General features: G+C 46.4%; 2 protein-coding genes across 7 annotated transcripts; one reads left to right on the top strand and one right to left on the bottom strand.

Moving 5' to 3' along the window:
* Positions 1 to 85882: 85882 nt before the first annotated feature.
* Positions 85883 to 206964, top strand: PPARGC1B (PPARG coactivator 1 beta). 6 transcript variants are annotated; one of them, XM_025292428.3, is made up of 13 exons: positions 86032 to 86215; positions 170508 to 170681; positions 171919 to 172005; positions 178177 to 178392; positions 182336 to 182452; positions 184370 to 185498; positions 186422 to 186458; positions 186978 to 187051; positions 188216 to 189005; positions 192080 to 192155; positions 194595 to 194716; positions 198170 to 198324; positions 199492 to 206964. In XM_025292428.3, the coding sequence occupies exons 1-13, from the start codon at positions 86138 to 86140 to the stop codon at positions 199590 to 199592; spliced, it is 3156 nt and encodes a 1051-aa protein (XP_025148213.3). In that variant the 5' UTR covers positions 86032 to 86137; the 3' UTR covers positions 199593 to 206964. The 6 variants fall into 6 exon arrangements, 5 of the variants coding, with proteins under 5 accessions (XP_025148215.3, XP_025148216.3, XP_025148213.3 ...); XM_025292430.3 differs by lacking the exon at positions 182336 to 182452 and having other exon boundaries at positions 86024 to 86215; XM_025292429.3 differs by lacking the exon at positions 171919 to 172005 and having other exon boundaries at positions 86036 to 86215.
* A 1009-nt stretch (positions 206965 to 207973) lies between these two features.
* On the bottom strand, positions 207974 to 288062 carry PDE6A (phosphodiesterase 6A). Its single transcript, XM_006043077.4, has 22 exons — positions 287242 to 288062; positions 276350 to 276502; positions 275640 to 275729; positions 274955 to 275095; positions 264793 to 264867; positions 253852 to 253916; positions 248300 to 248366; positions 242986 to 243033; positions 239926 to 240075; positions 239245 to 239388; positions 236932 to 236997; positions 236566 to 236712; positions 235580 to 235687; positions 233526 to 233635; positions 231954 to 232041; positions 231649 to 231749; positions 231020 to 231127; positions 212561 to 212624; positions 212214 to 212288; positions 211461 to 211544; positions 208765 to 208912; positions 207974 to 208358 (listed from the first exon to the last, which is right to left on the bottom strand). The coding sequence occupies exons 1-22, from the start codon at positions 287713 to 287715 to the stop codon at positions 208288 to 208290; spliced, it is 2577 nt and encodes an 858-aa protein (XP_006043139.1). The 5' UTR covers positions 287716 to 288062; the 3' UTR covers positions 207974 to 208287.
* Positions 288063 to 288358: the final 296 nt, after the last annotated feature.

The following is a 288358-nucleotide window of genomic DNA, read 5'->3' as shown; positions in this document are numbered from 1 at the left end:
GATTCAGGGATTCAGGCGATAATCAGGCATGCAGGTGCACTGAAGCAGGACTCTGCTCATAGGCTTAAGGCCCTTTGCATCCAGAAGCATCTTCTCAGGGTGTTTCCAGGAGACCCAGCAGCTTTGGGGACCAAAGCTCCTTGCTGGAGGTTCCAGTAGCAGATTCAGGAACAAAGAGAGGGGGAGATTAGATTTGTCCTCTCGGGTTCTGATTTATGCTGGGTTCAGGAGCACTAGTGAATGCCATTCCGTTAGGGCTCAGGCAGCTCCCATGCTTCCAGGGCACCTCAGGGTGGTGGTTCTGGGTTCCCTGGCTTGGACCCATGCATCTGTCATCAGGGGTCTGGGCAGCCTTGAGGCCTATGCGTAGGAAGGGAGCTCAGTGGCTGAAGGTTTGGAACAGCCTAGAGCCTCAGAAAAATTGAGGCCAGAGCAGGTGTAGGAGTTGCATCCACCCCTTCTGAGCAGCTCACATTTCCAGAGGTTAGTCATTTGCTTGCTTGCTCTCACATTTATTCCCTGACCAGCTCTGCTGTGTACTACAGAGAACTACATTTCCCAGGCTCCTCTGACCTCTGATTTTCTGGTATGTTTGGCCAATGGGAGACACTGGCAGGAAGGAGGAGAGGAGAACTCTAGATATTTCTCCCTCTCTCAGTTTCAGGCTGCATCTCTGCCTTGGCTGGTCTCCTCATGGTTCCAGCTTCCACTGGATGTTCCTTCCCTCTTGGCCTTGGGAAGGCCTGGCTTTGCTTCCAGTTTCTGTCAGATAGCTTCAGATACCAGCACTAGTAACACTGCCGCTTCCCTGCGTTCCTCCAACCTAGAGACTGGATTGTCTTTTTGCTATTGTTAATCCCTGTGGTGCTTCTAGGATCTTCTTTAACCTGTGTAACTCCCTCACCATGTCCCGCTGTTCACAAGGCATAGAGTGGTTCTCTTTCTGACTGGACAGTGACTCTTGTGTGGCTTAGTGGCTAAGGGAACAGGGAGGTGGTGGATAGTGGAGCTGGGGCTCCAGATACCTCTGCCCCTCGGGCTGCCCAGTCTTCAGAGGGGATTGGGAACATCACCAAGTCTGCTACACCTTCTCTGGGTCAGGGAACATTTGGGCCCTCCCCACCCAGAGCTCTTGGAAGAGTGTTCAGCTGTAGACAGCAGCTGAGTGGGTTAGGCTCAGGGTCAGTGGCTGTGAGAATCTGCAGATCAACCCTTGTATGGGGCAGCTGAAGCTGTTCCTACAGGGTCCAGAGAAGCAAACCCAGAGGAGACCCACGGGTCACTGTGTGAGAGCAGAGCCAGGCTGCATGCAGGAGGAGGGGGTCACCTCCTTCTAGCCATAGGGCCTGAGTCTGGCCCAGGCTCGGGAGGGGCAGTGAGATAGGACTGGAGGTGGGGCTTCTGGCCAGGGAAGAGCCTGCTTGTCTTGATTCCGGGGTCTCAGTAATTCTGGGCACATCAGCAGAGTCTCTGGCCTGGGAAAAGGCCAGTGCAGTAATAGCGATCACCGCAGCTTCTGTTCATGTCTCAGAGGGCTGTTTGAGGGTGATGTGAGGGAATCCACTTTACATGATTAATCCAGTGCTGGCACATAGGAAGCTCTCAAGATCTGCAAGCTAAAGAAAAATAAAAACCAAAAAATAACCCCTACAAATCTCAACAGCAACCACCCTATGTGGACCTTATTCTGTAGGCATTTCATGGAATAGGCTGGTGCCTAGTTTGCAGTGAAACCCAGGCCTCTCCCCTGGAGCAGGGCTGGGGCTGGCAACACAGTCCCAGCTGCCAGGGCCAGGAAGTGGGTCAAGTCGGGTGACAAGTTGTGAGGTTGGGAGATCACTGTGATCCCAGGACATACACCCCAGAGATATAGGGACAGATAGTAGGTGTCCAGAACTGCAATGGGGCACTTAAGGACAAGTATCACCTCATGTTCAGACAGGAAAGATATCAAGGCCAGGTCAGAGAGTGGGTACCAGTCTTTGGGTTGAAGTTCAAGTACCAGGCCCTGGGGACTTAGCGATCAGGTCCACTAAAATCAGGAACTGGCAGGAGCCAGGATTCAGCACTGGGCACAAGGAACTTCATTTGGAGCCCTAGGGGCCAGAGCTGCTGGAAACTCTCCCGTCTGAGGACAGGATTGAACCTAAGGAGCAAGATGGGTTGCCTGTGGGCGAGGGGCTGGGATGGAGAGGGTATGGGATGAAGAGGCCCTGGGGGTCAGGAGCCCAGACTTCACATTGCAAAATGTCCAAATTCAAATCCCAACTCCACACCCACCAGCTGTATGACCTCATTGAACAAGTTACTTCATTTCTCTAAAACCTCACTTTCTTCTTTGTGGGTAAACCAGGAAATAGTCCTACCTCAAAGGGCTGTTGGAATGTTGAGATGGGATCTTTCATGGAGGCGTTAGCACTGTTTCATGGAGGCATTGGAGAAGGAAATGGCAACCCACTCCAGTGTCCTTGCCTGGAGAATCCCAGGGACAGGGGAGCCTGGTGGGCTGCCGTCTATGGGGTCGCACAGAGTCGGACGCGACTGAAGTGACTTAGCAGCAGCATAGAGGCATTAGCCCTGTGTCTGTGACATAGGAACACTGCTTGAATGATCCTCAAAGACACAGCCAGTTTTGCTGACTCCCACCCCCTCCAAAGGATTCTTCCCAAGGTTTGCCCACCGTGACCCCAAGCCAAGTCTTCTCTGGGCCAATGCTCTGAGTACATTCAACCTTTGCTCTAACATCTGTGTTCCTGACCCTTCACCACCTCAGGCTCTTAAAAAATACCCCTTCACTGCGTGAGCTCTTTCCAAACTGAAAGCAAGTGGATGTCTTAAGAGGCCAAAGGTTGTCCCCCTGGGAACATAATGTGACCACGTCCTCAGATACTCCGTGGTGATTAGAGCGCGTCATCTTGGATTACTCCACCCTGTCAGGAAGCATCCTCAGAGCCCAGGCAGAGCAGTGGAGATAGCCTTGCTGATACGCCTTTGTGAATATATTTTCTCCTGACTTTTGTTCCCTGCTACATTTCTAAATATTTTTTTCTCAAATTCTTTTTCACCCTTCTCCCACCCCTCTGATAAAAGGCAGAGCAGCAAACATAAACAAACAAACAAACACAATGACATGTACACAACTGGAAGAATCTTAGCATCTATCTTCTTCCCTTTTACACTCCCCCGCCCCCCGCGCCCCCTCCCGAGCGAGATTCCAAGGCATGGCACTTCCCCTTAGGAGTCATGTGTCCCCATCACCACCTGAAAAAGCACAAAGTGAAATTGCTCAGTCATGTCTGTCTCTTTGCAACCCCATGGGACTGTAGCCTGCCAGGTTCCTCCGTCCGTGGGATTTTCCACCAAAAGCACTTGGTTCAGATTTACTTTTCACAGTTTTGTGAAAAGGCACTTTTCGCATGTGCCTTTTGTCTTTCTTTGTGTATTATAATATGCACGTGATATATTATGTTTAATAAAATTGACTATGGAATTTGAATTGTATCTCTTTCTCTCCTAAGAGCCTGTCACACTTCCCTAGGCGCCTATAAGGGACATTGCCAACAAATACCTAATCTGCCACTGTGAGCCCAGAAACACTCTTCCTGCAGTCTTCTCTCAGTTGTTCATGCCAAAAACCCAGGATTCATCCCACTTCCTCTCTTCCTCTCAGCCCTCTATATTCAGTCCTTCAGCAAGGCCTGTCAACTTTACTTCCAGAAACTTCCCATCCGGTCCACTTTTCCCCTCTCCACCCCCTCCACGCCTCCTGTCTCGCCTGAGCTCCTGAAGGAGCCCCCTGACACTCTCTCGATCCCCACCCCTGTGTCTCCCCCTCACCCACTCTCCATAGAACAAAGTGATCCTTTGGAAAACTAAATTAGAGAATGTCACACCTGTGCTTAAATCTGAACAAGACCCAAACTCCTTACTCAGACCTAACCGGCCCTGCATAACGGACCCTGCCTCCCTCCCACAGCATCACGTACCACCCTCCACCTTGATCACTGTAATTTGGCCAACACTTGCTTTCTTCCTTCTATTCCTCAATTACTCAGCTCCTTCCTGACTCAGGGACTCTGCACTGGCCTTTCCCTTCCCGGGGACACTCTTGTCCCAGATCTGCCCTTGGCTGGCTTCTTGCCACACAGGTCAGCTCCTCAGCAATGCCTTCACTGACCACTCCATCTGGGTAGTCTCCAACCCTCTGCACCCTGACCCCAACACTCACTATCCATCACCCTGTCTTCCTATCATAATAGATCGTGCCCCTCCCTCTTATTTTCTTGTTTATCTGTTTGTTGTTTGCTTTCGTCATTAGAAAGTAAGCTCCCCAAAGGTAAGGATTTTATCCATCTTGCATGTATGCATGCTCAGTTGCTCAGTCATGTCTGACTCTCCATGAACAGTGGCCCGCCAGGCTCCTCTTTCCCTGGGATTGTTCAGACAAGAATGATGGAGTGGGTTGCCATTTCCTTCTCCAGGGGATCTTCTTGACCCAGGGACCGAACCTGCATCTCCTATGTTTCTTGCATTGGTAGCAGATTCTTTACCTCTGAGGTACCTGGGAGGCCCTTTTATCCATCTTGCTGCTGCTGCTGCTGCTAAGTCTCTTCAGTCGTGTCCGACTCTTCGTGACCCCGTAGACGGCAGCCCATCAGGCTCCCCGTCCCTGAGATTCTCCAGGCAAGAACACTGGAGTGGGTTGCCATTTCCTTCTCCAATGCATGAAAGTGAAAAGTGAAAGTGAAGTCGCTCAGTCATGTCCAACTCTTTGTGACCCCATGGATTGCAGCCTACCAGGCTCCTCTGTCCATGGGGTTTTCCAGGCAAGAGTACTGGAGTGGGGTGCCATCACCTTATCCATCTTATTCAGTCCTAAATCCAAATAGTCTTTGGTATGTCCCAAATGGAACATTCTTGTACTAAAAAAATTATTCATAGTTTATCTGAAATTCAGATTTAACTAGGTGCCCTGAATTTAACTGGCAACCCTGCTTGAGACTCGTGGTCCTACATCTTGGGAATATGGTCCCAATAGAATGAAATGGGTATGTGAAGAGAAGAGAGAAAATGAGACAGGAGAGAGGGTGGGGGAGAGGGAGACAGACAGACAAAGACAGAACAGGACAGCAGTAGAGAATGAGTGAGCAAGAGAGAAACAAAAAGAGTCACAGGTAGACCAGTAGACACCCTCCGATGGGGTTCACATCTCTCAGTGACCCACCCAGAGTCAGTGCCACCCCGTCCTTTCTGTCACTTGTTTGTTCACAGGTACCCATAAATCCCCCTTTCGCTTCAAAATAGTAGCCAACATTCTCGAGCATTTGTGTGTGCCAGGCACTGGGCCAAGCTCTTTGGAGGCACTGTCTCTTTTAGGCTGTCACCTCACACAGTTCTATGAGGGTGTTACTGTCGCTTGCTCTACAGAGGAACAGAGAAGTTAAATAACCTGCTCATGTTCATACAGACTCTGGGCTTCAAACCCAGGCCGTGCTTGACCGCTACGTGGAGCAGCCCTCACTCATAATCAAGGGGGTCCTGAGTGGCTCACTGGACTGCTGACCCTCAAGGGGCAGGTTGGCAGCATGTGTGGATTCAGGAGCCAAACTAGACAGGCTCAAATCCAGCTTTCCTCACCCATGGTGTGACTTTGGGAAAAGTTCCCCAATTCCCCTGAGCTCAGTTTCCTCTTCTGTAAAATGGTGTTGACAATAATAGTAGCTACAGCATAGGGCTGATATGGAGACTTAATTAATTAATGTCTCTATATACACACATAAGAAGTCATTAGATCAGATAAGCATTTAATAAATATTTACAGACATATTTATTATTTTCAGCTCATCTCTGAGGTCCAACACAGGATCTGGTACAAAGGAAGTCCTCATGGTTCCTGTGTGAGTGATGACAAGAATGGAGAATATTAATGAGAATCCTAATGACTGTTTATTCAGCACCTACTATGTACCAAGCATTGTGCTAAGCAACTTACACACATCTTCTCAGGCCATCCCCACAACAGCCTGCTAAGTTGATATTGTCATCCTCATTTTACAGACAAGGAAACTGAGGCTATAAGAAAAGCCACAGAGAGAGTTCCAGAGCTAGGAGCTCAACCCTGGTTTATAAAGAAAGAACACTGGATCTGTGATTGCTTTGAAGAAGGCAGAAAGCAGACAGGCTTGCATTGAGATGTCTTCGTGTGGACTGACTTTTGAGTTCATCCCATTCTCTTCATAAGCTCCTTCATGTCCCTTACAGATACCCTGTGTACCTGCTTTTCATGCACTGCTATCTCATTAGATGGGTATGGAGTCGCATTTTATGAAGGAGGCACAGGTACTTGCTGAAGGTCACAGGCGTTATGAATAGGTTCTGAACTTAGTTTCATCTGACTGCCAGTGGAGTCTTTGTCCCCTGTACTCAACCTCTGATCTCTGTAGAGGACGCCCCCTCCAGAGCATGATGTCCCTCAGACCTCCCAATGACACCCACTTCTGACAATCCCCACTGCTAGCAAACCCCCAGGCTGGGACCTCCTTCACAAAGCCACCACCAGAGTCAGCTTCATGGTCTGGCCCCTGCTCATCCCTTCTCCTCCTTGAACTCTGTGCTCTGGCTGAGCTCAATCTACATTGCTCTCTCTGGTCCCCTTCGCACTCATTCCTTCACCTGGGTGGTGCACCCTTTCCCATTCCCCTCTCCTCCTACCAAATTATCGTTCAAATCTCAGTGGCATGTCAATTCTTCCAGGAAGCTTTCCTTTTATTGGTTCAGGTGCTCTTCCTTTGTATGCCTCTATTGGGTCCTTATCCCTCTCTATTGAAATTGCCTTTTTACCTGAGGGCCTCTCCTTTGCTCCAAGAGGGCAGGGCTATGTCTGCCTATTCACACTGCATCCCCAGAGCTTGGCCTGGGGTCAGGTACCTGGTTGGTGCTCAGTGAAATCTGCGTAATGAATGAGGGTTCCCTTCTATGTTTCTTTGTACTGAGTACTGGCCTCAGTTTGCTGGCACATAGTAGGCTCTCAATGAAAATCTGTTGAATAGATAATGGAAGACTGCATGAATAAACAAACAACATGGTTCAACATCCCCTGCCTCACATCTCACGTACACACACACACACACACACACACTGGATTTGTTCACCCCTCTGCCTTGGTCTCTTGCAGAACAAAAGGGATTCCAGCTCCTTGTTTGAATGCTGTGGGGTTTTGAGGAGGAAAAATAATACTGCTCCTTCAACAAGAAGAGTTTCAGGCGATAAAGGCCTTTCTTGCTGGCAAAGGGAGGAGGGACCTCAGCCCAGTTTCAGGATGGCCTCAGTTGGCCCCAGACTGACTAATAAAGTGTGAAATTGACTTCATCCCCCACCACACCCCCCCAGCCAGTGTGCCCCGCAGCGTCTCCTCCTGCCACCATGGACACAGTGCTGCCGCCATCCCCTCTGTCACTGGCAGACAGGCAGGTCATCAACGCCCACGCAGCCCCAGGGCCCAGCGCTCTGCAGAGCCCTGGAAGCCATTTGGCCTCGGGCCAGGATGGGCTTTCAAAGCTAGAAGCATCCGATGTGGCATGTCTGACGCACCTCCTAAGTCAGCCGCTGGCCCCTCCTGGCCCTATTTACTCCTCTGGCACTGACTGCGGAGGCACGGGTGGGGGCTGGAAGCAAGGACAGCGTTAGGTTAGCTCTTTGAGATTTCACCCCACCCCATCCAGTCCACTGCACCTAAATGCAGGACTGGAGGGTAAGAGCGAAAGGGAACTCAGCAAACAATGAAAGCAAGGAGCTTTTAGGGGGCTTTAGGGGCTGCTTGGGGAATGATAGAAGGCCACTTTTCCACCCCAAAGGACCACTTTGGGGTCTATTTTGTTTATTTGCTTCTGTTTAAGATTTTCTAGGAAGAGAGGGATTCCATGGCTCTGTTGTTCAGCCGCTCAGTCGTGTCTGACTCTTTCCGACCCCGCAGACTGCAGCACGCCAGGCTTTCCAGTCCTTCACTATTTCCAGGAGTTTGCTCAAATTCATTGAATTTGAATTTGAATTTGAATTCATTGAATCAGTGATGCCATCCAACCATCTCGTCCTCTGTCGTCCCCTTCTCCTCCTGCCTTCATGCCTTCCATGGCTCTAGTGAGTCCTAAAACCAGTGATCTGTCCAACAGTCATTCCCAAACCTGCCTGTGCGTCAGAATCAACCAGGCGACTTGGTGAAAAAGATTGTGAGATCTGTAGCGTGTTCATCTGCTCAACACTCATTTCCTATTCTTCTGAAAAGAGCCCCTATTTTAGAGAGCTATTGTTGCCTCACATAGACCCACGGAGTTTGGGTGGTCTCCGGGGTGAGCATGTTACCCAGGCTGGGCCAGTCACAGAGTAATCTGCCTAGGGGTCTAAACTAGGCTGGAGTGGGCAGCCCCAAGATTTTGGCAGAGCTCTGGGGGAAAAGATACTCTCTTTTTCAGAGGCTGGTAGCTGTCAGACTGGAACTGCTGGCTAACAATGAAATCAACACAGAGGTAAATTGTGAAAAAGAATGACAAGAGAGAGAGAGTGAGCTCATAACATATTATGAGCACCTAGATCCAGCCATGTCTGAAGTTTACTCCTCTGGGCTATTCAAATGCATGAGCCAATAAATTACTCTTTTCTTTTTTCGTTTTCTTCCCCCCCCCCCTTTTTTTTTTTTTTGCTTTTGCTTCAGTCACTTTGAGTTGGATTTTTGCAATTTGTGACTGAAAGAGTCCAGACTAATACACAGACAGACCCCCCCTCAGATCTATTGACTCTTGATTCCCATTGATGGAGTCCAGGAATCTGGATTCTTCTAGAAGCTTCTGAGGGGGTTCTGATAAAGGGTCACTACTTTATCAATCATTGTATGGACATCATTGAGATCCTTGTCCAATGATGTACAGACAAAAGTGATCCTTCCATATGTGGCCATTATAATTATATGTCAGAACTCTGTACATGGTCTTGACCCTCACAACAGCTTGATGAAGTACAGGTTATTCTTCCTATTTTACAGATGAGAACACTGAGGCCTAGAGAGGTGGTGAATGAATGTATTCAAGGGCATTCAGCTAGTAGGCGACAGATCTAGGCGTACGAGTCTCTGAAGTACATCATTTTTCTACTACTCTATGTGTTCCAGAGGGGCTGTGCAACATGCTTAGAGCCTCCACACCCAGTGTTGGAAATGTCCTCTCTCTTCAGAAGCTCTTTCAATAAGCAGAGCCTATCTGAGTCACTTAGTGTCCTGTGGCCACAGTAAGAGAGGACTCCAATGTGATGGGCCTGAGCAACAAGGATAATTTATTATACTACACTCTAAGAAGCCCAAAGTAGGATGATTCCAGGATTGATTAATTTGGGAACTCAGTGTAATAAGCAAAGGTTCAGGTTCTTTCAATTTTTCTTGTCTGTCTTCTTCAGGAAAGGCCTTCAGTCTGACTCTCTTCTTGGCTACAAGATAGCTGCTGCACTTCCAAACATGACAATGTCCAGCACAGGGAGATGGTCTGAGTCTTCCTATGTGTTTCTTTTTGTCTGTAAAGAAAATGGTTCTGAAAAGCCACTGGTCATTGGTCAGAATTACATCACACATTCAGACTTAGTTCATTTGTTGGCAAGAAGGGTGGGGCATTGTGATAAGCTTGGACCAATCACGATGCACCACGAGTCTGGGCTGAGTGGACACCTGAACAGTAGAGGGCTCTTCGAGAAGGATGGAAAGGGAGGAAGTGTGTTGGGTAGTGTCTGCTCCACGATTCCTCCCCAATTCCCTGAATTCTCCTCCCTGATTCTGGGCCCAGGCTCCAGAGGCATCCTTCTTTTCATTAGTCATGATCTTTGCGGAAAGGTCGACTTTCAGATTTCAAAATCCTCCCCATGGCTTCCTCATCCTCCCCTCCATTCCCCTCCCAGAGCTAGCAAGGTGTCCTAAAGAAACACAGGACTTTCCCGCCAACATCCAGAGGTGCTCCTCCTGGCTTTACTTCCCTTGCTGTCTGTCAGACTAATGCTAGTTCACTAGGTTGCCAGAAGGAGTGGTACAGCATGCGTGTTGTGGGCCTGTGTCACTGCATGCCCATCACTCATTTCCCCTTCTCTGAAGCACAGAATGCACACTGTTCTTTAAGGATCACCCTTTCACACTCTCAGATCATGTGTGTAAGCAACACTGACTTTCACTGTACCCCTAACTCTTTTTTTTTTTTTTGGCTGAGAGGCATGTGGGAACTTTGCTCCCTGACCAGGGATTGAACCTGTAATCCTTGTATTGGAAAAGTGAAAGTGAAGTCACTCAGTCATGTCTGACTCTTTGCGACCCCATGGACTGTAGTCTACAAGGCTTCTCAGTCCATGGACTTCTCCAGGCAAGAGTACTGGAGTGGGTTGCCATTTTCTTCTCCAGGGGATCTTGCTGACCCAGGGATCGAACCCAGGTCTCCCGCATTGCAGGCAGACGCTTTACCGACTGAGGGAAGTCCACTGCCAACTGTTAACGGGGTCTCTTCCCTTGCATCCTGGGGCATGTGACTTGAGCCTGTTCAATCACTGTTCAATGCCTTTTGCCACAGGACTTGATTTGGAATGGACAATAACCCCAGTCTGTTTTCTGAGAGCCACTTCCTGAGCCTTGAGCTTAAACTCTTGGGGGAGTGAAATTCTATTTATACTAGGGTTGTTGAGTTCCAGATTTGAGCCTGGAGCTTTCAGTAACCATTTTACGACTTCCTAAGGGAAAGTTGGTATGCAAATGAAGCTCACACTAAGCCGAGAGAATGAGATAGAGAGATCCTAAGGTGCTGGATCCAACTGGGCCTGATGCCAGACAGCTCTGTACATCTCGGTGACATGAGCCAATGAGTCTTCCTTTCTTGGTCAACCCAGTCTGAGTTGGCGTTCTGCCCCTCGCAACCAAAAAGCAACTAATATAGCATGTGCTTTTGAAAAAGCTGAACTGTGCTCTCCTTTGGCTGACTCATGCAAGTATAGAGGGGAGTAATGGGAGATAAGGCCAGGAAATCAGGCTATAGACACATGGCAGAGGTCACTGAAGACTTTGAGATGGGCCACTCAGTCTCTGAGACCACTGGGGAACACAGGACTTCCTGAGGCCAGGTGATTCCAAGAGTTTCCGAACAAGCTAAACTTTGACCAACGCCCCGCCCCGACCCCCGCCCAGGGATCAGGTTAATGTCTTTGTAGCTGCTGATAAAGTAGAATTCTTGATCTGCAGTGGGGTTCATCCTCCAGGCCCGCCTTTCACAGGAAAGAGTGGGTGAGTTCCGCATAACTGAGAATGTTTGGAAGCTGGGAGCTACTGGCATTTACCAACTGCTCCTATGTACCAGGAATGACGAGGGTGGGGAGGAACCCAGTGCAACTGACAAGAAGGTGGGGGATACCAACAAATGTAGACGGCTTTTTAATTAATTTATTTATTTTTGGCTGTGCTGAGTCTTCTCCCATTGCTGCACCCAGGGTTTCTCTAGTGGTGAGTGGGGGCTACTCTTTGTTGTGGTGCATGGTCTTTGCATTGCGATGGCTTCTCTTGTTGTGGAGCGCTGGAGCACTGGGACTAGGCACACGGGCTTTAGTAGTGGCAGCGCTCGGGCTCAGTAGTTATGGCTCAAGGGCCCTAGAGCATGAGCTCAGTATTTGTGGTGCACAGCCTTAGTCGCCTTGCAACATGTGGACTCTTCCCGGACCAGGGATCGAACCTGTGTCCCCTGCTTTGGCAGGTGGATTCCCATCTATTCTAATCTCTCTTAAATTGCCCAGGGTAGGAAATGGGCTGCCCAGAGTAGGTAGAAAGACATAACTGCCCTCTTTCTACCATACCTACTTCTATTAATGTGGCCTGACATTGTACTCACTTTGGTGTAGCACATTTTGCTTTGTATTAAAATGGATATTATATGTGCTGCTACCAGGTCATGTCTCCTCAGTCACCTCAAGTCTTCCAAACCCTCTCCCACCTTGGCAGAACTGCCTCCACCCTTCGATTTCTTTTTAAGACTACATGAAGCAAAAGTCTTCTGCTCTTGAAGAGGTGAGGTGATCAAGGAGGAGATAAGAAACCAGCTCTCTTTCTTTTTGATATTCAATAGCAGCAAAACCACCCCTCCCCCCACACAAAAAATGACAAAACAGACATTAGTATCTCTGTAATGAGCCACACATAGGCTTTGCCCTCCAAATTGTTATCTGTATAGTCCATACATTTGTTCCTGACAGGGTCTCTAGGAGTCCAATTCCACCCTCCCCCAGTCACTCCCAACCATACCCTCCATGCATTCCACTGTCTTACCTCTTTATTGAGGTTTCTGACCAAAAAAAACTGTTGCCCAGGATGGTATCAAGGATAAAGCCACCATTGCTTCTGAGTTTCCTTCCAACCAAATACACAACACAAAATCATTGCTTAATTCCTCATATACATGATCTTGTTTGTTTGCTTACACATTACTGCATGTAGACATTGGTCCTGGTGCTTTACAAATATTAACTCATTTCATCCTGAAAACAACCTCTAATCACAATTGTTAGTTGCATTTTACAGAAGAAAAAATTGTGGCACATATGAATTAAGTGACCTTCCCAGAGTTACGAAATTAGGAAGTGACAGAACAGAGATTTGAACCCAGGTGGTTTGTACTCTTAAACCTGTGCCAAGGGTATGCATACTTCTTCTGTAAAGGGCCATATAGTACTTTAGGTATTGAGTATCACATACAGTCCCTGTTCCAATGGCTCAGTTCTGTTGTCCTAGACAACACATAAATAAATGGGTGTGACTGTGTGCCAATAAAACTTTCTTTAGAGACACTGAAATTTGAATTTCATATCATGTTCAATGTCAGGAAATACTACTTTTTCTTTTGTCACCGCCCCCCGCCCCCCCACCCCACCACCAGTTATTTAGAAACAATGGCAACCCACTCTAGTATTCTTGCCTGGATAATCCCATGGACAAAGGAGCCTGGAGGGCTATAGTTCATGGGGTCGCAAAGAGTAGGACACTGCTGAAATGACTGAGCACACACAAACACAAATTCTTAGCTTGCAGGGTCACACAAAAATACAGAGTGAGCCAGATTTGGTAGGCAGCCCATGATTGGCTGACTCCTGCTCTATGCTATACTATTGTTCAACCTGGTCCTTACACCTTACCTCTTTTCATCTTCATTTCCCAGACAAAGAAACCCAATTCATCAAGTTAATGATGACTTGCCCAAGGTTACACACTGAGTAGGTGGGGGGAGTCAGGATTTGCACCCAGGTTTGTCTTGATTCCAGAGGCTCTAGAGGCAGAAAGCAGGTAGAGGCCACTGGGTGGGCAAGAGGCAGGGCTGAGCTGGTGGCATCAGTGCTGCCTACCTTGGCCTGAAGCTGTCAGTCTCCAAGTCCTGGCAAATTCCCCTCCCTTCCTGTCTCTTCATCCCAATCCCCAGGAGCCTAGTACAGCAGCCTGGAGTTCCTCGGCCCTGATCTGACACTGAGGTCCTGTTTAACTAGGGCTTGCAAGAGACTGAAAAGCTCTGTCTTTCAAGTCTGGAGCCAGAAAAGCCCAGAGACTGTTTTGACTTGGCCTGATCTTGCCTACTGCAACCATTAGGGCAGGACAGACCTGATTTAAGGGGACTATCACTCATGATAACACTTCAGCTCTGGCTGGGGTAAGACTGGGAAAAGGTCCAGAAGGAGTAGGGGAAGGGGAGAGATAGGGAGACAGAGGAACACCCAGAGAGAAATATGAATCAGAGGGAGATTCAAACACACGTACACCAACACACAGAAATATCCCTTAACAGCTGTTTTTCTGAACCAAAATCCTATTTCCTGTTTCCTTAGCTCTGCAGACACAGAAAAGCCAGTACTGCAGCAGAAAATCTCCCCGTATTACTTGTTGTTAATAATTATTTGTTTTGTCTTTTCTAGGTTTCTGCAACGTTAACTTCTTTCAAACCAATGAACAGCCCCTGAAGTGGGCAATGTGGAAGGATGTGGAGTTCAGAAAGCTCCAGCAACTTGCTCAGGATCACACAGCAAGTTAATGGACAAGCTAGAGACGAAGATCAAGACTCCAAACTTCCAGTGCAATGTGAGTCTCCAACAAACCACCCACAGAAATTAAGGGGACATTGAATGTCAAGGATTCAGTAACTTCACTTCCCTTCAGTAAGCCCCTTAAGTCCCTCTTTGACAAGGAAATGATAGCAACATAGGTTTCCCAGGTGGCACTAGTGGTAAAGAACCTGCCTGCCAATGCAGGAGACATACGAGATGCAGGTTTGATTCCTGGGTTGGGAAGATCCCCTAGAGAAGGAAATGGCAACCCACTCCAGTATTCTTGCCTGGAGAATCCCATAGACAGAGGAGCCTGGCAGGCTATAGTCCATGCGGTTGCAAAGAGTTGGACATGACTGAAGCAAGTTAGCACGTATGTCTGAACTTGAGCAAGACAATGGACAAGCAGATGCATGCTATCCCCATGGTTATGTATGATGGAAAACTGTGAGACAGATTCAAGGAGAGCTGGATAGATTGTAGCCAGTATGAGATCAGTACCAGAAGGATCTTGGTGAATTGGGTTTTGTGTAGGAGGATGCTATGTCATGTGATTTTTATTACTAAAATTGAATGACTTGAGTTCCCATCTCATCTCTTCTGAGAATGACTCTCCCCAACATGGGGTCCTCCCTTCCAGGATAACTCTCAGAGCAGTTGCTGCTGCTGCTAAGTCACTTCAGTCGTGTCCGACTCTATGCGACCCCATAGTCGGCAGCCCACCAGGCTCCCCCGTCCCTGGGATTCTCCAGGCAAGAACACTGGAGTGGGTTGCCATTTCCTTCTCCAATGCATGAAAGTGAAAAGTGAAAGTGAAGTCACTCAGTCGTGTCCGACCCTCAGAGACCCCATGGACTGCAGCCCACCAGGCTCCTCCGTCCATGGGATTTTCCAGGCAAGAGCACTGGAGTGGGGTGCCATTGCCTTCTCAGAGCAGTTACTTAGTCCAAAGAGGCAGTTGTCGTTGTCATCTCCTGAAGGAGAAAAACCTGGAAGCCTGACAGTTGTGTATCCTGCAGTTGCTGAATTCTGCCACATGGGGACACTGTTAAAAACGGGCAGCTGGGTTGCCTACAGTCAGTGCTCCTCTAACACATCTCCAGAGCCTGGAGACACACAGTCAACAATACCCAGCACCAGGTACAGCCCCTGCCCTCTAAGGAAACCACTTCATTGATGGAGGCAAATTCCATCTCACTGGTCCTGCAGGTGCTTGCCAGGGGGATTTGGGAAAAGGAAGAAACTTTTCTTGCACACACCCCATGACACATAGCCTGGACATCCAATGTTATGGCTCTTTATTTCCACCTACACTCAAACATGGTTGCTTTATTTCCCAGGTGTGTCAACAGTGTGCTGGAGTAGTGGGTTGAGACTGATATGCAGCATCAGTGATAAACTGGCCCTAGAAGCAGCAGCCCTGAAGCTCTTCCCCTCTCTAGCTCTCTAGCGGGTAACTCTTGGTTTGAGGCTGTATACCACCCATCCCCCTCCTCAGGGCACCCTAGTTTCATTAAGGAAAATTGTCCCTCCCTGACTATTTTGAGGAAGCAGTACTTCTTGAATCCTTCCTTCCGCGGCTGGCCTCCTCCAGTTGAAGTCAAAGAGATCAGGTCCCTCCTCTTTTTACCTGGATGAACTAGCAGGGAACATGTGGTCTCAAATGCTCTTTCCTCAGGACTTTCACTCTGGCAAGGACAGAGGAATGGTTTCTGGTCATTCTCTTTGTGGCAATAGCCATTGTGGATCACTGATAGCATCCTGACCTATGTCCCTATCAAGTGAATGACGGTTTTCCTACTTTCTTCTTCTTGACCCTCAGAGTTTCCTTAACTCCTGCTGACCCAAGTCTGCTCTTCTAGTCTTTTGTCAATTATGTAAGCTCCCATTGGTCTTCCAAAAGAATCCCCTCCTCTCTCATTTCTGGTGCTTGCATGAAGAACCCTGTCTGATACAACCCCCAAGACTGGAAGAAATCTCCTCCTCTTTCACTTCTAAGACTCACCTGAATTCATTCCTGATTGAAGGTAGTTTGGGTCTCTCAGGGCCAGTCTCCACCTTACCTGATGTAAATCTTTATAGATAAAGCAAACAAACACAAAGGAACACGCTCCCCAAATGTTGTCAATGTTGGCACAAGTGGTGAGATTACTGGGGGTTTTATTTTCCTCTTTTTGCTCATATTTGTCCCCTGAAAAAAAATTTCCCTATTTCCATAAACTCCATTTTATTAAGAACAATAGAATTTACCTCTGTATTTGTTCAACTGCAATTAGAGAACCTGAGACACAGAAACGCTGTTTCTCATGCTGAAGGAGGGAGCCTCCGTCCTGTGTGGGTGTCCTTGAGAAGGAGACTTGTCAGTGCTTTGGCATCACACTGGTGGCTGTTATCACCCACTGGTTTGGGTGGATTTATTGACAGAGCCAAGACCTGATATCCTTTCGGCTTTGTTGTATGCATGACTCAGGACATGACCTCACCCCTCCTTGTGGCCCAGGTCTCCCCACAGAAACAAGGAGGAGAATGGCACTAAATGACCTCTAGGAGTTCTGCGGCTCTGTTCTGGGGGCTTTTGGAAGATCATTGCCTAATGGGAGCAGCAACCAGGATAGAACCTGGAGTCCCACCCAGTCTCTGGGTGGGAAGGCACTTTAGATATTCCATGTAGGCAGCACTTTTTTTTTTTTTTTGCTAAGTGACATGGCTTTCGGGATCTTAGTTCCCCAACCAGGGATCAAAACTAGGCCCTTGGCAGTGAAAGCACAGAGTCCTAACCACTGGACCACCAAATAATTCCCAGCACTTCTTGAACTGCACATGACAAAACCCACCTCAAACTGGCCTAAGCTAAAAAGAGAATTTATGTGTTGAAATGTAGTAGATTTACAATGTTATATTCGTTTCAGATACACAACATAGTGATTTGATATTTTTATATATTATACTCTACTGAAAGTTATTATAAAATATTGGTTATATTCCCTGTGATGTACCAAAAGGGAATTTATTGACCCAAATAACTGAAATATTTAGGTCTGAATTCAGGCTTGGCTGGATCCAGGAGATAAGAAGGTTATCATCAGGACTTGGTCTCTTCTAGTCTCTTCTGCTCTCCTTTGCCTGCTTCATCCTTGGGCAGGTTCTTCCCAAGGAGCCCCAGGCTTCCATCTTACCAGCTTAGCACTTCTTCCCAAGAGTTCCACCAAAAGTACCAGGGCTGACTCTCACTTGACTGTTAGGTGACATGCCCATTGCTGAACCAATCACTCGCTGGAGCCAGGGTGCAGATTCTGTTTACTGGCCAGAATTGGTCATGTTCTTGCCTCTGAAGTTGGGAGGCCACTTCCATCTGTGGCCTAAGATATGAGGATGGGTAGTTCACTAAAGGCAAGTCACAAGCTCTTACCAGAGTGGAAAATGATGCTGGGAAGGAAAAAAACCCAAAGGTCCACTCAGGTTCATCTATATCAGTGGTTATCAAAGAGTGTTCCCCAGGGCCTCCCTGGTGGCTCAGTGGTAAAGAATCTACTTGCCAATGCAGAAGACATGGGTTCAGTCCCTGGTCTGATAAGATTAGACATGCTGTGGCGCAACTGAGCTTATGCACCACAACTATTGAACATGTGCTCTAGAGCCCGAGAACCACAACTATTGAGCCCATGGGCCATGTCTACCGAAGCCCATACACACATACACATACATGTATACACACTAGAGCCCGTGCTCTGTAACGAGAGCCACTGCAATGAGAAGCCCATGCTCTGCAACCAAGAGTAGCCCCTGCTCACCAGGACTAGAGAAAAGCCCTTGCAGCAGTGAAGACCGAGCACAGCCAAAAATAAACAAATAATTAAATAAAAAATAAAAAGCACTGTTCCCCAGATTGGTAGCATCCACATTACATGGAAACTTGTAAGAACTGCAAATTCACAGACTCCACTCCAGACCCACTGACTGGAGGGGGCCCAGCTCTATAGGTGACTCAGATGGATGTTAAAGTTGAGAAGCACTCATGTAGAACAGTAGCTCTCCAGCCTGACTTCAGTGAGAATCATCAGGGGAACTTTTAAGCCTCCTGGGTCCTACTCCCAATGTGATCAGGATAAGGGGTAAGTGAAGGAATGGGGTCCATCTCTGGTGCTTTTGTAATGCTCCCAAATGATTCTAACAGCAGTGAAGGTTGACAGAACCACTGAGATCAAAACCAAACCAAACCACTGTTCTCAGCTCCTTCTAATATATGCAGTGGAGATAAACAAGGATGTGGACAGTCCCTCTGCTGTGAATGTTGGTTTAATAAAGGAATGACTTGGGGGGTGTGGCAACTCAAGCCAACCCAGGTGAAATAACAAAGTGGGGGACACATGATCCACCCAACTGCATGCAGTCTGAACCAGGAATTCCTTATGCTATGATAAATTAATCTTTATATCCTCATAGCCGAATCACCCAAGAGAGGAGGCAGTTAGAGGGGAAAAATTAAAGGCACAGTTTAATGAGTGCTTACTGAATTAGGCTCATTTAAATTGCACTCATTTCACATGCTAGCAAAGTAATGCTCAAAATTCTCCAAGCCAGGCTTCAACAGTATGTGAGCCGAGAACTTCCAGATGTTCAAACTGGATTTAGAAAAGGCAAAGGAACCAGAGATCAAATTGCCAACATCCGTTGGATCATAGAAAAAGCAAGAGAATTCCAGAAAAACATCTACTTCTGCTTTATCGACTATGCCAAAGCCTTTGACTGTGTGGATCACAACAAGCTGTGGAAAATTATTAAAGAGATGGGAATACCAGACCACCTTACTTGCCTCCTGAGAAACCTGTATGCAGGTCAAGAAGCAATAGTTAGAACTGGACATAGAACAATGGACTGGTTCCAAATTTGGAAAGGAGTACATCAAGGCTGTATATTGTCATCCTGCTTATTTAACTTATATGCAGAGTACATCATGCAAAATGCCGGGCTGAATGAAGCACAAGCTGGAATTAAGCTTTCTGGGAGAAATATCAATAACCTCAGATATGCAGATGACACCACCCTTATAGCAGAAAGTGAAGAGGAACTAAAGAGCTTCTTGATGAAGGTGAAAGAGGAGAATGAAAAAGCTGGCTTAAAACTCAACATTCAAAAAATTAAGATCATGGCATCCAGTCCCATCACTCCATGGCAAATAGATGGGGAAACAATGGAAACAGTGACAGACTTTATTTTGGGGGGCTCCAAAATCACTGCAGATGGTGACTGCAGCCATGAAATTAAAAGATGCTTGCTCTTTGGAAGAAAAGTTATGACCAACCTAAACAGTTTATTAAAAAGCAGAGACATTACTTTGCCAACAAAGATCTGTCTAGTCAAAGCTTTGGTTTTTCCAGAAGTCATGTAGGGATGTGAGAGTTGGATCATAAAGAAAGCTGAGCATCAAAGAAATGATGCTTTTGAGTTGCCGTGTTGGAGAAGACTCTTGAGAGTCCCTTGGACTGCAAGGAGATCAAACCAGTCAATCCTAAAGTCAGTCCTGAATATTCATTGGAAGGATTGATGCTGAAGCTGAAGCGCCAATACTTTGGCCACGTGATGCAAAGAGCCAACTCATTAGAAAAAGCTGGGAAAGATTGAAGGTAGGAGGAGAAGGGGATGACAGAGGATGAGATGGTTGGATGACATCACTGACACTATGGACATAGTTTGAGCAACCTCTGGGAGTTGGAGAAGGATAGGGAAGCCTGGCATGCTGCAATCCATGGGGTAACAGAGTCAGACATAACTGAGCAACGGAACAACAAAATCTGATGTAGTCCTGTAAGGTAGATAATAATAACTACAAATATAATCCTTGAAGTAGGTAGTACTAACTGTTAAAGAAGAAGACACTAAGGATCAAAGAGCAAAGTTACTAAACCTTGGTGGCTGTGCTGGGATTTAAATGTATAACTGTCTGGTTCAAAAAACAGGGCCCTTAATCCCCACTCTGTGCTGCTTTGAGAAAGGTCATGCTCTCCAATTAGGAGCAGAGGAGCTTTGGAAGGGGTTTAGATGTAAATTCTCTGACTCCACATGTTTTGAGGAAAGAGCACTGGCCTGGAATCAGAATCTCGGCTGCACTCACAGCTCTGTTCTTGACTAGTTATATGACCTGCAGCAAATCACTTCTGTAGCTGGGGCCTTGGTCTCCTGATTTATACAAATAAGATAGCTTTAAATGACCCCTAAGGTTTTTTTCCATTCCATTTGAATGATGGTATCAGGAAGTTCCTAGCTAAAGAGTTTTCTTGTTCCTCAGGATCCTAGGACCTGTTTTGAAATACTCCCATGTTCCAGCCTGACCAGGTATTCAAGTTGTTCTGCTGTTCACTAAAAAATTGCACTCTAGACCAGGAGTCAAGGATTCCTGATTTCTTTAAGGCCTAGAAGACAGCTCAGCTCAGATAGAAGCTCTAAAATCTGCAATGAAATCTTGGAGAACTAAAACACTGTAAAATTTTGTATGGTCTCAGAACACATTTTTGTCAGATAGGACTGCAAAAGTCACAGTGCCTGACTCCAACATTTATCAGTAGGTGCTTCATTCACCTCTGGGCTGGCAGTATGGAAGATAGAGATGAATGGGCAGCACTCTGGTGCCCAAGAGGAGGAGAAGCACAGTTGGGATATGGCCCTGTAGTCAACCTCACATTGATGAGGGAAATGCAAATGAAAACTAGATGCAGCTCCAGTGAAAGGGGTAATATCCAGGGCTGGCATGGAAGTAGTGAAATGAACACTCTCATACACTATTGGTAGAATGTTAATTGGTAGAATTTTTCCAGAGGATAGTTTGTAACATTAAAAAAAATTCACATGTGCATACTTCTTCATCCAGCAATTCCACTTCAAAGACTGTCCTCAAGAAATGCTTACTCTCTACACAAGGATATAAAACAAGAATGTGCATCGCTATGCTGTTTGTACTGATAAAAAGTTGGAAACAGCCTAGATAGCCATCAGGAGGGAATGACTGAGCTGGGCTCCAGTTTTTCTCTGGCATACTAGCTAGTATTTAACAACCACAAAGAAGATCTACATGTATATATGGGGCGGGGGTGGGGCGGGAAGCCCAAGATATAGAAATACATTTTTAAAATCTCAGAACAATATACTTGGCTTAAAAAAATGTATGCAGTACAATAAGATACTGCTTCATATCCACTGGGATAGCTATAATAAAAAAGACAGATAATGGCAAATGTTGGCAATTCAGGCGCTGCTGGTGGGAATATAAAATGGTGCTCCCATGGATGGTAGCCCACCAGGCTCCTCTGTCCATGGAATTTTCCAGGCATGCGTCCTGGAGTGGGTTGCCATTTCCTTCTCCAGGGGATCTTCCTGACCCAGGGATCAAACCCGTGTCTCTAGCATCTCCTGCAGTGGCAGGTGTCTCTAGCACTCCCTGGAGTACTAGTGGTAAAAACTAGGAGGCCCAAATGGAAGCAAATATTCACAGAAAAAAGTGTACACAAATGTTCATAGCAGCATTATTCATAATAGTCCCAAAGTGGAAACAATTGAAATACTCGAAAGCTGATGAATGGATAAATAAAATGTGGTATAGCCATACAATAGAATATTATTCTGCCATAAATAGCAATGAAATAGCAATAACATGCTAAAACATGGATTAACCTTGAAAACTTTGTGCTAAGTCACAAAAGATCAATGTTTTATGATTCCATATAAATAGTCCAAATAGGCAAATCCAGAGAGACAGAACGTAGTTAAGTGGTTGCCTAGGACTTTGTAGGGGATAACAGCTAAAGAGTAAGGGATTTATTTGGGGGTAATGGCAGGGTTCTAAAATTGAATGCACTGCTGTGTGCACAGCTCTGTAAATATACTAAAAGCCATTTAATTGTACACTTAAAATGGATGAGTTGTATGATGTGTGGATTGTATCTCAGTAAAGCTCAAAATGCCCACACATACAAATAGATACAGATTTTCTCAATGAAGTTTTGTCTAAAATAGCAAAAGAAAATAACCTAAATATGCATCAATAAGTACATTACTGTACATGTACCACCATGGAATAAAATGTAATATTATTCCAAAGGCAAAAATGAAGTTCTGTATGAACTGACATGGCATGATCTTTAAGATGTATAATGGGACTTCTCTTTAGTGCAGTGGTAAAGAATCTGCCTGCCAGCGCAGGAGCCACAGGCTTGATCCCTGATACAGGAAGATCCCACATGCCACAACTGCTGAGCCTGTGCTCTAGAGCCTGTGCTTCACAAAAGGAGAAGCCACTGCGATGAGAAGCCTATGTCCTGTAACCAGAGAGTAGCCCCTGCTCCCAACTAGAGAAAAGCCCTCACAGCAACAAAGACCCAGCAGCTGATAAATAAATAAATAAAGTTGTTTTTAAAAAAATGATGTATCACCAAGTGAGAAAATCAATGTACGGAACAGTGTGTATAGCATGTCCCCTTATGGAAAAAAGAGGAGAAAGAATGTTTACGGGTACTTGTGTTTTTTTCTGTGAATAGACTCCAGTACTCTTGCCTGGCAAATCCCATGGACGGAGGAGCCTGGTGGGCTGCAGTCCATGGGGTCGCTAAAAGTCGGACACGACTGAGCGGCTTCACTTTCACTTTTCACTTTCATGCATTGGAGTAGGAAATGGCAACCCACTCCAGTGTTCTTGTATTATTTCTCCTGTTAAAATGATCCATCGGTGAACTTTTACCTAGTGACTGCTTCACCTGATCAGTGAAGTATTAATAAAAGATATGAAGTATTAAAAAGATATGAAATTCAAGTTTCAATGTTCACAAACAAAGCTTTATTGGCACACGCCATGCTCACGAATGAGTGTATTGTCTATGGTTGCTTTCTCAATACACTGGCAGAGTTGGGTAGTTGTGACAGAGACCATAAGCTCACCAAATCTAAAATATTTATCATCTGGTCCTTTCCAGACAAGATTTGTCAACTTCCGGCCTAGCTTATCTGGGAGGAGGCACTGGAAACCGATGACCTGGCTGGCTGCTCCGAAAGGGGATTGCTCATCCCTGGCTGAGGGATGGGGTTGGAGGGAAGCTTTTCATGGTAAACCCTTTTAAACCTTTTTTCCCCCCTAATATTTATTTCTTTGGCTTTGCCCAAGCTTTTTTTCCTTCTAGCTGCGGCACTTGGGGTCTTTGAGCTTCGTTTTGGTGTGGGGGAGTTTAGTTGCAGCATGCAAACTCTTAGATGTGGCATGTGGAATCTAGTTCCCTGACCAGGGATTGAACCCAGGTCCCCTTCGTTGGGAGTGTGGAGTCTTAGCCACTGGACCACCAGGGACATTCCTGAACCTAATTTTTAGCAGTCACCAAAACAAAAAAACTAACTTCTGGCTTAGCTTATGCTTCTGCAAGTAAACATTATGATGTATATATGTAGAAAAATGTTTCAACAGATAGACATCAAATGTATAACTGAGGCTTCTTGGAGGGAGTGACTGGCTGGGGAGAGTGAAGACAAGTGGCTGAGGAAGGTGGAGTCAAGAGTCAAGCTAACTTGACTTGTCGTGTTAACTTGTGCAGTTAAAAGTAAAGAATGCACACTTTCTAGAACTGTGTGTTCCTAGAAGTTGTGGGCTACATCTAGGGACTCACTGCAGCAGTTGGTGCAGAATGTGGCCCACAATGGGTGCTAATGAATACAAGGGCCCAGGAGACGAGTGTCGGGAGAGAAACAGCGCACTAACAGGCCTGCATAGTTCATAAGGTAGTGGGTGGTGGGGAGGATAGCCAGGGAAGGCAGGAGGGAGAAGAGCAAGAGTGTCTGAACAGGAGCACCATCCCTAATGCCCTCCCAGTCCAAGGCTGCCAGCAACCCGGGGGCTTTGGGCACTGTGGTTGAGAAGTCCTAGCTTTCTGGAGTGCTAGAGGCATTTTAGCATCTCCCCACTTCCCTCCCCCGATAAGATTCCCCATTTTTTGTCCTTTACAGACTCTCCTGAAGGACGCTTGCGGGATCTAGCTGGGGGCTTGTGCAAACCAGCTGTGCCTCATTCTCCCCAGCACTGCTTTCTCAGCAACTGCCATCTGTGGTGTCATAGCTCTCTGGGGGGAGAGACTCTACCCGCTGCTGGAATCCTCTGCCTGAGGACCAAGCTGTGGGGGCTGCAGCAGAACTGGACAGATGCTCAGGGGACCGAGTACCTTAGTTCCAGGGACATCTGGCCACAGGGGTGTCTCACACAGGGACAAAACAAGGTCACCTCTTGTCCTCATTTCTCTATGAAAGATGACATGAGTTGGAGCCACATAAAATAAAGCTGAAGCAGTCATTCCAGAAGAATTGCCTTTCATGTCCTGTTTGCTGTACTTCTGAACTGGACAAAACCACCAACATTCCAAATCAGCAGAAGAACCAGAATGTCCTGTTGAAACGATCCATCAGTGAACTTTTACCTGGTGACTGCTTCACCTGACCAGTGAAGTATTAATACAAATCTGGATTTACCTCATCTTTTATCAATGAACACTTCACCTGATGAATTACCTTGACTTGCATCAGTGAACTCTTCTTAAAAAACAGCTTACCTCATCTACCTCTCTTTTTCCCCATAAACATCCTGAGACCCTTTCCTATCATGAGGACACTAATTTTTTTTCTATCTAAATCTGTGTACCCTGAATTACAGTTCTTTGGCCCTAATTAAATACCTTGTCTCTGAACTAAATTCTCATGGTTTTGTTTTTAGGTTGACACCTTCTTCCAGAATCAAGGCCCCTGTTTTATTTAGGGAATCCTTTTTTATGTTCATGTATCAGTAGTTTGGGTTCCAGATTGAATGTATGCTTCATGCTTGGCCAATCAGAATACTCCATTTTCCTGCTCATGGTAATTGGTTCAGAGATGGGCATGTGACCCAGGTCAAGCTAATGAATGTCACCTTTGATTTTTGCTGGAGTTATGGCAGAAGAGGTGTTGTCTCTCTGCTGGGGCTGCATGCAGAGATACATTTGGAACTGCTGGTTGACTTTTAAGTCAAGATAAAGAGCAAGCCTAAGATGCTCATGAGCTCAGTCTTCTCTGACTCTTTGCGGCTCCATGGACTGTAGCCTGCCAGGCTCCTCTGTCCATAGGATTCTACAGGGAAGAATACTGGAGTGGGTTGCCATTTCCTATTCCAGGCGATCTTCCCAACCCAGAGATTGAACTCATGTCTCTTGCGTCTCCTGCATTGGCGGGTGGATTCTTTACCACTGTGCTACCTGGGAAACCCTAAACAGCAAGGCTGCTTGACAACAAAGCTAACATAGAAGGAAGTAGAGCTGAGAACTGGAGACTGGTTGATGACTTTGTTTAAACTAGATTCAGCTACCCCAAGATTAAATGAGCTTAGGCTGGTTTGTAGTGGCAAGAATTGTGACTCCTACTCAGAGCTGGCAGAGCCAAGCCTCCTATCAGACTATCAGATTCTATGACTATTTTGTAGAGATTTCATTTCTACCCTGTTTGCTGTGCACTTGGGCCCCTGTCTTAGCCCTTTCCCAGCTGCCCAGAGGAGAACTGCCTGTCTGGACTGCTGGCTCTCACCCTCCTCTCAGAATCACATGTCTGATGCTGTGAGGCCCCTGCTTTGTCCCCAGCACCAGCCCACTCCTCCGGGTGTGTTTAATCTTAGATTCCAGTTCCTGATTATCCAAGCCTGCTGTCTTAAGCCCTTTGCTCACTTATGACTGAAATGGGGTCTAAGACATGACCGTCTTTGTTTTTTAATCTTTATTGAGTACTTCTTGTATGCCTGACCCTGCGCCAAGTGAATTACATGCATCTACAACCTCATCTACTTCTCTGCATAATCCTATCAGGTAGGTTTTGTGATTTTTATTCTCCTTTTGAAGAAGAGGATGCAGTGTTTGGGGAGATGAAGTTGTTGGCCTAAGGTCAAACAGCTGAGCCACTTGCAGGTTGAGGCAGAACTGAGACTGAACCATGGAGGGAACTGACCCCAAGGTTTGTGCACTTGATCCCTGTACCTGTGCTTCCTACCTGAATAGGTAGGTAAGTGGGTCACATGGGGTACCGGTGACCATTCCACAGCTGGCCTATTCTGAGTGAAGACTGAGCAGGCCTGAGGTGGGATCTGGGAAGCTACCTCCTCGACAAACGTCCAGAGGCTGCAGATGCACAGTTTCCAGGACCTCACCCTCAGAGTGGCCATGATTCCTCATCAAGGACTTTGTGCTTAGAAAGGAGTTTGGCATTCCCAGACCTATTTGTGCAGGATCTGAATTTCTTCCCTGGCTTAAGAATGATTACAATGCAAAACAAACTTCTTTGCTGACAGAAGGAAAAGAGACCTCAAGGTCATGTGAGATGAGCAACTCATGCCTGGGAAGAAAAAAAGTAAAGAATAACTTGATGGCATTCTTTGGGGTTGAGACTAGGGGTTAGGGTGAGGGTAGGAGTCTCCGGTGGAGGCGTGGGTTGGCGGTGGCCTGCTGCAGGGTTGGGGGCACTGTGTGCAGCAGTGCTTGCCTGGAACCCTTTGAAGGAGGTCACCATTATCTTCATTACCTCCGCCATAGTTTGGCCTCAGGTCAAATAACAGGGAGGGAGCACGACAGAAAACTGGATTAAAGATTTACTGAGCATGGCCCCACCCATCAGAACAAGACCCAGTTTCCCCCTCAGTCAGTCTCTACCATCAGGAAGCTTCCATAAGCCTCTTATCCTTCTCCATCAGAGGGCAGACAGCATGAAAACCACAATCACAGAAAACTAACCAATCTGATCACATGGACCACAGCCTTGTCTAACTCAATGAAACTATGAGCCATGCCGTGTAGGGCCACCCAAGATGGATGGGTCATGGTGGAGAGTTCTGACAAAACGTGGTCCACCAGAGAAGGGAATGGCAAACCACTTCAGTATTCTTGCCTTGAGAACCCCATGAACAGTATGAAAAGGCAAAAAGATAGGACACTGAAAGATGAACCCCCCAGGTTGGTAGGCACCCAATATGCTACTGGGGATCATTGGAGAAATAACTCCATAAAGAATGAAGAGACGGGGCCAAAGCCAAAAAAAAAAAAAAAAAAAAAAAAAAACCACCCAGTTGTGGATGTGACTGGTGATGGAAGTAAAGTCCAATGCTGTAAAGAGCAATATTGCATAGGAACCTGGAATGTTAGGTCCATGAATCAAGGCAAATTGGAACTGTATCTACTACCATGGGCAAGAAGAATCCCTTAGAAGAAATGGAGTAGCCATTATAGTCAACAGAAGAGTCCAAAATGCAGTACTTAGATGCAATCTCAAAAACGACAGAATGATCTCTGTTCATTTCCAAGGCAAACCATTCAATATCACAGTAATCCAAGTTTATGCCCCGACCAGTAATGCTGAAGAAGCTGAAGTTGAATGGTTCTATGAAGACCTACAAGAACCTTCTAGAACTAACACCCCCAAAAGATGTCCTTTTCATTATAGGGGACTGGAATGCAAAAGTAGGAAGTCAAGAAATACCTGGAGTAACAGGCAAATTTGGCCTTGGAGTATACAGAATGAAGCCGGGTAAAGGCTAATAGAATTTTGCCAAGAGAACGCACTGGTCATAGCAAACACCCTCTTCCAACAACACAAGAAAAGACTCTATACATGGACATCACCAGATGGTCAATACTGAAATCAGATTGATTATAATCTTTGTAGCCAAAGATGGAGAAGCTCTATACAGTCAGCAAAAACAAGACCAGGAGCTGACTGTGGCTCACATCATGAACACCTTATTGCCAAATTCAGACTTAAATTGAAGAAGGTAGGGAAAACCACTAGACCATTCAGGTGTGACCTAAATCAAATCCCTTATGATTGTACAGTAGAAGTGACAAATAGATTCAAGGGATTAGATCTGATAGACAGAGTGCCTGAAGAACTATGGATGGAGGTTCGTGACATTGTACAGGAGACAGGGATCAGGACCATCCCCAAGAAAAACAAATGCAAAAAGGTAAAATGGTTGTCTGAGGAGGCCTTACAAATAGCTGTGAAAAGAAGAGAAGTGAAAAGCAAAGGAGAAAAGGAAAGATATACCCATTTGAGTGCAGAGTTCTAAAGAATAGCAAAGAGAGATAAGAAAGCCTTCCTCAGCGATCAATGCAAAGAAATAGAGGAAAACAATAGAATGGGAAATACTAGAGATCTCTTCAAGAAAATTGGAGATACCAAGGTAACATTTCATGTAAAGATGGGCTCAATAAAGGACAGAAATGGTATCGACCTAACAGAAGCAGAAAATATTAAGAAGAGGTGGCAAGAACACACAGAAGAACTATACAAAAAAGATTTTCATGACCCAGATAACCATGATGGTGTGATCACTTACTGAGAGCCAGACATCTTGGAATGCGAAGTCAAGTGGGCCTTAGGAAGCTTCAGACAAAGCTAGTGGAATTCCAGATAAGCTATTTCAAATCCTAAAAGATGATGCTGTGAAAGTGCCACACTCAATATGCCAGCAAATTTGGAACACTCAGCAGTGGCCACAGGACTGGAAAAGGTGTTTTCATTCCAATCCCAAAGAAAGGCAATGCCAAGGAATGTTCAAACTGTTGCACAATTGCACTCATCTCACATGCTAGCAGAATAATGGTCAAAATTCTCCAAGTCAGGCTTCAAGAGTATATGAACTGTGAACTTCCAGATGTTCAAGCTGGTTTTAGAAAAGGCAGAGGAACCAGAGATCAAATTGCTAACATCCTCTGGATCATCGAAAAAGCAACGGAGTTCCAGAAAAACATCTACTTCTGCTTTATTGACTATGCCAAAGTCTTTGTGTGGATCACAATAAGCTGTGGAAAATTCTGAAAGAGATGAGAATACCAGACCACCTGATCTGCCTCTTGAGAAACCTATATGCAGGTCAGGAAGCAACAGTCAGAACTGGACATGGAACAACAGACTGGTTCCAAATAGAAAAAGGAGTACGTCAAGGCTGTATATTGTCATCCTGTTTATTTAACTTATATGCAGAGTACATCATGAGAAACGCTGGGCTGGAAGAAGCACAAGCTGGAATCAAGATTGCTGGGAGAAATATCAATAACCTCAGATATGTAGATGACACCACCCTTATGGCAGAAAGTGAAGAGGAACTAAAAAGCCTCTTGATGAAAGTGAAAGAGGAGAGTGAAAAGGTTGGCTTAAAGCTCAACATTCAGAAAACTAAGATCATGGCATCTGCTCCCATCACTTTATGGGAAATATATGGGGAAACAGTGGAAACAGTGTCAGACTTTATTTTGGGGGGCTCCAAAATCACTGCAGATGGTGATTGCAGCCAGGAAATTAAAAGACGCTTACTCCTTGGAAGAAAAGTTATGACCAACCTAGATAGCATATTCAAAAGCAGAGATATTACTTTGCCAACAAAGGTCCGTCTAGTCAAGGCTATGGTTTTTCCATGGTCATGTATGGATGTGAGAGTTGGACTGTGAAGAAAGCTGAGCGCCAAAGAATTGATGCTTTTGAACTGTGGTGTTGGAGAAGACTCTTGAGAGTCCCTTGGACTGCAAGGAGATACAACCAGTCCATTCTAAAGAAGATCAGTCCTGGGTGTTCATTGGAAGGACTGATGCTGAGGCTGAAAGTCCACTACTTTGGCCACCTCATGCTAAGAGTTGACTCATTGGAAAAGACCTGATGCTGGGAGGGATTGGGGGCAGGAGGAGAAAGGGACGACAGAGAATGAGATGGCTGGATGGCATCACCAACTTGATGCACATGGGTTTGGGTGAACTCTGGGAGTTGGTGATGGGCAGGGAGGCCTGGTGTGCTGCAAATCATGGGGTTGCAAAGAGTCAGACACGACTGAGCGACTGAACTGAAACTGAACTCTTGACACTTGGCTTTTAGGCAAACTGTTCCCTCTGCCTGGAAGGCTCTTTCCTTCTTCTCCTTTGTTTAATGAATTCCTACTCATTCTTTAGGTCCCAGTGTTGGTGGTACTTCCTTTGGGAAGTAGATCTGGTTTAGATGTCCCATCCTCAGTGTTCTGTAGCTCCCTATCATATATCATGATCCTATTTTTGTATTTTATTTTATGTGTCTGATCCCTCAGGAGACTATAAGGTTCCTAAAGGAAAGCCCATGTCTATATTCTCTATTATAGTCTCAGCATTTGGCACCCCATAACAATCCATTAAATAAATAAATAAGGTGTAATGAAATCGAAACAGGAAACCTGAGGCAGTTACTTGCAGTGATCATTTCAACCACTAGATGACATGCCACCATGACATCCTGATTGGAATGGGCTGGGAGTGGGGGTAAAATGGAAGGATGAGCAAGTTGATGGTGAGGCAAGACTCCTTAGTGGCTTCCAGTCTTCTCCAGACTAAGACCTGGAGACCTTCATGAGCCCTAAACCTGTGTGTTTGGAAAACTTTGCTCGGGTCATTGCCTTCCTGCAGAATCCCATTTCCAACAAGGGTTACATGTTTTGTGTGTGTGTGTGTAAAATTAATTCTCCTCTATTTTTATTTATTTTAATAATTAAAACAATGTTGCTGCTTGGGCTTTCTCTAGTTGCTGTCAGCAGGGACTACTGTTCGTTGTGGTGAGGGCCTCTCATTGTGGTGACTCCTCTTGTTGTGGGGCCCGGGCTCTGGGTGCTTCAGTAGTTGTGGCACTCAGGCTCAGTACTTGTGGCTCACAGGCCCTGGAACTCTCAGGACTCAGTACTTGTGGTGCATGGGCTTAGTTGCTCCTCGGTTTGTAGAATCCTCCCTGACCAGGGATCAAACCTGTGTCCTCTGCATTGGCAGATGGATTCCTATCAAAGGGAAGTCTTTGATCTTCCATTTAAACAAGACAGGACAGTTCTGGGGTACAGAGCCTTCTGTGGGAAGGGTTATATCTCCATGCTACACATCAAATGCTTTTCAGCTTCTCAAAAGTTTCTTCTTTTGCTCATCAAAGAGTTGTTTTTTGTTGCTGTTGCTATTGCCATTGATCACTTGAAATGGTTTTATAAATTGCTTTTTTAAAAAAAAAATTACTGTTTAGAGAAAAAGGTGAATTTGTCAGTTTTAGGATCTGAACTCCCACTGGTTCCAATCTCCTATTCTGAATTTAGCCAAAACTTCTGCTTTCTGGCTTAAGAAACAACAGGAATGTTTACTTCTTTTAATCCTCCCTTCTATCACCAAGACATTTTGGCTTATTTTTCAAGAAACCACATTTTATAAAAAGTCAAAAAAAATTTGTTTTTTCTTTACATAAGGGAATTTACTCCTGGGAATTCCAGGGTGTATGACATGTGACAACAACGAAGCAATGTTGAAATGTAGCCGCTGGGCAGCAGGCTGGGCTTACTTACTGTTAGTATTTCCAGGACACCAGCCTCCTGGAACTATGATTTAAATTTGGGCACAACAAAATGACACCAGTGCATGCCATGAGCATTCTGGTTCGCTTCAAAATAATTAAAACCAAAACTTTGAATTGAGCCATGTCAAGAATTTAGAATCCCAAGCTGATGGCTAGCTCATCTGCCCATAAGCCCCCAACCTTCCCACACTATTATTATAATGCTGACATCACTTGGAGAATGTTTTTCCCTGGAAAGTAATGAGAACCTCAGTTTGGCAGAAATTCAGTCACCTGGAGCCTTTCAGAAGTCTGCAGTGAGTATTGGCCTAATGGAGTTAATTCTTCACTACCCTGTTGATGTTCACATGACTGTGTTAACTTTCCTGAGTCTTTGCTTTCTTATCTCTCCAGTGGAGGCAGCAAGACGGCCAGGCCTGGGCTGAGAGAAGCGGTTCAAGCCTCCTCTTTGTACACATATTTGACTTGGAGCTGGTTCCTGATCAGTACAGCTGCAGAAGCAGTTACAAAGGACCCTGGCAATCTGGCTTTTCCTGGACTTCCCCGCTCATGCCAATCGCTGGCTGTTATAACCTTTATATCTGAACAGGTTGGGAATTCTTTAGAAATGGCCTTATTTGTCCTTCCCACAATCCAGCCAGGACAGCAGCCATAAGAATGGCTTTGTGTTTCCTTGAGCTGTTGATTGGAGGGTGTGGACAACAAGAGCTGATTAGTCCTGGGCTTTGCCCTGGGACTGCCCAAAGTGGCACACCGGTAGTGGGGGCCAGGCTAGGGCCCAGGGCTCCTGGCAGCCCAGCAGTGCCTCTGCCCTTCCCTGGGCTGTTTCCACGTGATATGTGTGTGTGTGTTTGGGGGTTGATATGAATCACAATCACAGTTCTCTCTCAATGAGAATGTCACAGGTGGCCACCAAAATGGATTCAGTGCTGGGCTCACTGTTATTGGCCAGGGGAGTGGGACTTGGAACCAGAGGAAAAGAGACCCATTCTCTGGCCTCAGAGATCCTGGTGTCAATAAACAAGAAAAATAATAATATAAAGTAAGGCTGCTTATAACTCCAGTGTGAGCTGAGGTCATGTGTCCTTTGAGATAAAATACCATTGCTGCTGCTGCTGCGTCTCTTCAGTCGTGTCCGACTCTGCGCGACCCCATAGATGGAAGCCCACCAGGCTCTGCCGTCCCTGGGATACTCCAGTCAAGAACACTGGAGTGGGTTGCCATTTCCTTCTCCAATGCATGAAAGTGAAAAGTGAAAGTGAAGTTGCTCAGTTGTGTCCTACTTTTAGCGACCCCATGGACTGCAGCCCACCAGGCTCCTCCGTCCATGGATTTTCCAGGCAAGAGTACTGGAGTGGGGTGCCATCGCCTTCTCCGAAAATACCATTGACTGGAGCCCTATTCCTCCTCAGTGGGAAGGCTGATGCCCTCCTAAGGTTTCCGCAAGTCCCCAGGGTAGTTGTCTTCCCTGGGTTCCTGCTCTCTCTGAGCCTGTTTGATTTCAGGGTGACTAGACCCATCTTTCCTCGTTTGCCCCCTGAACTGTCCCTCCAGGGATCTGAGGGCTGAAGGTCTGGTAGCCGATAAGGTAGCAAAGGTGACTTAACCGCTGGCCAGCCCTGGGCCTGGAGGTCCTTAGGCCACCCACCCTGAGATCTCTTCTCTGGCCACCCCCATTCACAGACCCTAGAACCACATTTGCATGCTTGCTCCCTTGCCCTTAGAGTCCACTTTTCCATCTGTTGGGGCTCCCCTAGGAATACAGTTTCTATCACTGTGTCATTAGGAACAGTGGCTTCTCTACCTCTATGTATGCTGATCTCCTCGAACATTCAAATTCATTAATGTGGCGTGCTAAGGAAAGTCCACCTGCTTTTTAAATTTTGTAATTGTTGCTGTTTAGTCACCAAGTAGTATCTGACTCTTTGAGACCCAATGGACTGCAGCACACCAGGCTTTCCTGTCCCTCACCATCTCCCGGAGTTTGCCCAAGTTCATGTCCATGAATTTTGTACCATGTGCAAATTGTTATTTATTTCCAAAAAACCAAGTAACATTTTGAGCGAGACTTTCTTCTTAGAATTCACCTTTACTGCAAAGAAAAACCAAAAAAGGCTTTGTGATTTGAGCCTGTTGTCTCTGTTGTCTCTGTCTCCCACCAGCCTCTCCAATGAAATCATTAGAAATTTATTCTTCCATTGATAGAAATTATGCCTTCCCTCTTAAAAAACAGAAGTCATTCCCATGAGTGTGAGTTTTTTTTTTTTTTTTGAGTGTGAGTTTTAAATGACATCCGTTTCTCAAACTGCTCCTTTTTATAATATGTCTCATTCATTCATTCAACAAAGGAAATGCTAGGGCTTCTATAGAAGGAAAATTTTGTCTGGGCTAGAGCAGTAAGGGTGGCTTCCTGGGAGGTGGGAATTGACCTGGAATATCAAGGCTGGGAGAAGGAGAACTTAGGTGAAGACAAAGGCAGGGCAGGTAGAAAGTGGGAGTGGGGATTGACAGGTGCAGGGAATTAATAATAACCTTCTTTCAATCAACAAGCATTTATGTGGCTCCGCATGGTTCAGAACCTTTGCTAGACTCTGGGCTAGAGAGGCAAACAGACACAAGTAATTCCATTGCTCATGAGCTCAAGGGAGCCAGGGGAGAAACACGGGTCATCAAAGGGGCGGGGTCTGCCTGGAGGGAGACCAGGAGCAGCTGCCTTGACAGAGTGACGTTGAATCGGAGATGGGAGGAATGTGTGGGTGAAGCAGAGGGAATGTTGTTTATGAAATTCCCAAGTCAAGGAAGAGACTGCTAAGGAAATGAAGAAGTCCAACATGGTGAATTCCTAGAACTGGGGTAGGGAAGTGGGGAAGAGTGAGGGAGGAAGGACCTGATCCCGAGGGTAGTGGGAGACACAAAGTGGCTTTTAGCAGGGAAGTAGCACCACAGGTCTGGCCGAGCTTTAGAAAGGCCCCTAGGCTGGCTTGGCAGACACATTGCAGTGGAGAGTCTGGGAAGCAAAAGGCAGTGTTTTGAAAGGGGTTGCAGCACTCCTGCCAAGCTCTGGTGTGCTGGGACACGAGTAGGCAGGGATGGGGCCTAGGACAGAGCTCACACTGGGGAGGCAGAGAGATGAAAGGGTTTGCAAAGATGGCCTCCCAGACAGGTCAGGGTGGCTGGGGGTGGCACTCAGGGGAAACAAACTGAGGGGCGCCAAGGCAAGGGAGCCACTTCTCTTCCCCCAAGAAGGGGTGCTGCACCACGGGCTTTCCCAGGGGCAAGGCAAGTGCTCCCAGTGGCCAGCGTTCAAGATAGGCACGGCCTAGTGTCCGCTGGCTCACATGGCGAGAAAGTTCATCACTTTCTCAATTCTCCCTCATCCTTCCAGGAGAAAGCCTCAGTTGGGAGCTAGCCTGTCTTTAACACCTCTGACGCTTGCTGCCCTCCCTGTTTTACAAAGAGAGAGCAGACCTCGGGCTCAGAGCCTTCAGCCGGCCACAGAATCTAGCTGGGGTTCGCTAACATTTCCTTGCATTTGTATTTATGGCTGCCTTCCATTTACGGTAAGTGAAACTGGATTTCCAATTAGAACAGTGATAGCAAGCTTTGTTTTTAAACAAAGGCATTTAAGCCAAAGGGGAAAAGCAGGCAGCTTTGAGAAATGTATTAATCAGGGTATACAGGTGAAATAGGGATTTGGCAAAAGTCAGAGGAAGGACTTGAGTGACGGAGGTCGGGAAACACTGTGATGATAAAAAGAGTGCTGGGTTTAGAACCATGAAATCAGATGTCAGCAAATGACCTGCTCTGCTCCTGAAAATGGGGATGAGGGCCTCTGTCCTCCCCCTCCCAGGTGTTGTGTGGATTGCTTAACATCATATCTTGCTGCTAAGTTGCTTCAGTCGTGTCCGACTCTGTGCAACCCCATAGACGGCAGCCCACCAGGCTCCGCTGTCCCTGGGATTCTCCAGGCAAGAACACTGGAGTGGGTTGCCATTTCCTTCTCCAATGCATGAAAGTGAAAAGTGAAAGTGAAGTCACTCAGTCGTGTCTGACTCTTAGCGACCCCACGGACTGCAACCTACCAGGCTCCTCCATCCATGGGATTTTCCAGGCAAGAGTACTGGAGTGGGGTGCCATTGCCTTCTCCGACATCACATCTTGGAGAGGAAAAATGTTACAGGACTCCTCGGTGCCGGCCAATGCAGGCTGGCTCTCAGGACAGTCCTCTTACCAGGCTCAGAAAAGGTGGTGACCTCCGCCCTGTTCCTCCCGCTGGGTCTCGTCTGGAAGGTAGGAGTTAGAGGTGTGAGCTTCGACTAAATGCCATTTTATTTCAGGGACCTCTTCGGCTCTTCAAAGAAACTAATCTGGAAAAAGAAAAAATCCCCCAAATAAAACACTTAAGAGCAGTTGTCCAAAGACTATCAGGTAGACTTTGCTATCCTGAAGGGATGTCTGAAACTTGAGCCACAGGTAGGTTTTGAAGGCAAAGCTGTGTCTGGTGTGGTCTCTGGGCAGTCCCCGGGCACTGAGGGCAGGGTGACCCGAGTGTGGGTCAATGAGGGGAAACAGCTCCTCTGGGACCCAGAAATTGCTGGTGTTGCAAGACAGGGAAGTCTGTGCCCCCTCGCTTGGGGCTTCCTTTTAGAAACTTTCAGTCTTAGTGGTGGATGTGCCCCCACCCATTCCCTGGTGGTGACTGTGAACTTGACTGGGCACTGACATTGCCAGGCCAAACCACAGGAGATTTCCTGCACAGCACACACGGTCACTGTAATTTAGTCCATCTCTTTGTGCCCTTGTTTATTGTCGGTTTTCACCCACGAGAAGTTTCACTGGGTGAGGGCAGAGCCGTCTGCGTTTTTCCCCACCTTGGATATGGTTTAGCACTCCATTAGTAAGTTTTAAAGGAATGAAGGAATGGAAATGGGATCCTACTTGCTGCTTCCTCACTCAGATTAGTGAGAGCACGACAGAAGTCGGGAGCTGGGAGGGAATTAGAAATAGGCTTTTTCTCATCCCTGCGACCTCATAAGGGTTTCCCTGGTGGCTCAGACAGTAAAGAATCTGTCTGCAATGTGGGAGACTGGGTTTGATGCCTGGGTTGGGAGGAAGGCATGGCAACCCACTCCAGTATTCTTGCCTGGAGAATCCTTGTGGACGGATGAGCCTGCAGTCCATGGGGTCACAAATGACTGAGCAACTAATCACGCACGTGACCTCATAAAAGGGATTAAAGAAAGAATCCTTTTAAGACAAAGATTTAAAGAGTTAAAAATTGCTCTGAGTTAAAAAAAAAAATTAAAAAGCAGTATTTAAAGAGCATTGGTATGTTTTCCTCAGCTCCCTAAATCACAAATGTTCCTGTTGGGGCAGGATCTGGGGAGAAGAGTGTTCATGTGGTTACATGCGATGGTGAAGCTAGAGGTGGGTAGTTTGCCCAAGTTCACCGCGAGGAGGTAACTTGATTGAATGAAGGGGCTGACTGGGGCCTAATGTTCATGCTGATCTATTTGCCACTTTGCTCCCAACCTAGGTTCAAATCTTTGTTCTACCACTTGGTAGCAATGGGACCTTAAGACAAGTTACTTTGCTTCCTTGAACTTTCTTTTCTCATCTATAAAATGGGGATAATCATAGTACCTCTGTCACAGGGCTGTGATAAGGGTTAAATGAATTAAAATGCATGGAAAATCATCACAACATTATCTACCACATAGTAGATGCTCAATAAGCATCAGCTTTATTTCCGATTTCAAGAATCTAAAAGCATTGTTAATTATTCTGAGGGAAAAAAATGATTTGCAGTCACTAGAAAATTATACACGTAGTGGTGAGGTCAGTTTCAAGAGAAACTGTGCTGTCATCGGTGAGCTGAGTGTTTCTCTTCCTACACAGTCTTGGTAATTTTCTTAAAGTTGTGTGATCTCTTTTAAACCATAAGCTCCCACACATTAGAGGCTTTCTTGAAATTCAGTGTGAGTGACTTCTGCTTCTCCTTAATGGGCAAACTGAAGAGATCCCTTAGAATTTAACAGCTATATGTCCTTTTTTTTTATTAAATAAATTAAAAATAAGCCACAGGTTTATAATTATTGCCTGACCACAAAGATTATACTTTGAAATGTAATATACTGATTGTGATCCTTTGCAGCAAAAATCAACTTATGCATAATACATTTTTAGGTCCCCAAATTAGTAAAATGCTTTTTGACCTAAAAAGGTGCATATGTAAGTTCTCTCCTATGTTTTCATCCACCTCACCCCATCTCTTCCAAATGTGGCAGACTCTTTCCCCCATGGTGTCAATGTTAGAGGAAATTTTAATTTCTACCCCAGAATCCTTCCTACTTCCTCTGGGATTTGCTCCCCATGACTATAGGCACATAGGCCCATCTCCTTTCTAAAATTCAGCTTCCAGCTGGAGAAACTGAAGTCCCAGGGCACGGTGATGTGGGGAATCTGTTCTGATGCTCTCCCATGAATGAGCTATAACCATCTCCCTGTTCGAGGCTGTTCTCAATTATTCTCCCAAAACTTAAAAAGTGAGTACCTCCTCTGGGAGAGATGTGCCACACCTACCTCACTCCCTTCTGCCTGTTAAAAAGACCAAGCCCTGCTCTGGAGCTGAATCCTAGACTTTGTTTTGTTTTAAAATATTTATTTATTTGGCTGCGCTGGGTCTTTAGCTGCAGCATGTGGGATCTCTGATCATCTTTGTGGCAGGCAGGATCTAGTTCCCCAACCAGGGATGGAACCCAGACCCTCTGCAATGGGAATGCAGAGTCTTAGCCACTAGACGACCAGGGAAGTCCCTGAATCATAGACTTTGAATTTCCTGTGCTGTCCTTCAGCATGAGTCCCCATTTTACAGATGAGGAAAGGCAAAATGGCCTATAGGGTTACATTCTATAGGCCATTCCTTCAGAAGGATTTTGCTTTGTTTTGTTTTGAAAACCTACTCTGTGCCAGGCTCTGCATTAGACACTGACAATGCGATGATGTCATCTGTGTTTTCTGGAATGAGAGTGGTTTTATCTGTATAATGGGAATAATAATCATGGAATAATAACTTGGCCCTTTTCAAGGGGTTGTATGGGGATCAGAAGAGCTAATGGATGTGAAAGTGCCTTATAAAATATTAATGTACTCTATAAAGAAGAATGATCAGGTATACCATGAAAGAAGATATTTAAAAAAAAAAGGCTTGGTGTCCTGCACCGTTTATTTAATGATAATACAACAACAATCACCATTTATTAAGCACCAACTACACGCCAGCTGTTTTACGCATACCCTCACTAGTTCTCACAACAGTCCCACAAGAGTGCTTTATAGTTTCTTGCAGGGGGCAGGGCTTCTTGCCCTGGGTCTCAGGGCAAGTGTGTGCCAGGATTGAGGTCAGCTCATCAGACAGTTTCTCTTTTGTCAGGGATGACTGAAGGTAGAGTGAAGAGGAAGAAGGGGTAGATGCATTTCCCTCTAGGTTACAAGACAAAGATGGGGTCCAGGGGCTCCAGGGAACTTCTCAGAAAGGAGAAAGGAACTAGAGCCAGAGACAATGACTTAAGGGTTTTGTAAGTTTCTAACCCCCTATAACTTCCCCTTATTTGTTCTTCCATTACTCAGGCCTTTGCTTGTACGGAGGAGCCCTGAAACCCATCCTTCAGGCTACCCATATTTATTTATTTATTTATTTTTTACCCATATTTATTAAGTACTGACTCTGTTGCCAGGCTGGCCCAAGGAGATGGGCCTGAGACCTCTCTTCAGAGGCAGGAGGAAGGGAGGTGTTGAGGAGTCCTGTATCACACCCACTGTGGTTGAGCAAGGGAACCCCAAAGGACCAAGGGATTGCAATGTGGGGAGCATGACTATAAAAAGGAACGGAAAGCTCACAGTCTCTAGGGCCTTCAGGGAAGAGAAAAAGGGGAACGTGGGGGCATGAGTCCAACCTGATCCTCAGCTGGGGTGGACCAAGAGAGGACTGCCGGTCACAGAGCTGAGCTAAGGGCTTGGACTGGGCTGTGTCTTCCCTGATCCTCCAGGCCCTGAAGTTACTCTTCCTCATCCCTTCTCCCTCCCCCTGCTCCAAGGGGCCCACCCTAATTCTCAGGGAATCACAGGCTAAAAATAAACAGTTGCCACCAGACTCTGGGCCCAGGGGAATCGGTTCAACAGAAGTCCTGTGGGTAGTGGTTGGGGCTGGGCTAGAGGATGGAAGGATGACAGCTCAAGGTCCTAGGACCCTCCAACCAGTGATGCAAATAATCCCCAACCCCCAGCCTGGCTATTTGAGGTCCAGACCTTCTAGCCTTCAGCTCCGTGACCTTCTACAGCTGAGGATATTTGGATCCCAAGCAATGTCACTATGCCTGCTGGAGTGATAGAGCATGTGGCAAAAAATAGCTTCACCCCCTTGCAATATTCCTACCCATAACTGGACACAGCGAGTCTTTATCAGTCCAAAGGCATGCTTCTGCTGGAGCAAAGGTGCTTTTCTGGGAAGGCAGAACCTGTGACTCCTCGGCCCAGAGAGGACTTCTTGGGGCTCTCATTACCAGTGGCATTGTTGGAATCCTTTGGATGAGAGGTCAGCCTTCAGGGCAGGAGGAGAAGGGGGTGGGTTGATGTCAACTGGCGGCACACATTTGTCATCTAAGGAACATTTCTGGGTCTTCCCTGTCCTCTACTCTCCAGCCAAAGGCAAGTCCACTTCCAAAACATGCTTGATGGATTCACAGAATTTCATTCCAAAGGGATCATTACTTGGACTTTGGTTCTATAGGAATCCAGAGGCTGGGGGCCCATCCCTGGCTCTGTATGAACTCTATTTGACTATATAGAGTTGAATAGAGTTAGACTATAGACTGCACCACCAAGGTCAGGCACCACGGTGCCTCTAATGAAAAGCGAAAGTGTTTGTTGCTCAGTTATGTCCAATTCTTTGTGACCCCATGGACTGTAGCCCCCCAGGCTCCTCTGTCAATGGAATTCTCCAGGCAAGAATACTTGGATTGCCAGCTTTTCCCTTCTCCAGGGGAGCTTCTCCACCCAGGGGTCAAACCTGGGTCTCTTGCATTGCAGGGGGATTCTTTACCATCTGAGCCACCAGAGAAGCCAGGGCCTCTAATAATATAATGATAACACTAGCTACTATCAACCTAGGTACCAAGCACTGTGGTCATGACTTTATATGACTCTGTGTGGGTTATCTCATTAAGTCCTCCCATGTTACAGCTTCATACACATTTTACAGGTGGGGGAAAATGAGCTTACTCTTACAGAGAGTGAGCTGTTGCTTGCTTGTCCATGTGTAGGGAATGATGGAGCCTAGACCCGATTCCAAATCCCATGCCCCAAGCCCTATAGGGAACGTTCTGTTTCAGATGCAGGACTTTAAGGGAAGGAAAGGGCAAGGAAGGCCACAAAGCCAGTGGCAAATGTCCTCAAAACATTTCCCTGGAGAGCAATCATTGTGCTCTGTCCACTGCTGTGACCCTAGCACCTGCTGGTCCCCAAGGTGCATGGGATCCACCCTGACCTCTTGGGTTTTTGCATTGGCAATTTCCTTCCCTCTGCTGTGAACCTGGCCAACTCCTGCTCCTCCTGCAGGTCTCAGCTTAACTGCCCTTCCTCAGGGAAGCCTGCCCTGGGTGGGATTGTTCCACCATGTCATGTATTTGCATTTTCCAGGCTTTAGCACATGCTAATCGAATACGTGTTAGAATCATTTTGCGGTTAGCTGCCGTCTCTCTGACTAGAATGGAGGCTCTGGGAGAGTGGGAATTGTGTGGGTCTTGTTCCTGAGGTATCCCTATACCTCAGCACAGTACACATACCATGTGCTCAGCAAGTATCTTTGAAGGAAGGGAGAAAGGAACAGATAGTGATCTGTTGCACGTTGACTGGATGATCCAAACAGTGACTGCAAATGGAGCTGGGTGAGAGGAACGAGGTAGCCAGCGCACGAGGGAGAGCTCAAGGTGAGGGGAGCAGGCTGCCGTGAGAGACATGGTGGAGTCTTGTAGGAGTCATAGCAGAGAGGGACAGGAAGGGACTGGATAACCTTTAATGAACTAGATCACCCTAGACTTCATCCAGCTATGAAAAGGCTTGACTTGGTATGAGAATGGACTGGATGTTGACCTTTCAAGGTCATTCTCCCCAGGGCCCTGAACAATCAATCAATCAAATGAAATCCCACCATATTGGTTCTGAACCTTGTAAGGAAACAACCATATAAAATCACTTTGAAATGGTTCTGGCAGAAGCTCCTCCCAGGGGTTAATTCTGGAGGGCAGGATTCCTGATGCCTTTTGCTTTCTACCTCATACATTTCTGTAATGATTGAATTCTTCCTGACTCCCTCCCTCTCTCCCTTCCTTTTTCTTTTCTTTCCAAGAAAAATGTATTAGTTTTGTATACAGAGAAACAAAGCCAGGTTATCGTTAGTGGCTTGGTTGTGTCCAACTCTTTGCCACCCCATGGGCTGCAGACTGGCAGACTCCTCTGTCCATGGGATTCTGCGGGCAAGAATAGTGGAGTGGGTTGCCATTTCCTTCTCCAGGGGATCTACCCAACCCAGGGATCAAACCTGGGTCTTCTGCATTGCAGGCGGATTCTTTACCACCTGAGCCACCAAGGGGAAGCCTACGTTATTAAGGATGTCTTAAAATATTTAGAGGGCAGAAGTGCCTCTTCCTGAAGAAGTTTCTGGCTACAGAAAGTGAGAAGAAAGGAGGGAGGAGAGATTGGAAGTGAGTGAGTGACTGAGTTAGAATGACAGTATCATTAATCATTTTTATTTTTCTTATTTAAAAAAATTAACATGTGATTAAATTGACTTGGTGTATAATTATATGAATTTTGACATGCATGTAGGTTTGTGTAACCATCAGCATAATCAGGATGCATGTAAGTTCCATCAGCCCCAGACCACTTGAGGTGTCCCTCTGTAGTCACATTCCTCCCCACACCTGCCCTTGACAACACTGATCTGCTCTCCATTGCTCTCCAAGGCTTTGTCTTTTCAAGAATGTCATATAAAAGGGATCACGTAGTACGTAACCATGTGAGACTGGCTCCTTTCCTGTTCATTCAGCTGTTGCATGTATCAGGAGTTTGTAGTTTTTTTTTAGCTCTCTAGTAGTATGGACGTACCACAGTATATTTATCTGTTCATCCCTTAAAGGACATTTGGGTTACTTCTAGTTTTTGAGGATTATGAATAGAGCTGCTTATTTGTGTATAGGTCTGTATGTGAATAAAAGTTTTCACTTCTCTAGGGTAATCACCTAGGAATAAGCATATGTAAAGTAAAGGCTTAACTTTATAAGAAACTGCCAAACTGTTTCCCAGAGTGGCTGTACCATTTTGGACTCCCACCAACAATACATGAGGATTGTAGTTTCTCTGTATCTTGTCAGCTCATGGTATTGTCGGATTCTTTTTTGTTGTTGTTGTTAATTTTGATAAGGTCAGATTCTTAAAAAAAACAACTATTTTGTATTTGGCTGCACCTGGGTCTTAGTTGCAGCTTGCAGGCTCTTTCGTTGTGGTATGTGGAATCTAGTTCCTGAGTAGGGATCAAACCCAGATCCCCTGCATTGGGAGCACACAGTCTTAGTTACTGGACCACCAGGGAAATCCCATCAGAATCTTCTTAAGCCGTTCTAATAGGTGTGTAGTGGTATCTCGTCATGGTTTTATTTTGCATTTTCAGAAAGGCTAAGGCTGTTAAATGTCTTTTCATGTGTTTTTGCATAATGCATCCTCTTTGGTGGAGTGTCTGGTCAAGTCTTTGGTCCACTTCTTAATTGGATTGTTTTCTTACTAAGTTTTGAGAGTTCTTTGTATATTCTGGATATAAACCTTCTTTCCAATAGGTGATTTGCAAACATTTTCTCCCAGGTTGCAACTTCTTTGTTCATTCTCTTAACAATGTCTTTCATAGAACAAATATTTCTAATTTTGATAAAAAACTTTGATCACTTTCTTCTTTTATAGAGCATGCTTTTGACTTTTCATGTGAGAACTATATCTAACATAATTTTTTAAAAGTTTATCATATTTTGATCACTTTCTTTGTGCCAGCCTGGGCAGCCCACATTGCTTAACCTGCTTAATTTTCACTGTGATCCTTTAAGCTGGTACTACTTTTATATGACCTTGTATTACAGGTGAGGAAACTGAGGCACAGAGAGCTTAAGCATTTTGCCGAAGGCTCCCCTGGCTTTCAGTGGCAGAGCTGGGGTTCGAGTGAATGCCACCAGGTCTTCAGAGCCCACCCTCATCACCACTCAGATGAGGCTGAAACTCTGACCATGGAATCACTCATTCTAAAGTCATCAAGCAGGGAAACCAGCAACATTTGCTCCTTCTTGTCGCTCAGTTCTTAGCTTAAATGTCACCTCACAAGGGAGATCTTCTCTGGCCATCCACCTATAATAAGCCCTGTTTCTCCCTCCCCTCTCCTTTTTAGCTCTCCTCCTTCCGTCCTCTCTTAACTGAGAATGAGTCTCTCCAAGGCATGTTCCATTGTCTGAAATATGTTAGTTTTCTTTTATTATTTGTCGTCTTCTACATAATTTGTTACTTTTACAGAAGGCCAGTTGGGTGAGAGCAAGGACCTTATGTTTTCATCACTTTAGCTCCAGCTTCTAACCCAGTGCCTGGCAGAGTGAGTGGCCACCGAACCCTTGTGAGTGGATGCTACTGGATGAATGGTGGATGGGCAGATAGACTGATGGATGGATGAATGGATGGATAAACCGCCACTGCTATGGAAATTTGACTTCTCAAGCAGGAAAGAAGTGCAGCCTTGGAACTAATCAGGCTCTGGCTAGAAGAAATCACAAAATGTATCCATGTATATAGACATTGTGTACAGTATTAGTGTTCTAAAAAATAGACTATATGCATGTACATTCTGGAATATGCCTAGAATATCTCTGAAAAGATATGTAAGAAAATGGTGTAGAACTGGGTGGCTGGGTGCTAGGGAGAGAAAAAGACTCACTTTTTACTATATATTCTTTTGTTCATTTTGAATTTTCTACTGCGTGCATGTACTGTATGTTCAGAACATAGATTTCTTTTTAGAATGATAATGATATCAGGTTTCTTTTTCCTGAGAGGCTGGGCAGCAGAGCAAGCCAAACAAAAGGTTAATCAGAGGAAGTTGTTCAGAAGACAATTAACACCTTCTCCAATCCAGCAGCTTATTTGTAGGAATTGAAGCAAAGTAAATGTTAAATCATGAAAGATTTTATAAGAATAGACAGGCAGGCAGTATTTCTTGAGTCATTATTAATGAGCAGGGCTTATTAATTAATTTTTAATAAAATTTATGCTCATTGCAACAATTTAAACTTAAAGATATGTCTTAAGCCTCCAGTCTGACTCCTTTGACACACCGTAATTAGAAATTTGAATTTCCTACTTTTTTTCTCCGCTTATATTTTTTTAAATTGGAGTATAGGTGATTTGTAATACTGTGTTAATTTCTGCTGTCCATCAAAGTGAATCAGCTATGTGTATACATATATCCTCTCTTCCTTGGATTTCCTTCCCATTTAAGTCACCACAGAGCACTGAGTAACTGCTTTAAGAAGTGTTTGGGGTGATTTGGTTATGTTTATTTTCATTTTCTGTGAAACAGAAGATTAAAGCCATAGATATTATTCCTTGACATTCTTTTTTACTTTATTCATTTTAGAGATAATTTTAAGTTGGCACATATGGATCTATCTCACTTAATAGCTATGTAATATATAACTTTATTGAGGCAACTGAGGTGTTTCTTGGTTCTTGTTATTACAGAAATGTTGAAATGACTATTCTTGTATCTATTTATATCACCATCGATTATTGCTTTGATTTCTGAAAGTTGTTGCATATTACTTGTCTCATAATATTTTAGAAAATGTTTCCTAAAAGTTCCAATATTTTTACAGCTGAATGATGGGTATTGTAGTGTTAGTTTTCTTATGGCTTCATCAGCATGAATGTTACCAATATTTTTCATTTTTGCTAATATTAGGAGACAAGCAGGAGCTCATTATTTAATTTTCATTTCTCTGCTTACACATTGTTTGTTGACCACTGTCATTTCCTCTTCTGTTCATATACTTTGCCTATTTTTCCATTGGATCATTTGTATTTTTCCAGTTTATTTGCAGGAGTATGTTCATAACAGGCAGAGTAAACCTTTGTTGTATGAAGTTTAGATATTTTCTCCCACACGCTCATTTCTCTTTTGACCTTGTTTGTGATGACTTTTGTTATATAGAACTTTGAATTTTTTTCTGTAATCAGATCTTTCTATTTTTTCCTTCATAGCTATTAATAATCATGGATGTTTGTGTAATCCAGTGGTTTCCATGCTGTGGTCCTAACCTTTGGGTTTTATGGGGATGAATGGATGTCAAAGGGGTGGGAGTGAGTGGGGTTGGCTATTTGGAGCTCCCCTCTGCCCCTCTCCTCTGTTTTTATTATCTTTCACATGCTACCACCCACCCTGTCATGAAGGAGGGCTTAGGGCCTGGAGCCAGAATGATTAGACAAAGTATTTAACTTCCTTGGGCCTTAGTTTCTCAGTTTCCTCATCTATGAGATGGGGATTTAAAATAGTTCCTGCCCCTGGGATTGTGGTGAGACTTCAGAGAGCTGGTGCATAGAAAGCCGCTGTTTAATCAGCACCATGTGGCTGACACTGTGTTAGGTGATGTACTCACATACATTGTCAAGCTACAGGACTATACCTGTTTTCCAGAGGAGGAAATGGAGGCCCAGGGAACCTAGGTAACTTGCCTAACAGTACAACAGTAGTGAGTAATGGAGCCAAAATTTGCACCCTGGTCCCTGTGTGACTACCAGGCCTCAGTTCTACAGAGCAGGTAAGAGTGTTGCTATTTTGTATTTATTTATATTAAAATTTTTATTTATTAATTTTTATTTTTGGCTGTGCTGGGGCTTTGTTGCTGCATGGGCTTTTCTCTAGTTATGGAGAGCGGGGGCTCTTCTCTAGTTGCAGTGCATGGGCTTCTCATTGCGGTGGCTTCTCTTAGGCAGCATGGGCTCAGGGTGCACGGGCTTCAGTAGCTGCAGCACATGGGCTCAGTAGCTGTGGCTCCCAGGCTCAAGAGCACAGGCTCAATACAGGTTCATGAGCTTAGTTGTTCCGAGGCATGTAGGATCTTCCCAGATCAGGGATTAGACCAATGTTTCCTGCATTGGCAGGTGGATTCTTTACCACTGAGCCACCAAGGAAGCTCCTATTTATTTATTTTTAATTTTTAAATATTTATTTGGCTGTGCTGAGTCTTAATTGCTGCATGTGGGATCTTCAATGTTCATTGCAGCATGTGGGATCTTTAGTTGCAGCATGTGAATTCTTAGTTACGGCATGTGGGATCTAGTTTCCTGATCAGAGCATGAACCCAGGCCCCCTGCATTGAAAGCACTGAGTCTTAGCCACTGGACCACCAGGAAAGTCCCAATAAGTATTGTTACATATTGACCCCTTACTATGTTCCTACCTGGTGCAAGGTGTTGAGGATCTAACATTGAACATGAAAATCCCAGTCCTTTGTTGCCTAGTCTGCTGGGTGGGGCAGTCATTAACAATGAGACAATTTCACATCCAGTTCTGGGTAATTATGAGCTGGGCAATGAGAAACAATAACAGTGATTGCTCAGTTACGTTAGTGAATCAGGAGAGGCCTTTCTGAGGATATTCTATCTGACCAGCAACATAAAGAATGAGTAAGAACTGACCAGATGGAAACTGCAGCACATCAGGCAAGTTGGCCCTTTGGCAGAGGAAGAAGCTTGGCAAGGTGGAAGAACGGACTAGAACATCTGTCTGGTGGAAAAACACCTTGTATAAGAGCAGGATTTGAGGCAGGGAGGGAGAAGTGAGCAGGTGGAGCATGCAAAGCCTAAGTGAGTTGACATAAAAAATTGGGACATTGTTCTAAAGCCATCGGGAAGCCATGGAGGATTTAAGTGAAGGAATGCTGCCATCTGCTTATGCTGTAAAGATATCACTCTTTGAACATACATATAATCTATGATGGGGCAATTCTTTTCCTAAGTAGATACCCAACACAAATACATACTTACATACATCAAAGACAAAAATATTGACAGCATCACTTTGTGAAAGTCTCAAACTATAAACCACTCAAATGTCTCTCAGTGCTTGACTGAACAAATAATGATAAGTTAAGCAATGGAATACTATACAGCAACGAACATGAACAAACCGTAACTATATAGAGAGCAGTGTGGGTGGATCTCTCAAACACAGTGGTATAAAATACACATTGTATTGATTCTTGTATATAAAGTTCAAAAAGGGGCAAAATGAATCTATGATATTAGAAATAAGGATGGTAATTGTCCTGCAAGAGTAATGGGGGTGACTAGGGGAGGGCATCACGACTGAGAGAATCACGATGGTGTGATCGCTCACCTAGAGCCAGATATTCTGGAATGTGAAGTCAAGTGGGCCTTAGGAAGCATCACTACAAACAAAGCTAGTGGAGGTGATGGAATTCCAGTTGAGCTCTTTCAAATCCTAAAAGATGATGCTGTGAAAGTGCTGCACTCAATATGCCAGCAAATTTGGAAAACTCAGCAGTGGCCACAGGACTGGAAAAGGTCAGTTTTCATTCCAATCCCAAAGAAAGGCAATGCCAAAGAATGCTCAAACTACTGCACAATTGCACTCATCTCACACACTAGTAAAGTAATGCTCAAAATTCTGCAAGCCAAGCTTCAACAGTATGTGAACTGTGAACTTCCAGATGTTCAAGCTGGATTTAGAAAATGCAGAGAAACCACAGATCAAATTGGCCACATCCATTGGATCATTGAAAAAGCAAGAGAGTGCCAGAAAAACATCTATTTCTGCTTTATTGACTATGCCAAAGCCTTTGACTGTGTGAACCACAATAAACTGTGGGAAAAAAATCTGAAAGAGATGAGAATACCAGACCACCTGACCTGCCTCTTGAGAAATCTGTATGCAGGTCAGGAAGCAACAGGTAGAACTGGACATGGAACAATGGACTGGTTCCAAATTTGGAAAGGAATACATCAAGGCTGTATATTGTCACCCGCTTATTTAACTTATATGCAGAGTACATCATGAGAAATGCTGGGCTGGAAGAAGCACAAGCTGGAATCAAGATTTCTGGGAGAAATATCAATAACCTCGGATATGTAGATGACACCACCCTTATGGCAGAAAGTGAAGAGGAACTAAAAAGCCTCTTGATGAAAGTGAAAGAGGAGAGTGACAAAGTTGGCTTAAAGCTCAACATTCAGAAAACGAAGATCATGGCATCTGGTCCCATCACTTCATGGGAAATAGATGGGGAAACAGTGGAAACAGTGTCAGACTTTCTTTTTTGGGCTCCAAAATCACTGCAGTTGGTGATTGCAGCCATGAAATTAAAAGACGCTTATTCCTTGGAAGAAAAGTTACGACCAACCTCGATAGCATATTCAAAAGCAGAGACATTACTTTGCCAACAAAGGCCTGTCTAGTCAAAGCTATGGTTTTTCCAGTAGTCATGTATGGATGTGAGAGTTGGACTGTGAAGAAAGCTGAGCACCGAAGAATTGATGCTTTTGAACTGTGGTGTTGGAGAAGACCCTTGAGAGTCCCTTGGACTGCAAGGAGATCCAACCAGTCAATCCTGAAGGAAATCAGTCCTAAATATTCATTGGAAGGACTGATGCTGAAGCTGAAACTCGAATACTTTGGCTACCTGATGCAAAGAGCTGACTCATTTGAAAAGACCCTGACGCTGGGAAAGATTGAAGGTGAGAGGAGAAAGGAGAAAGGGACAACAGAGGATGAGATGGTTGGATTGCATCACTGACTCAATGGATATGAGTTTGAGTAAACTCCAGGAGTTGGTGATGGACAGGGAGGCCTGGCGTGCTGAAGTCCATGGGGTCGCAAAGAGTCGGATATGACTAAGCAACTGAACTGAACTAAAGTGAAGGGGAGGGGCATATGGGGACTTCTGGGGCACAGGTGATGTTCTGTGTCTTGAGCTGGGTGTTGGTTGCACAGGTGTGTACAGTTTAGGCAAATTCATCAAACTTAACGGTTATAATTTATGCATGACTCTCTGTGTATATTCCACTATGGCCATTATGTGAGTATGCCCTGCCCCCTGACATTGGATGCCAGACATCCTCACAGCCATGTTCTTCCCTGGCCTTCTGGAATAAACCCTCGGGACCCAACCAGTGACCTTGAAGCTGGACATACTTTTTGTCCACACCTCAGGTGTCCACTGTGCCCTCAGGGGCTTGCCCTTGTCTTTACAAAATCCTCTGAAACTGCTCCAGCCCCTGACTGACTCCACACATACTTTTTCCAGCAGAGTACTTGGATATGGTTTATGGGCAAATTGGAGCCAAAACTTAGATACTCCTCCTCCCCCTCCACCACACCCCCACAATGAGCAATGAAGGTTGGACTAGAAAGTGGGCATTGCAGTCTGAGGGAGACAAGGTAGAGCTGTTACAGAATCCAGGCAAGTAGTGGTTGGTCCAGAGGGATGGCAGAGGGATGGAGAGCTCAGAATGAATTAGGGACATGTTGGGGAAGAGCCCACAGGAGGGGTGATGATAGGGAGAGACTGGCAGCTTGTGAAAGTGTGTGGGGCATCGTGGCTGCCCCCCACCCCAGCTTCCAGCATGAACACGTGGGTGAGAAGAAGTACCAGAACAAAGATGAGAAGATAGGGGAGGAGCAGATTTAAAGAGGATAGTAGTTTTGGACATGTGAAATGTGAGATGTCCCCAAAGGCTGCATCACGGGAGCAGATGGATAAACGGATGTACAGTAAGATTTTATTTGAAAAAGAATCTGCTGCTTAAGAGGAAAAAAAATAACAAAACAAAACTGAAAGCCCCCATTCTAGTCCTCTTTCCTTTTAAAGCACTTTCAGTTCCATTATCTCATTCCATTTGATTTCATGACAAAGATTCCTGTCTGTATGGGAGGCAAGGTGGGGGTGGGGCGGGGGGGGGATGTTGTTTCTTTATGTGGAAAGTAGGGATGTACTCAGGCGTGTGCTGTTCCGTGAACGTGCTATATTTATCCACTCAGAGAGGAGGCTCTGGGCCGGGAGCCTGGGTGACACACAAAGGCATCAGCCAAAGCAAGAGGGCTGTTTGAGGCCCTGGATTTGGCTCACACTGCAGGAGGGCTGAGTTCAGGGGTCGGAAGCCCCGCTGTAATGGGCAGAGAAGGTTTCCACCAGTGTGGGCCACTGGGACAGGCCACGGGGGCAGAAACACACTGTTACTTCTTCATTCAATCTGTCCCTTCTTCCCCCTGAGGGAAATGACTTGCATCTTGCCCTGCTGTCCCCTCCTAAGCTCCCATTGCACTCAGGGAAGAGTTCTCAGCACAGGCCATTAAGCCTGGCCTCGGGTCCTGTCTGATTGAGTACCTGGCTCTCGAGCCCAGAACCCAGCACAGGGACCATTGACAGATCTGTTCCATGGCCTCCCAGACTGAGGACTGTGCCCTGTCCCCTGACATTGGATGCCAGACATCCTCACAGCCATGTTCTTCCCTGGCCTTCTGGAATAAACCCTCGGGACCCAACCAGTGACCTTGAAGCTGGACATTCTTTGGTCTACACTCCAGGTGTCCACTGTGCCCTCAGGGACTTGTCCTTGTCTTTACAAAATCCTCTGAAACTGCTCCAGCCCCTGACTGACTCCACACCTACTTTTTTAGCAGAGTACTTGGATATGGTTTATAGGCAGATTGGAGCCAAAACTTGGATACCCCTTCTCCCCCTCCTCCACACCCCCGCAATGAGCAATGAAGGTCAAACTCACTGGGACGAACTCAGTCCAAGATAATATAATCCCATGAAGGCGTCCAATGATGGTGTGGACTGTGCCACTGGAAGAAGCAAGAGTCAGAAAATGTCAAGAGGCTCAAAAGCTGTGCCACAAAGGCTTAACAAATATGAAAACCTTTTGCTATAGCAATTCCACATTGAGGAACTCATTTTGATAAAATAATGCATGGAAGATGAATTTGTGAGGATGTTCATTGTAGCATTACTTATCACAGTGAAAAAATGCAAAGTGACAGAAATCCATCTCAAAATGGGAAAGGCAAAGGGAGGATTTGTTGGCCCATGGAATCCAAAGGAGAGTTGAACATTCAAGATTTGGGAAGGACCACAGTGTAGCCAGATCTTAAGAAATGGAATCCAGTTTCAGCTCCAGGACTCACTCTTCATCTGCCACGTTTGCTTCTCCCTGTGTACAAGACTGACTTTCTCACTACAGACCAGACAGCAGGGAGCAAGGTTTGGAACACAAAAGTCTACCTGAAGCTGTTTCTAACCTTCAATCCAGGAACCCCAAACAAAGAATATATTGGCTACCTTAGGTCAAGTGCTCAAATCACAGCCAATCAATTGTGGGCAGGGCAGCTAGGCACTGTGATTGGCCCAGTTGGATCAAGACCTGCCTCTGGACCAATCCACTAAGACTGGGGAGGGGTCTCTTTGACATAATGAAAGCTCCTGAATTAAACGAAAAACATCATTTCCCAGGAAAGGGAACTGGACCAGCAGTCTCAGTGATCCTCTACCTATTGGTGATGGAAGTGGATAACAAAACAGTAAGCATAGTGAGGCTCCATTTCTGTAAAAACATAGGAGTAAAAATGTCTGAAAAGATATTCTAAAATGTTAAAAGTTATTTTCTTGCACTTGTGCTGTGTTTTCTACAGTGGACACCAATCGTTTGTGATATTTAATTTTTTGAAAAGAGAAAAGTTATAATTGGTTCTGTGAGTGCAGAACATTGACTTGGGATGTTGTCGTTCATGGCTCTCTCCTTCAGCCAGCTCATGGGGATTTGAAAAGCAAAGAATTCTGTGAACTGCAGACCTCATTCACATCTCCAGTCATCCATCCATCCAACAAATGGATATTTACAGGAAGCCCAATGGGTGCCAGCCAGCAATATGTGCTGGAGATGCCATGATGACTAAGGACCAGACCCTGCCCTCAAGGAGCTCACAGTCTGGCAGAAGAAACAGATGAATGCCTGACCAGTTATAAGAAGCTTAAAACAGAAGTGTCCATGGCAAGCTAGGAAAATATAGACCAAAGAACAACACATTCTGTGTAGAAGGATCTTGACGGTGGTATGGAGGCACTGGGCTTTGTACTGGGCCAGGAAGGTGGAACATGCAGCAAAGGGCTTATGAGGTGAAGGAAACAGCACATACAAAGTGTGGAGTCCACCAGTAGGACCTGCAGGAGGCAGGGAATTGGGTGTAGCAGGAAGTCTCAGGGAGCAGCCAGTGAATTCCACTCACTAAGCATTTAGCGAGCATCTATGACAGGTCAGACTTCTGGCTAAGGGTTTGCTGATGAGATAGAAAAGCTATTTGGGATTAGATTCCAGAGGACTTTGAATGTTGTTGTTCTATCTCTTTTCCAATAGCACAAATTTAAAATGTGGGTGTGAATTTATCCCTTCTCCCCTAGGTGAGACAAAGATCTTCCCCACTCATGGGGCCTCTCAAGTGTCTTCAGCTCAGGCATCCCCCCATTAGGGAAGGAACTGGGTGGTCGGGGGGAGGGAGTATTCAAACTTCCTGCATCCTGAGTTCTGTAATTCCACACATGTGCCAAAGAGACCGGGAAACCAGTTATTGGGGGAAATTTCCCTTGGATTGTTAGCAAAGTTGGGCTGTGCTCAGGAGGTCCTAGCTGGGCTCCTCAGTGAAGACCTAGAACCGCTAGCACTACCCTCGCAGCTCCCAAGCTCTGGAGGGGCTCTGGGGAAGGGGGAATCACTCTCTGTGATGTGTCTTTCATGTACTAAGCCGAATGACCTTGGCCTGAATCGCTGAGGGTTATGTAAGATTAGGTAGCCACTTAGTCAAAAATAGCTTTCATGCTGACTCCAGCCTGCAGAACATCATCCAAGCAAAGGGGGCACAGATGGGCCAGGGTTGGGCACACATGGGGAAATTCCCGCCCTGGTCCTCACCACTGAAAAATCATTTGAGAGTGCGAGATGGAACTTCAGAACGGCTGACAGGTGATGTCCCGTGCTTGTCTGTTTGGCAGCAGAAATATGGCTGTTGTGCTGAAGCATAGAAACCAAGGCACCATAAAGACAGAACTCCAGTACAAACATTCAAATAAAAGTAAGAGGGTACAGAGTGCAGAGACAGCGCTGGGCTAGGAAATCTTCAGATCTGCTATTACCATTGACACTCTAGAGCCAGGCACTTTCTTTTATTCATTTGACAAATACCCCTGCACTTGCCACTCCATGCCAGAGGCTGTGGCAGCCCTGGAGGCACAAAAGTCAGTGATGGTCACTGTTCCTATTCTCAGGGAATTTCAGCTTGTGGTAATCTGTCTTCTACCCCATCCTAATAATAAGTAACCTTTTCTGACACCTTCCCTGTGCCAGGCACTGTGCAAGACGTTGGCACTCACAGTGAACAAGACAGACACAGTCCCATGCCACATGCAGCTTACAGTCTAGAGGAAGTAACAGATGAAAACAAAAATCAGACAAATTGTCTTTACAATAAAAATTCTAATAAAGATGTGCTGAGGGCCCTTCTAGGTCTAGAGAAAGACCTTTCTGTTGAATGGTAATGTTTCTGATGTGTTCAAGGCTTCTGCCTCGTGAAGGAGTATGTGAAGGTCCCCATTCTGCTCCTCTGGAAGTGACACTGGGGAAAAACGATCTGGATCTTGTGTAAGGAACAGGCTCCTCACCCACTGCTGTTCAGAGTTCTGACATTTTTGGAGGACAATTTGCAAAATTCATTAGCGCTTTAAAAAGATAGCCAATATTAAGGGATTATTGAAACATATTATGTATATCCATAAAGTGCCATAAGTGATAAGGTAGTCCTCTATACCATTAACATGAAAAGAGGTCCAAATGTTAAGTTAAAAATTTTTGATTCAATAAGTTGTGTTAGAGAAATTATGAAGTTTGTGTATTGTTGATGGAAACATAAAATGGTGCAGCCACTACGGAAAACAGTTTGACAGTTGCTTAAACAGTTAAAAAGAGAACTATTATTATATGATCTAGCAATCTCACTTCTGGATATATACCCCAAAGAATTGAAAACAAGGTCTTCAAGAAATATTTGTACACCCATGTTCATAGCAGCATTATTCACAACAGATAACACGTGAATGCGGCCCAAGTGTCTGTTGACAGATAAATGGATAAGCAAAAGGGATATTATTCAGCCTTAAAAAGGAAAGAAATTCTGACATATGCAACAACCTGGAGGACATTCCACTAAATGAAATTAGTGAAAGTGTTAGTTGCCCAGTTGTGTCCGACACTTTGGGACCCCATGGACTCTCTACCAGTCCATGGACTCCTCTGTCCATGGAATTCTCCAGGCAAGAATACTGGAGTGGGTAGCCATTACCTTCTCCAGTGGATCTTACCTTCCCAGGGATTGAACCCAGGTCTCCTGCATTGCAGGCAGATTCTTTACCATCTGAGCCACCAGGGAAGCTCAAATGAAATAAGCCAGTAACCAAATACTGTGTGATTCTGCTTATATGAGTCACTTAGAGTAATCACACACTAGTAAACTAATGCTCAAAATTCTCCAAGCCAGGCTTCAGCAGTACATGAACAGTGAACTTCCAGATGTTCAAAGTGGTTTTAGAAAAGGCAGAGGAACCAGAGATCAAATTGCCAACATCTGCTAGACCATGGAAAAACAAGAGAGTTCCAGAAAAACATCTATTTCTGCTTTATTGACTATGCTAAAGCCTTTGACTGTGTGGATCACAATAAACTGTGGAAAATTCTGAAAGAGATGGGAATACCAGACCACTTGACCTGCCTCTTGAGAAACCTATATGTAGGTCAGGAAGCAACAGGTAGATCTGGACATGGAACAACAGACTGGTTCCAATTAGAAAAAGGAGTATGTCAAGGCTGTATATTGTCCCCCTGCTTATTTAATTTATATGCAGAGTACATCATGAGAAACGCTGGCCTGGAAGAAGCACAAGCTGGAATCAAGATTGCCGGGAGAAATATCAATAACCTCAGATATGCAGATGATACCACCCTTATGGCAGAAAGTGAAGAGGAACTAAAAAGCCTCTTGATGAAAGTGAAAGAGGAGAGTGACAAAGTTGGCTTAAAGCTCAACATTCAGAAAACGAAGATCATGGCATCTGGTCCCATCACTTCATGGGAAATAGATGGGGAAACAGTGGAAACAGTGTCAGACTTTCTTTTTTGGGCTCCAAAATCACTGCAGATGGTGATTGCAGCCATAAAATTAAAAGACGCTTATTCCTTGGAAGAAAAGTTATGACCAACCTAGATAGCATATTCAAAAGCAGAGACATTACTTTGTCAACAAAGGTCCATCTAGTCAAGGCTATGGTTTTTCCAGTGGTCATGTATGGATGTGAGAGTTGGACTATGAAGAAAGCTGAGCACAGAAGAATTGATGCTTTTGAACTGTGGTGTTGGAGAAGACCCTTGAGAGTCCCTTGGACTGCAAGGAGATCCAACCAGTCCATCCTAAAGGAGATCAGTCCTGGGTGTTCTTTGGAAGGACTGATGCTAAAGCTGAAACTCCAGTACTTTGGCCACCTCATGCGAAGAGTTGACTCATTGGAAAAGACTCTGATGCTGGGAGGGATTGGGGGCAGGAGGAGAAGGGGGCGACAGAGGATGAGATGGCTGGATGGCATCATTGACTCAATGGACATAAGTTTGGGTGAACTCCGGGAGTTAGTTGGTGATGGACAGGGAGGCCTGGCATGCTGCAATTCATGGGGTCGCAAAGAGTCGGACACGACTGAGCAACTGAACTGAACTGAACTAGAGTAATCAAAATTATACAGTTATAAAGCAGGATAGTGGCTGCCAGGGGCTGTGGGGGAGGGGAGAATGAGGCGTTATGATTTCATGAATATATAGTTTCAGTTTTATAAGATGAAAAGAGTTCTGGAATTGGATGGTGATGATGGTATCACAACATTATGAATGTATTTAATACCACCAAACTGTACAGTTAAATGTATGAGGTGATAAGTTTTACATGTATTTTACCATAATAAAAATAATTGGAAAAAATTGTGTGCAATAGCACCAAAAAAGAATAAAATATGTAGGAATACGTTTAACCACAAAGATGCAAGACTTGTATAATAAAACTACAAAATATTGCTGAAAGAAATTAAAGGAAGTCTAAATAAATGGACATCTATGTTTGTGGGTTGAAGACATAAGGTTGTTAAGATGATAGTATTCCCTAAAGCAATCTACAGATACAATGAAATCCCTAAAAAAACCCTTCAAGTCCCACAAATTCTGTTTTTAGAAGCAGAAAAGCTGATTCTGAAGTTCATATGAAATTTCAAGGAATCCCAAGAAGCCGAAACAATCTTGAAAAAGAGTAACAAGTATGAAGACTCACACTTCTTGTTTTCAAAATTTACCACAAAGCTGCAGTAATCAAAACAATGTTATTGGCATAAATATTGCCTACATGTGGATCAATGGAATTGAATCGAGAGCCCAGAAATACATCTATGCATCTTCAGTTGGTTTTCAACAAGGGTGCTAAGACCATTCAATGAGGGAAAGAACAGTCTCTTCAGCAAATGATGCTGGGACAACTGGATGTCTACATGCAAAGGATGAAGTTGGACCACTACCTCACAGCATATGCAAAAGTTAATTCAAATTGGAAGAAAGATCTAAATAAAAGAGTTGAAACTATGAAACTCCTAAAAAAAGAAATCATGGGGGTAAGTCTTCATGACCTTGAGTACAAGCAACAAAAGAAAAAATAAATTGAAGTTCATCAAAACTAAACATTTTTCATTGGGATGTAATTGACATATAATATTAATTTCAGGTGTATAGCATAATGATTTTATATTTGTGTATAATGTGAAGTAATTACCACAGTAAGTTTAGTTAACATCCATTACCATACATAGCACAAATATTTTTCTCTTGTCCTGAGAACTTTTAGGTTCTACACTCTTAGCAACTTTCAAATATGCAATATAGGATTATTTTTAAATTTTGTATTGAAATATATGATAGTTAATTTACAATGTTGTGTTAGTTTCAGGTGTACAACAAAGAGATTCAGTTATATACATTATATATATATTCAAATATGCACATATATAATATGTTATGTATTAGATTCTTTTCCATTATAGGTTATTACAAGATATTGAGTATAGATCCCTGTACTATGCAGTAGGTCCTTGTTTGTTATACAATACAGTGTTATTAACTGTAGCTGGGGCTTCCCTGGTGGCTTATTGGTAGAGAATCCACCTGCCAGTGCAGGAGATGCAGGTTTGATCCCTGGGTCAGGAAGATTCCCCTGGAGAAGGAAATGGCAACCCACTCTAGTATTCTTGCCTGGAGTGGATATCCCATGGATAGAGGAGCCTGGCAGGGTACAGTCCATGGGGTCGGAAAAGAGTTGGACACAACTTAGTAACTAAACAACAGCAATAACAATTGCTCTCTGTACTTTTTGAATGTGGTAGCTGGATTTTCAAAGATATTTATATTTTTTCCTGCATACCTGCTTTATGTCATAAAAACAAAGTTTCTGAAACATAGAATAAAAAAAATATTTAGGTTAAAAAACACTCATTAGTTTCTGCCCTATTTTATATTTACTAAATTAACAGACATTACTTAACATAAATTAGACAGATATTTTAAAAAAATATTCAAACAACACAGAAATCTTTAAAGTATACAGAGTACTCCTAGCTTACTTTCAAAGGGAAAATATACTTACAATAAAATATTTTTCAGTAAAACAAAGGCATCAGAGAAAGGGTCATTTGTTTTTTAACATCCCTTTTCCTTTTTTTTCCTCTGAATTTTCTATAATAACATCTATTATTCCATGTTGGAAAAGGTCTGTAATTAAGTGAGTTTTTCAACATAAAGCTGCCAGTTTCAAGCTGCTGATGAAGCAGTGCTGACCTGACCTTGACCTCCGAGCAGCCCTTGGACCCTTCCCTCTGGCCCTACTCTCTGCAGCCTCCTTGGCTCAGACCCTGGGCCTGGCCTTTCCCGCTGCCCTCAGATGGCCTTTCCTGCCTGGCAAACTGTTCACCAGTCCCCATCTTAGGTCTCCTTAACCCTTGGGATTCACTGGTGGAATTAGGACACAGCGGAGAGCAAGGTGCTTCAGATTCCTCTCTAGGAGGAATGTGGGGGTTCTTTGGAAGGTATATTTGTCCAATAAGCACAAGATTTTTACTTTGACAGTATGCTAATCGTATGCTATGGGCTTCCCTGGTGGCTCGTGGTAAAGAATCCGCCTGCCAATGCAGGAGAGGTGGGTTTGATCCCTGGGTCAGAAAGACCTCTGGAGAAGGAAATGGCAACCCACTCCAGTGTTCTTGCCTGGGAAATCCCATGGACAGAGGAGACTGGAGGGCTATTGTCCATGAGGTCACAAAGGGTCAAACATGACCTAGTGACTAAAGAACAAATAGTATGCTATAGTCAAATAAAAACAATGTTTTCCAAAGAATTTTTTATTCATGCTTTGTTAGGTTGAGCAAACATTAATTGTCCCTTTTTAAACCGTCCATTTTAAAGAAGGGGATATGCAGGTGTTGGGGGAAACTGATGGAGATGAAGGAGTGAGCCAGCTCCAGGACCACCCTCCCTGGCCCCCTGTATGGTGACAGTGGGGAGAACTCAATGTTTGGCTGCCTGTCCCCACCCTGCAGAGGGGAAAGCAAAACAAAGACACCTCCAGCCTCCCTGTCTCCAGACTTGTTGGAAAACCTCCCTGGTCTGTGCCATGGTCTGGGACCAACAATTTAGAAATTTTGTTCTGAGATTTGTTTTCTGAGTCTTTCCCGGTCGTGGCTTTTCTGCTCTGTTGTTCCGTTCACACTTCTGAGGTGCTGCTGCTGCTGCTAAGTTGCTTCCGTCATGTCCGACTCTGTGCAACCCCATAGACAGCAGCCCACCAGGCTCCACCATCCCTGGAATTCTCCAGGCAAGAACACTGGAGTGGGTTGCCATTTCCTTCTCCAATGCATGAAAATGAAAAGTGAAAGTGAAGTCGCTCAGTCGCTCAGTCGTGTCCAACTCTTAGTGACCCCATGGACTACAGCCTACCAGGCTCCTCCGTCCATGGGATTTTCCAGGCAAGAGTACTGGGGTCGGGTGCCATTGCCTTCTCTGCTGAGGTGATGCTAGGTCAGATCAAAGTGAACTGTTCAGAAACTTCCAAGGTCCTCTGGCAGTTGATGCAGCAAGGTCCTTACTGCTCCTGGATAACCCCCCATTGCCTAAAATCGCTCGATTTGGAAACTATCCTCTTTGCATTATCACTTCTAAATTTCTATTTAAAAACAAATGAGAAGTTCATTTTCTCCCCTGCATTATAAAAATAAACAACTGTGTTAAATAGAAAAAAGTAGATGCCCCCCGGACCTCTGCTAAAGCCACAAAACATCCACTCACCCAATACTTAAAGGCAATCACTGTGACATTTTGGAGTATTTCTTTGAAGTCTTTAGGAATAACTGTCTGAGTCATTATTATTGTTTTACATAGTTGTAATCATTCATATATCAATATTGACCCTGTTTAGTAAAACCCATTTCAAAGGAAGTATTTTTTTCATGTTACTGTATATCCTGGCTCTGCTGTGGTATTAGCTATGTTACCTTGGGTATGTTACTTACCCTCTCTGTGCCCCAGTTTCCTTATCTACTGCTGCTGCTGCTAAGTCGCTTCAGTCATGTCCAACTCTGTGCAACTCCATAGACGGCAGCCCACCAGGCTCCCCTGTCCCTGGGATTCTCCAGGCAAGAACACTGGAGTGGGTTGCCATTTCCTTCTCCAATGCATGAGAGTGGAAAGTGAAAGTGAAGTCTCTCAGTCGTGTCCGACTCTTAGCGACCCCATGAACTGTAGCCCACCAGGCTCCTCCATCCATGGGATTTTCCAGGCAAGAGTACTGGAGTGGGGTGCCATTGCCTTCTCTGTTCTTTATCTAGAAAATGGGCTAAATATCAGTATTTGCCTTACAGGGTTCCTGCTAGGATTCAGCAAGATAATGCTAGTGAAATGCTTTGCCAACAGCTCAATGCAATAAATGTTAATAATTCATCTATGGCTAGCCCACTCCAGTACTCTTGCCTGGAAAATCCCACAGACAGAGGGGCCTGGTGGGCTGCAGTCCATGGGGTCACGAAGAGTTGAACACTACTGAGCGGCTTCACTTTCACTTTTCACTTTCATGCATTGGAGAAGGAAATGGCAACCCACTCCAGTGTTCTTGCCTGGAGAATCCCAGGGATGGCGGAGCTTGGTGGGCTGCTGTCTATGGGGTCGCATAGAGTCGGACACGACTGAAGCGACTTAGCAGCAGCAGCAGCATAGACATGGTTGATCTGGTTTTTTGGCTCTCATGAACAGTTCTACGATGAACACCTCTGTGTCTGAAGGCTTGTCCGTGCTGAGGATTAATTCCTTGAGAGAGACTCCAGAAATGGAATAGCTGAAACAAAGAATCTAGAGCTTTTAAAAAGTTTTTGATATTGATTGTTATAGCCAGGAGAGGAAGAATATTGGTTTGATTTACTATTGATTACCAGCTTTATTGATACAGGATTGACATATAACATTGTATAAGTTTAACATGTACAATATGATGATTTGATACATGTAATTATTGTGAAATGTCACCACAATACCGAAGTTAACATATCCTTCACCTCACATAATTACTATTTTGTTGTTGTTATGGAGATCCTGGTTTTAAGTGTAAATCTTCCCTCTGCTGGTCGAGACCTTGAGCACCCCTTCCAACCTGAGCACTCACAACTTCAGTGGTTGTGAGTTTAGAAGCCTTCTGTCTCTGAACAAGCCTACCTGGGAGTATGGTAAGATATCTTGGCATCATATCTGTTAGAATAACCCTAATACTGTCTGTAAAACTGAGACAAGGATCTCATCCAAGGTGTGGTGAGGAGTAATTAATGGCTAATGGTTGGAGCTGACTTTTGTCCTCTTGGTCATAACAGACCTTTGAATTGCTTGGCCACTTTTGAGTTTCTCAGGAAAAGTGATAACAACACCAGGCCAAAGTTCGTGCCGTTTGGCCAGGCTGCCTCCCTCCAACACCCATGAGGCTGTGGCAGGGGAGAGGGGTTGATCGCAGCCCTGTGAGTGTTGGGCCAGGTTCACTGGGGTTGATGTCACTGGGATAGGAGATATTGTTCCGTTGATCGTCCCACACATCACACCATAGGAAATATCCCCATGCTTTGTTTATCTACTGCCCCAATCCCTGACACAACTGAAGGCTAGAGGTTTTTAACACGAGGTAAACAGAGGACTTGGAAAGACATGAGGCTGAGCTCTGATCTGAGGGACTGATCAAAACCACGCTTGTCCTTCTCCATACCCCCACACTTCCCAGAAAGACTAGATCAAAATTGCCTGCATTTGGGTCTGGGGATCTGCATTTTACCAAGCCCTCCAGAGGAGTTTGATCATCAAGCCAGTGTACAAAGGAAACACAGAGATTATATATGCAGATGATATCTGCTCAAAAGCCTGCAAAGTCTTCCCACACTTCACCCTAAAGCCAAGCTCTTGAGTAAGCCATGCTGGACTTCAGTTCTCCTGCCCCGCCAGCCCCATCTCCCTCCTCCCACCTCACTCACCACCCACTGCAGCGCTTCTGGAAAGTTCCTGGCACCCAAATTTGCTATGGACCTTTTTTAAAAGTTTTTAATTTTATACTGGAGTATAGCTGATTAACAATGTTGTGATAGTTTCAGGGGGACAGCAAAGGTGCTCAGCCATACATATACATGTATCCATCCTCTGCTATGGGCCTGTGGACCAGGTGCCCTTGCTCTTGCTATTCAGTTAGCTTGGTAAAATCCTTCCAAACATTTAAGGCCCAGCTCTAGTTCCAAGTCTCCATCTCTAGGACACTCCCTTACCCAGTCCTAGCTAGAAACAACTCCTTTTCCTTGGAGATCCCACGGACCCTCCCCATCACACCCTCACATGGCTCTGGTCACTTTTCACACTACTTTTTAGTGTTTGTTGGCTTCATCTCCCCAAATAGTCTAGAAGCTCTGAAAAGACAGTCCCACATCTGGTTCATCTCTGTGTCCCCAGAACCAAGGGCAGGGCTTCCTGTGTCTTAAGGCTTGTCTTGGGGCAGTGGGGGCCCTCTGGGCCAGGAGCTGGAGCTGGGCCCCTACCATCTGCACAGCCTCCAGGATAGTGGGGACCTCCCCGACCCCCACCCTGCCAACCATCACTCTGAGGCAGTAGCTGCAAATTGGTGACAGTCAGTCTCCATTTGAACTTAATGCCTGATCAGTTCTGGGCTTTTGCAACCAAGGCTGTGTCCCAGGGGTGGGGAGACCCAGAGGGACTCAGGCAAACAGATGGTCCAGGTCTGAGCAGCAGCTCTAGGCTGTGCCGTGATCACCCCAGTGTGTTTTCCTCTCTCAGAAAGAGTCTCAGAAGCCCTAGTACAGGCATTTCAAGAGCATCAGGGAGGGAAAGTCCCCAAGGCCAAGCACATAAGTTTAACAAAAATTGATCCTGTTTGCTTAACTCAAATGGGTGTTTATTAGGTCTAGTTGGTTTATAACAAAGGTATTTATTAGGTCTACCTGGCTTATTGCAAGACTTCTGTTACCTTACTGACCTTCTGTGCCTCCTATAACTTTGTCTCTTCTATAGATTAGAAAGCAAATGCTTCTTTAAAGATTGATTTTATTGTCCTTTAGAGATTTAGCCTTGGAGTCCTGAGTATCCAGTTTGCCTGTCTAGATGAACTTAATTCTTGGTTGTAAGAATAAACTTTTCACTTCTCTGAGCCCTTGGTTAATCCAGCATGTGAAATATTGATTACTGGCTGGAATGCAAAATCTCAGTGGAGAAGGCCTTCCATGCTTGATCTTCTGAGGGGTGTGTGATTTCGAGCGAGGTTCTAAATAAATCAATCCTGAATCTCCTATTCACCCAAGTCACAGTTCCCTTCCTTCTCTCTCCTTCCTACCTTCTATTCCTCCATCCCTACTTTCTCCTGTTTCCTCTTTCTTCATCCTCCTGCGCTTTTTCTTTCTCCCCTTCTTTTTCCTCCCATACTTGCATTATCATTTTCTATCCAATCATGTATCTATATTTCTTTCTTTCCTTCATTTCATCTATCCATCCAGTTACCCTTTCTTTCTTCTTTCATTCAACCATTCATCCTACTGTCTGTCCATCCATCCATCCATCCATCCATCCTTTCTTCCTTCCTCCCATCTATCCACTCATCTGCTCATTTTTAGCATCATTAACACCAGACAGAGCTCTAGTGACTTGAACTGTCTGAGCTTAAAACAAGTGTAGTAGGAAAAAATCTTACAGTGAGGAATTGGAGTGAAGAACCCTGATTTCTAATCCTCATTTTCTTCCCAGGAACCAAGTGTAAGCAGTGGTGCTCACAAACTTTTTACAGAGTGAACCAGGCATAGTGCCTGACATTGGGGGTGAAAAGCCGTGGTCACCATTCTCAGGGACAGAGAATAACAACACAGCCTAAAAGAACCACAGTCTTGTGACCTGTAAGGCTGAAGAGGGGAGACTTCTCAGCTGGAGGCAATTAAAAAGTGTTTCCTGGAGAAGTAGATGCTTGGTTGGGCCTTGGAGAATGAGCATTTGTTGTAAGGATCAATTGAGATGGTGGCATATGAGATTGTAAAATGTAAAATTGTCAAATAGAGTGATTTTTTTAATGTATTATTTTATGTATTTATTTTTACTTTTTATTTTTTGGCCATGTGGCATGTGTGATCTTAGTTGCCCAATCAAGGCTTGATCCCATGCCCCCTGCAGTGGAAGTGCAGAGTCTTAACCATTGAACTGCCAGGGAAATTAAAATAATATATAAAATCATTAACATATTATGATGCTAAACAGCATGTAGACTAATGACAACTGGCCTGCCTATAAAAGGCATCTGCCAGAAGCACTAGCAGATTCCTATGCAATTTTTAAGATTCAAAGACAAGTTTGCTGGGATTGGAATTGGACACACATAGTAGCGAGGCCAGGTGAGGAGTACTTCAGAGTGTAGGCTTTGGTATCAGACCTGCTTGGGTCCAAGACTTGGCTGTCACTTTCTGTCCTTGCCCTTCAGTGGAATGGGGCTGATAGCTTAAGGAAGATTAAATGAGATGTATATATTGAGGTTGGGGTTTCCCAGGTGGTGCTAGTGGTAAAGAACCCAACTGTCAGTGCAGGAGACATAAGAGATATGGGTTTGATCCCTGGGTCGAGAAGATCCCATGGAGGAGGGCATGCCAACCCATTCCAGTATTCTTGCCTGGAGAATTCCATGGACAGAGGAGCCTAGTGGGCTATAGTCCATAGAGTCGCAAAGAGTCAGACATGACTGAAATGACTTAGCACACATGTAATGGGGTCATGCCTATGGTAGGTGCTCTCTAAACATCAGCTACTGCTGTTCAAGGGGAGAGGACTCAATGTGATCTGACTCATACTGTTGTGAATTCATGTTTTCCTCTTGAAAAGGTGTTTGTTTGTTTAATCTGCCACCAAATAACCAAACATGTAACCCTGGGGAAATGACTTGTTTTCTCTTGGCCCTTACCTTCCTTTTCAGTAAAGCCTCTGTAGATTCTTATGACTAAAACAAGATAAAGATCTTTAAAAATTGAAAAATGGGAGTCTATGCCTCAGCAATGTTTGCTTTGGCACTGTTTACCACCAGGAGGTGGAGAATGGGAAATAACACTGAAGTCCAAAAAGAGTTGACTTTTGAAATACGTTATGAGACTCTCTTCTTTAGCAGTGTAAATGTTGAAAAATAATAGGTCCCATGAGAAACAAGATTTTTTTCCTCTTGTTGAATGAAAATTCCCTCAGCACCCAAAACACCCAAAACATCATATAAAGGTGTTTGGTATGAATGAATAAATAATACTGTCAAATTAATTTCCCAGGGCCATCCTTGAGGAATGCCCCTTTACTATTGTTTTGCTACATGGCATATACAAGTAGACCAGAAGGGCTAGTGGTGGTTTTTGAGAGACTGTGTTGGGGGAATAGCAAAGTCAGACTACAGAGAGAATGGAGCTACCAAGTGGGGTGTTTGAGAGTGCTTGCTGGATGGTGAGCAATGCAACTCTCTTCTCCATGGCCCACAAAGTCTTCAGTGAAATATGCAGAGCCTGCTGGTTCTTTTGGGAATGGATGTGTTTTTGAAGGGTGAAATGAAATAGAGACTGGCCTCAATTGGAGAATACCCATGGGTATCCAGTCACATCTGAGTATCCTAACGTGGAGGAAAGTGTAATGACGTGGAAAGATGTTTGCAATGTATTGTTGAAGAAAATAATTGGGTGCAGGAGGGAATGTGCAATTGCAGTCCCATTTTGATTAAAATAGAAAAACATCTGTTTGTGTCAGAATGGTGAGATTAAGGAATTTATTTTTCCTTTCTGATTATTCATGCTTTACATTTTCTTTAAGGAACATGTACTGCTTGTGAAATTGAAAATAATGGAAACTGTTGGATGAATTGAAGCTGTCCTTACTGTGTCTGACTGGTTGGTAGAGAAACTGAGCTAGAAGTGAAGTGACATTGTCAAGGTCAAGCCAAGACTGAGTGACTGAGTAGCCCATTGATTCATGGCCAGTTCAGTGACCTTTCCATTTGACTGGATGGAAGCACCTCCAGGGTAGTGTTTTGAGCACCTTGGACACACAGCATCTGAAAGCTCTGAAAGGCTGAAACTTTCCCTCTCCCACTTACTCCCTTTTGCTGTCCAGGGGACAATTACTGTCCAGGAGAGTGTCAGTGGCTGTAAGTGCATTCCTTCTTCTCCCATTTCAAAGGACACTCACCAGGTTTTCTTTTGCACTTCAGGTCAGTAACATGACCCTCAAGCTCCTCTGGGCAGAGAATCATGTCAGCAGGATGGACTGTGAAGCCTCCTGCAGATTGAGCCAGTTATAATCTGTGACTCATATCCACAGATAACAATTTTCTGTAAAGGTGTCTGCTGAGTGAGAGGCACACACAGAGAGACAGAGCTGGAGGGGCAGCTAGGAAACATACCTAGGAGTGTTAACCTACAACTCTGGAACTGAAACAGTCCTTTGTGATTGCCCCTCTCATCTCTGGATGATCTGGAAACTGAGGCTTAGTTTACACAGGGCAACAGCACAGCCAGTGCCTGAACTCAGGCAGTTTTTGCTTCCAAAACATCTCTCCAGTCCATCTTTTCCTGCTCTTTCTCCCCACATCAGCCCATAGGTGCTGCCGCACATCTCCCTAGCTGATCTTCAATTCAGGGCTCTGTCACAGGGGGCCCTGGAACCATGTTGAGAAATTGAGACTTTAATTTGGGGGAAGGAGACAGCATGGAAGAATTTTTAGAGTCAGATCTGGATTTCAGGTGGTGGATTTCTGAATGCTGTGTATAAGATGAACCCAAGGAAGTTCAAGCGGACTCAGGGAGACCCAGGAGGAGGCTGATGTAACCGTCCAGAGTCAGAGGCAATGGCAACCTGGACCAAGGCTGTGGTGATGGAGAGGGAGAAAACTGGGTAGTCTCCCTGCCTCCTCAGGCCCTCACTGATCTCCTCACTTGGCACTTAGGAAGAGTGTCAAAGGAGTATCACCCAATTTAATACCTAGTGATGGGATTATCCCAAGTCCCTAGGGGCTCAGTGGTAGAAAATCCATCTGCAAGGTAAGAGATGCAAGTTGCATCTCTGGGACAGGAAGATCCCCTGGAGAAGGAAATGGCAATCCACTCCAGTGTTCTTGCCTGGGAAATCCCATGGACAGAAGCGCCTGGTGGGCTACAGTCCATGGGGCCACAAAGTGTCAGACACAATTGAGCAACTGAGCACTCTCAATGGGATTATATTTGTTAGGATTTTTTAGGTGTGACTATGTAGAAACCCAACTTAAACTAACTTAAGCTCAACACTGCTGAACATTGCCAGGCTTGTGTTAGGTGTTCAGTAAATGATGAATAAGTGAATGAATGGCTCTTGACTCCTAGACCATTGTTCTTTCTGCTACACATTAGGCAATACTCACTTAAGCCTAAATTCCATAACCGTAACGATGCTAAAGGCCATCTCGTCTGGGCTTGCACCCAACTCAGGAATCCCTTCTACAACATGCCTGACACATATCCATTTGGCTGGTCTTTGGAATTCTCTGGGGACAGGACACTCACTACTCTAAAAAGCAACCCATGTTTAAAAATGAAAAACATGAAAATAGATATACAGTTTAAAAATTAGCTTTATTGAAGTGTACATACAATAAAATACACCAATTTAAGTAAAACATTTAGTTTGAAAAACATATATAGTTATGTAACCACCACCACGATGCCCCAAACTTTGCTCTGTAATCTATTGTTTCTCCCAATCTCTGCACTCTACTTCCTCTTACTATAATTGTGCCTTTTCTAGAATTTCATTTAAATGGAATGATGCTGTATTCAATCTTTTGAGTCTGGCATTATTTCACCTAACAGAATGAATTTGAGATTCTTCTCTGTTGTTGCGTATGTCAGGAGTTTCTTCTTTTTTTATTGCTGAACAGTATTCATTGAATAACTATTACCATGATCTGTCTATTCATTCAGTTTGTTTAGTTGGTCTGCCATTTGAAGTTTTTCTAGTTTTTGGCTATTGTTAATCTACTATGATGATTCACCTATGCATCTTTATGTAAACTTTTAAAAAATTTTTCTTTTGTATTAATACGTAAAGTGAGATTTCTTGATCATTTGGAAGGTATGTGTTTAACTTTTTAAAGAAGTGGCAAACTATTTTCCAAAGTGGTGTCATTTTGTCTTTGAATTATTTTTCATTCCTGTCAATATTATATGAGAGTTCCAGTTGCTCCACATTGTTACAAATGCTGAATATGGCAAGATTTTGAAATTTCAGTCATCACAGGGAAGGGGTAGTGGTATTGCATTGTGATGGTCATTTATGTTGCCCTAATGACTGGTAATGATATAGAGCATCTTTCCATGTGCCTATTTGATATTCATATAAAATAGATCAAATTTTACAAATACTTTCTGCTTTTAAGAGTCTCCAAGCTCTACAGCTTGTCAATTCAGCTTCAGTTCAGTTCAGTCTCTCAGTCGTGTCTGACTCTTTGTGACCCCATGAATTGCAGCACGCCAGGCCTCCCTGTCCATCACCTACTCCCGGAGTTCACTCAAACTCATGTCCGTCGAGTTGGTGATGCCATCCAGCCATCTCATCCTCTGTCGTCCCCTTCTCCTCCTGCCCCCCAATCCCTCCCAGCATCAGAGTCTTTTCCAATGAGTCAACTCTTCTTCGCATGAGGTGGCCAAAGTACTGGAGTTTCAGCTTTAGCATCAGTCCTTCCAAAGAACACCCAGGACTGATCTCCTTTAGGATGGACTGGTTGGATCTCCTTGCAGTCCAAGGGACTCTCAAGAGTCTTCTCCAACACCACAGTTCAAAAGCATCAATTCTTCGGCCCTCAGCTTTCTTCACAGTCCAACTCTCACATCCATACATGACCACTGGAAAAACCATAGCCTTGACTAGATGGACCTTTGTTGGCAAAGTAATGTCTCTGCTTTTGAATATGCTATCTAGGTTGGTCATAACTTTTCTTCCAAGGAGTAAGCGTCTTTTAATTTCCTGGCTGAAATCACCATCTGCAGTGATTTTGGAGCCCCCCAAAATAAAGTCTGACACTGTTTCCATGGTTTCCCCATCGATTTCCCATGAAGTGATGGGACCAGATGCTTAGTTTTCTGAATGTTGAGCTTTAAGCCAACTTTTTCCCTCTCCACTTTCACTTTCATCAAGAGGCTTTTTAGTTCCTCTTCACTTTCTGCCATAAGGGTGGTGTCATCTGCATATCTGAGGTTATTGATATTTCTCCTGGCAATCTCGATTCCAGCTTGTGCTTCCTCCAGCCCAGCATTTCTCATGATGTACTCTGCATATAAGTTAAATAAGCAGGGTGACAATATACAGCCTTGACGTACTCCTTTTTCTATTTGGAACCAGTCTGTTGTTCCATGTCCAGTTCTAACTGTTGCTTCCTGACCTGCATACAGATTTCTCAAGAGGCAGGTCAGGTGGTCTGGTATTCCCATCTCTTTCAGAATTTTCCAGTTTATTGTGTTCTACACAGTCAAAGGCTTTGTCATAGTCAATAAAGCAGAAATAGATGTTTTTCTGGAACTCTCTTGCTTTTTTGATGATCCAGAGGATGTTAGCAATTTGATCTCTGGTTCCTCTGCCTTTTCTAAATCCAGCTTGAACATCTGGAAGTTCACAGTTCACATATTGCTGAAGCCTGACTTGGAGAATTTTGAGCATTACTTTACTAGTGTGTGAGATGAGTGCAATTGTGCAGTAGTTTGAGCATTCTTTGGCATTGCCTTTCTTTGGGATTGGAATGAAAATGGACCTTTTCCAGTCCTGTGGCCACTGCTGAGTTTTCCAAATTTGCTGGCATATTGAGTGCAGCACTTTCACAGCATCATCTTTCAGGATTTGAAATAGCTCAACCGGAATTCCATCACTTCCACTAGCTTTGTTGGTAGTGATACTTTCTCAGGCCCGCTGGACTTCACATTCCAAGATGTCTGGCTCTAGGTGAGTGATCACACCATTGTGATTATCTTGATCATGAAGATGTTTTTTTGTACAGATCTTCTGTGTATTCTTGCCACCTCTTCTTAATATCTTCTGCTTCTGTTAGGTCCGTACCATTTCTGTCCTTTATCCAGCCCATCTTTGCATGAAATGTTCCCTTGGTATCTCTAATTTTCTTGAAGAGATCTCTAGTCTTTCCCATTCTGTTGTTTTCCTCTATTTCTTTGAACTGATTGCTGAGGAAGGCTTTCTTATCTCTCCTTGCTATTCTTTGGAACTCTGCATTCAGATGCTTATATCTTTCCTTTTCTCCTTTGCTTTTTGCTTCTCTTCTTTTCACAGCTATTTGTAAGGCCTCCCCAGACAGCCATTTTGCTTTTTTGCATTTCTTTTCCATGGGGATGGTCTTGATCCCTGTCTCCTGTACAATATCACGAACCTCTGTCCATAGTTCATCAGGCACTCTATCTATAAGATCTAGCCTTAAATCTATTTCTCACTTCCACTGTATAATCATAAGGAATTTGATTTAGGTCATACCTGAATGGTCTAGTGGTTTTCCCTACTTTCTTCAGCTTAACAAATATTTATTTACTTACTCTGTGTCATTTACAGTGAGGGCTGTTGTATCTAAGAATAAGACTCAATTCCTGGCCTTGATTTGTTCATAGTCTTGTAGGGGAAATGGATACTTAAAGAAGAAAATTTTTTCACTCCAGGTGTTAGTGCATTAATTATGGTAAGCCCAGGATACAGGGAAGCCCACTCTCCAGCCAGGTGTGATGTTGGGTGGAAGATTTGAGGTGGGGTAGGGCAAGGAGCTGGGGGGAGCTTCCACTGAAATTCTATCATCACAGAGATGCAGGCATGTTACCTTTCATTTATCATATTAAAATATATTTCTGAATATTATATATCATCTGTATCACATATATAGTATACACATATTCAAATTATATATATCTACCTATCAAAGAATTCCTAAGTGATTATAAAACATCAAAACAGATTTATACTAATTGTATATATTATGTACTTTTACTGTGAGGTTTCATTAAAGTGTCTTTCATTTAAGATCTATATATACACATACATATTATATTTATTTATTGACTATCCTGTTCTTCCACTTGGGTTGGGTCCACACTGGGTCCTTACAGTCAACGAGAGAGGTTAGGATTGCTATTGCCCTTGAAACTGAAAGTTGGAGAGCTAGAAAACTGACCCCAAATCACTCAAAAGCACAGCCAATCTTTGAACCCAAATCTTGGAACTTTAAGTCCAAATACTGCTTAGAATAGTATCTGAGCACAATTGGGACATTTGAATCACAATTTTACGAATAACCTACTCTAATCAGTTAAAGTTAAGGTCCAAGGCATTATGCTCTGGGTTATTTTCCAGAATTTTCCAAGTATTTATCCAAATCCCTCATTTAGCCTGTGAGGCCATGAAGGTACAGAGGGAATAACCACACAGTGACCCAGGATCCAAGTTCAGGTCTCCTGACTCCATGCTGTTATTTTATGACAAAAGCATGCTGCTTCTTAGTGCTTACAGGCTTGCTGAGTCAGTCTGTTTAATCGGAGCAGTCTGTACTGCTGTGGGCTAAGAAGTGAATGATAATGAGAAGACAGTCTCAAGAGACCTGAGCTCAAATCTCAGTCTTGCCACTTCCAAGCTGAATGATTTTGACAAGAAACATAACCTCTCTGAGTCTCAGTATCCTCATCTGTGAAATGGGGATAATAACACCACCGACATGATAGAGTTGCTGGGAGGCATCAAAGAACAAAGCATGAAAATCCCTCCTTTTGAGCTCTGGATTTCACTATTTGTTGAATAAATGCAGGAGCACAAGCACTTAGTTCCCTGCTGGGCTCATAATAGCACTGGATAAATTGCACAATGATCAGTTTTCTATTTAATAATTGCACTAAAATTATTTTTTATGAAGATCAAATTAAAGAAAATTTGAGTAGAGAACATTTTCAGTAAAATCAAAACTCAAATACATAGTCTGCATTTCTCCATGTTTTCTCCAAAACTTAATCCCATTTGGAAATTGCATTAAAATGATTTATAATTAAGAAGCTGAGAATAACACTACAGAAATCTTTAAAGTACATTTGTAAATAAAACCCACCACCCAAGTACACTAACAGTTTTTATTTCTCCTATTGCCTTACAACTTTTATTCAGAAAATTTTTTTCTTCATTGGATTCAGACTCTCTTTACTTCAAATTATACAATAAATAAAGTTCATGAACTTTGTGCTTATGATTTCTAATGGTTCCATGCTATTCTATCCAGTACAGTCATTCCAGTAACTTAAACTCAGCCCCTGCAGGAAATTATAACATATTATTCTGTTCAGTTCAGTTCAGTTGCTCAGTTGTGTCCAACTCTTTGAGACTCCATGAATTGCAGCACGCCAGGCCTCCCTGTCCATCACCAACTCCCGGAGTTCACCCAGACTCACGTCCATCGAGTCAGTGATGGCATCCAGCCATCTCATCCTCTGTCGTCCCCTTCTCCTCCTGCCCCCAATCCCTCCCAGCATCAGAGTCTTTTCCAATGAGTCAACTCTTCGCATGAGGTGGCCAAAGTACTGGAGTTTCAGCTTTAGCATCAGTCCTTCCAAAGAAATCCCAGGGCTGATCTCCTTTAGAATGGACTGGTTGGATCTCCTTGCAGTCCAAGGGACTCTGAAGAGTCTTCTCCAACATCACAGTTCAAAAGCATCAATTCTTTGGTGCTCAGCCTTCTTCACAGTCCAAATCTCACATCCATACATGACCACAGGAAAAACCATAGCCTTGACTATTAAAACTGTGTTAATCAGGCTGGGACTCAAACCCAGCCAAAACCCAGAATGGGACTTGAACCATTCTGGGACCATATGGGTTAGGACTGAGATCACACACCTGGTCTCAGGACTTAATGAAGCTCAGGTTCTTGATGACTCATCATAGAAAGAATTCAGTCATAGGTAAGAAGTGGGTTTATTTAGAGAGAAACACACTTCACAGACAGAGTGTGGGCCATCTCAGGAGATGAGAGTGGCCCCAGGGTATGGAGTTGTCAGTTTTTATAGCGGTGGGTGATTTCATAGGCTAATGAGTAGAAGGAATACTCCAGCTATTTTGGGGAAGGGACAGGGATTTCCAGGAATTGGGCCACCTTTCCCTTTTTGACCTTTATGGCTGGCCTTGGAACTGTCATGGCACCTGTGGGTTTGTCATTCAGCTTGCTGATATGTTAAATGAGTGTATACTGAGGCTCACAGTCTAGTGGAAGTTGACTTGTCTACCATCTTGGACCTATTTGGTTCTAATCAGTTTATGTCGTGTCCTTGGGCTATGTTATTCTTTTAAAGGTTGTGCCCATATGTACAGTGGAATAGTAAGTACTCAGCCATTACAAAACAAAACCAAAAATGAAATAATACCACTGCATCAACATGGATGTACCTAGAGAGTGTCATACTGAGTGAAATAAGTCAGAGAAGGAGAAATAGCATATGACATCCCTTATATGTGGAATCTAAAAAGAAATGGTACAAATGGACTTACAAAACAGAGACTCATTCACTTAGAAAATGAAAATGTGGTAGTTTAGGGGATGAGAACTATTTATGTGTTCATGGTTCTGCAGTGTGGTCAGAGCTTGATGGAGTTGAGTCATCTCTGCTGTACATAGTACTAACTGAGGCAGCTTCACTAGGGCTGGGGGCTCCAAGATGGGTTTATTCAGATGTCTGGTGTTGCAGGAGGGGAGGCTAAAATGGCTACAAGTCAGCTGGTTTCTGTTTCTGTGGCCTCTCATCCTTCAGGGCCTCTGTCTCTCTACATGGTCTACCTGGCATGTTAGCAGAATTTCTTTACGCAGTGACTGGCTTCCTGGAGAGTGAAAGCAGAAGCTCCCATTGTCCTGACTCCTAGGGCGGGTACGGGGATAGCATCCTTTCTGTTGAGTTCTCTTGGTCAAATCAAGTCAGAAAGCTAGTCTGAAATCCAGGGGAAGAACTAGATGCCACCCTGATGTCAGAGGAGCAGTGTTCATGTGTGTGGCAGGCACTGTTGGTTACCCTTTTGAGCAAGGCTTCAAACACAGGCCTGCCTGACTCCAGGCTCCCGACCCAGCCTCCCTAGCCCCAGCCCACCTTAGTGAATATTTTTGCCTGGCTAGCTTGTTCTCTTCCTTCTACTGATTTCTAAGGTGAACTCCCAGGAAGAGAGAATCCTGGTCAAAGGGCAGGCCTATTGCTGGGCTCTATGCTGAGACATGTAGGCATCTGCAGAGCCAAGTGATCTCATGAACTTCTCCTTAAGCATCTTGCTTAAGTCTCCTCCTATTCACAAAGGAGATCCAGGTTTCATTTTGTTCCTTCTATTTTCGCACCTCCTTTGACAGAGGAAATCTTGGCTCCTGGTATGGAGAACCTTTTCCGGGCTTCTGGGGATAATAAAGTCAGCAGAGTCGTGAGGATCAGCTGCTCCTGAGCTGTGCAGCTTAGTGTTCCCCATGGGGCAGAGGCATCTCTGGCAAAGGCACCTGATGTCCTTTTGGGGAGGAAATCATATTATATCTAGATATTATATATCTCTCCCATATTATATCTTGACCTTTTTCATGGGCTACAATTTTTTAAAACTCAATTATATTGAAACAGTTATCACATGATAAGAAATTTTGATATAGTAATATATATACATATAAATTTCTTTATTAACACATGAATAGCAAGATCTAATTGGTCTGATAGTTACCCTAAGTTTCAAAATAGTGATGAATGTAAATGACATTTTGTGATGAGATATGAAATATCTGTGATTTCTATTGGTGCCAAAGTTATAGGAACTTTTAATACTGCTGTGAAATGTTTGCTACATTCATAGTAGAAGGAAATGCTAAATTTCAGTTAGAAGTTAATAGAAAGAGACCTAATTATTTCCCATTCAAATTAATGGTCTCTTTTTAAGAACCTTGGTTTGGGGATAGCAGGGGTGTTGAATGAAACAGCTTGACTCCTAGACTCAGAGGTGGGCATGTAACCCAGTACTGACCAATCGGGGCAGGGGTTGGCCTAGTGACAGGCATTTGAGCCAAATTGATATAATCAGAGTGAATTCTAGTCTTTTGCTAGGCAACTGGCACAGCTCCTTTGCTGGACTTGCTAAGAGGATTGGGTTTAGGCCTGGAGCATACCACCTTGCCATCACCAGGACAGAACCTGTCCCAGAATGAAGCTTTCAGAGGAAAACAGAGCTGAGAAATGAACATCCACGCGTTCCCGGTGACATTCCTCCTTTAAATGTGTTAATTAATGGAAGCCAACATATTATCTGTTAAAGCCAGGTTAAGTAGGGTTTTTTTATTAATTGCAACCAAAGCAGCCACAACTAATACTCTATAGTCCCACAAAGCTTAGCAGAATGCCTGGCACAAAGTAGATGGGTCATGAAGGAATGATGGATGAGCTTAAAACAATGTAGTAACATGATTGATATTATTCACTAAACTCATACATGCAGGTCTGGCTTGATTGTGTATTAAAAGATGAAGTCTATACTCAAAGGAAGCATTCCACAGGCTTTTGTTGATTGAAAGAATAAAGGAATGCATCCATTGTCATTATTTTCTATCCCCAGCTTTGTATAGTCTTTAGTGATATAACTAGGACCATATAACCACCTGAAGAATGTAAGTCTAGAAACATGATGCGCAGCAGTTACAAATCAAGTCCATGGCACATTCACCCTGGGGAGAGCCATGCAGCAATTTGAAAGAATTAAAAGACACTTGTTCCTTGGAAGAAAAGCTATGACAGACCTAGATAGCGTATTAAAAAGCAGAGACATCACTTTGCTGGCAAAGATCCATATAGTCAAAATTATGGTGTTTCCAGTAGTCGTGTATGGATGTGACAGTTGGACCATAAAGAAGGCTGATCGCTGAAGAATCGATGTTTTCGAATTGTAGTGCTGGAGAAGATTCTTAAGAGGACAGCAGGGAGATCAAACCAGTCAATCCTAAAGGAAATCAACTCTGAATATTCATTGGAAGGACTGATGCTGAACCTGAAGCTCCAATACCTTGGCCACCTGATGCAAAGGGCCGACTCATTGGGAAAGACCCTGCTGCTGGGACAGATTGACGGCAGGAGGAGGAGGGCAACAGAGGATGAGATGGTTGGATGGCATCACCGACTCAATGGACATGAGTTTGAGCAAACTCTGGGAAATAGTGAACGACAGGGAAGTCTGGCATGAAGTGCTGCACTTCATGGGATTGCAAAGAATTGGACATGACTTAGTGACTGAACAACAGTTTGAAGAAATAGGTAGATCTGCATGTACTGATATGGAAAGACCTCTAAGACATATTAAGAAGGAAATTACAAAATAGTGATTGTAGTAGGATTCCATTTTGTTTAAAAGTCTCAATCAAAACTTTGAGGGTTTCTAGGTTTTATATGTATAAAAAGCAAAGAAAAAAATCTCTTTTTTTTTCCTTTTCTGTAAGGCAATTCATGAAACAGTAACAGTGGGCACCTATGGGGAAGGAGTGATATTGGGTGAAGGTGATCATAGAAGCTTGTCCTTTCTTTGTATTGTTTACATTTTTTTGGTTGTTGTTTAAAAATATTCATTTTACTTATTTATTTGGCTGCCCTGGGCCTTTAGTTGCAGCATGTGAACTCTTAGTTGCAGCATAAGGGATCTAGTTCCCTGACCAGGGATTGAACTTGGGCCCCCTGCACTGGGAGCATGGAGTCTTAGCTACTGGATCACCAGGGAAGTCTCTTGTTTGCGTTTTTTATACAAGGATAAAAATAATTGTATCACATGTAATTTAAAATAATTTGTAGTGGAGGACTTGCCTGGTGGTCTGTGGTTAAGACTCTGCATTTTCAATGCAGGGGATGTGGGTTTGATCCCTGGTTGGGGCACTGAGATCCTTACATGTCAGAGGGTGAGGCCAAAAAATAATTTTATTTTTATTTTTATTTTAATAATCTTTTGCTTCATGTTCTTTCTTTTTCTATTTATGCATATATATATATGTATAGATATACATATGAACATTCATAATTAACATTTTTCTATATATGATTTTTTGTGCTTATTTACATACATATCCATATAGTAGTTTATGTGTCTTTTTAAAACAATAAAAAAAAATACAGATGCTTCGTCCACCTTTTTTCCCCTCAATAACAATATGCTGTGAGTATCTTTCTTCTTAATAAATATGGATTTTTATAATGAATGCATTGTACTTGATTTTGTGGTTGTACCCCACTTATTTGAATATTGATTAATCATTGGTTGTCTCCTGCTAAGTCGCTTCAGTCGTGTCCAACTCTGTGTGACCCCATAGACGGCAGCCCACCAGGCTCCCCCATCCCTGGGATTCTCCAGGCAAGAACACTGGAGTGGGTTGCCATTTCCTTCTCCAATGCATGAAAGTGAAAAGTGAAAGTGAAGTCCCTCGTGTCTGACTCGTAGTGACCCCATGGACTGCAGCCTACCAGGCTCCTCCGTCCATGAGATTTTCCAGGCAAGGGTACTGGAATGGGGTGCCATTGCCTTCTCCACCAAAAAATAATTTTAAAAAATTACAATGAAAAATAATAACTCTGACAAAAGGTGGACTATTCCCTTTCAACCAATCTTTCATCTTTGGAGTTGTCTGCCAGTATTCTTCAGGGAAGCTGAAGAGCACAGGGCTGCGCCCACCATGCTGTACCCAGGATGCTCTGCTGCACCCATGATACCACACTGTGTCTATACCTTGCCCTGCCTGTGAGGCCATGTCCCTTTCCCTGGGACTCTGAAGTTCTGGCTGCTCCAGGAACCAAAGAGCTTCCACCCCACATAAAACGCTCCTAGGGTGGCCTACTGACCTGGATTCTCCGCTCAGGATCCTGACTCCAACCATCTCTGCTGCCAAACTACATGTGGCCCAAATGATTTCCCCTGCAAAGGGGAGCGGGAATCTGAGCATCTCACAGTCAGGGCCCTGGTCTCTGGGGGAGACACCCATCCAAGGCGCATTTGGGATGGCCCACCCAGTCCAAGCGCATTGTTGTGCAGAGGGGGAATGTGAGTCTCAGCATGGAGAAGAGGTTTGTCCAAACGTGAGTTCGGTTCCCAAGTGGGACTCCAAACTGACATCCAGTTCAAAGCTCATTTTCGGGAGGGTTCCTACCAGTTCCATCATAGCTACTCCTTTATGTTGAGATCTTAAGTCTCTGAAATGTCCCTGTTACAATGCAGATAGGCTACTTAAATAACATAGATGGCAAGTTACATTTTATTTATTATAAAAACAAAATTGAAACAAACACAAAATATGAAAAGAAATTATTTCCACCATCCTCATGTTTTGTTTGTTCACACTCCTTAGGTCACTCTAACATATACACTTTAAATGTACATTTATGCACACAACTACAATTACTTTATAAACATTTTTATAATCCTATTTCACTTAATGTTATACATATTTTCCTGTACATTTTCCATATAGCTTTCTACCTTCTGCAGAGTATCTTCATTGTTTTTGAATTATAAAATATTTCAAACATACAGAAAAGCACAAGGAACAATGCACTACACAGATTTAACAAACACTGATACTTTAAAAATATTTTTGAGATTAAAAACAAGATCACAGGTACAACTGGAGCTCTCTTACATACAATGAAATCCCACCAGGAGAAGCTACATAACTTGCAGGGTCTGGTGCAAAATGAAATGCAGGAACCCTTATTTAAAATCATCATGAATTTCAAGTCGGCAGCAGCAGAGTAATTAACCACGTGCAAGGCCAGTGTGACTTCAAGAGTGAGGTGGCTTACCCATAAAGCCAGCCCTGGGTCCCCCACCTCCTCTCACTTTCCTGAAATGAGCTGTGCCTTTGCTGTTCCATGTTTATGCTTTTACTTCATATATGTGTACTGGCCAATGCAATGGAATATTATTTTGCATATTTAAAAATATTACATGCATAGTATAACATTGTATGTATCCTTAGGCTGCCTGTTTATCTCACTCATTGCTTTTGTGTTTTATCTTTGTGGATTCATGCAGCTGTTATTAATTTTCACAATTGTCTAATATTCCATTGTGTGATCTCACCACACAGTTCATTTTTTCCTATAAGTTGTATTTTTTTTACCATAATTAATAATACTGCAATGAACACCCTTGAACACAGTTCTCTGTACACATGTGTGAGCTTTTGTCTACTGTCTGTAGCTAAGTGTGGAATTGAACTGCTCTGTCTTACCAGATGCTAAGGTTCTTTCCAATTTTTTGCTTGGTATCAGTGTGCTCCCCCTGTATGCCTCCTCTTGTCCCATAGTCATCTGAAAATACTCAGTTCAGTTCAGTTCAGTTCAGTTACTCAGTCGTATCCGACTCTTTGCGACCCCATGAATCGCAGCTTGCCAGGCCTCCCTGTCCATCACCAACTCCCGGAGTTCACCTAGACTCACGTCCATTGAGTCGGTGATGCCATCTAGCCATCTCATCCTCTGCCGTCCCCTTCTTCTCCTGCCCCCAATCCCTCCCAGGGTCTTTTCCAATGAGTCATCTCTTTGCATGAGGTGGCCAAAGTACTGGAGTTTCAGCTTTAGCATCAGTCCTTCCAAAAAAATCCCAGGGCTGATCTCCTTCAGAATGGAGTGGTTGGATCTCCTTGCAGTCCAAGGGACTCTCAAGAGTCTTCTCCAACACCACAGTTCAAAAGCATCAATTCTTCGATGCTCAGCCTTCTTCACAGTCCAACTCGCACATCCATACATGACCACAGGAAAAACCATAGCCTTGACTAGATGGACCTTTGTTGGCAAAGTAATGTCTCTGCTTTTGAATATGCTATCTAGGTTGGTCATAACTTTCCTTCCAAGGAGTAAGGGTCTTTTAATTTCATGGCTGCAGTCACCATCTGCAGTGATTTTGGAGCCCAAAAAAATAAAGTCTGACACTGTTTCCCCATCAATTTCCCATGAAGTGATGGGACCAGATGCCATGATCTTAGTTTTCTGAATGTTGAGCTTTAAGCCAACTTTGTCACTCTCCTCTTTCACTTTCATCAAGAGGCTTTTTAGTTCCTCTTCACTTTCTGCCATAAGGGTGGTGTCATCTGCATATCTGAGGTTATACTCAGGAGAACCCTTATGAGCTGCCTCTTCTCTAAGACTCATCATCCACTGAAGCCAGAGCCTGGATGTCCTGACTCTTCCCTGTAATCAGCCCATCATTTCTTATCTATGACCAAAGCCTAGTGATTCGAACTCTAAAATGTGGCCTCCACCCATTCACTCTTCCAGAGCCCTCCTACTACTTTCATTGTCTTGGCTCAGGATCCCACCTCTCCCATGGGCTGTTCTCCCAGTCCCACCCAGCTTTCAGCCCCCCAGCTTCCTCCATGAAAAAACTTATTACAGGGCTTTCCTGGTAGTCCAGTGGTTAAGAATTCGCCTGCCAATGCAGAGGACATGGGTTCGATCGGGATCCAGGAAGATTCCACGTGCCATGGGGCAACTAAGCCCATGCCCCACAACTATTGAACCTGTGCTCTAGAGCCCACAAACGGTAACTGCTGAGTCCCCATGCCACAACTACTGAAGCCCATGCCTAGAGCCTGTGCTCTACAACAAAAGAAGCCACTGCAACGAAAAGCCCGAGTACCACAACCAGAGAGTAGCCCCCGCTCGAACTGCAACTAGAGAAAGCCCAAGTGCAGTAACGAGACCTGGTGCATTCAGAAATAAATAATCTTTTTTTTAAAAAAAAGACTTATTACATCCTAGCATGTTGACTAGTCTCTCCCCTGCATATTGTAGAGATCACAGCTGTGAGTTACAAGAGAGCAAAGATTATATTATGGTTACTATTTGTGGGCCTGTAGCACAGTGCCTAGCATCTGGCAGGTTCTAAAAATATTTATTGAATCTATCTATCTATTTATCTATCTCAGTTCAGTTCAGTCGCTCAGTCATGTCCTACTCTTTGCGACCCCATGAACCGCAGCATGCCAGGCCTCCCCGTCCATCACCAACTCCTGGAGTTCACCTAAGCCCATGTCCATCGAGTCGGTGATGCCATCCAACCATCTCATCCTCTGTTGTCCACTTCTCTACATAAACATTATGCTGTAGCAGTTCCAGTTTTTGAATCAGATCCTTAGGATATGTTTCCAAAGGAGCATTATTGATGATTTAGGATAGTGAATGTGAAGTTCAAAGTCCTTTGTAAGTGAACTTGATCCACACAAAATTCTAGGTCAGGTAGGACAGATAGGTTGATCCTTAAAAAGATCCCAAAGTGATAAAGTATAAAGATATTCACAAACAATAGGTACTCAGGCATTCTTACCATCTGCTTGCCTTATTTGCTAGAGATACTAAATTTAGATGTTGCCCTTTAATTCAGGTAACTCTTTAAATGTTGCTGTATTATATTATATATGTAATACACATATATATGTATTTTATACATCTAATTATGTATTTTATATATATATATATATATATATATAAAATAACCTGGTAGAATTTACATCTCTGTAAAAAAACAGAATATTCGTATCACTGGACCTTTGTTTCTCCATCTATCAAATGGGTATAATGAGGGACCATTATACCTGTCACACCTGTCTAGGATCATTTTGCTCTGTGGACAGATGAAGAAAAAGCAGGTGTTTCTATTCCTACCCTGCTTCATTATTCCCATGCTTTGTGCACAGTCATTAACAAGGCAGAGGCGAGTGAATGAAAACCTGCACTTGCAAAACTGGGAAACAGTCATAGGTGACTTCACAGCTGTTTAGTGCCCCTCACCTGCTGATTTGGGAACCCTTTTCAGCATTTGTAGTATGTAAAAGAGACAGTGATCTGCTAAGTATCCCCTAAATGTACTGGTGAGTTTATAAGTTGGCCCTACAGGGAGAAGAGGGCAACATAAAGAAATGCTTTGCTTATGCTGGACTTACTTTTTTTTTATTCTGACTCCACTGTGTGGCATGTGGAACCTCCCCAAACCTACGCCCCCTGCAGTGGAAGCATAGAGTCATAACCACTGGACTACCAGGGAAGTCCTATGATAGAATTTCAAGCACTGAAAGCTCTAGTCCCCAGTTCTGAGACCCTCAACTGACACAGCTGGGTGGTTTCTTCCACAGGCTCAAGCATAAGAAGAAGTCTGTCCTGTGAAGACACCTGATGATGATGCATCCAACCTGAAGCCCCGGCTTCTAGTCCCGGCTCTGTCCCGAAGGGGTGTGTGGCTTCGGCCACGTTCTCTTACGTGTTCAGCGAAGCTGATGGGTAACATACATTCCACAATTCTCAAGTTCTACAATTCAATAGGAGACAGAGCCAGCTCTCTAAATTAACAATACAAACCGGGTGACTTCTTACTTCCTCTTGGCTTGAATCCCTGTCTCCTGGGACTGGAGAAATAGGTGGGAAATTGGTGTGTCAGACTCCCTGGCCTGGGTCAGAGAATTACCGAGTTGTGGGCAGCTGGCAGGAAACTTCAGTGATGATCAAGAGTCACGTCCCCTCTCCCCCATTCACTAGCAAAAATTTACTAAGCAATTGTTCTGAATAGAGTGTGGGCAGGGGTGGCAGCTGTTGTGTTCACTGATTTATCCATGGTTCACATCATCCCAGCTGGCACTTAGTGGGTGCTCATCAAATGTCTATTGACTGATGGGTAGTTTCCTGCAGCACAGTCATTTAGGGGAGCCTATTAAATGCAGATTCCTGGGCCCACTGTTGACCTATTGAATTTTAATCTCTGGTGACAGGGACCAGGTATCTGTCATGACTGGGGTCTGCGGTTTATACCGTGCACAGATTTGGCTTCAGATCTCAGCTGTGTCTCTGCTTGGTCTTAGACTAATCATTTCAACCCCTTTTAAGCATTTGTTTCCTCAGTCATAAAATGGATATCACACCGCCAAATACTCAGGGTTGTTGAAGTCAATCTGAGATGATAATAAGCTCAGTTGTCTGGCACATGTGCAGAAGAGAGAAACTGTTAAGTTTGGGCTGGTATCTATAAACGCCCATAATATCTGGGCTAGAGGGTTCAGTAGAGGTCGATTTAGCCCAACTCTTTTGTTTTCTACAGGTATGGAAACAGCCTCAGAGAGGGGACGGTAATTGCAGAAGATTATATAGCCCGTTAGGTTTCTTGAGGGCTTTTATGGATCAGAGAATGTGAAGAGGTTGAGAATCTATTGAGTGGCCTTTAATAAAGGAATCCTTGGGATAAGATGTTTTTGTAAAAGAAGTTAGATATCTCAGGTCAGGTGCCTTCTCATCTGAGTCTCTTGCCAACGAGTAGCCCATTCTGAGGATACAGGGATTAGTGAGAAAGGCCCTATAGCTGGGCAATTAAAGACAAAAGCTTTTGGGTGGCGCTGTTGAGGGCTTCCCTGGGAGGCCCTGTCTGGCACTGCAGCTCTGCCAGGCCAAGGCTGGAGATGGCTAGTCTTGGGGACCCTCCAAGAATGGCCTCTGGGCAATAAGGGGCATAACACCAATCAGAGGTGAGACTGGATCTGGGAGGGACGCTTCTTGGAAACAGCGTCCTGGGAGGCTCTGGCTCTGATGTCTACAAGCAGCAGCAAAAAAGCATGGGCTCAGGAGAGCACACGTCTTTAGTGCTGAAGGTGATGATCCTGGTGACAGTAGTCATGATGACTGTGAGAATCAGCACTTCCTCTTTGCAGGCTACAGAACCAAGCAATTAATTTTACATGCATTGTTCCATTCAGTCTTCTCAAGATCCCTACCTGGTGGAAACTGAGGCTTAGAGAGGTTAAGTAAACTAGCACAAAGCTAGTGAGCACCAGGATTCAAATTCAGACCTATTGGAGTTCAAGGTAGCCAGTAGCATATAAGCTCTGGAAGAGAGGAAAATAACGCTGGCCAGGGCTTCAGGGGATATATATTTCACCCCCATTTTTACAGATGAGGAAACAAAGGACCAGAGAGGTTAGCACTTCCCCCATGAAGTCAGGTACTGTACCAAACACTTTGCATATGTTAGCTCCTCGATCATCATAACACCCTTCTTAAGTAAGTAATTCTATGGTCCCCATTTGTGTAGATGAGAAAACCAAAGCCTGAGAATAAATGACTTGCAGGTGCTCAAAACCAGGCACTCTGACTAGAGGGCCCACGCTCTTAACTCCCTGCGTTGCCCAATACTGGAGTGAGATGTGATGGGCTGGACCAGAGCCTGGGACTGCTGACTCCCAGGCTAGCGCTCCAAAGCTCCATGTAGGCTTTCTCTTGGGATCCATTGTTCCTTAAAAGCGCCCTGAACTAAAGCCCAAAGAGTGAAATCACGCCCTCTGGTTCTGGGAACCTCAAACTGGAGAAGGAAGCTCCTGCTCTGGTGTTCAAGTCTGAGCAGGTGTACTGGGGACTCTCCCTGTACTCTCCTTTCCTCTTCCGGCTGGGAGGGAGCCAGATAGGGTGGGCAGGGTGGGGCAGGCCTTGCTAGCTTGGGATGGGAGGACAGCAGGCGGCAGGAGGGCCCAATAAAACAGGTTGAAATCTTCTCGCCTTTCTGCCTTTACCCAGGTGGTGCCCTCATCTCCTGGCTGGCAAACAGCAGGGCATGATGATGAAAGTTCAAGGCTGGCGTCAGGAGGCCTGGGGGCTCTGGATCTGGCCCTGGCACTCACTCCATGCATACCCTTGACCCTAGGCAGTTTTCTTATCTACGAAATGTGTGGTGATGGTAATGGGAGATCTAAATCCTCTGGGATTTTTAGTTAACACTTTACTAAGAACCTACTATGTGCCTGGCACTGGAGACAGTATGTGCAAAAGCAAACTCAGGCCCTGCTTTCATGGGTCTTTAAAGTCTAGTAGGAAGAGGTCTGAAGATCAAATCTTCACTGTAACTACGCTAAAATGGCAACCGTTACCAGTGTTTTAAAGGTCTGCAGAGCTAAGGCAGCCGGGAATGATGGAAGTGGCAGGAGAGGGAGTTGACAGTCCGAGGAGCAGCAGGGAAGGATACAATGAAGATGTGGTTTACTCGGTCAATGTCCGCAGACAGGGAACAGTATTCCGTAGTCGGATGGCTTACCCAAGAAACTGGGAGGCCAGTGGGCCAGCAGGAAGCTGGCTACTTCAAGGCACTGTGGACATGGTCAGAGAAGGAGTTGAAGTTTTCGGGGGCGAAGTACACAGTGAAGGAAGCCAGAGAGAGAGATAGTTAAGAATATGGGTCAACGCATCTTCCAAAGAAAAGATTTTTTTTAAAAAGCCCCCCCCTCCGAGGAGCCTTCCTTGATTTCTCCACCTTTGACCTATGGTATCCCTCCCTCTCTGGCTGCAGCCCAGCGAGACACTCAAGCCTTTAGGGCAGTCAGACCTGGGCTTTGTTTTCCTGTATTAAACTACATCGTGGCATCAAACGAGGTCCTTTGCTTTCTGAGGCCTCAGTTTCCCCAGCTGTGCCGAAGCAGGTTGTCTCGTAAGGACCCGCCCAGCGCTAACGCAACGTGATTCGGTCGGCAGGAGCAGTGGGCTGCCTGCATTGCTGCGCAGGCATCGGGCTGCTGGCTGACTACCGTCACCCGGCTGCGGGCGCTCTCTTCCCGGGCCGGGGGCCGCGGGCGAGGATCCCGGCGCCACACATTGCGCAGGGAAGTGGGGGTGCGACCCCCGGCTTGCGCGGGCGCCCTGCGGCCCCGCCCCCGCGGCCAGCGGCCCTGCGGCAGCGGGGGCCTGAGCTCCGCCCTCCCTTCTCCCGCCGGCCGCCCTCCCTCCTCCCGCCTCCCTCGCTCGCTCGCTCCCTCCCTCCCCCCGGCCGGCTCGGCGCTGACTCCGCCGCACGCTGCAGCCGCGGCTGGAAGATGGCGGGGAACGACTGCGGCTCGCTGCTGGACGAGGAGCTCTCCTCCTTCTTCCTCAACTATCTCGCGGACACGCAGGTAAGATCAGCAGGGGCCACGGCCGGGTAGCCAGGGCCGCTGAGCTGCGGGGGCTGCCTCCGCAGCCGCGGAGGCCGGGAGGCAGCGGTGGGCGCATTGAGGGGATCGGGGGTTCCAGACTGCAGAGGCCCCCTTCCATGCACCCTGCGATGCACTTCTTTCTGGGGACAGGGAGCTGGAGGTCCCCCCACCACGCATGCCGGACCGTTGAGGTCGCTACGGCCGCCGGGGAGGGTCTAGCCTTGGTTGCTTGGAGTCCGGCCCACCCCTACCCCCCTGCCAGCTGAGCTGGGGGATTCGGTGCTTCCTTGAAGAGGTTGAGCCGCGTCAGGTGTGGGGGACCCTCATGCTGAGTCTGGGTGCAGAAGGCGCGCCCTTAGGCTCCCGGCACTTGCTGCCGTACTTTCACGTGGACTTGTGGCCCCGGCGCAGGCGCCTGTCCCGGTCCCCGGAGTCCCCTGATCCTCCGGTCTCGGGTACCAGGTCTGCTACAGCTAGCCCCCTCGAGGCTCTCCAAAAGCTCCCGCAGCGCGGAGTTTTCTGCCAATTGCCCGCTGAAGGCATAGGGGTCTGCAGGGCACGTGGACATGCGGGCGGGGATAGCACCTTCCTGGTTTCGCTACCCGGTGGAGTCCCCGGGGGCGAAAGCCCGGCAGGATGGGGCCGGAGGACTGTCTGGGGGCGTCTGGGTCCCCCTGCAGCGCGCGGCCCCTGGTGCGCACTCGGCGATGCTGGGGGAAGGGAAGGCGAGGCGGCGAACCGGGCTCAGGCTGCGCCTGGGAGACCCACTGGCGACACGCGCGTGACAGGGGAGGGTGCTCCGTTGGGCCGGGAGGGGCGAGGAAGCTGGTTACTTGGAAACGGGGGCGGCGGGGGGGGGGGGCGGTTGCTGCTGGGATAAACTGCCCGGAAAATGCCCGCACAGGGAGTGCGCGCCCCCTACCCGTTCCCCAGTTTTCCCCACCCCATGCCTGTTGCAAGCATAAAGTTTGGCCCCATAGTTAGGGTTTTTTTCTACGGCCACCCCGGCACGGGTAGCGGGGAGGCTGGGGGTGCAGCCGAGCCGCGAATGAGACCCCGGATGCGGGTGCACGCCGGAGGCAGAGGGGCTGCTGGGCTCTACCGGGCGCGGCTTGCTAGGGCTGGTTTGGTACCTGGAGTCTGAGCGCCGGTGCCGGCTTGTTTTGCATAACACTGGAAGGGAGGGGGAGGGGGGCGGGATGTGGGAGGGGAGAGAGGGAAACTTTGCTTCTTGTTATATCTGCCTGTCTTTGGGCGGCAGCAGCTGTCATGGGACCGGGTGGGCGGGGAGAGGCTTGCTAGCTGACTCCTTGCCTTGAGATGCGACTTGGAGGGGACGCAGCAGCCAAGACGTTCAGCTCTGGGGGACTCTGGGTGGCGAGTCCCGCTGGCTGCTGGAACCGCGCGATGTGGCGGGGTGTCGCCGAGAGGAAGCCCGCCACACGCAGAAGAAGGCCGGTCCCTGATCGCTGCGGACGTCCATGCGTCAGGGAGCCGCGGGGCCTCGTGGTCGGTGGCGGGATCGCTTGGGTGGGTTCCGGGCACGGGCCTCAGGGGCTAGTGGCGTATGATCGTGCTTCTCCAGGCCCGGGGAAAAGTGATGAATGGTCTGCGCGCGGTAGTGTGTGTTTGTGTGCACACGCCGCGCGCATCGGGCGCGTACCTTTACCTCTGACGAAACTGCAGTGGAGCTCCAGTGGCAGTCACCGGGTGCCGGCACTCGCCCCGGGCCCCTGTCTGCTCCGAAGGCCGATCCCAGCCTCGGCACCACCACCGCGCCCACAGCCCCCTAGCCCCCAGCCCTCTAGCCGACAGCATGGGACCGGGGGGACTGGATACAGGGTGGGCAGAGTTGCTGCTAGACAAGTTCTACCCTCGGCCCTCTCGCTTGTCCGGGGGTATCTCCAAACCCCTCTACTAAGACGCGGATATAGGAGGCCTGAAATAGCCAGACTCGTCCAGAGACCCACAGGAAGAACTCGTCCACTTTGGACCCGACCCTAGGTTTCAACACCATCTTCTGTGTTCTTCGGCTCACATTTGCCCTTTTAGCCGTCCAGAGTGCCTACCTAGCAGACAAATTTCACCAAAGGAAACTAGAAATTTGGGTAATCGTGTATCAGCAGAAGCAGTGCAGTGGAAGTTAATCTGGGACGTTTTGCTTTTTTTATGTAACCACGTGATGGGCTGAGGCCCTTCGGGTGATCTCTGCCGTCCCAACTTGGGAAGTGTAATTGATAGGGGGAGCTTGGCAGCCGCCCCTAGAAGGCTCCGAGAACCAGCCGGAAGAGGACCTGGGCGGGTCTTCGCCGGCCTCCTCATTTTACAGTTGGGGATCGAGGCTGTGAGGGCTGGACGGCTGGTACAGGACCACGCAGCCAGTGGGTGACAGAGCCACCCAGGGCTCCTGACTCCAGGTCCTGTGTGTTACCTCGAAATAGCACTGGACTTGGAGTCAGAAGGCCTGAGTGGAGTCTCCTTCCCCACTCTCTGGCTGGGTGACCCCGGAGCAAGCCATTTTAACCCTCGAGCCTCCTTTCTCCCATCTGTCAAATGGGGCTGGTGATGCCGGCAAGAGAAGCCCAAGGCCCGGTGGTTGGGGGTGAGCACTCTTTGCATGTGAAATGTCTGGTCCTTCCTGTAACTTCCTCTCCTCCCCCTGGACCCTCCCTGGCCCTCCCCTTCACCGTCTCCCCCTTTGGAAGGCGTGGGGAGAGTGAGTAGAAAGGTAATTTATCAGCTTTATCCCAAAGACTTGTCTTTGGCAGCTAATCCTGGGTTAGATAGAGGGAGGATTTCTGTTGTGGAGACTTAACTTATACCCATTCAGGTCAAAGTTCAGAAATTCAACAGATTAAGGGTTGTGAAAGTTTCTTGGAAAGGTTTGGGGCATGTGTCGCAAAGGACTTTGTGTTGGCTTCTCCTTGTTCCGGGCCCCTGCCTGTAGTGCCCTCACCCACCATCCCTGTGTGGCCCTCTCCTCTAGCAGGCCTCTTTAGCCCAGCTTGCCCTGCTTTCCCTAGCCTCTGGTTGTCTTAGTCTGTGTTATACAACCAAGCATTTTGTGTGTGAATCCTGTGGCCCAGTAAGATTCTGGAACTAGAGTTGTGCCTTTCATGTCTTTGTGCCCCTGTGTCACCTGTCACCGTGCTGAGCTCCTTTGCTTAGCTCTTGGCTAGGCACAGAAATGACAGACAAGGGACGCTCTCAGGCTGGTTGGGGGGACAGCTGGGCCCAGTATGGGGAGAGAGGAATGCAGAGGGCTGCAGCTGTGGGCAGTGACTTAGGCTCCAGAGACCACATAGTAAGCCTACACTAAATATGGGTTGTTTGAAGACACTTGGGACATCAATCATAGATGTGCAAACTGTCAGAGATGGCAGGATCTTTATAAATCATCAAGTCCAACCCCTTATCATTTAAAAATATTTAATAATAGAATTGTTAGGAAACACTGGCAAGCATAAAGAAAAAAAATGAAAATATGTAATCTTACCCAAACATAACCACCATTAATTTTTATATGTGTTTTCTGACTTTTTCTTTTCTATTGATTCCTATGGATTTTATCTTTTGTACAAAAATGGAATCATTCTTTGTATAGTAATTGTAACTTGGAATCACACTGTTCCAACATGCTTTTTTTTGTCCTCCAAACAATATACTTTCCACATCAGCAAGTATTCTACCTAGTATCTTAATATCTTAATGGTTATGTAATATTGAGGGTTGAACCAAAAGGTATTTAATCAATCCTTTATTGTTAGTCATGTAAGTAGTTGTATATATATATATTTTTTTGTTCTTGTAAGCCATGCTGAAATGAATATCTCTGCGTATGTCTTCTTTTCTTCATTTAAATTCCTAGAAATGAATTACTCTGTCAAAGGAACTATGCAGGCGTTTGGTAAACACATTTCTGGATTGCCTTCTAGAAAGATTGTGCTAATTTGCACACTAGCATTGTGTGGGAATACCCAGTTGCCCATTACCCAGAAAACTCTTGGCATTTTAATTGTTTTTCATTTTTACCAGTCTATTCATCAATAAATTTTGTCACCTTATTGGTTTAATGTGCATTTCTTTTTTTTTTTAATTTTATTTTATTTTTAAACTTTACATAATTGTATTAGTTTTGCCAAATATCAAAATGAATCCGCCACAGGTATACATGTGTTCCCCATCCTGAACCCTCTTCCCTCCTCCCTCCCCATACCATCCCTCTGGGTCGTCCCTGTGCACCAGCCCCAAGCATCCAGTATCGTGCATCGAACCTGGACTGGTAACTCGTTTCATACATGATATTTTACATGTTTCAATGCCATTCTCCCAAATCTTCCCACCCTCTCCCTCTCCCACAGAGTCCATAAGACTGTTCTATACATCAGTGTCTCTTTGGTTTAATGTGCATTTCTTTGATGACTTGTGCTGCTGAACCTTTTCCCCAAATGATTATGGGCCATTTATGGTCTGTTCTGTGAAATGTCGTGTTAGTAAAATTGGCCCATTTTTCAGTTGGTATGCTGTTTCCTTGTTGTTCTAAAACTGGATCTGAACACCCGAAGGAGCACCTGCCACATGGAGAACTGGAAAAAATGGCTTGACTAGTGTTGACTTGCTTGGTCTGGGATGCTGCTGCCTCCACAGCCCCTGAAACCAGGGGTAACTTCTTTTCCAAGTCAAAGTTCTGGCCATCTATGGGGCAGGTTGAAGTGCAACCTTTGCTGGGTGCCTTTACCCACTCTTCATCTGTGTGAGACCCAGGAGACTTAACTCTTTCACCTGAGCGCAGAAGGGGACACATTTGCTGGCTCTGTTTACCAGAGACCCAGGGTTCACTTTCACTGGGGCTTCCCAGCTGGTGCTAATGATCAGGATGCTTGTGGAACCCAGGAAAGGCAGTGGCCCAGCAACTGGGCCCTGGGGTTTATGTTTCCCCTTCACCCTAGGGCTTTCCTCTCCCCAGCTGCTGCAGGCTAGCCAGAAGCTTCAGCATTGCCAGCATGTGAGTCACCCTCTTCCTTCTCTCTCTAGAACAAAAGAAGGAATACTGGTTTGAGTCAGAAGAAGCCTTGCAAATGGGGGCTTATGCTGGGAAGCGAGTTCCTAACATAAGCATTGCAGTATTAATAGCTATCTCCTCCTGCATTATCATCATCATCAATGCCAGTTATTGAGCATCCTCTATGTGCTGTGTGCTCTGCTGAGCCTTCTGTTTGCATTATTACATTTTGTTCTCATAAAGATTCTACAAAGTATAGATGTCATTATTCCCATTTTACAGCTGAGGCATTTTCAGAAAACTCATTGACTTGCTGAAGATGATCTACCTGCATTACCTTGGAATAAGTGGAAATGCCAGGATCAGTGGGCAAGGTCCCCAGACCTCTTGATTCCAAGTTCCATGAAGACAGGGACTACTCTTTTTCTATTAATTGTCTTCTAGCACCTTGAGCAAATGAAGGCAAATTGTCAAGAGAGAAGGCAGAACTACTTCTCTAGGCTTCTGTTCCTCAATCTATGAAATGGGGATACTAGGCCCTAACTCTCAGGATTGGAAATTAAATAATAGAATGTACATAAAATGAGCATCTGTTGTGCACAAAACTTTGAATCCTTCTGTCTCTGAAACACTTTAGAAGGGCAAGATCAAGGATAGAAGGATAGAATTAACTCCTGCCCATACAAACTTTTCTCTGTAAGAAAGGGAAGCACAATTCTTGTGATAAGGATGGAGGGAACCCAAATAAAGTCATTTAGAAGAGAATGAGCAGGGTTGTTTACTGTCTCTCCCTCTCCAACATAGTTGAATGCCTCAATTACATCCTGTGGACACTCAGCTGATGAGGAATCAATTGAACTGGATTGACCTTCCTGTTACTCTCCCTGATTTCCAGTCTGGGTCCTTGTCCATTCACAACTGGGTTCCTGTATTTACTATCACACCAGACTTTGTCCTCTCCTGATTGTCCTCAGCCCCGATGGCAGATCAGTCCTCCTAGAGCATGTGTCTGATGCCACCCCGTTGCTCACACATCATGCATGGCTCCTTGTTGTGCTTAGTTGCTCAGTGTCTGCGACTCTTTGAGACCCCGTGGACTGTAGCCCACCAGGCTCTTCTGTCCGTGGGGATTCTTCAGGCAAGAATACTGGAGTGGGTTGCCATGCCCTCCTCCAAGGGATCTTCCCAACTCAGGGACTGAACCCAGGTCTCCTGCATTGCAGGTGAATTCTTCACTGTCTGAGCCACCAAGTACTCTTAAATGCAAACCTGAAGTTTAACTTCATGTGCTAAGGCCTTCAGGTACTCGAGGTTGAAGAGTTAGGCCCCTGACTTTATCCCAAGCTGTCTGCTTTCTCTTTGGGATCCTGGCCTGCCCCAGGCTATGTCATGAATCTTCCAGGAGGTATTGGCTCATGCAGCTATGTTCTGTCTCCTGTTGGAATTTCTTCTATTTGCGTTATTCATCCTGCATAAGACTCAGCTCCCATGCTATCATTTTGGTGACATCTCACATCCAGGTACCACTGCTCCATCCCATGTGTAACAGAGAGCATTCTGAAGTCAGCCTGCTTGGTTTGAGTCCTGGTTCTGTGATTTACCAGCAGTGAGACCTTTGGTATGTCACGTGACTTCTCCAAATTTCCATTTCCTCAGGTGTAGAGATAACGATAAATAGTACTTCCATGATAAAGCTGTTTCACTATGGAGTCAATGAAAATCAAAGGACATATGGATTTAAAGCACCTCACAGAATGCATGGCATAGAAGTACCCAACGATAGATGCATCTCTTGTAACATATGTCTCCTTAAGTGTTTAGGAAATCACTCCAGATTGTTAAGCTCCATGAGGGCAAGGATTTTTGTTCACTTTGTTAAACACTTTTTTCCCACAATGAATAGACAAATGCCTGGAACACAGTAGCCATTCAGAATCCTCACTGGGTGAGTAAATGAGCTAGACTATGAGCCTCTTCAGAGCACGTGTTCATCAGACGAGGCAGATTAAAAAATCTTTTGGAATGACCTGAAAGTTCCTCTCCAGACATTCATCCCCAGCATTTTAATATATTCATAGCCTACCTGTGTTTCAAGCCCCTGCTCACACGTGACCACTCTGGAAAGCCTGTGAAGCACACTGTTCTGCTGACATGGAGGGTGCCACTTACTCTCTGCTAGTGCTTTGTTTTATTTTCCGTGCAGCACAGGATCTCAGTTCCCTGACCAGGGATCAAACTCATGTCCCCTGCAATGGAAGTGTGGAGTCTGAACCACTGGACCGCCTGAGAAAGCTGTGCCTGTGTGCTTTTATCCCTATAACTAGAATGACAGCTCAGGAAGGGCAAGAAAAAATATTTTTATCCTAGTCTGGCTTTGTGTTTACCCGTTAGGTAGGCAAATTTTTGAGCAGAACAATGTTTTATATGACTAGGTGTCAGGTTCTCTGCAAAGAACTTCGTATTTTAAACATTTTATCATGGAAAAATAGCGAACGTACAAGGCCAGTGGCAGGAAGGGAATCGAGAATATCCATGCCACTGTCACCTGGCTTTGGCCATTTTTGACAAGCGGCCACTGTTGTTCATCCACTCACAGACCACATGTCATCTGTGGCTGTTCAGTGTGTATCTGTGAAGAGACTTGAATACTGTTGCAACGGTTTCTTGCAGTGTGAGATTGCTTCTGTTTTCCCCATTTTGTAAGTGATGAACTTGAAGCACGGAGAGGTTAAAGCAGTCATGCAGGGTCTGGGAGCTAGTGAGTGTCTAACCTGGGATTTGAACATGGGTTCTTGAGCAGCTCCTGGTGGCGCAGATGGTAAAGCATCTGCCTACAATGCGGGAGACCTGGGTTCGATGCCTGGGTTGTGAAGATCCCCTGGAGAAGGAAATGACAATCCATTCTAGTACTATTGCCTGGAAAATCCCATGGACAGAGGAGCCTGCTAGGCTACAGTCCATGGGGTCACAGAAGAGTCGGATATGACTAAGTGACTTCACTTTCTTGAGCAGCTCACTCTCCTTGGCTTGGGAGGGCCCTTGCTGCTAAGTTGCTTCAGTCGTGTCCGACTCTGTGCGACCCCATAGAGGGCAGCCCACCAGGCTCCCCCATCCCTGGGATTCTCCAGGCAAGAACACTGGAGTGGGTTGCCATTTCCTTCTCCAATGCATGAAAGTGAAAAGTGAAAGTCAAGTAGCTCAGTCGTGTTGACTCTTCACGACCCCATGGACTGCAGCCTACCAGGCTCCTCTGTCTATGGGATTTTCCAGGCAAGAGTACTGGAGTGGGGTGCCATTGCCTTCTCCAGGAGGGACCTTGGAGCACATCAGATCAACCCCTACCATTCCCAGAAGAAGGGAGGGACCCTGGGCAGAGAAGGAGAAGCCACCTTGTTGGACGAGGCCTAGGTCTCCTACTCCCTGACTAGTTCTTTTGCGGTATCAGAACTTGAGGGGAGGGTGGGTCTTGGCTCTAGGGGAGGGACAGGGTGATGGTCCGAGGAGAGCCTCTGCTGCCCGAGGTGGCCAGGCTTTGTGGTGGCTGTAGAGTCCTGGGGTGCAGATCACCACCTCCTGGAACAGGCTGCACGTTCTTCCAGCTCTCACTGTGCCTAAACCCCGGTGGGTTCACCCATTCCTCTTGCAGTTGACCTTTGTTTTTCAGTCGCTCAGTCATGTCTGACTCTTTGCAACCCCCATTGACAACAGCACACCAGGCTTCCCTGTCTGTCACCAACTCCCAGAGCTTGCTCAAATCATGTCCATTGAGTCAGTAATGCCATCCAATTGTCTCATCCTCTGTCATCCCCTTCTTCTCCTGTGTTCAATCTTTCCCAGCATCAGGGTCTTTTCCAATGAGTCGGCTCTTCACATCAGGTGGCCAAAATATTGGAGCTCCAGCATCAGTCCTTCCAATGAATATTAAGGATTGATTTCCTTTAGGGTTGACTGGTTTGATCTCCTTGTAGTCCAAGGGATTCTCAAGAGCCTCCTCCAACACCGCAGTTCAAAAGCATCAATTCTTCAGCACTCAGCCCTCTTTATGGTCCAACTCTCACATCCATATGTGACAACTGGAAACACCATAGCTTTGGCTATACAGATCTTTGTTGGCAGAGTAATGTTTCTGCTTTTTAACATGCATTTGACCTTGGGTTTTCTCATTAGGCGCTCAGGACCGTCCCTTGAGGGAGACAGGGTTGGGAGACAGAGCTGAGAGGAGGAAGCTGGCCTGAAGGCACATAGCTAGCTAGGCTCTGGTGGCAGCAAGGCTCCAGGGCTCCTGCCCTGCCCTTCCTTTAAGGCAGAGGCTGAGCTGCCACCCGGGCCCCAGGTCTAGAGTAGGAGGCCAGAGAGACTTTTACAAGTCAAGGGCAAAGTCTTTGATTAATTATCCCCAAAGGCCTGTAATTACTGCTCTGTCTTTTAGGGAAGAAAACAAAGGTTTGCTCTAATTATTTGTTTCAGTGGCTGAGAGGGCTTTGAATCCTAGGATTGTACCCTGCTTGGGGTGAGCCCTGTGGCCTTTGGCACAAGAGTTTGTGTGTGTGCGTGTGTGTGTGTGCCTTAGCACTTTTATCTAGGAAATAGGACTGATAGTAGCACATACTTAAGGGGTTTTCTGGGGAAGGGAATGGCAACCCACTCCAGTATTCTTGCCTGAAGAATTCCCTGGACAGAGGAGCCTGACGGGCTGCAGTCCATGGGGTTGCATGCACGACCGAGTGACTAACACTTTCACTTGGGCTTCACTGGTGGCTCAGATGGTAAAGAATCTGCCTGCAACGCAGAAGACCTAGGTTTGGTCGCTGTGTTGGGAAGATCGCCTAAAGAAGGAAATGGCTACCCACTCCAGTATTCTTTGCTTGGAGAATCCCATGGACAAAAGCCTGACGGGCTAGTCCATGGGGTTACAAAGAGACGGACGGTACTGAGCAACTAACACTTTTACTTTTTCAAGGGGTTTTACAAAAGGCTGTTTGAGATGATGTCTGTAAAGTGTTTAGAAATGCTCAGTATATAGGAGCCATTGTTAAAAAACAGACAAATATAATTCAGACGTTGCTATTTATCTTCCCACTGAACTCTTGGTCCTTGATCCTGTCTTAGCCCTGAGGTTCCTAGTATTATGATTTGCTTCACCCTATCTTTCTGGGGGGACTGGAGAGGAATCCCCTCCAGCCTTAGCCAAGTATTCCCATGCTGACTTTTCGAAAAGCAAATCCAGTTAGATGCTACTTAAAGAGAGGAGAAGAAATATCCGTGATTAAGAGCTCTGGGCTATGGAGTTTAATTGCCAAGGGTTTAAATTTGTATTCTGCCATTTACTAGCTGTGTGACCTTCACCAAGTGTCTTAACCTCTCTGACCCCAGTTACCTCATGCAAAATTGGTGATAATTATAGTATGTTCTTAAGATAACTGCAGGAGAGAAATGTGCCTGCCACATTGCCTGACATATAGTAAGCACCCACCTGACATATAGTAAGCCCCTGTGAAGACGACAGTGGTAATTATGTAAATACACCAAGGTAAACTTGAGCTTTCAGGGAGTTGGGAGTGCCTTAGAGACCATCTTGCTCAATGCCCTTACCTTGAGGTGAAGAAGCAGACAGGGAGCAGACTAGGGAATGCCTTCATATCGCCCAGCCTGGCTGCTGTCTGCTTGGCCAGAGCTGGCTCTGCATAGCAGGGACTCAACTGTCTGGGACCCACTGTCTGGGAACTCAGCCGGGCGAGCCCTGCTTGGCTGAGATGGATGCTCCCCGGCAGCTCTGCTGCTGTGTTTTTTCCTTGTGCTTGCCTGGCAGAACAGAGTCATTTAGCAGAGGGAGAGTGAGGAGACGTTAGAAACCAGGCCCTGAGCAGTTGCAGCAGCCGGCCCACGAGTGGCTCCCTGATGTTGCCATGGCAAACAGCCTTGGCAACGTGGCTGCTTGAACCTTATTTCTGGTCTCAGGCTCTTCTCAGAGAAGTGTGGTACCCAGGACATTGGGGAGGGCCCTGCCCTGCTTCTTTGGCACTGAGGATGACCCAGCTTCCATGCTGCTAGTGACCCCAGACCCCGACACCCCCTGCTCAAAACATCTGCAGGCTCATCCTCAGTGACCTGCAGAAGCAAGCTCCTTAGTACAGCATCCAAGACCTCAAATGCTTACCCATTTATCCATCTATCTGTCCATCTATTATTCCAGTACTGTTGACCATGTAGCACTGTACCCATTGCCACAAGAGCAGAACAATATATTATTTTTAACATGAATCCTGGTGTTCCTAGACTGCCCTCCTCTTCAACCATATCCTTCAACAGTGATGATGATAAGAACAGTTAAAAACTGCTAACCCTTTCAAGAAGAGCATTTAATTTCAGAGGAACCCTATGAAGTGGGGTTTACCCAACTTTGCAATTGGGTAAACTGAGGCTGACTTCCAGTTTATGGTACTAATATTGTTGTGCAGTTCCTTGCCTATACCTGGCAACCCCTAGGACCCCTACCATGAGGTATCTGTTGCCCCTCCCCAACTCCAGCAGCATCCTTCAAGGCCTCAAGGGCTGCCTCCCCTAAATCCCCCTCTGAGAATTGCTCCCCCTTTGCTCTGTGATCCTATAGTCTATGACAGAATTTACATCTCCTATCTTCATTTTGTATTCTGTCACCCTGATTAGTTTATATCTGTCCTTTAGCCACTCCAAAACAAAGCAAATGGGGAAACTGGCTATGAGGGTTTTGAATGTCCTGGTGAGGCATCAGCAAAGGTTTTTGTTAGTATTGTTGTTAATAACAGTAAGCATAGAAAGTAGCTAACATTTCATGACCACTTAATATGTGCCGGTACTAAGATAGGAACTTCAGGTACATTGTCAGGTAAAGGATTCTCAGCTACTTGGAGAGGTCGGTGCTATGACAAACCAGAAAACTAAAGCTACCAGATGTTCAGTGACTTGCCCTCTGTCACCCAGACAGACAATGGAAAGGCTGGGATTTGAGCCTAGGTCTGCCTGGCTTCAGAGCACATGGTCTTATCCACTGCAGTGTGACCAATCTGGCTGAGCATATAACAAGGACTGGAATGGGGTGATGGACAGCGGGATGGAGGCGTCTAAACTTGGCCTCAGCTTGGGGGTGCTCACTGGAAGTGAGTGGATGTGGAAGAGAAGAGACAGAGTGCAGGGGGCTCAAAGTGGCGTCCCTATAGCAGAGATGGGGGTGCTGTGGGGCACAGAGGAGAATTTGCTTTGGGGGAAGATTTGTATGGGGAGGAGACCTGTATTTATTTTGGACCTTCCCTGGAGCCTTGTTAAATGCAGAACTCTGGTCCCAGCCTGTGATAACTTTTATGTGTTTATTCTTTATGTTCTCTCTTCTCTGACCAGTCAGGACCAGAGCTTTCTAAGGAAAGGGATCTTGTCAAGATGGTTCAATATCAGATCTCCCAATGCCTTGACAGTGGCTGGTATACTGTAGGCCCCCAATAAATATCTGTTGAATTATTAAATGAATGAACAAATGCCGTTTGATCTTTCAGGAAAGTCACCAGCCATTTGCCTGGCCGCAGAAGCCTCTTCTCTGTGTGTGGAGCTAGGATGTGTGGGTGAGCGGGGAGTTTAGGAGGATTGTGCTAGTCCGCACAAGGAACCCACTGCCCTTGTCTCCAAGATAAGCCTTGCACACAAAGGAATCAGAGGACAAACATCTTTTGGAGCCTCCAGAACCCCCTATCAGAACACACCTCTAGTGGGCAGGTCTTTGTGGAATGTTAAAACACTCAGTCTGTTGCTCTGGCCCGACTGGGGAGGGGCTCAGAGCTTCCAGAATCTACAGGGAGGGATTTGGTCAAATGTCGCCACGTCTTCCAGGGAGACCAAAACCAACACCTTACACCGGGCCTCATGTCCATTGCCCAGCTGCTTATTCCATTGGGTCTGGCCCTAACTCTGGAGGAAAAAAGTAGAGAGGGAATTCAGAGAGGTAAAGGGATCATTCAGGAACCCAGGACTGTACTCTCCAGCCCAAGAGGATTAGCTCCAAGCCAGATCCATCATTCCTTGTTCAGAATCACCTGGAGACTCAGTCTCTTCCATAGAAGATCACCCCTCACCCTTCCCACCTAGGGCCAATTCACTCCTTGTTTACACACAGTTCTTACAAGCTTGGGAGTCCTGTCCAAGCCTCAGGACATTAGAAGCAGCAAGTCAATTCTGTTAGTGTGTCCATGCAAGCATGGGGTGTGGGGTGCATGGCAGAAACACGTGGATTCAGCATGAAAGCCACTGGCGCCTGAGCAAGCAGCCCCCTTATTCTGAATACATTACTTTGCAAAAGTACAAAGCTAATGCACCATAGAGACGGTGTATCATCCCGGAGGAAAGGTATATACTAATCAGTGGTCTCTGTTCAAGGAAGCAAGAAAGTAAAATGTATTTTGGTGTCACTGTCTAAAACAGGAGGTCTATCAAGAGGAGGAAAAATTTCAAAGTTGTCTATAAATGAAGCTTATTGTGAGCACACATTATTTCTTGATAATGGCTGATAAAGAAGGAGTTAGTCTAGCTGTAAAAGTTTCTTTGAAAGTTGATGCAATCTTGTCACGTGAGAGGTTGTCTTTTGGATTTCCAAGGCTGCATGGAGTAATAGAAAGGGCCTATGTCACATGCTGATTGGCTTCAAGAAACTGTGTAGCATCGTGATGAAAGAAAGCTGACCGTCTGTTTTAAATCTTAGCTCTATGGCTATTAGCTGTGTGACCCAAGGAGTTAGCCACTCTGTGCTCTCATTTGCCAGCTCCCAAATGGGAATAATAATAGCTCCTGGGCTTCCCTGGTGGCTCAGAGGTTAAAGTGTCTGCCTCCTATGCGGGAGACCCGAGTTTGATCCCTGGGTCGGGAAGATCCCCTGGAGAAGGAAATGGTAACCCACTCCAGTATTCTTGCTTGGAGAATCCCATGGACGGAGAAGCCTGGTAGGCTACAGTCCACGTGGTCACAAACAGTCGGACACGACTGAGCGACTTCACCTTCACCTTCACCTTCAAATGGGAATAATAATAGCTCCTACCTGCCAGAGTTGGTAGAACTAATCAGTAGTTCTCAGCCATGACTGCATATCAGAATCATCAGTGTAGTTTAAAAAAAAAATAATAATTATACGTCTGAGGCCATCCCAGACTTATTGAATGAGGATCTTTGAGAGCAGCCCCTTAAGTGTCTGTGTTTTTCGAAAGCTCCCTGTCATAGACACACTTCTTTGGTCCTAAACAATCAGATACTATTCATAGAGTGTCTGGAATGAACTCCGTTGTCTCCTCCCTTCTCTGTCCTTCTAGCTTTAGTCCAGAGCACAGGATACAGATGACCCAGAAGCAGATACAAGGCCCCTTTATGATGCCTGTGTAAAGCAGAGTGACTTCCTTATCTGGCATTTCTGCTTGACCTTCACATTAATCTCATGTTATAGCAAGAGGTGATTGCAGCCATGAAATTAAAAGACGCTTACTCCTTGGAAGGAAAGTTATGACCAACCTAGATAGCATATTTAAAAGCAGAGACATTACTTTGCCAACAAAGGTCCGTCTAGTCAAGGCTATGGCTTTTCCAGTAGTCATGGATGGATGTGAGAGTTGAACTGTGAAGAAAGCTGAGCGTCGAAGAATTGATGCTTTTGAACTGTGGTGTTGGAGAAGACTCTTGAGAGTCCCTTGGACTGCAAGGAGATCCAACCAGTCCATCCTAAAGGAGATCAGTCCTGGGTGTTCTTTGGAAGGACTGATGCTAAAGCTGAAACTCCAGTACTTTGGCCACCTCATGCGAAGAGTTGACTCATTGGAAAAGACTCTGATGCTGGGAGGGATTGGGGGCAGGAGGAGAAGGGGGTGACAGAGGATGAGATGGCTGGATGGCATCACCAACTCGATGGACATGAGTTTGAGTGAACTCCAGAAGTTGATGATGGACAGAGAGCCCTGGCGTGCTGCAATTCATGGGGTCGCAAAGAGTCGGACATGACTGAGCGACTGAACTGAACTGATAGCAAGAGGAGAGAGTATGTGCATGCTAATTCACTTCAGTTGTGTCCGACTCTCTTGGACCCTATGAACTGTAGCCCACTAGGCTTCTCTGTCCTTGGGGATTCCCCAGGCAAGAACACTGGAGTGGGTTGCCATTCTCCTCCAGGGGTATTCCCGACTCAGGGATCGAACCCGCGTCTCTTGTGTCTCCCGCACTGGCAAACAGGTTCTTTTACTACTAGCACCACCTGAACAGCTTTCCCACTTTACAGAGGGGCAAGTGGAGCCGCAGAGGGTGATCGGATATGATCCTGCAGTGAATCAGATATTTGTCTTTGCCCCTCTGTCTGTCCCACTAAAGCCTCAGCCACACACACACACACATTTCTGGGGTAACTCAGGAGGTGGGGATCGTGATGACTGCAAAGGGTGTGCGTGGGTTGGAAGAAGGAGAAAGGAGGGAGCTCGAGGGAAACTAGGCTGCTTACAGACCCTTAAAGACCCATCTATAGGCTGGTGCAGGTTGTCCTACCTGGCCCTCTGATGGTGTAGAGCTGGAAGCCACTTCTCCTGATGCCCAATTAGTTGTCCTCCCAGCTCTATGTGCTGCTTCTATGGAGAAGACAGGGTTTGGCTCCAGTGATAATAGGAGTAATCTTCCAGCTAGTGTGGTGAGGCCTTTGCACATGCTGTTGCCTCTGTCAGGAATGCTCTTCCCAGGCCCCCTCGCCTCCTCCAGATCTGCTGAGATATTACCTCCTCAGAGAAGCCTTCCCTGGTCTTCCTGTTCTGTGCACTTTCTGTTGCAGTACCATGCTCTCTTTTCTTTAAGGTATTTAATCATCCCAGGTACTTTCTTGTTTACTACTTTTTGTCCCATTGACTGCCTATTGCCCCATCAGAACTGGATATTGCCTATCTGGTTCCCACTGCACCCCCAGAAGCTAGCCTAGGGCCTGATGCATGGTTGTCGTTCATTGAATATTTCTTGAATGAATGAATTGTGTTGAGCCTTTAATCTGTACTGGCTATGTGCTGAGCTCACCTAACTCTCCCAACAGCCCCAGGACATAGAGCCCCAAACTTCAGATGAGGGGCCTGAGGCTCAGAGGGTGAGTGTGGGCCAGGGTCTAGCTCCTCTGCTGCCCAAGCCACACACAGGCACATGGGGTCCCAATAGCACCCTGCCCCCAAGGAGTCATGCCCCAGTGCTCCGATGACCTCATACCACTTTCTTCCTTGGGTTGGGCAACAGCACCACCCTCTCTTGTGGGTGTCGCCATGGGCACCTGTCCAGCAACACCCAGGCCTCCAGCACTTGCCCTTTGTCCTCGTGGCCAAGGGAGTGGCTGCCTGGCGCGCACTTTGTAGACCAGCCCCCTGCAGGAATGTGGCTGTCTCCCACCTCTGGAGGTGGTCTCAGACCAGTCAGTGCAGCAGGTGAGCCTGGAGGACAATGATGGTATCTTGTGCATGTGTGCTAAGTTGCTTTTGTTGTGTCTGACTCTTTGCGGCCCTATGGACTGTGGCCTGCTAGGCTCCTCTGTGCATGAGATTCTCCAGGCAAGAGTACCGGAGTGGGTTGCCATGCCCTCCTCCAGGGGATCTTCCCAACCCAGGGATGGAACCCGCCGCACTTACATCTCCTGCATTGGCAGGTGGGTTCTTTAGCACTAGCACCACCTTCCTAGAAGCTTGTTTCCCTAGGGACAAAATGGGCCCAGTTTAGTGGATTGAAGTGTGGGGAGAGCAGAGTGGGCGAGAGACTGGTTTCGTGAAAGACAGTTTTTCCATGGCCCAGTGGGGAGGGGGATAGAGGTCTCAGGATGGTTCAAGCACATTACGGTTATTCTGTACTTTATTTCTATTATTATTGCATTGGTTCCACCTCAGATCATCAGGCATTAGATCTTGGAGGTTGGGCACCCCGGGCTAGAGAATGAGGTCAAAAGCATGAGAGGAAGGAGGGAAATGTAGAATCTACCCCAGAATGAGAAGTCCTCTTTTGCTCAAGTTCATGCATGCTAAGTCACGTCAGTCATGTCCAACTCTTTGCAACCCCATGGACTGTAGCCTGCCAGGCTCCTCTGTCCAAGGGATAATCCAGGCAAGAATACTGGAGTGGGTTGCCATGCCCTCTTCCAGGGGATCTTCCTGACCTGGGGATCAAACCTATATCTCTTATTTGCTCAGGTGACTTCAGTAAATTTTCAAGGATCCAGTTGTGGGACAACCAGAGGAGGAGAGGTGTCAGTTGGTTCCAGTAATGGACTCAGCCTGGGGTCTGGATTGTGAGGGTCAGTGGAAGGCAGAGTAGAACAGTGGTTAAGACTGGAGCTCTAAATCGGGGCCTGAGCCCAGAATCTGTCATTTAGCAGCTGCATGGCTTAGGGCATGTTACTTAATCTGCCCAGACCTCAGTTTCCTCAACTGTGAAATGGGATGATGGTAAGTATATCAATGAGTGGTTGTAACGATATAGTGTCTGAAGAACTTAGTGCGGTGTGTGGAGGTGGTTCTTCTCCATAACAGTGGCAATCAGTGACTGGTTGGTTTGATGACAGATGGATGGCAAAAACTGGTAGACCCCATAAGTTACAGAACCGTTGATTATCAGTTGATACCTCTTCCTTTCCCTATCTGTGCGGCAGTCACTTCCTCTGTGTAGGAAGCTACAATTGCAGGTTTGAACAAGCCCTGCTTCCCATCCTGGGAAAAACAGATCCACAGATGGCTGTGGAGGGTGGCCATTACGGAGGGAGTGTCCAGGCAGCTCATGTAGCAGAAAGAAGACTGAGGAGAGAGCTAGCTGACCAGTGGGGGAGGGCGTCCTAGAGAGAGACCATCGTGTCATAAGGCCCAGCATGTCCTGTGGCTGGTGAATGAGCAGTGAGTGACTGCAGGGGGACATGGACTCCTTCCCCATCGGTGGAGGCTTTGAGCTGGCTGGATGACTCCTGTGAAGGGGAAGAACATGCAGGATGAGCTAAGTGTCTAGAAGAATCACAAGTAGGAGCACCAAGATTTCCACCCGTAGGAGCTAGCAGGAGGCTGCTCTGAAGGAGTGGGGAGGTCTTGGGAGTGGGGGTTGACTAGATTTTCCCCCAGCCTCACAGGCAGGATGGAATGAGCTATCGCCCTGTGGTCTGTGCAGCCCTAGGTGTGGAGTGGAGCCCACGGCTGGAGCTCAGCTTCTCACCTGCATGCCTGACCAAGGTCCTTTCGCCCAGTGAGGCAGTAATCTCCATCACGGCGGGGCCAGCCCCACACAGCCACTGACTACTTGATGGACAGGGGGAAGGCTAGTAGCTTTACAGAAGAAGCCGTTAATAAATTTAATGATGATAGTGATAATTATTGCCATAATTTTTACTACTATTACTCATCTCACTTCTACTATTATCCCTTTTAGCATATTACTGGGAAGTTCTCATAGTATTTTACAACCTCATGACGATTTCCATTTTCATTTTACAAATGAAGAAAGTGAGACCCAGGGATATTGAAATGTCTTACCCAATAAGGTCAATGTCTTACCCTCTCAATTTGAGAAGAATATGGCATTTGCGGCCCCCAAGTTCTGTCTGGTCAAGAAGGCATGGCTTTGGAAAGGGCCCCTCAGCCATTCACGTCTGTGCCTTGTCTAGACTGAGTTCCCAAGATTATCTTGAATTCTCCTTGGGGCAATGATCCTCAGTTTTTATGGAGTTGCAACAGCAACTCCAAAATCCACTGTGTGATTTTGCAATAGTTGCAACTCCCCCAGAAAAGTATAATTTCCAGCAACTCTTCTTTGAGTTAGGGAAGAGAAAAATCTTGTTTAGAGAATTCTGTAGCTGTCCTGGAGATGAGAGAGGTGAGAGTGCCATGGTGAGAGCGTAGTTCTTAGGGTCTGGAGGAAGGCCTGGATTCAGGTCCTGCCCATCCCTTTCCACTGGGTAACCCTGGACAAGTCTGGCCTCCTCTCTGGGCTTGAGTTTCCCCATCTCTACCATGCTGTGACTTATCCTTTTTCTGTCGTGGGGGCTGTCTTGCTTTTGTAAATTTTGTTTGGGGCAGAACTGCCAGGTGCTAGATAGAGGGAGAAGTGTGGATACCAGAGGCAGACAGAGCTGGGGGACCATCACAGCTCGGATGGGCATGTGATTTCCTTCCATCCAGCGGGCAAAGCCAGTGTCAGGCCCTCAGCTCCTCAGGTTGTGGCTCCGTTGCTGGTGACGGGTGCCGACTTGTCTTTGAACTGCAAGTTGGGAGAAGTTTGTCATGGGATCATGTGCCTTAAACGTGTGGGTTTGTAAAGAGAAGAAGGCGGAGGAGGAACTCCAAGCAAGAGAGTCCCTGATTTCTAATCTCTCCAGTGAATCACGGAACACTTGGATAAGACACTCATGGGGGTGGAAAGATGGGGTGAAAATCAGGAACTTCAGGCCAGATTGTTTTAAAGGAGCAAATTATTCAGAATCCTCTATTGATAGATTATATCTAAAATTGATTTCTTCCTTCCCCCTCGCCCCCAGCCCCACCCCACAGTGCTATGTTATCTATCTGGAATCATTCTTTTATCTGTAAAACTGCCTTTCAGCTTTCCTCTCTGTTTTAATTTAAAAAAATTTTTTTAAGAAGGGAGGGAAGGTGTTAGTGAACTCTGAGATACCCCCAGGGTACTGCAGACTTGGCTGTGGGTGCTGTCTGAGGCTCAGGATGGCCACTTGTGGGCCCTGGCCCCTGGAGTCTTTCACATGCAGCTCCTGCTGGCTCAGCCACGAGGTCTGCAATTATTTAAAGAAAGCTCACAGCAAGTGGAAAAAGAGCGACCACACTTACCGTACCATGTGGCCAACAGGCAATTCAACACCAGAGCTACCCAACTCCCTCCGGCCCGCACCAGCTGCCAGATCTTGCAGCCGGGAGGATTAGGTGACAGAGGGACTGATGGGCAGGTCCACGTGCGCCCAGTGGGTGCACGCAGGCAGCCTGGCCCCGCTTCAGCCCAGGAGACAGCATCCGCCTGTATCCAGGGGAAGCTCTGCTCTGAGCCTTCCAGAACAAGTTAGTTAAAAATCAGTTTTGTTGGCTAATAAAGGAAGCTAACAATAATGGAATTTGAAACAAAAATCTGCTATCACTGTAACTCAGACATTTGTCTAATTGTTCAGTTACTAAGTTGTGTCTGCCTCTGTGCGACCCCGTGGACTACAGCACACCAGGCTTTCTTGTCCTTCACTATCTCCCTGAGTTTGCTCAAACCCATTGAGTTGGTGATGCCATCCAACCATCTCATCCTCTGTCGCCCCCTTTTCTTGTCCTCAACCTTTTCCAGAATCAAGGTTTTTTCCATAATTCACCATTAATCCCCAAGTGTTTTGGAGAAATAACTTATTGCTTTAATTTTTTTTTAATATTTTTGTTGTTTTTTTCAACAAATATGTATGTTTTTATATTAATATTCAAAATATTAAAATGTTTTTAATAAAAATTTAAAAACATTAAAAAAATGTCCAATGTTAGGAGCTAACTTGTCAGAGAAAGTGAGAGGCCACCCCCATCCTGTAATCTCTTACCCTCAGGAAACAACCACTTTTAGCATCTTGATTGTGTTTAAATGCCTTTTAACTGAATATGTCACTCTGTTTTATTTTTATGTACGTTGTATTTTCTTGTTGTAAAAGTATCAACTGTTAATTTATTATTGAAATTTAAGAGAGTACAAATGGGCCAAAAGGAAGCAAAGAATCCCACACCCAGGAACAACCAGTCAAAAGCAGTCCTTTTTTATTTCTTGGCTTGTTCCACCACCAGCCAAACTTCCCTCCTTGGGCACACTTCCGCCTTCCAGGCCTTTATGGACTGATTTCTGCCCATGGCCTTGAGAAACAGATAACTTTGGCTGAAGTCCTGGTTTAAATGTTGCCCACCATGTGACCTCTGTCCTTCTTCATAACATGGGATCAACCCCTGCATTGCCTTGAGAATGCACGTATCATGGATTTCAAAGCTAATTGCACATTGTATCATAAACAGATGTAAGGCAGTGTTATTACTTCAGCAGCCTGCACCGCCACAGTGACTGCTATTGTTTTAACTCAGACCATATCAAGTTTGGACAGTATCTGATCACCTCCAAGTGTCTCACATGACCCATCACCATTATCTCCCAGAATTTAATCATCCCAGAGATTTGGCTTTTATTCCACACACACATTTTTTTTCCCCACACACATATTATGTCAAATCTTTTTATATCTATTTGTTAGTATGTACAGAGCAAGTTAAGCACCCTTGCTGGTAGAGAAGGTATTTAAACCCAGATTTCCTGATTTAGAATTCTTGAGTCCGTCAGACCATTTAAAGTGTTAACTGATCCACCTTGTGATTGAGGCTGCAGTTGGAGCTGACCCAAGGGGAAGAAATTGGGTGGGGGTCATGTGGAGCAGGTCCTGGGAAGATCCAGCCACCTAGCAAGTTAATTTTCATACTGGTTTCAACATACAGCATTGTTCAGTGGGAAAGAGACAATACACTTGCTTTTGTATTTATTTTGAAATTTTAATGTGATCCTCCTTGAAAAAAATTGTAAGATTTACAAAGGGAAGTCCTCTCTCCCATTCTTGTGCTCCTGTCCCCACAGCAACCCTGCTACCAATTTCTAAAATGTTCTTCCAGAGAAAAACTGTACAGCATATATATGGGCAAACTTCTGCCTCCATTTTTTGCACAAATGGTAGCAAGCTAAGATCATTGCCTGTGGGTTGCTTTTTTTTTCACTGAATATTATATCTTAAAAGATCATTTCTTATCAGTGTATAAAGAAAGGTCTACTTCACTCTTTGTGTTGACTGTAGTTTGCTTAACCAGTTTTCGATTGGGCATTTTGGTTATTCCTAATTTAGTGCTGCTACTAGTCTGTAGTGAATATTTTTGTATGAGCGTCATTTTACACTTGTGTGAATGGATATGTTAGGATAACTACTGCCAAATGGAATTGTCCAGTTAAAAGGTGTATGCATTTATTATTATTATTTTTAACACTGTTATTTATTTTGGCCCGCACTTTGTAGCCTGTGGGATCTTAGTTCCCTGACTAGGGCTTGAACCAGCGCCCCCTGAAGTGGAAGTTCAGAGTCTTAACCACTGGACTGCCAAGGAAGTCCTAGGTGTATGCATTTAAAATTTTGATGAATGCTACCACATTCCCCTTCATGAATAGGAAATGCTTATTCAGGAACACAGCATGGTATTAAATTTTTTTGATCTTTGTTAATCTGGTGTCTCGTTGAAGTTTTAATTTGCAGACTTTCTCTCACGGTTAAGAGTCATTTGTGTTTCCTTTCCAGTGAACTGCCTATTGTGTTGTTGACTCTTACTGATTTATATGGATGTGCTTGCTTTCCCTCTACTTTCCCTTATAATACCCTGGCACCTTCTTGGGCTCCATCCTTCTCTCTAGCACCCCAGGTGAAGGGGAAAGCCCAGTGGACTAGAGCTGGAATCTAGATCCTGGTCCTGACACCTACCTGCTGTGTGACTTGACTAGTCACTTAAGCTCTCTGAGTCACTTTTTCCCACTCTGTAAAGTGAGGCTGTTAGTTCAAGAGCAGGGATGTTGGATAGATTAGACAATCAATCTGAAAAGTGTTTATAAACTGTAGAAAGCTGTAAAAACATAAAATCACATGAATATTTACTTAGTTTCAGATGACTGAAAAAAATTTTTAGATTCTTAAAACTTGAGAGCCGTGTTGTCTGGTTAAATAGGGATCAAATAGGTGGGGAAATTGAGGTCCAGAGAGTAGACCTGCCAGAGTCCAAGTTAGACGCTGGTCTGGCCCAGAATAGGGTCCTGAGTTGTCTTACTACAGTGAGTCGTAGGTTATGTGCAGTTTCTTTGAGAGCATTATGATTCATATGGTTAATTATTCTAATTTCTACTACAGTGTCTCTGTTTCAGTGGAATGCCTTGTGGCTGAACCCCAAGAGCCCGTGGCTCAGAGCTGAGAGATACCTAGGTTGGAATCCCAGTTCTGCCCAGCGTTAACTGAAGAGTCTCCGCTAGGTGACTTCACCCTCTGGGGCCATGATTGCCTTCTCTGTGGAGCAGAGAGGGCTGTTGAAAGGATTACTGAGACCACAAAGGTAGAGCCTTGCCTGTCTGGCTTGGTAGGTGGTGTCATTATTACTGTTTGTCTGACACCTTGGGTTCAAGGCCTCGCACTGTCCTCCCCTTGCTGGTTGGCCATCTTACCTCACCTTTCTGAGGAAGTGTTAGGAGTCCTGGCTATACAGAATGGATCTGAAGAATCAATGAACTTTGTATATAAAATGCTTACCGTGTAGGAGGCATCAAATAAAAAAATAAGTTATTTAAAAAATACTTAATGAATTGTTTATTATGTGCTGACACTGGTCCAGACTGAGGATTTAGCAAAAAGGAGCAGGGTCCCTGGCCTTGGGAAGCCTACACCCTAGTTTATTATTGTTCTTGGTCATAGTAAGGGCTGCAGGTTCTGGCCATAGTCATGTCCTGATGTGGATTCTGCTTGACCTAGAACCCCGAGGACTCACACCCTGAGGGGATTTGGGGGTTTTTCCTGCTCCTGTAGACTCTGCAGATCACATCCTGTGAAATGTTCTTTTTCCGTAATCCCAGAAAATGTGACTCAACTGCCTTCCCCTTCCCCAAATGGGGATAGGAGTGGGGGCGGGGCTCATCTGATGACCTGTGAGCGGAGGGGACTAGAGCTTCCTTGACTGCAGCTGAAGTTCTAAGATTCAGTGCCTTGTCTGACTTTCCGTGGAGATAGGATCTGGCTTCCTGACCCCTGGGCCTGGATCACCCTGCCTGATTCATTATACTTTTGGCTGCAGGGAGTTTCCATCTCACTCCACCTGTATTTAATGCCCATTTCCTGTGGGGACATAGTGATAGACCCAATCCTGACTGTGGGGAACTGACGTAGGGAAACAGAAAAGGAACATGATTTCAGCTGGTAATAAATTTTAAGAACCTATTAGGACACGGACTTTTTGTGACCCTTTGGACTGTAGCCCGCCAGGCTCCTCTGTCCATGGGATTCTCCAGGCAAGAATACTGGAGTGGGTTGCCATTTCCTCCTCCAGGGGATCCTCCTGACCCAGGGATGGAACTCACATTTCCTGTGTCTCCTGTATTGCAGGTGAATTCTTTACTTGCTGAGCCATCAGGGAAGCCATTTGTGTAGAGGCCTGAGAAATAAAAAAGGAAGCAACCTTTTGGGGAAAAGGTGTTCCGGGTAGTGGGGAGCAGCATGGGCAAAAGCCTGGAGCAGCTGGGTCTGTCCGTCTTCACAAGAAACACCCACTACTTGTGCAGCCAGGATCCCAGGGGAGGCTGCATAGAGACCTGGAGTTTGAGCATCTTTTCAGAGCAGGTGATGTGCTAGTTATAAATCAGAGCAGGCCCTGCCTGAGGGGATCCGCTTGGGAGAGTTGAGTGAATACATCTGTATTTTAGCCCATCGCTTAAGCTACAATATTTCTTTGAAATGAGTAGAATGCACAAGGCCTTTCCAAGTTGCAGAATAGAGGCCTTTGCTAATTCAGAGGAGCTCCGGCAGGCTGTCCTAACAGATGAAGGCTTCCTCACTGGCTCTCCATCTAGTCGTGTCAGCGTCCTAAGGCACCCTCGATGCAAAGTCAATTTCCACTTAGATCTGTGATTTAACGCCCGGCTGCTCAGAGAGCTGCAGAGAGTCGAGGTCAGCGCGGCTAATTGGGTTGCTTAATAAGAAGGAGATTCTTAGAATTGGAATAACTGGACCCAGGGCAGGGTCACAGAGTGGAGAAACCACAGGGCTAGAGGGGGAGGCGAGGCCAGGAGGAGAAAGGAAGGTCCAGCCAGAGGGAAGTGCTGATAACAGAGTTGGAGTGACAAAGGTGAATGTGGAGGCCTTGGATTCCCATAGACTCTGCTGCCCTGGGAGGGAGTCTTGTTGCCCTAGAAGTTTAGAAAAAGACCAGGTGGGCAGCTTGGGACATTTTTTTGGTCTTTTTCTAGAAACATATATGTATTTTGGCTATGCTGGGTCTTAGATGTGGCTTGAGTGGAGGGGGAGGGGGTTCTCAGTCTTCTTTGTGGCATGTGGGATCTATATTAGTTGTGGCATGCTAACTCTTAGTTGTGGCATGTGGGATCAAGTTCCCTGACCAGGGATTGAACCTGGACCCCCTGCATTGGGAGTGTGGAGTCTTAGCCACTGGACCACTGGTGATTAATCTCTCCTAGCAACAGCCTAGATGATGGAATCTTTTTCTCCTTCCATCTCCTTTATACCCTTATCCCCCGTCTCACACATGGTAGTGTCTGTGGGCAAAGCCAGCTGATCGTGGGGACAGGTCTACCACGTGGTGGCCATGTGAGCTCAACGGTGGTAAGGGTGTATACTCAGCCAGTTTGTGACCTACTGTGGAGTGGACTCGGTCTAGGTAACCCTGCCTTTGGGACAAATCCAGCCTCCACCTTGTTCTTAGGTCAGCATTCACTTATTTGTCCATTCCCTCATTCACTTCATCCATCATCCATCCCAACTCTGTTGGGAGCTAGAGGCACAGCGGGACAGCCTGTCCCCACTGTCTTCCAGTGCTCTGGGAAGAGGACAGAGTGGACCCGTGCATTGAATGCGTCATTATTAGGATTATACTCATCATTGAAGCCGTCAGTTACTGTTGTGAGATGGACCTCAAAAGATAAGCACTGGGAGTTGGCTGGGGGGTTTGGATCCGGGCGGGATCCCCTGTGTGGTCACGTGCTGGGCCAGGTGCCACCTTGTGGGAGCAGGGGTCCTGTCTGGGGGCTCCCCGCCTTGGGGATTCACAGATGCCTGCAGGCCAGTTCTGCCCATGGGCTTGAGCCTGCCTTCCTGGCTCCAAGGTGTCCTCTGTCTCTGTTGTGGGGTCATATCTTGCTTATTTTAATTCAACAAATATTTGAATAATCACAAATGTTTATACTTATACATTTTTCTCATTTTTACTTCCAGTTTTAAAGCAGATATAATTAAAGAATTGGACAGTAATTTTATACATTCACAATCCCTCTGGTTCACAGAAGAGTTACTTCTGCTTTGTTTTTCTTTTTAAGTTTTTATTTGTTTATGTTTATTTGGCTGTACTGGGTCTTAGTTGCAACACCCAGGATCTTTAGTTGCAGCATGTGGGATCTAGTTCCCCAACCATGGATTGAACCTGGGCCCCCTGTATTGGGAGTGCAGAGTCCTAGCCCCTCAGGCTCTAGGGAAATCCCTTTGAAGTATAAAACAAACATTTATTACAATTTAGTTACAAAAGAATTAAATATTTTTTGAAAAAAGTTAAAGACATAGGTACATCCTCCAAAAGGAAATAAAGACCACCCATAATTTCACTATCCAGGCGTGGCCACCCACCATGAATGTTTCTTCTTTCTTCCCATAAACAATTTTCCTTAAAAAAGAGATCAGATCATATTGTCTTTGTGACTTTTTCACTTAGCATTATGTTGGATGATATATCTTTATTAAGATCTCATTAATCTTTATTAAGGTTTATAGAAGGTCTTTTCCCTGGCCTTCCCTGGACTTTTTTAATTCTCTGTTTTGATGCCAGCAAGATAATGCTTCTCATGGTTGTAGCTAGAGATTCTATTTTGTGGTTTGTTCAGTTATGTTTTACTCATGACCTCAGGCAAGTAGTTGACTCCTGTTTGCCTCTTTATTTATTTGTAAGAGGCAGAAATTACTGTACCTGCCTCTTGAAGTGAATGTGCAGGTTGAATGAACAGATGGGCCTGGTGCCTAGAGAATGCTGTACCGATAGCTGTGCCACCATGAAGCAGGAGGTGAGGGAAGGGGTACCACCATTCCTCATTCAGTGGCCAGGAGCTGGAGACTCAAGTCACCTGCCTTACACAGCTGACCAGAGTTGAACTTGAGCAGCATATAAATGAAAAAGTTGGGGTGCTGGGCTGCTCCCTGGGTAGGCATAGGATGTGGAGATGGAGCTCTCGCCCCTCCCCTTGTCCTCACAAACCAGAGGAAGTGCATTTGGTTAAGAATGACCCACATCCAGCAGCAGGCCTGCTTCTAGCAGCAACGAGGGCCAGCTGCAGGGCTGCTCCTTGGAAGCTGATGAAGGGTCTGGCCTCCAAGAACCTCCCAAGCTGGGGGCTCCCAACACCTGTCCTGAGTGTGGAAGCCCAGAGGGACTGAGCTAGTGACCCGCACGTCAGGCAGTGTGTTAGTGGCAGAGCTGAGATTTGGATCCAGAGATTTCCTACCACATTTTCCATGTTAAATTCTTTACCCAGAGTGATGGAGCATCTGTTATGTGCAAGGAGCTGTGGGGGGACAGACAAGGGGTGCAGTCCTTGTGCATATATGTGGGAGATGTAGCAAGGGCCAAGGACACAGCAGGGCCATCTCCTGATTCAGTTGTTCAGCACACACCCATGGGCTGCACTGTGCACACAGCTGTGAGCAGGCAGACCACATCAGCCAGCAGACAGTAAGCTGTCAGAAGGTCGAGGCTGTTGAGTCAGCCCAATGAGGGACAGCGCATCGTGCTGGGAAAAACTGCTGGGGGTTGAGACTTGAGATTGGGCTGCCTCAGCTGCAGTGCCCCTGAAGGCAGGAGCAGGGCCTTGGTATGAAAGATAGCTCAAGGTAGGGCTCTTGAGTCAGATCTACTTGAGTGCTGGGTCTGAGGATTCTGCCATTTAACAGTCTGTGTGACCATGGGCAAGTTGCTTGGCTTTTCCAAGCCTCCTACCCTGTTTTAAAAGGTCACAAGAATAAAATGCACCCTTTTAAAATGAAAATGAAAATAAAATGAAAAAGCTGGTTTAAAATGCAAGTTCAAGAAACTAAGATCATGGCATCCGGTTCCATCATTTCATGGCAAATAGATGGGGAAACAATGGAAACAGTGACAGACTTTATTTTCTTGGGCTCCAATATCACTGCAGATGGTGACTACAGCCATGCAATTAAAAGATGCCTGTTCCTTGGAAGAAAAGCTATGACAAACCTAGACAGCATATTAAAAAGCAGAGACATTACTTTGCTGACAAAGGTGCATCTAGTCAAAGCTATGGTCTTTCCAGTGGTTATGTATGGATGTGAGAATTGGACTATAAAGAAAGCCAAGCACCAAAGAATTGATGCTTTTGAACTGTGGTGTTGGAGAAGACTCTCGAGAGTCCCCTGGACTGCAAGGAGATCCAACCTGTCAATTCTAAAGGAAATCAGTCCTGAATATTCATTGGAAGGACTGATGCTGAAGCTCCAGTACTTTGGCCACCTGATGTGAAGAACTGACTCATTGGAAAAGACTCTGATGCTGCAAAGGATTGAAGGCGGGAGGAGAAGGGGACAACAGAGGATGAAATGGTTAGATAGCATTACCAACTTGATGGACATGAGTTTGAGCAAGCTTTGGGAGTTGGTGATAGACAGGGAAGCCTGGAGTGTTGCAGTCCATGGGGTCTCAAAGAGTCGGACACAACTAAGCGACTGAACTGAAGAATAAAATGATAATAAACAGACATCATGTGTCTCCAGCAGTCATATGGTTATTCTCACTAACTTCTTTGCCATTGTCTCTCACAGCAGCAGGTATGTAGAAGTCTGGGGCATGCTTGGGACTGGCATTGCTTGTTTGCTGTGGAGTGAAATGTAAGTGGAGCCCAAATGCTATGCAAATATGACAGACACTGCCCTACCAACAATCTAAGCACCTGCCACACAAATAAGAAAGCCCCTGAGGCCTGCTTTGTCTGGCTGCCCCTGGTAGAGGTGGAATCATTTCTGGAATTTGCCCTGAGGTGTGGCAGAATCCCATCAGACCTGGTCTCTCAGCCCACGCCCAGTGTTCCAGTGAGCCTTCTGGGAGAGCCTGCCCTCCCTGAGGTAAAGATAAAAGAAAAGACTCCTGCCCTGAGCTGCAGGTCAGGGTGATGGGGAGCAGGGTGAATTCCTTCTGGAATCAGGCGTATTTCCTGCTGTTCTAGTTATTTTGTTCAGTGACTGATGTTGGCTCCATGTCCCTCCCCTTCTCACACACTCACAACACTGCTTTGGTTTTGTGGGCCCTGGAGGGGTTGCTTGGAGTCCAATCCTGCTTCTGTGGCTTATTAATTTGACAGGCTGCGGGTCCCTGCTGTCCTCAGTCTCCTTGTCCAGAACGAGGGAGCGCATGTTCTCTCGTGGGCCCATGGGCACTGGCAGCACCCCCTCGTCATGGGGGTTGGGGGTGGGGAACAGGATAACACATGTTTAAAGAGCTTAGTGCACGGTACCTGTTGCTGTGAGCTCTGCTGCTTGCTCTCCCAGCTAGAGTGTCTGCCCCTGCCCTGCTGGTCCCTCCTTAGCTCTGTCTACTCCCCATTCTGTTCTTGGGTCAGACCCTCATCCTCCCTGGGTTCCCGTGAGGACTGGTGTGAGTGATGGTGTAACGTGCAAGGGCAGTGACAAGCAGATGGGGCAGATGGGGTGACTTTGGTCAGGAGGCCCTCGTGGTGGCCTCCGTGGGCCTCTCTGCTGATCCTGGCCTGACTCACCCACTAAGGACTCTCTCTGGATGGCTCTTACGCTTTCCCAGGCCCCAGCCTTCTCTTCTGACCTGAGGAAGAATTCCAAGACTCTCAAGAATAGAAGAGATTTTAGAGGCCATCCCACCCAGCATCCTCCCGGATGGAGAGGGCTTAGATTTCCCAGCTGCTGCTTGTGCACGCAGGACAGGGTGCTTGCTATTTCTGGAGGCCCTCTGTTTTGTTGGGGGGACAGTTTTGGGGACATGTGGGTGTTGAGCTGAATCTGTGAATTCTATCCTTTGGCTCTCCCGGGAGCCCCCTCGGTCCCTTTGGAGAGGTGAACGGGCTGGCCCCTGCTTCCTCCTTCTCCCCTTCCCTGGCCCTGGAGCCTCCCTCCCTCTGGTTCTTGGCCCTGGTCCTCCAGTTCTCAGTCTGGATTCCTGGGGGAGCCCCAGTGGAGTGAGAGCTTTGCCATGGCCCCAGGTCCTGGGGTGACTCTTGAACTTTTCTCTTTTTTTTGTTATAAAAGTTGTTAACTTGCTTTGGTTTTCAAGTTGAATAAAAGGCATCAAGCACTTGGTGTGTTTCTCTCTCTCTCTCTCTCTTTTTTTTTTGTCAGGGGCTGCTGGTCACAAAGCATGGATTTTGGGGAGAAGAGAAGGTGTTTTAGGTCTTTATTGAGGTCCATTGTACGCTGGGTCGTGGGTGTGGTGTGGGGAGTGTGTACATCCTGAGGATTCAGGGTGTTAGCGTGAGAGCCCCAAGGCCTTCAGAGAGCCTGTGCTCCTGGGGCTGACTAAAACGGGGTCAGAGCCCTCATGTGGAATTCTGAAGATAGTGTGGACCTGTTTTACATAAGAATGTTGAAACAGAGAAGTGTGCATGTGATTTCATTGACTCTGAAAGCCAGGTACAGGCCCCACCTAAGAACTTCTATCTCAGTCTTTACTCCTTCATTGTACAGACAGAGAAACTGAGGTCCAGAGAAGTGGCCCCACACTTCACAGTGAATGGTGGGAGGGCAGGGAGGCTGGGGAGGAAAGAAGTGCTCAGAGCAGGCCCAGGTGGCCAGGTGGCTCAGCCTGGAGCAGGGCTGGTGGGGTGTGCCAGGACGGGGAGGGAGATAGGTGAGAAGGACCCTGAGGGACAGAGGCTTAGGATGTGATGTCCTCCAGCCCCGCTGAGGGGGCTGGATCAAACATGGGGACTGGAGAGCGGGAGCGGGAATTGGGATATGGAACCTGTGAATTCGTGTCATCAAGACAGCCTCCAGTACAAGGATGACGTGATCCTTGGCCAGTGAAGGTGCCAGACCGAGGGAGGCCAGGTGCTGGGTTGAAAAGACCTCAGCTGCCACTGTTTCAGAATTTTCCAGGGGAAGACCTGAGCCAGCAAGGGCAGGCAGCTAGGATAAAGTCAATGCGTGTGAAAGAGAGACTTCAGAGTTCCAAGGGAAGTGTGGGTGGTCTGCTTGTTGATTTGGGGCAGCAAGCAAATCAGGGTATTTCATTTAATAATTAAGTGTTTATTTAGATGCATTTGAGAAAATGTAGCTATTATATATGTGTGTGTGTGTGTGTGTGTGTATCTTATAAGGATGAATCTAAGGAGAAAAAAAGGAAAGGATTTAAAGAAAATTTTTGGGTAAAAAAAATCAGTGGAGGGGTTACAAAGATACGGTAAGACTCAGGCAGCTGGCATGGGAAGCATAGCACTCTAGTGACCATTGATTGACCCGGGCTGAGTCCTGAATCCTGAGTCCTTTGCCCTAAGGTTGGGATCCCCTTAGGGCAAAGCATAGGCCCCAAACAGTCGAGTCTCCTACTTCCCTCTTAGGATAGGCTTTCTCCCAAGAATGGCGCAGCAAAGGAGGGACCCAGGGGGCCTGGAGCTACTTAGGGCTTTTCTCTAGGACCTGAGCTTCGACCTCTTCCAGGTTGATGGAGCAGAACCGGCTGGGAGCTGAAGCCCAAAGACATGGGGCTGGGCTCTAGCCTAGGTTGCTCCTGGCTCTGTGACTCAGGAAACTAAAGGGCAGTGCCATATGTCCTGCTGGTCTGTGAGATAGGGAGGCTGGGAGAGCTGCCTTGGGCCTGTGCAGCGATGGGCTCGGTTAGGCCTTGGCTGTCTCAGGGCATGGAGGGTGCAGGCTCGATGGTGACTGGGGCTGCCAGTATACAAATGGCAGGAAATGATGGAGGTGCCCCTCCCTAGGAGGGTCTGCTGGTTAGAGCAAGTCTGGTGACCATCAGGATGGTGTCTGATTCACTTATCTGTGTCCTGCTTACTGTCCCTCCTGTCATCGGAATGTCAGCTTCGTCGGGGTGCTGGGGGAGGGAGGAATGTGAAAATGAAGGTGCTTATTAATGAGTGGAACTAGAGTCACCTACCACTAGTGCCACCAGGGCTTCCCCAGCGGCGCTGGTGGTTAGGAATCCACCTGCCAAGCAGGAGACGCAGGTTCAGTTCCTGAGTTGGGAAGATCCCCTGGAGGAGGAAATGGCAGCCCACTCCAGTGTTCTTGCCTGGAAAATCCCATGGACAGAGAAGCCTGGCAGCCTGTAGTCCATGGGGTCGCAAAGAGCTGGACACGACAGAGCAACTAAACAGCAACGACAAAGAGTTACTGATGGCCCAAGTGCAAGAATGGGCACTTCCTCCTAGGATTTGCTGGAAGGAAACCAACTGATGTCTGACAGGTAGGGAAGTGTTAAGGGGGTACCCGAGATAACAGGGGGCTTCCCTGGTGGCTCAGACAGTGAAGAATCTGGCTGCAATGCAGGAGACCTGGGTTCGATCCCTGGGTCGGGAAGATCCCCCGGAGAAGGAAATGGCAACCCACTCCAGTATTCTTGCCTGGAGAATACCATGGACAGAGGAGCCTGGTGGGCTACAGTCCATGGGGTTGCAAAGAGTTGGACATGACTGAGTGACTTCACTTTCCCTTTCTGAGATAACTCAGAATTTTCTTTTTAAGGCAGACTAATCCTATGGAAGGAAAGGAGGGTTAGACCCTCTTCGTCACCTTTTCTTTATTAAATGAAGAAAATACCTCCTTTAGCTGAGGGAGGGACAGACGGTAGAGGCCAGCCTGGCTGGTGCTGGTTCCCTGTGGGAGGCCCAGGGGCAGTCAACTGGTGCCTTGTTGGTGAGACCTTACTGTCTGCCTGGAGCACTTGTGACTGGAGCCACTTGGAGCTGAGGGCAAAACTGCAGGGTGGGTAGGGGAGAGAGGTGGTCATTCTCACCTGAAGTTCTCTTGCCTTTAAGAGATGCAGGCTGTGTGGCCTTGGGCATGCCACAGCACCGCTATGAGCCTTCAGTTCCTTATTTCCTCAAAATTAGGGTAATAATGCCAGCTTCTGTGGGATTGTTTTTAGGGTTAAATGAGGTTAAGCGTTTGACAGTACCTAGAAGATATTGTTCAATTTATTTAAGGCTGCTATTTTAATAAAGAGATTTATAAAAATGAATACATGTAAAAATTGATTGATTACTAATCTGTCACCGGTATTACCTCTGACTCCTCTGGCAAAGCTTGGACCTTATGAGACCTTGTCATAGAGAAGTTTGCCACCTTGTGGCAGATCACCCAAATTGCAGGTTCAGGACTTTTGGTTTTATTTTTTTATCATCATATTTTATTTTTGTCTTGAATGGGGTGGTCTGAAAGGAGATCAGAAAATCTAAGTCATGTGGTTACAGGATAACCGGGAAAGACAGCTAAAGTATCTTTACCAGGTTAACTACAGAACCAGACCTGGTAGGGCCTTAATGATCCAGAAATCTATACACTTAAAGGTAGTACTAAATAAGCTCTTTCTTAATAGGCCAGGCAACTTGATTAGCCCTTTTCATACCTCCTCTGTAGTCTGTTCCTCATAGCAAGATCAATATTACTTACTAGTGCCATATATCAAAAGGGAAAACTGAGGCTAGGAAGTAACTAACTTGCCTGACAACACACACCTCACCTCACACAGCAGAGCTGGGGGTTAACAGGCAGTCTCATTCCAAAGCTTGTGTGTGATCTTAGCCCTTTCTTCAAAAAATTATTCCTAAAATTTCAAATGTGCAATACAGTATTATTAACTATAGTTACCACACTGTACATTATATCCCTAGGAATTATAACTGGAAGCTTTTACCTTTGACCATCTTCACTGATTCCATACCCCTCAGCCTCTGGCAACCACCAATTTGCCAGTCTGTTCTCTGTATCATTGAGTTTGTGTGTGTGTGTGTGTGTGTGTGTTTACATTCTGTGTATAAGTGAGATCATATGGTATTTGTCTTTCTCTATCTGACTTATTTCACTTAGCATAATGCCCTCAAGGTCCATTCATGTTATTGCAAATAGCAAGATTTCCTGCTTTTATGACTGAATTTTATATATTTGTGTATATATATATATATATGTATGGCTTTCCAGGTGGCACAGTGGTAAAGAATCCTCCTGTCAATGTAGGAAGAATCCTCCTGTCAATGTAGGAGACACAAGAGACGTGGGTTCTACTCCTGGGTCAGGAAGATCCCCTGGAGTAGGAAATGGTAACTCATTAATTTCATGGGCAGAGGAGCCTGGCAGGCTACAGCCCATGGGGTCGCAAAGAGTCAGACATGACTGAGTAATTATGTATATAGTTACTTATACATATATAAAATGACTACTACGACTAATGTTTAGTCGCTAAGCCATGTCTGATTCTTTTGTGATTCCATGGAGTGTAGCCTGCCAGGTTCCTCTGTTCATGGGATTTCCCAGGTAAGAATACTAAAGTGGGTTGCTATTTCTTTCTCTAGGAGATCTTCCTGACCCAGGGATTGAACCCAGGTCTCCTGCCTTGGCAGGTGGATCGTTTACCACTGAGCCACCTGGGAAGCACCTAAAATTATATATATAAAACATATATATAAAATATATATCACATATTCTTTATCCATTCATCTGTCGGTGGACACTTAGGTTGTTCCCATGTCTTGGCTGTCGTAAACGGTGCTAAAGTGAACATGGCCGTGCAGATGATCTTTTCCAGTTAGTGCCTTTGTTTTCCTCAGATAAATACCCAGAAATATTAACCCTTTTATTGCCCCTCAACCAAGGCCAGGCCAAATATCCATACTGTTTCTGGATCCCAGAGGGTTTACTAGGCTGAGCTCTTGGTTTCTGCCTGCAGCTGGCCTGAAGAAGCATTGCATCACCCTAGGGCCTGGGTTTATGCTGTGAGTCCTGCCTATGTCCTTTACAGAGCGTGGTAGCACCATCATAATTTCATTGCATCCGACTGAAGGTGAAAGTGAGATGATGGAATTATCTCTTCTCCCGCTTCCTGTTTCCCTCCCCTTACAGAGTCAGGTGGCTGTCCTCTCTGGGAAAGGTGGATGTTCTCTGAATGGCTCAGACTGAAGCAGGTGCTTGCTTGTACTTTGAGAACCTGAGCATGGAACCAGCCTGGGTGGGGGGAGGGTGGCAGGGGTGTGAGGGGTAAGCAAAACCAGCAGGTTCCTTTCCCAGTTAGTTAGGCTGGTGGTGTCAGCCTGGAGTGGCTAGTGTGGCTAGCTTAGAGATGAGGACAGGGTCCCTGCACTGAGTGAGTGGAAAGCTGTCCTGGCAACTCCCTGGCCTGGCTCCCCACAATCCACCCCGCAAGGACATCCCCTGCGCCAGGGGAGGAAGTCTGCCTGTGCTAGGAAACAACAGTCTTCTTTCTGCAGAGTTCGACATCTCGGCCTATTTCCCACGCTGGCTTGGCTGGGAGGGAAGGGTGTGGGCTGGGGTGTAAATTTCACAGAGATGGGCTCTGGGAACCTGAGGGGGTGTTCGTGCAGGAGCCCACAAATGCATTCTTGTGCCCCCAGCCTTTCTCCTAGATCCAGGAGATGTGGTCTGAGTGAGGCTGGCTGGAATGATACCTTGGTAATAAAATAATTGTTTAGAAATTCAGGGCTCCCAGGGGAAGTGTTCTTCCTGCTTTTTCCTCTGACTCCACAGAGACACCAGGAAACTTTGAGGATGTGTGGAGAGATGACGTAAAGACATCTTACAAGCATGGGGTCTCAGGCTTTATTGAAGGGTAGAGTGGAGATGTCGAAACTGCAGGGGAATGGAGACTCAGTGTAGAGGAATTCTAGAAATCTAGGATCCTCTCAAATCATGAATTCGTGGATATCCTTTGGTCTAACTTTCCAAAGTAAGAAAGCGTCTGTTAGTATCCCCGAAAATGCTGTACCCAATCAGCTGTCACCTCCAGGGATAAGGCATTTGTTCGCACTGGAGGTACATCTAACAGCTCATTTATTTCTTTTGTTGAGATGAACTCTGCTCCCCTGGAACTTTTTAGCATTTGTCTGTATTCTTCCACATGACTTCTTACATTTTTTCCTTACAAATGATAACCAAGATGGCTAAATAGCAAACTGCAGGAGAAGTGGTTCTCACTGGGACCAGAAGTCCATCAAGGGTACCATGAACGCTGCTTCTCCTTGGGTCTGTCCTCACAGTCGAGGGCCACTGCCTTCTCTCTGGGCTTCAATTTCTTATACACTGAACAGGAGTTGTCTTAGCTTCCTATTGCTGCTGTAACAAATTACTACAAACAAAGTTTTTATCTTACAGTTCTGGAGGTCAGACAGCCAAGATGGGTCTCATTGGACTTGCACCAATGGCGGAGCTTCATTTCTTACTAGAGAGTCAGGGTAAAAATCTGTCTTCTTGCCTTTGTAGACTTCTAGAGGCTGTACACATTCCTTGGTTGTGGTTACGTTGCTCTGACCTCAACTTCTATCATCACATCTCCTTTTTTGACTCTCTTGCCACCTTATAAAAACCCTGTAATTACATGGAACCCACCCAGATAACCCAATGTAATTTCCCCATCTCAAGATCTTTGACTTCATTACATCTGCAAAACCCGTTATAACTTAGGCTAGTCCCAAGTTTGGGGGTTTAGGACATGGGGGACATCTTCGGGGGACAGTATTCCATCTGCAGAGCCCCCTCAGCTCTGTGACAGCTCAGCGTCCCCCTCAGCTGCACCTAAGCCTCCTCAAGGTTGAAGGAACCCCCTGCTTTCTTGCCGGGTCTGGCTTCTTGATGGGGAGGAGCTCTGAAGTCCTGAAGTTGCCTTCTCCAGCTGTCACATTGTGTTCAGTTTCTTATGAGTAAAGTTTAAAGAAAAAAAAGGGACCTGATTTTTACATCTCATGCGTGAGTGCTCACTTAAGTCGTGTCCGACTCTTTGCGACCCCATTGACTATAGCCCGCCAGGCTCCTCTGTCCATGGGATTATCCTGGCAAAAATACTAGAGTGGGTTGCCATTTTCTCTTCCAGGGGATCTTCTGAACCCAGGGATCGAACCCGTGTCTCTGGTGGCTCCTGCATTGGCAGGTGAATTCTTTACCACTGAGCCACCTGGGAAGCCCCATTCACACTTCTAGGAACCATATTTTTGTTGCCTAGTAGCCCCTCAGAGTCCAGATAAATATAAGACATCCCCGCCCTCAAAGAAGTTGATCATCCGATTAGAGGGAGACATACATAAGCAGCCATGCAGACTTTTGACTTCATGGCCAGATTGGCTATGTGACCTTGGGCAAGTAACTTAATAGCTCTAAGTCTTTTGCGTGTTAGGTGGAAATAATAGCATATTCCTTTCCCCCCAAGAGTTGTGTTAAGAATAAAAACAGATTTTATTATAGAAATACAGAGGTTTATTGTAATAACTTGAAATAACCTTGAGTGGTCACATCAAAGCAGTCATAAGGACTTAAATGACTAAATGTGATACAAAACTATTCTAGGGGCAGGGCTGACTATGGTTTATGGCTTATGGAGGAGATGAGGACCTTAGGCTTTGAAGGATCATCATCATCGACACTGACAAATTTCTTATTCTAGAACCTTGAAGAAATTGGATGGCAGGTTTGTTGAAGCTAGGACAGAGTACAAGTGGTGCCCCCAGCAGCACGTCTAAGCTCCATGTACCAGGGAACCTCAGACAGCCACTACTTGGTCACCCCTGGGCCTCAGAGTGCACACACACCGTGCAGTTATCCTGTGGATGATGGATCCAGGGGAGAGGCCAGCATGGGCCCTGAAAGCAGGCACAGGGCCATTTAGGCAGGCATATGTGGGGCCAGAGGGGGTTGCTGGAGGAGGGCCAGCGCCAAGCCCTCTAAGGATGCAAACAAAGCCCAGTGCAGGGGCCCTGATGGCCCAGGTCTATCGGGCTGCTGGGGACACTATGGGGTGCTGCAGGCAGTAGGCAAAGCCATGAGGGTGGGAGCAGCTGGGTGTGGCCATAAATCTGTGAGGTCACACCTGGGGAGTGGAGAGAATCCAAACAAGAGCACAGTGTAACGGGAAACACCTATTATGTTCCACGTAAATTATAGCCAGGAAACTGTTTTCCTTCGCTCTGTTAGTTTTGCATAGAAAGATATTGTGAGTGGTATTCCCTTTTCCTTGTTCTTTCTGTTTGCCTGTCTGGCAGCACTGAGTAGAAAGTTCTGTACTTACAGTATCGTGTTCAGTGGTGTCCTGGTGAATGTGTAACAGTGGGCTCAGGGATGGGGTGGGGGCCATCATTTTTAGGGTTGACCAGTTTCTATGATGTAAATTGCCCACCTACAGCTGATTTCACATTACCAACAGAATGTTACTGAGCAATCTCCCTAAGCTGGCTCCAGCTTTCATCTGCTCTATCAGTTCAGTTCAGTTCAGTCACTCAGTCATGTCCAACTCTTTGAGACCCCATGAATTGCAGCACGCCAGGCCTCCCTGTCCATCACCAACTCCCGGAGTTCACTCAAACTCACGTCCATCGAGTCGGTGATGCCATCCAGCCATCTCATCCTCTGTCATCCCCTTCTCCTCTTGCCCCCAATCCCTCCCAGCATCAGAGTCTTTCCCAATGAGTCAACTCTTCGCATGAGGTGGCCAAAGTACTGGAGTTTCAGCTTTAGCATCATTCCTTCCAAAGAAATCCCAGGGCTGATCTCCTTCAGAATGGACTGGTTGGATCTCCTTGCAGTCCAAGGGACTCTCAAGAGTCTTCTCCAACACCACAGTTCAAAAGCATCAATTCTTCAGCGGTCAGCCTTCTTCACAGTCCAACTCTCACATCCATACATGACCACAGGAAAAACCATAACCTTGACTAGACGGACTTTTGTTGCAAAGTAATGTCTCTGCTTTTGAATATGCTATCTAGGTTGGTCATAACTTTCCTTCCAAGGAGTAAGCGTCTTTTAATTTCATGGCTGCAATCACCATCTGCAGTGATTTTGGAGCCCCCCAAAATAAAGTCTGACACTGTTTCCACTGCTTCCCCATCTATTTGACATGAAGTGATGGGACCAGATGCCATGATCTTCGTTTTCTGAATGTTGAGCTTTAAGCCAACTTTTTCAGTCTCCTCTTTCACTTTCATCAAGAGGCTTTTTAGTTCCTCTTCACTTTCTGCCGTAAGGGTGGTGTCATCTGCATATCTGAGGTTATTGATATTTCTCCCAGCAATCTCGATTCCAGCTTGTGCTTCTTCCAGCCCAGCGTTTCTCATGATGTACTCTGCATATAAGTTAAATAAGCAGAAGTTCATTTAAAAACAAAAAATATTTATTTCATTTTATTTAATTAATTAGGCTGTGCCCAGTCTTCGCTGCAGTATGTGGGACCTTTGGTCTTCATAGCAGCATGCAGGATCTTTAGTTGCAGTGTGTGGGATCTAGTTCCCTGACCAGGGCTGCAACTCAGGCCCCCTGCTTTGAGAGCATGGAGTCTTAGCCACAGGACCACCAAGGAAGTCCCTTTACCTTCTTACTTTAATCCTCAAACAACACTGTGAGCACTTGTTTCCTACTTACAGATAAGCAAGCTCAGAAGGTGAAGTTTCCTAACCCAGGCCTGTCAGACTGCCAACCCTACAAGTCTTTCCCCCTTTTATGGACTAAATTGCTTCCCTCCTGAAATTCATGTTTCGAAGCCCTAAACCCCAGTGTAACTGTTTTGGAGATAGGGCCTGTAAAGAGGTAATGAAGATTAAATGAGGTCATAAAAGTGGGCCCTCATCCAGTAGGACTGGCATCCTTATCAGAAGATGAAGAGATCTCTCTTCACCCTCAGAGACAAGGCCATGTGAAGACACAATGAGAGGGCAGACTTGCCCTGTAAGCCTTGAGGAGAGGTTCCACCATGAACCAACCCTGTTGGCAGACATTTAGCCTCTAGAACTGTGGGAAAATGAATTCTGTTGTTTAAGCCACCCAGTGGTATTTAGTTATGGCAGCCCTAGCTGAATAGTACATTCTAATAATATGCTGAGGCCCCAGCACCATGGCAGTGCTCTGCCAGCTTTTTTGCAGGAGGCTTGGCCCTGCAAGAGGTATTGAGGAGCGTCTGCTCCGCAGGGACCAGCTGGGGTGATCTTGACAGGATGGAGGTCCCCATTCTGCAGACAGGGAGACTGAGATCACCTCCGAGGTCTCCTTCTGGTGAGTGGGGCTGCTGCTGTGGACTCTTGAGGGCTGGATATCACCCCAAAGGCAAGAAGGGTTGAAGGGTTTCTTTCCCTCTGATCCTCGTGTCAGGCTTTACTACAGGGATTCCCCGGGGGTTGGATTCCATGTCAGAGCCTCTGGGAGCTTTTTAAAAAGCCCTTCTAGTCTCCTAGGACTTCCTCTGAGAATTCAGGCAGGGCCGCTGGGAGGCATTTGTTTGGAGAGCGTGACTGGCTTATTGGGGTGGGTGGGTGGGGTGGAGAAGATGGTCCCAAAGGGGCCCAGAGGAGCACTGAGATTGTAACCCACTGTTGTGCAGCTGCTGGTGTGCTGTGTTCTGGGTGTGTTCAGGGGGACATTGCACTGTGTGGGAGCAGGTGCCAGTGGGATCCAGAGCCAGATCTGGTGGGCTGCACACCCGGTCAGTGGGAGGCCCCTCCGAAAGCCCCCTCCAGGTAGCCCCAGGACCCTTGGATAAGCAGGCACAAGGGCAATACTGGATGTTAGGTCTGAGTGTGTTTTATAAGCTCTGGCAGGTAAGGCCTTTGTTGTGAGCTTATTGGGCTGGCAGCTGTGATGTGTGACTGCAAGTGTGTTCCGTAGGGGCATGGTTATAACATGTCGCTAGTGGGTTAGGGTGTGCTGATGGTATTTGTGTCGTGCTAACTGTCATGGGATGTGGGATTTGTGTTAATGATGCATTTTTAAGGTGCCTGGGGTGATGGATTTGGCTGTGCGGCTGCATGGTATTGTGTTGGTGTTCGTGGTGTTTTCTGTAAGTGCTTAGTGACGGGGGCGGTGGCATTGTGGTCAGATTGGGTGCGCCAGTGCTTGTGACTAGGTGAAGGTGCAGTTAAGGTTTGGCACAATGTGTCAACGTTTTCTGAAGGAAATCAACCCTGAATATTCATCGGAAGGACTGATGTTGAAGCTGAAGCTCCAATACTTTGGTCACCTGATGTGAAGAACCAACTCACTGGAAAATACCCTGATGCTGGGACAAATTGAGGGCAGGAGGAGAAGGGGGCGACAGAGGATGAGATGGTTGGATGGCATCACTGATTCAATGGACGTGAGTTGGAGCAAACTCTGAGAGATAGTGAAGGACAGGGAGCCTGGCATGCTGCAGTCCATCTGGGTCGCAGAGAGTCGTACACAACATAGCGTGACTGTACCTGGAGTTGCAGGTTTTGGTCCCAGCTCTGGCGGTGTTGCAGGATAGTGTTTTCTTATGGGTGCAATGCTGGTGTTTTGGCTATGGTGATGGCAAAGCTGATGCTTTATCTCTACCTTCTTGATGTTTGGGGATGGGGACGGGGGACCACACAGGCTGTGACGGCATTGGGGGACAGGGATGGCTGAGGTGGTGGCTCATGCAGACCTCCACACCTTTTATTAATGAAAAGAGCCTCCAAAGACAACACAGCAGTGCCCCCCAAAGCTTAACTGGGGCAGCCCTGTGTATCCTCATATCCTGTGGGCAGGGATGCTGAGTGTTTGAATGAACCTGGCATTGAACTTTCTCAGCCTTGCTGCCCACAGGAGGGCTGACCCTCTGCTCCTTCTCTGTCAGGTGGGCAGTGTGGTGTGAGGGAGCCTCTCCTCTCAGAGGTGGAGTCTCAGTCTGAGCCCCTCCTGGACCCCTCCCACCAAGGACAGCGCCACCTCTGCCCTGTGAGGGTCCATCCTCTTGAAATGACTACCGAACTCCTACTCACCCTTTGAAGCCTAATTTCTCTTCCAGGAAGCCTTCCCTGACTGACTCCCTCTCTTCCATCTGCCCCAACCCTGATCAATTTCTGCCCATTTGGGGTTCTGTCAGTCTTTTCTACTGGGACCATTCACTCTCAACTTTGCATTTTGCTTCCTACTGGATTTCCTTGTTTCTTGATAAGCATTTATTGAGGGCCCACCATTTTCCAGCGCTGGGCAAACAGACAAATAAGACAGTGTCCCTGCCTTTGTGGGGGGAGACAGACACTAATTAAGTATCTACCTCAACGTGTAATTACACACTGGGAGGGTGTTATGACGCTCACAGATTTCGTGCCTAGAGGCTCAACAACCAGGGAGGTGGACTGAGGTAGGGCCGGCAGGGTGGCCGTAAGCTGGAGACTGGAGTGAGGTGGAAGTAGACGGGGGAGGAGGGCAGAGTTTTAGGGAAGTAAGCCGATTATGAAGTTCTGAAGGAAGAGACCCAGCTGCCTGGCTTGATGGTGACTCTTGGCCTGGGTGACTATGGACAGGTCCCAGCTTATTCTGTCCCCAGGATCCCATCCAGCCCTTCGTGGGCCCCACTGGCACCTGCACACCCCATCAGTCAGAAAGGAGGTGCCTGCAGGGGTGCCTCAGAGTCATTTTAGCACCAGTTAGGAGACCAAGTGAGCCACTTGTCCTGGGTCCCCCTTTCAGCTCTGACTTGAATGCCCTTCTGGCAGAGGCCAGGATGGTATGGTCATCTGAGCCCCATTGGGAAGCCTGGGGTTGGCATCTCATAGCATCTGTGAAGCCGGGAGCCTGGGGGAGCCCCCTGTCCCCCTCTGATGAGAGGGCCCCATAGTGCTGCTGCTTACTGGCTGTGTACACCGGCCCCCTATTCCTCACCTGTGAAGTGGAGCTAAATATATCGCGTGCTCCCTGGGGTTGGGAAGTTCACAGGTAACGCAGTTACCTGTAGGCCAGGCACTGAGTGAGGACTTCATGAAGATTTGTGGCCACTCTCATCTTTCTGGGGTTGGTCCCCTGGTGACTGGCCTGACCACAGTTATCGCATCTGAACATTGAGAATAGGTTGGGGTGATTTCTCAGACTCCAGATTTGAAATTTGTTTGTTCATTCAGCAAGGAGACTGCACCCCGAGTGAGCCAGGTTCTTTTCAGGGTGAGCCAGTATTCAGAGATGAGTTGGCTGGGTTGTTCCCCCACCCCCTACGTTTGATGCTGCTGCTGGGCAGGCTCTGAGCCTCCCTCCACCTCTTGCATCTATTGGCCAGCTCAGAAAATGGCTGAGATTGCTTAGGACCCGCTCAAGGAAGTCATTGAGATGTGATGCTGCTGGTTTGGCAGCTGACGGCCTTTTGCCGAGGGATTGACTTCTATCTCGAGATCTCAGAGTCCTGTGGGAAACTGCTTCACAGCATAGCTTCCAAGCCTCATGCCCAGGTCTTCGCTTGGGTCTGGGGTTGGGATTTGGCCCTGTGCCTGGGTGTCTCTGATGCTGCTGGCCACAGTTCATGGCGTTTGGAGGCCATGGACCCTCATGGAACAGAGAGGAAACGGAAGCCCAGGGTAGGGTGGGGGCTTGGCCAAGGACTCAGAGTGGGTGAGTGGCAGAGCTGAAGCCTCAATCTGAGACTCTGGACTCTGAGTCCAGTGTTCCTCCCATTGTGCAGCATGGCCTTTGAGGGGGAGGGGGGTGACTCCACACCAGCGTCTTCCAGGGTCGAGGTGGCCTCATCTGAGTCTCAGGCTGGGACCCTCTGAGCAACGCACTCCTTTGTCAGAGCAGGGGGAGGTGCAGCCTGTGCTGGTGGCTGTCAGGCAGGTGCAGATGGATGGAGCTGGTTGCACAACCTCACCTGGATTGAACTCCCCTTTCCTCTCTGGCGGGATGTGTTCATGGGCAACTGAGGGGTGTGTGAAGGGTGTGTAGGGGTGGGGTAGGGCAGCTCCCTGCTGCGGAGACCGCAACAGCCTCTCACAGCTTCATGTGGCTGAACTCTCACCCCTTTCAGTTTCACTGAAGAAGCCCTAACTGCCGCCCCATGAGGGCAGAGGCAACAGAGAACACGCTTCTGTGGATGCATCGCAGTAATAACAGGGGAGATGGAGCCCCCTACCCAGGTTCTCTTGCCTGTTATTGTCAGTGACATTGCATCCCTGGGACAATCTGCTGGCCCTGTGAGTCTTCAGTTCCTGTCCCTTCAAAGGGGCTCACTTGCTTCTGCCCTGTCCACTGCCCAGGACACTTGGAGGTTGCAGTAGAGTGAGGCTTCCTGGAAGGAAGAAGGGCCATGACTGAGATGGTACAGTAGCTGAAGCTCACAGGAATCTGTGACTTGCCCATGGTGGACAGAACTGATCAGTTACCATACTCTCCCCATGAACCTGGACAGGCCTCAGCACCCTCTGCGGAACAGAGCTTCCCAATCAGTTGGAGCTGGCATTTGAGATAAACATTCTCTAAGAGATCTAGATGGAGAAAGCAATGGCACCCCACTCCAGTACTCTTGCCTGGAAAATCCCATGGATGGAGGAGCCTGGTGGGCTGCAGTCCATGGGATCGCTAAGAGTCAGACACAACTGAGTGACTTCACTTTCACTTTTCACTTTCATGCATTGGAGAAGGAAATGGCAACCCACTCCAGTGTTCTTGCCTGGAGAATCCCAGGGACAGCGGAGCCTTGGTGGGCTGCCGTCTATGGGGTCGCACAGAGTCGGACACGACTGAAGCGACTTAGCAGCAGCAGCAAGAGATCTAGAAAGGGATGCCAAGTCTGCAGCTGGGCCTGTCTTGCATTGAAGGCTTCAGCTAGAGATACCCACTCCTCTGTCTTCGGATGGGAGCTAGGAGGTCCTCTGAGTCTCTGTGGCTTATCTGACCTGCATCTGCCTCTGGACCTCCTTCCATGTCCCTCTTCCCTCCCTCCACAGGTGGCACCAAAGGGAATCGTGGTATTAGGCACACTGAACAGTCTATAAGGGAAGAAAATCAGGTGACATAGAAGTAAGTTAATGGAGTTCTCCTAATTTCCTCTCTGATGGCCTCTTAACAGTCTCCCAACACAACCAAGCTGTGTGAAGCCAACATTGCCCCCTAGTGGTTGGCATCAAGAGAGCACTGACTGCCTAGGCCTCCTCAACAGTGATTGTTATCAGCATCCTCATCCAAGGATAATTCCTTCTGTTCTAATTCCAATGCATATCCTAGAAAAGACAGCAGAGTGTAGGTGATAAAGACGATCCAAGAACTACTGCACCGGGAGCAGGAAGAGCTGAACCACAGCCTCGTTTTCATTGCAACCTAATTGTGTGACCATGGGCACATTCCTTTTCCTCTGTGGGCAGTGGTTTCCCCATCTGTGCTTTGGAAAGTTTGCCTGTGTGTTTCCCTGAAGGGGTACCAGAAATTTCTTAGACTGGACAGCTTTCTTTGTGCAGGAAATATAGCCACCAGGCCCCTGAGTCAGATCATTGTGCCAACCTGGAACTCCCAAATGCCTATGGCAGTGGTTCCTCCTGTGGTTGGCATCCATAGACCAAGGGGTCTTGAGATCATGGATGAGGTGAATGCTGGCCTGCAGAGACCTGGGCAGGCTTCTGGTACCAACTGCAACTGAGCTGCAGTGAATTCATCCAAGGCCCTGGGAGTGACCCCACCCAGAGGCCAGCACGGTAGAGTAACAGAGGGACCGAGGCCTCAGCAATAAGACCTGAGTTCACAGCTCTGCTTGGCCACTTACTGGCTCTGAGGCTTCAGACAGGTTTGAACAGAACTGAGCGCGGTTCTCAGGGGATGAGGGAAATAGCCCAGTAACCTTTTCCCTTTGGCAGCGGACAGGGTGGGGCTATCCAGGCCATTTGTACTCGACACACATGCACAGACGTGCTCACACTCCCACGCTCCTGCCTCGTGCCTGCCTCCGAGTCCTTACCCTCCCCTCCACCTGGCTCTTCCACACTCGGGATGACCATGCCCTGGGGTATTGCACGTTTTAGCCTGCTATCATGTCCCACTCAGCAGATGGAGGGCCCAGGGCCCAGAAGAGGTGACAGAGCTCATCTTAGTTAAGCGGCAGCACCCGGGCTGGACTCCGTGTGGATACGTTCTTGTTGTTGTCATGATCGCCGCAGTAGTTTTGTGGTTTGCTGTATCTACCGTTAGTCAAGCAAGTGTGTGCCAGGGCTTTGGAGCAATTTTCTCAATCATCCGTCTCTCACGCATCATCTGCCCACTTCATAGATGTGGAAACTTCTGAGCAAAGTCCCAAAGCGCAGGCCAAGACCTCCCAGGTTGGCACAGCCAGGATCTGAGGCCATTCTTTGTCTCCAAGGCCTGTTTCCCTCACCCCCAAATTCTCCCATCTCCTTCCAAAAGCCCACCGCTCCGGGCCATTGCCAGCCCTGCTCAGTAGTGAGGACTGGCTGGAGCTGTGCCCACAGCCAGGAGTAAGAGGGGGCTTGCTGGGCTCGGTGCCCGGGAATGTGTTGGGAAATTCCGCTGCCCTCCCGTGCTGGGAGGGAAGAGTTAAGTACCAGCCTTGTCCCTCATGGATCACAGAGGCCTCACTCCTTTTACAGCCTGGGCCTCCTCCGGAAACTGCCCCTCCCCCTGCATCCTAACATCTTGCCTTCTTTGGTCCTCTCTCCCCTTGAGGGCCGCACCGCCCCATCCTCCTCCCAGAGCTCTAGCTCCCCAAGAGAGGAACTCTTAGAAGGAGGGATTCCAAACTCTCTTCTGAAATCACACACACACCCAGTCCAGCTGCTCACACGCATGGACCAGCATCACCTGGGTGTCCGCAGATGCTGGTGCATTTTATAGGTGCATGGCAGAAGAGAGGCAGCCCCTGAACCATGAGTGGGGAAGAGGCCCACATTCCCGGCAAGAGGACTTTAGTCCATCTCTCAGCCTCAGCCTGCATCTCAGTGAGGGGTGGGAGTGGGAAAGAGGTCTGTGAGGCTTCCTGACTCCTCCTGGGCCTCCAGGGGCCAGAGAGACCCCAAATGCTGCGAGAAGAGACTCAGAGCAGAGGTCCCAGGCTCCCTGGGTTGGGAGGACCACAAGGCTATGTCGTTGAGCCCGCCCCCACCGTCTCCTGCTTGCACGCCTTGCCGTCCACCAGGCAGACTGTGTTTGCACTCATGGGTCACAGAGCCCTCACTGTCTCACAGGGCTGCCTGTGACCATCTTTGGGCAGCTCGGATTGTCGCAGGCTCTTCCTTAGGGTGAATGAACTGCAGTTTCAGCTCCCACCCTTGCCCTGGCTCAGCTTCATGGGACCTCTCAGAAGGAAGCTCTCTCTTCCTGCCAGTCACAGCCCCTCATCCCCTCTTCCCACCTGGTTCCCTCACAACACCCCAGGCCAACCATCCAGGATCTGTAACCGCCTGGCTGTGGCTGGGGGATCTCAGGCAAGAACTGCACTCAGTTTCTTTGTTAGTAGAAAGGGAAGTGTGAGTGACTGTGTGACCTCAGAACTATCTCCAAGTTTCCAGAATTCCATGGAAAGAGATTATCCAGAAGGTTCTAGAAACATCTCACAGGGGAGACAGCCTGTGCCCACTGTCTGCGTCTGACAAGGAGTTTTCTTGCAGACCAGTCTTTCGGGGAGCAGGTACCCAAGAAATCATTTATAAGATCCAGTATTTAAAAAATTTTTTTTAATTTAAAAATATTTATTATATTTATGACTGCACTGGGTCTTCATGGCTACATACAGGCTTTCTCTAGCTGTGGTAAGTGGGGCCTCTTCTTTGTTGCGATGTGAGGACTTCTCTCATTGCAGTGGATTCTCTTGTTGGAAGCACCAGCTCTAGTTGAGCAGACTTCGGTAGTTGCAGCTCATGGGCTCAGTAATTGTGGCACACCAGTTTAGTTGCCCCGAGACATACAGGCTCTTCCCAGACCACGGAGTGAACCCATGTCCCTTGCACTGGCAGATGGATTCTTAACCACCGGACCACCAGGGAAGTCCAAGATCTAGTTTTGAGTGTCCCAGATTGAAGGCCCCACGCCAGCCTTTCCTCAGAAGGGTTTCCTCAGATTTCTCTTAACTATGAGATAAAATCCAGGCGAGGGCCTGACATTATCTGATCCCAGCCAGGCCCCAAATCTGAGTGCAGTCCACAGAAGAGTCCTGAAGTTTGAATCCTGTCTCTGCTGCATCTTGGGTGCACGTCCCAGACACTGAGCCTTTCTGAACTTGAGTCTCCCCATCTTTTAGGTAGGGTGAGTGTTGTAGGGATTCTGTAGGCTGCATGTTAATTCCTGGTGCATCATAAGTGTGCAATAACTGGTAAGCAGCAGACAGTAGGCACCCCCGAGCCTGGGGGCGCGGCTGCCTCTTCTGTCCCCAGAGTGTGGGTAGACCACCTCAGGCGCCACACAGCACTCGTGCCTTCTGGTTTTTACTGAACATCCGCTATATACCAGACAGTGAGGATGCAACAGTGTAAGGACTGGCCAGTCGCTGCGCCCGTGGAGCTCTCTAAACACACAGAACCAAGGAAACAAATCAGGGGACGTTGGTGACAGGCTGTGGATGGTGGTAGTGCAGAAGGAGGAAATAGTGATGGGGAGGGTGGGCATCGGGGAAGGCTTGTTCCAGGATTGACTATTGAGACTGCCAGGCAAGAAAGAGCATTTGAAAGCTCGGGGAGGGTGGGCTTTTAAGAGAAGAGGAGGGTGGTGTGGTGGAAACACGGGTGCACGGGGAGGGAGGCAGGAGCAGGTCCCAGATGTGATGAGGTCAGATGTGCACGGAACCCTGCCGTGCTGTGTCCTGGTGTCTTGGCTCCAGGGCTGCTCAGGGCCAGTGATGTTTGATAGAGGGGTACCCAGAGCCCACTCCCAGTCCTTCTGCGTGGGAGCTCTCTTGTTTCACTTGGCATTTGCAAACACGCTCTGGCTGGCAGCATGTGATCCCTGTACCCAAAGCTGAAAGTAGATCTAGGTGAAAGGGCCTCCTCCTGGGTGGGGTGGAGGGAGCGGAGCCTGTGATGACTCGCAGGCGTATTCCTGCTGCAGAGTTTGGAGGTGGGCAGGAGTGGGGCGCAGAGCTACGTGGGGTTGAAGGGGGTCAGCCCATACACCCAGGGAGGCAAAGTCACCAGCATGGGTTCTAACACGGAAAGGAGCCCGTGTGCAGAGCAGCAGGACCCTAGTGTGACCCCAGACCTGTTGGGTTCAGACTCCCATCCTGACCTCTCAACAGTCCTCAGTAAGGCCCAGGTTGGCTCGCCTGACCTTGAGTTGGGTGTAGGATTTCAAGTCAAACATTACCTAGTGGTCAGTGGGCAGAGTTCAAGAGGGAGAGGATGATATCTGGGTTCTGGTCTGGCTCTCCACCATCTCGCCATTGAACCTGAAACAGGGCCCTTCTCCCTCAGCCATGCAGTAAGAAGTCTGACCTCAGGATCTCTGAGGCCCTTCTTGCTCTGATAGTCTGTTATTCTAGTTTTTTCTAGTTTTGCAGAACGGGGATATTTGGGGGAAGTAGGTGTATAGTGTGAAGCATGCTGAATCTCAAAAAGTTATGGGTACTTCTGAATGCTTGGTTGTATTAATAGAAGTCTGGCCTCTAGAACTAGGGAGGAGGTGGTCCTCAACAAAGTAGGCAAACAGATGTGCTGTCAGAGAAAGAGGAACCACAAGCGAGTGGCTCTAAACCACGTGTTCTTCCAAATGGCAGGATCTGTAAAGTGTGCAACTGAAGAAAGAAGAAGGTGTGGGGAGGGCATGAACTGCCTGTGAATATTTGACATGGGCAAGGGGTGGCACTGGAGGGTGTGCCACCCCTTAATGAGGAAAGTTTCCAACTCAGGCAAGCAAGGAGCTTCCCCGATGTCCAGAACTGACCAGATGGAATGAGCTGGCCTGCCTTGGGTGGCAGGGCATTTCCTGTCATGGGAGGTATGAGAGGGTAGGGGGGTGGTCACCTGTTGGCTGTGACGATACTTGCTGGTTCTGCAAGGCTGCCCTCTTGTGACCTGGGTTCAGGCCTGACACCTGTCCCTTAATCCAGGGACAGCCACTTAGTGTCCACGTGCCTCAGTTTCCTTATGTGAAAAGGGGAGAGAATACGTGTCTACCTCTCAGCCTTGCTGTCCAGGTTAGCTGAGGTGACTGTGGAGTCATTTGTGTGGTGCAGCTACAGGCGTGAGCAAGAGATAATTATTGGTTTTTTCCCTCCTCTGCGATGTCTACTTGCTACCATGCTGACGTCTGGTGGTGGGCAGGGAGTGGCTTCCCTGATGGCTCAGCGGATCTTCCCTGGGTCAGGAAGATCCCCTGAAGGAGGAAATGCCAACCCACTCCAGTATTTATGCCTGAAAAATCCTGTGGACAGAGGAGCCTGGCAAGCTACAGTCCATGGGGTTGCAGACACGAGTCGGACACGAGTCGCACACGACTGAGCACACACGCATAGGGAGTGGAGAATCCCTGCATTCATAGCTCAAGCTGAATGATCTATATAGTGAGCTTCTGCCCTAAGAAATTTAATCTTTGGGGGAGAAGAATGAAGAGTAGATACTAAAGCAGATACGACAAAAGCTGACATGAGTACTGACAATTTGTCTGGCCGGAGCAGACATCACTAATCAATCACCATACTTTTTCCTGCAGATCCTTACCCACACGATGGCAGCTATGACCAACTTATATTTAGCTTGTGAGATAGACTATTAGCTGCTCCTAAATAAAGGGAAATAAATACTAATGCCATTCTTGGTCGGTGCCAAGCAAGTGACTCAGTAAATGCATTAAGGGAAGTGTTTGCATTGGTGGGGCATGGGCATCAGGACAGCCGTGAAGTAATTAAATGATCGCAAAAGCCTCTTGGTGGAGGTGGTAATGGGCTGAGTCCAAGACGGAGGGGAGAGCAGAAAGAAGTGGGAAGGGCACTCCAGGCCACTGGCATGGCATAAGCAAAGACCCCTGGTGGCTCAGATGGTAAAGAATCTGCCAGCAACGTGGGAGACCCAGTTTGATTCCTGGGTCAGGAAGGTCACCTGGAGAAGGGAAGGGCTAGCCACTCCATATTCTTGCCTGGGAAATCCCTTGGACAGAGGAGCCTCGCAGGCTAGTACGTGGGCTTGCAAAGAGTCAGAAATGACTGAGTAACTGACAGCACACAACACAACAGAACAAAAACCCAAGTGATGCTGGGCTGGGAGTGGGGTTCGTGATCCCACTAGGGGCTGTAGTGAGCACTGGCCTGGGAGTCTGGTCCCTGTTCTAAGACCCACTTACTGTGTGACCTCGGGGAATGCCCGTTCCTTTTTGTTTTTTGAAATTCATGCATTTTATTTTATTATTAAGTTTTTATTTTATATTGGAGTATATCTGATTAACAATGTTGTGCTCGTTTGAAGTGGACAGAAAAGGGACCCAGCCATACATATACACGTTTCCATTCTTCCTCAAACTCCCCTCCCCTCCAGGCTGCCACATACCATTGAGCACAGTTCCCTGTGCTATACAGGAGGACCTTGTTGGTTATTCATTTTAAATATAGCAGTGTGTACATGTCCGTCCCAAACTCCCTAACTATCCCTGCCCCTCATCCTCCTCCCGCCCCCCGGCAGCCATAAGTTTACTTGCTAAGTCTGTGAATCTGTTTCTAGTTTGTAAATAAGTTCAAGGCCCATACGTTTTGTGTAAGGTAAGGGGCGAGGGTTGGTCTCATATCCTCAAAGCTGTGAAGAAGTGTTAAAAGACAAATATTTCTGCAAAGACCAGTGCACACATGCACCCTTTTCCTCCAGCAGTGACTACCTAATGAATGCCTTGCTGGTAGCAGCATATGTGACCCGAATGACTCAGAAATCTGGGGGCTGGAAGCAGTAACCACACCAGGAGAGTTACTGGGGATAGAAGCGAGATGTGGGCTGAGTGGGGCCTGAGCTTGATGGATCCCTGGATTTCTAGACGATGGAGTGTTTTCCCTGAGATCAGCAGAAGTTTTGGGTCCAGAGCAGCTGAGCTGGGTAGCTGGGCCTCTGCACCATTTCAAGGCGCCCTTTCATTCTTTGCCAAGAAGGAGGGGAGGCTGGGTATGGGCTGGGGGGGCTGACAGGTTCTCTTCTATTTATAGCCAAGATTCGGGGTTATGCGGCCCTGGGTGCTGGAATGGCCCTGATGCCTGGACTTGCCAACCAATCACAGGGTGGCGTGCCCCAGGGTCCTGCACGTTAGCAGGTGCCCTAATGTGAACCCACAGGGCTGGCCTGGGCTCTGGCCAGATGCTCAACATTCCCTCCTGAGCCCCAGCAGGCCTCTGGGGGGCTGCCAAGTACTGGCTGGGACTAGGGTGGCAGGGGTGGCAGGGGAGAGAAGAGAGGAAGGGAAGAAAGGCCTTGAGTGGAGGCAGCTGGTGGGGCTGTCCTCACCAGTGGTTCTGCACTTGCAAGTGGATAGAAGGTCAAGGTGCTCAGGGCAGAGGTTCTGGAATGAGCATCAGAACTCCTGGGTCACTGTCTCAGTGTCACACTGGAATTACAGAGAGAGACTGGTGGCCCACTCCGGCCTTCCTCAGCCCTGGGACACATCTCTTTCCCTCCTGCCACACTCAATACCCCAGAAGCCCATTAATTAACTTCCACTGAGATGCACAGTCCCCCAGTGGGATTAGGGAGTTTGTCTTGACCAATCACCTCATCTGCCTCATCTTGCCCTGTCGGCCATCAGTCCAGTCCATTCATTCCTGTTCATTTTACTTCCTTCCACTTAGCAGCGACTGTGTCACTCTGGCCAATGGGACAGCCACCCAGTTGGGCCTCCTGCTGCCATTTTTGTCTGCATCTCCACATGGCAGCTAGAGCACAGAGCTATCAGGTCACTGTCCTGCAGAAACGCTGTCAAAGAAGCTCCATGATCTTGGGGCAAAGGGCAACCTCCCCATCGAGGCCTAGAAGTCCTTCAGGTTGCTTCCCCCTGATCCTCATCCGTGACCCTCACTCCAGCCGGTTGAACTTTTCTCAATTCCTTCTCTTTGTGTTCTAATCACCTGGGCATTAGCCTGGGCACCACCTGATTGGATGATAGGGGTGCCTTCTTTCTATCCCTGTTGTATCCTTGGAAGCACGGCTCAGGTTCGCATTGAAATGACAGTTCAGGAAAGAGGGAAGTGCACGTACCCTTGGGATGACAGGTTTTCTCTGTACTGTGTTCAGGCTTCCGGAGTCTAGAGAGAAGCCCCACCCAAGGCAGCAACAACCTTGGGTCCCAGGCAGGCCTCTTCCTTTGGGGCCTCAATCTCCTATCTGAGGATTGGACCTGGCACCTTTGTCTGAGGGCCGTTCCCATTCTAAAGGTAGGGCAGAAAAAACGATGGGCTAACACCATGGACTTTGCAGCCAGACAGACGCAGATATGAATCGTGGCTTATATCACTTCCTGGGCAGGTGACCTGGGGCCTTTCTGAACCTTGGTTTCTTCATCTGTGAAGGAGGTGGAGGTACTCATTTCTGCGATCTCCAGTGAGACAGCATAGTGCCTGACACTTAGTAAGCACGCAGGGAACGGGGACCCCTTCCTTTTTAGTTTACAATCTGATGATGAAATGTGGCAGTTCAAAGGACTCATAAATTGTTATCATTAAGGAAAGTTCTTTTTTCTCCTCTTAGCTTTTAGTGCCAAGCATTTATAGAATGCTGCTGCTGCTAAGTCACTGCAGTCATGTCCGACTCTGTGCGACCCCATAGACAGCAGCCCACCAGGCTACCCCATCCCTGGGATTCTGCCCTGTGTATTTGGTCCTGCCCTCTGCTTCTCCTGAGATCCCAGTCCCTGTCTTTCATACGCAGAGTGAAGACCTCATGGTCTCCTGGTGGTGGTTCACACGAGTGGTTTGGATGAGCCTGTGGAGCCTGCTGTAGTTGGTATTGTGACTGTTGAGGGCTTGTGGCACCCCATCCCAGGCACTAAATGAGGCCAGAATATGAGATTGTTGGCTGACCCCTCCCCTCACATGTACCAGATGAGCTCCCCAATGGGCTGGGCTGGGCGTAGAGTGAAGGCAAGCCAAGGACCAAGCCTGACGTCCATTCTTGATGGGAGGATGCCCCGGAGGCAGCAGCCAAGATCCAAGTATCTGTGCAGACCTGGACACCCTGTCATAGGGTAGCCTTAATTGTAACCCAGCTGCATCCATGCTATAGACTGTAGAAACTGGAATTTGAGATAGTCAGGGGAGGAATGTCTCAGGTAGTAGACAATATGGAGGAGAATTCAGAGGGTTGAAGTGAAGACCATCAAAAAGCACTAAATGTCAGTGAAATAAACAAAGGAATGAATGAACCAACAAATGAATAAAGGTCCTCTGCCAATAGAAGCAAAATTGTTTCGCAGGCCTCAGAAGTAGAGCATTAACTCCCTTGGCTCAAGGGTTGTCAATTTTATTAGGTGCCTAGAGTAGAAAAGAGACATCAGTAGAAGACCACAGGGTCAAGCTCAATGATTCTCAGACTTTTTTTTTTTTAATTTACCCCAACATGCATGTTAGAGAACACAGGCTCAGTCCTCTACGTGTGCCCAGTTTATCAGCTATAAATTGGGTGAGAGAAGCTGCAGGGCCCGTGTTCCTGCTGGAGATCTTTTCTAACCACATCAGAATGTGTGTATTTAACTGTCAGGATTGCTGTGGTTATGAATGAAAGAGAGCTGACTCAAAGTCACCTCCAAAAAAGGAATTTATTGGTTTCCATAACTGGAAAAAGTGGGTTTCAGGTTCGGTTTGATCCAGGAGCACTATCTTTCAGTGTAGCTTTCCTTTACCGGGGCTCCATTCTCACACAGGTTCTTCCCAGTCAATGAAAAAAAGGGCTGCAAGGCCTCTCATGGATCAGAATAGCAACTGCAATAGGATGAGAACATTCTTTCCCAATAGCACCAGCCAACATCCTGGGACTGACTCTCATTGTTTGGATTAGGGAGTACATTTTTCAGCTTCAAGCCAGTCATGATGTCTGGGAGTGTGGCTCTCTGATTGCCCAGGACTGGACCATGGATCTATCTCTGGAGCAAGAGTATGCATATAGGTTCAGCATCACTGACCCATGAGATCCAGGATTAGAAGGTATTGTTCTCCTTCTAAAGAAGGATGGTGGAGAGGTAAAAGCCTTTGTGCCCATTGAATTGCTCCATTTTACATTAATTAAAAACCAAATCATTCTTCAGGTTGGGGTTTTAAAATAGATTAGTAACTAATTACCTCCCATACCTATCACCAGTATCCATAATCAGAGGAGACCTGCTGATGTCCAGTGCTTCCCCCAAGAGTTGACATGATTGCTAGTCATGAAGTAGGACCAGCTAAGCAAGGCATCTATGTTGAGCAGTTTCTTGGGTGTAGGGAAAGATGGATGCTGCTGTGACCACATTCTATTCACAGGGACACTATAATCTATGAGAAGTATCTGCAGGGATGTTGACATGTGTAGTAATGGGACTAGGCTATGGGTATCCCTGTCTCCCAATCAGAACTAAATTTGGAAATAGTCCAAGTTTGAATAGAAGGCTCTGTCTACACAATGAAAGGTTTGATCATCTACCATCTGTGATCAATTGGTAATGACTGTCAAGAATACTGTGCTGGAGAGTCCAAATCTATGCTCAAGCTCAGTAGGAACAAGGCCTACGATTGATTAGTGGTGTCTGCCATGTACATAGGCATTGAAAGTGGTGGCATGTTTGTTGTGTAGTAGACCATTCTTGTACTTGTTTTAGCTCTCTCACTTTAGATATGAGTCAACAGAACAAATGGAGGCAACCTCAGGGCTCAAAAGAAAAACAAATGCAAAACAGGGACTTGCCTTGGAGGCACTTTGAGAATTCAGAGACTCACGCTGCTGTCTGTATTTCCTTGTGGAATTCATTTTCCCTGCTGAAGCTTGCTTTTCTCATCTGAAAATTGGGACAAATAATCCAGTCCTGTGGACCAAGCAGGGCTGTTATGAGGATAAAATAAAGTACTAAATGTGAGATCATTTTATCATACTTACAATAACAGCGAGCAGTCAAATGACACTTTTTATGGGCCAGACACCGTTCTAAGTGCTTTACTTATATCCTCATTAAAGCCTCAGAATAACTCTGTGGAGTAGTTACTGTTATCATCATTTTATAGGAAATGGTATTTAGGTGCCGACGTTGTCACATTCTCAAGATCATGTAACTCTGGGAGCGGGGTTCAGGCCCAGGCAGCCTGGTTCTGGTGTCACTGCTTTGGATCCCTTTATTAGGCACTGTGATGCTTCCCACGGTAAGCTGTAAAGTGCGGTGCACCTGAAAGGGATTACCTGAAGCAGCACCTCTAATTCTTTTCTTGCTCAAGAAATGCCTCACTTGTGTACCCTCTCATTAAGACCCACGAAGGTTGCTGTGGTCTGTGTGCCAACCCTTCACAGCTCGGTGACACCTTTCTAAGACCTTGTGGGGGTTAAGAAGGGGAAGCAGGGTAAATCTAAGGGTCTGCCCCTGATCTCCAGTCATGCTGCCTGGGTTCATCTCCTGGCTCTAGCTGGGTGACCTTGAGCAAGTTGTCTAATCTCTCTGAGCCTCAGTTTCCTCACCTGTACATAGAAGTGAAAATCATACCTTCTGTGTGGGATTATTATAGGGAGTAAATGAGATAATGTAGGGGATGTGCCTGGTAACATAATAAATACTCAGTGTAGGTGATGGGAGGAGGGGTACAGAAGTTAAAGGGACCTGAAATGGTGGGCATGAGTTGCCTCTCCCAGGACTGGGCAGAGGACCAGGACTCTTCTTTCTGCAGCATCATTTATTGTGAGGAAATTCTCCCTTCCCAAGTGAAAGCTTCCACCCCCACCCTCAGCCCCCCCACTTAGGACTCAGGCACCCTGGGCATGCCTGTTTCCTCCCCGCTGCGTGTTCTGCCAGTTCTTCCCACCGCGTTTGCTCAGCCTCCAGCTGTACTCTCTGTCCACCCTGTGTCTACCCTGCTGCAGCCCCAGTCTGGCCAGATCCAGAGTGAGCTGGTTTGTGGCCTGCATTTCCTAGGGGCCTCTGAGGCTTCAGAATTATAATAAAAGGAGCTAGCACAGCCGGAAGAGATCCTGATTCTAGGATGAGACATCGGGAAACAAGTGCTCTTGTTTTTGGACCTGATGAAGTAAAGAAATGAATGCGAGAGCTTACTGGGGCTTTGCTTTCCTGTCGGTCACTCTGGAGACTTTCCCATCTGTAGGGAGGGCCTGGCCGTCCATGGGCAGTGTGTGGCAGGTACAGATTCCTGGGCTGGGGCGGGAATCTGGGCAGAGGATGGTAATGGTGGCTTCATCACTGGGAAGCTTGTTTAAAATGCAGATTCCCGGGTCTCCCCCAGTGATGGATTCAGGGCCTCTGGGGTAGGGCCCGGGAAACTTGCATTTTTACAAGCTTCCCCCAGGAGATTCTGCAGCGGGTGGTCAGGGAATCAACCCTTGAGAAATACTGAGTCCTTCTTAGGAATATCCTTTGATTCCGTTGTTGTCATTCAGTCACTGTTATGTTTCTCCTTAACTCCGCTTTCTCAGCCATTCCAACTTCAACTCTTGGGGGTGAAAGGCCCTGCAGGACCCCCAGGACTCCCGATTAGAAGTTTCTAGAGTTGACGCTCTACTTCTTCATTGGCTCCCCATCCCTGTTGATGTGCAAGAGGCTTGGAGCCTGCCTGCTGGGACTGGGGCTGTGGGCTGACTACGTGCAGATGCTGGTGCTGAGATTGATTCTGTGATTTCATTGCCTGGAGAGGCTAGTCTTTTATAGCAAAAGTCAATTTCTGCAGAATGAGTGGTAATTAGGGAATATTAGAGCCTGAAGGAAGCTTTATTTTTTCACCCAGGACATTTTCCCCTTCTGCAGACGCTGTTAGCTGAAGACCCAATGAGTTGAGGAGACAGGGAGAGCTACCATCATTGGCCTGGTGTCTAGCAGCTCCCTTCCTCTGTTTTTACAGCCTTTTATAGATTAAGATGAGGGACCATATCCCAGTGCCTTGCGGTTTTCCTGTTTAAATATAAAAGGATACGTCTATAAAAGCTTCACTCATTCAACACACATGGGATGAATGAGCACCTGCTGGCCCCAGGGGACCCTGGGACACACAGGATTCAAAGCCTGTCCTTGGGGGAATGATGCTAAATGCACACAGAGACATAAGCTGGGCAGATGGTGTCCTGGGGCAAGAATTGGGAGGGCAGGGTTTAGAAGAGGACAGAGTGACCGTACTGGGGAGGGGGAGCAGGTGGAGTCCAGGTAGAACACCACGTCCAAAGGTGCTGAGCTGGAGCCATCAGTTGTTTGGAGTAGAGGGCGGGGTGGGTGGGGCAGACATTATAAAACAGGCATTAGCAAACAGGCCTGGCATAGAGAGCCCTTCCAATCCTCCTGAGGGAGGTTCTGATCCTTCAGGGATGAGATGGGGGCAGAGGGAGACAGTGTTCTTCCTTGGGGCCTTCAAGATCCACGTGGGGTCTCCACCCTTCGCTCTTCACAGGAGCTCCCCAGAGGCAAGAGTCAAAGAAAGGCTGAGACCACCTCCCAGAATGATTCATCCCACTTTGAGGGTGGAGTAGGGATGGGACTAGGAGTCTGAGTGTCATTAAAGGAATGTGATTAAAAACAAAAAACAGTTAAAAATGTATATTTTTGTTTAGCTGCACTGAGTCTTGGTTGCAGCACTTGGGATCCTGCATCTTGCTGGCATGCAGAATCTTTAGTTGTGGCATACGAACTCTTAGTTGCAGCTTGTGGGATCTAGTGCCCCAACCAGGGATCGAACCCAGGCCCCCTGCATTGGGAGCACAGAGTCTTAGCCATTGGACCATCAGGGAAGTACCAGAGAATGTGATTTTATGGAGACACTGACACAAGAGAGCTGGGGTCGGATCCTGGCAAGCTACATTCCTTCTGCCTCTCTGTTACAGCCTTTGTTGACTGAGCTTTTCCCATCTGAAAAGTGGATCATTTGTTTCTACCCTGAGGATTGATGTGAGGCTAAAAGAATATGCTGATGAAGGATAAGAACTTGAATGGAACACAGATTTGGTACCTAGTCATACTGATCAGTTATAGCATCCTCATTCTTGGGTGCTTGAGTTCCCTTTGCAGTTTGCACTGCTGGCCGCTGTATAAATCCCAACAAAGAGAACATCACTGCCTTCATTCTTCCTTGTATGGGAAAATATGTGGCTTTTACCCACTGGTATCTCGGATCTGCCCATGGGGCCCCTAAAAGAACTTCATGTGTCTTCTCCTTGACCTTCAGAGATGTGCAGATAAAATAACAGTGACCACAGCCTTGGGACAGGACATGCAATCAGAGCCCGGTTCTCTGGGTTTGGTGGTGGGTGTGTCCTCCACCCCTCTGGGCCTCCCTGCCCTTGCAGTTGGGGTTGCTGGTCCAGTGACTCCCTCACCCCACAAAAAGGCCTGTGGGGGCAGCTGCTGTTGCCTACTCTTTCCTCTTGGCCTGCCTAAGAACTGGGTGGAGGTGGGCAAGTGCTTCCTGGACAAGGGAGTGGTTTCTGCCTGCCAGGAGGAGCCCCTGAGTCACAGGAGATGTTTTCCTGTCAGAGGGGAAAGTGGTTCTATCAACAAGTCCAGGGAAGGACAGAAGGAAGCTGGTTCATTCGAGCATCCTCTGCCTTCCCCAAATCCCCTTATGCTGTCACTGATAGAGTAAGTAGCCCATTGTTTAGAAGAATGCTCTTGCGCTGCCTCACTCGACACTCATGCAACAAATGTTTGTGGGGAGGACAGATCACACCCTGGTTTCCTCATGCCTTCAGAAACATCTCATCCAGCGGCCTACACCTTCTGGAGTCCAAGCAGAGCCTGTGGTAGCCCAGATCATTACCACAGGGACCAGGCCCTGCAGTCCCCCAAAGGAGTCTCCTTCAGAGCCCACGAATTCTTGTTGTTGTCATTTGTTTGTTTTACTGTTGTCTATTTATTTATTTTTGGCTACACTGAGTCTTTGTTGCTGTGCACAGGTTTTCTCTAGTTGCTGCGCACAGGAGCTACTCTTTAGATGCAGTGTGCTGGCTTCTCTTGTAGTGGCTTCTCTTGTTTCAGGGCACAGGCTCTAGGCGGACAGGCTTTGGTGGTTGCTCCTCAGTACATGGAATCTTCCTGGACTGGGGATCAAACCCCACATCCCCTGCATTGGCAAGTGGATTCTTGACCACTGGACCACCAGGGAAGTCCCTGATTCTTGTTTTAGATGGAGCCTTCAGCTTTGAGATCTGGTTAACCAGTCCCCTGTTGATTAGAATTGGTACCTAAGCAGGGAAACCTGGAGCTTCTTGAAGACAGCAGACTCACAGTGGGAAGATGTGTCAGCCGAGCACCCAACTCTCCAGGGGAGATGGTTGCTAAGGGCAGAGACCAGCAGCTTTGGAGATCTCAGAGTCCCAAGGGAAGGGGCAGTACTGTGTCAGAGCAGAGGACCACTTGGAGGGGGTGGTGGTGAAGATGATGGTCCCAGAGGTCAGCAAAGTGAGGCCCTAAGGGCCACATCCAATCACTGCCTGTTTTTATAAATAAGGTTTTATTGGAAGCCACCATGCCTATTTGTTCACATGTCTGGCTGCTTTTACACTAAAACTCCAGGACCGAGTAGTTCACTGTATGGCTCAAAAACCTAAAACATTTACCATTTGACCCTTTACAGAAAAAGGTTGCCAACCCCTGATGGTTGAGCTACCAAGGAAGGGTTAAAATTCAGCCTTTTTCCCTGGTGGTCCAGTGGTTAAGACTCTGTATTTCTACTGCACAGGGTGTGGGTTTGATCCCTGATTAGGGAACTAGGATCCCACATGCCACGCAGCATTCCCCTCTCCCCCCAGAAATAAAAATAAGTTCAGCCTGTGTTAGAACAAAACCAGGAGGAGTGGAGGAGTAAAGTCTCTTGGGGAAGAACTTCCAGACAGACTGGCTGATGGTGTTGTTCCTCACATGTTGATTCTTTAATGAATGGAAAAGGTTTCAGATCATCTGCATTTCATAGAACTGTAAAATATTAAGGCCAAGAAGGATGTTACCGGCGTCTCATCTGACTCTTGCCTATCCATATGGAGAGACTGAGAAACTGAGGCCTGGGGAGGCAGGGGGTCTTTGTTGGGTGCATATGGTGGCGGCAGCCCTCAGTGTCAAATCCAGACCAGAGCGCTTTGTTCTGATTTGCTGTTCAGTGGCATGTGTGTGTGCATGCCCCCATGTGTGTTCTTGTGTGCACGCGCGCGTGCGCGCACACACACACACACACAAGCAAAATCCTCTAAGCAGTAACATGGCAAAGAGATGTGTTTGCCTCTAAAGAGCCGTTGCTTATTTTGTCTTTTTCTGTGTTAGTTGCCTTTGCATTAGGAGAAGAGGGGCAAGGATTTCTGCTTTGCCCTATATAAGGAGGCCGTTGTCCCAGCCAGACCCATCCCATGGCAACAGGGCTAAAATGGAAACAGGGAGTTCTGTTTAAGGCAAGCTCCTGCACAACAGCTGCCTCCCGCCTGCTGCGGATGGAGCATTGTCTGCCCAGCACCTGCCCTTCCTGCTCTAACCCGATTGGAATGCGGATTCCAGGGGCGAGTGCTCCTGGAGCTGGTCCTTCGTGGGGGTCACTGCCCACCGATGCGTGGTACCTGCGTCGGGGCTGGGTGGAGTTCACCAGAGGCAGCTTGATACAGTCAGAGGGGCAGTCAGACTCTCCGGCTCAGAACCTCAGTTTCCTCCACTGGAAGATAGGAGAGCTAGAGCCAGGTCTGTCTAAGGGCCCCTTTCACTCTGCTAATTCTGGCACTTGTGCCTCCTTTGGTGAGGCTCTGAAACAAAAAGGGTTTTCTTCTTATTCTAGCATGGAGGTTAAATGTCACGGCTTAGGGAGTCAGATTTCCTGGGTTCCCATCCCAGCTTAATGACTTACTTAGCTGGGTGTCTCCAAGGAAATTAGCAAACCTCTCTGGGTCTCAAGTTTCCTCATCTGTGAAATGGAGCTATAAGGGAACCCATCCCACGAGGCACCTGCAGCTATTGTTTGGTTAAAGCATAAGGAGAGCGGTTGGACTGATTGGCGGTCAGGCTCTTTTCCTGCTTGGGGTTCTGTGGCTCTGATTTCGAGATCTCCAGCCTCTCAGGTAGGTCTCCCTCCTGCCCCAGTGTTGCCTGGGGAATTTCCTATGCAGACAACACTTCCAGCTCTGGAAACCTGATCTGGAGATTAGAGGCCTGGCAAAAGCAGTTGAGGAGAAAGGAGCCATGAGGAGTTTCCAAGGTGCTGCAGGCAAATGTGAGTCCAGGTGTGGGTGCCACATCCCTGCCAGCCAATTTCCGTGGGCAGAGCAGTCCAGCAGGGGAACAGCCTCTGAGCAGGATGAGGTCACAGCATCATGAGTCCTGGAATGCCATCAGTTCAGCCCTGCACTTCTGCATCTTTCTGTAGAAACATCCATCCCTGGTCTTCTCTTTGGGGATGACTTTTGGAGAAGATGGAGGAGTGGGAAGGGGTAATTTTATTTTTATTTTTTTTAAGAGTATGATGAAGTGATTAAGAATCTGGCTTTGGGATCAGACAGCCCTCAACCAGCTGGGGAACCTCCTTGGGCCCCCTCAGTTTCCGCCTCTGTATAAGGCAAAGAATAGCAGCTGTAAGGACTGCATGACATAGTGCCTGCCCAGAACTCAGCCCATTTCCCCTACACAGTAAAAAGCTCATTCAGTAAAATCTGAGGAGTGCTTACTGTGTGCTAACATAGTAGGAAGCAAGATAGACAGACTAGTCTTCAGCAGTCAGGAGCTTCTGTTGAGTGCAGGTAGACAGATTAACAAACACATCAACAGAATGGACAAGTTTATTTCAGACAGCGACGTGGGTCATGAAGAAATGAGACACAGCCATGTGATGGAGAGTTTGCCAGGGTGTGAGGAGGGGTAACCACTTTATAGTGAATGGTCAGGGAAAGCCTCTCCAAGATTTGGTTTCAACGTCAGGAAGGAACCAGCCATGCAAAAACAACTTATGCAAAGGCCCCGGGGCAGTGACTACTTTGCCCTCTGATGTAAAGAATGCTGGGATGCCTGGGGCGTGGTGATCAAGGCAGTAAGTAGCCAGAGAGGATGCTGGCAGCCTAGGCAAAGGCATTCTAAGCCACAGATGTTTGGATTTATATGTACAATAGGAGAATCTTTGGAGAATTTTGAGTGGGAAGTGGGTGACATGATCTAGTTTACTTTTTTTTTTTTTAAGATTATTTGAGTTACTGTGTGAGGATGAACTTGGGGTGGGATGGACAAGGATGGAAGTGGAGTCCTGTTGGGCAGACTGTAAAAGCCTCGGTAGGAGGTGATGAGGTTATGGGCTTGTGTGGTGACAGCAGAGATGGAGAGGGAGTGGACAGGACTGATGGATTGAATCTGGCAGTGAGGGAAAGAGAATCCCGGGTTTTCTTCTGAGTAGCTAGGTGAAGGGTTTGCCATTTATTGACACTGGGAAAACTGCAGAGAAACTGGCTTGGGTGCAAGTAGAATTCCGTTTGGACATAAGGTTGAGATGCCAATAAGCCACCCAAGTGGAGTTGTCAGAAGGTAGGATGTGAAAGGGCTGCTTTGCAGAGTGGTTGAGGACGCGCTAATGCATGGAAGGACGCAGCTTGTTTTGAGCTGAGACAGCCTGAGTGCATATCTAGCTGGGGCTTAACCCTCTGCCAGCCCTAAGCTTCTGGATTAACTTTAAGAGCTTTCCTTAGTCACCTAACAGCTTTGCATGACCCACATCCCTCCCTGAGCCCCTGATGGGCGAAGGGCTGCTCAAGCCCCTCCCCTAGAGGACTCCTAATGGCATGCAGGTGGAACAGACCCTGTCGTGCCTGGGGGCAGAGTCTGGAATAGCTTGAACCAGCTACCCTGAAGAACATTCACAGGGTATGCCAGGCCCTGGGTAGGCTGCTTTACAACTGAGTTGCTTAACCCCAGGGGATAGAATTCAGCGGTCTGAGAACGTGGATGAAAAAAAAAAAAAAATCACATCTTTATTTTTGCCAACCTCCAAGTGAAATTTAGCATTTCCTCACCTTGTGAATGTAAGTGACAAACCGTAGAAGAATTAGTGGTACCTTGACTTTGTCACTGATGGAAATCAGATAATATTCATATCACATTATAGTTTTTTGGATACCTAAAAATACTTATACTCATTGCTACTTTGAAATTACTGGTGATTATTACACTTGCTACTACATCTTATTTAGTAAAGTAATAAGGAAGCCTGCTATATTACTGTAACATAAATTTAGTCTTTTTAATATTTTATAAATGTATTTTGATAGTGTTGATTTCCTAAATAATCCTGTTTTATTTTATGCATTTAAAAATATTTCACTTATTTTATCTTATGCATTCATAAACATTCTGAGAAGTTTATGGCCTTTATTAGACTGTCAGTGGGATTCATGACTCAGAAAAGGTTAAGGACTCCTACTTTGCAAGTATGATTTTATCATTCCCAATTTAGAAGCTAAGTCTCAGAGAGGTTGAGATCAGGCCAGGGTCACACAGCTGATTGAGTGGCTGAGCCCCAATTAATGCAGATCTACCTGATCCCACAGTTCTTAACAGTCCCGCCACAGCCTCCAATGTAGTTCTGTCAGCTAAACCTACAACCGATTTAAACAGAAGCCACAGCACAAAAACTGTTATTTTATCCAAAAAAAATTATTATGGCTTTTACATTCTAGTCCCTAGCATACTCTTGTTTTTTATAGTAGAAGAAATTTTTTCTTACTAGTGAATAATTTAACTTTCTTTTATGCCAGGTCTTGGGAGGGAACTTCTGAGGGAGTTCTGAGAAGAGGCACCTCCCCTGGCCTGTGCCTTTGGAGTATGTCTCAGCCCACCATTGTGCCCCCAGGGGTATGTGATCAGAGACAGAGAGGCATGACCTCAACTCAGTGATTCTTAGGCTGCCTTGTAGGCCAATAGCCCCAAGATAATGAGAAAGCTGAGGCCTCTAGCCACCTCCTCCCCCCACCCCAGCCCCGCACCGGTGGCTATGGTCCTATAGCTCCAGCCAATGGAGTTCTGGTTCTGGCTTTTCCCCCATGCAGCCTTGATCTAGTTCCAATATCACTTAACTTGGCTGTGTGATCTCAAGCACATTACTTACATTACTGGGACTCAGTTTCCTCGTCTGTAAAATGGACTGGATGGTGTCTGCCTTTCTTTACTTGGTTGGGTAGGATCAATGAGATGGCTGTGGAGTGCATGGCATAAAAGGGAGGCTCACCAAAGGTTGTGATTATCATGGGCCACAGGTTACCGAGTTCTCCTTGGTCCTCAGGCAGAGGTGGGTGCTGAGGGGTACAGGAACCCCCTTGCTGCATGGGAGGTGAAGTAAGACTGTCACCAAGTTCTCGTCAAGGCTAGAAGCCAAGTCTGACCGAAGGATCCAGTCTCAGCCACAGCCCAGAGCTTCCTGGGTGATTAGTCAAGGGTGGGAAGTCGGGGCCAGACTCCCTGCCTCTCATCCCTGTCTCTGCGCCTTCCTCTGAGCCTCACACCAGATTGGTGGCTTTATTTCATGCGCCTCTATATTTAATAAGCAGGGCCGTGATGAGGTTTGGTGACCTCAGGGCCCAAATGGACTGTCTGCTGGCATCAGCCGTGCTTGAGTCATTTCCCAGGGATGCGTGCCGGGCAGGTTTCCAGGAGCTGAATTTACCCTCTGATTCTCTGCTTTCCTCTTCTCTCCTCCCCATCTCCCAGCTCCATTTTAGAGTTTCCAACTTCCTTGGCTTTAGGAGGTCATGGACCAAGTTAGAAAGCAACATAATTGTTCCTTTGGCAGGCCTCTCTGCACCCCTGCCTCAGCAGAGGCTCAGGCTCAGTGTTGGGGGAGACCCCAGAGGCTCAGGACAATGACCCAGGCTCCTGCCTGGCTGAGGACTCCTGTGGGTGTGTGCACGTTGAGGATACAGGCTCAGTGGCCTAACTGCCCTGAGAGATGCAGCCAGAATGTGGTAGGGATGCAGAGGAGAGACAAGTAGGGGAGATCAGGGCAGGCTCCATGGGGGAGGTGGTATGTGCATGGACCGTTTATTTATTTATTGTTTCATTTTTGGCTGCACTGGGTCTTTGTTGTTGCCCACAGCCTTTCTCTAGCTGCGGTGATGAACAGCGGTGGCTTCTCTTGTTGCAGAGCGCACGCTCAGTGGTTGTGGCTCATGGGCTTAGTTGCTCCGAGACATGTGGAATCTTCCCAGACCAGGGATGGAACCTGTGTCCCCTGCATTGTCAGGTGGATTCTGAATCACTGGACCACTAGGGAAGTCAGAATTGGCCTTTTAAGGATGGGTTGAAGCCTGTATATGATCAATGAAAATAAACACCTTCAAAAAGTAAAGAAAGACGTAATATAGAAAGCAGATATTCTCTGACATCCCTTATCCCCAATCAACTCCTTATTCCCGAAACCCACCCCCCAACTCCTGGTGCTTTCTTTTGTGTCCTTCTGGCAATAATCTGGTCTTCCCTGGTGGCTCAGCTGGTAATCTATGAACCATCTGTCCGTCTTCCCACCCATGCATCATTTAAAAAAATAAACATGGTCATATAACGTTAACTTCCCCTTTTCTACTAACAGCCCAGCTTGGTAACCTTCCCATAGCAGCGCTCATGGGGGTTGGTGGCTCTGACTCATGGCATGAGAACTCTGCTGGTCCTTGCAGGTGGCTGGAAGGGCATGGGCAAGATGAGAAACCCCACAGTGTGTATGAAAAACTGTGGCAGGGGAATGAGGGAAGCAGTAATCTGAGTGGTTAGGAGCCCAGGCTGACCTTTGAATTTGGATGATCTGGGGATGAATCCCAGTTCCAGCACTTTCTAGCTGTGTGACCCTGGGCCAGTTTCTTTACCTCTCTGAGTTTCAGTTTCCCCATCTTCCCAATGGAGCTAATACAACCTACCTTTGAGATGTTTGGGGACTTTCACTTACAGCTCACAGAGGTACCCAATCAACAAGACTAGCTGCTTGTTTCTGCTGTCATCAGGGTGGTGTGTCAGATGGGGCAGGGGGCAGCTGAGCCCTGACAGGTAGGGCCAGGTCCGTGGTGGGTGTTTCTGGAGCGATATTTGGAGAGAGGATCTGATCGATCTGAAGCTTAAAATAGCCTGGAAGTGCAAGAACAACAATAAATAAATGGGTTCCGGATGCTTTTAAATCTTGGCATTTCCTGATCTCAGCTCAGCTGGTCCAGACAGCTTCATCAGCATTTACTGCCGAGGCCGGCGGCGCATGCCTCCCCTGGCCATAGCCCAAAGCTGCTTTCAAGAAAATCAGATCTAGAAACGTTCGGATCTCTGGCACTGGTCCTGCAGGTCAGGGGTGGAGGCTGAGGACCAGGCAGCCCTGGGGTTTGTCCCATGTGTGTATAGAGGATTAATTAAGGCCTAGGGAAAGATGTGAGGGGTGAGGTGGGACTTCCTAGGACTGGGGAGGGCAGTGAGATGGTTGCCAAGAATGGAGCTGTTCATTTATTCTCTGTGTTTATTAAACACTTATTATGTGCCGGGTGCCAGGGATATGTTATGGTGGTGGTTTAGTCGCTAAGTCATGTCCAAGTCTTTCAATCCTATGGACCGTATAGCCCATCAAGCTCCTCTGTCTGTGGGGTTTCCCAGGCAAGAGTAATGCAGTGGGTTGCCATTTCCTTCTCCAGGGGATCTTCCCAACCCAGGGATCACACCCAGGTCTCCTGCATTGCAGGTGGATTCTTTACCAACTGACCAACCAGAAAAGCCCAAGGATACCTTGGTGAGCAATAATAACATGCCCATGCAAGTAAATGTTTAATTACCAACTGTGATAAGCTCTGAAGGCTCAGGACCTCCAGAAGGCCAGGCTCCTTCTGCAGTCTGCATGGCTCAAGGAAAGCTTCCTCAGGAGGTAAAGAATGGAGGGTACATACGAGATAACTAGACAAAGCATCTATGTGTGGGATTATGTTCCAGGCAGAGGGAATAGCACCTGCGAAGGTCTTATGGGAGAGAGGTCCTGGCAAATGCTAGTGTTGGAGAGAAGGTCAGTGGGGCTGAAAGCTGGGTGGATGGTGGGTGGATGGTGGGTTAATGCCAGGAAATGATTTTGGACAGGTAGAGAGAAGCCAGATCATGCAGAATGGTAAAGGCCTCCTGAAGAGTTTGAGTCTTTATCTGGGAGGAATTGGGAACAAGCAAGGTTTTAAACAGGGTCCAGTACAGACGGATCTGCGACTTGAAAGCACTTGGCTATGGCTGCCCCCTGCCCAGCAGCCTGGAGGGGGCTGGAGTAGAAGCAGGAAGCCATGGCTGCCAGTAAGTTGTGAGTTGATAGTGGTTGGACTGGGTCAGTCTGAGCTGGAAGGGTTTGCACAGTGATGGGGTACAGAGGAAGTTCTGGAATCCCAAAGGGCTGCATCTGTTCCAGCAGTTGCTTCAGGTCTCCTGTGTAGTAATCTCAGGAATGACCGTTATCTTTTTAGCACTTACCGTGCATCTGACACAATGCAAGCCCTTCGCATTAAATCCTCATAGGATCCCTATGGCTGTTATTACCACCCCCTGTTTTACTGAGGCCCAGAGAGTTTAAATCATTCAGCCAAAAATCACACAGCTCAGCCCCCTGTTGTCCAGCTCCTCTGGGCTGACCGACCCTTGGATCAGTGTTCTCCAGCCAAGTTTAACCCTTCTCGGGGCTCTGCCTGAGCCCCTTGGCTTCTGTCTGGTTGCTCCTGTGACCCTTAGTTGGCATTGTGCCCACCCTGGCTACAAGAACTGGTTCAGAGCTGGGCTGGAGGGGCCGTGTGTGACCTGAGGGGACACAGCCCCGTGGCCCTTGCCCCTCCATCCTCAGCCTTTTATCCTCTGACGTGAGCTGAAATGGCTGTGTCTCTGGGTTTCACATGTCGCCTGCCTCTTGGGGATTCAGATGGTCTCTGCTGCTTGTTTTTATTTTGCTTCTTCATTTCCTCTGCCCTCCTCCTTTCTCCCTTTGCTCCCACCCTGTCCCCATCTGTTGCTGCCCCACGGGGGTCTTTTCCTCGCCTCCCAGATGTTGCAGGCAGGACTTGGAATGGAAGCAGAGGCGTTCTTCCTTCCGGCCTATCAGGAAGGAAAGGAACTAGCAGCGTGTGCAGCTGTTACCTGCTGGGCACTGGGCTAGACTGTTGGCATGCGCGATCTAACATAATGCTCAGAGCAGTCCCCTGAGGTGTACACTCTGTTATCTCTACTCCATAGATGCAGACGCTGGGGCTCGGAGGATTTAGGTGCTGAACTGAAGGTCACATGTTACAATTGGTCTTCCGATTTAAAATTTTTTTGTTTTCCACATTTTAATGTGCCTATGAATCAACCTAGGGATCTTATTAAAATGCAGGTTCTGATTCAGGAGGCGTTAGGCTTCAGCATGAGATTCTGCAGAATTGAACAACCTCCAGGCCTGGGCAATGCTGCTGGTCCGTGACCGCACTTTGAGTAGCAGAGTGAGGAGCTAGCAGATCTTCCACGTGCCCTCTCACAACACCACACAGACACACCCCATGTGATGCCTCCTGCAGTGGTCATCACCTCCATCTCCTCCACCTCTCCCCCTTGTTGGGAATTGCCAGTGGGGTAGCTAAGGCTTTCCTACCATGCCCAGGACATTATAGGCTGACCCTGCATGTCCCAAAGCCCAGCTGACTGACCGTGGTCTCAAAGCCTAACCAGTTTTGGAATATAGGGAAACTGAGGCTCAGAGAAGTGGAGGGACTTGTCCAAGGTCCCATGCCACTTGAGCAGAGAGTTCAAGATTGCTGCTCCTAATCAGTGATATTTTTGCTTCAACTGAGTCAGAGGTCTGGGAGTTCTAGTCCTGTTCTTGTTAACTTGCTCTGTGACTTTAGGCAAGTTACTTCCCCTCTCTGAACCTCAGCTTCCCCATCAGAAAAAAATGGCTTAACCTCTGCCCTATTGTAAGGGTCAGATGGGAGAATGTCTAGTTTACAGGCGTAAAGGATTTTTATGAGCCCCGAGACCCCTAATCCTGGCAGGGTGGGAGGAGCCCGGTAGGTCAGAGAAGTGGGCTCCCACGGCAGGGACTTCACTCCCTGAAAGACCTCACTCTTCTGTCTTGGAGAATCCCCCCTTCCAGCCAGTTTCCCTGCAGGCTGGGTGGTAACCAGGCATTGTCAGATGGTGCCCCTTTGCTAGCTCTGGTGCCTGTTACTCCGCCATGAAGGCCCTGGCTCTGGTTGGGAAACCAGTGGTGATATCACCCTGTGGACCACACCTCCTTGTTATTTAAGAAGAAGGGAGTGGAAAGGTATGGTTTAGTTGACAAAAATTCACTTTACACACCCGGTGAACACACTTCCACATGAGACAGGTTGACCTGTGGCTGGAGAGAGCCAGTGCCTTGGGCCTGGGGGACGTGAGTAAGTGGGCCCTCGCTGACCACATGACCAGGGAGGGCCTGCTGGGGCCAGAGAGAGTCTGTTTCCCACCAGCTTTATCTGGGAGCCATGGGTCTGGGTTTCTCATCATCTGACCTCTGTGAAATGTATTTCCTTAAGGAATAAATGGATGGAGAAGGACACCCCCCTCCCCCCCACCACCAGGAAAGGAGGGTGCATGAGAGGGAGGCCTTGCAGGACTCACAGCATGGTGAGGCAGAGCTGCCTGAACTGACCTGGGAAACTGGAGCTCTGTTCCCCAGGCCCACCTCAACCCATCCCACAAAGATCTAGTGAGCACCTACTCTGTGCCTGACACTGTCCCAGGCACCAGGATCCAACAGAGGACAAGGCTGGACCTCTGCTCTCCTGCGGCTGGTATTCTGGAGGGGACAGACAGGCAGTCCCTAGGTTTACGCTGTGCATAACACACAGGGACATGATCCATAGCGGGGTAGGGGCTGGGGAAGGCCTCTCACTGAGACCCAATGCTAGATAAGTAACCTGGGACCAGGCAGGACAGATGTGTCATAGGTGGAGAGCCCAGGCTGAGAGAGTTTCACTCCAGGAGAAGAAGAAGGCCGCCGTGTCCGCGGTACGGGAAGGGCAAGAGGGCCCAGGAATTTGTGCGAGAGGAGGCAGGCAGGCCCAGGCTGCACCAGGCCTCATAGGCCAGTGAGGACTTTGGGTTTTTGTCAAGGGCGGTGACAAGTCGGGGAAGGCTTGTGCAAATGCAGGAGGGTGAGCAACAGCCCCTAGTCTCAGCTGTGCCTCCAGTTCCCTGGGGATGGTGGGCGAGCCCCAGCTTTGGCGGTATCTTCTGTGGTCTACACAGCACCTTCTTACCTGGGCTTCCTGAGCCCATAAAGACTCTCCAACATTTACATTCTGCTTTGCAAAGTCATGTTACCTCCCTGGGTCTTAGCTGCTTCATCTGTACCATGTGGAAATACCCACTTTGCTGGTAGTAGATACCACCTACTTAGAAAGTGGCTTCTTAGTCTGAGATTTCAAATGAACCCAGTAAAGCTTTTAAGTTGCCGACAAAATAGCATCTGTGAATAATAGGTATGAGTGTGTGGGTATGGGGAGGTATAAAATTCATGTGCAAAACATAATGTCATCATATTTCTAACATGGAAGAAAGAAACAGAAATTTGGCTTCCTGTGTATTTGGTTTTTGGCAAGCTCATAATGTTGAATTCACTCAGGTTAAATAGGAGTATGATGCGTTGCCACTGTGTAGTTTTTAGTTAATAAAAATGGAAAACCTAATTAATTAGCTCCCTTATCACCCCTCCCACTTCCAAGCCCAGGGCGCTGGCGGGCTGCGGGGGTGGAGAGCATGCAGGGGCTTCCCCAGGGAGCCCAGCGTGGGAACCACAGGACCAGATGGGCTGTGAGGCCCTTCCCGGCTCCCACGCTGTGCAGCAGCCCCAGCAGGGGCAGTTGTGGGTTGCGCGTTGCTGAGTCATCTCTCCCTCCACGGGCTGTGTGTATTGGCTGACAAGCCAAGGCTGCTGTGTTGGTGGCTGAGCCCTGCCCTGGGTTCTTGGGAAGTTGACTTCACCCTCTGCCCGTTGGGCTGGGGGATCCTCAGCTATTCTCTGCTCCTCCAACTCACCCCAAGGTCTCCTCTCTGCTTGAACCTCCGGGAGCCGGCCACCTTGGGGCTGCCCTTCCAGAGTGGGAGTGATGCTCCCTGGCACGATAGCATGGCCACAGTCAGCCCTGGGCAGTGTGGGGGCTGGAGATGTGAGCCGGTACCTTGCTGGCCCGATGGGCGTGACATTTCCTCAAATGCCACGAAGGGGCTGCCTGACCTTCACTCTCATGCCAGACCCCTCTTTCTGCCTCTTTCTGGGTTATTTATAACAGTGTGAACAGGCAGAAGGGCTTCTCAGCTGAGCTCTGGCCCAGCTCCCCCCGGGTCTCCTGCCAGCCACGGCAAGGAACACATAAATAGAAGCAAAGAACGTGGACACCGTAGGACCCCAGAGAACTCCTCCAGAAGGAGTGGGCCAGGCACTTTATTTTAGGTCTCTGGGACTTTTAGCATTTAATTTTATTGTGGTAAAATATGCAAAAGATAATACTGGCCATTTTTAAGTGTACAATTCAGTGGCATTAAGTACATTCACGACTGTGTACAGACAGCACCACTGTCCATTTCCAGGCATGTCTTCATCCTTCTCATACCCTCAGGTAGCTGACACATGCCGGTCCCTCCTCCCCTGCTCTTGAGCATATTCTGATTTTGAGGGAACTCCAGAAAATGTGATGGTGAAGGACAGCTATCTTGCAGTGTGATCAGGGAGTTGAGGGGTTGTCCGTTTCAGCCGCAAGGAGTGGGTGCTTTCCCAGGGCTCACTGTAGCCCTCTGCCTTCCTTCCCATCCAGTAAAGGAATCAGAATGGGAGAGGAGGTCCTGCTTGCTGGGAGAACCATGAATCTGCTCTAATCTCTTTTGTTAAGCAAAACCTATTCATTTAGCAAACTTCACTCCTTTCTCTATGAATCAGGCAAGTTTGTTGCAACTCACCTCAAAGCTGAATGCTGCTCACCATTGTCATGGACCATTTATGGTCTTTGATAAAAATGTAATAACAGTTCCTCACCTATAGAGAGTGCTTTAGAGTCCCATATGCCTCACTGGACAGGACTGGAACACCCTAGGGTTATGGGCTCCATTGTAGAGATGTGGAAACCGAGCCCTCAGACTAAAGGGATCTAGGACAGGATCCGGTCTCATTTCAGTCACCAGAACATACAGTAACTCATTCTCACTAGGATTAGGGGGCAATGGCACCCCACTCCAGTACTCTTGCCTGGAATATCCCATGGATGGAGGAGCCTGGTAGGCTGTAGTCCATGGGGTCGCTAGAGTCGGACACGACTGAGCGGCTTCACTTTCACTTTTCACTTTCATGCATTGGAGAAGGAAATGGCAACCCACTCCAGTGTTCTGGCCTGGAGAATCCTAGGGATGGGGGAGCCTGGTGGGCTTCCATCTATGGGGTTGCACAGAGTCCGACAATACTGAAGCGACTTAGCAGCAGTAGCAGCAGCACTGTGAGGCAAAGAAGACACGTGGCTCAGGCACAAAAGTTGAGATGACAGAAAGTTCAGTAATCAAGATAAGTCATATTTTAATGCAACACTTTAAATATGTTGCAATTATTAATAATTGCAATAGTTAATGTGTTAGTTAATTTGTTAATATTATTATGCCAAGTTAATTTGTTAATATTATTGATGCCAAAATATCCATTCTGAATATAATAATACCACATCTTTTAAAGGTAGGAAGACTGCCATGCGGAGCCAAATAGTCTGAAGCAAAAGGAGAAGTCAGTACCACTGACCTTGTCTTTATTTAGCGTTTTGATATTTTGCTCATCCTGGATTGGGGGGCGGGCATTAATTTTGATTGTTTTCACAATATAACATTAAATATGATCTGTCTCCATTGCTGGATGTTTGGTGCCCGAGGTTGGTACCTCCCGCACCTCAGCCTAATCCCAGCCCTGACTCCACCTTCCAGTGTCTGTGCCCTCCTATGACAGAGGACCCCCCTTGCCTCCCAGGTGCCCAGGCCTCAAGTCCTTGTATGCCAGGGCCTTGCAACCACTGCCGAGGGTGGCATTTGATCCTCGCCATCTATTTTTGTGCCTGCCCTTCAGTGACTGATAAAATGTTGCTCTGGGTAGAGCTGATGTGTTGAAATGGTGAGTGTCGATGTCAGGTGGCTTATGTGATCGTGTATCTTCATTTTTGACCTCTCAAAGGGGCCTGGAACCAGGGAAGAAAAGGAGCTCCTGGTGCTTTTGCCCTCACAGAGTAGGACAAAAATCATTATTGGGAAACTGAGGCTGGCGGGCAGTTAGGCCTCGTCTCGAGACTTAATGGAAAAGATGTCCGGGTTACATTCTCTTGCTTTTGAGCACCACCCTTTACAGGGCGCTTGCACGTGGCTGTCACTTTGTTTATTGAGCAGCCACTACATTCTAAGCATTCTGCTAGGGGCTGGGGAAACAGCGGGGAACAAGCTTCTGCTAGGATGGAACTCCTAGCTGGGGGAGGTGACATATACAAGTAGATACATGAAAAACGGGGAAGAGTTCTAGAGAGGGGTGCTGCTGCTGGTTACACAACAGTGTGAATATACTTAATGCCACCGCATTACCCAGTTAAAAATGGTTAAAATGTAAAGTTTTATATTATGTATATATTACTACAATTTAAAAAAAGTACTGGCAAAAGTGGTGGGGAGACATCAGAGAGAGATAAGTGCTAATTGAGGAACTTGGAGTAGGTGATGGGAGAGAGGTTGGCAGCCACTTCAGGATACAGTAGTCAGCAAGGCTCGTCTCAGAGGGACACTTAATCTGGGCTGGGGCTGATAAGAAAGGACCAGCTGTGCGCACATGAAAGCAAGAGAAGGCTTCCCAGGCCGAGGGAGCTGCCGGCACAGAGGCCCCAGGGTGGAAACTCAAGCCCCACAACCATTCTGTGTTGCAGGCCGGTCCCTGGAGATGGAAAGAGGCTAGGGGACGCCCTGCAACTAGCAGGGAATCAGCCAGGGCCAGCCTCAACCAGTCTTAACGACCGGTGGATACCTGCACGCACTTCGCAGCTTACAAAGCGCTTTTCCTGCCGCTCTCCTTTGAGTTCAAGAGGCCCTTGAATTCAAGTGCAGAAAATTGATAGCAATTGTAGGGGAGCACAGTGTGCGAATGGCACTGTCCTGGAACACCCTCACTTACTCGTCCGCTCGTGTCACAGAGTACACTTTACGCTTTTCAGATAAACAAAACACCACCTTTCCAAGCCAGGGGCAGCCTGTGCCGCCTGGCAGGTGCCAGAATAGGTGGTGGGGCACTGATGGCATCCCCTAAGACCTCGGTGCCAGCCACCTGCCAGGACATCCAGAAGCTGCTCCACCCCAGGCCACCTCGCTCAGGCACAGCTCTCAGAGATCTTAGGGATCTCAGTTGGCAAAGGGGCTGCTGGAAGGCAACAGGGAGGAAGAAAGGATATGACTACGATAACACCTGTCCCAGGAGACTTTCTGCCTCAGTGTCCTTGTCTGCAAAATAAGAGTCTTCTGTCTCTGGAAGTGTTTCCCTAGGCTCCTCCAGTGCCTAAAGCCCCAGATCTGGGAGTCCATTGTAGGGATTAATTTTCTGTGCTATGGAGGCTGCAATTCATGTATAATAGTCACCTTATCTGATAAAGAGTGGGAACTACAGCTGGGGGTTGGAGGGGTAGGTGGAGGGCCAGAGAGGGGAATTCCTCAAAGTCAGTGAAAGCACAAAACCATAAAACCTAATACCTACCAAGGTTGTTTAATGAAGCCATATGGCATGCACATTCATTATTACCAGTCTTTGCTCTGGGACTGCCTGTGCTGCTGGCAGTGAAATCCCAAGCTCTCTCTGCCTAGTCCACACCCACACCGCCAGGGCTCCTGTTTCCAGACTGGGGATGCACTCAATTGGATTAAGAATTTAGACTCCCGTCAAGCAATCTAAGTGCAGAGTTCTTCAGAGTCTTGCCAATGTCTTCCTAATCTTCTACTATTAATTCACCCACACATAATTTGACAGCAGGGTTTTTTGTGTGTGTGTGTGTTTTTTTTTTAAGGAAAAAAAAAAACACAAAAACAGCTCAATTTTATTGACTCCTTCCATAGCCTTCAACTTAGTTTCCATTGAAGTCTCTTCTCTTATCCTCATATTTTCTTTTGATGAACCATTTCATTAAAGTTTGTGATTATCAGAATTCCTTGGTGGTCCAGTGATTAAGACTGCATGCTTCCACTGCTGTGGGCCTGAGTTTGATCCCCCCAGTTGGGGAACTGCAAGTTGTGCAGTGTGGCCAAATAAACAAATATTTTTTAAAAAATAATAAAATTTGTAATGATTGGAATTCCCTGGTGGTCCAGTGGTTAGGACTCTGCACTTTCACTGCAGAGGGCATGAGTTTGATCCCTGGTCTGGGAACTAGGGTCCCACATGCCCTATGGCACAGCAAAAACAAAAAAGTCTGTAATTATAGTTGTGTTTGGGAGAAAACACAACCGACATTGAACAAACAACCCAGACACTAGAGGCAGGTGTGTAGATGACCTGGAGGGTTGTCTCTGAGACACTGGGGCACTGTGGGCCTTAGCAATGTGTGTTGTTACAGGAAGGGATGAAGAGTGTGGATTAACCTGGCCTGTTGCTTAGGGAAGCGTCTGTTGTACCAGAGGCCTGACAAGGCCTGATTAGGATTAGGTTTGATGGCAAGTAACAGAAAACTGCCCAAAATGGTGAAAACTTTGAGGAGCTCCAAGCTGACTGCTCCCTCAGGTCCTAAGGTGACTGACCCAGGGCCGATTGGCGCTTCGAAATATGAGGGACCCCACCTCCTCCATCCTGCTCACCTGTCTACCAATCAGAGCTGCCTTCTCAAGGTCACTGGTAACTAACTTGTCATCCTCTCTGGTTGTCTGGGTCTGGCCTGGCCTTGTAACCCAGTTCTGAGCCCTGGACTTGTTTTGCTCTCTGGGTTGGAGGACCCACTCCCACCAGATCTGGTGATTTTCCATCAAATCACCTTACACTAAGCCCTGAGTGGGCAGCTGTGTGGCTGGGGGTTGGGACCTGGTTGAAAAGGGCTGAACATCACTGAGTTTGCGCTCGGCAGGCCTGGGACTGACGCTTTCGTGTGGAAAGGGCCTCCGTGATGTTTTGAGACACTCAACCTTGAGTGTCTCGGTAAAAGATCCTTTCAATGGTCTGCTTTATCTTTAAGCTGTTTTTTTCTTTTAGGCTGGCTCAGAGCTCCTGCATTTTCTACTTATTCTTCCTGGAGCTTAATTTTGTGTCTATGGCTCCTGAGTCTTATTTCAGAGGAGGCCGGTAGTATTTCTTTGTGGTCTAAAAATCAATTACTTTTCCTACTATTCTCCTGGAAGTATCTTTAGGAGTTTTGTACTAATTTGGAAGACAGTGGGAAGATTAGATTTTTTTTCTTTTGGTTGTAAGAGAGATGAATCAATTATAACTTTTTCATTGATAGATGATAAACTCCAGCTGGCACCTAATCTGGAGAGGGAACTTATTCACTCACATATTTGTGAAAAACAGGGACTAGACTGGCTTCAGGCACAGCTGGATCCAAGTGTTTACACTCTTTTCTCAGGAATACATCTCTCTTTGCTTCTTTGCTCTGCATTCCCTGTGCTGGCTTCATTCTCAGGCAGAAGCAAAAATGTCTCTCACTGTTTCCAGAATTACATTCAAGCAGCTGGGCACCCTTGTCCAGATGCTCCAGCACATTCCTGGTGGTCACCCTGAACCACTGCTGTGAACCAGTTGCCATCATCACTGGATGAAACCCTTTAAATTGGCCAGACTAGACTCACCTGGACTGACTGGGTTGGGAGGAGGGATGATGTCCTCAAGGAAGATCAGTGGGCTTCCACATTAGGAAGGGGAATGGGTGGGAGGCCAGCCAAATAGCAGAGGTGGGAGGAGAAAAAGGAAAACATCTTTATAGTGAAATGACCCTGTGGGGACTTCCTGCATACTTACTTCCCTCCCTTCCTAGCAGGCAAATAGAGGTGCAGGCTCATAGGTCTAGACCAGGCTGGGTCTAATGGATTAGCAGTGGCCGTGAAGTCTCCTCGTTGCACATGCTTGGGGCTCATTGGGAAGTAGAGCCATGTTTGATTAGTGGTGTCTGCCACGGTTAGGGAGGCAGGAAAGGTGAGCCCAGTGCTAGATACCTGCGCCCCTAATAGATCTCATGCCCAATCATTTAAAAGGGAAAACTTGCCTGAGACCATTAAATTCAACTTTGTCAGTGAAGGAGGCTCCAAGCGGGCAGTAGGGCAGTGCTTAGGGCATCCAAGATGGCGGTCAAGAAGTGTGTGAGGCCCAGAGAGCCAGTGTGGTCTGTCCGTTAGGGCAAGATCATCCTCCAAGGGAAACCACGAGCCACAGTAACACTGGAGCGGGGCTGGTGCGGGCTGAAGGAACAGGATTGAGGGCGTCAGGTTTAGGACTGGGGATGGGTCAGGAGACGAGTTCTTGAAGCATTGACCCTCTGAGAGGCCCTGCTCTGCCCATCAGTGCAGTGGGAACATTGACCACTGCCTACCTTCCTGCCTTCTGGGAAGGTATCGATGAGGTTATAGCTGTGAATGTCACTTGAATGTCAACTCTAAGTGCTATATCTGTGACCACCATTCACTGGGTATCTAGACCTGTGTTGTTTTATCTTTGTAAGGACATTGTGAAGTAGGATTCTTTTATTATCCCCATTTTGTTGATAGAAACTGAGGCTACAAAATTTAAGTCCTGACCTCAAAGGATGAGTGTTAGTAACCAAGCCAGGCTTAGCCCTTTGTCCTTCTTGTCTGGGCCTCTTTCCATGTTAATACAGACCTTCCTTCTGTACCTTTGTTTCCCCCTCCATTAATTTCATTTATTTATTCTGCCTTCATCCCAAAGTCTATGTGGACCACAGAAACTAGATAAGAACAAAATTGTATCAATCGCTTGAGCACGATGGGTCCATAGGGTCTGTGTGTTTAATATTCTCTTTTCCAGAGGGGGCAGTGAGAACCCAAGAGAGGAGGCAACCCACTGAAGGATGCATAGTGACTGCGGGCAGGCCCAGCACCCAGGTTCTGTTAGCGCAGCTGCCCCTCCCCACTCCCGCTTCCTTCCACCAGGTGTAACTCTGAGAATGTGCTCTGGGCCAGGCGCGCTAAGCTAGGCGATTTGCTGAGTGTAGTCTGGAAAGTGGGGCCACCAATTTTTCCTGCAGAGGCATTCTTTCTTAAACAGGGAATCGATTTCCGACAAGATGCACAAGCTTCCAATGAAGGCACTTATGTGAACCTGGACGAAGCACCATTAATCCATTGCCAGGGGTGTTTATCTCCCTGGCTTGGGGCAGCCACAGCCTGCTTAGATACGGGGTGGGATGTTCCTGGAGGAATGGGTACAGATGATGCAGCAGCCAGAGGTGTTCCTGCCGCAGTGGTGTGAGCAGACTTGTGGTGGGGACCACCGGGGGCTGTGTGCCTGGGGTCAGCGCACAGCACAGCACGTGTGGCCCCAGGCCTGGCCCTGCTCAGCTACAAGCTAACCCTGTGACTTGGGTCTTTCTCAGACTTTTCCCAAAGCTCTGTCTCCCCATCCATAAATGGGAATGCATGCATGTATGCTCAGCTGCTAAGTCATGTCTGACTGTTTGCAACCCTAAGGACTGTAGCCTGCCAGACTCCTCTGTCCACGGGATTCTCCAGGCAAGAGTACTGGAGTGGATTGCCATTTCCTCCTCCAGGGGATCTTCCTGAGCCAGGGATTGAACCTGTGTCTCCTGTGGCTCCTGCATTGGTAGGAGGATTCTTTACCACTGTGCCACCAGGAAAGCCCATAAATGGGAGGAAATGATTTTAAAAGTTCCTTCTCACCTTCAGAAGCAGGATGTCAGACAATGGCACAGGCTGTGTAGGGAGCCAGGAGACCCAGGGTTGGAATCTCAGCTTTATGTTTCTGGGATCCTGGGTGCTAAGGGTCGAACTGCATCCTCCATTCGAAGATATGTTGGCCTCCTAATCCCCATTACCTCAAAATGTGACCTTATCTGGAGATAGGGTCTCTAGTACAGAGGTCATCGAGTTAAAATGAGGTCATCAGGGTGGGCCTAATCTAGGGAAATTTGGACACAGAGCCTGGCATGTATAGGAGGAAGATGATGGGAAGAGAGACACAGGGAGAAGACGCCATCCACTCGCCAACAAGAGAGGCCTCAGAAGGCGCCACCCCTGCCAGCATGTTGATCTCAGGCTTCCGGCCTCCAGAACGCGGAGGCAAAATATTTCTGTTGTTTGAGCCACGCAGTTTGTGGCGCTCTCTTATGGCAGCCCTGGCCGACCAATACAGGTGACGGGATCTCCGAGTTTCCTGGTTGGTGGTAACAAGGGCACAGTGACACCTGCCCTGCAGTGTTGTTAGAGGAATCCAGTGAGAGAATGCAGATGAAGCACTGGGCCTGGCCCACGGTGTATAGAAAGCGCTCAGTCATAGTGGCCAGCCTGTGCTCTGACGCCCCTGCCCCCACCATTCTGTGAGTGGGGCCTACAGGAGCCGGCCGCTTTAGAGGCCCTTTAGGTCACCTGAGGCACCCCTCCAAAAGCCTCTCTAAATATGGAGAGGGCCAGAGAAATCACTGTTAATGCAACGCTTAATGGGTTTTAGCCAGAGAGTGGCCTAAGCCCTAATCGACAAGGCTGCGAAGCTGAGATTTCTTTGTTTTTATGTCCTAGGTACACTGTGAGTGTGTCGAGCTGCTCTGTAAATCAATAAGTGCAGCGGTCGTGGCCACTTGATGGTATTTTGTAAAGGCAGTGGCATGGCTTTCATAGGAAGGATACTCATTGGATGACCCTGAGCTAATCCATTATCCTCCTTGGACCTCAGTTTCCATATGTGCCAAGTGAAGGCGAGTCAGAAGTTCTTAGCTGTGTCTACGAAAGGTTAAGAGGTTCAGAGGTTCAGTCTGAATTCCTTGCACACACATGCATTGTGCACACATACCATATCTGGTTCTGGAAGGGGTCTCCTGAATTGTCCACAAAGACCTGCATGGACAACCCCTTGGGACAGCTGGTTCCTTGCTGATCTGAAATTCTGGAATTCTGATTTAAAAGTTGTTTATAAGATTCAAGAGGCAAGTCTTACAGAGGTGGCTGCTCTGAGTTACTAGGATGGGCTGATTCTGGAATATATAAAGAGCTCCCCAGAGAGCTTATAGGTGGGGGCTTTGCTGGCCAGCGAGCTGCCAGTTGCTGAGCATCTTTGTGTCTCTGCCTTTGGCCTTTCCTCCTGCTCCACAGGCCCTCAGTGGGGGGCCTCGGCCCTCCCAGCTCTCCCGCCTGAGTCTCTACTGGATGCTAGTCAGCCTAGCCCACCTGCTCGCTTCTACACTGGCCCCACCCCCACCACGTGCATGCTTGTGTGCTAAGTCGCCCTAATCATGTCAGACACTTTGCAACCCTATGGACTGTAGCCACCCAGGCTCCTCTGTCCATGGGGATTCTTCAGGCAAGAATACTGGGGTGGGTTGCCATGCCCTCCTCCAAGATGTCTTCCCAACCCTGGGATCGAACCCCCACATCTCTCACGTCACCTGCATTGGCAGGCGGGTTCTTTACCACTAGTGCCTCCACCCTCATCACACTTGGCATAAGACCCAAATCCATCCAGTCCCTACCTGAGCTGGCCTCCACTGCCTCTCTGAAGGCATCCTCTCCCTCCCCTTACTGCAGGGCTGAGCTGCAGCCTCACTGGCCTGTGGGCAGTGCCCGACACTCTAGGCTTGGTCCCCACCTGGATCTCTGCCTGAAACCTTCTCCACACCTTCAACTGCCTGGCTCCTCCTTCACGTCTCAAACCAGACGTTGGCTTCTCCAGGAAAGCCTTTGGTCAACCCCATCTAAGTAGATTCCCCTCCCTCTCTTGTCCTCCATCAGTGCACCTGGTTTGTTTCCGCTGTGGCACTAACACAATCTGTAATGAAATATGTATGTGTTTTCTTTTCCCACTGAGATGGCAAATCATAAAGGAATGCACGGAGTCTTATACATCACAGGGTCTGCCTCATAGTAGCATTTAATATAATGTTTGCAGGCCCCCGCTATCATGCATGGCTCATTTAAATACTGACAAAATCAAGCGCTAATGAGGGCCTGGAACAATAGGAACTTCCATGCAGCCTGTGGGAGTGGGCAATGGCACATCCACATTGGAGAGCAGTTTTTCAGGTAGCTTTTATCAAGGTGCACCGACGCTTTGGAGAAGGGAATAGCAACCCACTGCAGTACTCTTGCCTGGAGAATTCCACGGATGAGGAGCCTGGCGGGCTGTAGTCCACAGGGTTGCAAAGAGTCATACACAACCGAGCACGCATGCACAGACACTTACCATATGAGCAAGCAATTCCCAAGAGAGAGAAAATTGCATGATGTATGAGTCTTTATCACGCAAAGACTTGTACACAAGTACTGTAGGCTTGTTCCTCACAGCCAAAAACTGAAAACAAACCAAATGTCTGTTTAGAACAGGCAAGACCACTGTACCCCCATGAGCCAACTCAGTAGGGGAGGAGGAGGCAGTCCCAGGAGGCAGCTGAGAATCCTCACCGAGTGACACAGGGCTTAGTTCCCATGAGTGTTGAACACATGTGGCTCGGAGGAAGACCAGGCAGATAGAGGGCAGGCACGGTTGGGAGTGTCCCTGGAGTTGCACTCTCCGGGCATGTGCTACCTGGCCTGAAAGCAGGGACTGGCTGCTTGCGAGAACCAGCCTTGGTGCCGCCCGGGTGTACAGGATTCTTGCAAAATGCCAATTAAGACATTTGACCCAAATTCAGATAAAAGCCTTTTTCCTGTGTCAAGTTGAGCTAATAATATACATTTATTCATAATTTATGAGGCCTAGTAAGTGGTAACAATTAAGGAAAAGGCCTGGATAAAACCTATTTCTCTTCAGTGTCACGCAGGCCTCTTTCTGTTCTCGAAGGAGGTTCCACCCATCTCTGCCTGCCATGAAACTCTGTTTTATATTATTTTTTAAAATTTGTCACCATTCCTGCTTGCGACCATTTATTGAGCACTTACCAAGCCAAGTTATAGCATTGCCTCATTTAATATTAACTGTATGAGGCAGATGTTATTGTCCCATTTTACAGATGAGATAGTTGAGCTTCAAAGAGGTGAAGGGACTTGCCCAAGGTATCACAGCTGGTACATGGGGATTGTGATTCATAGACGCTGGACCCCAGTGTCTATGGTATCCTGTTTCTGTGTCAGCCTCCCCCAACTCAGGCTGTTTCTGAATCTGCAAGGCACCCTTCTATTGGTAACTTTTTTTTTTTAATTTAATTTTTAAATTTCTTGGTTGCTCCCAGTGGCATGCAGGATCTTAATTCCTTGCATTGGAAGCTTGGAGTCTTAACCACTGGATCCCCAGGGAAGTCCCTTGGTAACTGTTAAACCTGGGAGACCAGGGTGAGAAAGGGATCGCTTTCTGAGTCTGTCGTCTGGGTTAGGCTGAGAATCTGCGTTGTTTCCATCAGGTTCCGGGTGGTGCTGCCCCTGCTGGCCCTGGGACCACACTCTGAGAAGCACCGGTTAGTCAGTGCTGTGTTACCAGGTCCTTCCTGACTCTCTTCTACCCCACCCTCCACTTATGACCTTCTAGGCCTCCTATGTATTGGCGCTGTATTCTCATATGTATTATCATCAACAGTGTGCGGCTTGAGTGTGTCTCATTCTTTTTACACATGTGGGATAGTATTTTACCTGCCAATGTTCTGCAGTTTAGATTTAACATGATATGCATGTATGATATGATAACATACATAATGCCCTCATTCTTTTCAACAGCACTGTAGTATTCCATGATATAGATGGTTATAGTTTTACTTACCTATTGTCTGCTGATGGGTGATCGTCTACCCTTTTAGACATGACAGTTATTTCTGGGAACTTGAGTGAGTGTTTTTCTAGAATGTAGCAATCACTGAATGATGTCAGTTCTTGCTTTTTGTTGTTTCATTATTCATATAGAAGGATTGTTGCCTTCTAGAAATCCCCTTTCAAATGGGAACAGGTATAGAAAGGAGTAGTTCTCTATTTACAGGTTGTAATCAAGTTTTCAACCAAACATTTCTGGGAAGAGAAAAGAGGTCCTATACGGGCAGGGCTTTGAGGGGTGTATAGGAGTGTGGAGGAGAAGGGAAGATATAGCAGACAGGGGCATTTGTAATGCTAGAGCCTGACCTACCTCCTGGTAGTTTCAACAATTGCAAGAGGATGAAGTAGATCTTTGCATTTCTTGGTCATTTGGCAAAATCAGGCCCTAGACAAAGGCAGCCAAACGTTCAGACTGCCAGTATCCTAAGTAGGAGGGTCCCTTCTTGGGTCTAGCCAGGCTCAGCTCTGACCCACCTCCTTTCTACCTGTTTCCTCAGGGTGGGGGATCTGGGGAGGAACAACTCTGCGCTGACTTTCCCGAGCTCGACCTCTCCCAGCTGGATGCCAATGACTTTGACTCAGCCACCTGCTTTGAGGAGCTGCAGTGGTGCCCAGAGAACTCCGAAACCGACCCCAGCGAGTACAGCCCTGATGACTTGGAGCTCTTCCAGGTATGCCCTCCGAACCTCACCACCGTCTGCCTCACCTGTGCCTCTCTCTGCCCCTGAAAGCCTGGCTGCCCTGAGTCACCTTCTTCTCCTCTTGCACATGCAAAGAAGTCTCTTCATCCACTACAGCTATTGGGACCCTGTCTGTCATCTTGGGTCTGCACTTGGTCTTGGGCAGCTCTCACCCTCTCAGAGGCAGTATTATCGCCTCTGGGAAGTGGGGACTGGGAAGAGCTACTTTCTCCATGCCCCTAGTCAGAACCGAGTCTCTCTGTGAGCCAGAGAGAGTTCCTCCCTTCCTTGAATGATCACACTGAACTCTCATTCCCACTCTGTGAAGCAAGTGAGATTATCTCCTCATTTTACAGATGAGGAAACTGAGGCTTGGAGAAGTCTAGCTACATGCCTAGGGTGATTTACCTTGTCAGTAGCTGAACTAGATTGAAACCCAGTTTGCCTGCCTCCTAAGCCAGAGCTTTATAACCATGCTGACGCCATAATGGCTGACACCATAATGGGACTGACTCCCATTCCCTGTGGCAGGACTGTCCCTGTGTATGTATGTTCACTCACTTAATTTTATTAACAACTCTCAGGCAGGAGTGTATTTATCTCCATATTTCCATTGGTACCTAGAGGTTCTTTATTTATTTGTTTTTTCTTTATTTTTAAAAAAAATTTTAAATTGGAGGATAATTGGTTTACCGTGTTGTAGTGATTTCTGCTGTACAACAATGCAAATCAGTCATAATTGTATATATATATATATTCTCTCCTTCTTGAGCCTCCCTCCCCCCTCCCATAGAGGGTCTTTAAGAAGAAGCAATGCCAGGACCTGCAGTTCACATCTATGCCTCTTCCCCTGTGAGCCCCACAGTCCTGGAAGCACGTTTCCTTTAAGAAGGCCTCTAATGTGCGATAATGTGATGTCTGGGATTTGCTTCAGAATAAAGCAATCCCTGCATGCATTTGCATGTGTGGGTGTGCAGCATGGAGAGTAATAGGTGAAGTAAGATTAACCATGTTGAAACTGGGTGATGAGTACATTTGGAGTTATTATTCTTCCCTTGAAATATGCTCCTCTATAAACACTGGAGGAAGAATGCATATCTCCCTGTGCCTGTCTGACAATATAATAATAATAACAATAACAACAATAATAACATACCATGTGCCAAGTCAGTGTGCCAAGAGTATCATCTCAAATAATTCCACTGACAAATTGTATCATTCCTTCTAGAAATGTTTATGGAGCTCCCTATGTGTGTCAGACACTGCATTCAACAGTGGACTCTACGGTCTAGAGGGAAGATTGACCCTAGATCAGGTAATACATAGACAAACAGTGGTCACTAGGGACATGGGCACAATAAGAATAAACCTGGGATGAGGAGCGTCTGAAGAAACCGGGTGGTCAGGAAAGTCCTTTCTAAGAGATGCTTCAGCTGAAGAAGGACAAAGTAGCCTCATGGTGATCCCAGAGCCAGGAAGCAGGAAAGCTTGCTGTGTTGGGGAGCCGAAGAGCTGGAGGGCAGTAGCTAAAGGGAAAGTGTCAGGAAATGGGGGCTGGGGATGGGCTAGGCAGGGGCCAGATTATGCATGCTCTTCTGGGTCATATTAGTGAAAGTGATAGCCACTAAGCTGTGTCTGACACTTTGCAACCCCATTGTCTGTAACCCACCTCTGTCCATTGAATTCTCCAGGCAAGAATACTGGAGTGGGTTGCCATGCTCTTCTCCATGGGAACTTCCTGACCCAGGAATAGAATCTGGGACTCCTGCATTGCAAGCAAATTCTTTACCATCTGAGCCACCAGGGAAGGAGCTGGATTTTCCCCAAGATTATTCTAACCTATCACTAAAAAAAGTAACCCATTTTACAGATGAGAAAAGTGATGCTTAGAAAGGTTAAATAACTTGCCTAAGGCCACACAGTTAGGAAGGGTCAGTGTGTTTAATGCAGGAACCCAACCCCCTCGCTGTCGTGTGAGGATCAGCAGGACTGCGGTCTGGTTCTGCCTTCTTCCGGGGCCTCCATTCTTTCTCACAGCAATGGGGTAAACTGCGCTTGCTATTCCCTCCCTCAGAGTGGGGCCAACTTCCAGGAAATGCTTTCAGGTTATAGAGAACTGATGAGCCAGAGGGATTTGGATGCTGCCTAAAGACCATCCCTGATAGCTCAGTTGGTAAAGAATCCGCCTGCAACGCAGGAGACCCTGGTTCTATTCCTGGGTCGGGAAGATCCTTTTCCTGGGAGAAGGGATAGGCTACCCACTCCAGTGTTCTTGGGCTTCCCTTGTGGCTCAGCTGGTAAAGAATCCGCCTGCAATGTGAGAGACCTGGTTGGATCCCTGGGTTGGGAAGATGCCCTGGAGAAGGGAAAGGCTACCCACGCAAGTATTCTGGCCTGGAGAATTCTGTGGACTGTTATAGTCCATGGGGTCGCAAAGAGTTGGACACAACTGAGTGACTTTCACTTAGCAACTTAAAGACCATCCCCACCTAAACTGTACAGGCCCCACCTACTCAGAGACTGGCCAGACCCACTAGTAAGCTCCTGCCAGGAGCCTACGATGTGCATGAAATGGCCTCAAACACAAGTTAGCCTGGTGTGGCCCTTGGGCTCTTTGCATAGCAAGGAAGGCAGAAGAATCTTCAGAGGTGGTCAGGACTGTGGTGGAACTCTGCATACCCTGCCTCTCTCCCCTTCATGCCCTGCATTCCATAACCTGCGCCACCCATCACACCCCGGTGCCCCTGTGCGAGGGTGATTACATGATCAGTGCCTGATTCCTCCCCGATCCCCTCCCCACCCCTGGAGCTTGGGGGCTGATACAGCACTGTAAATTGTCATGGTCCCAGGCTGTGCACAGAGACCGGCACTTTCTTTATTTGTTAAATAATTAACAAATCTTTCTGTGAATACATCCTTCAACACCCAGCTCTCACGTTAGCTCTTCCTAAGGCAGGTGGTCAGTCACTTCCTCTCTGGGCTCCCATCCTGTGCATGCATGTGACCTTCAGAATTCAAGCTGCTTGAGGGCAAGCAGTATTTTGTTCTTCTGTGAGGCCCTTGCACATTGAATTGAAAAGACTCGGTCATAGGTGTTGAATGAAGAAACTGATTGCAATGTTTTCTTTCCTGCCAAGGACCAGACATGACCCATTCCAGAGTCCTTGATGGAATTCAGAGCCCAGAGGTTCTAATACGCGTCCGCCGCTGACTGGGACAGTCCTCATTTGACCAGTGGCAGTCATGTAGCCATGCTGCCTTGAGACAGAGCCATGTTCTCACAAGTCAGGTGGCACCATCGCTATGGAAACAGACCCGGAGAGTGGAGAACAGCTATCTTTACAAGAGCTGACAACTGCCCCCGGAGGCAGGGACAGTACCTTCTGTTTGTGTGCCCAGAGTACTGGGGCCAGGGCCACCGTAGGCTAAACTTAGTAAACATTTTTGGAGGAGGCAGGCGTTTGGTTTTGTCACCGTGTGCTGTGTGGCCTTGGGCTAGCAGCTCCTCCTTGTTGCGCCTCAGTTTCCCCAGGTGAGAAATGGGGAAAGAGCACGGATTAGATCAGCGGTCCTTAATCTGTTATAGGGAGAGAGCCACAGGGTCCTTTTAGACTCTGTGGACCTATCCCCAGAAAAAAAGGAAGGGAAAGTGACTTCCTGGGTTTCCTGCACCCCCGTGAATGGGGGCAGTCTCTGAGTGTCCTTCTGGCCCTGGGAGCCTGAACTCTGTTCTGTTGTCTTTCCCTCAGGCCCCTCTAGGTGCTCAGAGTGAACGTTCTCCCTCTGGTTTCTTGAAGGTTCCTTTTTCTCCAGCCTCAGAGCGCTCAGGAAGATTGGGGGTGGGGCCGAGCCTATTAATATCCCTTCCTCAGCTGATTAACTCTCCATTAATTTGCACTCCGTTTCTAAGCAGAGCTGGGAGAGCTGAGCTAATGGGCCTGGGAAGAGGAGAGGGGCGGCCTGCTCCCTGTGATGTATTATCCTGGGGTGCTGATGGGACCATGCCGAGGGCAGGGCCGGACTCTCTTCCCAGCTGGGGTCAGGACCCCCGACCCCACCTGGCTGTTCCGAGCTGGAGCTGCTAAGGGAGGGCTGAGGACAGAGTGGGAAGGCCTTCTGTTAGTCATTTTGTTTTTGCCTAACCTGCTGGGGCTCCTTGGCGGCCTCTACCATCTGGTATTCATTTCAGCACCATGCCGAGTACCTAGTAAGTCCTTGACCATCCTCCCTACCCGCCTCCCAACTTGCTGTGTGATCTTGACAAGTCTCTCCTGGACCTTCATTCCCCCCACCCCAAAAAAGAATGGAAAATAGGCTTCCCTGTGAGTTCCAACCCAGATGATCCACAGTGTTGCCTGGAGGGTTGTGTTAAGAAAGGGCATGGAAGGAACACTGGGTGGGGGCATGAGGGATGGGACCCACAAGCTGCATGTTTGACTTCCCTGGTCACTGTGTGACCCCCACGGGCCCTTCCAGCTCTGATACTTGTGATAATTCAGAATATCTCTGGGCCTTTTTCCTCTGGCTGTGAAAGCCTGACCCCTCCTCCCTTCCAGCGCTGATGACACTGAATGACTTGTGAATCACTTCCCTCTGGAATGGGTTCTTTGAGACGCTAATCTCCCCAGTGGTCAGAGTTCATTTTTGGTTCACTCATTCTTCCATTCATCAAATCTGCCTGGAGCCTCCCACGCCCCAGGCACTGAGCTAGGCCAAGGAACAATTCACAGAGCCCTTGTGTGGCTGCCTCCAGACTGGCCTCCCTAGTAACCTTTGGAGGGAAACTGACTGGGGACCCGGTCTTCCCCCAAAGCTTCAAGGCTTAGAAATGGGAAATGACTTGCCCGAGGTCACCCTGTCAGTGGTAGAGTGCCCCCCAGTCAACCCCAAGAGTGGTCCTTGAGCCCCATGTCCAAGATCTTAACTCCCCATCAGGCTGGACAGATTGCTCTGGAAACACAGGTTTGGGGGTGCGGCCTGTGGATGGGGATTGGGGCTGCCCCTTGAGCCCTGTTGCGTTCCTGAACCAGAATTCCTGGACCTGCCCTTGGACCTCCATCCTGGGGGCCCTGGTCAGGCTAACCTGAAACCTTCCTTTGACCTTTCTTTTATTCTTAGCTGTCTTGCAAAGTCACAACCACATTTGTTCTCTTCTCCCCATGTCCCCCTTCGAATTACTCAGCTGCTGCTCTGGCTGCAAGGCCTGAAACAGATTTAGTGCAGCCAAAAGGCCGTCACGGGATGTGTATTTCAGATGAACTTCCTGAAGAAAGGATAAACAGCCTGACCTGGGATGGGAAAGAGCGCTGGTTAAGACATCATGTGACAGACAGGCCTCCTGCCAGAACAAGCCCAGTAGCTGGGCTTTACTGAGTGGGACGCTCAGTGCCTCACCTGGAAGCAGGGTGATCTCTGTGCAGGGCTGGTGAACTGGGAGAGTGCATGCTGACCCTCGTGTCAGAGATCTGAGACATCAGGGAAGGAAGCCTGTCAGTTCATCTGTGTGTTCTGTGCTCTGTGTCAGCCCTGCCTCTACCCCAGATTTGCTGTGTGAATGAAGTAAATGTACCCAGGACATGTTGGTCAACCTCCATGAGGCTCAGTTTCCTCAAATGCAAAATGGCAATTAGAATAGTACCCCACCCCCCTTTTTACGCTATCTAGGTTTTTCATAGCTTTTCTTCCAAGGAGCAGGCATCTTTTAATTTCATGGCTGCAGTCACCATCTAATATGATAGTGGACTTTTTGCTGACAAAGTTCCATAGTCAAAGCTGTGGTTTTTCCAGTAGTCATGTATGGATGTGTGAATTGGATCATAAAGAAGGCTGAGCACCAAAGACTTGATGCTTTTGAACTGTGGTGTTGGAGAAGATTCTTGAGAGTCTATTGGACTGCAAAGAGATCAAACCAGTCCATCCTAAAGGAAATCAATACTAAATATTCACTGGAAAGACGTATGCTGAAGCTGAAGCTCCAATACTTTGGCCACGTGATGCGAAGAGTCAACTCCTTAGAAAAGACCGTGATGCTGGGAAAGATTGAGGGCAGGAGGAGAAGGAATCGACAGAGGATGAGATGATTGGATGGCATCACCGACTCGATGGACATGAGTTTGAGCAAGCTGTGGGAGATGGTGAAGGACAGGGAAGCCTGGTGTGCTGCAGTCCATGGGGTCACAAAGAGTTGGAAATGACTGAGTGACTGAACAACAACAACCCCACCCCCACAGGGGTTATTGTGGCGTTTGCCTGAGGCAGTATTTACAAAGCCTTTCTATTTCTTTCATCAGCCAAACTCTTTGTCCCTGGTCTTGGCACTAGGTTCTCACTCTGCCTGGAATCGTCTTTCCTCAGCTCTTTGCCTGGCTGGTACCTTCTCATCTTTCAAGCCTAAGTTTCAGTATTAGCTGCTCAGAGCAGCCTTCTTTGACTGCTGTAAATAGCCTATAAATCTTTACCGCATTCTTATTCTGCATCACAGCTTCCTTTTATTTTTTTTCCCAGGCTTTCTCACTCTCTGAAATGATCTAGTTTTGTTTCCTTGTTTAACTCTTTTCTCCACTGGAGGGTAAGCTCCATGAGCTGCCAGTCTGTACCACCAGTCTCCAGTCATCGCCAAGCACAGAGTAGTAGTACATATGTGTTAGGAGAAGGAAGAGCGGGGAGGGGAGGGGAGGCACTGCCCCCCGCCACAGCCATCATCATCGCCCTCCCCCCGCCACTGCCGTCCTCACCTTCACTGTCGCATCATCGTGCTTACGGCAGGAGTCACAGTGGCGGTGGGAGTGGTAGCAAGCAGTGCTTGTTATGTGCCAGGCCCTGGGTTCCAAGCATCTTACATATATTTACTCAGTCCTTGACAATAGCCTTATGAAGTAGGTCCTGTTGTTACAGTTGGTAAATGTGAGATCTGGGATCCACCCCAGCTCCAGATCCCAAGCTCCTAGCCACCACACTAACCGCCCTGCCCATCCATGAGTGAATGAGGCTGCGGGCCCTGGGAACCCACAGGGGCATGGCAGCTGTTGTCCTGTTGCTCTGCTCGTCACTGTCACGGTCGAACCTTGAAGCTTCCAGTCTTTCCACCAGCTGTCTGGACCCCAGGGTCAGAGAGGCTGACCTGAGGCTGCCAGTGGCATAGACCAGCCTCAGTACTCTGTCCAGGAGTCTGGACACAGGAGGCTGTGGTATGAAGTGACTGTCCTTGGAGGAAGGGATGGGTGCCCCCTGATTAGCATGTGAGCCTAAGCCAAGGCCCTTTCTGTTACCACCTGCTACCTGCTCGAAAATCTCTGATTCTTAGAGTCCATAGCACATTTCTTTGGCATCTGCTTTCCTAAGAAACTGGGAAGATCTGAGCACGTTTGGCTGGAGGATGATGGCGGTGGTGGTGCAGCTGCAGGTACAGAGCAGATTTCTATCCAAAGTCGCTGAGCCCAAGGCCTTGGCTAACCGTGCCCCCTCTCTGCCTCTCTGCTCACTGCAGATAATCGACAATGAGAATGAGGCCCTCCTGGCAGCGCTCACCAAAACCCTGGATGACATGCCTGAGGATGTTGTGAGTCTGGCTGCCTTGCCAGCCCTGGATGATGGAGACACACCCTCCTGTGCTTCTGCATCACCCGTCCCCTCCTCTGCACCCCCCAGCCCCTCTCTGGAGGGGCCCCCTGCCTCGGCCCCTGAGGTGGATGAGCTCTCGCTGGTGAGAATCTGTTTCCAACTGAAGTGATGGTGGTGGCCTGAGATGTGGTGTGTGGTTGTAGGGGTGGTGGGTGCAGGGAAACCAGCTCTAGGTCCTGCAGGGATCTCTGTGCATCACCGGCAAGGGTTCAGGGCAGACAGCCTGGACTGGTGGTGGGCAGCCCCCCTGGGCTTAACCTGCGACTCTGTAGGCCCTTTGGGATTTCATGGATTTACCCTAAGTGTGTGTTAAACCTTGAAATTAAATGCAAATATTTTCCACAGACCCTTGGTGGTTCAGACGGTAAAGAATCTGCCTATAATATGGGAGGCCTGGGTTTCATCCCTAGGTCGAGACGATCCCCTGGAGAAGGGAAGGGAATGGCAACCCACTCCAGTATTCTTGCCTGGAGAATCCCCATAGACAGAGGAGCCTGGCGGGCTACAGCCCATGGGGTTGCAAAGAGTTGGACATGACTGAACGGCTGACTTTCACTTTCACTTTTTCACACATAAACACACAGTGAAAAATGCAAGCAGGAAGTATGGAGAGTTAAAAGCAAAACCTCCTTATCCATCTCATAATGGCTTTTTCTTTCCCCAGATGTAACCGTGGTTACTGATCTGTTGTGTGACTTTCCTCTTCTACTTTTTTTTTTAACGAGAAAAAGGAGCCTCCATTACACACAGCCTAAACCTTGCTTTTCTTGGTGAATTGTGTGGCATGGAAACTTTAAGATGAACAGAGGTAGCTCTGTTTTATCCTTTTTGTCAGCTGCATAGTGTTCCCTCTTAAGAAGGTACCGTAACTTCTTTAATCCTCTGGTTGGAGGATATGTGCATTGTTTCAACTCCTTTATTGTCCCATTGCTTTAGACTGTGTCCTTCACCAGGAGGAAGTGGATCCATTCCTAGAAAAGAAATTCCTGGGTCTTAATGTATGTGGTTTTTCAGTTTAGTCAAGTACTTCCAGCCTGACCTCCAAAGAGGTTGGACCGGTTCATACTCTGACCAGCAAAAGTTAAATGCTACCTGAATCCATGTGGAATGTGGAAATGTACACATGGCATTGCAGGTTTCTGGGGAGAAGGTCTCAGCCTTTTCAGATTCCAAAGGGATTTTAGAAGTTGCCAAAAGCAGTTGCTCTTGTCGCAGGCTAAAGGTGCCAGAACCCCAGATGTACTGGCTTGTGAAGTCCAGCTCATCTGTCTGCGACTCCTTACCTCATCACTGGCACTCCTAGGGCTGGTGAGACTTAGCTGGAAAGTTAGGGCCTGTTGGAGGTGGCAGGGATCTTCGGTCATGGAGAGTTAGAGCTGGACAGACCCTTGGTGATCATAAAGTGCACCTCTGGGGAAACTGAGGCCCAGGGAGGTGAGGGCCTCTCCCAGGATCACACAAGTTGACGTGCCAGCAAGGGCTAGAACCCAGGTCTTCTGATTCCTAGTCTAGGACTGCTTTCCCTCTCTCCTGCTGACTTCATGTTCCCCAAAGCAGTGTGGAACATTTAATAAGCACCTATGCGTGCCAGACTCTAGAGTGTGTTCAGTCCCATGTTATGCTCCTGCTGATGAGGGTCGAGCATCCTTTCTGATTAGAATCAGACCTCTTGGGTTTGAATCTCAGTCCCATCAGTGAATGCTCTTGTGCTTCTCTCTGACTCAGCTTCCTGGTCTGTAAGGTGGGGTTAATAGTACTGCTTATCTCAAAGGCGGTTGGGAGGAGTACAGCAGATAATACTTACATGTAAAGCACTTGGAACAGTGCTTGGTACAAAGAAATGGCTCAATAAATGCTATCTAAGTGATAGTCACGGCCGTCAGCCATGGTGTTAGTAGTAGTATTAGTAGTGGAAAAGTGAAAAGTGAAAGTGAAAGACACTTGGTCATGCCCGACTCTTTTCTACCCTGTGGACTATACAGTCCATGGAATTTTCTAGGTCAGAACACTGGAGTGGGTAACCGTTCCCTTCTCCAGGAGACCTTCCCAATTCAGGGATCGAACCCAGGTCTCCTGCACTTAAGGCGGATTCTTTACCAGCTGAGCCACCAGGGAAGCCCAGTATTAGTAGTAGTAATACTTTGTGTGTGTGAGCACCTGTGTGCTCAGTCGCTCAGTCACGTCCGACTCTTTTTGACCCCATGGACTATATAGCCCACCAGGCACCTCTGTCCACGGAATTTTCCAGGCAGGAATACTGGAGTGAGTTGCCATTTCCTTCTCCAGGGGATCATCCCGACCCACGGATCAAACCTACATCTCTTGCGTCTTCTGCATGCCAGGTGGATTCCTTCCTACTGCACCACCTGGGAAGCCCAGTAGTAATAGTATTAGTAACAAGAGGAATTCTGTATAGGACTCTGCAGAGGGACCACACCTGAGTAGAGAGGTAGAGAGCGACCCCTGCTGGTCACCAGTTAGTTGTTCCCTCTCATGCCTTGCTGTACTTCTGTTTCAGGCACTATGCTAGGCACACAGGAGACTTGCCATCTAGACTCCCCACATTCCAACATAGTTCTACAAAGGCCCTGAGAATTTATACAAATTCTTAACCTGGAGTCATGGGTCCCAGAGAGTCCACCTGCAGAACCCATGGACTTCTGCATACGTGTGTGTTTTCTGAGGCTAGCAGCTTCTCTCGTATTCTTACAGGGACCCCTGAATCAAAAAAGACCCAATTATTTAGTCTGCCTGCTCCTGTTTTACACACACACATGCACACGCACATCCATGCACACTCACAACCTTGGAGAAAGCAAGGCCAGGAAGAGAAAAGGACTCACCCAAGGTCTCACAGTGAGTTGGGTTGAACTGGGTTAGAACCAGGTCCCTTGCTCTGGTATGACCATCTTTTCCTGTCCACGTCAGAGAATCACAGACATGTTCATGCTGGTTTGGGGTCTTGGTAGGGTCGTGTGGCTCCTCTAGCTCCTAGGGCAGTGGGAGTGGCCTTTTCTGTGGTTCCCGGGCCCTTGGCAATCCCACTGGGGGGTCATGTCTCCTGAGGAAACACTCAGTGCTAAAACAAAAACCGCTCATGCTTCCTGACTTGTTCTCAGCTTTGGCTGTGGTAGGATCACCGGCGAAACCCCTAGGTGCGCTCAGCTCCCTGCTTTGTTGGCTGGAATACACTGAGCACCTTTCCTCTGGGTGTAGAAGTGTGAAAAGCTTATCAACTTTTATAGAAAAATTAGAAAAGCCAGACAAGCATCAGCTTAGGATGCTTCCACTCGTGTAAAAACAGCTGGCTTGGTTGGAGGTGATGTGTACATATATGCATTCTTGTATTGTGTATGTATATATTTCTGAGTCCCACCTCAGGAAAGGGTCACAAGAAGGTGGTTAATAGCAGTTGCCTCTGGGACCTTGGACAGGAGGGAGACTAGCTTCCCGTTGTCTACCCGTCAGTATTTGTGGTATGTGTATTTTTTACCATTTCCAAGTATTACTTGTTAAGGTAAAGAATCAATTTTCTAAACAATATGATTAAACAAAAAGAACAGAGGAAAATCAGCTAAAAATCCTACACCAGAGAAACATTGCGGGACCTCACCATCCAGACCGTGTGTGTGTGTGCATGTGTGTACTACAAGTGTGTGTAGAGGGTCCCAATCAAGTGTGTGCATCATATTTCAGTGGTAGCATGGGTAGACATCCCCCAAGATCTGTCTGGGTTTCTGAAGATCATAGATATTTCTCTTGGGTTATTCACTCTGAAAAGGACTTTACATTTTACTGGGATACTTGTGTCTGTTTGGCATTGCTACACAACCTGCTTTCTGTACTTAGTGTATTCTAGGCCATTGAGTGCCCTCCCTGTGGTCTTCCACGCTCCCACGATGATGGGGTCAGAGTGTGGTCAGTCCTGGGGGGCTGGCTCCGGGCCAGGCTTCTCCCTAAGATGTGCTTCCCTGTGTCTCTGGCTGTAGCTCAGCCCTAGCTTCTCCCATCTGCTCCTCCCTCAGCTGCAGAAACTCCTTCTTGCCACGTCCTACCCAACCTCAACCTCCGATAGCCAGAAGGAAGGGACCGCATGGCGCCAGGCAGGCCTCAGGTCCAGAAATCAGCGGCCTTGTGTCAAGGTATGTCTACACATGCCCCCAAACCCACCCAGGACTCCTCCAGGAGGGTCTCTGGGCAGGGGGTGCACCCTTCCACTCTTGTTAGAGGCCATCAAGTTCAATACATTCACAGTTCACTCTTTGCTCCTCACACAACCCTTGTTGCTGATGTGCTGGACACTACTTGAAACCTAGGCTGGTCCGGGGTTCTAGATAAAGCCCTGGACTTTTTCATGTACAGTTGACCTTGAACTACATGGGTCTGAACTGCACAGGGCCACTTCTACGTGGATTTTTGTCAGTAGTAAATATTACAGTACTGCAGGATCTGAGTTCATTGAATCCATAGATGCAGAGGAACTGTGGGTACTGAGGACTGACTATATCAGTCACGTGTGAATTTTCCACTGTGTGGAACCTCTGTCTGGTTCAAGAGTCAACTGTAGGGACTTCTCTGGTGGTCCAATGGCTAAGAGTCCACGCTCCCAATGCAGGGGGCCCAGATTCAATCTGGTCAAGGAACTAGATCCCACATGCCTCAACTAAAACCCAGCACAGCCAAATAAATAAATATTAAAAAAAAAAAAAAAAGCCAACTCAACCTCAGTGTTCCAGGCAGTCTTAGATGTTGAGTTACAGCTGGGACAAGGAGGCTGTGGCCTGCCCTCAGGAAGCTTATTCTAATGAGGTGACAGAACCCAGCATAATATCTTTGTTGGTACCATGGAGACCACAAGGAGGAGTTTGAATTTATCCTGCGGGTGGGGCGCATCAGAGAGCTGAAAGCGCCATTGTGAACACCCAGGAAGGAAGCAAATCCTTTTCCCTCCTTGGGCTCCATCTTCTGAGACCTCCAAGGAGGGGTTTCCAAGGTGACTTCCCAGTGTTCCTGTTACTCAGAGCCTGCACTCAGCCCTTCCTCTTGTTCCCAGACACTGTTGCCACGGACTGCTGCAGACAGTCCCACCCCTCCAGGCAGACTCAGGAGGGCATCTTTCTCAGATCATGGCTCAGTGTAGGAGCCTGTCCCCTCCTAGTCTCCCTGAAGGTGGGGGAGGAGGGGACCCTCTCTCTGTGCTCCCTCACTACTTGCCCTGGCTGGCCTCCCAAAAGAGAGGGCCATCCCTCACGTTCCCTTTTGTCAAAGAGGCGGCAGCTAAGCCCCTCTGTGAGGCGGCCTGCCCTCTGGGAGGTTCAGAAGCATTGTGGGGGGAGGGGGCATGAGAGACAGCAGGATAGCCGGCCTGGCCTCAGCAGAGAGACGGTTGCTCTGGGGGTGGAGCCCCTGTGTAGATGAGTGAAGGCAGAGAAATCTGGAGAGGGCAGTTGGCTGCGGCCACGTTGCAGAGCACCCCTGGCCAGGGGCTTCCCCTTTACTACACGGGCACTGGAAAGCTACTGAATTTTTTTTTTTTTTCTTTTAAAGAGGTTTATGAAGGTGCCATTTACATACCATAAAAGGCACCTGTTTTAAAAGTATGATTCAGTGATTTTTAATAAACTTACAGAGTTGTGCAGCCATGACCATAATCCAGTTTTAGAACATTTCCATCCTCCCAGGAAGATCCCAGTGTCTCTATTTACAGTCAGTCCCTGTTCCCACGCCCAGCCCCAAGCAGCCACTAATGTACTTCTTGGCGCTCTCACCGAGGGCTCCGCGCAGGGGAGCAGGGTAGTCAGAACAGGGCTTTGGCGGTTAACCTGGAAAGGGCGGGATCCATAGCTGGGGTCCCTGTTAGGAGGCTGGCCGTTCCTTCATCCTCATCCCCTGAGTGCTGCCAAGTGCCGGGTTCTGTGCTGGAAGCCGGGGATGGAGCAATGAAACCCAGCATGATCATCCTGGAGAGACAGGCTGGGCCTGGCCAGTGGTGCAGTTGTGGGCAGCGGAGAGAAGCCGTGCGGGTCTCCCTCCTCACTGTGGCCTCTTTCCCTCTCCAGATGGACGGCCCCCAAGACAGGAAGGCCCCCATGCCGCACTCTCAGAGCCGGAGCTGCACGGAGCTACACAAGCACCTCACCTCGGCACCATCCTGCCCCCGGGCTAAAGCCCTCTCCCCGGATAGAGGCCTGCAGCCACCACCATCCTTGAGTCCCCGGCTCCCCACCAAGGAGGATGAGGAGGCGGGCGAGGACTGCCCAAGCCCCCAGCTGGCTCCAGCCTCCCCCAGGGACTCACCGGCGCTGGGCAGGACAGACCCCAGCGCCCAGGTTTCCCAGGAGGACATGCAGGCCGTGGTGCAACTCATCCGCTACATGCACACCTACTGCCTCCCACAGAGGAAGCTGCCCGCACAGGCGCCAGAGCCACCTCCCCAGCCCAGCAGCAGCCCCGCCAAGCAGGTCAGACCCCGGCCTCGGTCCCACCACCCTTCCAAAGCCGCCTGGACCGAGTTCTCCATCCTGAGGGAACTTCTGGCTCAAGATGTCCTCTGCGATGTCAGCAAACCCTACCGCCTGGCCACACCTGTCTACGCCTCCCTCACGCCCCGGCCCCGGCCCAAGGACAGCCAGGCCTCCGCAGGCCACCCGGGCCCCGTGGAGGAGGTGAGGGTCTCACCTTCACCCAAGAGTTCAGGGCCCAGACCCAGCCTGCGCCCGCTGCAGCTGCAGGTGAAAGGGCACGTCAGCCGGTCGGCCAGGCTGCAGCCGGAGGAGGAAGAGGAGGAAGAAGAGGAGGAGGAAGAAGAAGAAAAAGAGGAAGAGGACGAGGAGGAATGGGGCCGGAAAAGGCCAGGGCGCGGCCTGCCGTGGACCAAGCTGGGGAGGAAGCCGGAGAGCTCCGTGTGCCCAGTGCGGCGTTCCAGGAGACTGAACCCCGAGCTCGGCCCCTGGCTGACATTCACCGATGAGCCCATGGTCCCTGCAGAGCCCCAGGGGCCTCTGCCCTCGCGCTTGGCCCCCGAAGCCTATGATGTGGAGGGGGAGCCTGGCAGCCCCACGGATGAGGACAGTGGCCAAGACCAGCCACTTCTGCGGGGACCCCAGATCCCGGCTCTGGAGAGCCCCTGTGAGAGCGGGTGTGGGGACACAGATGAGGACCCCAGTTGCCCGCGGCTCTCGTCCAGAGGTAGTCGGAGTCGGTGGTCCGAGAGAGGGGGCGGGGCTGAGGTGTGGCTGACCCCACTGCACTGGAGCCAGGAGCCCCAGGTTGGGCAAACCCCTCTCCGTCTCTGGCTCTCAACTTTCCTTCCTGTATAATGGGCTTAGCTGGGCAGACCTCCAGGAGTTACCTGAGCATCTCTGAGTTTCTCATCATGCATGGGCCAGGCGTCCTTAATGAACAAGGAGCAAGATGCCCGCGTTCTTGGGGCTTGTGTATCAGTGGGGGAGACGGGCAATCATAAAGTGAGCAAGAAAGGAAAGTAATTACAAATTGTGATAAGTCCTCTAAAGAAGACTTCCTGGGTAACAATGTGATGGACAGTGTGAGTCTCTAAATTCAGCTCCATGATGAGGTTGAATTTTAAATGGTAACAAGAGTGGCGATAATAATACATCAGTCATCTATTTTACACTTGCTCTGCCAGGCTTGGTCTATGATTTAATACAGATTATCCCCATTGATCCGCATAGGAAACCTATGTGGTGGGTGCTGTTGTAATTCCTGTTTTAAGACATGGAACAAAGGCACAGAGGCGTTTGATGGTTAGTCAGCTAGTTAGTCCTGCATCTCTTTGGGGCTGAGCCCACAGATGCTGGCCTTGGAAGCAGGAATGCTTCACCATACGCGCTATACTGATTGGCCATAAGGGGGTGCCCTAGTACCCATCAACGCTGCCAAAGCAGTAGCCCCGCCAGCTGTAAATGTCTGCTGAGTCTGGGGGAATGAAGGTTTTGAGCTGTTCCTGCTTGTCCCTAAAAATGGCAGAGGCTTTTGGGTCATGTGCCTGAAAGAAGCTGTGCTTGGTACCAATGCAGTTCAGAGGGAAACATCCTCTCTAGCAATGCCATGTTGAAGAATCTTATTTTTCTCTTTTGTCTTCTTTTCAGACTCTCCCAGGTGCCTCATGCTGGCCTTGTCACAAAGGTAGATTTCTGGGAATTGTTGACTTATTATTCCGTGAGACCTTATCTGGTTGGGTGTAGGGTGGCTCATTGACCCCTGAGCCTGATCCTGTCCCCCCACACCCCTGCCCTCATTACCATGTGGGGTTCTCAGGAGCTGGGTTTCCTTGGTAGGCAGTTTGGTTTTAGAAGCTGATCTCTGCAGGCCTAGGAGATGGAGAATTTCATGGGGAAAAGCTGACAGTGCTGTGGCTTTGGGCAAGTGTCTGCTCTCTGGGCCTCAGCAGTTCCATGGTAAATAAGGAGGTTGACAATGATTGTCCTGTCTCCACTGCCCTCAGATTTCTCCTGTGTCTCCTAAAAGCTGTATAGCTTTGAATTCCTCTAACAGCCAGGATGGGGATTCTCCTGCAAATTCTCCCCAGGCCTCACTTTCGTGGGCTGCAAAAGCAGGATCTGTCACGGTGTGCCCTTGCCCTCCTGGCATGCTCGGGGAGGTGGAAACTGCTGCTGACTGGCGTCTTTCCTTGCCGTCCTCCAGCCCCACCGGTGACCCTCCTTTTGGCAAGAAGAGCTTCGAGCAGACCTTGGCGGTAGAGCTCTGTGGCACGGCAGGTAAGCTAGGAGCTCAGTAGGGAGGTGCCCTTGGGGAGGAAGCACCTCAGGGAGTAAGGGGGTACCCCAACAAGCCCTCCTTGCCACCACTGCACAGGCTACGCTGGATCTTGAGATTCCCATTGAGAGAGTTATAAGGAGAGTCAGGACCCAGGCTCAGCTGTTTGGCTACCGACAGTTGGCACATGACCTGATGTAAAAAAAAAAGAGAGAGACGTCTGAGACATGTATCTTCCCCTGAAGCAGCCTGCAGTCCTATGTGGGAACCAGACTCACACCATAACACGTATTGTTTCATACGGGCTTGTTCCAAAGACCTTGCAAGAGCTCTGGGAACATAGAGGAAGGGACAGTATGGGGAGGGGCAGGATAAGTCCTGAGAAGATGCAAGGGTACCCAGAGCAGCAGGCATTTTAGCTGCGTTTGCAGGGTGATAGAAGTGGAGGAGACAAAAACAAGACAGAAGGGTATTCTTGGGAGCAGAATTGGCATGAGCACAAAGGCACAGAAAAGCGGAGGTACAGGTGCATTGGAGGAGACCGGCCACATGGTGGTGCTGTGGGGCAGAACTGGGGGCCAGGCAAGAGCAAACATCAAAGGCTGAGAGGAATGTCGGGCTGAAGGGGTTCATGCAGATCCTCAAGGCTCCAGGAGCCCCAGAAAGGGAGAGATCGCTGGCATTTTGGCAAGTTCCCTCTGGTACCTGGGTGAGGGTGAAGGCTAAGGTCAGTTGCAGGACCCCTAAGGTCACTGTGGTGGTCAAATCCAGATGGGAGGTTTTGGCCTGTGGTACCTGCCACCTCTGTACCCTGGGAGACTTCAGAGGTATTTGGGATGACCATTTGGGAGGGCTTGTGGAATGATGGAATGTGGAGCAGGAAGAGAGATCTCAGATAACCTGGAGGTTTCTGCGAGGCTACAGAAGGGATGGCAAATGGATTTCTTCACATGCCAGCTCCGAAAAACTGTTGACAGACTGTGTGAGATGGAGCTCCAGGCTCCGCCCAGGCTCAGTCAGCAGCGCAGTGACCGATTAGCGATGCCTGCCTTCCACTGGGTCTGGGGAGTGGTGACACGCATGCTGTTTCTCTGCCCTCCCAAAGGAGGGTTTCAGTGCTCCTTGGAGAAATGATCTGTCTCACATTTTTCCTCTTGCTTGGGTAGGACTCACTCCGCCCACCACGCCTCCATACAAGCCCACAGAGGAAGACCCCTTCAAGCCAGACATCAAGCACAGCCCAGGCAAAGATAGAGCTCCCGCCCCAGAGGGTCCCCAGCTCGGGGCCACCGCCAAGGCTGCCCACAAGCTGCCAAAGAAGCACCCAGAGCGGAGCGAGCTCCTGTCCCACCTGCGGCATACCCCAGCCCAGCCAGCCTCCCAGGCTGGTCAGAAGCGCCCCTTCTCCTGTTCCTTCGGCGACCATGACTACTGCCAGGTGCTGAAGCCAGACGGCGCCCTGCAGAGGAAGGTGCTGAGGTCCTGGGAACCGTCTGGGGCCCACCTGAAGGACTGGCCCCAGCCAGGGGCCCCACGGGCTGAGGCCCAGGCCGCTGGCAGGGAAGAAGACAGAAGCTGTAATGTTGGTGCCCCCACCAAAGACAGCACGCTGCTGAGAGACCACGAGATCCGTGCCAGCCTCACTAAGCACTTTGGGCTTCTAGAGACAGCCTTGGAGGATGAAGACCTGGCCTCATGCAAGAGCCCCGAGTATGACACTGTCTTTGAAGACAGCAGCAGCAGCAGTGGCGAGAGCACCTTCCTCCTGGAGGAGGAGGATGAGGAGGAGGATGACGATGAAGAAGAGGACTCGGGGGTCAGCCCCCCTCGCTCTGACCACTGCCCCTACCAGAGCCCACCCAGCAAGGCCAGTCTGCGGCTCTGTCCCCGCAGCCGCTCCAGCTCTGGCTCCTCATCCTGCCGCTCCCGGTCACCAGCCACACGGAGGACCTTCAGGTATGGATGGGTGGGTGGCCTCAGGATGGATGGTGGGCAGCTGAGCACCCCCAGTTCTGAGGTGTCAGGGGAGAGAGGAGCCCTGAGACCAGGGCCACAGCTTCCTGTGCGGCCTGTGTCCTGGTCAGAGGCCCTGGAGGTGGACTCCTAGGGAGTTATGGGCAAGTCCTGAAGCCAAGCGAAGCCTGCCGTGTGGTCCAGTGAGGAGTGGTCCAGATCGCCTTGCCTCAGGGGAGGAAGAAAACGCACTTTCTGGCCTTTTGTGACCTTATTCATCTGTTTCTGCTTTTATATTTGTAAAATGGGTAGGTTTTTGTGTAAACATATACAGTTGACCTTTGAATAAGGTGAGGGTTAGGGACACCAATCCTCAACACAGTCAAAAATTGTGTATAACTTATAGTCGGCTCTCCTCATCCAAGGTAACTCTGTATCTGCAGATTCAGCAACTTCTGACAGTGTGGTATTTACTACTGAAAAAAACCCCAGTGTTGGTGGACCCTCAGAGTTCAAACCTGTGTTGTTCAAGGGTCAACACGTCTATACAGTGTAATACCTATGTGACATTTACTTGTAAAACACAGATTAGCATAATTCTAACTTGTGTTCTAAAAAAACACCCAAACCCTGGCTTTAAAACAGTGATAAGGTTTATTCCCATTTCTCGGTGCCGCAGAGTTGTGCAATCTTCCGGCAGTCAGCCACCGGGTGGGAGAGCTCTTTTCCTTCGCACTGAGATGACGTGTCATGAGCGTTTGCTTATACCGTCTTTGCCCACTGAACCGGAATGTAGAAGGAGCTGTTCCAGAATTCTGTGGACAGCTGGGCAGAAAGAATGGAAGTCTGGCATCTTTTGGTGAAGACAGGTTTCTTCTCTTCCCTAATGACAGCAGGATCTGGCTCTTTGGAGGGGAGGCCTTAGGAGCGTGGGTGCAGGTCCCAAACCCTCTGCTCGAGATGCACCTGAGTGACCACCGGATGGCGCTCCTGGGTTCAGAGCAGTGCAGCAAGCAGGGTCCTGGGGAGGCCTCCTTACCAAGCTGGTGGCTGGGCCCCGCCTCCTGAGGTTTTATAGGTCGGGGGTAGGGGTGGAGAATTTCATTTCTAACAAGTTCCGGCGTAATGATGACATTGCTAGAGCGCTATACTCTGAGAAACAGAATTCAGGTAGTAGAAAGATAACTTTAGAAAAATTCCTCTTTATATTTTCTTATCTCTACTGGTGGCTCTTAATTGAAAATCTGATGAAAACAAAGCTTCCTTTCCCCATTAAAATGTATGCAGACAACTAATTGGGCATTGGATTTTAGGGGACTTCTGGACCCCGCCCCCCACCCCCAGACACTAATGTGCTGAAACCCTGGACTATCTGTTATTTAAAATAAACTCATTTTGAGCAATTTCTCTAAAAGCCTGTCTGTGTAAATAAGCCAGAACAGTTAGTAAGAGCCATCTTCTGTCAGACTTCTCTGAGCCCCCCTTTCAGCTCTGTTCTCCTTTCCCCAGCGGGTCACTTTGAGCTAGTCTGCCTGTGTTCATGTTAGCTGGTTTCTTCTGCAGCGTCTGTTCAGAAGCTACTAAGGTTCTTCTGTTGAAGCACATCCCCCAAGGCTAGAGCTGGAGCTTCTTGGCTTCCTTCCCTTCCTGGCCTGTTCAGGCCCTTTACCCATGGGCTTGGCACAAGAGTCAGGGGCCTCTCTCAATCACCACGGTTTCTCCTTTTCCTCTTTCTCACTTTTGAGCTAAGTTCAGGCTGGCTTTCGCTGGAGAAAGTTAATTGGTTAACTTGGTTCCTACTCAGCTGCCTGGCAGAGCTTGATGGCTGGTCAGTTGGATAAACTAGTCATCAGCCTTCTCCAGACCAGCATTTCTCTACTTTTGCTTCTGCTACCAAACATCGATCAACAGGAAGGCTTTGAGCTGGTTTAACAAGCCCTATAGCACCTTCAAGTCACTCTCAGCTCTTCATGGGGGAAGACTTCCAATGCTGCTGCAAGTGGATAATGATACTTTTATTATATAGCACTTTAAAGTTTGAAAGTCACATCCCTTTCTGTTACCCTCTTTGAGCTTCACAGAGGCACTTGAGGGAATCTAAAGTGCTTTTCAACCCCATTTTATAGATGAGGAAACTGAGGCTCAAAGAGGTTCAATAGAAAAATATAGCCAGCAAGTACCAAGCCATTCCAGGGCTAAGCATGTACAGGTATGTTCTGATTTGATCCTCCCAAATGGCTGAGGAGGCAAATACAATTGATTCTCCTTAGTTTACAGATGAAGAACTGGCTTAAGTAGCCGGTCCCGGGTCACCAGCAGAGAGGTAATAGAATCAGCATTGGAATACTAGCTGACTCTGGAGCCCCTGCTCTCATTCTCTGCTGTGTTCCCAAGGATGCACACGGTGTGTGGCAGAGTCGGCACTCAACCCCCCCTTACATGCTGAGCTCCTTCCCCTCCATCAGCCTGGCCACTGGGAAGAGAGGGCATTGTGCAGACAGGTGCCTGGGAGGGCGCAGGCGTGCGGCATCCAGAAGTTTCTCCAGCTGAGTAGCCCACTGGCTGCCTGGGGTGTGGGGGCTGTGATAGCCGAGGTTGCTGCCTGGCCAGACAGCAAAAGTGGAGGGGGAGCCATGGGTCTAGAATCAGCAGACCTCCCACTGGCTCTGGCTTCCCCACTTCTTAACTTTGGGGAAATTTTCATCTTGAACCTGAGCCTTAAGATTTTCATCTGAAAAATGGGGAAGCATGAGACCTCAGAGGATTTTTTTATCAGGTCAAATACCATAATGAAGCGAAAGGGTCTTTCCACCCTCAGCAGCATAGAAAGGTTCACAGGGATTATGGTTAGCAGTGTAGAAGGCGTGTGTCAGTCACATGTTCAGACCCACATGCGGCCCTGGGTGCTCACCGGTGAGGTGGAGAGCTGGGCTCCCTCTCCCAGTCCTACCTTCACTGATGAACGAGTCCTAACAAAGCTGAAGAAGCATCGCTCGCCTCCTGGAGCAAGTCCTCCTCCCGCCCCACTGTGGTCCCTGCTAAGAGTGAGTGAGTCTGCTTTGCTTGTTCACTGACAGATGTGAGAGCAGAGGGTCGTGTTCAGACGGAACGCCAAGCGTCCGGCATGCCAGGAAGCGGCGGGAAAAGGCCATTGTAAGTGACTTGGGGCCCCAGAGCCCGGAGTGAATGGGGACAAGCAGGGGCGTCAGGAAGTGTGGGGGCTTCAGAGACCCGAGGTGCTTTGAGGTCATCTGGCCTACAGGAGATAGTTGTATTTCTCTCATTTACAAAAGCATAAGGGTCATTAAAGGGCATCAAAGGTAGCACATGCAAAATGCAGCCAAGGGACTGGTTTGGGAGTGGGGTGGGGTGGTGTGCCATTGGTGAGGATTTAGGGCTCAGTATCAGAGGCTCGACAGGGCCCAGGGGGTGAGCACTGATGAGGGAGCAGAGCCAGCCCTGCTTCCACTTCTGTGTGACCTTGAGCAACTTCCTTGAGCCTCAGTTTACTCATCCGTATATAGGGTCCCCTGGTGTGATCTGGGCTAAAGGACCAAGAGAGCCTGTCTCTTCCTCCCTGCCCGACTCTCTAGTCCTCTCCCAGAGTTAGTCCAGAGGCCCAGGCTGTGCCTGGTGGACTGGTTGCAGAGCACCACGCGGGGAAAAGTCATTAGGAAGCTGGAGTTACTGCCCTTATATCATTAGAAAGGAAGGAAGGGAAAGTAAGACAGAAGCACAGACAGACTCTCACTGGATTTCCATACACCCCCACCCCACCTCCCCCACACCCCGCCCCCATGCACCCCCCTCTACCCCCCACACCCAACAACGTGGTACTTCAGGGCAGGGCATGCTCGAGGTGTGCATACCCCAGAGGTGTGCTCACAGCTATCTGCAAGCAGGTACTTAAAACCACATGGAGCAACTTCCTGGGATCCTTGTGTGACCGCTCAGTAGTTGTGGCATGCCTGGCCCTGTTCTCGGTGCTGGATGGCAGCAGTGAATGAGACAAACAAGGTCTCCACTCCTATGGTTGGGCCAGAAGGGAGAGAGAGACGACAGACTCATAAGCAAAGCAATAAACACTGTAATTACAGATTGGGAGGTGCACTGTGAAATTAATCACGCCACGACTAAGATGTCTGAAACAAATCATGTTTTGACTTGTGGGGAGGGTTTATTTACATGGTCGTCTGGGAGGGGCATCTTCAAAGAGCCAGGCCCCAAGGGATGGAAGAAGCCATCCAAGCAAAGGTTCAGGAGGACGGGGGGCAGAGGCTGGAAAGAGCCTTGTGAGTTCAAGGTCCTGGAGGAGGCGGGTGGTGGGAGGAGAGAGGGGGTGGGCAGGGGGTGGTTGCATTCTTACACGGAGCTGAACTGGGCCACCCTGGGGGACATACCTAGGCCTGTGACCACAGCAGTGCTCTCTCTGGACCGCCGCCCTCTGAGGTGCATGGCTGGAGAATCGCTGGCCTTAACCCTGTTCCAGAGAAACCCTGTCTAGACCAGACCCTGGTGGTCTTGCCCACCAGGAGTGCAGCTGAAGTTTCTCCAGCAAATCAAAGGCACTCTTCCGATGGCCATGCCTTTAACTGGATCCAGTCACTAGATGATGGTGGGGGCTTGGGGGAGGTCCCAACCAGGCTTCCATGATGCACCCCCTCTGCCCGGCAGGTCTAGGGGCCTGGCTCCTAAAGGTGACCGGTGTCTACATCAGTTCAGTTCAGGTCAGTCGCTCAGTTGTGTCCGACTCTTTGAGACCCCATGAATCGCAGCACGCCAGGCCTCCCTGTCCATCACCGACTCCCGGAGTTCACTCAGACTCACATCCATCGAGTCGGTGATGCCATCCAGCCATCTCATCCTCTGTTGTCCCCTTCTCCTCCTGCCCCCAATCCCTCCCAGCATCAGAGTCTTTTCCAGTGAGTCAACTCTTCGCATGAGGTGGCCAAAGTACTGGAGTTTCAGCTTCAGCATCATTCCTTGCAGAGAAATCCCAGGGCTGATCTCCTTCAGAATGGACCGGTTGGATCGCCTTGCAGTCCATGGGACTCTCAAGAGTCTTCTCCAACACCGCAGTTCAAAAGCATTGATTCTTCGGCGCTTACCCTGGCAAAACCAAAGCTAACGGCGGCTCCACATCCTTATGCCCCGGTCCCACCGTTGTCTCCCCACCCCCTCTGACCTGTAGCGACCTGGCCGCCAGTGCTCGCCCTCTAGCATCCTCAGCACCTCCCCCAGTGCCCGAAGAAGTCAGGCTCCAAACAAATACAGAAGCTACCCAGCGTGCAGTTACATTGGTAGTGGTGACTCCCTCTCCTGTCTCCGCCCAGTCTCCTCATTCCCTTCAAGTACGCAGTTGCTTCCTTTCAGGCCACCTCCCATCTGATGCTTAACAGCCCCCTCCTCCCATAAGGCAGGTCCTCTGGGATAGCGACTGTCACCGTCCTGTCGCTGACTCCAGTCCCAGCTGGTGTTGCTTGCTCAGCCGGGTGACATGGACTGGGGATGAGGACTCTGTGGGAGCCCGCAATCTAGGGCGCCCTAGGAAGCAACCCGAATGACAGGTCCCTCTGTGTCCCCCTCGGGCAGGGCGAAGGCCGCGTGGTGTACGTTCGAAATCTCTCCAGTGACATGAGCTCGCGAGAGTTGAAGAGGCGCTTCGAAGTGTTTGGCGAGATTGTGGAGTGCCAGGTGCTCACGAGAAGCAAGAGGTGAGTCAGGCTCTCACAGAAGAGGGGAGTTAGGGGTGTGCAGAGGTCCCAATTCAGGGCTCACCACATGAAGGTGCCCAAGAAGACTTCCAGGACAAACCTACCATTAGGTACAGGAGAAGGGGGGACCAGTAACAATTGTGCAGCCCAGGAATTGCCGCAAACGTGTACTGATATTCTGCTAAAGTGCGAGGCAACTTTCATGCATTGTCTTACTTCAGTTTTCCAACTTGTGTATGACGCATACAGCCTTACTGTTTCTATTGCTTTCCTTTCTGGATGGCGCAGATAAGTCAACTGAGCAGCTAGTTAGTGGCAGAGCCAGATCTGCAGCCCATGTGTCAGCTTCTGGTTTTCCATCCTAGAGTGGGTATGGGGCTGGCAAAAGCTGGTATGGTGGCTGAAGGCACACTTGCATTGCACTCTTGGCTGCAAACCCCATGTTATTCCATCCCTCCGTTCCTCTGCAGCTGCAGCCCTGTGTCCCACTCACCCAGAGAAGCAGTGCTTCATCTCTCTGGGAGATCTGTAAGAATAGGTTGCATATAAATGCACAACTTAGGTGTCAAAACTTCATCAGATTTGAAATAATTCTGAAGTATCTCCTGTTATTACTTGCAAACTGAGTTATTAAGGTTTTAAAATTCTAATTTAATAATGACTTAAAAACTTCAGTGAGAAAATAGTTTCTACATAAGAATCATTACACATCTCACATCCCTTATGATGGCTGTGGAAAAGTAACAAGTGAGGATGTGGAGAGACTGGAATCCCTGTGCACTATGGGTTGGAATGTAGTGGGTTGGCCAAAAAGTTCATTTGGGTTTTTCTAACCAATGTTATGGAAACCCAAATGAGCCAATAAAAGGTGCAACCACTATGGAAAATAGTATGAGGGTTCCTCATAAAATTAAACATAAAATTACCATTTGACCCAGCCATTCCTCTTCTGGGTATATAATCAGAAGAATTGAAAGCAAGATCTTGAAGAGATATTTGCACATACATGTTCATAGCACTGTTATTGTTATTCACAATATCCAAGAGTTGATAACAACTGAAGAAGAATAGATCAGCAAGATGTGTATGCATGCCATGGAATATTAGTCTTAAAAGGATGGGAATCAATCCTGTCCCATGCTACAGCATACATGGACCTTGAGGACATTATGCTGGGTGAAATCAGCCAGTCACAAAAGGACACATACTGTGTGATTCCACTCACATGAGGGATCTAAAGGAGTTAAACTCATAGACAGGGAAAGTAGAATGGTGGTGGCCAGGGGCTGGGAGAAGAGGATATAAGGCATTGTTGTTTAATGCGTTCAAAGTTTCAGTTTTGCAAGATGAAAAATTTCTGGAGATCCATCTTACAACAGTGTAAGTTAACACAATGTGGCCCTGGTGGTAAAGAATCCACCTGCCAGTGCAGGAGATGTAAGGGACATGGGTTCAAGCCCTGGGTTGGGAAGATCTGCTGGAGTAGGGAATGACAACCCAGACCAGTGTTCTTGCCTGGAAAATCCCATGAGCGGAGGAGCCTGGTGGGATACAGTCCATAGCGTCAAAAGGGTCAGACACGACTGAAGCAACTTAGCATGCATGTATATACTTAACACAACTGAACCATACACTGAAAAATAATAAAGGTGGTATATTTTATGATATGTATCTTTGTCATAATTTGTTTTAAAAAGTCATGACGCAAATTAAACTATTTATGTTCTGTGCAGTCTTCAGGATATCCCATGAAGGTAGCATGTAAAAACAAAGCAAGCAAATTAATCTCTAAAGAGATGGTGCAATTTGTTAAGATTTAAAAATTACTCAGGAGTCTCCGGAGAAGGCAATGGCACCTCACTCCAGTACTCTTGCCTGAAAATCCCATGGACGGAGGAGCCTGGTGGGCTACAGTCCATGGGGTCGCTAAGAGTTGGACATGACTTAGCAACTTCACTTTCACTTTTTACTTTCACGCATTGGAGAAGGAAATGGCAACCACTCCAGTGTTCTTGCCTGGAGAATCCCAGGGACGGGGGAGCCTGGTGGGCTCCTGTCTATGGGGTCACACAGAGTCGGACACGACTGAAGCGACTTAGCAGCAGCAGCAGGAGTCTCAGATATTTAGAGTCAGAGGGTTCCAGCCTTGGCCTGGTTCAGAGAGGTGTCAGGAAACGCAATTCAGTCAAGTGTTTGTGAGGCGGTCGAGGTCGGTAGACCTGTGCTGAGTGGTAGGATGGAGCTGTCCTTGAGGAGTCTGAGTAGCAGACTGATAGATCAGGATTCATTTGATTGTGGAACTGATGAGTGTAGATCTGACTTTAGGTCCCCTTTACGTTGGCATTCTTCTCAGGCAGGCTTCCCTCATGCTAGCAAAGTGGTTACCTCCAGCCGTAAGCATATCTCCTACCCAGGGAAGCAGGAGTTCCAGCAAAGATATGGCATGGAACCTTTGGGGTTCTGTTTTGGGTGACAGGTTCATGCTTGAACAATCACTATGGCCAAGGAGGGTCACTGTCTTGTGCCTTACCCTGGTGCCCTGAGCCCAGCTGAGCACCGGGTGGTATTGTCAGAGGGCAGGGAGAGAATGCTGAATAGGCAGGCGTGAAGGAGGAGGTGTATATGCAATATCAGCGATCTTAGGGAAGGTGAAGGACAGGTTAACAGCCAAAGAAGTGGCGGCTGAGGGGCTTCCCTGGTGGTCCACTGGTTAAGACTCCACCTTCCAATGCCGAGGACATGCATTCAGTCCCTGGTCAGGGAACTAAGATCCCATATGCCATGGGGGCAACTAAGCCTGTGTGCCACGACTAGAGACTCTATGTGCAGCTAGAGAATCTGCATGCCATGACTACTGAGCCCGTGTGCTCTAGAGCCCACGTGCTGCAAGAAGAGAAGCCCGAGTGCCACAGCTAGAGAAAGCCCACGCACTGCAACCAAGATTCAGCACAGCCTAAATAAATACATGAATATTTAATTTAAAACAAGAAGAAGAAGAAGTGACAGCTGAGGCTGACTTTGAAGGGCGTGGAGTGGTAGGGTGGAGCGTAGGTGTGGCCAATCCTGAAAAATGGGGATCATGAAGGAAATAGAGAGGACCATGAAGAGCCTCAGATTTCACAGCAGGGAGCCTGGGTTTGAGTCCCTGTTCTGCCCTCTGTCTTTGGGCAAATCCTGAACTCAGCCTGTTCCTCGTCCCAGAGGGAGAGATGACAGCAGTTCCTGGTCACAGGGGGTCTGAGAGCATGTGAGGCGATGGGTGGTGGCCAGCACTTATTAGTACTTTATTGCCAACCCAGTGACCGTCATCATGTCTATCGGGGAGCCGTGCGACACAGTCACGAGCCACTGACTCATGACTCATGGTTTCCCGCCCCTCACTGGGTAGCAGGTGGTCTGACAGTGTCCACCAGGCTAGCCCAGTAACATGCTCCCCCTTTCCTGTCCTTCCAGAGGCGAGAAGTATGGCTTCATCACCTACCGGAGTTCTGAGCACGCTGCCCTGTCCCTGAGGAACGGCGCCGCCCTGAGGAAGCGCAGCGAGCCCTCCTTCCAGCTGAGCTACGGGGGGCTCCGGCACTTCTGCTGGCCCCGCTATGCTGACTACGGTGAGTACGCAGGCCCTGTGCATCCTGCTCATGCCCAAAGCTCTGGGGCAGCGACCTCCTTTATTGAAACCTAAAGCCCCCTCTGGACACAGCTCCCATGCCCAGGCTGCCCTGTCATCGTTGCTAAGTCGTTGAGTCGTGTCCAACTTTTTGTGACCCCATGGAGTATAGCCCACCAGGCTCTCTGTCCACGAGGTTTCCCAGGCAGGGATACTGGAATGAGTTGCCATTTCCTTCTCTGGGGGATTGTCCTGACCCAGGGATTGAACCCATGTCTTCTGCATTGGCAGGCAGATTCTTTACCCCTGAGCCATGGGGGAAGACCAGGCTCCCCCATGCTGGTGGGAATAACTGGGCAGCCACTTGGCCTGGAGGCTGTCCTCTTGATTTCCTTCTGGCCTCTGGTCCATCTTGCCCTAGGCCAGGACTGGTACCAAAGAGATGAAGCCTCTCGTGGTCTCTTGGAAGGTCCAGTCTCGTGCTCGCAGCCAGGTGGCAGAACTATGGCTGCTGTCTCTTTGACCTCACAGGGCCGGCAGCCGCCCTGCCATCCATGGTGGCCCTGACAGGCAGCAGCCTTGTCCATTAACTGGGCCACAGTGAAACAATATTGTCACCATGCCCTCACCATCTGGGGGCAAATTGGTAAAGAAGGACAAGTACAATTTGGGAGAGAGCTCGTGGTAGGCCAGAGTCTGCTGCAGCCTCCAGAGTGCTGAGCGTCTGGATCTGAGCGTCAGGAGACCCTGGAGGCCCCTGACCAGGCAGTGCTCCTGACTTTGTGTCCCCTCTGGGGACCCAGTTCCCCAGCCACGCGCTGAGGACATCGTAGTTGTCTGCCTTATGTGACTTCTGCACTGGTTTCCTAAAGGGCAAGAAACCATTAGGGGAAGTAGAATTAGAGGCTGTTGGAGCAGGAAAGGAGCCCTGGGGGGAGGGCTGTGGTTCAGGCATCCCCAGCCTGCAACCAGGGCAGCCGAGCCCCCAAGACACCACCCACATGGCAGAGGTGGCCCGGAGGAGCGCAGAGCCACTGCCCACTGCTCTCTGAAACCTCAGGCCACCTCCGCTCCGTGGGGCTGACCCTGGTGGCAGATTTTCTGATTGGCAGGCTTTCTGAATCGCTCACTGCCTTCCCCTCTCACTGACTCCTCCACCCCCGCCCAGATTCTAATTCAGAAGAGGCCCTGCCTGCGTCAGTGAAAACCAAGTACGAAGCCATGGATTTTGACAGCTTACTGAAGGAGGCCCAGCAGAGCCTGCACTGATAACAGCCTTAACCTTCGAGGAATACCTCAATACCTCAGACAAGGCCCTTCCAAAATGTTTACGTTTTCAAAGAAATTAAGTATATGAGAAGGAGAGAGAGCGAGCGCGTGAGAGAGAGAGAGAGAAACTCGGAACTGCTGTCCTTTTAAAAAAAAAAAATCAATGTTTACATTGAACAAAGCTGCTTCTGTCTGTGAGTTTCCATGGTGTTGATGTTCCACTGCCACATTAGTGTCCTCGCTTCCGACGGTTGTCCTGGGTGTGCGCCAGATGCTTGGTCTGGCACCCACCTCCCCTTCCTCCCCGACTGACGTCCCCTCGTAGACGTGCAGCTGTGTTCACCATACCATTTCTCGTCTGTAGTGTGTGATGATGAAATTGTTACTCGTGAATAGAATCAGGATTATAAACTCATTTCTAATTGAAGAAAAAAAGTATATCCTTAAAATAATGTATTTATGGCTCAGATGTCCTGTGCCTGGGATTATTGTATTGCTTCCTTGATTTTGTTAACTATGCACTGTCATGAGGTGTTTGCCACTGACCTGCACTGCTCCCTTTACCAGAATGCCCCAGAAGTACTGGCGGCCGGAAGCCTGGTTACCAGGGAGGAGTGGCATGCAGCCACCATAAGGAGCGATGGGGAGAGGGCCTTTTCTGGGCCTGTTCTGCCAAGCGCTGCCATGTCTCTCATTGAGCAAGCTGGGGTTCGTTTACAGTCGGTGCCCAGCTCACACTTAGAGTTTGTGCCTGGATATGAGTGCGCAGATCCCCGCAGACCTTGGAAAGAAGGTGGGGTGAGCTGCATTATTCCCGTTTTCCAGGTGAGGCCAGCAGTGCCCCAGGAAGCAAAATGACTTGCCCAGGATTTCACGACCTGTGAGACTCTAGTGGCCCAGCCCAGGCCCCTCCTCCTGCCTTAGCTAGGGTAAAGAGGCAAAGTTGCAAGGACTGGTAGAAGTGGGTTCAACTGAAAAGTACAACAGTCTAGGCACCTCCGGGCTCATTTTGGGGGGCAAGTTGGCAGCTCCCTCGTCAATATCGGGCAAGTTCAGGCTTTGGCACCAGTCTTGATCCAAGGGGTCCTGAGGTGTGCTTATACCTATGGACACGCCATCAGAGCTTCAGGGACACACCTGGAGTGATACAGAGAGGTGATCTGGGAGCAGTCACCCTTTTGGGGCCAGCTACCACCTCATCCTCCTTCAGCTTGACTTCCCTTTTCTTCACCTGTGAAGTTGTTTGGGAGGCAGGGGTGATAGGGAGCAGGAGGGGATGTGAGGCGTGGGGATAGAGAAGACAATCTCCAAGCTCCTTTCCAACTTAGAAAACATTCTCATTGGGTTTTATTTTAAAGTTTGTGTTCTTGAGCGGTATCAAAGCCATGTCTACCTTGGATGTTCGGGAGGTGCCTTGGGGGCCATTTGTGAGGGGGAGCGTGGCTAGGCAGGGTAAGAGAGCACTGCTTCAGCTTCAGACAGAGTGGCTCTAACTTGATCTTTTTCACACATCAGAATTCCTTGGGGAGTTTTTGTATTTGAAAGAAAAAAGATCCTGCTGCTTAAAAAAGTTAGAACTTGGCTCATTTAACTAAACAAAGTAATATAATCTATTACTAATGCCAAGCCTTGTTCTTTGGCAATTGGTAGTTATGGGGTTTGGGTTTTCTATTTATGTTCTTAAGATTATAAAATACCTCAGTAGGTTAACTGGGCCAATAAACCTCTCCTGAGAGGTGAGCATACTTCAAGCCCACAGAGAAGGTTGGAGGAGACTGGCACTGGAAGAAGCAGGGGATCTGAGTTCCTGTGTATCAAGTCACTTCACCTCTCTGGACCCCAGTTTTCTTTTATGTGAAATGGACCAAGGAGGAGAATTAGGCAGGCTGATCTCTAAGGTCCCTGCCAGCTCTGACAGCTGTGGCTTCTAAGGTGGCATCTAGCAAGTACATGGCACACGGGCCACTATTTCCACATCCTTGGCCAGTTGCAGACATAACTAGTTGAGCACTGTACTCATGTTCTTTGAACTTGGTCATGCTCAACAATCCTCATCACAGTGCTCTGAGCAGTCATGACTAGTTGATCAGAGTTTAACCTATCTGACATCCTGGTGTAATCTTTGAAAGTTTTCTGTCATACAGAACCCCATGGTGGCCCGGTTTCATGCTGGCCCATCCCTCTCTGTCGTGTCCTGATCTATGAGAGAAAATTGCCCTTAAGCCATTTTTTGGCACAGGACTCCCAGTACTACTCTGACACAATCCCGCTTGGAGGTGGGGGCCAAGAGGAATAGTGGACAGGAATATGTTTGGAGAAGGCAGGGTTTATAAGGATAAACCAGAAAGGAGACTTTCCATGGCACGAGTCTGAACATTATAAATTCCCTTTATAGCTGTTCACTGCCTAGCACACAGTAGGCACACAGTAAATTATTATGGGATGGAATGGAATAGAATTTAAATCCACCTGATGCCTCCCCTAACTCCTGATTTGCACTAACAAGTAAACTGAAATTTCATCCTGTGGAAAAAATAGAAAGGAACTATACATTCAGAGTGGAGAGAGCTGCGTTGAGTACTGGCTTTGCCAAGAACTAACTCTGTGACTTAAATAAGTCAGAGTCCCTTCCTCTCCCTAAGTCTCTGTGCTAGGAGGGGTTGGACTAGAAGATCTCTAAGCCTCTCCTGTTTGCTTCTTCCCTGATTGCACTAGACCAGGGGTTCTACCATGGGCAGGTGGTACCTTAGGGTGAAAAAATGCAGATTTTTAGTGAAGGACAAGTCTCTTCCCTCTACTGGGTCAGCGGAAGCCACCCTTTCACTTCAGATTAATACAAGGCACTTGAAGGTGGTCAGACGCTGGCCCTTGAGCAGAGATTTGAGTTTAGTCCTGGGACATGATATGCTTAAGGTTGGGGCTGGGGCCTGCGGATGGGAGAGGGTGCCTGCCGAGGGCATCAAGCAGTTTCTTCTCACCATCCCATACGTAAAAGGATACAAGTTCTAAAGGTGACCAACCCTGCAGACAACCTCCATCCGAAGACTCATTCGGTGCTGTGTATTATTTACCAAGGAGACTCCAAGGTCTCTCCAGGAAAACCAGTCAACCTTGGTCTCTTTCCTACCAAATTAAGGAGTCCCCCAGAGGGAGCAGCTGCCACTGGCAACCATCTCACTGTAGCTGTGTCCTAGTATCTGCTCTCCGTCATGTTCACGTGTGATTGCCATGCAAGCTTACAGTAGACTGTGTTGGTAGCCGCCCACACAAGGCAGGTTGTACTGTCCATCTCTGTGCCGTGCTGGTGTTTTCCAAATATGTTCCATCTAAATGCTAAGTGGAATTCTTCCATCTCCTTCCTCAGTCGGTACAAGGCTGAATCAGAATCCTCACTCTCGGGGGCTCTGGTTAATGAAGGAAAATGCATCAAAGAGGTAAAGAATATGAGTGGATGGAGTGCAGCTAAGGCCCTGACCCTCTTCTCCCCATCACACCTTGACCCCCAATCAGAACACTGCTTTGAGGTATCAATACAAAGCACCAGCCAGGTGTCTGCAGCTGCTGTGAGCTCTCATAGCCCTGTGTGTGGAATGTGCTCAGGAGAGAGGCGGGGCTTTGGGAGCTCCAGGGTGGGAAGAGGAAGGGGTGGGGGATGCTCTGAACTGCAAAGACTCGGTACTCAGGTCCTTATGTGGGAAGAGATGCATAAGAAATCTGTCTTGCCTAAAGCCTGTGTTGATGTTTGGAGGGCGATTTCTTCTAGGCGTATGCAGTATGCACGCTTAGGGGACAGGGACAGCATGACAGTGCAGCCCTTCTGCATGGACAGCTTGAAACCCTATCCCAGGCCTCGGGTTCAGTTGCAATGACAGCCGAGCCCCCAGCTAGAGCGATGGGATGTCCCAGCTGTGAAGCAGAATCAACCCCAAAGAATTTGTTGATCTGACTCACTCATTCAAAACTGCAGTCTTTTCTTACCGTTTGTGATTTAGCAATTGTCCTCAGACATGACCAAGGAAAGAAGTTGAATGTATAGTAGCAAATAAAGTGAACCTAATGGTTTCAATGGCCAAAGAAGAGGGATCCTTCCCACTGGGGCAGAAGGAAACCTGTTAGTGCTTATGTGCAATATGTTTAAGCTGGGCCCCAAGTCCCTGAGATGTTTGCACACATAGATGGGCTCCAGAACTGTCTGCTGAGTCCAGGGGTACAGGGTAAATGGACGGAGAACGTGGGAGCTGGGAAACCTTTGTGCATAGAGATGCCCTTGGCTCAAAACAGACATAGAGCGGAGGGCCCCTGGGAGCCGGCTGTAGAATGCCCAGGAAGCAGGCAGAGGCTGACTTTGCATTAAACCAATAAAAGTACTTTGAGAAACCCATGACACTAAGCCTGGCTCCATGTTTCTACACTGGCAAACATGGCTCTCCCTGGGCGATGTGAGGTCCTCTCCTAGGCATTGGGACAGGGGCCAGGAAAGGGGCTGGTGAGGGAGGAAGGCGGAGATGCCTTCATAGACATCAGCCGAGGGAGAGCCCATCCTAGGGCCAGTCCTAAAAATGGAGCAATGCTTTTTGATCTGGTACCTATTTTTGTTAAAAAAAAAAAAAAATGAAGACAGCGCAGCCAATTGAAATGGGTTTGCAGAGCCAATCACTTACCTATAAGCCATCTAAAAGTGAGAAACCCAATGTTTCTTACTTGCTATGTGATCTTGGGCCTCTGTTTCCTCATTTACAGATGGGAATGAGTATTGGATGGGCTGAGTGCTAAAGTCCCTTTCACCTCTGATGGGCTGAGATTCCCATCCTGGAGCACCAGGAAGCCATCATTAACTCATGAAACCAATTCCATTCTCCGGCTGTGCCCAGCTCATGTTCAGGGTGAGAGTTCTCTGCAAGGTTACCAACCAGCAGGGAATTCAAATCCACATGGTCCTGGCCGAGTTACCTTATATGAGGAGGCCAGCTCCCCAGGACAGATCTAAGCCATAGTTTCTGGTGGGGATGGTGAGAAGTTAAACCCCAGCTTGGCTGGGTGGTGATGTCAGATCTCATATTAGCTTTGTCATCGTCCCCACCAAACAGCTTTCAATCTGAATGTTGTGACCTCTTGGCTGTTTCTCTCTTGCTGTCAGGCAATACTAGCAATACACTTGTTTTTGCAAAACAGCTTAACTTAGGTACTTTTCACACATTTGTTTCAAATGATTGTAAAACATACGGGGCAACAGGAGGCATGGATCACACTGCATATGTTTAGGGCAGCTTTTGTTTTTTGTTTCTTTAATGGTATAGCAGTGGTAGCTGAGGCTCTGAGATTTTGTGGGGCAGATTTTCAGAAAACTCCGTTTCATCAGAATGTCTTGCACATTCAGAAGCAGCACAGAAATCCAACTGCCCAAACTGGGGGCTCGGAGAATAGGGTTTTGTAGGTGGTCAGTCCCTGGGCTGTTCAATAACACCTCCAAAAGGTGTTTTATAGCCAGGACCCCCTCTGTGCTGTATGTTTTGTCAAAGGATCCTCCAGATCTCCCCTTTGCCAGCCTCGCTCATGGGTGACTTTTGAAGGGATTGGTCAGCTTCCACCTCAGCACTTTGCCTTATCAATGTCTAGTCGCCATCTAGTGGCCGAAGACTGTATCCACCAGCTACCCAGATAGAAGGCAAATAAAGCCTTTCGACCACCTTGCAGTCCAACACCAATGTTGGGAATGAAATGCAAGGACATGAGCGAACTGTCTGTGTGTTTAGAGCCCAGTGTAACACCAGTCAGAAGCCCCAGAAGCAACCACTCAGACTGAAAAATAGCTCTCCTGAGGGCAGCGGAAACACGAGTGGACCTGGCCCAAGTGCCAAGGAGGGGTTTACTGTAACTGCAATACCGGCAGCCCAGCTGCTGACCTTGTTAAGTGAACCTCTGCTAGGTGGCCCCCACTGGACCCTCAGGACAAGCAGAGAGGTTGCGCGTGAGGATTTTGTGGGGGGCCTGGCCGTGGCCTTTGATATGGTCTACCGAATAGCCAAACAGCTTTTGTTTGCTTGTTTTGTATTTTGTATTTTAAAATCTTGTCAGATGTTTTTGTGTTAGGAATAAAAAGTCATAAACTACTCCCAACTTTGTTTCTTGAGGAATGTTCTGATTCCAACAGAAAGAGGTTGGAAATCTCAAGGGGTGTGTGGTCAGGGTGGTCAGTGGACCACTTGGATTTCCAAATGGTTTCAGTGGAAGATGACCATCCAGAAGTCTGACTTGGGGCAGTCTGCTCCGGAAATTCACACCCACCCCCTTCACCTCCTTGTGCTGTGATATTAGCATTAGCATTGGCTTGGAGCATCTGCTTCTTCCAGAGGTGGCTGCTAATGAAACCAACCCAAGATTCCTCCCCCGCCCACCCCAGGTTTCTAAAGAGATGGTGTCTGTAGCTAGCCTTAATTGACTGGGCAAGGTGGTCCCTATGGTCCCTTCCAGCATTTCCAAATCTTGGACTCAAATCCTTTTCTCTTGGTGTGATCATGCAGCCTAGAGAATTCTGAGCAATAGGAAGCCAGGGCTTTCCCCGGCTCTGTAACAGGGTCAAACCAGGGAATGGCTCACCTTGTGAGGTTTGGGTATCCCCAGGGGTACTACCGTAGGGGGCATTATTATTAGGAAGCTCAACAAGGTAACTACAGCCTGGGGTGCGTGAGTGCAAGGCTGTGTGTGTGTGTGTGTGTGTCTGCACGTGTGCACGCCTATGTTTGTGTGTGTGTGTGTGGAATTACATTGATGCATTTCTTGAGAAAGGTGCAAGAATTTCACCTACACAGAGGGACACATCTGCTTTGTTATTTATAATAGAAAGCTAAATTTTAATTTTTTAAAGGACACTGCTAATGATTGAGAATCGAGTTTTTAGTTTTGCTATTTTTTTTAATTGGTAGAGGATTTTTTATATATTTTTTCCATTTTGTTGGGTTGTGTCCTTATTTATATAAATACTTTATCCGTGAGAGGCAAGGAAGAAAACTTCTTTGCTTTTAATTATTGTGGTTGTCATCGTCCCTATTTTATTTCTGGTGTGATTTATCTGTTTTACCTTCTAAATGAGAAAATGTTTTCCTGTATTTGTACATTGTCAGATTCTATAGTTTCATAGATAATTTAACCAAATTGCTCTATGTATTATTATTCTGTGAGTATAAAGTTCTATTTTAATGTCTGTAAATACTTCAGAACTGGCTTCTTTTCTCAAACTCCACTGTGGAGTTATTGTTTACATCACAAAAACTGTAGAATCTCTATGCTCATGTACTGTAAATAGTGAAGTGATCTGCTTATAAATAAACTTAACAAATACACTATGGAGATTAAAAAGAAAATACCACCCACAGCTCTGCCCAGGTGTGTCTTTCTTTATTGGGTCCTGTGTGCTTGTTGAGGGTTACTCTGGCTACTAAGGAGGAAAAGGCTTCTAGTTTCAGGGTCATCTCTGAGAGAAGACCTCAGCCTAGGGTGCCTCTCCAAAATCTTCCAAGTTTACTTGTCCTTTCTTCATAGCACTTTTCATGGATCACAAGGAACCATTCAGACTTGCTTCCCATAACATTGTTCCATTACCAACTTTTTGCCAGTATGACTTAAAAAGCTATACCACCTTCTGAACGAGGACTCCCTTGTTTTGGCATATCTGCTTTTCCACACAAACACACTGCATATATGTGCTAAAAGAGATATTTTGACATTATGGTTTCAGGTAAAGACACTTGCCAGCTGACAACTGTGGAACAGTCTCTGGACAGAGAATATGGAAAAGAGACTTGAATTGTGTACCATATTTGGGTGAACTTGAAACATTTTCCTTTGCTTACTTACTCCCAGTGAGAGCAGTGAAGAGTGGCACCTTCCAGGACCTTTCACCTTGGATGTGTGTGTTATTGCTGCGGAGTTGTCCTGGGTCGAGCCAAGATGGCCAGGCCTTAACACCTGGCATGGATCTGTCATTGGCTGCAGGCCACCACCCTCAGGCAAACTCTCCCTGCGGATGAGGTAATCCCGAAGGGACTGAGACTGAGGGCTGTCTGTTGACAGCGCTCATCGCTGCTGAGACCACGGTCTTCAGTAAAGGGTCTGGGCAGCTCATCACAGTATCCGCCACAACTGGGTATTAGGGGTTCATGTGTGGCATGCGATCATGATGTGATTATGTTTGAAAACACCCATTCATCTTTAAAGATGCGTAATGGAGGAGTCAATGATATGCCTGGAATTTGTTTTTAAATATTTCAGCTAAGAAAAAAAAAAAAAGAAAACTAAAAGGACAGATGAAGCAAATGCGGCAAAAATCCTGACATTAGAATCTGCGTGATGGGTCGGAGTCAATTCATTGTGTGATTCTCTACTTTTGTGAAGGATTGCATATTCGTGTACTATAAAATGAAAGTATAAGAACACAAAAGATTCTATGTAAGCAGGTGAGTCTGGCACTAATGTTTGAGTCTGTGAAAGCTAAAATGTTGGTTGTCACTCAATAAAAAGTTCTCACAGCTAAAAAAGAGGCTTGAAAGCCACTAGGAAAGATGTAAACTAAATTCTCTTGCAGTTTTCAAACCCCACAACTCTGACTTCTCGAGCAGGTGGCGTGTGGTTTCCCACCGGCCTGGGTGCTCTCGTCGGTGAAGGGTGGGGCCGGCCTGGGCCCTGGGTCCTCGCTCTGCTATTGGACGCAGCAAGACTTGGATGCAGGCCCGCCCCCAGGTTGCTTTCCTCCGGGCTGACTTCCTGCGGCTGAAGCGATCAGATAGGAAAGACAACACACCAGGTGAGAGGAGGCTGCAGCGGGCTTTCCCTCTGACCTTGTTTGGACCAAGAGTTGCAAACTCAAGGGTTTTGGAGGTCCTACATCCACCCCTTTATTGGAGTTTTGTCCTACTCTGGTCAGGGGCAGTTGGGGAGGAGTAGAGGGGAGACTCCTTTGCTGGGAGCCTCAATCTTGGGAACCAGGCTGTGCCACTGCTGACGGTGTGATTTGACCACGACACTTCACCTCTGCGCGCCTCTGTGCTCTCATATGTAGAATGGGGGCAATTGGGTTATGGAATGGCTTGAATGGGCCTACGTGTGTAAAGCTCTGTGGTCGTGAGCACCCAGTGTGTGTGGGGTTGGGACCCCCCATCCTCCCCCTTCCACAAACCTTGGTTGGCTGCCTGCTGTTTCTGCTTCTCCTCCTCCAGCCCCTTCATCTTGGTCTCGTACTCATCAGCAAGCGCTTTCCACTCCTTGCGGTTGTTGGTAATCCCATCCAGCATGGGAGTGATCTCCTCGTGGAAACGGGAGAATTCCTGCAAGAGACAGAGCCTCTGGCACAGGCACAGAGCCCTGGGATCCGGGCTCCGGGCAGAGCGCAGTGTGTCATGCCCTCACTGGAGTGAGCGTCCCCAGGGGGCAGCAGCTTCCATCACCCAGTGGTGTTAGAGACGCCACTGTAGGGCCCTCAGTCACAAGGTCCCATACCTCGCTTGCGTAATACCCTCCTGTGGCACCACCTGGCTTTCAGGATGGAACACAAACTCCACAAGGCTCCCAGACCCAGTGGTCTTCCTCGTCAGCAACTGGAACCCTCCGGACATTCCAGATCTCTGTCTGGGCCTCACACCAGCTCGTTGCTTTGCTGGAACTCTCTAACTTCCCCCTCTTTTCCCTTGAGGGCTCTACTCAGACATCACTTCCCCAGGGAAGCCTCTTCTGATCCCCACGGTAAGTCGAGTCCTCTATTAGCAGCTCCCCAAACCTTACATTCCCACATCACATTTCACTGTAGTGACTCCTCCCTCTGCTAGTCTGCCTCCGGAGCTGTGCACTGGGGAGGCAGGCACATCTCTGCTCGTTCACTGGGGTGACCTTGGCCCAATACAAGGTCTGGGGCACAAAGATGCGACAAGGATTCTAAAGGTCTCTTAGCCCTAGAATAAAAATAATGCCTTTAAGCACATCGTGTGACAGTTTATGATGTTCTGTGTCTCCTTTGGTCCTCAGAAAACTCCTGCCAGGTGGGACAATGAGACTCCTCACTCCTAGATTTTTGGGTGAAGAAATGGAGATGCAGATTGGCAGAGATTTGCATAAGGTGAGAATGGCACATCCAGGGTCCACTTCAGAGGTCAGCCAGAGCTAGCTGTGCTCAGATCAATTTTGCCACCAGCCGTGTGACCTTGGGCAGGTCCCCATGAAATTGGAACGGTACCTCATGGAGTTGCTGTGATAATGCATGTAACGCTCTTAGCCCAGTCCCCATTGTTTTGTATATTACTGATGATCACAGAGAGCATCAGCTACCCCCGCCTGTTGCTTGGAGGATCCTGGTTAGTCTGCGTTATATCAGAGATGCACTCGTGCGCCCCCTGCGGGCAGAAGGGCTGCAGCTCAAGTGAAAGTCACTTAGTCGTGTCTGACTCTTTGTGACCACATGGACTATGCAGTCCATGGAATTCTCCAGGCCAGAATACTTGAATGGGTAGCCTTTCCCTTCTCCAGGGGATCTTCCCAACCCAGAGATCACACCCAGGTCTCCAGCATTGCAGGTGGATTCTTTACCAGCTGAGCCACAAGGGAAGCCCAAGAACACTGGAGTGGTAGCCTATCCCTTCTCCAGTAGATCTTCCTGACCCAGGAATTGAACCGGGGTCTCCTGCATTGCAGGTGGATTCTTTACCAATGAGTTTATCAGGAAAGCCCTTACGCAGCAGAAAGAGCCCTCAAATACAGGGTCGGGCTCCCCCTCTGATGCTGTGTCCTGGCCCTGTCATTTCTCCTCTCTGACATCTGTCTTCTCGTGTAACATAGCCAAAATAAAAATAACCAATCAGAGGTGGATGGTGGCACAGATAATATGGATAGGGGCATGGCGGGTTTCTCAAGAGGGAGACTTTAACGTTGAGCCAGAGCTCAAAGAGAAAATTCAGAGTATCTTTCGACAATTGAGTAACTGTGACCTGTCATATTCCCACTAGCTGGGGAAGTTAGCTGGACATGTATCTGCTATGCTCCCCATGTCTCTGCCTGAAAAGATGATACATCATTTGACCCACAACTATTTACTGAACAACTCTGGGCTTCCTTAATAAAGGTTGGTAAAGAATCCACTTGCAATGCAGGAGACCCAGGTTCGATTCCTGGGTCAGGAAGATTCACTGGAGAAGGGATAGACTACCCACTCCAGTATTCTTGGGTTTCCCTTGTGGCTCATCTGGTAAAGAATCTGCCTGTAATGTAGGAGACCTAGGTTAGATCCCTGGGTTGGTAAGATCCCCTGGAGAAGGGAAAGGCTACCCACTCGAGTATTCTAGCCTGGAGAATTCCATGGACTGTATAGTCCATGGGGTCGCAAAGGGTCGGACACGACTGAGCAACTTTCACTTAGGATGTATGAAGCTGCAGGCTCTGGCCTGGGTGAAAAGTCACAGACGCTCTTATGGGGCTGTCCTGACAACCAAATACCACTGGAGGTGAGATGCATTTTGTAAAGTAGTACTCACAGGTCACTTGCCAGGGTTTTTTATTCCTGATATCATTTGGGAATCCCAATGACACCCCACTCCAGTACTCTTGCCTGGAAAATCCCATGGACGGAGGAGCCTGGTAGGCTGCAGTCCATGAGGTCACTAAGAGTCGGACACGACTGAGCGACTTCCCTTTCACTTTTCACTTTCATGCATTGGAGAAGGAAATGGCAACCCACTCCAGTGTTCTTGCCTGGAGAATCCCAGGGACAGGGGAGCCTGGTGCGTCTATGGGGTCACACAGAGTTGGACATGGCTGAAGCGACTTAGCAGCAGCAGCAGCAGGCTCATCAGAGACATTTTGTTGGGCCTGAGAAAGCGAAGGACCTACCTTGTAGACAAAGGTGCAAACAAAGTCGATGAAGCCAACCTGAAGCTTAGGGAGTTCATCCGCCTTGTTTCTGTCCATCATGGGCTGTCAGGGGGAGACAGAGTTAATTGCACTGGGCCCCTCTTGGGCTGATGCAGCAGGGAACCCATCCTATCTATGAAGTGAAACATTCTTCCAAAACAAAAACCCTCTTACTGGTCTCCCTGAATCTGGTGGGGAGCCAGTGGACCATTCCAGCCAAGTTTACTTTCAATATCGATAGATTCACAGCTGGACAGGTCTTCCCCTTGCATGGTCTGTGCTGTTAGCACAGAGCCATGGGAGGTAGACTCCTAGACTGTCGGAACTGAAAGGGAAATCTAAGTTTTGGCCACTAAGTTTTGGCATCTCTACTGAGCTGACTGAGCCAAGGATACACCTTAGAGGAGGGTCTCCAAACTTTAGGAGGGAGCATGTTGCTGGGCCCACCTCCAGAGTTCCTGTGCAGGTAGGTCCAGGGTGTGCACGGGGGGTGAGGGGGTGGAGTGGTCTGTGGGTTTGCATCTCTAATGTGTACCCAGGTAACAAGGTTGATGGTGGTCTCCAGGGAACACACTTTGAGAACCACTGCGTTAGGGGAAGGTCATCTCTGTGGTAAGGTCACACATCTGTGTGTCAAGGATGAAGAGGCACATCTCTCCATCATGGCCAGATCACTGCTCTCCACCAAAGATCACATGCCCAGTATCAGGCTGAGGTCCCTTCTCTACTCACAATGGGATTCTGTTGCAGCACCGTGCGCTCCAGGTCACCTTGTTCCCAGAATTCAGCAGCAACCAGCAGAGCCACCTGCAACAGGCAGACGCCCTCCATGGAGTCAGGTCTCAGCCCCGGTCCTCCCACCCTGCTCCCATCCCTCTTGGGCTTCCAGCTCAGCAAAAACACCCCACTCCTGCCCCACCACCCCACTATATGTCATCACAAGAGATTGCCACGTCTTGCCAGAGGATGATGGAGCAGTGGGCTGCCTCAGCAGCTAGAGAATCCAAGCTGCATTAGCTGCTGTCACCAGGACTGGGATGCTCCTCCTCTTAGGACAGGAGGACAGGAGGAGTGCGTACCTTGCTCTGCACCTCCCAAGGCTTGGTGATGGCTGAGAGATCACAGGCGGTCATCATCATGGCCCTGCACACAAGGACACCATCCATCAGTCCAGAGGCAGTCAGTGCTGTGTATCTGGTTGATTCCATCTAGCTCTTCTTTTTCTGCCCCTACTAGTAGGTGGCCTCATCCCATTGTGAGCAGAGGTGTCAATGCCCACCTGCATCTGAAGGTCAGGTTTTGTAGTCAAACAGATTTAAATCCTGCCTTTGTCAGTTATTAGGAGTTTGGCATTAAGCAATTAAACTAAGTTCTGTGCCACAGTTTCCTTGTCTGTAATAATACTGCTACTTTCTTCATGGAGTGAGTGCAAGATTCAATGAGATAATGTGTGTAAAAATCTTAGCATGGTGCCTAGATATATTATGTGCACAATGTGTGTGTGTGTGTGTCAGTCGTGTCTGTTTGTGACCCTGTAGCCTACCAGGCTCCTCTGTCCATGGAATTTTCCCGGCAAGAATACTGGAGTGGGTTGACATTCCCTTCTCCAGGAGATCTTCCCAATCCAGGGATCAAACTGGGGTCTCCTGCATTGCAGGCAGATACTTTACTGTCTGAGGCACCAGGGAAGCCCATGTGCACAATAAACTGGCAATTATCAGGAACACATGTTGAGTTTCTATACATTATGTGCCCCACGCTGTTCTAGGAATTTTATAAATAGCAATTTCATTTAAATCTCATCACATCCTCAGAGTTCCTTCTGACTAGAATGGAACAGTATTTCTCAACCTTTCTCTCTTTATCCTCCCTGATCTATTGTCAAAGAACCTTTTTAAACATCTTTCCTATAACCATTTTACCATGAAATTTTAATAACACGGACATACTGTGCCTCTGGAGGGCCACAGATCACTGTATTATCTAAGACTTTTTTTGCTCCTCTCCTGAGAACTACTTTTTGCCCCAGCAGGTAATGAATGATGAAAGGAGAAGGACGACCCTGGTCATTGTGAGGAAGGCTTATGTTAAAAAGTAGAGGAACGGACTGAGGAAAGAAAGGATTAAAAGATAAACTCTTGAAGGACTTTCACAGTAATAGGAAGGTAAGACAGGTATTGTTACACAGGTAGGTATGACATAAGACAGAAAGGGAAGGGACATGTGAAAAGAATTGGAGCAAGAGGAGGAAATTTGATAAGGCATTTCAGAGATGGGGCACAGCGGCATGAAGTCTGGGAGGGGAATCCAGGGTCATGTGCTGTGGGTGTCAATCCCATGCCGGGGAGTGCAGGTGTATTCAATAAGCAGGGAGTGCATTGACGTTGCAGGGTCGGATCATGACTCATCAGAGCTGCTTGGCAGCACCTGTAGGATAGAGCAGAGAGAGGGAGGGAGGCGGGGAGGGAGGAAGGAGAGATGCTGCAGCAGTTCAGGAAGGACAGCAAGAGGGCCTGAGCTCCCTGGCCGGGAGAGCATGGGATCAACCCCATGTGGGAGAGTCAACCCCACTTGGTGAGAGGATGGGCAGAGACTGTGGGGGACAGTTGGAGAAGCTTGGGGCTCTGAACCTAACTAGCACTTGGATGATTTTACAGTGAACCAGCTGTATCTGGCATAGGTTACATAAGCTGGTCTGGGAGGCCTTAAGAGTTATGAAATATTAACAAGTTTAACTATCTTTAAGTAAACCCTCAAAAACTCAAAAAATTCTTTGAGTAAATAAGCTTTCAGAAATGCATACATCTTCTTAGGAACACATTTAGTGGTACTGTTAGTCGTGCAGTTGTGTCTGACTCTTTGCGACCCCATGGACTTTAGCCCACTGGGCTCCTCTGTCTATGGGATTCTCCAGGCAAGAATACTGGAGTGGGTTGCCGTTCCCTTCTCCAGGGGATCTTCCTGACCCAGTGATCGAAGCTGGGTCTCCTGCATTACAGGCAGATTCTTTACCATATGAGCCACAGAGAAGTCCCATAGGAAAACATTTATTCCTTGTAATAACATCAGAACACATGCCTGATGCTCAGTGTTAAGTGTTGTCAACATGCTACGTTTACTGTCAAACACACTAAGCAAATGAATGTTTGGTTGCGCATCCAGGAGTCACTGGTTCCTTGTTACCTGTCAGTGTCCACATACTCAGGAGAGCTCTGGATGTTTACTCTCCCTGGCTGAAGAAAGCATGTGACAATTACTCCCAGGAGTTAGGGAAACACTTAAGTGTTTTATAGATAGATATTTGGTATATGCATGGGATGGGTGCTGGGGCTGGGGGACACTTGGACACCAGAAAAGTCAGTCCCAAGTTTCGTGCCCTAAAGACAAGGCATTACATTCACGTCAGCACTGTGGCCTTAGGTGTTCCTTGACCAAGATACTATGCTAGGCATTAGGAACCCAGAGAAGCCTGTGGGGAGTCATGTAAGGAGCAGAGGGGAAACACATTCTAGGCAGAGAGAACATCTAGCGCAAAGGCCTTGGTGGAAGGAAGCCTGGAAGCAAGGAGGGGCTCAGGGAGCAAGTGGAAGAGGGGTTGAGAGGGGACCTGAGATGAACAGGGTAGACCCAGAGCCCGGGCGCGGGGATATTTCCATACTAAGAGCAACAGGAAGAGTCACTGAAGAGTGGGGGAGGGGTCATATTTGCATTTTGCAGAGAACAACACAGTGGCTTCAGTGATGAGGTCCCAGGAGCCCAGTTAGGAAGCCATTGAAGGGTCCAGACAAGAGATGGATGTGGCAATAAAATGAAGTATCCAGACAGACAAGGCATTTAAAAATAAACTCAGCACGGCTTGGGGATAGATTAGACATGCAGAGTGAGGAAGACGGCAGTGTCAGGATGAAAGAGGACACTGTGGTTATTATGCAGAAGAGAGCTAGAGTAAGTCCTAAAGACTTGTGGAGAAATTTGAACCTTATCCTCAAGGTGGGTGAGAGTCATCAATTGCAGGGGGAGGGGGGTGGGGGCGGTGAAGTTAAACAGTATGAAATTCAGTGCAAGGCTTTGGAGTCAGACCGAGCAATTAGATCCTCACTCTTGTCCTTAGTTGTCATATCCAGGACAAGTGACTTATGTCTTTGAGGCTCTCTCTGATCTTTGGTGAAACAAGATAATCACATTAGGTTGGGTCGTACAAAATTCTGATTTTGTGGGTCAGAAACAGTCGATTGCAGCAACATGGATGACCTAGAGATTGTCATACTGACGGAAGTAAGTCAGAGGAGAAATATCATACGGCATTCCTTATATGTGTAATCTAAAAAGAAATGATACAAACGAACTTACAAAACATGACTAGTAGACTTAGCGAACTTATGGTTGCCAGGGGGAAGGATGGGGAACAGCATAATTAAGGAGTTTGAGGTGGATATGTACATCCTGCTGTACTTAAAACAGATAACCAACAAGGACCTACTGTTAATATATACCACATGGAACCCTGCTCAATGTTATGTGGCAGCCTGGACGGGAGTTTGGGGGAGCATGGATACATGGCTATGTATGGCTGAGTCCCTTTGCAGTTTACCTGAAACTATCACAACATTGTTCGTCAGCTATATATAAAAAAGTTAAAAAAAAAAAAAGCAGTTGACAGTCAGCAATTTCATGGGCTCAATGCAATATATCTGTCCTAGGGGTTACTCTGACCAATACATAGGATGATTTTATAAGTGTTACCATGGGCCTTATCTTCATCACTATCATCTGCATCATATTAATCACCAGGATGGGCCCCTGCGCACCAGGTCCAAAGCAAACATTACTTCTGCTCAGCTGGGATGCTCAGCAGTGCTTCTCCTTGACCCTTAGCTTGAAGTGTGACCCTGGAAGCATCCCAGGCACCCTTGCGAGGCATTCAGACTCTTCCTGGAATTACCCTTGGTCTGAAGTGGGTAGCCTGCGGGGGAAGTTTGAAGGGAGCCAAGGATAGCTGTGGGTGTACGGGAGGGGGATAGGGTGACCTGGTTGATGTTCCACGATTGCCCATGAGACACTAGGTAAGTCACTTTGTCTCTCTGAGCCTCATTTTTTTCATTTGTAAAACATGAGACCAGGAGGCACCAACTTTTTCTGTAAAGGGCCAGATAGCAAATATTTTAGGTTTTGCAGAGCATGTGGACTCGATTGCATTACTCAGTTTCATCATCGCAATGGGAAAGCAGCCACAGATAAGATCAGTTGGTGCTTGGCCACCAGAAATGTGCTGCTGAGGCCTGGGCTTCGTGGCCTGGGGCTTGAGGGGGGTTGGAGGTTGTTAACTCACCCAGCACGCCTTTGCTGAGTGCTCACTGCATGCCAGGCCCTGGAGAGTTTGCTGAGGACTTAGGACTGAGAGCAGCCCTGGAGGCATTTACCATTAAAGTACCTCTTAATCAACGGGCCCCACACCATTGTGGTTTATGAATTGTGCGGTTTGCAGTTTTTTTGGTGTCTTCGTGGTTTTCATACTTTCTCTCCGGTCCTTCCCAAAGTTCCCCTCTCTTGAACACAGAGAGCACCTTACGCCAGGTAGCAGCTGACGCTGGAGCCGAGGTGATGAGCTCACTGGGTTTTAAGTGGCTCTTAATTGCTGCTTGACAACAGCTATATACAAAGTCTTGGCCACTATTCCATTATTTGCAGGATGAATATTAGAAGAACATGTTTAGCACAGTGGTTGCCTTTGGATTCAACTGCAAAAACTGTTTTTAAATTCTTTTATGGGGTGGGGGAAAGGGTGGAGAAGGAAGGATTTATTAGTTGCAGCAAGTAAGGGGAACACCAGGGCTTCTTTTCCCAAAGCCATGTCTCCCTGAACTAGCAAAATTGGGGACATTTTAAACTATGGGTACATGCGTATTTCTGAGGGGGCTTGAGTAGAGGAGAATTCAGCACAGAATTGGAGCAAAGACTGAGTCCAAGTTTCACCTGATTGAAGTCAGGTGAAACACACTATCATTTCATCCCTCGCCTTAGTTCCTGGTGGCAGGACTTACTGAAGTTCAGCTTCTTTATGTCTCATGGAGAAAGAATTTGGTGAGAGACAAAGTGATAGGTAAGAAATGGATTTATTTGGAGAGGTACACATTCCATTGACAGAATGTGGTCTGTCTCAAAGGGCAAGAGTGGCCCTGGGAGAAAAACACTCCATGGACAGAGTGTGGGCAGATTCTAAATTCGTAACATTCATTTCTAGATGGTTGGGTGGATGGGGAAGGGGAGGATGAGCTGCTGAAAAAAAAAGAAAATGACAGGGTCACTTATCTCTAAGGCAGTGCCTAAGTAGGGTTCAGGATACTTTTAGGCACTTGTGAAAATATTTAAATTTTAGTTTCTTTAAAAAAAAAAGTAATAGTGAATATATGAATAATGAGTTAAGCCTGGATTATATTTGCATTTATACTAACAGTCATGAAATATGATTTTTATTTAAATGGAGGAAGAAGCCATTAAGGCAAAAAGTACCTCTGACCCACCTACACATGTCATAATGTGACCCTCTATTAAAGAATATCAATCTATGGGTACTAAAATTGGAATTCTTATAATTTCTATTTATCAGGAAGTATTATTCACCATTATCTTCATTACCTCCACCATAGTTTAGTGAAGTGAAGTGTCTCTCTCACTCATGTCCGACTCTTTGCGACCCCATGGACCGTAACCTACCAGCTTCTCCATCCATGGGATTTTCCAGGCAAGAGTACTGGAGTGGGTTGTCATTTCCTTCTCCAGAGGATCTTCCCAACCCAGGGATTGAACCCAGGTCTCCCACATTGTAGGCAGATGCTTTACCGGCTGAGCCACCAAGGAAGTCCACCATAGTTTGGACCCAGGTAAATAGCAGGGAGGGAACACAACTCCACCCATCAACAGAAAATTGGATTCAAGATTTATTGAGCATGGCCACACCCATCAGAACAAGACCCAGTTTCCCCCTCAGTCAGTCTCTACCATCAGGAAGCTTCCATAAGCCTCTTATCCTTCTCTATCAGAGGGCAGACAGCATGAAAACCACAATCACAGAAAACTAACCAATCTGATCACATGGACCACAGACAAACTCAATGAAACTATGAGACATGCTGCGTAGGGCCACCCAAGATGGACGGGTCATGGTGGAGAGTTCTGACAAAACGTGGTCCACTGGAGAAGGGAATGGCAAACCACTTCAGTATTCTTGCCTTGAGAACCTCATGCACAGTATGAAAAGGCAAAAAGATAGGACACTGAAAGATGAACTCCCCAGGTCAGTAGGTGCCCAATATGCTACTGGAGATCATTGGAGAAATAACTCCAGAAAGAAAGAAGAGACGGGGCCAAAGCAAAAACAACACCCAGTTGTGGATGTGACTGGTGATGGAAGTAAAGTCCGATGCTGTAAAGAGCAATATTGCATAGGAACCTGGAATATTAGGTCCATGAATCAAGGCAAATTGGAAGTGGTCAAACAGAAGATGGCAAGAGTGAACATCGACATTTTAGGAATGAGCTAACTAAAATGGACTGGTATGGGTGAATTTAACTCAGATGACCATTATTTCTACTGCTGTGGGCAAGAATCCCTTAGAAGAAATGGAGTAGCCATCATAATCAACAAGAGAGTCCAAACTGCAGTACTTGGATGCAATCTCAAAAACGACAGAATGATCTCTGTTCGTTTCCAAGGCAAACCATTCACTATCACGGTAATCCAAGTCTATGCCCCAACCAGTAATTCTGAAGAAGCTGAAGTTGAATGGTTCTATGAAGACCTACAAGACTTTCTAGAGCTAACACCCCAAAAAGATGTCCTTTTCATTATAGGGAACTTGAATGCAAAAGTAGGAAGTCAAGAAATACCTGGAGTAACAGGCAAATTTGACCTTGGAGTACAGAATGAAGCAGGGTAAAGGCTAACAGAGTTTTGCCAAGAGAACGCGCTGGTCATAGCAAACACCCTCTTCCAACAACACAAGAGAAGACTCTACACATGGATGTCACCAGATGGTCAATACCGAAATCAGATTGATTATATTCTTTGCAGCCAAAGATGGAGAAGCTCTATACAGTCAGCAAAAACAGGACTGGGGGCTGACTGTGGCTCAGATCATGAATTCCTTATTGCCAAATTCAGACTTAAAGAAAGTAGGGAAAACCCACTAGACCATTCAGGTATGACCTAAATCAAATCCCTTACAATTATACAGTGAAAGTGAGAAATAGATTCAAGGGATTAGATCTGATAAAGTGCCTGATGAACTATGTACGGAGGTTTGTGACATTGTACAGGAGACAGGGCTCAAGACCATCCCCAAGAAAAAGAAATGCAAAAAGGCAAAATGGCTGTCTGAGGAGGCCTTACAAATAGCTGTGAAAAGAAGAGAAGTGAAAAGCAAAGGAGTAAAGGAAAGATATACCCATTTGAATGCAGAGTTCCAAAGAATAGCAAGGAGAGATAAGAAAGCCTTCCTCAGTGATCAATGCAAAGAAATAGAGGAAACAATAGAATGGGAAAGACTAGAGATCTCTTCAAGAAAATTAAAGCTACCAAGGGAACATTGCATGCAAAGATGGGCTCAATAAAGGACAGAAATGGTATGGACCTAACAGAAGCAGAAGATATTAAGAAGAGGTGGCAAGAATACACAGAAATACTGTACAAAAAAGATCTTCATGACCCAGATAATCACGATGGTATAATCACCTAGAGCCAGACATCCTGGAAAGTGAAGTCAAGTGGGCCTTAGGAAGCATCACTACAAGCAAAGCTAGTGGAGGTGATGGAATTCCAGTTGAGTTATTTTAAATTCTAAAAGATGATGCTGTGAAAGTGCTGTACTCAATATGCCAGCAAATTTGGAAAACTCAGCAGTGGCCACAGGATTGGAAAATGTCAGTTTTCATTCCAATCCCAAGGAAAGGCAATGCCAAAGAAAGCTCAAACTACTGCACAATTGCACTCATCTCACACACTAGTAAAGTAATGCTCAAAATTCTCCAAGCCAGGATTCAACAATACGTGAACCATGAACTTACAGACCTTCAAGCTAGTTTTAGAAAAGGCAGAGGAAACACAGATCAAATCGCCAACATCAGCTGGATCATCAAAAAGCAAGAGAGTTCTAGAAAAACATCTATTTCTGTTTTATTGACTATGCCAAAGCCTTTGACTGTGTGGATCACAGCAAATTGTGGAAAATTCTTCAAGAGATAGGAATACCAGACCACCTGACCTTCCTCTTGAGAAATCTGTATGCAGGTCAGGAAGCAGTGACCTTAGAACTGGACATGGAACAACAGACTGGTTCCAAATCAGGACAGGAGTACATCAAGGCTGTATATTTTCACCCTGCTTATTTAAAGAGTACATCATGAGAAATGCTGGGCTGGATGAAGCACAAGCTGGAGTCAAGATTGCCGGGAGAAATATCAATAACCTCCGATATACAGATGACACCACCCTTATGGCAGAAAGTGAAGAACTTAAGAGCCTCTTAATGAAAGTCAAAGAGAGAGTGAAAAAGTTGGCTTAAAGCTCAACATTCAGAAAACAAAGATCATGGCATCTGGTCCCATCACTTCATGGGAAATATATGGGGAAACAGTGGAAACCGTGGCAGAGTTTATTTTGGGGGGCTGCAAAATCAGTGCCGATGGTGACTGCAGCCATGAAATTAAAGGATGCTTTCTCCTTGGAAGAAAAATTATGACCATCCTAGACAGCATATTCTAAAGCAGAGACATTACTTTGCCAACAAAAGTCCGTCTAGTTAAGGCTATTGTTTTTCCATTGGTCATGTATGGATGTGAGTGTTGGACTATAAAGAAAACTGAGTGCCAAAGAATTGATGCTTTTGAACTGTGGTGTTGGAGAAGACTCTTGAGAGTCCCTTGGACTGCAAGGAGATCCAACCAGTCCATCCTAAAGGAGGTCAGTCCTGGGTGTTCATTGGAGGGACTGATGTTGAAGCTGAAACTCCAATACTTTGACCACCTGATGCAGAGAGCTGACTCATTGGAAAAGACCCTGATGCTGGGAAAGATTGAGGGCAGGAGGAGAAGGGGATGAAAGAGGATGAGATGGTTGGATGGCATCACTGATGTCACGCCCTGATTCTGAAGGTACTGTAACATCCTGGTCCTACAGTAAGCACACTGCATTAGGGTGACCCAAGAGATAGCAAAGCAGGAGACTCACAAATGTGGTTGGGACTTCCCTAGTGGTCCAGTGCTTAGGATTCTGCAGGGACTTCCACTGAAGGGGGCATGAGTTTGATCCCTGGTCAGGGAACTAAGAGCCCACATACCTCAGGATGAGGAGAAAAAAAAAAAAAAGATACCTCAAGGGTTGAGGTGTGGACCTCAAATAAGATGAAGGTTACCAACCGGAGCCCTCCAAGATAATCAGAGCAGAGGAGGCAAGTGCTGGGTTTTTTCCTCAAAACAACCAATTCTGTCACCAACTGGGTGTCCTCAGATTCAATTTGATTCAATACAATTCACTTTTAACACTTGACTAGCATCAGATTTTGCAGGTTGGCGGGCTCAATCCAATAAGACTGCCCTCACTTTGGAAGTCAGTTGCAAGTATCAGAGCCCTAGGCTACCACACCTCTGACTTGACTACAGAGGCAAGGGGTTCTCATGAACCCCAGGTTTAAAAACTTGTTAGGACAACTCATAAAACTTCGGAAAACTCTTCTCTTTGCCAGTTTGCCGTATAGAATATAACTTGAAAGTGAAAAGTGAAAGTGAAGTCGCTCAGTCATGTCTGACTCTTTGCGACCCCATGGACTGTAGCCTACGAGGTTCCTCTGTCCATGGGATTTTCCAGGCAATAGTACTGGAGTGGATTGCCATTTCCTTCTCCAGGGGATCTTCCCGACCCAGGGATTGAACCCAGGTCTCCCGCATTGTAGACAGACGCTTTACCGTCTGAGCCACCAGGGATGTCCGTAAGATATAACTTAGGAATAGCCAAATGGAAGAGACGCACAGGACAAGGTGGGGTTGGGAGTGCCTACAGAGCTTCCACGCCCTTTTCAGACATGTCACCCTCCCAGCCTGTCGATGTGTTCACTGACTTAGTGGCTCTTCAAACTGTTTTTCATAGGTTTTTATGGAGATTTTGCCCCATAAACATGGTTTATTAAATCATTGGCCACTGACTGATTCAGTCTTCAGTCCTCTTCCCCTCCCCAGAGGTTGGGCTGGGGCTGAAAGTTTCAAGCTTCTAATGAAATCTTTGTCTTTCTAGTGATCAGCACCTATCCTGAAGCCCTCTAGGGTTCTACCAAGAGTTGCCTCATTAGAGCCAAAAGAAAGTGAAAGTGGCCCAGTCGTGTCCGACTCTTTGCGACCCCGTGGACTGTATAGTCCATGGAATTCTCCAGGCCAGAATACTGGAGTGGGTAGCCTTTCCCTTCTCCAGGGGATCTTCCCAACCCAGGGATTGAACCCAGGTCTCCCACATTGCAGGCAGATTCTTTACCAGCTAAGCCACCAGGGAAGCCCAAGAATACTGGAGTGGGTAGCCTATCCCTTCTCCAGTGGATCTTCCCGACCCAGGAATTGAACTGGGGTCTCCTGCATTGCAGGTGGATTCTTTACCAGCTGAGCTACCAGGGAAACCCTTAGAACCAAAGACACTCCTATCAAGTCTATGACTCATCATTATCAAGGGTTTTAGAATCTGTGTTGGGAAATAGGGACAAAGGCCAAAATACACAGGTCTCTTTATATCACATGAAAAGCCTGACACCATGCCTGCCATGAGCAATGCAGCACAGCACTCCACGTGTCCCGGCTCAGCCCCTGTGATAATCCATAAGGTAGATACTACCATTACTCTCTGAGCAGATGAGGAAACAGGCACAGAGAAGTGAAGTTACCTGCTCAAGGTCAATCACCAAGAAGTGAGAGAGATGAGACCAGACCCTCTGGAGCTGAAGCCCTAAGTGTGTAACAGGTACACTATACCCAGGTGTGTAGTAGCTCTAATTATGTGTCTAATCACCTAATAGCTGGACCAGCCCCAAGACCGCTTCACAGCAGTGCTTTCAACCAGGTGCCACGTTTGCTCCCAGGGGATATTTGGCCATGTCTGGAGATAGTTCTGCTTGTCACAGCTGGGGAGGAGGGGCTGCTACTGGGATCTACTGAGTAGAAACCAGGGATTATGTTAAATATCTTTAAATGCACGGGAGAGCCCCTATTACAGTTATTGCTCCCAAATGTCAATAGTGTTAAGATTGAGAACCCTACTTTATAGATCTTTGAACATTTTTCACTGAGTGCCTACCAGAAGAATTCTGAAAAATGTTTACCTTCTTGTACATTTTTAAGTTGACATCTTGACTTACTTACCCAGTCTTGAAAGATTGAGGACTCTGCAAATAGTATTACTACCTCCTCCTACATCATGGTACCCAGATCACTTATATTGTTGAGAATGTTACCTTCTAAAAATCTTAAATGGGTTCCTTGTAACTTTCTTGTATTAATGTGTCTTCAGTGATAGGCTGTTTCTTTTGTTGTAATTTAATCTATATTTTTATGTTTAATTAAATGTAGTTGGGTTCTCCCTGTAAAGCTCTGTTACGTTTTTGGCTTAATAAAAATAATTATGATCATAAAAATAAATGAAATGGTTGCATTATTCTTTAAATATAAAGAAATCTAAATAGCATAGCATTTTTATATCAACCATCAGTGTACCATCCATTTAAAAACAAATGAAACAGCATTTCTTTAAGATTCTAGAGTTTTAAAGGCTTCCCAAGTGGTGCTAGTGGTAAAGAACCTGCCTGCCAATGCAGGAGATAGAAGGCTTTGCCTAGAGAATCCCATGGACAGGTGAGCCTGATGGGCTACAATCCACAGGGTCACAGAGAGTCAGACACTACTGAAGCGACTTAGCATGCACACACAAACCTAAGACCAGACACAATAAATCTCCTGGAGGAAAAGGTAGGCAGAACACTCTTTGACATAAATTGTTCCAATATTTTTTTGAATCTGTCTTCTGAAGCAAAGGAAGGAAAAGCAAAAGTAAACAAATGGGACCTAATTAAACTGAAAAGCTTTTTCACAGCAAAGGAAACCATTGACAAACCAATGATTCAACCCATAGAATGAGAAAAAATATTTGCAATTGACATGTCCAATAAGAAGTTTAGTATCCAAAAATATAAACTATTCCTACAATATAAAAAAAAAAAAACAGCCTGAAAATAAAAAAGTGAACAATTTGATTAAAAAATGAGCAGAAGAACTGAATAGACATTTTTCCAAAGAGGAAACGCAGATTACCAATAGGAACATGGAAAGATGCTTAACATTGCTAATCATCAGGGAAATGCAAATCAAAATCACAATGAGAGATCACCTCACACTTGTCAGAAAGACCTTTATCATTAAAAAAAAAAAAAGTGCTGATGAGAGTGTGGAGAAAAGGGAACTCTTATACACTGTTGGTGGGAATGTAAATTGGTTCAGCCATTGTGGAAAACAGTATGACAATTTCTCATAAAACTAAAAACAGAACCATATGACACAGAAACTCCACTCCTGGTTATATATCTGGGGAAAAAACACTAATTCAAAAAGACACATGCATCCCAGTGTTCTTGGCAGCACTGTTTACAGTTGTCAAGGTATTGAAGCAACCTCAGTGTCTGTCAACAGATGAAGGGATAAAGATGTGGTATGTGTGTGTATATGTGTGTGTACATACATATATACATATATGTATATATGTGTGTGTGTACATACATATATACACATACACACATCCATCCATCCAACGGAGTAATATCCAGTCATAAAAAAGAATGAAATTTTGTATTTGCAGCAACATAGATTGACTTAGATGGTATTATGCTAAGTGAAATCAGTCAGAGAAAAGCAAATACTATATGATGTCTTTTAAACATGGACTCTAAAAAATACAACAAACTAGTGAACATGATAAAAGCAGCAGCAGCAGACTCACAGATATGAAGGACAAACTGGAGATACACTGGTTACCAGTAGGGAGAGGGAAGTGGGGAATAACAATATAAGAAATTAAGAGACACAAACTACTATGTATAAAATAAGCTACATGGATGCATTGTACAGCACAGAATATAGCCAATATTTTATAATAACTATAAATGGACTATAACCTTTAAAAATTGTGAATCACCATATTATACACCTAAAAGTTACATAATATTGTACATCAACTATGCTTCAATTAAAAACAAAAGTCTGGAACTTTGCATTCTTTTTTTCTCCATAAACATGTATTTCCAGTTAACTTCCCCTACAGAGTTTATCCTAAGGTTTTATATTTGTGTGTATGTATATCTATATATGTGTATAACTGTATATATATCACAGATATTCAAATATATATATGAAATGTGTTGATCACTTTTTCATACTGATTTTTAACCAAATATGTCCATTAATTGAAATATGTAACTAAATATTGTTGTCTTTGACCATAGATCTCCAAGTATAGAAAACTTCTGTTCTGGAGTGAATTACTATTATTACATGATTAACCAATACAATAAAATATATTATCTGTTTTTTATAAATTATTAAAAACTCAAATATTTTTGGAAGTTCATCTATTGATAGAGAGGATGGGACTATTTTTTTTTTTTAATCAGTTAATACATGGGGAATTCCCTGGCAGTCTAGTGGTTAGAACTCTGAGCTTTCACTGCCAAGGCGAGAGTTCAATCCCTAGTTGGGGACCTAAGCCATGTGACATGGCCAAAAATGAGTTAGTGAATATTTCATACTGCAAGACTAATTAGATGCAACAATTAGAAACCCTGGGAATGGAAAAAGTTTTGTTACAACATCATTCCATTCTTTAAATTCTTCCACATTATCAGTTGACAGTTTAATCAGATTCTCCTTTAAGTTTGTCTAAAGCAAACATTAGAGTCATTCACTTCCTCAGTTTCCGGGAATTATGCCATAAAAATTTGACTAAGATTCCTCATATGACTATTAATTGTACCCCAGACACTTTCTGTGTGGCACTTTGGTTAACCCAAGATACTCAGAATATGTTAAGTCAATTAAAACACTATTCACTTTAATATATCTTCCAGTTTTATATTTTTTGACTTTTTTCTTATATTGGAGCGATTAACAATGTTGCATTAGCGTCAAGTGTACAGCAAGTGATTCAGTTATACATGTATCTATTCTTTATTTCAAATTCTTTTCCCATTTAGGTTATTACAGAAGAGTGAGCAGAGTTCCCTGTGCTGCACAGTATGTCCTTGCTGGTTATCTATTTTTAATATGGTAGTGTATATATGTCATCCCAAACTCCCAATTTATCCCTCCCCCTCCCAGTGCTGTATTTTTTATAAAGTGCTTTTATCTTATCACAACATTTAGCAACATTTTCATCAAAACCTTGAACCTTCAAGTTTGATTCATTTATTTTTGGAAATATCTGCCATGTAACATACTTGGAAATGCCAGTCTTTTATTGTCAACTGAAGCCTGAAAATAAGACTTGTTTCAGAAAGAATCTGACCCTTATTTTTCATTTCATATAAGCATGTTATTAGAATGCATTCTGCTGACACCCACCTTATTTTTTATTCTTAATTCTAAGAAAGGCAGAGGTACTAATAGATGGATAGGTATGTAGGCAGACTAGATAGATTGACGGATAGACAGACAGAAGCATGGATGAAATCAAGTACTGCTACCTTTTTGATGGCCCTGATAGCAGGGGGCCATCCCACATGCCTAACAGCAGAGAGTGTGGTTCATTCTCTGAAGGAAGTAGAGTGCTAAATAAGAGATGCTCAGCTTCTGCTGCCCCACTGTACAATCAAAGGACAAAGCTCTCCACTTCTAACGCCCTAACAAAATAAATATATAAGACAGGGAAGGTCCAAAGCCCTCCCTTGGGTTTATAACGCCATGATTAAAAGGAGCTTTGAAAACACCAATATTTATTGTCCCTCTGTTTGATGCCCCAGGGGTCTTCACACTATAGACTTCAAGAAAGGGCAAGTTTGTCTTTATTTTGTTACATGGGATAAGAGTGAGGAACTGACCATGCCTCACCTACTGCACTTTCTCCGGAAGATAATGTAAAGAGAAAATACGGATTCCCCTGAGACCATCCAAGCCTGTGTTTGTCTTGGAAGGCTTTGCAAGGGCTGTGTGTGCAGTCTGAAGACTTCCGCTTAAGACTACGTTGGCTTTTACCATGATTCAAGAAGTCTTGCTTCTGGCTTTATTTATTTATTTTTTTTTTTGAAATCTTTCATGTCATATCTTTGTAAACTGCATGACACCACACTGTGTGTAAATAATATAATGTATTTAACCTGGTCCCCCATGATGGTCTTTTAAGTCTTTTTCAATATTTTTTGTGATTACAAGTAATGTTGCAATGAATAACTCTATGCATACTTCTTGTAGCATAGGTGGGAGACATTCTGTAGGGTAAATCCTGGATCTGGGATTTCCTGGGCCAAAGAGTATGGCTGGTTTCAATTTTGATAGGCATTGCCCTTCGTAAAACTGCACCTGTTGGAGAGCTACCTGGCCATCCAGGGGTTAGGACTTGGTGCTTTCACTGCCATGGCCCTGGGTGGTCAGGGTAAAAAGTATAAGCCAACATTGAAAAATGAAGAAACAAAAACTGCACCTGTTTACATTCCCAGCACAGTGAATAGGGTTGCCTGTTGCCCCTCAGTTTGCCCAACACCACGTGTTAGCAAGCACTTCATCTTTGCCAGTAGGAGGGATGAACAGTTATATCCCAAAGTAGTTTTATTTTTCATTTGTCTCACTATGGCTAAGGTCATCATCTTTTCATATGTTTACATCCCACTGTAATTCCTTTTCTGGGAAATGTTTGCTCACGCCTTTTGCTCATTTTTCTGTGGGATTAGTCTTTTTCTTGAATTATATTAACACGACTGAGGAAACTAGCTTTTTTTCTGTCAGAAGCATTACACATATTTCCCTCCAGTGTATCATTTAAATTCTGACTTTGGCTCTGAGTTTTTGTGGGTGTTGTCCAGAAATCTCTAAAGTTTCATGTAGTCAAATTTATCAGTCTCTTTACGACTTTTGAATTTTATGTCACACTTAGAAAAGCTTACTCTTTTCAATTCTCCCAAGCTTTTTTCCTCTCTCCATATTATTAGTTTATTTTCTCATTATTTTAAAATCCTTGATTCATCTTGAATTTATTTGCTATAGGAGTGAAATAGGGGTCTGCCTCTGTGACCACCTATGGCAGAATCTGAAATATATTTCTTCTTTGTCCCTGGTTCCTCACACAGAGCTCCTAAAACCCTTGAGATTTCCCTAGTGATACAAGTGTCTTGTCCTTCCCAAGAAGCCCCCTTTGGGTTTATGCTAATGAAGTGACTTAGAGTGACTGAGGGTAGGGTCCCTAGATGGGGTCAGGCCTACCTGAAAGACCAAGGGAATAGAAGGATGGACTTTCAGCCCAACCTGCTGGCCTCTGGGAAAGGGGTGGGGGGAGCTGCAGATTAAGCTTTGTAAAAACTATTGAACAAAGATTTAATAAGCATCAGCATGGATGAGCACACCCCAGTTCTGTAGTAATGGAAGCCCCTGCATTCAGGACCCTTCTGGCCTTACCTTATGTACCTCTTTGACTGTTCTTCTATATTCTTTGTAATAATCCTTATACTAAACTAGTAATGTAAGTAAATGCTTCTCTGAGTTCTGTGGGCCATGCTAACAAATTAATCAAACCCAAGGAGGAGTTCACAGCAACTTCCAGTTTATAGCTGGGCAATCAGAAGCACAGGCAACCCGGACTGGCTTCATCTGAAAGGAAGCCAGTCTTGTGAGGCTGAGCCCTTAGTCTGTTCACTGAGCACTGGAGAACTGCTTGCTGGTCTTGGGGGGAAAAAAAATCCATCAGATCACCTCATGGTCCCAACACCATTTATGAAATTATCCTTCTCCACTGGCAGAAAATCTACTTTTAGCACAGGCATTGTCTTCTGAGTCTGTCTACTGACCTCTCCTGCTCATACCTAGGACTGAGCTATCTTCAGTTCTGCTGGCCCCTATTATTTCCTTTTTTCCTCAGAATTTTCTGGCTTTTTTTCATACTTAATTCTCATAAGGATTTTGGAATTGGCTTCCTAATTCTCCACAAAATAAAGTTGATATTTTCTTTGGAATCACTTTAAATAAATAACTAAATAGGGAGAACAGACAACTTTGTAATAATAAGTCCCCCTGTCCAAGAACTTAGGGTTCTTTCCACTCATTCAGTCCTTCTGCAGCACCATTTTGAAACATTGTGGAGCAGCTCCTGGTCTGCCTGGGAGCAGCTCTCACTAGAGCGTGACTCATTGTTCAGTGGGCACAGGTCACACTGCTCCTCAGGGTGGGAGGACCTTTGGGGAGGCTTGGTTGGACAACTTCACAGCTGAGGGAAAGACAACTGGCCCCATCTTTCCTGAGCCTGTCCCAGCAGCTGTCTCTTCTCTGGACTTATGGAATTCGTGACTTGATTAAACCTCACCTCTGCAGAAGCATCTAGGGATAAACAAACAACAGTTCTCTGGGTCCTGGGTCAGGCATTGTCTCCTTTAATATCACCTAGGACCTGTCATAGGGAAGCCAGGGGACCCATTGGCTTGGGCCACGTAGTCATGAAAAGACTCAAATTTGCATTTCTAACCCCACCATCAACTGAGGTGAATCAAGGAAGCATACTGAGAAACTAAAAAATATTCACCAGAAAGCTTTGAGTCGCATTACCAGACCTTGTGCCAACAAAGCACTATGAATGTCACACAAACCAGGGAACTAACTTGTGAATTGCATGCCTGCTTTTGCCATGTGTAAGGGAACACTAAAGAGATTAAGCCCATATATTCTGAGTAACACTTAGCTATCACTCAAACCATAATTGGTTTAGTGCTCTGTGTTTTATCAAAAACTTTATCACCAAAAGTTATATCACTTCACCACCAAAATTCTGCATTTTAGCATAGAAGTACTTCAAATCTTGTACTTTTTGTATACAGAGAGGTATGCATGCATGCATACATTCTTAGTCACTCACTCGTGTCTGACCCTTTGCAACCCCATGGACTGTAGCCCACCTGGCTCCCCTGTCCATGGGATTTTCCAGGCAAGAATACTGGAGTGGGTGCCATTTTCTTCTCCAAGGTATCTTCCCCACCCAGGGATTGAACCCATGTCTCCTGCATTACAGGTGGTCTTCTGTATTGGAGACAGATTCTTTACTTACCGAGCTACAGGTACTGTCTTGTATTTTTGTGCTAGAATGAAGAGTAAACATACCATTTTTGCAGTGCTGTTTTGGCATAACTTCTTTGTTTTGTGTGTCAGAGGCCTCCAGAATGAAAAGTTTTGCAGGGCTCTCTTGAAGATGGAGAGGCCTGTCAGTATAGCATCTTGCCTTTTGACCCTGGGCTTAAGGCAATCAGGGTTTAAGTCTTGTCTCAACTCACATGACAATTTCCTTCCGTGTCTGATCCAGCATCATGTACTGCGTCCACTCCTGTTGAGTCTCGTATGTCTTAGACTGATCCACGATCTTTTGGAACATCGTCCTTTTCCTACAAAACACACCAGTTTGTTAAAGGAGCACATATTAGAATAAGGCAACCCCTGGCCTTCTAATGTTGGTTGTTTCAGAGGCTAATTACGGCAGTGTAACTTTTAAAAAGAAAGGTGAAAAGAACCAATGCCTGGGAGTGAAGACCTAGGTTCTAACTCAGACTCTACCATGGGTTTAGTATCTGATCTTAGCTAATCTTCCCCTGATCTCAGTTTCCCCAACTGTATAACAGGGTAAGACTATCTAACTCAGAGCTGTAGTGAGAATGGATGCGTCCATAGCACAAGTGTGGTACCTGGCACAGAATACTCACTAAATCAATTAGAACTGTGGTGTTCATTATTTTTATAATAATCAGTATTGTTTTTGTTTGTCCATGCCTTGCAGCTTGCAGGATCTTATTTCCCCTGCTAGGGACAGAACCTGGCCCCATGGCAGTAAAATTCCCAAGTCTTAACCACTGGACTGGCAGGGAATTCCCTAATCATTTTTATTCTTAAAATGAGAAGAAATACCAACTTGAAATACAAGGCAAGGTCTGTAGCAATGATCGCGATGTCCATCATGTGGATTGCATGCTCATGCTGCCTGCGATTGAGGTTCTGAAAGATATTTAGGCTCTAAAGAGAAAATGGAGGGATAGAAGTGATGTGAGAAGGAGAGAAGGGAGAAGTGACGCTGGCAGTAAAGTCATTCAATTCCCGATGGCTGCCCCAGGTGACCAGAGAGACAGTCCAGGCCAATGCCTGGCTACACTCAGGCTTCTTGTGAGATGGGGACTCCATCTCAGGCCCCAAAGCCAATGCAGAGGGCCCTCATCCTACCTCATCTCTCAACAGTGTTTTACCAAACTCCAAGTGGTGTCTTTCCAAGATGGAGGACCCATGGAGCTTGGCCAGTGGGTTCTGGGATCTGAATGGGAGAGAAAGAGACACACAGAGAGGATTAACATGGAATGGCTGAGATGAAGGTTAAAGACATCATCCGTTCCTGTTGCCTCCTAATTCTGCAGGCAGAGAGGTTGAAGTGCAAGAATAAGAAGGGACTTGTCACACAGTACGATGGTGAGAAATAGGACTAGATAGCAGGTGTCCTGGCTCTCATACTGTAACTTTCTCCATAACTAACGATGGGCCTCTTTGGGGACATGGCCTCCCTAGAAGTGTGGACCCTTATCCCCAGAAAAAGAGACAAACACAATGCCACGTGCAGTTTTACAGACCCGTCCCCATAGCCATCCATGGACACTGGCACTGGGCCAGTGCTTTAAAGATCGCCGAGCCCCAGATCTTCCAAACCTGATTCTGAGAAGTCACTGGATTCCCACAAGCAACATATTTATTCACGTCTTTATTCAGTAAATATTTGCTGAGCTCTTGTTGTGTGCCAAGCACTGAGATCAGTACTTCACTTTCTACAAGGTAAAATGTAAACATAATCTCTAACCTTGGAGCAGCAGGCAGAAACTGAGAAGACTCACAGAAGCATGACTTATAGTCTGTGGGCCCTGGGCAGAGCCTGGGTACGACACTAGTCCCTGCTCTGCCAGTCCACGTGGTGGTCATGAGGGTCTCCCAAGACCATGGTTCCCGGCCCCTACTCCAGAGACTAGGATATACGCTCTGTGAAGTCAGGGACTGTGTCTGGTTTGTTCACCATGGAACCTCCTTTGCCTAACATAGGGCCTACCATGCTGGCCTTTTGCGCATTATAAACCCAAGGTGAATAAATGAATCATTAGCAGTTACTAACATCTTGGCTTAAATTAGTTCAGTAGGTAGGAGAGGAAGGAGCAGAGTGAGAAAGTTTATTAGTTTCCTGTTGCTGCTCTAAAAAATCACCACAAACTTAAATGTCTTAAAACAAGAAAAATTTAGTGTCTTTCAGCTCTGGAGTTTAGAAGTCTAAAATGGTCTGAAGAGCTGCGTTCCTTCTGGAGGTTCTAGAGGAGACTGTTTCCTTGCCTTTTCTAGCTTCTAGAGGCCCCTAATTCCTTGGCTTGTGACTTATCCTGCATCTTCAAAGCCAACAGTGTAGCATCTTCTGTCCTCCCTGAGTTCCTACCTCCTTCTTACAAGGACCCTTCTAACTATTTGGGGCCCACTTGGATAACCCAAGATAATCCCTATATTTCAACATCCTTAATCACGTTTATGAAGTTTCCTTTGAATGTAAGGCAACATATCCCCAGGCCCCAGGCACTGGGGTGTGGACATATTTGAGCTTCATTATTCTATCACAGGAGTTTACCCAAAACCAAAGGGTAGGAGGAAGTGGGAAGCTGTGGACCATGGGAATTCCCCATGGCAAGTGAGTCTGTCTAAGACCCATTCAGATCTAGGTAATCAATCCCAGAGGCAGGAGGTAGAGAGAAGGGCCAGTAAGGGCTGACTCACTTCATCTGGTAGAGATTGTTAGTGCCTCTGTGGTCAATGTCATGGCAGAAGGCGGCGGTGACCATGGCCAAGGCCTCCAGGTCTGTGAAGTATCGCTTCAGCTTTCCAGTCTGGAAGGGCAGTCAGAGATGCTACTCACTCCTTTTGTGGGGGCCTTGGAAGCAGGACTGAGAGAGCAGGAGTAAGGGGGAGGTCCTGGTGCTTGGAAACACAGGTCTGATCTTGGCTCAACCCCTGGTGCCACAGGATGACCAGACGTTTGCCAGGACTGAGATGTGGGATATGGGACTTTCTGTGCTAGAACTGGGACAGTCCAGGCAAAGGTGATGGTGGGTCGTTTTACTCCCGAGTCACCTTAGCTGGTCCCACCTCCCTCTGGGCCTTAAAGTGGAGGGCGTCAGACTGGATGATTGCTGAGAAACAGACAGCCCTGGACTTTGAGGATTTAGACGGTGTTGGAACATGTCCAGACTGGTAAAACAAACCTTCCAAACCTGGTCTACTGGTTCAAACACAGCTCAGAAGAGTTTTTCCCTGGCTGTCCTCACTTAACTCCTTGTTTGTGCCCGGTGTTGGAGTTGAGGGTGGAAAGAGCCCTGAGGAGGTGCCGCTGACTTGTGACTCTAAGAAATAAATCACGTCTAAATGGTATGTTTTTCACCTTCAGAGGCAGCCTGGCTAGAATTCCTGCCCCCGGGCCCCAGTGCTTTCTCCGGCCTGACCATTCCAGACACAAGGGAAAGGAATGAGGATGGGGACACTGGGCAAGGGCAGAGATTTGTGTTGTGACCTGGATGGGAAAACACTTTTAAATGAAATATAAAAGCTCCAAACCTTCTGAGACAAAATGACTCACATATATACACATTGGTATGTCCATCCAAGGACATAATAGCATTGTTCATAATAGTGAAAGATCAAAAGCAATCCTCATAAGGGAGCTGCTGCTGCTGCTGCTGCTGCTAAGTTGCTTCAGTCGTGTCCGACTCTGTGCGACTCCACAGACGGCAGCCCACGAGGCTCCCCTGTCCCTGGACTTCTCCAGGCAAGAACACTGGAGTGGGTTGCCATTTCCTTCTCCAATGCATGAAAGTGAAAAGTGAAAGTGAAGACGCTCAGTCCTGTTCGACTCTTAGCGACCCCATGGACCGCAGCCTACCAGGCTCCTCTGTCCATGGGGTTGTCTAGGCAAGAGTACTGGAATGGGTTGCCATTGCCTTCTCTGAATAGGGGAGCTAGGTAAAGAAATTGTTGTCTACTTAAACAATGCAAAATACTATGAAGTCATAAAATTAGATCATGGATAAGCCTTGAAGACATTATGCTAAGTGAAATTGATCAGACACAAAAGGACAAATACTGTATGATTCTACTTAGGTGAGGTACCTATAAAAAAGGGAATTCATAGAGACTGAAAAAGTAGAATGCTGGCTCCCAGGGGCTGGAGACTGAGGAAATGGGGAGTTGTATTAATGTTGTTTAATGGAGACAGGGTGTCTGGGAAGTTGGAAAAGTTCTAGAGATGGAGAGTAGTGATGGTTGCACAATACTGTGGATGTTCTTGATGCCACTGAATTATGCACCTAAAAATGGTAAATTTTAGGTTATATGTTTTACCACAATAAAATATATATATAGGAAAACATGATTGATATATTTATATACTTTCAAATAAAAAAGCATATTATAGAATCATATTGTTTAATTGGTTATAAATAAAATAAATTTTGTGTATTTGTGTGTGAACAAATCTATCTCGATGCTTCTGGAAGGAAACCTGGAAGGAGCTGTGCCATGGTTTTCTCCAAATACTGGCTTAGGGGTGGGAGTAGAATGCTGCCTTTCTTTCACTTTTTATTTTACATACTTCTCGCTTCTTGGAATTCATTTATGCTAAGCATGTACTCTTGTTGTCTATTTTTTAAAAAGGCGATAAATAGAAGAATGATGCCGGTTGCTGCCTGGCGAGCTGCACTGAGGTGCCCAGGGTAGCGGGAGCCCCTAGCAGCCCGAGGTCCCTCCCACCACGCTGCTGGGTCCCCCTGTTCTCGTACCACCAGCAAGGAGAACATGGTCTGCCCCACGTTGAAGCCGTGCCGCCAGTTGTGGTAGGTGATCCTGCGGTAGCCCTTGCTCAGGGAATACATGAACCGCACCAGGGCCTGTGAACACACACACAGCACACTGTAAGGCGGCAGCACCGCACTGGGGCGGGTGGGGGCGCCCGGCTGGCTGAGCCCCTCAGTGTTCCGGTCCCCACACCCGACCACAGTGCACTAAGACTGTGAGAGCACTTTCGGACGGCTGGATACTATGACAATGGACGTGGTTATGAAACAAGGCCCTAGGAGAAACTTGCAGGAAGTGGAGGAGAGAAAACCAAAGGCGTGTTGAAATCAGTGGGTCTCAAACTTGAGTGCATATCTGCTTTGCTGTGGGGTATGGGAAGGTCTTCTTAAAACAATTTCAGATTCCTCACAGCCAGTGGAGAGAGGAGGGGGAGAAAGAGGGTGTATGTGCGGGTGTTGGTGGACCCGTGCTGGCATTGATCCATTTTCAGGTGATACTGATGTAGTTTAAAGCACAGTTAGGACTGCTGCTTTAATCAAAGAAGTCTGGGAAATTCTGCACACAATACACCCCCAGCTCCTTTTCTGTCCATCCCCATGCCTCTAGATGCACAGGACACCTAAGGAATCCTGCAGGGGGAAAAGCCCTGTCTAAATGGATTTAACACACATTTCCCACCCTGTTGAACTGTAGGAACTTTTTTTTTTGCATCGCTTTTATCCACAACCTTCAGAACTCAGTGCCTCAGAACCTACCTTGAGAAACATCACAGCTCAGAGGAACCATGTGTCTCTTTTCTGGTAAATGACTCATCTGTGTGATGTGACTAATGCTTTAAATCTTAAAAACTGAGAGTACACTCTTTCTAAGGCAGTTTACAGATTGAGGTTTTTTTTTTGTTTTGTTTTGTTTTAAGCAAGCAAGAAAGGAAGGGAAAAAAAGGGAAACCAAAGGTTTGTTTCAACCTCACCTCCTGAGGAATGTGAAATTTATCCACCACTTTGAGCTCATAGTACATCTGAATTCCACATTTCACCAGCTCCAGTTCCGTCAGGGGCAGGTCGCTGAAGTGGAATTTATTAATTTCATATTTGTCTGCATCTGGCAGCTCTCCTTGCTGTATGAAACATGGAGTCAAGTGACTGGGGCACATGCGGAATCCCTTGGTCCCTCCCTCACCCCACCCCCCACCAGCCCTGTCCCTGATCTGAGTCTGCTGGAAGGATCAGAGCAGAGTGGCAAGGGCCACACTTGACAGAGATGCTCCCCACACGTGCAGGGGCACGCATGCCCTGCGCTTGCAACAGGTCAGGACCGGCACTGCTGCCCAGCTCACCAGGATCTCAGCCAGTTCTTCTTCCTCGCATTCCCATGGCTCCTTCCCATACACCTCTCTGGTTTTCTGCCAGGGCCCGAAAGAGCAGAGAAAAATATTAGTTTACTATATCTGAGGTCAAAGTATGTCTCTACTTTTCCATTTCCTTTTTTCTTCTTCCTCCAAAGTTCTTGCAACAGAGCTACCAACTCAGAGAGGCTCCCATTCAGCATTTATTGACAAGTAATTCAAGGTCATGGGATTTGGAGTCATGGAGTCCTGCGTGCAAATTCAAACTCTACCAATTGGATCCCCCATTCCTCATCTGCAAAATGGGGATACTAAAAATACTTAACTGGCAGATTAAAATTAGATTATCCAAAGTCATTTTTAAAAATGTATATGAAATTAAAACAATGCATGTAAATCACTGAGAGCAGTGCTTGGTATATAGTGAGTGCTAGGATTAAATAATGCTGTTGACATTCTTACTGTTTTTATTACTAACTGAGAGCCTGGAGGTCTTGCTCATGGCCCTGGCTTTTCCTCTTACTATGGGACTTGAGCCAAGTTCCTTCCCCTCTGGTCCTATTTTCCCTGTGTTACAGGGGGAGAGGAACCTGGACCCAATAACTTGTTCCAGATTTCTTGATCTAGAGCACAGTCTACCTACTTTTAACTGGTTCACTATGCCTCCATAGGGCTTCCCTTGTGGCTCAGCTGGTAAAGAATCTACCTGCAATGTGGGAGACCTGGGTTTGATCCCTGGGTTGGGAAGATCTCCTGGAGAAGGGAAAGGCGACCCACTCTAGTATTCTGGCCTGGAGAATTCCATTGACTGTATAGTCTATGGGGTCACAAAGAGTTGGACACAACTAGCAACTTTCACATGCCTCCATAGGGTCTACATATACATCATGTGGCTTAAAATTGTGGACTGAGACAAGCAAACCATTAACCAGTTCATCCAAACTAGATATTTTCTTCTCTGAATTTCCCAGTTATTGGGATCAAAATGATCCAATTTGTTGTGATATCTTTCCAGCTTGAGAAATGCCCTCTGAACACATTTGGCTTATATTTTTTCAACTTGTGCAGTGCATAAACCCAACAAGTCTTGGGAACTCAGCTGGGCATCATATCTAATGCTCTTTGGTTAATTCAGTTTCCTTGTAAAATCTTGATCTTTCTGAGTCCAAAATTCCAGGAATGGTGGATCACTGATTTTCACATATCTTGGAAAGCCTATCATCCTATTTCCCACCCACGTGGGATTCTCCTCTATAGCATCCTTGATATGTGATCATCCAGCCTGTGTTGCAATATTTCCCATGACATGGTGCTCGCTACCTTCCAAGGAAGTCCTTTCATAACAGTGATAATTTGCTCATTATCCTGATAAATGTTAAATGAGAACTATTTAGTGAGCTGTGTGATTTGGGGATAACTTCCTTCCCCCTTCTAGGCCTCAATTTCTTCATGTCTACAATAGGGTGAAAATCCTTACTGTGCCCATCTTACTGGGCTATTGTAAGCATCACAGGTATGAAATACCAGATATACTCTATAGCGATGAAGCTATGTGATGGCTTCCTGCCAACATCTGACGCTACCCTCTGAACTATTTCTTTGCTCAGAAAGTTTGACCTCCTAAGGCAGGTCTGATCCTGCCTCTGTAATTTAGAGCAAGACTCTCTGAGCCCCCACCTTCTCAGCTATAAAATAGGTGCGGTTAGCTGACCTCACGGAGGGAGGCTCTGAGCAACTGACCATTATCCATTGGTCTGTCAGATAGAGCTTCCTCTCAGAGTGGGAATTGTGGTTGGTGACTCCATCTCTAGTACCAATCAAGTCAGCCCTGAGCACAGAGGAAAATGGAGTTTCTAGAGCTGCTAAGCCAAGGCATGGTTTTAAGACTGAGGTAACTTGAGAGTCCCTTGGACTGCAAGGAGATCCAACCAGTCCATCCTAAAGGAGATCAGTCCTGGATGTTCATTGGAAGGACTGATGTTGAAGCTGAAACTCCAATACTTTGGCCACCTGATGCGAAGAGCTGACTCATTTGAAAAGACCCTGATGCTGGGAAAGATTGAGGGCAGGAGAAGAAGGGGACAACAGAGGATAAGATGGTTGGATGGCATAACTGACTCAAGGGACTTGGGTTTGGGTGGACTTTGGGAGTTGGTGATGGACAGGGAGGCCTGGCATGCTGTGGTTCATGGGGTTGCAAGGAGTCAGACACGACTGAGTGACTGAACTGAACTGAACCCTGGGAGGGATAGCTGTTCCCAGAACGGCCTTTTCTTGAGGAGAAATGGGAAAACCACTACCCACCAAGATTGTCTGGATTTCTTCATTGTCACACTTCACGTGGTATTTCACCATGTCTTGGAAAATATCCTTCCTGTTTTCAAGTTTGTTCATCAACTCATAAGTGTCAGGATTTAAGACAGACCAGCCCAGGAACTGGGCCAAAGACTGAAAGGAAAGAAAGGAAGAATCAGAGGGAGAACATTCTGGTCTGGTCCTTTCTCTGTAACTTGGGGCAAGACTCTCTAAGCCTCTATCTTCTCAGCTATAAAACAGATGTGGTTAGCTGTGTGCTGGCCTCCTCAAAGGGATGCTGTGAGGATAAGATAAAATGATGGATGAGAATACACTTTGAGTAAAGCTCTAGCACAAAGCGTCGTCCTCATGCATAACAGCTTCACAAAAAGGGAATGTGTTGTTCCCATGTGGGGACAGAGGACATAAATGAACTCTGTGCTTTCTGCTCAACTTTGCTGTGAACCTAAAGCTTCTCTAAAAGGTAAAGTTTGTTAATTTTTAAAGAAGGGAATATAGATTTCTTTGACAACAGAGGCAGTGCAGGAGGGCAGCCAAACAAAAACATCGGATCAGGAAAGTATCTACGAGGTGAGCCCCCATCCGTCCTGGGCTGGGACAGCAGCATGCTAGGTCCCCACCACGTGGCTCTGGAAGTCCCATGTCCAGAAGCCTCCTTAAAAACTATACCTCCATGAGGGTCTCATCCATTTCATCAAAGGGTTTCCCATCTTTGCGATTGTAAAACGTGGCCACTCCAACAATTTCCTCCTTCTTGTTCACAATTGGCATAGAAAGGACATTTTTAATCATCCATCCAGACTCATCCAGAGGCTCTTTCTGCAAGAGAAGAGCCAGAATAAGTTGCCTGGGTACCAGGCTACAGAGACATCCATGATGGATTTCATGCTGTGTTGTGACTCTGCTTGGCTGAGGGGTTGGCAGGTTAGACCTTGCTGGGTTACGCCTGGTTTTAGTCACCAAACGCCACGAGCAGTTTTGCCCATCTGGTGGGAGCTCCATAAGCCAAAGAGCAATACCATTTTCATTCCTCAGATATCAGGGCCATTACGTGCCAGGCAGTGAGTTGTGTGTTGCTGGCTCTAAGGATGCCCACAGACAGTCCAGGGAGGCAGTGTTTCCCTTTCAGATGCAGGAGCTGACTGTGGAGGACTGGCTTGGCAGGGGCCCTGGTGATACTTGTAACTTTGAACTCATCAAGTAGATATAACCTGCACCTTTTGACTGCCAATCTGCCCGTCTGTGTTCCTTTTGGCATGTCATTTTATCTCTGTGGGCCTCAATTTTCTCATCTATACGTGGGGACGGTCGTGAGAGTCTGTGCCTCATGGGACAAATGAGAAAATAGAGGTGAGATTTCTTGGTCAATTAGAAGGTGCTCTTTGTGAGTCATTTCCTATTCGATCTTCACTTCCATCATCTATAAAAATGGGAATAACTAGACTAGATACTTTCTAGGCTCTTTTCCCACTGATTCATTACAGATTTATCAAGTGTTTTACAACGTGCAAGAGCTAGAATCTGAGGAAACCAAGGCAAGTAAGGCACAGGTGTTGTTCTCAAGTTGCCCATCATCTGGAAGGTAAGGAGGCCATCAGATGGCATGCAGGAAGTTCTCTCAGGGTCTGTGGGAGCCGGGGAAGGGAAGGAAGTCATGAAAGCTTTCCTGGAGTCGGAGAATCTTCCAGCTCAGAGGTTCCAAGGTTTTGAAGGTGGCAATATGATGGTTATTATTATTTCTGTAACACTGGTATCACCTGGTAGGAGAGTGACCCCATAGGGATGAAGAACATAGTCCAAAGGGCGTAGGGCTGTCAGTCAGGAAACTTGAGTTTAAGGCCTGCCTTCCTCCCCACTCTCTTCCTCACCTTGGGGGAGTCCCTTCCCTCAGAAGGCCCTGATAAGGAGGCAGATTTTATCAAGAGTGAAATGGGAAAGCATTAAAGATTTTTAAGGAGAGAAGTTATTTGGACAGGCATGGTCTATGTTTGCCAGGAGCTCATGATCTCATGGGGAGAGAGACATGTGGAGTGCTGGCCAGGAGAAGGGTAGAGGAGGGAATCTCAGGGGGGCCTGAGTTCATCCAGAAGGAATCAAGGAATGTGTCCTTGAGAAATTACATTTGAGCAGTAAAAAATGGAGAGAGGATTGCAGGAAAGAGAAGACTTGTGGAAGGAAGAGTAGACCAATGAGCCTGAGGGGAGAGTGGCAGGAGGAAATTCTAGAGAGGGAGACAGAGGCCAGGTCACACAGGGCCTGGAAGTTTTGAGTTTAAAAAGCATTAAAGATTTTTAAGGAGAGAAGTTATTTGGACAGGCATGGTCTATGTTTGCCAGGAGCTCATGATCTCATGAGGAGAGAGACATGTGGAGTGCTGGCCAGGAGAAGGGTAGAGAAGTTTTTTTAAAAACATCACTTGGGCTACTTTGTGGAGATAGAAGACTATGATCTAAAAACAAGACCAGATTTGACTTATGAATATGAGTAAACTTTAATCAGATGACTTGGGTAAAGACCAAGCTCTGTTTTGGTTATAATCATGGTAGCAACTCTCAGCAACAATCTGCCTTGTCATACTGATATGATCAACATCACAACACAAGACATACAGTTTTAACCTTGGAAGGATATTCTCCCTAAGGTCTTTCATAATGTTCTTCAAGGAGTAAACACATAAGACACTAATATTTAAATGAGTCATTTTTATTTCCTTCTTAATTATTTTCTGACCACTCATGATTTGTTTTCTGTATATCTAAAATGCTAAACTCAAAATATTGACAGGGCACCTGCAACTGAAGAAGTTAAGAAAGATAAGCCACAACCTTTGACCTAAGGAAACCAATATTTTGCCAAGAAGAATTAGTCTAAAAGGCAAGGAAGGAGCATAAAATACGAGGTAAGGGAAATGGAGTGACAAAGACAAACTTCTTGGCATGGACTTCCAGGCCCTGTGTGATCTGGCCTCTGTCTCCCTCTCTAGAACTTCCTCCTGCCACTCTCCCCTCAGGCTCATTGGTCTACTCTTCTTCCTTCCTTCTTTCTCTTTCCTGCAATCCTCTCTCCATTTTTTACTGCTCAAATGTAATTTCTCAAGGACACATTCCTTGATTCCTTCTGGATGAACTCAGGCCCCCCCTGAGATTCCCTCCTCTACCCTTCTCCTGGCCAGCACTCCACATGTCTCTCTCCCCATGAGATCATGAGCTCCTCCTGGCAAACGTAGACCATGCCTGTCTGGTCCACCTCTGTAGCCAGCGTAGCATTGTGCCAATGGCTGGCCCAGACCGTGCCCTCCACAAACATTTTTTTAAAAAGACACACAGACAACATCAAATGGAATACTAAACAAGATTCTGTGATCATCTTAAGGAGACAGAAATGATACTCAGCCAGGGGAAGTAGAATAAAACTTCATAAAAGTTTCATAGCATTGAGTCTGTCATTGAAGGGGAGAGAGCATTGCATAAGCAATGTGAGAGAGAGAATTGCATAAGCAAAGGTCCTGAGACCAGAAAGCAAAGGCTATAAACCTTAAAACCAAATGGAACCTTGGCATTTACCAAATTAATTCTCTCCCCACTTCCATTGGCACATGACTTTTTTGCACTCACATTTTCACTTTATTGAGATTGCTTCCCAATAACGTAGATAGATTTTAATGTATTCTAGTCCTCCTTGCGGGGAAAAATACCAAGTAACTAAGATAGCAAATGAAAAATGACTTACCTGGAATGCAAAAAAGTCCTCTGAAGGCGCGTTCATGATGTTGCAAATCTGAAAGCCATGGAGAGGAATAATGGAATTTTAATTAGCCTTGATAGAGTACACATCAAGGGCACTGGGCATGCTATTTAAAAAAAAAAAATACCACATCCTTGCCCCACGGCACTCACATTCTTTTCGTTAGGTAGACATGCTCATGATGGTTTTGAATTATTAACTGAGGTTACTGAACAGGAAAACTGCCTTATAAAGCATGACTTCTTACCATTTGCCTTACTTCTGAGTCATTTCTAAGCTTTGAAAAAGTTAAGGCTAAAATTTGTCATTTTTAAAAGCTGTATAGTGTCCCATTTTCTTTTTTTACATTAACTTTTTTCTTTCACATTTCATTTTTTTAGTTATATATATCCATAGACCTATTCTTTTTCAGATGCTTTTCCCGTATAGGTTTTTACAGAGTATGTGTAGAGTTCCCTGTGCTATACAGTAGATCATTGTTGATTATCTATTTTACATATAGTAGAGTATATATATTAATCTGAACCTCCGAATTTATCCCTCCCCCCACTACCTTTCCCCTTTAGGTAACAGTAAGTTTGTTTTCCAAGCCTATGAGTCTGTTTCTGTTTTGTGTATAAGTTCATTTGTGTCTCTTTCTTTAGACTCCATACATACCTGATAGCATGAGCTTTGTAGATATCACATACAATCACTTATATGTGGAATCTAATTTATTGTTTGTAGACTTTTTGATGATGGCCGTACTGATCAGTGTGAGGTGATAACCTCATTGTAGTTTTGATTTGCATTTATCCAATAATTAGTCATGTTGAGCATATGTTTTTGGCCATCTGTATACTTTGTTTGGAGAAATACCTATTTAGAATCTTATGCCGAGTTTTTGATTGTGTTTTCCTTTTTTTTTGGATATAGATCTGTATGAACTTTCTGTAAATTTTGGAGATTAATCCTTTTTTGGTTACTTTGCAAATATTTTCTCCATTCTGTGAGTTGTCTTTTTGTTCTGTTTGTGGTTACCTTTCCAGAAAAGCATCTATTTCTGCTTTATTGACTATGCCAAAGCCTTTGACTGTGTGGATCACAATAAACTGTGGGAAATTCTGAAAGAGATGGGAATACCAGACCACCTGATCTGCCTCTTGAGAAATTTGTATGCAGGTCAGGAAGCACCAGTTAGAACTGGACATGGAACAACAGACTGGTTCCAAATAGGAAAAGGAGTTCGTCAAGGCTGTATATTGTCACCCTGTTTATTTAACTTCTATGCAGAGTACATCATGAGAAACGCTGGACTAGAAGAAACACAAGCTGGAATCAAGATTGCTAGGAGAAATATCCATAACCTCAGATATGCCGATGACACCACCCTTATGGCAGAAAGTGAAGAGGAACTCAAAAGCCTCTTGATGAAAGTAAAAGTGGAGAGTGAAAAAGTTGGCTTAAAGCTCAACATTCAGAAAACGAAGATCATGGCATCCGGTCCCATCACTTCATGGGAAATAGATGGGGAAAGAGTGGAAACAGTGTCAGATCTTACTTTTCTGGGCTCCAAAATCACTACAGATGGTGACTGCTGCTGGTGCTGCTGCTAAGTCACTTCAGTCGTGTCCAACTCTGTGTGACCCCAGAGATGGCAGCCCACCAGGCTCCCCTGTCCCTGGGATTCTCCAGGCAAGAACACTGGAGTGGCTTGCCATTTCCTTCTCCAATGCATGAAAGTGAAAAGTGAAAGTGAAGTCGCTCAGTCGTGTCCGACTCCTAGCAACCCCATGGACTGCAGTCTACCAGGCTCCTCCGTCCATGGGATTTTCCAGGGAAGAGTACTGGAGTGGGGTGACTGCAGCCATAAGATGCTTACTCCTGGGAAGGAAAGTTATGACCAACCTAGGTAGCATATTCAAAAGCAGAGACATTACTTTGCCAACAAAGGTTCGTCTAGTCAAGGCTATGGTTTTTCCAGTGGTCATGTTTGGATATGAGAGTTGGACTGTGAAGAAGGCTGAGCGCTGAAGAATTGATGCTTTGGAACTGTGGTGATGGAGAAGACTCTTGAGAGTCCCTTGGACTGCAAGGAGATCCAACCAGTCCATTCTGAAGGAGATCAGCCCTGGAATTTCTTTGGAAGGAATGATGCTAAAGCTGAAACTCCAGTACTTTGGCCACCTCATGCGAAGAGTTGACTCACTGGAAAAGACTCTGATGCTGGGAGGGATTGGGGGCAAGAGGAGAAGGGGACGACAGAGGATGAGATGGCTGGATGGCATCACTGACTCGGTGGACGTGAGTCTGAGTGAACTCCAGGAGTTGGTGATGGACAGGGAGGCCTGGCGTGCTGCGATTCATGGGGTCGCAAAGAGTCGGACACGACTGAGCAACTGATCTGATCTGATAGCTACACAAAAGCTTTTAAGTTTAAGGAGGTCTCATTTATTTATTTTTGCTTTTATTTGCATTTCTCTAGGAGGTGGATCTAAAAAGATATTGGTGTGATTTATGTCAGAGAGTGTTCTGCCTCTGTTTTCCTCTAGGAGTTTTATAGAGTTTGGTCCTACATTTAGGTCTTTAATTCACTTTGAGTTTATTTTTGCACATGGTGTCAGAGAATGTTCTAATATCACTCTTTTACACATAGCTGTCCAGTTTCCCAGCACCACTTATTGAAGAGACTGTCTTTTCTCCATTGTATATGTTTGCCTTCTTTGTCGTAGATTAATTGGCCATAGCTTGTGGGTGTATTTCTGCATTTTTTATCCTGTTCCATTGATCTATAAGTCTGTCTTTGTACTGACACCATACTGTTTTGGTTACTGTAGTTTCATAGTAAGGTGTCCCATTTTCTTTCCCCTTTTTTTTCAGGATTGGATTATGTCCTGAACAAAAATATGTATTTTTTAAAATTAATATAAATAATGCTATAAATAAACATCTTTGAAACGATTATATTTGTTTTGCCAGGCAAGAGTTTTTCCTTGTGGTATAAATGTCACAGCAGATGAAGAAATAAAAAGTGCTGTAGCTCTGGTTGCATGTTGCAAAATTTCTCTCCTGACAACTAGGCCAGTTTACTCTACTGCACCAGTGATACTTATCTGATCCCTCCAGAGCCCTGCCCATGGGGCTACTGTTCAGATTTTTCCATAAGATGTTGCAGAAAACCCAAATGAACTTTTTGGCCTACCCAGTAGTAACCATCCAGGTTTTCTCTTTCTTCTCTTGCATTCTCTACCTTCTCATTACCCACCCACACCTCAGAAGACCACCTGCTGGTTTCTGTCCCCAGCCCCCTATCCCGCCACCTTACCACCAAGCCTGTTCTCATTAGGGACATCAGTGACCACCTAATTGCCAAACCCAATGGGGATTTTCAGTTCTTATCTCACTGGATCACTTTTGTTGCATTTGGTATTCTATTTATTGAAATTTTCCACTCCCTTGGTTTCCATGACACTACCCACTCCTGGGTCTCCAGACACTTTTGAACCCTTCTACCAATTTTCCTTCACACACTCTTCTTCCGCCACCCAGTCTTTAAATGTTGGCATCCTCCAATATCCTAATTGAGTTCCTCTCCCTGGTAACTTTATCCACACTCATGGTTTCAAGTACCATCTGCTACTAGGAGCAAAATGGTCAAGGATTATAATATTTTCTATACTATAATATCTTCTGCATTGTAGTCAGTATGAATCTCTACCTTTTGTGGACACAAATCTCCATCTTCATCCCTTATCTAGCTCCACAGCGGCAGCATCATCTGTTTAGCTACTTGCTGGATACCTACTCTTGAAAAAAGTCTCTGTCACATCTTACCTGAAACTGATCTCAGCAGGTAACATCCAAACCTGGAGGCAGCATTATCCATCCAGTCTAGAAATCTGAAGTTGGCTTTGACTCTTCTCTCCCTGTCTCTCTGCTCACGGCCAGTCACAAAGCCCTCTCACTGTTAGATTGAGTTCTTATCTTCCTCTCTCCACCTCGTCTTTGTTTGAGTCATGAGTATTAAATGACCAAATGTATTTACTGCCTGGCTTATCATCAGCACTCTGTGGCTGTTTAGCGTTCTTTACTGCCTCTGCCTTTGTTGAGATGTTCATCATCTCTTGTTTGTGATGACATCCTTTTCTCTCTGCTTCCAATCTTAAGTCTCTTCAGACCTATTTTCCAGGGAGCTTTCAGAATTTTCTTTCTAAAATGAAATTTATTGTGTCAACCTCTTACTTAAAAACCTGTCACCTGTGGATTAAAGTTCCACCTTCTTGATCTAGCATTCAAGCTGCTGTGGTCTGGCCCCTCCCTTTTTCCCTCTCAAGCCTCATCTCTTGCCATCTTCCTGTCTCAAACCTAACACTCCAGCTACTCCAAACTGCACACACCATGTTGCTCCCAACCTCCAAGCTCGAGTTGTTGGCCCGTGTTGTTTTCTCCACCATGTTGCTTCCTGGTCCCTACCTGCCTTACCCCTATTTATTTTAAAACTCAACTCATACCAAAACACCCTGGAAAGTAAAGGCTGGTTTAGATGCACCCCCCCCCCACCCTACTTTGTGTTCCTAGAATATACCATGTACATCTCTATTGTGACCCTATTGCATTATAATATAAATATCTGTTCATAAAGATATCTCCCATTTGATGACAAGCTTCAGGACAGAAATTATTTGATTCATCTATCTTTGTATCCCCACAGCCAACTACAGCACCTGGCACATAGAGAATGCCCAATAAATAAACACCCTGATACATGAACAGCACTGTGTAGTGTGTGCCTGGGAAAAGATACAGAGATGAGCGGCCTCAAATTTGGGGCTGATATGCTGCTAATACCCATGGCCCTTCTCTCAAGGGCAGGGGATGCTGTCACTCTACCCTGGACCCTGTGGGTAGGGCATGTGGGAGACAGAGCATTTGAGCTCCACTGTGTGGTTAGAAATGTGGCAGGCATGGGGGCTTGGGAGGGGCAACCAGGTCTCTGGGATAAGAGGCTGGGTCTTGCTCTGTGGCAAGCCTTGTGGACCAGCCAGTCATGACATTATCCCTGATATTTGAATAAGTATCTTTGGTTGTCAGGGAGACTTACACTTCTCTGTCTCATGTTTCTTCAAATGTCAATTCTCTGCCCATCCCCTTGGGCCAGCCATCAGGTGAGTTGAGAAACGAGAGAATCAGGCTTTGAGAGATCCATACTTCCCATAGTTTTTCCTACTCTCTTGATCTGAAATCCTTTCACTCTCAACATTAAGAAGAATGATTCAAAAACTGATTCAAAACTCTCCCCCTTCAACATTATATTACTTACCAGGCCATTTTGGGCAACATAAGTGGGGAGACCGCTCACTAAAGCCCAGTGGTCTGGAGGTGGATTCCTGTCAAGACCAAAGACAGTGGTGACTTTTGATGTGGGGACAGATGGACTAAAAACTTGAAACTGGATCTTACCCTCCCTCTTCCCTCTGGTGGCTCCAAGTACGGCCTCCACCAAGATCAAGCCCCAAATCTTGGCTAAGCATCTTAATGTCCAAATGTAGACATTGAGAAAAAAGTCATAAATCAGTTTTACGGATTTCATGCTCTCTAAGAGACAAAATTGATCCAACAGATGGTTATTGGCTGCTGAGCAAAACCAGATGCCATCATTTCCCCCCACCAGTCCTTATGCAAAGTGAGTTGCTCACTACTGTGTAGAGTGAGGGAAACCCACTTAGGATGAGCTCCTACCACATGCCAAGCACTAAGCTAGGCGCTTTACATACTTATTTATCCCTCATTCCCAAGTGACTCAGATGGTAAAGCATCTGCCTGCATTGCAGGAGACCCGGTTTTGATTCCAGGATCAGAAAGATCCCATGGAGAAGGGAATGGCAACCCATTCCCGTATTCTTGCCTGGAATATTCCATGGACAGAGGAACCTGGCAGGCTACAGTCCATGGGATTGCAAAGAGTCAGACACGACTGAGTGACTAACATACACAGCAATATCACAATTTAGATTTATATATTTATTTTATATGGTATATTTTTACTTGTTTATTGCTAAAAATACACAGAAAAATGTATTAAGAACTTCAGTTGTTTGGAAGTGAACACCTATGGAACTACATCTATGAAACTCGAACAACCTATCGGCATCTTGGAAATCCCTAACCTGCCCCTCCCACTCACAACCTTCTCCTGAACCCCAAAGGGAACGGTTGTCCCAACTTTAGGATTCTTGCTTTTCTGTGGAGTTTTACCACCTGGTTTCCTGTACCCTGTTTCACATATTTTTCAACTTCATTCAGGTAGAATCATTCAATGTACATGCATTATTTTGTTGGACTTCTTTTTCATGTTGCTGTAATTCATTTGTTTGATAGACTTAAACCATTTTTCCTTGTAAGATTGTATATAATTTATGCATTCAACTGTTGATGGACATTCCCCTTAGTGTGAGTCTAATATGAATATTGCTGCTTCCAACACTCCGGTGTGTGCGTGCTCTCAGTTCCATGTGGTATTTCTGGAGTAGAAATGCTGCTGCTGCTGCTGCTAAGTCACTTCAGTCGTGTCCGACTCTGTGCGACCCCATAGACAGCAGCCCACCGGGCTCCCTGATGTGCATATCTTCAACTTTACTTTAGAAAGCCAAACTGTTTTCTAAAATCCAATTTGCACTACCATTGGTGGTATATTAGAGTTGCCTTTGCTCCATGTCTCTGTCAATGCTTTAGTATTTTCAGACATTAAAAAAATACATATTTTTAGATTAATAAAGTTCTCTATGGAAATAATTATAACATGTTTCTGTTAATGTGACAGATTTTATAGATTGATTGTTCTAATGTTGGCTTTGCATTCCTGGAATAAACTCAATTGGGTCATGATGTATAACCCTTTTTAGTTATTATCTGCTAAAATTTTTTTAGGATCTTTGCATCTAGGTTCACAAGTAAGCTTGGTATGAATTTTCCACTTTCATTCAGACTTTGTTGAGTTTTGGTGTCAAGTTTATACTAGTCACTTTTTTTTCCTCTATTCTCTTGGATAATTTGTATGAGAATTGTGTTATTTCTTCCTTAAATATTTAGTAAAACTCATCTCTGAAGGCATTTGAGCCTGAAATGTCTTTGTGGAAGGGTTTTAATGTATTTTACTGTTATAAGACTATTCTGATTTTCTATTTCTCTGTAATTTATATTGAGTAGGTTTTATTTTTATAGGAATTTGCCTCTTTCATCTAGATTTAAAATATTCTGGGCATAATATCCTTTTATTGTATCCTGTTAGTGTCTGTATGATTGTGGTTATTACCCTTTTCCTTTCTAATACAGTTCATTCAAGTTCCTATTTTTCTTGGTCAGTCTTGCCAGAAATTCGTCAATTTTATTAATCTGTCCACGAAACCAACTTTTGGCATTTGTTCAATATTTTGTTAATATTTAATTAATTTCTGGGCTTATCTTTATTATTTTGGAAGGGTATGCTTGCTTGTTGTTAGTTTCTTGAGATCATGTGATGGATAGCTCCTGTCTGCCCCTCCAGAGCCACTTCCAACCTGCTCCTCCCTGTCACGGGAGGCCAGTCCGTGTGGATTTCATCAACGGGGTGTCTGGCCTTCTAGCTTCTGACTTTGTTTAGGGTGAAGGGGAGACTTGGCCAAAACTACAGGGCAGCAGAACAGGAAGGTCAAGCTATTTATTTCCTTGGGTTCCCCTGGCAGCATTGTTCTGAGTTTGTCTGCACTGCTCTAATGATGGTCTGCTCTATATGAGTATTTCTCCTCACCACATTCTAGAAATTTCCTTGGGGCCCAGAAGTGCTTACAACTTTACTACTAAAATATTCTCTCGTGGTTGGTTTCCTTCATCCCACACACACACACCTCTGTAATTCATCCCTTTGTAAATAAACCCTCCTTGATTTACCCTGATTAAAAATTTTTTGACTATGCTCAGTCTTAGTGGTGGCACACAGAATCTTTAGTTGCAGATTCAAACTCTTAGTTGCGGCATGTGGGATCTAGTCCCCTGACCAGGACCAAACCCAGGCCCCCTGCATTGGGGGTGTAGAGTCTGAGCCACTGGACCACAAGGGAAGTCCCGAAATACCCTAATTTAAATGTGACACCTAGTATCTGCTGGGACCCTGGCTGATATAATTTTGGTACACAGTTTATTACTTTATTTTTTTATTATTTTCTAGTATGAAAGTGTAATACTGTAAATTGCACCTTAGGTATGATTTCACTGCATCACATTGGTTTTATCACATATCATGTGATATTGTCATTCTTTTAGTTCAGAAAATATAATAATTTCCATTGAGTTCTTCTTTGCCCATGGATCATATGGAAATATATTCCTTTTTTTTTTTTTATAAAAGTAGTTTCTAGTTTCCAAGCATATGAAGATTTTTTTTTCTAATTAGCTCTTTGTTATTAGTTTCTAGCATATTTTCATTGTGACTAGAGGACATTTCTGTATGATTTCAATCATTTGAGGTTTGTTTTATGGTCTGTTATATCACCAGTTATCATAAATGCACAAGTATTCTTGAAAAGACCGAGTGTTCTGTAGTTTGGGTGTGAGATGTCATGATCTATTAATGTATATATCCATTAGATTGTTTGGTAATTATCTTATTTAAATATTCTCTATTCTGTTTATTTTAGTCTGCTGTATCAATTAGCAAACATGAATTTGTCTATACATTCTTAAGTTTCTGTCAGTTTTTGCTTTCTCTTTGAGGCCGCATTATTAAGCATATACACATTTGTAAATTCTTCCCAGAAAGTCAAGTTGAATTGGCCCCTTTATCATTAAGAAGTGACTATCTTTACTAATGTGTACCTTGACACCTATTTTTATCTGATAGTAACATAGTTACATCAGTTTTCTTTTGATTATCATTTGTGAGGCATATCTTTTATTCATTCTTTCATTTTCTCTGTATGATCTTATAGCTAGGTCTCTTGTAAAGAGGATATATGGTATTTCTTCATGTATCAATGGAGCTCATCAGTTCTTAGAAGAACCCAGCCTGTGGGGTCTTAACTGCCTGAGCTCTGTAGTGCAAGTGCAGAGTCCTAACCACTGGACTTCCAGGAAATTCCCAAGAACCGTTTCTTATACACACCTGAGAGAGATAATATTCTGCCAGTTTTAATCTGTAATACAAAGCTTTTTGAACTTAAAATTATTTATGAATACCGACAGAGCTCTCTTAGCATTTAGATTTAGGTTTTTATCACATCTCGCATCTTTCTCCTGTCTCTGTGCCATTCAAAGCTGCTTTTTGTTTTGGTGTTGCATCATAGTGTAATCTCTTGAAGTTACTTCTGGGAATTTATATTAAATTCAGTGTGGATACAGCCCCATTGTAGAAGGCAGCAAGGCAGATATTATCAGAGACTAGAGGATGTGATGCTTGGTGAGAAGTGGTGAGAGGGGGAATGCTGTGGCCTGTGATAACTCCGAACACAGACAATGAGTCTGATAAACCGGCACCTCTAGAGAAGGGGTCAGAAGACAGGATGGAGGCAGAGTATGCCATTGACAGGAAAAAAAAGAAAAAGAAATGAATTTAGAAAGGACTTAGTTGTTGTGTAAACAGAACTGAACAGAGAAAACCCAGAAACTTAAAGCAATCTCTCATCCCTCATTAGGAAAAGATAAACCAGAGAACTGGGTTATCTGAGTGACAGCATTATCAACATTCTTTGGCAACAGTTGAGACCTCTCACACCCACTGTTTAAGGATTGAGGTGACTTGCAATAAATCTCTTCATTTGAACCAGAAATGGGAGGAGAGGTGAGGCTCTCCACAGAGGCTGATTCTGGCCTCAAGGCGTCTGAAGTTCACTTGGGAAAGAGCCAAGTCTCAGATAGAACTGTGGGCATGGCTTCTGGCACTCTCAGAGGATTCGAGTAGGTGAAAAGCCAACTGAGTTTTGGGGCATGCTCTCCTGGCCAAAAAGTTCAAGCTTATATGCAAAACATTCTTGACTGTTGGAGTCTTAAAATGGCCTTTGAGGCCCCACCACCTGCAGGGAGGCCTCACCCTCTGGGATTTCAGCCTTTTCATTATCCTCCTTGGAGAAGGCGATGGCACCCCACTCCAGTAAAATCCCATGGATGAAGGAGCCTGGTAGGCTGCAGTCCATGGGGTAGTTAAGAGTCGGACACGACTGAGCAACTTCACTTTCACTTTTCACTTTCATGCATTGGAGAAGGAAATGGCAACCCACTCTAGTGTTCTTGCCTGGAGAATCCCAGGGACGGGAGAGCCTGGTGGGTTGCCGTCTATGGGGTTGCACAGAGTCGGACATGACTGAAGCGACTTAGCAGCAGCAGCAGCAGCATTATCCTCCTTGATCACGTAAGACATTAGAGGGGAATTCCCTGGTGGTCTAGTGGTTAGGACTCTGAGCTGTCCCTGATGAGGGCGCAGATTCAATCTCTGGGGAACTAAGATCCCACATGGTGCAACCAGAAAAAAAGACGCTAGAGAGCAAGCTTTCCTTGGGGGCTGAATCAGTTCCTTTGCTAACTTCCTGCCTTTCCCTCACCCTCTGCCTTAGGCCCCAGATGTGCCTCCACAGAAAACCATTGAAAAGCCCTGATCAGATCCATGGTCTCATTCCATAGTGGCCTCTCTATGGAATGAGACTTGGGACTTGAACTCACAGCAGCTGACTAAGAATCCAGCCTCATTTTCCAGCCTGCACGATCTTTCCCACCCTTCCGCATTGTCTCTTTGTTGCTCTGCCTGAGTGTGTGGCCTTCTTGGGTTTGGTTAGTGTTGATTTTTGAATGAGTATGTTATGGACACTAATGCGCCTGCAATTCTGCATGTTTGGAGAAGAGACTTACGGGATGACTTTGATGTCTTCTTTGCCATGCAGGATGTAGTCGATGACCTTGTAAAAGTTGATTTCCTAGGCAGAAGAGAGAGAAATACATACTTTCAGAGTCTGAGACAGAACTCCAGCAGGAGTGTGTCCTTGAGGAAGGCTTTGTTCTTTCCCCAGTGCCCTGTGGTTTTCCAGAAGCACTGGCCTGACCCGCTGAGGCCGTGTCCCAGGGCCCCTGGAGCTCACTGTCAGCTGAGTCTCAAGATTCATCCTGCTCTTCCTTGGAGCCAGCTCACAGTGGCCAGGCAGGGTTTGGGATCTGGGGCTTTAAAAAGGAGTAGGAAGTGTTCGAGGGGGCCTGGGGTTCAGTACAAGGAGAAAAGATTACTACTGGAGTCTAGTGAGAGAGGAAGATGGAAGGGGCCTCCTGTCCCATTAGCATCATCGTTAACCCAGCCATCCTCCATGCGGAGTCAGCTTCATGGTCACAGCCCCTTCCTCCTTCACTCAGTTCCTCTCTCTGTTTCGTCAGCTCTTTCAGACTTGCCTTCCCAATCATGCCCCATGTGTCCCACTCACTTTCCACCTCCTCCCTCCTTCCTACCTTCTTGCACCATTAAAACCCCCATTCTCTTACAGTGCTGCTACTAAGTCACTTCAGTCATGTCCGACTCTGTGCGACCCCATAGATGGCAGCCCACTAGGCTCCCCCGTCCCTGGGATTCTCCAGGCAAGAATACTGGAGTGGGTTGCCATTTCCTTCTCCAATGCGTGGAGATTCCTTAAAAAACTGGAAATAGACATGCCTTATGATCCAGCAATCCCACTGCTGGGCATACACACTGAGGAAACCAGAAGGGAAAGAGACACGAGTACCCCAATGTTCATCGCAGCACTGTTTATAATAGCCAGGACATGGAAGCAACCTAGATGTCCATCAGCAGATGAATGGATAAGAAAGCTGTGGTACATATACACAATGGAGTATTATTCAGCCATTAAAAAGAATACATTTGAATCAGTTCTAATGAGATGGATGAAACTGGAGCCTATTATACAGAGTGAAGTAAGCCAGAAAGAAAAACACCAATACAGTATACTAACGCATATATATGGAATTTAGAAAGATGGTAACAATAACCCTGTGTACGAGACAGCAAAAGAGACACTGATGTATAGAACAGTCTTATGGACTCTGTGGGAGAGGGAGAGGGTGGGAAGATTTGGGAGAATGGCATTGAAACATGTAAAATATCATGTATGAAATGAGTTGCCAGTCCAGGTTCGATGCACGATACTGGATGCTTGGGGCTGGTGCACTGGGACGACCCAGAGGGATGGAATGGGGAGGGAGGAGGGAGGAGGGTTCAGGATGGGGAACACATGTATACCTGTGGCGGATTCATTTTGATATTTGGCAAATCTAATACAGTTATGTAAAGTTTAAAAATAAAATAAAATTAAAAAAATAAAATAAAATAAATTCTGTGAACTTCAAAAAAAAAAAAAAAAGAAAGTGAAGACGCTCAGTCGTGTATGACCCTCAGCAACCGCATGGACTGCAGCCTTCCAGGCTCCTCCGTCCATGGGATTTTCTAGGCAAGAGTACTGGAGTGGGGTGCCATTGCCTTCTCCGTCTCTCTTACAGTAGATCTGTTCAATTACATGAAAAATGTAATTGGGGAAAAATTCATTACCTTATTAAAATGTCTAAACACCTACATGTGGTGGGCATGTTAGCATTTTACAGATGCAAAAACTGAGACCCAGAGAGGGGAAAGGATGCATTTATTATAAGACAGTGAACCAGGATCAGAACCTAGGCCCTTGACTCCAGGCTGAGAGCTCTTTCTGCTGTGTCACTTAAGGTTCATCGGCTTAAATAGTGTGTTCCTCTCTGTATCACCCTCACCTAGAACATGGTTACTCAAAGTGTGGTCCCTGGATTGGTACCAGTCTGTACACTATTTATTACTATTCCATGATGAGATAAAAACAGAAATTGGCAGTCAGTGTTTAGAAACTTTTATAGCAATTTGACTGAGTTAGATTATGTCTGCTGAAATTAATAATTTTTAAAAGACTTAACATTTTGTATGTCTTCTAAAATGTTTAGAAGACAATTTTTTCAAATATAGACTTTTATCATATCATGAAAAGTATTAGTCCAAAATGAATTGGAAATTTTTAAAAATTATTTCTTAACACAGGCATTTTGAGAAGTATCGCCCTAGAGTTTAAAGTGTAGATATCTGAGCCTACCCAGGCCACCTGACCCAGAACCTCCACAAATAGAAATTCCTCATCTAGTCAAGGTGCCTAGTTGAGAGGCAATTGTGATCTGCAGGATCATGAGGGAGAAGGAGACACTCTGCCCCTCAATGCTCAGCGTTTGAAGTAGCTACAGTGACTGAACCCTTACAGAGCACCCATGGCTGCTCCAGGGTAGGTAGGAACTCCCTGCAGCAGGAAGCATGCAAGGGGAGGCCGGATGCCCCCCACAGCACGATGAAATGGAGTCAGGAATAGATCTACAGTGCAAAGACTCAGGCTCTGGTCTTGGTTCCACTTGGTGTCTTCTCTGGGTCCCAGCTGTAAGATGGGTGGTACTTGTTTATCGTCAGTATCAAGTAGCAGAACTCTTTCTCCTCACAAAGCATAGGCCCTACTCCTAGAAAGCAGAGGAAAGCAACATCACCCTGATGGGAGTAGAGTCTGGTATCTCGAGATCCTGCATCTCTGGGTTCTCCCTCGCTCCCTGTCCTGTCCTCTACTGCCCCATTCACCCCTCGCTGAGGCAGCCACTGTGGAAACCTAGGTTTCTAAAGATAATCCGGGAATTTAAAACACTGCCCTGGGGAATCCATAAAGCCCATTCCAGCTTTGAGTCTAAGACTGTAGGTGGATAGTAAGCATGAATATCCTTTTATAGATTAAAATGCCATATTCTTTGACTCAGTAATTCTATATATGCTAATAAACCCTATAGATATATATACCCAAACATAGGTAAAAGCATTGTTTTCCCCACCTAGGGCTCTCAGCCAGACTGCTTTAAAAAGCCTAGAGATAGCTGATGTCCATCCCTTGGAGATGATTAAAAAACAGTGCCTGTGCATAGTGGGTGCTTGTCTCCAGAGCTGTATCTGTGCTGATAGGGAAAGATGCCAAATATTCTCAGGTGGGAAAGTAAGGCACAAAATAGAATCATCACGTTTGTCAAAGGGGGGTGGTGGTGGAATACATACATTTGTTGCTGTTCAGTCACTAAGTTATGTCCAACTCTTTGAGACCCCACGGACTGCAGCACACCAGGCTTCCCTGTCCTTCATTATCTCCTGGATTTTGCTCAAATTCATGACCATTGAGTCAGTGATGCTATCTAACCATCTCATCCACTGTTGCCCTCATCTCTTTTTGTCTTCAATCTTTCTTAGCATCAGGGGCTTTTCCAATGAGTTGGCTTTTTGTATCAGGTGGCCAAAGTACTGGGGCTTCAGCTTCAGCATCAGTCCTTACAATGAATATTCAAGGTTGATTTCCTTTAGGATTGACTGGAATGATCTCCTTGCAGTCCAAGGGATGGTCAAAAGTCTTCTCCAGCACCACAATTTGAAAGCATCAGTTTTTTGGTGTTCAACCTCCTTTATGGTCCAACTCTCACATCCATACCTGACTACTGGAAAAACCATAGCTTTGACTATATGAACCTTTGTCAGCAAAGTAATGTCTCTGCTTTTTAATATGCTGTCTAGGTTTGTCATAGCTTTTCATCCAAGGAGCAAGCATCTTTTAATTTCATGGCTGCAGTCAACATCTGAAGTGATTTTGGAGCCCAAGAAAATAAAATTTGTCACTGCTTCTACTTTTTCCACTTCTACTCACCATGAAATGATGGGACCAGATGCCATGATCTTAGTTTTTTGTATGTTGAGTTTTAAGCCAGCTTTTTCACTCTCCTCTATTACCCTTATCAAGAGGCTCTTCAGTTCCTCTTTACTTTCTGCCATTAGAGTGGTATCATCTGCGTATTTAAGGTTGTTGATATTTCTCCTGGAAATCTTGATTCCAGCTTGTGATTCATTCATCCCAGGATTACTCTGCCTAAAAGTTAAATAAGCAGGGTAACAGTATACAGCCTTGATGTACTCCTTTCCCAATTTTGAACCAGTCCATTGTTTCATATCCACTTCTAACTGTTGCTTCTTGACCTGCATACAGGTTTCTCAGGAGGCAGGTAAGGTGGTCTAGTATTCCCATCTCTTGAAGAATTTTCCACAGTTTGTTGTGATCCACATAGAAAAAGTAGTCAATGAAGTCAATGTAGTCAATGAAGCAGAAGTAGATGTTTTTTGGAATTCCCTTGCTTTCTCTATGATCCAGTGCTAAGCTGCCTCATTCATGTCCAACTCTTTGCAGTCCTATGGACTATAGCCCTTCAGGTTCATCTGTCCATAGGATTCTCCAGGCAAGAATACTGGAGTGGGTTGCCATGCCCTCCCTCAGGGGATCTTCCTGACACAGGGATCAAACCCTTGTCTCTTATGTCTCCTGCATTGGCAAGCAGATTCTTTATCACTAGCACCACCTGGGAATCCCTATTATCCAATGAATGCTGGCAATTTGATCTCTGGTTCCTCTGCCTTTTCTAAACCCAGCTTGTATATGTACATACAGAAATATCCATAGACATTTGAGAAAGATAGACCACATATAGTGGCTGCCTAGCTGCCTCAAGGCAGGTTGGATTTCTGTACTCTGCCCTTTTGTCTGGTGTGAGCTCTTCTCTGTTCTCATGTATTACTTTTTCAGTACATATAAACAAATTGTGCTAAGAACATTTTAAAACTATGAAGTCATATCCTATGGGCAGTTCTAGAAATCTGTTGGGCCTTTGGCAGAGCTGTTTCCTCTGGCTGGAGAGATGGCTTTCTTGCTTCACGGTCATCTGTCCTTGGACCTGGGCTGGTCACTGTTCCCCAGGCAACCTGCTGGCTCTCTGGGCCTGGTAGACTGCCCTACCCAGAGGTCTGTACCAGGTTCCTTCAGAAAGATGAGAGATGGACTTTTTTCTTTTAAACTTACATAAGACTCAGTTTTACCTTCGCAGAGAGCAACAGAAAAATCAGTGTTCTCTAGATAAATAAAACTTTTCCACACGCTGTAGCTCAGCCAAGTTACTTTCAAGGCCATATTCATGTAGGAGTCCACCCGCTTTTGGAAAATCAAAACCAAGCCATCAATGAGTGCCTTTGTCACCTTGCACCTAAGCAGCTGACACTGTAACACAGGGTCTTTGAAAGAGCCAGATATAACCAGAGCCAGATTATCATGCATGGAAATATACCAGTTTTAAAAGAAGTGCCATTTTTGTTTTTTGAAGACTACGTAGCTGTTTTTCATAATGAAAGCACACACACATACAACGCTTTGTTCTTAAAAGGAGATGAAGTGAAGTATAGCTGCTTTGGGAGAGCTTCAGACCCAAGATTCAGGGAGGTTAATTGGTCAAAATCCAGACAGAAACTGTGTTTCTAGCGTGAACATGGCAGATCAATTGTGAGAGTGATGTTAGAAGGCAACAGGGGAGGTTAAGCAGCCTGATTGCCATAATAGTTACCTGAAAGAAAAGCATCCAGGGTTTGAAACTGTGTAAATGATTTTTCCCCTTTAAGCCTTTAATGTCCTCTACTATCCAATAGACATAAAGAGAATGTTGTTATTTAGTCGCTCAATCGTACACAACTCTTGCAACCCCATGGACTGTAGCCTGCCAGGCTCCTCTGTCCATGGGATTTCCCAGGCAAGAATACTGGAGTAGGTTGCCATTTTTTTCTCCAGGGGATCTTCCTGACCCAGGGATTGAACTCATGTCTCCTGCTTGTCAGGCAGATTCTTTACCGCTGAGCTACCTGGATACCTCCTCCATAAACTGATGAGAAGAGTATATGACAGACTCCAGGTGAAGTGTCCAGCAGAGAGTGAGACTTACGTTGCTGTGGTTGTCGGAGTGCCTACCAAGTCAGTGTGATTTGCTTTAGCTACCATGGGCTGCCTAGGTCAGCTTGATTTCCTGAGTGTTCCAGATGAGGAAGGGGAGGCTCAGAGAGGCACCCAAGGCCACACAGGCAGCTGCTGGAGCAAGGACCTGAATTTAGTCTTTCTCCCTTCAACCCTATGCTCTTTCCAGAAGATCTGCTTTTGTCCAGTCCTGTCCTGCTGTGTCTGGGCCCCTGCTCAGGCCTCTGTGTGTTTTCCTCATCAACTGTGTCCTAAACATCAAACTGCCTTTGGAGATAAATTCGGTGACAAAATTCCATAGAAGAGAAAGTGGAGACCCTAAGGGGTTATTTGACCAAGCTCACCCTACAGGCTAGCAACCCACTAAGACCAAAGTTCTTTGTCTTCTGGCCTTTTCCATTGCAACCTGACATCTCACACTCTTGCAAGGACTGAGTCATTGCTGCATGAGGTGGAGGAGGGTTTGGGGAAGAAAAGTTTTGCCCATGAATGTGCTGGTCACCTCAGTGAAACTAAAGCTTCTGAATTGATCAGATGATGGGCATCTCTTTTAGGCTGGAGTTTAGTGAGAAAATGTCCTCTTCAGTTTAATCTTTTTTTTTTTTTAAACCTTTTATTTTATATTGAAGTATAGCCAATTAACAATGTGGTAGTTTCAACTGAACAGCAAAAGTCCTCACTCAAACATATAAATGTGTCTTCTCCTCCATCTTCAGTTCAATCTTGAAGATAGGGATCCTCAAGAGTGAAGAACCAGATAAGTTAGATAGGGCCTGATATTTCTCTAGGCCTTCTGGAGTTGGAGATGACCTCTGACCACAGGGCTCAGCTCAGAGAGCTGAATATTAAAGCAGCCCAGGAAATTGAAACTAACTGAGGTTGGCGGAGTTTGAAAGCTAGAATGGTCTCTACCCTAGTTCCTAAAATTCTTGAAGAAACAAAACCAGCTCATATGTGAATTTGATGAAAACTCAGTAGTAACATCTCAATTATGCCAATACAGCAAGCTGTACTTAAAAAGGAAAAATGTCCCCAAACAGTTTTCTGACAGTAGCACGTGATGTTAACCTTGCAGACTTAGTCTTCCAAAATGAAAACATGAAATTGTATGGGCAAAATAATAGTTTGAAACTGGACAGCGGCAGATTATAAAGGTCATTTTGGATAAAGCACAGCAGACATTGTCGATTCCAAGGCTGAAATCTTTTCTGGTGTGTATATGAAGCTCACAGTTCAGTTCAGTTCAGTCGCTCAGTTGTGTCCGACTCTTTGCGACCCCATGAATCGCAGCACGCTGGGCCTCCCTGTCCATCACCAACTCCCGGAGTTCACTCAAACTCACGTCCATCGAGTCAGTGATGCCATCCAGCCATCTCATCCTCTGTTGTCCCCTTTTCCTCTTGCCCCCAATCCCTCCCTTTTCCAATGAGTCAACTCTTCGCATGAGGTGGCCAAAGTACTGGAGTTTCAGCTTCAGCATCATTCCTTCCAAAGAAATCCCAGGGCTGATCTCCTTCAGAATGGACTGGTTGGATCTCCTTGCAGTCCAAGGGACTCTCAAGGGTCTTCTCCAACACCACAGTTCAAAAGCACCAATTCTTCGGTGCTCAGCTTTCTTCACAGTCCAACTCTCGCATCCATACATGACCACTGGAAAACCCATAGCCTTGACTAGATGGACCTTTGTTGGCAGAGTAATATCTCTGCTTTTCAATATGCTATCTAGGTTGGTCATAACTTTCCTTCCAAGGAGTAAGCGTCTTTTAATTTCATGGCTGCAGTCACCATCCGCAGTGATTTTGGAGCCCCAAAAAATAAAGTCTGACACTGTTTCCACTGTTTCCCCATCTATTTCCCATGAAGTGATGGGACCGGATGCCGTGATCTTCGTCTTCTGAATGTTGAGTTTTAAGCCAACTTTTTCACTCTCCTCTTTCACTTTCATCAAGAGGCTTTTTAGTTCCTCTTCACTTTCTGCCATAAGGGTGGTGTCATCTGCATATCTGAGGTGATTGAAATTTCTCCTGGCAATCTTGATTCCAGCTTGTGTTTATTCCAGCCCAGCATTTCTCATGATGTACTCTTTAAATAAACAGGGTGACAATATACAGCCTTGACGTACTCCTTTTCCTGTTTGGAACCAGTCTGTTGTTCCATGTCCAGTTCTAACTGTTGCTTCCTGACCTGCATACAAATTTCTCAAGAGGCAGGTCAGATGGTCTGGTATTCCCATCTCTTTCAGAATTTTCCACAGTTTCTTGTGATCCACACAGTCAAAGGCTTTGGCATAGTCAGTAAAGCAGAAATAGATGTTTTTCTGGAACTCTCTTGCTTTTTTGATGATCCAGCAGATGTTGGCAATTTGATCTCTGGTTCCTCTGCCTTTTCTAAAACCAGCTTGAACATCTGGAAGTTCACGGTTCATGTATTGCTGAAGCCTGGCTTGGAGAATTTTGAGCATTACTTTACTAGTGTGTGAGATGAGTGCAATTGTGGGGTAGTTTGAGCATTCTTTGGCATTGCCTTTCTTTGGGATTGGAATGAAAACTAACACAGCCAGGGTATTAATCTGAATACCTAGAGTTTGAATTAAGGTTAAATAAAGTCTGTCACACACACACACACACACACACACACACACACTGTCCTTTATTTTGGGTAGGGTTAGTGTTGGCTAGGGAGAATCAGGCCTCCTAGCAGAAATGGTATACCGTTTCAGACAGCCTGGAAGGTTTTGTGAGAAGATGACTGGACTAAAGCTCAATTCAGGACACAGCTATGCTGCTTACTTATTCTATGTGGCCTCAGCTAAAGTCATTCTACAGGTTCTATAGGCCATTTGAGTGCCAGGTCTGTTTACCCTGCTTCATCTTTGCATCCCCACATATTTCATTACAGCTTCTCTAAAGTGTTTATGTCTCATCTTTAAAATGTAGCAATAGTAGGAGGCCAGAGGTTGCACACTGAAATGCCAAGGGAGACCTAATAGAAACATATATGAGAGGAGGCAGCCAGGGGTACACAAGAGGGAGTCAGGGGCACTGTGGCAAACTAGGGAGCTCAGGCCAGGTTGCAAGGAGGCAGCTGCTACTCAGCTCCAATCAAATTTAACCTGTGGGATGGGGGTGGGGGGGCTGTGCAGTTTTGAATAGTCTGCCACCTTTTCAAAAGGATCTGAGAATCTAGACATTTGTTGGAAATAAAGAATTAAAAAACTTTCATAACTAAACATTGTTGGGGGCCGGCGTGAGGCACTCCGCCCATGGCAAAGGTCATGAGGAAGGAGGCTTGACATACGCAAAGGCGGGATCGAGCCTCAGGAGTCCCCCTGGAAATCCTCAAGCATCTACCCCCATAACCAGAGCCTGCCTACTTTACTACTTTGTGCTCTCACCTACACCTCTGGCTTTACGGGGGGCTGTCCCCCACCACCTCTTTCGGAGAAGGAGTTAACTTAGAGCTCCAGTTAATAATAATTCCTGGGCGTGATAGGAGTGTTTTAACCTACAAACTCCTCTGAAGGTTCTCTAGCCTGCCTGACAGGCTTGTCCGGCCACATGTGATTGCTCACAGCCTCCCAACCATGAGAGGCACAAGATGCTTTAAACCTTCTAAAAACAGGTTCCTTAGAAAAGTTAGAAAATTATTAGTATAAGTATAATGGGCTGATTAGAAATCATATTGGTGAAGGGTTTTTCATTTGTTGAGCTGATGCTTACTGCTAAGTCTCCACATCCCCTGCCCTTATACACATTAATGAATAAATAGAAGAAATAAGTATTAACCTTTGATATCAATCACGTTAGACCTTAGGCTAAGTAAATTCTTTCCTTAACTAAAACCCAATACACCCTCACCCTATAGGAATGTAACTTTATTTGGGTGGCGTCTGTTTTAAGAATAATCACCCCTGGAGAAATAAGTGTCCTGGTTGACTGACCGCTGTCACAAGGAGAGGGTCGTAAATTGTCAGCAGGCCCCCTGGCCAGAAAATGATGTAACACCCCTAAGACCTCTGTATACATTTGTATGAAGCACCTGACTTTGATAAAAGTCAGGACTGCTGACCCCGCGTGACTTTTGCATAACATCTCAGTGTATAAAAGTAGACCATGGAAAATAAAGAATTGGGATCAGTTCCTCGAAAGACTGGTCTCCCCATGTCTCTCTCTCTCTCTCACTCTGGTTGAGTCTCCATCTGGAGCGCGGAACCCACCATGCTTACTAATTATGCCTGGGCTTCTAAGATCCGACCGGGGAGGCCTCAGTGTCTCCTCTCCTTCGGGAGAACGGAAGGACGCCTGCGGCCTACGTAAGTGGTGCAAGCTTCTTGTCTTGAAGTTTTATTGGTCCCCCGCGTAAACCAAGCTACTCAGCCTCTTTTCTCCACTGAATTTCCTCACTGAGCTATCCTTATTCTATTACTCTTTGTATCCTTAATTAAAGTGTAATTAAGCAGTTGTTTCCTGACCCTCGCCTATGCCGTCTCTCCTTCGAATACCCTGGATCAGCTGGGGCTGGACCCCGGCAAAACATATTTATCTATTGACTGGAAATGACCTTCCGGCTATCAACGTGTACATATAGATTCGATTTTGAGATTATTTACATCTTTAATAGTCTACAGTTCTGCTGAGTGAGTCCTTAAGCATGTTGCCTGATCTTTCTGGACTTCTTTCCTCATCTATGGAATAAGAATAGTTTCCCTCTTCTGTCAGTCCCACCAGGTTGTTGTGAAACTCCAGGGAGATATTAAAAACACCTTGCAAAATACAGGGCTTGAGCAATCGTGAGGAATTACCATAATTTCAAAGGTGACGACCCAACCCAGAAGAGATAAATACCTACGTGGTAGAGAAACTTCAACAGGGCCTACAGTGCCTTACATGATATTTCATTAAACATTTGTTTATACTGAACAGGCCAGAGGGAGACCTACCCTTCCATCCGGAGTCCTGGGACCAGCGTAGGGTGGAGCCTCCCCCATCAGGACTGGCCACACATCAAAAAATTCCTAGGATTGAGAAAAACAATAATTATGTGTCTTGAAAGCAGATCAAAAAAGGAGATTAAGAAAATAAGACTCACCTGGATAAGTCATCTATCACTGAAATTTGGAAGATGGGAAGAACTCAGTGGAACCTAAGCTTGGCAGGGCTGCAAGATTCACTAGACTTGGAAAAAGTCAATTGTGTCTGTGCTTTGAAATATATCAGTATCATCAGAACTGGATCTGTCTAATCAATAACCAAGAATGGGCGCTAAGCAAGAGCAACCTCATACTTCCTCTGCTGTGGGACATGAGAAGGAAAAAGGGGACTCTATGGCCAAGAAATTTACCTTACATACCTGCTAAACATGTGATCAAATGTTTAGCTAGAACAATGTTTCTTACAGTATCATTTATAGTGGTGAAAAATTAGAAAAAACCTACGATGGCACAGTGGTAAAGAATCTCCCTACAATGCAGGAGACATGGGTTTGATCCCTAGGTCAGGAAGAGTCCCATGGAATAGGAAATGGCAACCCACTCCAGTATTCTTGCCTGGAGAGCCCCATGGACAGAGGAGCCTGGAGGGCTACAGTCCATGGGTTCACAAAGAGTTGGATATGACTTAGTGACTGAGCACGAAGTATCCAAAAGGAGGAGACTTATTAAATCAATTATGGTACATCTGCTGCTGCTGCTGCTAAGTCGCTTCAGTCGTGTCCGACTCTGTGCGACCCTATAGACGGCAGCCCACCAGGCTCCCCTGTCCCTGGGATTCTCCAGGCAAGAACACTGGAGTGGGTTGCCATTTCCTTCTCCAATGCATGAAAGTGAAAAGTGAAAGTGAAGTCACTCAGTCGTGTCCGACTCCTAGCGACCCCATGGACTGCAGCCCACCAGGCCCCTCCGTTCATGGGATTTTCCAGGCAAGAGTACTGGAGTAGGTTGCCATTGCCTTCTCCGATGGTACATTTAGTAACAAGCATATTACAGATGTGTATGTATTGATTACAAAGATGTCCATGATACATCAATGAATAAAAAATGTGAAGTGATAGATACATAGATCATGTGACCCCCAATGGTTTAACTCTATATAGAAAATGCTCTCAAAGAATTTACAACAAAGCATTAACAATTGACTTTCTCAGAATTCTTCCTTAATAAAATGTATGGCTTTCATAATAAAATTTTTTTTTCCAAATAAGAAAAGAGAAGCAATGGTGCCAAATATGGACAGATAGACCTTTGAGCTTCAACAGGAAAGGATGACACCTGTAAGATAACTGGCAAAGACAGGGGCAGAGAGAGGAGAGAAAAGGGTCAGCAAAGGCTCTGCATGGTCACGCAGCCCCAGGAGAAGAAACTGACTAGGACGCCACACAGGCTTCCTTGCTGCTTCTTCTCCGGTTTTTCTGCAACACATGCTGCTGCACACTTGGGTTGGGCCAAATCTGGGCCTGAGGAGGAGGCCCCTGTCCTCCAGTGCCTCTCTGTTCACTTATCTGCTGTGTTTAGAGACAGTGATCCGCTCACTCTGGGTTACCATGGGCAGGATGTCAAGCCCCTCTGCTTCGTGAACTCTCTCTCTCTCTCATTTGAAAATATTTGTCATGGTGGTTTGTCTGCTCTTACATCATCCAGAGGGCAAGCAGATGGCAAATGAAGTCCACATGAAATTCACATTTCACGTCCTCACCCTTCTGCCCAGTTGGACTCTTCCTCTTGACTATCGACAACAGGAAGCAATTCAGTTCTGGGTGAAAATGAGAGCTGGGGACCTACCTAAGCTCCACAACATGCTTCGTGCTGGATAGAGACAAGGTACAGTTCATGCCCAGAGGATCTACTATCTCATGGAGGAGACAACTAAGCCTTTGAGTGACTTTAGTAAGGTAGCCAGGGTAAGAATCAAAACAGTAATAAAAAGAGAACACAAATGGTAGAGGAGACCAGAAGAAGGCTATCAGGCTGACACTGTCAAGGTCAAACACTGCACGGTTTTGAAGACTGTCCTGAGGAGAAGCAGATGTCAACAAAGGGTGCGCTGGAATGTGGGGCGTGTTTGTGCCTGCCGTCCTCTGTCCCGTCTCTCTCTCTCTTTTACTTCTAAACAGCCTTCCTGAGATATAATTCATACACCTTGTGACTCGCCCAGCTTAAGTGTACAATTCAGTGGCCTTTATTGACATTTTTCATAATGTCAATACTTCAGTTAAGAATTTAGCTATCCAGGGTAGGGCAAGGGGGTGGGGAAGGGGGAAGAGAACCAGTTCTTAGAGTGATTATAGGCAACCCAACCCACTTCTAATTGCTAGATTGTTCCATCTATTGGGGATGACTAAATCAGGATATTCTCACTTAAATGTGACTTTCCCTTTTGAGGGAGAGTTCAAAAGAAACAGAGGGCAGAATGCTGCAGCTTAGAGCTGTGTTTTGATCTTTTAAGATACAAACTGAGCACCTTAAAATGGACTCTTGAGTTCAACTACTCAGAAATTCTTCTGATTAAAAAAGAACCATTCCCAGTATGGAAGATGTAGGGAGATTCCTTAAAAAACTAGGAAGAAAACCACCATATGACCCAGCAATCCCACTCCTAGGCATATACCCCGAGGAAACCAAAATTGAAAAAGACACATGTATCCCATTGTTCATTGCAGCACTATTTACAATAGCTAGAACATGGAAGCAACCTAGATTTGCATCAACAGATGAATGGATAAGGAAGTGGTGGTATATATACACAATGGATATGTATCAGCCATAAAAAGAATGCATTTGAGTTGGTTCTGATGAGGTAGGTGAACCTAGAACCTATTATACAGGGTGAAGTGAGTGAGAAAGAGAAAGATAAATATCATTTTCTAACGCATATATACGGAATCTAGAAAAATGGTACTGAAGACTTTACTTACAAGGCAGCAATGGAGAAACAGACACAGAGAATAGACTTATGGACATGGGAAGAGGGGAGAAGAGGGTGAGATGTATGGGAAGAATAACATGGAAACTTACATTACCATATGTAAAATAGACAGCCAACTGGAATTTGCTGTATGGCTCAGGAAACTCAAACAGGGGCTCTGTATCAATCTAGACGGGTGGGATGAGGAGGGAGATGGGAGGGAGGCTCAAAAGGGAGGGAATATATGTGTACCTATGACTGATTTGACAGAAAACAACAAAATTCTCTAAAGCCATTATCCTTCAATGAAAGATAAATTAATAATAATAAAAAAGAACCATTCATTTATATGAACTCACTTATTGCTTTCTGAAGGAGTATCAGTGTTATTGCTGGATTTAGCCATGTTTGGCAAAATATTTGATTCAGGAATTTACCAAAATCAAAGGGATGACTGCATTAAAACCAGAAGTTCCCTGAAATCAGTATATGACTCAACTGCACCAGAGTCACTTAGGGAGCTATTTTAAAGTAAAAAATCAGAATAATAAACCCACGAATATATGAAATCTGGTATATTATAAAATGGCATATCAAAATGGTGGCATTTCAAAACAGTAGAGAAAGGGTAGACTATTCTTTAAATGGAAAATTATGAGGACATCACAAAATTTATCCTTACCTTATAACATATTAATAATTTCAAGATGAGTAAAAGATGAAAATGTATTAATCAAAGCAATTAAGGTTATTTCAGACTATAGTATTCAGGTTGAGGAAGTCTTTCTTAAACAAAATTCAAAACACAGAAGCCATAAAATTTAAATCTTCTGTATTATGAAAGATGCCATAGACAAAGTTAAAATATAATCCACAGAAAAGGAAAATATGGTTGCAGCTAGGTGACAGATACGCAATCTATATAATATAAAGCACTCTTATATTTTAATAAGAAATAGACAAAGAATTCAATTTTAAAGGTGGAAAAAAAGGGCAATATATTGCACAGAAAAACTTGGGCAGTATATGTAAAAAGAAAAGTTAAATTACAAATAAATATACAAAATGTATTTACTCTTCTATGATAATCAGTGAAAAAACAATTAGAAAAGAAGAATAATAACATTTTTGCCTGTTTAAGTAGGAAAAATAAAAAAGATTTATGATACACAGAATTGGGGGCAGGAGTTTGGGGAAAGGGAACTCTCACGCAGTGCAAGTAGGAGTATAAAATGATTAGCCTTTAGACGGAAAATTTGGGGAAAGCGAAATAAAATTTTTTTCTTAGTAATCTACTTCCACACCTTTGTCCTATAGATAGTCTTTGTCGAGTGGGCAGGAATTTAACTCCAAGGTTGTTCATTACAGCATTGCCTTTAATTGCAAGACTATCTAGAAATGATTTGAATGCCCAGAAATAGGGGAAAGGATAAACTAATTATGGTATACCAATACTATTTTAAAAAATGAGATAAATCTATGTGGACTAAAGAACAAAAAAAGAGGATTTCTACTACTACCAATAGTAGCCAGTCTGTTGCAAAGCAATCCTCTAACTGAGAATTATCATGAACCTGGACTCTGTATATGTATGTGTGTATGCGTATATAAACATTTATGTGAAGGAATCATAGCGCTAGCAAGGCAGCAATAATTTGATGGGCCAAGATCTCACAGAGAAGGGAAGCCCAGAGATATGAGCCTGATGCCTGATTCAACTTTTCCTCTTACTGACACCAAAGATGTTTTTTTTTTTTTTTTTTTTTTTTTAATTTTATTTTATTTTTAAACTTTACATAACTGTATTAGATTTGCCAAATATCAAAATGAATCCGCCACCGGTATACATGTGTTCCCCATCCTGAACCCTCCTCCCTCCTCCCTCCCAGCAACTGGAAAGGTGTGCAAAGCTTTCAGTAGACCTACTTGGCTAGTAGGACTAGGTTGAAATTCGGGACCTGCCAAAAAGGATGCATCCTTGAAAACAACCCATTTAGCTGGTCCTTCCTAAAGATTTATACTCTAGGAGTAAAAGTGAATCAGAAACAGAATAACCCTCACAAAAACTCAAGACCAGCTTCAAATTGGCTCAGTCCTTGATTAGATTCAGATACTCTGCCTTTGTCTCAACTTATAACCAGAAGTAACATAAATCCCCTTTGGAGGAATATAACATTGCCAAGAGTTTCAAATCATCTCCAAAATATTTTATACAGATTTCTAGTGTTCAAACAAAAATAAATGGGCATGTACAAGATACGGATTAACTGAAAAATCAAGAAATAAAGCAGATTATAGAAAGAGGAACCATAGAATATATATGTGTACCGAAAAAATATGTACTAGAGTGTTCATGATAGCAATATTCACAAAAGACCAAACTGGAAAATTCAAATCTCTATCACTGATAGAATAAATAAATACTTTGTGGATTACTCATATAATGGAATATTCTACAAGAATGAAAATTAATGAACTAATTAATGAAAATTGATGACTATAATGAGCAATAAGAATGAATCTTACAATCCAAATTTTGATCAAAAGAAGTCAGACACAAAAGAGTATAATTACATTTATATGAATTTCAAAATTAGGGAAAACTAACATGGCTTTAAAGGTCAGAGAGTGGTTACCTTTTAGGAGGAAGGAATGGGAGTTACTAGAAATCGGTAAGAAAGGGGCTTCTGAGGCACCAGTAATGTTCTTATTCCTTAGTCTTGGTGGTAGTTACGTGGGATATTCACTTTGTGGTAATTCACTGAACTATTTTCCTGTAATAGTGCTTTTCTATGTGTGTTTGTTATATGTACATATATTATTTAAAAATCCACATGTACTACTATGGAATTATGTTTGTAGAGCATTATGTAAAAAAGGGAGATTATCATGTTGCCCAGCAATTTATTTTATTTTTTTAACTGGGTTATCTTTTTATTGTTGAGTAGTAAGAGATTTTTGTTTTCCCCTTCATGAGCAAACATCAAACTTAAAAAAAAAGATGGAAGTATAGTTGATTTACAATCTTGTGATAGTTTCAGCAAAGTGATTATTATATATATATATTTTTCCATTATTTTTTAAACTAACAAATGTATCATGACTATTATATTTATTTTTTAATATTTATTTATTTATTTATTTGACTGCACCTGGTCTTCATTGCATGCACAGGATCTTCGATCTTTTGCTGTGGTATGCAGACTTTTAGTTGCAGCACATGGGATCTAGTTCCCGACCAAGGATCAAACCTGGACCCGCTGCACTGGGACCACAGAGTCTTAGCCCGTGGACCACCTTCCATTGTAGGTTATTTCAAGATACTGAGTATAGTTTCCTGTGCTATACAGTAAATTCTTGTTGCCTGTCTATTTTATATATAATAGTTTGTATCTGTTAATCCTATACTCCTAATTTTAAGAGTTCTTTTTATATTTTACATACTTGTCTTTTCAAAAGCTTTCTTCATTACTGTCCTTTCAAGCACAAAAGTTTTAAATTTTTATGAAGCCCAATTTATCTGTTTTTCCTTTGTTACTTGTGCTTTTGATGCCATATCCAAGAAACCATTGCCTTATCCAGGGCCACAAAGATTTACATCTATATTTTCTTTTTTAAAAAATTTTATTTCTTTTTTAATTGAAGGATAATTGCTTTACAGAACCTTGTTTTCTGTCAAGCATCAACATGAATCAGCCATAGGTATGCCTATGTCCCCCTACTCGTGAACCTCCTTCCCATCTCCCTCCTCATCCCACCCCTCTAGGTTGATACAGAGCCCCTGTTTGAGTTCCTCGAGTCATAGAGCAAATTCCCACTGGCTATCTATTTTACATAAAGTAATATGTTTCCATGTTACTCTCTCCATACATCTCACCCTCTCTTCCTCGCCCCCCACCCTGTGTCTTCTCCATTGCTGCCCTGCAGATAAATTCATAGGTACCATATTTCTAGATTCCTTGTTTGTTTGGCTGCATCACATGGCTTTCAGGCTCTTAGTTCCCCAACTAGGGATTGAACCTAGGCCCTGGGCAATGAAAGCTTCAAGTCCTACCTAATGGACCACCAGGGATGGACAATATTACAATAGTAAGCAATATTTATCTTTCTTTTTCTGACTTACTTCACTCTGTATAATAGGCTCTAAGTTTGTCCACCTCATTAGAACTGACTCAAATGTGTTCCTTTTAATGGCTGAGTTATATTACATTATATATATGTGTGTACCACAGCTTCTTTATCCATTCATCTGTCAGTGGACATCTAGGTGGCTTCCATGTTCTAGCTATCGTAAACAGTGTTGCAATGAACATTGGGGTACATGTGTCTTTTTCAATTTTGGGTTTCTTCAGGGTATATGCCTAGGAATGGGATTGCTGGGTCATATGGTGGTTTTATTTCTAGTTTTTTAAGAAATCTTCATACCATCTTCCATAGTGGTTGTATCAATTTACATTCCCACCAACAGTGCAAGAGGCTTCCCTTTTCCCCACACCCTCTCCAGCATTTATTGTTTGTGGATCTCTTGATGATGGCCATTATGATCGGTGTGAGGTGGTATCTCACTGGAGTTTTGATTTGCATTTCTATAATAATGAGCGATGTTGAGCATCTTTTCATGTTTTTGTTAGCCATCTGTATGTCTTGTTTGGAGAAATGTCTATTTAGGTCTTTTTCCAACTTGTTGACTGGGTTGTTTGTTTTTCTGGTATTGACTTGTATGAGCAGCTTGTATATTTTGGAAATTAATCCTTTGTCAGTTGTTTCATTTGCTATAATTTTCTCCCATTCTGAGGGTTGTCTTTTCACCTTGTTTATAGTTTCCTTTGCTATGCAAAAGCTTTTAAGTTTAATTAGGTCCCACTTGTTTTACATCTATATTTTCTTTTAAGAGTTTTTATAGTTTAAGGTCTGGGTCCATTTTGAGTTAATTTTTGTATATGATGTGAAGTAGGGCCCCAAATTCATTCTTTTGCATGTGGCTATCCATTTGTTCTAGCACCATGTGCTAAAAGGACTATTCTTTTGCGTTTGAATGGTCTTGGCACCCTAGTTGAAAATCAATTGACCATGGTTTTTATATGTGACCACAATTTTTTATATGTGGTTTGCTAGTATTTTGTTGAAGATATTTTGCCTCTGTATTCAGATAATATATTGATTGGTATGATTTTTTCTTGTAATATGTTTGGTATCAGGGTAATACTGGCCTCATAGAATGAGTAGAGAAATGTTTCATCCTCTTCTATTTTTGTAAGAGTTTGTGAAGTATTTGTATTATTTTTTCTTTAAACACTTGGTGGAATTTATCAGTGAAAAGATCTGACTATGGGTTTTTCTTTGTAGGAAGTTTTTTTTTTTTAATTACCAACTCTATCTCTTTATTCGTTATAGGTCTAGTCAGATTTTCTATTTACTCTTTTCAATTTAATTTTTATTTTATTTTTTCCTTTTTTATATTAATTATTACTTTGGCTGCACCATGCAGCATGTGGGCTATTAGTTCCCTGACCAGGGATTGAATGCATACCCCCTGTAGTGGAAGCACAGAGTCTTAACCACTGGAAAACCAGGGAAGTCCTAAATTGTATTTCCTAATGGAGTATAGTTGATTTACAAAGTTATGATATTTTCAGGTATGTGGATAAGTGATTCAGTTATATAAATACATTATCCATTCTTTTTTTAGATTCTTTTCCCTGAGTAGATTTCCCTGTTATACAGTACGTCCTTGTAGATTATTTCATACATTTATTAGTGTGTATCTGTTAATCCCAAACTCCTAATTTATCCCTCCCCTTCACATTTCCCCTTGAGTAATCATAAGTTTGTTTTCAAAATCTGTGAGTCTGTTTCTGTTTTGTGTATAAGTTTATCATTTTTTGTAGATTCCACATATAAGTGATATCATATGATATTTGCCTTTGTCTGTTTGAGTTACTTCACTCAATATAATAATCTTTAGGTCCCTCCATGTTGTCGCAAATGGCATTATTGTATTCTTTCTCCAGCTGAGTAATATTCCACTATATATATATTGGGTTGGCCAAAAAGTTCATTCGAGTTTTTCCATAACATCTTCTTTCCATGTCTTGACTATTGTGAATAGTGCTGCTATGAACATAGGGATACATGTATCTTTTTGAGTTACAGTTTTGTCTGGATATATATCCAGGTATGAGATTACTGGATCATATGATAATTCTATTTTTAGTTTTCTGAGGAACCTCTATACTATTCTCCATAGTGACTGTACCAATTTACATTCCCACCAACAGGTAGGAGGGTTCCCTTTTCTCCATACCCTCTCCAGCATTTATTATTTGTAGACTTTTTGATGATTAGCTCAGCAATTTTGAAACTGTTCCGCAGAAGATTCTAATTTACTGTCACATTTGGGAGCCTCTGGACTAGATCTAAGGTCTTTTCCAACCCCAGATTCTGTAATGCATTTATTCATTCAACCAAATATTTGGAGGGTCTCCACTGGGCTGTGTACTGCGTGCAACATGACAAAGGGCACAAAATGAAACAGACAGTTTAGTCTTAGGACTTTGGAGAGGAAATGTGTGTAGATAACTCTGGAACTCTGTGCCAAGGCAGAAAATGATTAGCTGCAAAGACAGGCAGAGAAAGAACAATGGGAGAGTCAGTTTGGTGAAAACTGGCTGAAGAACCTGGCTGGAGGCCATTTGAGTCTCTCTGCCTCCTTAGCCAACATGGCCTCAGAACATTCTGAGGGGCCAGATCTAAGTATGTACCCCCACTTTCATGGCCTGGATGATCTCTGGTCTCCACACACCATAGGAAATGTTTCTGCCCACCTTTGAGCGTATTTTCTGACAGTTTCTGAAGTTGGCAACTTTCTTCTTGCTGCGCTTTCACCCTACACGGAAACTTCTTTATCACTCACCTTTACCACCTCATCATGCCTTCTTCTCACATAATCATTTTTTCCCTATGGACTAGGGAAGATACAGGTTATTTTTCCTCCCCTGTGCCCTGGAATGACTTTTCCTCTGTAAAGGCTGGTACTCCTCTCCTCAGTGTAAAATACCTATGAAAAACCTCTCATAACTATCCACCTCCTGCCAGCCATTTCCCTGCGCAACCGAATTCATGACAGAGGCTGGGTTCCACCTGGTATATAGCTGCTATATATTTAACCCATTCTTGGAAATGTCTGCTCTTAAGTGTTCTCACCTTCTGCTTGGTCATGTCTAAGAGCCCCACAGAGTATCTGTCACAGTTGAGGAAGGCACGGACTGTGTACAGGGCTTTGTGGAACTGCCTCTCAATGTCTGTAAGCTCTTCAAAGACTTTGCTCCCAGACCACAACAGTATCTGAAGAAATACAAAAACACAGTTAGTGTTCCTGAGGCACAGAACAGCAGCTCATAATAACCAGGAATAGCTGTCCCTGTTTTGTAGATGAAGAAACTGAGGTTCAGAGAGGTGAATAATGGGGCAGCTTCCATTGGGTCCAACTCTTTCCAATTCTTTTATTTCCTAGGTTGTTAATAACAATGATAATAACAAACATTGACAGAGCCCAAGTATCCTACATACTTTATCCCGTAATTATCCCCATTTTTCAAAAGAGGAGGCTGAAGCTTGGAGAGGTTAAATGATTTGCTCAAGGTCTTAGAACTGGTAAATGGCTTAGCAAGGATTCAAATACAAGCTGGCTGACATGAAAGCTTATACGTGCAGTCACCGTGGGTTACAGCTCTACAGACATCATGACGCATGCACCCCAGGGATGCTGGGAGAGACTGCACGATACTTCCCGGGCACTCTGTCACGACTGCCTTCTGGTTGAGCACATCAGTGCTTCAGGAAGAGGACACCTTCAGTCCAGTCCATTCCCTCAAGTCAAGCCCTTTACCTGGCCACGCCGAGTCTCGCAGTTGTGCAGGTAACTCAGGTGGAACACCTTCATGATTAGATTTGCAAAATTGAGGTACTTGAGAAGAATCTGAAAATCAAACAGCATGAGGAGAAACAGATGAGAAGGAGAAATTCCTCTTCGGGCCACTTCTACCATCAGCCGATACGTTTGAATATTTTCAAAGCTTCATCTGAGACAGTTTGAGCAGATGGATCATGGAAAGCTAACTCATAAAATGTTGCATTATGTGAGGGTAAAACTCACAGAATGTAGAATGTTAATGTTATTAGAAGTGTATTCATGAGAAGTTGCTACTGTTCACTGAGTTTGCAGGCCCCTTGATAAGTCATGTATGTATGTTATCCTGATGGCCCCAAATGACCTCAAGAGACACTATAGATACTCTCTATAAAAGATACTATAAAACCATCCCCATTTTACAAATAAGTAATCTGAGGTTCAGAAAAACGTGCCCAAGACAAACAGATATTAGCAGAACCAGAACCATTATCCCTACATTCTTATCTCCAAAGTCCAACATCTTAATGATTATCCTGTCCTGCCTCCCTCACAGATCATCAGACCACTAACTTCCTTGTCTTACAGAGGGGAAAGCCAAGGTCAGGGCAAATAGCAAGGGTCAGAGGATTTGTGAGCTGGGAGAATGTGCTGGCATGGCCAGCCCACCAATTCCTAAGCACTCTTACCTCTTCATCATTCTCGGTGAAGTGGGGCCCATCCACTTTATTCACAGCCATGATTATGGCCACCACGTCCTTCCCATTCATTATGGGAGAAGCCAAGATGTTCTTAGTCTGGTACTCTGTGAGGGTGTCCACGAAGTCACAGAAATGTTCATCCTGAAGGTAGACAAAGACAAGCATGAGTGGGCAGAGGAAGAGCAAAGACAGGAAAACAACCCAGAGCCCCAGGTGCCCGTGGTTGCTGCTGTTGTTCAGTCACTCAGTCATGTCTGACTCTTTGCAACCCCATGGACTGCAGCACACCAGGCAACCCTGACCTTCACTGTCTTCTGGAGCTTGCTCAAATTTGTGTCCATTGAATCAGTGATGCCATCCAACCATCTTGTCCTCTGTTGTGCTCTTCTCCTCCTTCCTTCAATCTTTCCCAGCAACAGGAAAGATGCTGGGAAAGATCTTCACATCAGGTGGCCAAAATGTTGGAGTTTCAGCTTCAGCATCAGTCCTTCCAATGAATATTCAGGGTTGATTTCCTTTAGGATTGACTGGTTGGATCTCCTTGTAGTCAAAGGGACTCTCAAGAGTCTTCTCCAACACCACAGTTCAAGAGCATCAATTCTTCAGCACTCAGCCTTCTTCATGGTACAACTCTCACATCCATTCATGACTACTGGAAAAACCATAGCTTTGACTAGATGGACCTTTGTTGACAAAGTAATGTCTCTGCTTTTTAATATGCTATCTAGGTTGGTCATAGCTTTTCTTCCAAGGAGCAAGCATCTTTTAATCTCATGGGTACAGTCTCCATTTGCAGTGATTTTGGAGCCCAAGAAAATAAAGTCTTACTGTTTCCATTGTTTTCCCATCTATTTGCCATGATGTGGTGAGACCAAATTCCATGATCATCATTTTTTGAGTGTTGAGTTTTAAACCAGCTTTTTCACTCTCCTCTTTTACTTTCATCAGGAGGCTCTTTAGTTCCTCTTTGCTCTCTGCTATTAGGGTGGTGTCATCTGCATGTCTGAGGTTACTGATATTTCTCCTGGCAATCTTGATTCCAGCTTGTGCTTCATCCAGCCCAGCATTTCTCATGATGTACTCTGCATAGAAGTTGAGTAAGCAGGGCGACAATATACAGCCTTGATGTACTCCTTTCCCAATTTGGAACCAGTCTGTTGTTCCATGTCCAGTTCTAACTGTTGCTTTTTGATCTGCATACAGGTTTCCCGGGAGACAGGTAAGGTGGTCTGGTATTCCCATCTCTTTAATAATTTTCCACAGTTTGTTGTAGAGGTGGGGTAGAGAGGCTCCCCATTCTCTTGCTGACAAAAGAATGAAGCCAGTTTCATCTACTCCTCATCAGGGACAAGGCTATTATAGATGATTTCTACCCTGGAAGCCTCCAAAATCCAGTAGAAGAAAGTCTGAAATACCCTTATGAAGGGTTATGGAGATGTGAGCAAAGCACTGGAGGGACCCAAGGATGGAGGTGGAGGGTTGGCTTTGTCTGTGGAGGAAGATTTTGAGGAGGCTCTCTTCCATTGATGACAGTTAAGTGTAAATCAGAAACCTGAGTGAGGAGAAGACCTTAGTGAATAGAATGAGCGCAGTTGCCAGCAGGTGTTGCGTGTGGCGCTTTGCCTGCCTCAGCTCACTGTATTCTTCCCAATAACCCAAGAGATGGGACCATTAGTAGTTCATCTTACTAAGGGGGAAACTGAAACTCAAGATTAACATTACTTATTACTGTGTGTGTATGTGATTTGAGAAACTGCCCTCAGCTCTGCTGCTTCATCCAGGGAAGCTTCATTTCAGGGAAGCCTGGATAAGTGTAGACCTGGGTCTGGGTCTTTGAACCAGAGAATTTGTTACTTCCAGCTTTTATTTATTCATTTATTGGCTGCACTGGGTCTTCGTTGCTGCATGCGGGCTTTCTCTAGTTGTGGCAAGTGGGGGTTACTCTTCATTGCGGTTCATGGGCTTCTCATTGTGGTGGTTTCTCTTATGAAGCACAGGCTGTAAACATTCAGGTTTCAATAGTTGCAGTACACGGTCTCAGTAGTTGTGGTTCGTGAGCTTTAGACTCTGGGCTCAGTAGCTCTGGCTCACAGGCTTAATTGCTCTGAGACATCTGGAATCTTCCCAGACCAGGACTGAACCTGTACCCCCTGCATTCGCAGGCAGGTTCTTACCCACTGTGCCACCAGGGAAGTCCACTTTCAACTTTTTTTGCAATCCAGTTCTAGCACCACACAGCCAATCCAATGGATATCCCCATTCCACAAATCTTAACGGAAGCCCGGCTCTGTGTCAGGCCTTATGCTAAGCACCGGGGATAGAGGGAAGACTAAAATTCAGGCCAGCACACAGATGAATCACACAGAATTAACAGAATTCACACAGAATTAACACAGATGTCCTGTGTTAATAGTAACACAGGACATAAGGGTTGGCTCAAAGCAGTACAAGTGCAGAGGAGCACACACCTTCTACACCCCACCCCGAAGGCAAACTTGGAGGCCAGTATAGGGCAGTACAGTCTGGGTGGTCAGAAAGTGGGGACAGAGCCTGAATTGTTGTCTTAAATCCAAAAGAATCCACCTTTCTGTTTCTTGGTCACACTGTGAGGTTTCCCAACAGTCAGCGTTGCTGGGAACACAAGCCAGCTGAGATGTGTACAGTTCAGGCTGTTCTGAGAAGGGAGTGTATTTTGCAGAGCCAATTCACACAGCTGTGCTAGAACTAGAACTTTCCCACAATGCAGAAGTTCAGAATGTGGTGCTCTGCATCTGTGGATTCTTCCAGTTGGAGTGGGACTAAATAAACAGGCCCTGTTGTCGATGAAGCTCTCTCAAACCAGGTGAAGGGTAAAGGAATTAAGAGAAGCCTGTAGTGCTCAACTTGAATTAGTGTTGGAGGATTAAGCAAAATCTCTAAAGAGGTATTAACCATAAGGGTATTCCATGTCACTCTCTAAGGACAACTGATGAATACAAGCCTGAGTGAGACATGCCCAGATTCATTTCATCAAGTCTGTTCAGTCTTTCAGTATTCACTTCTGTCAAGGAAAGCAGTACTTGGGCCTTACCTGCATCTGAGGCCAATGTTACTAAAGCCACCAGTACCTTCTCTCCCACTGAGTTGTCAGCCCTAGAACTTTCTCACAAATAGCACAGCTGCCAATTGACTGGTGTCTGTATAATCATTAGCATCCTTATATTTTCAGCATATACAGTGTTCTCAGCTGTGTCATAGAACCTCAACTTATCAGCGGCGGAGGGACCTTAAAGGCCACCTGCTAAAACTGTTCTGTTTATTTACTTTTTGTTTGGCTGTGCCTGGTCTTAATTGCTGCATGAGGGATCTTTTTCTTTGGTTGTGGCATTCGAACTCTTAGTTGCAGCATGTTGGATCTAGTTCCCTGATCAAGGATTGAACCTGGGTCCCCTGCGTTGGGAACACAGTTTTAACTGTTAGACCACCAGGGAAGTCACTAACCTATCTGTTTTAAAGCCTAGGAATCAGAGGTCGAGCAGAAGAAAGCCCAAGTCATTCATTCATTCAGTTGGCATTAACAGAAAGCCTTTAATGTATGCTAGGCAGTTTGGGCAATAAACAAGACGGGTGAATAGCTTTCCCTAGTAAAGCTTCCACTCAAATGGGGTGGACAGACAAAAATCAAGTAAACAGCTGCTTTGAAGAAGAGAAACTGGATGATGCTATAGAAAGTGATGGAAGCGGGGGTAGGTTGAAGCTGCTCTGGTCAGTCCTGGCAGGTAAGGAGACTTCTCTAAGAGGCAATGCAGAGAGTGAGGGCTCAGAAGAGCCAGCCAGAAGTGTATTCCAAGCAGAGGGCATGGAGGATGCCAAGGAGCAGGGGGCAATGAACTGACTGATCTGAGAAACAGGAAGAAGGCCTGCTTAGTGAGGAGATTGGAGGTCAAGGAAGTCAGAGAGGTGGCATACGTGCATGCCTACGTGCATGCTAAGCTGCTTCAGTCGTGTCTGACTCTTTGTGACTCTATGGGCTGTAGCCAGCCAGGCTCCTTTGTCCAAGGGATTCTCCAGGCAAGAATACTGGAGTGGATAACCATTTCCTTCTCCAGGGGATCTTCCCAACTCAGTGATCAAACTCAGGTCTCCCACATTGAAGGCAGATTCTTTACCATCTGAGCCACCAGGGAAGCCCCTCAGAAAGGTGGGCAGAGGCCTTATGTGACAGGGCCTTGGAGGCCACTGGAAGAGCTTAGATTTTATTCCAAAGTAATTCAAGACTGCTTCTCATTCCTGGAAACCCAGTTTCTCTTTTCAAACATCCTCTGTGCCAAGCTCCAGTGTGTCCCATGATGAGATCTATTTATTGAATGACTTTCACTTTCAATGATGTACTAGGCCCAGAGCCAGACAATTCATTAACTCTCACATCTTCCCTGTCATGTAGAACTCTCTCCTTCCCTGTTTTATAGACAATTCTCCTGCTCGTAAATGGCACAGCCACTGCATTCATTCATTCATTCACTGATACACTGATCGGCTCATTGATGGATTGATTCATTCATCCACTTATATTTACTGAGCGCTGGCTCTGTGAGAGGCACTGGGTCTGCCAGGACCAGTAAGAAAGGTGAGGCTGTCCTCAGTGGGTTATCACTGTGCAGTGGGGACATCATGTAAAGCGTGAATTCACAATTCAAGCCATAATGTGAAGAAAGCCCCAGAGGACTGATGGTGTCCTGGGGCCCCAGGAGGTAGTGACTTCATGAGCCTGTCAGTAGTTGAAACCTCTCCAAGCCTCAGTTTCCTCTTCAGTAAAATCACCGTGTCAGACCGGGTCCTCTCTGAGGTTTCTTTCTGGCCTGGCATACTGGGTTCCAGGTGTCATAGGGCGGGAAGGAGAGCAGGACAACCAATGTAAGAGCCTCTGGACATGACAGTGCTTTCAGCTTCAGTCTTCAGAAACGGGATTGTCACCATCTAGAAGAAACTCACTGTTTTCCTTTACTCTCACATAACTACCATATTCACAACACTTTGCACACCAGCTATGTAGATGCTTTTTTCCCCTCACTGACCAGTTCTCTGACACTAGCTGGGTATCCAACAATTCAGTTCAGTTCTGACACTGTTTACCTGGAGAACAGGAACGTACAACTGGAGGGTTCAGTCCCTGAAGACTGCCCCTGCTTCGGATGCCAATGTCAAGTCATAGGCTGCTATCTGCGCTTCTGCCTCACTAACTGTAAATCGAGTTTCGAATGACTCACTCCTTGGGTTTGATTATTTGCCAGAAAAGCTCATAGAACTCAGGAAAGTATTTACATTTACAGTCTTAGAATAGAATAAGTATACTGATGAACTGTCAGATAAAGAGATATATAAGGTGAGATCCAGAAAGGTCCTGTGTGCCAAAGATTCTGTGCCCTGGAGTTGGGGTGTACACTACCCTCCCAGAACATGCATGTATTCACCAGCCCAGAAGCTCTCTGAACCCTGTACTTTTGAGGGTTTTTTATGACAGTTTAATCACAAAGGCATAATCAATTATTAACCCCATTTCCAGCCCCTCTCCCCTCTTACAAGAATGTTGCTGTTTAGTTGCTAAGTTGTGTCCAAATCTTTTGCAACCCCCTGGACTGTAGCCCTCCAGGATCCTCTATCCATGGGATTTCCCAGGCAAGAATACTGGAGTAGGTTGCCATTTCCTTCTCCAGGGGATCTTGCCGACCCAGGGATCGAACCTGAGTCTCTCGCATTGGTGCGTGTGTGCTAAGTCTCTTCAGTCACGTCCGACTCTTTGCAACACTATGGACCATAGCCTGCCAGGCTCCTCTGTCCATGGGATTCTCCATGGCAACAGTACTGGAGTGGATTGCCATGCCCTCCTCCAGGAGATCTTTCCAACCCGGGGATTGAACCTGCATCTCTTATGTCCTCCTGCATTGGCAGGCGAGTTCTTTACCACTAGGGCCACCTGGGAAACCCTCTTAAGAGAATAGAGGATGGGTTGAAGGTTTCAGGTGTCTAATCAAGGCTTGATCTTTCTGGTCCCCATCCAGGAGTCCACCAAGAGTCCTCTCATTAGAACAAAAGACCACCTACCACCCAGGAAACTCCAAGGGATTTAGGAGCTCTGTGTCAGATGGTTCTATCACTCAGGAAATTACAAGGGTCAGTTCTGTGTCAGGAACCAGGACAAAGACCAAATAAATATTTCTTTTTATAAATCACAATATCACAGCCCACTGGGAAAGGGCCATGACTTATTAATTCACTCAATAAACTGTAATGAGGAACCACTCTGTCCCAGGCCCTGGGCTAGGTCTGGGGACCAGTAGTGGTGAATAAGATATGCAGGAACAGACAAGCCTTGTGGGCTTTCTTTCCCAAGGAGAAAGGGTAAAGAATAAATACACAGACATACACTGAATGTCAAGTAGGGTTGCCAGATTTAGCAAATAAACACAGGATTAATTACATTTGAATTTCAGGTAAACAACTTTCTTAGTATATCATGTGTTGCATAGGGTGTACTATAGTGTGAGCTGGACACTCTTGGTAGTCGTTTGTTTTCATTTTTGTAATGTGAATGTATGACTTAGGCTTTGATTGCTGACATCCATCTCAAAGATGGCTATCTGCCTATCTCAAATAGACACATTGTCAGCCACACACTAGTTAAAGAACCATGCCACCTCCTCACACTGAGGCTCTTTTGTTTTAAAGATCTTGGTTGATTTTGATAACTGATCATTTGGAGCCACTTTTTGCTTTCTATTTTCTCTTACCAAGATTTCAATTTCTGCTCTTATGTTTTAAATTCGCTAATAGAGAGTGAGCCTGTGAAACCCTCAACCCTCATGAAAGTCCTAGGCCAGAGCCCACTCTCTCCCTCTCTAACCTGAGACCTCCTTGTGCAGCCCCAGGTATGCAAAGTAATTTCCAGGTCTTATAAGTAATAAGCCTTTGTTTTTTCAAAGTTTCCTGATCACTAGTGCTAAAGGGTATCTTGCATTCATCATAAGAACCACATGGGCTTGTCCAGTCACAGCATTGATTATTGACAGTTTAACAGTTATTAGCACAAAACACATACTAAAATAGTTCTCTGGGGCTTCCCTGGTGGTCCAGTGGTTAATACTCACACTTCCATCGCAGGAGGCATGGATTCAATCCCTGCTTGGGGAACTAAGATCCCACATGCTGTGCAGCTCAGCCAAAAAAAAAGTATCTCTTTGTTTATCTAAGATTCAAATTCAACTGGGCAGCTTACATTATATCTGGCAGCCCTAATGACAAGTTGCCCCCGAGAAGGTCCCAAGGATAAGTAAGAATGTGTCAGAGCATGGGAGCCACATTACAACCATGGGAAACCCCATTCGTGGTTTCACATTTTTCAATGCAGTAATTACAACCACTTTCAGGTTTTGGTGGGGGCTGATGGGAAGTGTGCTAAAGGCTAAGAGTATCACTTATCAGTGGTTCAGGGACCACCCACTCCGCAGTCTACACCATATCCCTGCTTCTTCTCCATCCAGCTCCCAGTGTCTTTCCACAGACCCCAGTAAAGTATGATATCTCAAGGAGGAAGATATGTACAACTGAAGGACAGAGGCTTGCTGACGTGAACTGACATCACTCCAGGCCTGAGGCACACACCAAGGGGGCTGCCTGGCCTGAAAGCTTCCTGGGAACACAGCCATCCCGTCCAGGGTGAACTTTGGGGCTGACAAAGAAACAGCAGGCTTAGTGCAGGGGCTCATCGAACTCTTAGGGATATTTTAGGATCAGAAAGTCTACTTAAATCCTCAGTCCCTCAACACCAGGGTCCATAGAAGATTTCAGCACCTCTGTCTGTCTTTCCCACAAACAGAATCTAAACTGAAAGCTCCAGAAAGGCAAGACTGGATTCCTCTCCAAGCCCCACACAGACCTGGTCCAGCATCTATTCCATAGAAAAAATTCCTTAACAGCAACAACAAAGTAGTAGTGATATTAACAAGGAAGAGAAGCTGTCAGTAAGAGCCTAAACTATGTGCTAAGAACTTTGCTAGAGGAGAAAGAATTATCTCATTTTATCCTACAACAACACTTAGAGAAGCTAGGTTTTCTTCCTCTATTTTACAAATTAGGAAGTGAGCCCAAACAAGCTAAAGAGTTTGCCAAGGCCATGTTATTAGAAAGGGAGTCTTGATTCACACCCAGATCTGACCTCAAAGCTTAACATCTCAATTTTCTGCCATGTAATTTGAAAGGACCTTTTCTTCGTACACTGCACTTAGTTTAATGCACTTGTTTTATAGGCCAGGAGGAAGTAGAGAACAGCAGAGCAGTGAAAGGGTGTGGCACCAGTCCCAGTGCCTGAATTCAAATCCCTGCTCTGCCGTTTTCTGTGTGACTGAGAAAAGATTTTAATTTCATCATCTGTAAAACAGGGATAATCAGTTATAAGACTGTGACAACCCATGTTGGCTACAGTCTAGAGAGAAGTTGAAGTCTAGAGAGAGTTGAAGGGAGAACAGACTCCAATCCAGTTGAATGAGTCCTGAGGAAAGTTCCCTGGGTGCAGAATTACCTTTACCCTAGGAGGGCCAAGGAGAGAGGAATCCCATAGGAGATCTAGCCCAGCATACTTCAAAGAAAACCAGGTTCCACAAAGGCCCAAGTCTATGCCTTTCATCTTGCCAAGTAACTCAAGGGACTTTCTAGTGGTCCAGTAGCTAAGACTCTGCCCTCCCAGTGCAAGGGGCCAGGGTTCGATCCCTGGTCAGGAAATTAAATCCCATGTGCTGCAGCTAAGAGTTTTCCAGCCCCAACTGAAGATTTTCCCATGCCATAACTACAGGATCCTTCTTGCCATCACTAAGACCTGGTGCAGCCAAATGATGAATTAATTAATTTTTTTCAAAAAAGGAACCCAAGTCAAAAAGATGATCCATTGGAATTCTTACATCTGTGCATGTGAAGTCCAGGAAGCTCTGCTCTGATGCCTTGGTGACTTTGGGCAAGCCCCTTCTCAAGATCTTCTGACGCCAGACTTCTCATCCATTAAACAAGTCAGCTGGATGAGATGATCTTTGAAGCCCCATACCTCCCCAACTTTTAATTTTAAGACCTTTAATCTGAAATTAGGGCAGAGGTAAAGGGAACACAAAGTCACAAAATGTCCAGGCTGGATCTTGGGAATGACTGAACACAGGCTCCTGGTTAGGCCAGTTCAGCAATAAATGAGACCAACATTGGCCTTGACAGCCTAGGGCAAATATTGGGGTGAGACAGGTGTTAAAGGGATTATTGCAAAATTACCTGGGTGTGAGTCTTTTTGCTAAGTGTTTGTTGAGCATCTGCTTTGTGCCAAACCTTTGCTATAGAGTGGACAATTGCTATAAAGTGGACAAACATTTGGTATAAAGTGGACAATAAGGCAGGCATGATCCCTGGCCTCCAGGGCTTATTGTGGTAAATGGTTTTAGGGAGGAAACTTACAGAAGGATGTGAGAGGGTCTCCCTGAGGAAGTGAACTTTAAGATCTGAAGGGTGAGTAGGAGTGGACTCTGGCAGATGGTTATGGGGAGAACTGCATTAAATGATTTGCTGTAGGTGATCAAAGAAGTCTTTGTCAGAGCTGCCAGGAGAATCCCACAGAACCCTAAACTCTTAGAAGACAGAGCCAAGTGCTTAACCAAGTGGTCAATTTAGCATTTCCGTAATGACTGCCAGCCTATGTCTCCTGACGCAAGGCACAAAGTAAAAATAACATCACCTCTGTGATAGTCCTGCCAGAAATGCATAGCCTGAATCTAAACATGAAGACACATCAGACAAGCCCAAGTGGAGGGACATTTCTGCAGAATAAGTTGGCCTATATCCTTCAAAAACATCAGCATCATGGAAAACAAAGATAGATTGAGAAACTGTTTCAGATTGGAAACTAAAGAGACAGTGCTAAATGGGCATCATTGAGACGATTCGCAAATAACTGAATATGGACTGTTCATTAGATAATAGTGTTGTAACGACTGTCACATTTCCTGAGTTTGATCATTGTACTTTGGCTATGTAAGAACTGTCCTTGTTCTGAAAATACATAGAAAAATTCCTGGGGTTAAAAGTTGTCTGTGTTTGTCTCCCAAATGGCTCAGAAAAAATGGAGACATAAAGCAAATGTGGTAAGGTGAAAGTTGCTCAGTCGTGTCCAACTCTTTGAGACCCCCTGGACTATACAGTCCGTGGAATTCTCCAGGCCAGAATACTGGCATGGGTAGTCATTCCCTTCTCCAGGGGATCTTCCCAACCCAGGGATTGAACCCAGGTCTCCCACATTGCAGGTGGATTGTTTCCCAGCTGAGCCACGAGGGAAGCTGGGTAAGGTATAAACAGTTGATGAATTGGGATGAACAATATACAGTTCTTGGTACTGTATTTTAAACTCTTCTGATTTTTTTTTTTCAAAATAAAAAGTTATCAATAAACAAATAGAAAGACTTCCCTGGTGATCTAGTGCTTAAGAATCTGCCTGGCAATGCAGGGGACACAGGTTCTATTCCTAGTCCAAGAGGATCCCACACACCACAGGGCAACTAAGCCTGTGCGCTACAACTACTGAGCCCGAGGACCTAGAGCCCAAGCTCCGCCAACAAGAGAAGCCACCACATGCCGCAAGGAAGAGTAGCCCTTCACTCACAGCAACTAGAGAAAGCCCTCACAGAGCAACGAAGACCCAGAGCAGCGAAAAATAAATTAATTAAAAAAAAAAATAGACAAGTAAAAAAAGAAAGAAAAGTGTCAAGTGGTCACCAGCCCAATCTTGGTGGCTGACAGCTCCCCGTCCCATATACCTCCCCTCCAAACCCCATGGAATAATGCCTCCCTGTCCCCCACTCCCATGGGGAAGAGGATACCTCCTCTGTGTTGGGGATGTTGACGATCTTTTTAGAGAGCGCAACATGGCCCACCACTCCCATGTCCAGGGGGAACACGATCTCCGAGTCAGGCGCCACCAGGCACTCCTCGAGCACAGCATCCTTGTGGACGTTGAAGAGCCGGGTGGCCAGCTCTGCGATGCCGTTCCGGGCCCTGTACATGAATAGGCTCATGCGGTCGGCCTGCAGCAGGAAGCACAGCTTCTTCATGACATTGAAGACGCACTTCTCGGCCTGCAGGTTGTCCTGAAAGTCCCGCAGGAGGTCGAAGATAATTTCACTCTCTTCCACGCTGCTCAGCGGGTGGTAGTTGCTGAAGTCCACGGCCGCCTCCCTGGGTCCCAGCAGGTCTGAGATGACCTTGGCCCGGTAGCGCAGGTTGTAGTACTGTTTGGCAAAGCTGACATTTGAGTTCAGAAACTTCTCTACTTCCTCTGCTGTCACCTCGCCCATGGCTGGGAATTGCACTGCCTATTTCTGTGGGTGGGGGTGAGGCTGGCCTAGACTTCTCTGAGTCTTGTTTGTGAACCTTGTTGGTGTGGCTGCAGAGCAGAGTGAGTGAGCTTGGGAGATTAAATCATTAATATTTCCCCAGAACAAGGATTATGAGGATCAGGGTGTTCCGGATGCTTCTGGGCCCCAGATGGGAGAGGTGAGTGTTCTCTTTTCACCTTGGTCCGCTAATAGGAGAAGAAAATTTGGCACAGAACTGGCATTGAGATCAAGTAAAAGAATTGGTGTTCTCTTTTCACCTTGGTCCGCTAATAGGAGAAGAAAATTTGGCACAGAACTGGCATTGAGATCAAGTAAAAGAAAACACCAAACACAGAGGCTGCAAACTGGTAACATAAGACATCATACTGTTATAAAGAAGCTTTCTTTGCCCTGTATGGTATTTTTCTTTAACATTTGATACAGAAGCCCATGTTTACTGTTTAACAGATTTGTTTAGCTTCTCTCAGAGAATCAGAAGATCTAACAACCCCATATCCAATTTCTCTGTGGCAGAAATGGCTAGAGCTGAGAGGAACTGGGCATCCACTTCCTGTTCCTGGCCCCTCACCCCACTCTTCTTCACCTCTGTCCCCAGGATCTC

This window comes from Bubalus bubalis, chromosome 9 (assembly GCF_019923935.1).
Source record: "Bubalus bubalis isolate 160015118507 breed Murrah chromosome 9, NDDB_SH_1, whole genome shotgun sequence".
NCBI classification, from domain to species: Eukaryota; Metazoa; Chordata; class Mammalia; order Artiodactyla; family Bovidae; genus Bubalus; species Bubalus bubalis.
The sequence above is the reverse complement of the archived record's forward strand: the minus strand, read 5'-3'. Positions and strand labels throughout refer to the sequence as shown.

Bases quoted from the DNA above. Each gene is read 5' to 3' on its own strand.
- PPARGC1B (XM_025292428.3), top strand. From the start codon at position 86,138: ATGGCGGGGAACGACTGCGGCTCGCTGCTGGACGAGGAGCTCTCCTCC. The intron at 170,682-171,918 runs GTATGCCCTCCG...CATTCCTTCTAG, and splicing joins ATGACTTGGAGCTCTTCCAG to AAATGTTTATGGAGCTCCCT. The intron at 182,453-184,369 runs GTATGTCTACAC...TTCCCTCTCCAG, and splicing joins ATCAGCGGCCTTGTGTCAAG to ATGGACGGCCCCCAAGACAG.
- PDE6A (XM_006043077.4), bottom strand. From the start codon at position 287,715: ATGGGCGAGGTGACAGCAGAGGAAGTAGAGAAGTTTCTGAACTCAAAT. The intron at 231,750-231,953 runs GTAGGATGAGGG...TTTTCTCTTTAG, and splicing joins AAACACTGTTGAGAGATGAG to AGCCTAAATATCTTTCAGAA. The intron at 212,289-212,560 runs GTACGCACTCCT...TGCCTGTTGCAG, and splicing joins CTTGGGAGGTGCAGAGCAAG to GTGGCTCTGCTGGTTGCTGC.